This window comes from Coturnix japonica, chromosome 2 (assembly GCF_054131305.1).
Source record: "Coturnix japonica strain WE chromosome 2, WE-NBRP24, whole genome shotgun sequence".
NCBI lineage: Eukaryota > Metazoa > Chordata > Aves > Galliformes > Phasianidae > Coturnix > Coturnix japonica.
In genome coordinates, this window is record NC_140664.1 from 98,928,517 (window position 1) to 99,216,874 (window position 288,358).

Below are 288,358 nucleotides of genomic sequence, written 5' to 3' on the forward strand. Positions count from 1 at the left end.
ATTTGGCAAGTAATCTAAGAAGATGTCAAAACTGTATTTGAACCCCAGTCTAGGTTTAATTTTAAAACATATGCTACTTGTACTAGGCTCAGATAAACTGTTTTTCCAAGGAACAATGCTGTTTCATCCAGAATGATGAATCTGAACCTTCTGTTGTGTTACAAGAGCATGTTTGCTATCTTCCCCTTCCTTATTACCCTTTAGAAAAACAAACATTTATAAGCTGTTATCGTCCCATTGAAAAAGCTGACTCAAGCTTTTGTGGCTTACAGATGTTTGCTGTCTTATTGAACCCTTCATCAAGCAACTGGTAAATGTAGCATTCTTGAAATCCAATATTGGCAAAATGGGTAAATATTCTTCCCTTTTATCTTAAAGTAAAAGCTGATTTGAAACTTAACCCAGGAAAACGTTACTCTGAAACTATCCATTTTCTACTAAAGGCCTTCAGTTATTTTTTTCCAAACCTAGTCTGATATTCAGTTTTGTTAGGCCATCACTTTTCAACCAAGCTGAATAAGCTGCACAACATCCAGATATCATGGGAAATGTTTACTGGAAGAAAGCATTGTGTGGGAAATGCTATGTGTGTGCCTGCCACGGTGGCCTTCAGCAGCTTCAGCTTTGTGTTGGCTGGGGAGATAGACGAGGTGAAAGCCTTTGCCAGGCTACAGCAGCATGAACAGCTTGTGGGATGCTTGGTGACAGCCTGGCCCTGGGAAGATGCCCTGACTGCATACTGTAGCTTGTGGATTTGCTTGAATGGCTTGAATGGCAGCAGGCTGATATTCTGTATTTGGAAGAAGGTTCCCATCAGCTGAGCACTGGGCCAAAAAAGGGACAGATTCATCCACAGGAATGCTTTAAAGAGGAGCTAGGGGGAAGTATGGAAGTCATTCTGTACAGACTGTGAATGGACACCAGCTGACACCCCTGTGTTTTGTACTTGTGTTTATGCAACATATAAATAAAACCCTTACATGACAAACAGATTCCTTCAGGCCAGATCACCTCCTCCTTCTTCGCACAGGAAAGCACAGTCGTGTATTTCGTGTAACAGTATTAATAATGATGAGAAATGATGTTGCTAAGGTAAAAGTTTAAGGCTCTGGCACAGATGTAGGACATTGTGTCCATTCACGTTGCACTAAAAATACAGACTGCCCTGACACAGTGAAGCTTTTAGTTTCCAGGATTTAAAACAGACCTGGGCCCAGTGAGGGTATGTAAGCCATTAATTTTCATAGAAATCATATGTCGAGCTCTTCTTTCTAGTTCCCCTTTAAGTAAGGAAATGAATGGCCTCTCTGAGTGTTGAGCTTCCAGCGTGGAAAGGAGTGTATTAGGTTAGTCTTCTTTTGCAGTATAAGACCTGTAGTGACTGCCTGGCTCCAAGTGCACCAGAGCTGTTAGGCATGGTCTTTTCTTATTAAGAACAAAACAAGCTTTTGCAGTGGAAAGCAAATGAGATCAAGCCTTGAGCCCCAAAAGGCTGTTTCTGACCATGGTCGCCAACACTCTCCTCTAGAAGGAGCAGAGTGGCTGTTTCTGGCAGGCACACAGCAAAGCAATTCTTCTAACATGACTTCAGAGCAGCAGCTCTGGGCATATCGCAGTTGAGAGGAAGCTGGGAATTGTTCTGTCTTCTAAAACTGAAGCTGTGCTTAGAGCTTTAACAGGTTAAGAGTCACTGAAAAATTTAGAGGGCCTTCTGCACCTGTTACACCATTTGAATGTGGAACACTAACCTCATGTTGGAGTGCTTTTATGCTGAATGTTGCTTCCTGCTTCTACAGCTTTGTAGTTCAATTACTTGACTCCGGTTGCTTTGCACACTGGTCACCTTGAAGCAAAGTGGTGGAGGCACTCTCAAGCATGCTGTGATGGAAGACCTATTTCTGTCATCTGATCTAAATCTGAATTCAATCATGAATTAAGTACTTGAATTAGGAGTTTCCACACGACCCAGTACAGGAGTGTCTCACAACCAAATCTGAGTCCCTGTCTGGTTTCCCACGGAGTAAAGCTTGACAGAGGAAGTTTGGCAGAAGAAAAGATAAATCATCTAGTTAACCTCTTAGGGACAGAAAAACTTCAAAGGTTGCTTGGTGTGGAAAAAAGGAGTTGTGTTTAAAGAACCAGACTGACACAAAAGAACAAGAAGTGTTTCCTGAGTGTACTACAGCTGGCTTTCCCTTGCAGCTCCGGCAAGTATTTTGAGATGCTTCATGCATCTGTTTTCCCTATCTATAAAACCAGCCAATAGTTCCCAGTTTGCTGAATCCAGGTTGCAGAATGATTGTCAAAATGATATGTTACACCAGCTTTCTGCTACTCTGAATGCTGTTATGAGCAGTTTTCCACTGTCTGGATATTGGTGTTGACAGTTTCATTCTGGAGATGACATGTACAACAAGTCCTCAGTGTGCCAGATCCTCCATCTAGAGGAGTATGTACTTTATGTTTCTTTCTTCTCACTTTAGTGTGGTTGTTCTGGGCTTGTGTTTTCTGTTTGCTAACAAACTCTCTGCATTTCCCTTTCTTCAGGAGCTCTGCTCTGAAGAAAGACTGCAAATCTGCATCTCAAAATGTGCAAGAGATTTTACAGGTAAGAGCAAACGTTCAGCTTCACCTCTCAGTTTGGACTTTGCTACTATCAAAGGGATGGTGGAGCAGAAGTACCCAGCCCCATGGAGAAGGTAGCTAGGTAGAATGAGCAAACCCTCCCTGGTGTTGCATACAACGTGTCTCTGTTCCACACAGGACAACAAAGATAAATAGCAAAGCACTTTTCATGAGCAATAAACACCCAGGAAAAAGTTTATTGGACTACAGTATATTTCCAACAAAATAATCTGTAATTTTGGGATGAGCAAAGTTAAATTGCCACCAATAACTAGAGTAGAACATTGACCCATCTAGCAGCTGTAGGAGTTTTCCCACTGCCAGTGAAACAGGAAACAGATTTGGGGATCTTATGTGAGCAGGGAGCTCGTTCTGTGCCCTGGCCCTCTGTTTTTATTTATTGCTTTCTGAGGGAAAGAGAAGACACAAAGCAAGAAGCTGAGAAAAGGCTTCCTGATAGCCCAGGTAAAGCACCCTCCTCCATTCTTACCCTGACCTACTAATAACTTAGGACAGCAGCAACCCTGCAGTTTTGAAAGGGGCTGAACATGGGCTTTGAGCTTAGCTTTGGACGGACTGTGTGACTCCTTCTAAGTGAAATGTCTCTGCTAAGACTGAATTGACTGAGCAAACAGCAGAACAGTGTTCCCACAGGAAAAATATGATCTGGGGGGAAGGGAGGGTGGAGGGGTTGGGGGGAGGTTAAGTTTCTCTGAAGGAGAGAAGGAGGAAAGGGGACATTTGTAAAGGTGTGACTTGGAAGAGAAATAAACGACGTGTGTTCCTGCAGCAAAAAATGAACTACATAATAGATTAAATTGGGAATTTATTGTCACAATTTTAGGGAAAGTATGTTCAGTAATATTTGGTTATGAAAATGCCTCTGAATAACAAGAAGTTTATCAAGGAAAAGCACAAAGAGAGAATGAGACGTAGCTAGGAAACAACATGGTATTGAAGGTGTTTCAGCTATGAACTGTTACTAGAAAATGCTGCTATTTCTTCTGGATTATAAATGGCTCTGAGCAAAATTTATGTCTTATATCATCCAGTAAATAGATGATCATAGAATCATGAATGTTTTGGGTTCAGAGGGACCTTAAAGATCACCAGTTTCCAATCCCCATGCCATAGTGGCCCAAAGTTTCATCCAACTTAGCCCATGGGACATCCACACATTGTCTGTTTCAGTGTCTTAGCACCCTCTGAGTAAAGAATTTTTTTGATTCTAATCTAAACCCATGCTTTTTCAGATTACAGCCCTTACCCCTTGTCCTGTTGCTACACTCCCTGATAAAGAGTCCATCTCCAGCTTTCCTGTAGGCCCTTTTGAGTACTGGAAGGCTGCAATGAGGCCACCTGGAAGCCTTCTCTTCTACAAGCGGAACACAGTTCTCTCACCTGTCTCCATAAGAGAGGTTCTCCAGCACTTTGATCATCCTCATGGCCTCCTTCGGACTTGCTACAACAGCTCCATGTCCTTCTTATGCTGGGGACCCTGAGCTGAATGTAGTACTGCAGGTGGGGTCTCACAAGGCAGGGAGAAGGGGAGAGTTTCTATTAGAGTTAATGCAGACACATCTTGAGTGTCTGTGTGTTTCTTGCAAAACTCTACAGAAATAGATCTTTCTATTACTGTTATTCTGAGCACTGATAATAGTAATTGTTAATTTTCTCTTCTAGATGTCATCTTGAGGTTGTTCACTGGCATCCAAGTATGTGGTTCATTTCTAACATGAAGCAGGTGAGGGAACTTGGATCATTTCTTCTGGGATTTTGTTTTTCACAAGTTGAAGACATTCCTCTTACTTAAACCAGTTTAACTTCACTGAAATGCTGGATCAGTCCACAGGTAGGGATCCATAGAACCATGGTTGCAGTTGGACTTGATGATCTTTAAGGTCTTTTCCAACCTGAGCAATTTTATGATTCTAACACACTATCTTATTCTTATTAGATTTCACTAAGGAACCTAGACAGGATCCAGCAAAATATAATTGCTCTTAAAGCAAGAAAATTAACATTTCTTTGAGTGTCCATGTCCATTCTGCTTTTTACTTTCAGAAGGTTTGATTACTTTTGGATACCATATGGCTTGCCACCATTTTTTGGAACAGAATGTGAAATAAGCCTACAATCAATATAACAAACATACTACTTTACATGTATTTAATGTAAATACCTGAGATCCATTAAGGCCAGCCCAGATCCTGGGTCTGGGTGTGGTATGCAGATAGGACAATTTCAATGCTGGATAAATTGCTTTGGGACAACCAAAGTTCTGAGAAGAACATTCCCATTGGCTTCTGCCACTGCTAGTTCTTGATGGGGTTTCTCAGTATGCAAACACTTCCTCTGCAGCCTAAAATTAAGGTGCTGAATTCAGAATACTGTTTACATTATAATGCAGTGGTGACAGCTGAGAATTACTGAATCCAGTGTGCGTTTTTAAAGTAACATCCTAAATTTCCTGAGTATGCTTCTCATTTTTAGCATGCATCAGTTGGTTGGTACCTGGAGCAATTTCAATTCTCTGCTGACATATTTTTACTGCAAAATAACTATCCAAATATAATGCTGTTGAAATCCTACCATAACGGATGTCTCTAAGTTAATGCTTCTAAAAAAATCATTTGGCCTTATACAGCCTTCTACTAACCCGTGACAAAAATCTTATTTAAACAGATTGGATATCGCTTCTATATAATTATGAATGCTTTTTTCCTAGCAAGCACAGCTGAGTATGTAATCTCTTCTCAGCAGCCTTAAAGGTAACAGGGACACCTTAAAATTAATTGCAACTGTTTTAACAAATTTGATCTTTCTAACCAAGCCAAGACTGTGCGAAAGCCAGTACTAAACTGAAGAAAACTATTTCCAAGAAGGTTAGGAAGATGAATCAAGAGGGGAAATGCCCAACCAAACACTGTCATGTCCCCATGGTGTTTCTTAATCTGTCATACACCAAACTGATCTTTGGTAACTGATGCTACGTTAATTTTTCAATTGCAAATATGTCTCGAGGTTGTGTAAGTGATTAAGCAAAACTGTATGGGTTTTTTTTTTGTGCTGTGTTGGAGGAGCGGATTAGATAATGATCCCAAAGCAAGAAATCCTTGCATTTTGACAGCTGCATAGCAGTGTGCCTCACCGTACTCTTTAAATACATACAGCAAGTTGTGCGGTGACACTGCCAGCGTTCAACGTGCCTGCAGAAGTGGCATGTGGGGGAAAGAAATTCAGCTTGTACCTTTCTATACCCTTTGCAGCACATCTATTTTTAACACCTGACAGAGGACTTTGCCCCTGCACTCTTCAGAGCGTGAGCCTGTCAGCGTTGCTCATCACTTCTGTTTTTCCCTGACTGGAATAACTTGTAGAAGGAATTTGAGAAGTAAGCAGACAGCAGACCTGACATGCGCACCTTCAGGGGCTGATAGCAAGCAGCTCTAAGCCATAGTCTGAAGCAGGATTGGTTTTATTTCCTCCTCCCTCTGCTTGCCCTGTTTTTTTAAGACTCTGGGAAAGGAACACATGGATGGGAATAGTGGAAGTGATTTGCTGCTTTCTTATTCCTGCTTGGTGCTCATGCAGAGGTTGTTGAAACCCATGGCTGGGCAGGCACAAAGTCTGAATAAGCTGCGTGGTGTGAGCTTGAAGTATGCAGTGCAAGGAGAAGTTTGTCTGGGCCAAGCTGTCAAATGATGGTCAGTGGTAAGGGTGGTGAGAGGACGTAGGTTCTTCCAGTTGCCAGAAATCAAAGAGAGTGTTAAAATGACTGGATTAAATGTCTCTAATAGGATGAAAAGGAATGAACAAATGGCAGCTAAGCAGGAGTAGTGCATTTTATCATGTTCCAGGTTGTCTGAGCCATGCTCGCAATTACCACTCCTGTGGCTTAGCGGCTTGCTGCTCCTCTTGTTCCCACAGGCCCCTCAGCATGTCCATCTCTGGTCTCAGTGTGCTCCCTGGGCATGCCAGCTCTAATGACATTTCCCTTTTCTGCTCCCAGCTGGCTTCTTATCAGACCTGCTGTGTGCATACACATGCTGGGGTAGCGACAGCAGTGGCAGTGGTACTGCTGCTGCTTTAATATGGCTAATGCCAGTCTAGAATTCAAAGATGTGCCTGATTGTCTGCATGGCTAAAGAAGTACTTGGCAACCAGTGCAGTCTCTCCTATCCTGCTTCACAACAAAGCCACATCCATTGCTAACATACTGAAAAACTGCCCTATTTGGGGAATCAGAGCCTACTGCTCTTGCTTTCTTGCTCACTTATTTCACAGAATCATAGCATGTGAATCATAGAATGGTTTGGGTTGGAAGGAACCTTTTAAGAACATCTAATTCTAACCCCTGCTATAGGCAGGGACACTTCCCTCTAGACCAGGTTGTGCAAAGCCCCATCCAGCCTGGCCTTGAATGCCTCCATGGAGGGGGCATCCACAAACTTTCTGGGCAACCTGTTTCAGTGTTTCACTACCCTCACAGTAAAGAATTTCTTTCTAAAATCTAGTTTAAATCTACCCTCTTACAGTTCTCCTCAAGGGTGCGCTCAATCCCACTGTTCATGTCACCTATAAAGAGGATAAATAGCACTGGTCCCCACACCAATTCCTGAGCAACACCATTAATCATCACCAGTCTCCACTTGGACATACAGCCATTAACTGCAGCTCTCTGAGAGTGACCATCCAGCATTGGCTTATCCAGTGTGTGATCCATCCATCTTAGCATGCAGAAGAGGATGATGTGACATCTAATTGTGTTGAATAGATCAGGAAGCTAAAAGTTTCCCTGCATAGTCTGGGCTCTTTCTGGGAGATGTTACTGCCTTTTTCAAACTAAGTACAATGAGAAAGAATGCAGGGGCTCCCAGTGATTTTCAATGAAACTCATATAGTGATTTTTTATTCAATCTGGACAACCTCACTGTGGGTACATTTTACCATACAGTTGGGAGGTTAGACCAGGAGGGAGTGGTGGCTTCTGGCCAGGCTTAATTAATTCTTTTTAATGCAACAACGGAAATTTAAGAGTTATCAGCATTAAGATCTGCTCTCCTACCTCCTACTTCTAGTAAGTTGCTCCCAGAGCATTTCACTCTTTTCCTTGGACCATGGTTTTGGATTTCTCTCTTTTTTTCCCCCTGCCTCTCAACTCCCAGACACCTTTCCAAATTGTGATTAGCTTTTAAACACTTGCTCAGTCATCCTTGACGCTGAGCTTGGCTTCTTTCTTCTGTCTTAACAGTTTCGCCTCCTTTGACAGCAAGGTTATATACTTTCACACACTGTCAAGTATCTACTCCTGTTCTCTTCCTCTTCTTTGAGCTCCTCAGCAAATATTTCACATTGCCATCAAACCTAATGATGCTTACAGACTGGGATTTTTTACATCTACTTTTGGCAATCTCTTTTTTCCACCCCCCCCCTCCTGCACTCAAAGCATCAGGCTGCCAGCCCGTGGTTAAAAAAAAAAAAAGCCATTAATTTTACAGGCCCTAAAGAACTGGGTTTGCTGAGGTTGCACCAGTAAAAGTAAAGCAATCTGCAGTGCAGAAATGAATCTGAGCTGTCAATACAAGCAAATCCGTGATGTTCCTGGATTTGAGAACCTTCCCCCGTGGCTCTGCTTTCACTGAACTGCTGTTTGTGCAAACTCAGTGGGTTCCTGCTCCAAGAATACAAACCTCAGCAGCCATGTGCTGACTAAATGTATATTGCTGCTGTTAGCCTAGCTGGGGCATAGCAGAGGCCCAATCCAATCCCTAGAGTGCTCAGCTCTGAAGGAAATCATCTGGTTGTATTGCTGTGGACAGAGAAAGGCTGTAATTCAAACCTCCAGCAGCTGCAAACAGTAAAGTGAAAACCTGTCAATGACTTGTGCTAAAAATCAGTACTTCTTCCATAGGTTACAGGCAAAGATCACAGGGAAGGTGAACATCCAGGATGTGTTTATCCAAGCACATTCTATACTGTCCTGCTCCCCAGTGGGAATGCAAGTGTGCCTGACCCAGCAGAACAGTTAGGCATGCAGTGATGTCTGCACGCTGATGTCTGTGTTGGCACTGTTAAAGGGAATCTCATAGGCACAGAGCAAAGATAGCAAACCAATGTCAGAGTGACCACCTCCTTCTGGGACAAGAGCACAGGAAAAGTGTTAAGTCAAATTAAGGCTATATTAAGGAAAAATGGAGAAGTTGAAAATCTTGGAATGTCAGGTGGTGATCCGTTCTAGAAGTAAACTAATTACAAACTCCTTGAGAGGTATTTAAGAAGGCAGTTTTTGGACAGACAAGTTTTCTGGCACAGCTCACTGTGGCTACCCAAGGAGAGGGAAATGTGACCAATGAGGAACACTGTGGCAATATCATTTGAGTGCAGCTTTCACTTAGACTGGTATCTCATGCCACACATACATTATGGCGTGTTCATGACAACTGTCCCCCATTATTTTTTAATTCATAGGTTTCATTTTGCTTAACAGAGAGGAAACTTCAAATAACAGCTGCATTTATCACTTGAATGAGGATTAGGATGAAATATTAATCATGGATTCGTGATTAACTCTTGTACTATCATGTAACTAATCACGCTCAAATCCCCACAGAGGGAAGGAATCTGAAGAAGAAATAGCATAAATATGGCCACAGTGTGGAAGATGTCTATTGTTTTTGTCCTTTGTTCATTAACTAGAGTGGTACATGATTCATTAGTACTGCAAAGAATGAGCTCCAGGGGCATCATGCTTTCTGTGCTGTACTACAAAAACGAAGGTCATATTTTAAAATGAAAGGTCTTGTAATTTCCTTCAGGAAAGATTCTATTTCAGACCAGTAGAGGGAGAGAGCAGGCTAAAGACATAAATTACTGGTTTTCATGAAGATTTATTGCGGAAAAAAAATCAAATTTAACCTCATAGTTAGAATGCAAGAGCAGTTGCTCAAAGTGCTGCTGGATTCTTTGCTGATACCCTTTATTATTTCATTTATTAAAAAGCTAATGAATAGTAGGTATATATTTTCCTATTCTGACAGAGTAAAAAGGATAATTTAATTTGAGGAGCAGAGTTTTAGTAGTCAGTTAACAAAGAATACACCTGAATTTGGGTAAGTAAAAAGAATATATTTGTACGTATGAAATAGCTGCTGTGATTCGACTCCACTAATTCTCTGGATACATGTGTAAGATGTAACGTCGCATGAGACTATTTAAAAATCTTCAAAATAATAAAACAATAATAAGAAGAATATTAAACATAGTTACATAAAGCTTTTAGAATGCATTTGACTTGTATTTCTTCAGGAAATTATCTTTGACTTAAACTTAGCAGTCTTGTTTATAATGCAATCAGTACAGTATAGGCAGAGAGAGGTAGGATCATTTGCACATACTGATTGTGCAAGACACAGAATGGGCAGTTAGGAGGAGAACTAGCAAAGAAATCACACCCAAAGAGTAACAAGTCTCTCTGATTCAGATGTAGTCTCCCTCATGCAGATTCAGATATTGATCTTATTACGTGGTCTCATTTTCTGGTAAAAAATGCTGTGACTGACATTTTCAATATTAAGTTCATTCTCCCCTTCCCTTGGTGCCTGTAGAATGCGCTGCAAACTGTCTGGATGTGATTGCATGCATTTTAAAATTCAAATCACATCAAACATTAAGAAAAAGTTGCAGAAAGAAGCATGCTTTCGCAGCAGCGAGCAGTTTGGTTTTGTCTGTGTGGTTCCTCTAAGAACTGACTCCACACATAACTGATGCCTTCAGAAAGCTCTGTCCTCTGCAACTCTGAACTGTGAGCAGATGAAGAGCCTCAGGAAATGGATCGGCCTAGCCATCAGCCCCAGATGCATGGAGGACCTTTTGAATGTGGTGAGATGGGGTCATTATGAACCTGAAGGAACAGACAGACTGAATTTCCCACCCCATTCTGTACAGCTGGATCATACCAAGGCTATGCCAGGCTGATGAGCTGCACTGCAGTGTTCTGATGCTGTTGGAGTTTCTGTAACAAGACCAGGACACTGAGCACTGCACTGGGAGGGAGTCTCTTAGCCAAAGGCAGATTCCATGGTGTTGGAGTTAAGTAGCAGAGAAGAATCAGAGCTTGCTCCTAAACAACAGTAAGATCTCACCAAAATTGGTGTGTGACTCCTCTGAAATGAGAGTTCACTGTTCACTTGTGCTGACAGCTCTTGCAAATGCCACCAGGGATATTTTTCCCCACTCATTTTCACAGTTTTGTATTTCCTGTGTCCATCTTCTCCTAGATAAGGTCATTTCAACAAATGTCTGAACCATTCCACTGATGCGTTGATCCTGCACTGGTAAAGCCAACCATTCACATAACTTTTACATTATACATTTACATAATAAACTTGAGTAATCCTAAAAGTTAGGAATAGTCCAGTGAAGTATCAAACACAGCCACACGAAGGGAAGTTTGAAAGGTGGGAATTTACCTTCTTTCCTCAGTGTTTTCTCTTCCATCAATTATTTCAAAGTGCCATGTAATAACAGTCTCTTTTGGCCTTTCCTTGCACCAGATTTGTCCTACTTTGAGATATCAGCTTCCATGAGTGTGCACAGCTGGTCTTTTGTATTTTTGTCTATAAGTAGGGAGGATATTCAGGTACAAGAGCTGACCAGAGAAGCTGGTACAAATGTCTTACTCCTGAGTTCGACTTTCACAACGTGGTGAAGAATTTGACTTTTATTATTTATGGAGATGGTAAAATCCTATGTATTTCTATCTTGCTCCTCATAGAGAATTCATCCTTATCATCAATATCCATTCAGAGAACCTCACTTCGCAGATAAACCTGTGTCTTGCATGCCATAGGGATCCCAAATCTTCTCTGCTTATCCTTTTGCATTTCCCTTTCATTTCTCCATTGGCAAAATATTCTCTTCCTGTAAGTGAAGACCCTTGATAATGCCTTCAAAGATAGAACTCTTTCCATTCCTTGGTACTCAATATGGATAACTTTTTTACTGTTTACGGATCCAGTAGAGGTAAGGTTAAGTTGCAAGAAAGGGCTGCATTGCTATAAGTAATATATGAACATCAGACGTAAAAGCTGAAGTCTTACAGCAACGTTGGTCTGACAGTTTATCTGCTGTGCTGTTTATTTCTCTGTTCTTGAAAGAATTATAGCTTGCAGTAAAGCTATTTACATCAAGTACATCAACTGGGGTTAGGTATTAAAACTGCAACTGAATCTATTCCCATTAATATTTTTTAAAATAGACCATCGAGTGGTTTAGAAGTAATGAAGTCATATCATACTTAGGATGTGCACAGGGTCACCACGAATAGTTGCTGTGGAAACCTTACTATCTCTTCTAACTTAGCAATAGAAAACCATAGAAATCATGGTTTTTTTATTATTATTGTTATTTATTTTTTATGTTCTGTTTCACTTTCAAAGAAAAAGAAAATTTAATGATCTTCACCTAAGGCAGCATAATTAAAGGAAAGAAAATTCCTTATTTTTCTGCACCAGAGTTAGGAACAGGAGTGTGGGTTAGGAACAGGAGTGTGGGGCTGCACTTCAGATTGTACACCAGGACCACTCTAGCTTCAATATTCTGACATGAGCACATACATTTATACAGATAGGAACAGCAAAATCCATGGGGCTGAAATTTCCAGTATGAGCTGTGGCCCATTTGCTGCTCCAGAAACGAAGCCGTCAAGCAATTGAGCTGTAACAGCTTGATGGTTCATGCCCATGGAGCCCTATCTGAATGGGTTTGCATTCAGGGAGGATCCAGGCAACCACAGCTTGTCACATGTTGGGTAGTAGTAAATGTGCAGCATGTTGGTACTGACTCAAGGAAAACACACCCGCCCAAGGAAGGCCACTTGCAACAGGCTGCCAGAAGTGGCCGTGCTGTTGCCCACGTATATTTAAAGCACTCGACACCGTTTTAAAAGCTTAAATTTGTTTTACTGTTAGAGTCCTTGCTCCCTCTCGTGGGACAACCAGGCAGTCAGCCCTCCTGTGCCTTACCTCTTCCCAGTCCTGGAGTTGTCTTCTCAGCCAGCAGCCAAAATAGCTGGACAGTTTCTTGTAAGGATGGCCACAAGAAAACAGCTGAGGGCCTACAAAGCAGATGTCTGGAAAGAAAGAATGGTGTTACCAGAAAGCTCATTGAGTTAAGACTTGGCTGCAGAGCACTCTAGTTCTGAGACCACAGACCGAAATTGCAAAGTGAGAAAACATTCTCCGTGCTAGACCCTATTTCAGTACAAATCATCTATAATTGCTTCAGTGACTTTATTAATGATGCAGAGATATCTTATTTGCACTACTTACTCATCTTTTCTCATTACCCCATGGCCTACAGCGGAGATGTCACTGAGGAGAACAATAATAATTGGCACCCATAGGAAATTAAGTCATTTGAGCTGTACAATTAGAGACCAGTCTCTTCCCTTCAATTCCGAGCTAATTAATAGTTGTGGGTATTTTAGATTTTAAAATCAGTGTGACTGTGTTTGTATACATTCACCAGGAACCTGCACAAGGAAGTGAAGCACATTCTATAAATATTTGTCTGTTATGTCACACCCTGTTAGCTTTAGAGCTGAGCAAGAAAGAGGGGCGTTTCAACTATTCCTGGGCATACTGAATTGCTATTCCAGTTTCCAAACTGGAAAGGTGGTTCTCATATGAGTTATAAAAATGAGAAACTCCTGAAATCTGGTTTGCAATAAGACACTTAATTTTGGCAGAGCCAAAGGAGGAACGAACCTTGTAGAGCTGTTTCTGACCTTGACATTTGATGATGCATTTGTGCCATGTCTGCAGCCTTCAATAAGGACACAGCTAGGGTGAAATAACTGTTGTGATCTCATCAGACACAGTACCTGTAAGCATGGAGGGAAAGTGCAGCAGTTAATGTGAGGTTTCAAGGCAGACAAAAACAGAGGAACCTCCTGTGGATCTGGTACAATCCTTGGACCATTTGCATAAAAGAACACAATCACTTTGTCAGCTTGCAACAGATAGAATCCTGCTCCAGTACATCCCATGCTATTTTGGGGTTAAGTTAGGAAAGAATAATTTAATTATGTGTGTGAAAAAACACCAAGGAACAAACTGATTATACCAAATCCAGAGAGGGGTATTAGAGCATTAATGGGGTAAGCTCCTTGGAACAAGCACGATGTATTTTCTATGGGCTTATGCAGAGCAGAGCTCAAAGCATACTGAGCATAATCAAGGCATGTGAGCAGTTGTGCAAGAATATGTCAAACAATAATGGCATTGGATGTGCCAGCATCTGACACATTTACTTTGACTCAGCTCTTTCCAGCAAGGAGGTAAAGGCATGCAACCTTCTTTCAACCACCATTGCTGCTACGTGTTGTTTGCAAAAAGCTTGTCCTGGTGTCAGCAGCTGATCTGACTGTTCACCACACTCATTTATTCCTCAGCCATGTGGTAATAATTATGAACAGACGAATGTTACCAAAGTAGGGACTTGGATATAAAATGATTATGTTCAAGTACACAAATATGGGAGGAGATTTACCTATTTCTTTGCAATGGTCTGATGAGAAAGGAAAATACTGAGAAAGCTCACCTTCACTTTGAGGAGAGGTTAAATTCTGTATTGACCCCCAGGATATTGGAAAACTCTGCTTGGCTGATTTTGCTGACTCTATTCCCACACAGAAATTACTGTGAGGATTTCTGAAACTTGCTTTATCCAGAATGTACCAAAATCTAAGAAGTTAATATAAAGTATTTTAATTTTGACTAATCTTGCTTGAGGGAATTCCCTGTTTTTATACTGCCCGGGATTTTAAGGCTTGTTACATTATTGCTGTGATTTTGCTTGTGAAATACAAGCAGGGGATTAGATAACGTATAAACTTTGCATCTGAGGGTAGTTTGTATAGAGTTATCATGAGGGGGAAAAAAAGTCTCTTAAGAACACCACCTACAGTTGGCAGCTTTAGCCCAAGGCAGCTGAGATGATGACAGATTCTACAAATTAATTTTTAATAACTTCAAGTAATGAAAAAGTTCCATTTCTTTGCATCAAAAGAACATTTAATAGGTCTTTCTATGAAAAAATAACCTACTTGACGGTAGTCTGGCTCTGAGCATCAAAGGTCATAGAAGCTATGTCTAAAAGCAAATTAACCATTTTTGACACTGCTGGAGAACAGAAGCTAGACAGGCAGGGAAAGAGGTTTTAGGCCTTTTTGTGTTGACCCAAAACTTCACAGCCACCTGTTGATTCTGATCCAAAGAAACAAAACAGGCTGAAAGAAAACGCCTCTAAGCACAAGAGGAACAAGTCGAGCCAAACCAATGTTGGCTCCTGTTTAAATAAACAGGATGTTTGAATCTGTGAATTCAAAGCTGACTTAGGATGAACATTCTCCTGGCTAACTGGAGACTTGTGTGCTGCTTCTCATTCCTATCCTTATTATCATACAGATTTTACCTCTCTCTTTCTTTTATTTTTAATCTCTGGACATAGCAGCATTGAACCATACAAGAGATGGTACCATACCCTCAGTGCTGCTTTGCACAGGATGCATATTCAGCTCCAAGGAATTTCAGTACCCCCATCCCTGGTGCTGCTGCTTGTTGTTGCACTGATGAGCAAGGGGGATTCGGTGCCTGAAAGGTGGGGCCAGCTGTAGGTAAGGATGGCTGTAACACACCCCAAGGATGAAGGACACTTGCCTTGTGTGTTTCAGCCACGGGCATGAAGTGTGTTCTTTAGGGCAACTGGAGAACTCGCTATGTCTTACAAATAATTTTCCACTTGCAGAAATATAGGAGCTGAGCCTTGTCTTCATCCATATGTATTTGCTGGCAGGCATAAGGAAGGAGTACTAAAAAAGCCTTAATTTCACTGCATGCATCACTTTCCTTGGACAGCTTCAAGATTTTGTTTATACAGCCTGGATGAATAAGGAAATCTGCAGCAACATAGGTACTATCAGCACCATGCTCTCTCCTGAGACTTTTCTTCCTGTTCTGATTATTTTTCTTAGCACTGATAGGAAGCTCAGAGCACTTACCCACCATTTCTGTTGCTCTGCCAACCCTCACGGTAGCTTCTATCCTTGCTGCTGCGTCCTTTTAACTCTCCCACCACCAGTCTGCCTCGTTACTCCCTGCTGGTCACACGAAATCATTTTCCTGCATTAGTAACAGCATATCTGCTTGTGTTCGCAGTTTTGAGACTGTGGAATGTATCTCTTCAAAATGGTAGCTCAAACTTCTTCAAGCTGTCTTCTTTACTAACTACTGTCCATAATCCTAATTCCATTTTCTCTTTTCATCCCTCCTGTTATGAGGCTCACGGGGCAGGGAGTGAAGCTGTTGGCATTTCTGAAGAAAAGTTGTGGCAAGGTGCCATATCAAAGTGTACGCCGTGCATATTATAGACTATTAAAAATGTGCCCATTATTCTCAGCTCTTTCACTTCTTTCCTATTTGCTTATGGCTATGAGTTCCTTAATTGGCTTAACTGAATGATCATAATACACTCTGTTACATACACACTTTATAAAGTGATTTGTATTTATGAAGTTCCTTGAGACCATAAAGTAATAAATAGGTTACAGTGGCTTCTAGGGAATTACTATCAACTTACTGTTCGCTACGTCTTATGGAAATACTTTGAGGTCTTAAAAGATCTATTGAAAGCAAGAGAGATTTAATTACTCATGACTCTATATTCTGCCTTGAGACAGCAATGGGCTGACATAAATTCATAATTGCTCCCTGTGGCTAACATGCGTCCTTCTAACAGGTACTCACACTTTGCATGCCCCATTTCCTTATTTCAGCCTAAGAAACCTCTACTTTTTTCACTAAGGCTTTTCACTAAGGCTGGGGACACTCAGGAAGCAAACTTAGCAAGCTTAAGACCCTCTTATTTCTTATTAAAGAAAGACGCAGTATCTGGAAGGTCAGAAATCTGGCCCTTGCCTTGCTGAAAGGAATGCAGAGCAGAAAGCTGATTTTGCTTATAAACGTGAAAAGATGATTTTACTCATTCTTGTCTTTTTTATTATTATTCTTTTTAGTCTTTTTATTATTATTATCCATTACATATACAGAAATCAAAACCAATTGGTGAAGACAAACGGGACATCCAACATGTGTGTGAAGCAGGCAAAGCGAGAAGCCCTGAGTACTATCAAGAAGGTCACTCCAGTATTTCTTATGCATGGTTTTTCTCCTCCTCCTCTCTTAGTTGCACTCTTGCAACTAAGTTAATGGCAGGGTTAAGCATACTATAAGTTAGCACTTACCCCATGGAGTAGCGGTGCAAAATGGAAACGTATGAATTGCTATCGTGGTGGGAACAAAAGAGCCTCTAGCCCAACACTTTGTCTTTTGTGCAACAGAAACATTACAGAGAAAGCTGTAAGATCTCTGTGTGTCTAGTTATGTGGGTAAAACACCATTCAACTCAACCTGTAGTGGTTTATTAGCTTGAGTGTGCAGAAGAGTTTCCTCTGTTTGATCTAGCAGTTGTATAATCATAAGCATTATATATAATCGATATTGATGGCTGGTTCTAAGCCATCTTGTTATTTCAGTGATCCAGCTTAGAAATATGAGATTGGAGATGGCTCAGGTACTTTTTCAATTACTCAGAAATGCTCGACGCATGTTATTGATTACTATTCCAAACCAGGCCACGAGTGACCTTTAGATGTAGTCAGTTCCTGATTTGTTGCCATGTCATGTTGTTCATGTAAAACGTTTCTTCTTGTCCCCTTTCTTGCTTTTACTTAAAGAAGTAACAAGTTTTTGTCTGCTTGGGAAATACCCAAATACATACTTACCTGTGTATGTTTTAGAGAAATGCAACATAAAAGCTGATGCAGAAAACATAAGTCTTTCTACAAATGCTTTTGAAATAGGTGTCATTTGCCTTGCAGAGCTGTGTTTGCCTTGAGGAGCGGCACCCATTTCACCAACACAGACATGTGTAGGTTAGCACAGAACTAAATGTTTGATGAACCAGTTTATTTGTAACACCGTGACATTAACGTAAACAAAAATATTCTCCTAGACAATATTTTCCTTGAAAATCTGCCAAGATTTATTGAATACATCTGTCTTGACAGAGCACTTCGACTGAGATCAAATAAAAAGATACCTTGCAGTGAACAGCTGCAGCTATTTTGAAATGAAGTTAAACAAGCATGAAAAACAGGGATGAAAAATAACACCAGGGGAAAAGTAATTAGTCCAATACAGTACAAGCTGCAGTGATACAAGGTGGATAAAAAGCAGTTTCACGTTACAGCAGTGACTCACTGATGGCTGGAATGAATGACCACGCCACACCTCCATTATCACTGCCCAGTGCACTGAATCCATATGGCAATGATTCTGCTCGGCACACACCACCTGGCCTCACTTTCTGCAGGAGACACCTCTGCACGTGGCTGTGTGCAGCACCACAGAGGCATATGGAGCAGTACCGCTAGGCAGCTCCTATCTGCTTCCACTGGCAAAGGAGCATTTTCATTGTGCACAAGCCACCAATATTCGTAGAATCATAGAACCACATAATGGCTTAGTTGGGACTTTAAAGACCATCCATTTCCAACCCCCTGCTGTGGGCAGAGCTGCCATTCACTGGCTCAGAATGCCCAGGGCTCCATCCAACCTGGCCTTGAGCATCTCCAGGGATGGGGCACCACAGCTTCTCTGGGCAGCTGTGCAAGGGCCTCACTGCCCACTGAATAAAGGATTTCCTCCTAACATCTAACCTAAATTTTTCCTCTCAATTTAAAGTCATTCTTGTCCTATCACTATCAGACCACATAAAAAGTCAGTCTCATTATGAGCTCCCTTCAAGTACTGGAAGGCTGCAGTGATGTCTGCCTGGAGCCTTCTCTAAGCTAAACAAGCAGAGTTTCCTCACCCTTTCTTCCTAGGAGAGGTTCTCCAGCCCTCTCATCATCCTCATAGCCCTCCTCTGGTCCCTTTGCAGCATATCTGCATCCTATCTGTGCTGGGGGCTCCAGGCCTGGATGCAGTCTTCCAGGTGGGGCCTCATGAAGACAGAGCAGAAGGGGACAATCTCCTTTGCCCTGCTGGCCACCCCTCTTTGGATGCAGCCTAGCATGCAATCACCTTGAGGGCACATTTGTGACAGGATAAAATGGTTTGAGAGACCATAGCATGGCCAGAATCACTGCTTGCCCATGGGCACGTGGAGTTGGAATCACAGAATCACAGAATGACCCGGGTTGGAAGGGACCTCAAGGATCATGTAGTTCCAACCCCCCTGCCTGGCAGGGCCACCAAACATACACATTTACTAGATCAGGTTGCCCAGGGCCCCGTCCAACCTGGTCTTGAACACCTCCAAGGACGGGGCATCCACAACCTCCCTGGGCAGCCTGTTCCAGGGCCTAACCACTCTCCTAGTGAAGAAAGGAGGGAACCTTTAGTGGGGGACAACCAGAGGTGAACGGGTTGCACACCAAACACATTTTTAGGAAGGAGCACCAAGCATCTAAAGCATTTAGACATATAAAGGCACGGTGTTTCCATGCTGTGATTCTGTTCGGTGTTGACTGGCACAGCCGCCGGCAGTGATGCAGCACATCAACCCTCCCTGGCGCTGCGCGACTTTCCGGGCTCGTCCCAACTCCATTTAATACACGGCACTTGTGGCCTACATCCTGCGGCCGTCACCGACACCAGGACAGACACTCCTCGTCCTCACGCAGCCAAACCAAGGGCCGGCCGCCGACCCCCAGACGGCCGTGAGGCGGGCGGCAGCGCCCCGACCCTCCGGTCCCCCGCCTCCGCCCGGCCCGGTCCGCCCCGCGGCCGGCCCCCGCTCGCCCATTGGCCGCCGGCGCCCGGGCAGGTGCCGGTGAGCGGCGGGAGCTGCCGCCGTGGGCACCGCAGCAGCAGGCGGCGGCGCGGGGAGGCGGTTGCGTGCTTTGCGCCGCTGCGGAGCGGGGCACCTGCGTGAGCGACGGGGCGGGCTCGGCTGCCGCTGTGCCCCGAGCGCGGGGCCGCTGCCGCCCGCCTTCCTTCTATCGGTGCAGCCGAGGTGAGGTGAGTGCCGCGGGCCGGGGGCTCATCGCGGGGCCTGGCCGCGCCGGGTCCGCACCTCCGGGGCTGCGCCGCGCCCAGCGCCGCGCTGCGGCCCTCCCTACCTCCCTCCCTCCCCTGCGGGCGGCGGGGCTCGGCTGTGCCCGGCCGCCGGGTCGGCGCGGGGCTGGGCTCAGCCGGCGGCTTGTTCGCTGCGGCGCTTCCTCGCCGTGGCTTTAATGGGGTGTTTTACTCTTGATTAACTTCTCCTGGAGCGCCGAGGGTTTGGGTACAGCGCGTCTGCCTCCTCTGCCGCCTTTCTGCCAGCGCATCGCGGGGCTCCGCGCGTGTGATTTCTGCCTCAGTCAGGGGAGCGTGCGTTTTCCTAGTATCAAGGTCAGTTTATCGTAAGTGCTGAGGAAAATACCATATGGCTCCGGCTGACTTTTCTTGAGAACGCTAATTAAGCAGGGTTGTGCGGCGTGCTGCGCTTTGTGTTGTGTTCTACAACCACAGTAGATCCCCAAATGCATTAGAGCAGGTGCGCATCCTTGCCGGACCGTGTTATCAAAATCCTGCTTGACCAGCGGTGCCGTTTGCCTTACACTGACTCTCTCGCTGCTCTGTGTGGTTCTGGAGATGTGGGCAGCTGTCGTGCTGTGGCGCCTGGAGTTCTTCACAAGCACAGCCAGGATTTGGCAGGGGAAGCTTTTACTCATTGCTCTGACAGCCCTTTTCTGAAAGGCTGGAGAGAGAAAGGAGGGAAGGGTTGTTCAGTTCGTGCATTACCAGGCACTCTTCTGACTCAGGCTGGGGAGGTTTTCCTTTTGCTTCTTGTTGGTTGTAGCGGTTTGCCACGTACCGCACTGAAACCACTGACTCTGTCCCTGCAGCTGACTGTCAGTGCTGGCCACTTCCAGTCTATTACACAGCCCTGTTACAGCATCTGCTGCTTCAGAAAGTTACCTCCTGCCAGATCCCTCCAGCTGCGGTGTTATCCGTCGCTGCTTGGGTACCCGTTTGAATCAGAGCATGTGTGCCGTCCAAAACGCATGCAGCAAATCTATAGCCCTCCTGTGGGATATGTTAGGTAACTTAGTGCAGCACATAAGGCAGATGCAAACAGGAGGGCATCGCTTCAACATCTGCGATGCACTGATTGCCTGTGGGAGCCCCCAGAAGCTGGTTCCACCCTCATAGCCCCCAAGGCATTGTGAGACTTCCTGAAGAGCGCTGCCTCCTGGGCCAGGTCTTGCACCTGGAAGCCGCTTCTGATGTGTGTGACACAGCGCTGCCCTCCTTGATGGGCTGCTTAACAGGCGGCCCTCATCCTGCCTAGCATGGATCCCTGTCATGCTCCAAAGCAAGACCAGAGCAAAGCTAAAACTTCTGTTTATTTGCTTAAGTTTGTTTCCCGTTTCCACCCCAAGCTGATGAGTGGAGCTGAATGCGCTGACAGCGAATAGCTAAACCAGATTTTGGGATTAGATGGGGTGTACCCAAGTGTATGAACGTGGTAGGGATTCATCTTTTCACTTCGTAATTGCAGGCTGTATGTCCCAAATGTGCTACTGTTCATTAATAGTCCAACTGCATGAAAATGGGACTCCTTTGTGTTGCTGCCAACATCGATATGACCTATTGTTGTCAGACCAGAAGCTGCTATTTGGCAGTGTAAACCACCCTAACTTGCCCTTGGAGAGTTGGGTAAGTTGAAAGGAAGTAGTCAAACAAATCCATGAGAACCATAGGGGACTTATCTTTTTCTTTGGGGAAAACCATTATTTGAGTGGCCTTACTCACCCTTCTGTGGAATGTTTTATTTGCTTTTCAGGTTCAGGTGGGTTAATTACTAGGTGGATATGTAGAGGTAATAAAGACATCTGGCTTATTGTGAGCCACTGACAGACAGAAAAAAAGCAACCCCCAATACCAAGGTTGTTATATGTAGAGATTGGGAGCTGCATGCATTCAGATGAAGCTTCTTGTACTTACAGTAGAAAGAAGATAACTATAATATAGCTATTTCAGTGTGGAGGAAAGCACACTGTATTCATGTGTGATACCCATGCTATTAAGGCCCATCATTTATGTGGTGAATGATTAGTGATAACAACCTATTTGCAATTTAAACTTCAATAGAAATTTGTGCTACCAGCTTTTTTTTTTTTTTCTTTTAAGAATGCTTATTGACAAATACTGCATTTCCAGAAAACAGATGAATAAACATAATAGTGGAAAGCAGCAATGAATCACTGAACAATGCTGGCATGGTGTGAGTAGAATATGAGGGTCACAGAGGTTGGACTGGTCAGAAGCTATTGTCTGTTATTGCAAGCACGGGTTTCTAGATCTTACAGATACTGTTCTAAGAACAGGAACACATTAATGCATATTGGCCCAGAAATTTAAGCTTCAACAGGAAAGCAATTCAAGGTTATTCTTTTCTATTTTTAAAGGATGTTATGCTAAGGAAAGCCTTCATCTTGTTGGATTTTACTGTCTTGCTACTCCTTAAGAAGATTAAAGTAGAAACCTCCTTCTACTTCCCGTTACTTGTGTATTTTCTTTCATGACCATCAGCAGTTAAATGAAAACTAATACTAGTATTTGCTATTCAGATTATTGCAGCTATATCTATCTCCTGGCTTAAGATAAAGCATTACCATAGGAAGTTAGTTTTGGATCGTTCCAGGCCTTCAAATAACCTATAACTTGGTCAAGTGGAAGAACAAAGCACTGTGGAGATTAATCTTTTGGGCGAGATGTTTTTGATGGTATTGTCTCAAGTTGACTCACGGTGATCAATTAAGTGGCCTTCCTGAGTTCTGCTGATGTTGGCTTGCACTACCTGCTGAAATCCCAAGCTCCAGTTCCAGGAATCTTCACTTTCTAGACTCATCCCTGCAATGTGCGTTGCTTATTGATGGAGAAGAATAAACAGACAACCGACTTAATGTAGCCATGATTTTCTGGATCAAGTCTGTCTGAATGGTGCTGAGGTAATTAAATGTAGAAAACTGATTGCAGTGTTTTGTGATCGCAATCGATACAGTCTTGTTCAAAGGCTGTTGAAGTCCATGGCGTTCCTGCTAGTTTGGATGAATCTTGAAGCCACTTCTCATTCCCCCACATTGCTTGGTGTACCTTTCCTGAAGATATCCAACACTCAGGACCAGCTGTCCTAAGTGCTGTGACATTTGTATGACAGACCACAAATTGGCTTTAAGTTAAGCTGTAGGGCATGAACGGGAGCAACACCACATCTTAGAAATGGCTGCAAGAGCTTTGGGGAAGATTTTAAAAGGTAAGGTTGTTGGTGGTGGTTTCTACTATCTATGTTGGATTCAATCTAAAAGGCAGCGTCAGAGTTTGTATGTTGTTCAGTGCAAGCATAGATGTCATTGAGATGTCATTGAGTCCCAAACAATAAGGAACCAATTCAGCGCTAGAGGAAGATCGAGCTGATTATTCTCCCCTTTTTCTTCTAATATTTAATAACGAGGTTTCAGATTCTTGCCCCATGTTAGTAGATTGCAGATTGAAGAGGACAGTAAATGGATGAAGTGCTGTAGACTTGATCATGTGTGGAACCCAAGTGGTCTGCACCTCCTCCATGGAAATGCTTCCGCTATGCAGCTGTGGTAACTGAAAAATACCTCAGATTCTGCTTTCAATTGAAAAGTTGGCCACAGCGTTGTATTGAGGTCCTTTCTTACAGACTTGTCTGTATTTTGCTCTTGTTTCATATCTTTTAGGAAACGTTTATCTAAAAAATTCCAAGACAACCTGCTTCTGAAATGCTTTTTTCCATGCATGATGCATAAGTTATGTGTCAACCAACTGCAGCTCATCGCCAAGTCTCAGTGAGTTGGAACATGTGTCTTTACAGATGTCACTTTTTGTTCTGTTGTATCCCTTATGATTCTTGTTTGCTCTAGCATAAATCAGGGCTAAAAACAGTTCACAGGTGTCAGGTTGAATGCAGTCTTATGACGCATTTGAGCTTTTTTTATGCTTTTTTAATGCTGTTCATTTACTTGTTAATCTGTAAAATGCAATAATTTGCAGTGGGTTTTCCTGTTAGTGATTTGAATTAGCAGTGATTCACTGTATTAAATTTGTTTTCACATCTGGCACTACTACACAAGACAGCCCTACTGTGGCAACTGCTGTAGGAAGCATTTTCTTAACTTTAAAAGTCCAAGTTTTCTGCTCTCCAAGAAAGGTTGTCACAGTCAAAGATAAGTTCTTGGATCAAATGTAGGGTATTCAGATGAGCGATATTTAGTAAGAAGGCTGTAGGGTGTCAGTTAATGCACTGTGTGGTGTGGAGGCAAATCCTTTTTATTGTGTAGAGTGTTTGAAGTGTGCCTGTGGTATGTTTATGTACTGGTTGGTGTAGATTTTTTTGATAGCAGTTAAACAATATGTTTAACTGTTTACTTTTGTGGCTTGCATTGCTTGATCGCAGTATGGCTTTCATGCTACAATGAGGAGCTTCATACATTATCATAATCATTTTGCCTCTTTAGTAAAATGCAAAATCACATTCCTATGTGGTTGTGAAACGTGGTGCTTCCAGATTGATTAAGATCTTACAAAAACTTTACTTTTTTGTGTCCTTGTTTCCTTCTGGAAGTTAAAGATACAAATTACTTGGATGAGAGGTCTTAGCAACTGCTTTATAGAGTAGAGACTGTGTAAAATGCTGGTTGCCTTCCTGCATGTATGCTACTTTCAAGCATTGGAAGTGAGGTCACCCTGTGTCTGTGTAGTGTTTGCCTGCATTTGGGTGGACAGAAGAAGGAAGGGAAACACTGCTGGCAGTTTGCTGCTCTCTGTTCATCACTTGCGTGGCCCAGCTCCATGTTCTGGATTCTCTCTAACCTGTGATGATTCACTTGGGGCTCATTGACAACCCGTCACGGTAATGAGCTGCACTTTGTGCTTTAGATGGAAGGCACGTGGAGGAGAGGCCAATCATCCACGGTACGATCACGTCTCAGCACATCACTGCTCTAGTTTTGTCTTTCTTGCCAAGCTGTGTTATTCACTCTTGGAGAGGTAATCATCAGTCTCTCACAGTCAGAATGCTGTCAGACTGATTGTCTCCTTCATAATGCAGTTGCTGCTGACTAGAGAAAATAGAACATGGTTTGCCTAAATCCAGTGTAAACAGTAGGAGATGAGACTGAAGTAAAATGAGAGTACACAGGAATTAGAATACCAATTAAAACACATACTAAGAGTTTATGTAAGGAGACCAGTGGTCCTTAGTTCACTGGTGGGTCCAAATTGTGGATCAGTCTTTCCTTTAAGAGTTTGCTGTTGACAGTGAGAAGATTGTTCTGGTCAGTGAGTTTGGCTTTTATAGCACAGTCTGAATTCCCACAAGGGCTTATATTTGTGTATCAGCTGTAGGCTTGGTACAGGAGTATAAAATGATCATAATCTCATAGAATCACGGAATGGTTGAAGTTGGAATGGACCTCTGGTGGTCATCTGGTCCAACCCCCTGCTCAAATAGGGATTTATGAAGATTGGTTTCAGGTTTTTGTTTGTTTTAACTGTGGCACTCACTTTTAATTTGTCAAAGATAAGTGACAGAATTGAAGTTTTCTCATGTAATCTTTGGTCTTTGTCCTGTAGAAACTAAACTTGACATGGAGCTCTTAGAGTGAGTCCAGAGGAGGGCCACTAAGATGGTCAGAGGGCTGGAGCACCTATGTTATGAGGAAGAGTTTAGGGAACTGGGCTTGTTTAGCTTGGAGAAGAGAAGGTTTCAGGGAGACTTCATTGTGGTCTTCCAGTATTTGAAGAGAGTATATAAACGGGGGGGGAATGGCTCTTTACAAGGGTGGGCAGTGATAGGACAAGGGGGAATGGTTTTAAACTGAGATAGGGGAGGTTTAGGTGAGATATTAGGAGCAAGTTTTTCACACAGAGGGTGGTGACGCACTGGAACAGGTTGCCCAAGGAGGTTGTGGATGCCCCATCCCTGCAGGCATTCAAGGCCAGGCTGGATGTGGCTCTGGGCAGCCTGGTCTGGTGGTTGGTGACCCTGCACATAGCAGGGGGGTTGAAACCAGATGATCATTGTGGTCCTTTTCAACCCAGGCCATTCTGTGATTTAAATTAGTTTATAGTTTTTAATAGTTTAATATGTTATGTTCTGTCTTTGTTTTGCTTCTTGCTTCTAGGTGAGAGAAGCCATTCTTTTTGTAATTAAAAAGCGATTTTTAGTGGAGCTTCTTTCTCTTAAGAAAGTGCTAAAGCTACTTAAGCAGCTTAAGCTATTGTAAGATAAAGAAGGAAGAATAATATGAAATTAGTATTTATCTAATAAATAGGTTGATGTTCAAAGGCATATAGTACTCACCTCTGACCTTGAAACTGTACAGTTTCCTTCATTAAAGTGTATTCCAGCACTCTCCTCAGCAAAGTACACACAGTTAAAGTGATAAAATAAAGGAAGAATGCATCTTCGAGAAGGGACTGAATAAATTTCGTTTTGAACCTGCAGCTTCACCCCACCTCCAGCTCAACAAACCTAACACTGCTCAGGAACTTGCAAGCTCTTCAGTTTTGTGACCACATCTGACCTAAGATGGCTGTGAGTCTGAGAGGAAGATATTTTTCTGCTTTGGGTATAGACTGGGAAATATGTGCGGTAAATCTCAGTTAAAATTGGCTTGGGTATAGTAAGCAGCAAGCTCCTTCATGAGATTTTGTTCTGATTGAAGATATGGCATAGCAGATGTAAGTCCTCATGTCAGAGGTAGCTGGATTGTGATTAATTTTTCATTGCAAGTGATGGTTTTGTGTTTCCTATGAGTTTATTTTCCCTCTCCTTATTTAGGGAACTCACTTTATTTCCAGTGAAAAGGAAAGAATATCCTCGGTGCTGCTTGTTGCAGCACGTAGACCCTAACATTGAAATTCTTTAAAAATAAATAATTAAATTCTAATCAATGCTAATTATACCTCATATTAGATTTCATGATGCACTAGTTGTACATCATCGCTTTGTACAGCAGTGTTCTTTAAATGATTTCTTTTGGGTAAGATCTCCTTTGGTTAACTGTCTTTAGATGATTCCCTCTACACTTGGGACTTGTTTTTGTCAGCAAGTAAGGTAGCATTTCAAAGCAAAACTAGTACTGTGTCTTGGAACTGTGTGATTCCACAGTAGCAGCTTGTGCCTAAATGAAAAGACAAATAGAACGTTCTTGTCTGCAGTGACAAAGGTGTTGGTGGGATCTCTTCATGATGTGCACTTGGTAGGCCCACAGCACATCTCTCCTTCAGGCTGAACAGACCTAGTGCTCTGGCCTTTCCTTGCTTGAAGGATCCTCCAACTCTTCTTCATCTCTGTAGCCCTGCCTATTAAGCATTTGCCTAATAAGTTTTGGCCTGGCTTCTACTGGGGGACCAGGACTGGGCATAGCACTTTAGGTGCAGCGTTTCGAGTAAGGATTTCTTCGCTGCAGCATCAAACTCTGGTAGATATTTGTTGTACAAAACCATTTGCATAACTTACTTTGTGATTGAGCTCTGTGTCAAGCATAGGATCTGTTTGAAGTGGTACTTAAAGGAAAACGAAAAAAATTTGGGCTTTTCCTCCCATCCTCATGTAATGCTAATCTTCTGCTGAGGCTGCAAGTCCAAGCAGCTTAGGTTTCATGTGAGTGACTGTGAAACGTACTGCTCGTCCTCTTTTCTTGTGTTGATGCTCTTGTCTGCTATATAATGCAGAAATGTTGTTGGCAGTTCTTGAAAAGCATTTCATTTTGTCTATTGTTTTTGGTTTTGTGTGTGTGTGTGTTTTTCAAACTGTTAAATTCAATATATATTTTTTTTTTCAATGTGAAAGTTTTAATTAGATTTAGACCAGGCTTTAAGTAGTATTAAGATTAGCCTATTATTCAAACAATACCCATTTATGTACTAAAAGCCTAAGCTTTTTTGTTACAATGGCTCAATTTGTTGAGAAAAAGTTTTCTGAGGAATTATATTATTCACAAATGTCTCTGGGAGCTTAAATTTCGCATTTAGTTTGGTATTTAGTAAAGAAGTCTTAGGAATGAAGGCAAACACAGAATCACAGAATGACCTGGGTTGGAACAGCCTTGTGTGAATTATTTCAGTTAAGGCTGGAAGTTATTTTAGGCTGATAAACTGTTTTGGTGTCTTTTTTCCCCCCATGTTATTCTTTCTCTAGAGAATTTGCTGTTGTACATTTCCAACGTGCTTAACCTGGATCTACTGAAAAATGACATTTAAGGACTGTTTATAAATATTGATATGTTCCTGTGACACTCCCAGATCAGAGGTGATTTAGCAAAGTGAAGAAAAATGATTTCCTGAGGGAAAACAAAACAAAACTCAAGTTACTTGGAGGTTGGTAGGATGTTGGAATAGAGACAGTGAGTTCCCTATGTTTTTATTTTCATGGATTTTGTTTACATGCAGTGTCTGGAGACTCTAAAAGTAAATAGTCCTGAAATGAATTCTTTGCCAGCCCACAAGAGGTAAAGGGGCTGCCCACGTAGCCAAGGATTTAGGGTATATTTCCCTTCCTAATGTACACTCACAGTCAGTAGCTCAAAGGGGTATGCAGGTAGAGTATCGTTTATGTATATTGCTATACTGTCTGGAACTCTTGATGCCAGGTGGTATTTATATCTTTGATACAGTGTAAGAACTTCTGTTTGTCCTTAATTATTATATACGTTGAGGGGAGCTCATAAGAGACTTGCAAAAATGATGTATTCTTTCTGAAACTGTCACTTAATGTGGAAAGGGGCACCTTTACGATTGCGCAAATAACTCTATAAATCAAATTGTAGAAATTAATACTGGTAGCTGAATTTCCTTACATTTGACACAGTTAATAAGGTCATGAGGAAACAACTCAAACAAAGCGATTATTAATGAAGTAAAGGAACTGTGTTCCTTAAGCTCAGACCTTGTAGTCCCTTCAGTTTCCATGTAAACTTGACTACTTTCTTTGCTCTGTTGCCTTTCACAGGAAGGGGAAGTAATGATGTTGTGGTGGTAGTGACTTCTAAATCTTCCAGTTACTCAGGGAAATGCATTTGAAATGTATATGCTCACTTTTTTTGAGGGCATCTTAAAATAATTCCTGATCCTTAGTTGCTAGTAGAAACCATCTGTGGATATCATTTAAAAGAAAAAAGTTCTTGGTTTATGCACAGTCTCAGAGGTTGCATTTTGCAACCTAAATATATAAATATTATTTTTATATTATATATATAATTTTTTCCACTGTTTCTGATTTCAGGCATTCCTCCGTAGTTGTTTGTATCCAGGAGAGAGTATACAATGGGCAGAAAACTGGATCTTTCTGGCTTGACTGATGAAGAGGCAGAGCATGTGCTTCAGGTGGTTCAGCGAGATTTCAGCCTTCGTAAGAAAGAAGAAGAAAGGCTAAGGTAAGATTAAAAACCACAGTCGAAAACGTTGGTATTTTTGCATCATTACAAGAAGGTTTGGGGGAAGCTGAAGAACAAAGAGGCTTTGGCACGTTGTGCAGGTATAACTTGAATAATTTGGCTTGTTGTGTGGGTATAACTTGAATAAATGGCTGATATCAGAGGTCCGCATTTTGACCTCTAGTTGTTAAAGACGTGACTTTGGGGGGAAGGAAGCTTAGTTGTGCCATTGTGCTTTATCTAACAACTGTCTGACTGCCAGAAATAGCAGAGTTAAGCTACTACAGCAATATTTACCTGGGCAGCTGCTGAACCAGTCAACGAGCAATTGCTTGGAGCAGTCTGTATACTATTAAATGTTAACCAAGTTGGAAGATGCTCACTGCTTCATAAAACTTGTTGCCTTTGTTCTGAGTGGGGATGGCACAGCTTTATCCTCAAGGATGTCTGACCATAGGGGGACCAGTGGCACCCCAGACAAAGCTCACACAGCCCAAATCAACACACTCCACACTTTACTCCACCTGACTACTTGCAACTCCTGTTTGCAAAGAAAGGAAGAGGAGAGATGGCCATGTCTGTGCAACTTTGTGGTGTTCTGTGGGTTAATAATCACTTCTTCACAGGCGCAGTAAACATCCTAGCTCCTCCACATGGGTCCAGCTATTGCATAATAAGTTGTTAGTGTGTTTAATCTGTCCAGGCCTAATTCACAGGACTAGACAAATCTCTCTCTGTATTTCTAAGTAGTGGTTGCCTTGAATGTGACCGTCAGCTTCTGTTCGTGTTAAGAAAATTATTTATTTTCTATAGTTTAGTTCTCTGTCCTTCACTAATATACATTGTCTGTGCGCAGATCTCTGAAGATGAAGAAACTCTACCCATCTCTTTCCCTAGAATGAGCAATGGCATGCTATCCATTGCATTGAGAAGCTTTGTGTTTAGGTTATTGGTACAAAAAAAAGTGATTGCAAGCAGAAACAACCCAGAATAAACCAAATGAGACCAGTTGCAAGGTAGCTTTCTGAGCCCTGGAGCTTCTGTATGTGACAAGGAGGGCTACTGGCAGAGGCATAAATTAATAGATGCAGTACTTGTAGCTTCAGTAATATTTCCTTGAATTCTCTCTTACTTTTTTTAATACTTGACTTCATTTAAACACCTTTTTTTTTCTCCCCCACCCCCCCCCACCCAGGATAGTCTGAAGTCTGAAGAGAGCTTAAGGAGGTTGAATAGAGGGACTTTCTCTGGCTCATTTGTGTGGCTGAATTTATTTTACCAGACAAGTGCATCACAGTCAGCAAGTTCTGGGCATCTTGCCTGTTCTGTAAAGCTAGATCTTATAGCAAGAAAAGGAGGAAGGGGAAGATGATGTAGGGTGCCCACAGAAAACCGATCAGAAAGATTTTACTCTTGTAGCCTGAGATGAAAGCTTCAGTAAAGTGCTACAAGAACTGAAGTTTGTCTTAGCTCATGATGGATGTTCTTAAGGTAGTAAAGTGGCAACTGTTTCAGAGCTAATATACCAACGGCTTTTACAATATAGCAATTGGTTGCATGGTAAATTAGTTTCACATAATTCTCTAAACAAAACGGCATCATGAATGTGTGGAGAAAAGATCTGTGTTTTTTGTGTAGATAGTTCCATAGATCTGTTTCAAATCTACTGTGTGAACTTAAACCATAGATAGCAGTTCAACTGCTGGCAAAATTTTACTTGATATATCTTTTGTGAAGAATTGTAGCATTACCAACCACGAGTTCAAGGTTGCATTTGGGGTGAGTCAAAGGCCCTTACTATTTTCTTACATATTTTAGAGTAAAACTCGTGTGCACACTGTTCTCTTTCCAGTAATATGGTTTTGTCATCCTTTACATGGGTGCTATGTAAATACTAAAGTGAGATGTAACACATCTAAGAAGCCATACTGATCATCTGCATTTTTTTTGCTGCAAAGCTGTGTTGAGTCTCTCTGCAGTGAGGAATTTTAGCAGCAGTTCTTCAATTTGTATCTTTCTTCCCACTTGGTGTTGGTGTTACCAGACAGGCTCTTGCATGTTTTGTGAGAAATTGGTTGGGTAAAAATAGTAAGATAACAATAAGATAACTGCATATAAATAGCTGGCGATTAGTGTGGTTGATTTGTCATGCTTTGCTGCTTCCTATCAGTGCAGTTTCCTTGTGCTTTTTTTTTTTTTTTTTTAGCTATGGCTCTGTCTGATATCAGATTAATAATATTTACTGTTCTTTGTTGCTTGTTCACCCATAATCTTTCTATTTTGATTGTGCTGGTTCTGTTCTTTGGCAGTAGTGTTATATTTTTATTTATTCCAGTGTTGGTATAATTATTCAGAGCCATTTAGGCTAAAATTGCAGCACTGACTTCTAAATAGGCTGTCTTGGTTTTCTGCTGTGAACCATTTGACGCAGGCAAACAAGGAAGGTCTGGCATAAATAGGAAGATGATTAGTTTGAGTTGCTTGGCAAGTACTCTCAGCACTGGGCTGTGATGGTACAGCCTTATGTACTTCACCTCTGTTATACAAGCTATGCAGGCTGTCTGTTGGCTACTGGGATATTAGTTACTGGAGCTTCCTGTTAGAGTAAATGTACTGGACGTACTACTGCTTTGTTTTCTCATGGACAATCTGTTTTTAGGCTTTAATTACAGAATATGTGTTCCTTCAGTGTGTCAGGTCAAGGGGAAGAATGGATTATTTTGAGGTTGGAACTTCTAATGTTTACTTCTTTATAATTTCTGTGTTGTGTCTGCAGTTTGCTTTTTTTAATAGACACAGCAGAGGAGAGCTTACAAGGGTCTGTAAGGCTGAATGTTTATTTGTGAGGTAGGCCTCTCTTTGCACAAATAGATGTGTAAAAGAGGTGCTGGAACCTCTGGGTGCTGGACAGAGACTTTTCTACCAGTAGCTCCTTTGCTTTAGAGGGCTGTGGCCGAAGCCATGAGTTACCTTCCTATAACAACTGGCTGGCAAACATTCCTACCACTGAATGCTGAGTAAGTCATTTGTGTGGTGGTAGTTTTGTGGTAAGCCTTGGAAACTTGCATTGGACCAGTTTGAAAAGTATTTCTGTGGTGGTTGGGGATGTGGTTTTGTCTTATTTAAACCATTGCTGTTAATTAACTGAGAAAATGGATTTACAAGGAAAATTACTGACCTTCTGGTACCATGTGGACATATCATCACAAGGTGTTATTCACTTCATGTACTTGCATGGAATGACTGGAACAGCATTAGGGAGGTGTTGCGAGTGGTCTGTCACCCACAGGCTGAGAACATCTGTATGTTTTGCCTGATACTGTGTACTTTTTTAGCTAGTTGTTAAAGATCAGTTTTGCTGTCTTCATTTATGTAGTTGCGTTTTCAGTGGTGGTAAAGATGAACTTTGCTGATTCACAATCAGATCTCCAGCACTGGTTGGTTTGCTTGCTTTTTTGTAGAAGATATTAATGCACGTGCTCACCAGAGGGCCTCGTACATTCTGATTATTGCTATTTTTTTCCCACCCAGAAGTTTAGTTAGGAATTAAAATAGAGTTTTTTGTAGAACAAGATTAAACATTTTAAATAAATAGTTGTTTGGTGTTGGTTTTTTTTTTCCTCTTCCTTCATCCTTCTGTTCCTTTCATGGCGCAGCTCCTTGGAGCACAATTAGGATTGTGAAGAGGCTTCCTAAGAAATGAATTCTCCAATCTGACCATAAATGAGAAACCAGTTGGGATTCTATTTCTTGTGGGATTACAGTAGGCTTAGGTGTATGCACAGTATGTGTCATGGGTCTTGTATTGGATAAAATATTAAACTCCTTGCAACCTCTGTTAATAGAAGTCTTGTCTGTATGAGTCATATCAAACTGGCAAAATACTGAGCAGACATTTGGGTAGCTATCTGTTGATTCTTCTTATCAGTTCTTCTTCCTTCCTGTGGCAGATGTCTCAAATACCTGAGTGAAGCAAAATAAAGCTATCCTTCTTGCCACTTCTCCTTCAGACCAAACAGAAGCGTTTGAAAGCAATTTTCCTGGTGAGGGAAATTGGTTTCCTCCACAGGCTCCAGACTTCCAGCGGGTGAACTTCTGATCAATACCTTGTTCAAAGCATTTTCCTAAGGTCAGTCTGCCTGCCCTTTCCTCCTGAACAGCCTGGGGAGAGCACAAGGAGGGCTTCTGTCCCTTGCTTTGATATCTTCTAGCAGGTAGGCACAGTTCTGGTTCCTCTGCCTGCTCATTAACCCCTTGAGGGATCTGGGAAGTAAGGCTGTAATATACCTCTTAATGTCTGTTCCTGCTCATTGGCTCTTAGAACAAGGCTGCACACAGCACTAAATAAAAATGGTTAGCACTTATTTATTAGCTGCCCTGACACTTTCTCTTCCCAATGGTTTAAAAAAGAAAAAAGCTTGGAGTGACTTACTCCTCTGAGGGAGGATGTTCTTTGGTATTCCCAACTTAACACAGCTGCATACTTCTCCAACGCAATACTGTGCTGAGATGTCATAAGCTTAGTACTCATCTGTCTGAATTTATTTTTGAGTGCTATGAATGATTCATCAGAATTGTAGCTGCAACTTAATGTTATTTTGCTACTGATTTTGTTTTTAAGATGTTAAATGGGACTGTACTGCTTTAAGGTTTGTTAACAAAGCTGTCTTGCTCTTAATCTTGTTTCTAGATTATCACCAATTTTACTATGTAATGTTTCAAGGTGAAAAGAAACCAATTTCTTAGCTAGCATAGACTGTCAGCATTGGGTTGTCAATAATTTCATTTGTTACTGGTTACTCTCTGCTGTTATTTTGTAGCCCTCTCTAAACCCTGATGCTTCATATTTTAACAGAAATCCTTCAACAGTATTCTTGGTTCAGGTTAAGTTACTTGGGAAAAAATAGCTAAGGACCTGGATGGATTCTGAATAAAAGCCAAGTAGCTAATGCTTACCTTGGCTGCAAAATCAGTAAGGATGCACTTTAAAATGCATTTAGAAACTGTTGCTTGTCATTAATTTCCAAAAACATTGATCTGAGTATGCTGTTTGCTGTCAAATAAGTGCTGTGCTTGAAGTTATGCAAAGAAGTAGGTGTCTCAGCAGTGATGCAACGCAGCTATTTGTGAGTGGTGTTGCGGTGTTTGGTTTGGAGCCTGCATCTGTTCATTCTGAGGTTTGCCTCAAATTCTCTGTTCTAACACTCCATGGTCCTGGTGCAACAGTGGCTTTGAAGTGTGTTTACAATGCAGCCCTAACTGAGAGAGAACGCTGGTGAACCAAGTGTCAATTAATACAAGACATTATGTTTATGAAGAAGTGCAAAAGGGAAGAAATTCCAGCAAGTCTTTAAGAAATCAGTATGGTTTGCGCTGAACTGGAATGGTCTATGTGCATATACATAGTAAAGAAGGCACTGTAAGGTTGCTGAGATGTAAAATTATTGCATGCTTTTTGTGGTAATTTGGCCTTCATCATAGGTTACGACTACTCAAATTAACGGCCATCGTTTCACTAAAAGGAGTGTGCATGTCTAGTGATAATGAATAGCTATAATGTAAAATCAATATTTAATCTCGGATATCTTCTGTATGAGGAGTCTAAGCTATTAAACGTGACTTGTAGGAGTAATATCTCACCTGAGTAGTCCTGCAGTAAAAGGCAGAGACACCCTCTCAAGTATGGATTCCTGTCTGTACAGGAATCAGTGAAAATAGTTGCTGAAAATTAACTTTGGGAAGAAAACAGAGTTAACCAGCGTAAGGGGTGTATTGGAGAGAGCTCAGCATTCTTCTTTCTAAATGAAACTGCTGAATATTTTCAGCTAAATGGAAATGGGATTTACATGTGTGGGAGAACTATGAAGATGTCAAAACACTTTGTTAACGCTTTCAAAATATTATTTCAGAAATGTCTTTGAACATGCTTACTGACTGTAGGTACGCTTGTTGGTTGCCCATATGGAATAAAATGGGTTGACTTTTGTTACCTTCATGAAAGTAATTCTAGAAAGTAATGTAAACTAAGAAGTAGATCTTCTGCATTTGTAGTATTTTAAACAGTTGTTGCCTCAACAGACAATGGTGCGATAATTAATATACCACAAATCACTGTCGTAATGGTCACTACCACAGTATATGTTTCTACCTTACCATGATTATGGGGTAACTGTAATTAAGGGGTAAGGTAAGGAGCTTGATGTTTACTTTAGAGTAGTAGTTTACTCTTGCTTTCTGTCCAAATTCTATGAAGAAAAATATATAAATCTCTATAAAGCTGGTTTATAACAGGATTAGGATCTTCATAAATAATACTAGAATGGAACTATCTTTGGAAGTGGTGTTGCTTCAGCTGATGGAAGGATATTCGTTGAAATGAGATCTCTTGAAAACTTTATTGTAATGGATTATAGACTAATAGGGAAACAGGCAAGTGACCTGTATGATAGATACATAACATCTCCTTTTAGATAGGAGGCTGTAATTTATTTAATACTGTTACTTATAAGGAGATCGATTCCATATCATTTATAAATATTGTCAATTGATTTGACTGCTCTGATATTATAGGTATGAGCAGTTAGTCTAAATGGAACGTAGGTTTGTATTGCAGTTATACTTAATCGTCTAGATGAAGAAAAACTTAATTTCTCATTAATTAAAAGTAGTGTGAACTTGTCATATTTTACTCATTCAGTCTCTTGCGAACCGTTCTGTGATGCTGACATAAATCTAGTTGGTGCACCTCAGAGGCAGCAGTGACTTCTGTTGAGAATGGCAGCTGGAGCTACCAGGGCTCAGCTGTTATGCTGTCTTCCTGGAGACTGTTGGGCAAGGAAGTCTTCAGTGCTGACTTTGAATCAATTGGCAGAAGGGGCAACGTTGCAGCAGGGGAGCGTGACTGATATCATTGCTTTGAGCAGAAATTATGATCTTAAACACCTTGTCTTGGCATTGCAGGGATTGGTGTTGTAGCATCAGTTACTCCTCACACTGCAGTAACTAATGCTTTTCTTGGTAAATCAGCAATACATTGCTGTAGCATGTGTGAACAGTCAGGTGGTTTGGAATCAACTGTGATGCTTCTTTCGATTCAGTGGGATAAGAATCTTGTAATCCCAGTATTTGCTGATTGCTGCAGACGAGTAACTTCAGAGGTTTTATGGATCATGCCAGGTACATCTTTGATGTGTTTGCATTTAACTTGCTCAGTGTAGTTGCCAAACACAGGAGATGCAGAATGTATAGAGTGCCAGACTAAATAGCTTGTCTTAGAGATGCTAATGGAAATGAAGTTTTGTGAAGTGGTCGTTAAGTGGGTGACAGGAATTATAAGCACTACATCATTTTGTATGCTGCCAGTCTTGAGAAAACAGATCCTTCAAAGTTAATCTGTGACTAGAAAATATGTCATGGATTAACAGAAGTTATATTTTAATGTTGACATTTTCTGAGTAAAACATCCAATGCCGTATATTAAACTCAGTTATGATTATGACTTTTTTTTTTTTTTTGAATTTGTGAATGCTGAGGAAGTTTGAAGAGATAATCAGCTTCCCAGGCCTCTCCATTTCAATTTGAGTAATTTACGTAGAGAACAGATTAATTCCAGCCCTCTACTGCTGGTGAAGATTCTGGTCCTCACTGAAAACATGTGAAATTTAATAAGGGATAATTAAATAACACCTTTGATTCCTTTACATCCCTTAATAGTTGCCAATAGTATAGTTCATAAACTGTATTGTAGTTTTGAATGCTGTTTATGAAGGACCCGCATTATTTGCACTGTGCTTCTAATGAGCTATACTGACTTGAGAGGTAGCGATGGAGGACAGCCTTCTTCTGTATTAACAATAAACCCTTTGGCTGCATAATAGACGTTATTGGTTCATTGCCACCATTACTGCCATGTAAGATATTCTCTGTAGGAGAGAGAGTGACCTAAATTAGAAAGCTGTGTTAAAAATAAGCTTGAAACAGAGAATCATACTGGGATGATTTGCCTATCATCTTTCATTGCGTCGGGTCATGTAGGTAGCTTTCAAAATCAAGGTATTGTGGTACATGTTACTAATACCTTGGAAGATTTTGATTTTAGGGATATTATTTCTTTAGAGAAGTTTTTTGAAGAGGCTTCTTCAATTTGATTCAAGTGCTGAATAGATCTACCTTCTGATACATACATGAATATACGTGCTGTAAGGGCCTTTCTTTTTCAGCTCCTTTCATTGTCAAGTATTTCATTGCTTTGCAAAGCTTTGAAGTATGTCAGGTGTTTATTTTCCTACCTGGTGTGTAAGCTGTTATTTATCGATGAGTTTAGGTTTGATCATACTTAATGTGTTTCCTTGAAATCATAGTTAAGGTTTGCTTTAATTCACAACTTCAAAGATTGCACATTGTTTTGCTTCTGGAGTTTGTGACAACAAATAGATTATTTCTATGGCCATAATAAATCACATTGTTGTTCATCACAGAACATTTGGTTATGTCATTATTGTTTCCATTGCTGATCTCAGGAAAAGCAGTATAATTATTATTTTTAAACAAAGCTTGTACTTAGCACTGACGGTAAGTTAATAAAAAGCAGATTAGTTTCATGGCAAGAACAATATAGCATATGGCAATATGGTTACCAATTTACTCACATGTTTTCATGTCATCTAGTGGAATTTCCCCCAGAAACTCTCTGTTAGGGGAGCCTAGCACAGTGATGCTCTGCAAGTGTATTTGTATGGTGAACAGCAATCATGAAAAGCAGAAATGATTGATGTTTCTTGAGAATGAGAACCCAGATGCCACCAGCACACAGAACAGGGTCTGTAGGAATTTACTTCATAGGCTGGGAAGCAATCTCTTGCACGAAGCTTGTGTCACTGTAGCTCTGTTATCATGCCACTTCTTTGGCTCATGGGGTATGTAATGGGAGGAGAAAATGTGCATTTACCTCACTGATGTGTCTTTGTGTCTGCACAGATAATATGAGTTGGAGTCTTGAAGCTCTTACATGGGGGCTCAGGATACAATCCAAAATTCCTGACTGTCCTAGTCTGGGGAAGAGATGGAGATATCTTAGCCTGTGAGTGAGAATTAGCAAGGTGCAATGGGTATGATCGTATTTAGTTAAAGGGGACCCTTTAATGTACTCCTGCCTCAAAATGTGTAAGTATAGAAATGCTTATGTGAAATTACTGTTTCTTGGTGTTCTCTCATCAAATGTGTTTTCTCTTCCCTTAAAGCCAAGTTTACGAACTTGACCAATGCTGCAAAGGTTGTGTGGAGGTCTTCTAATTTCATGCCTTACTGCTCTCTTAAAGACCCCGCAGCACTGGTGAGATGAGAAGTATTACTTGTGTGGCGTTTCATTGCTAGTAGGGTTGCATGATTGTAATTAGATTTTTATTTATTTATTTTTTTTCTTCAAGATATTGCACAAGAAGTAATAAAACCGTCTGTGTTTCAATTTAGCAGTGTTGTGTCTTCGGGGCTTCTGAGGAATAACAAGTTATATACTGATTTTCATCAAGTGTGTGTGACCAGGAGAGAGTCTGCAGCTTAAAATAAATAAAATAGTGGAGACTTGTTTCAGTTCAAGTTAACATCTTTGAAGCCATCATCCCACAAACACATCCCTAATGCCAGAATTTTCACATTTTAGGCATACTGAGCCTTTTATTTGAACTCTTAGTTACAGTTGACTTTGTTTTCATTTTCTCAGAGTTAAATACAAATAAAATACAGTTTTCTGTGTCTGGTAGCTAAAATGAAACCAACCGTGTCAAAGTCTTCAGCTTTAATTAGCGACTTACATCTTTAATAGTTGGATAAATTTGCAATTACACTGGATTATTGCTTGCCGATCTATTTTCAATCGTCAATTGAATGTTAATAATAAAGGACTGAATGCACATGATGGGCAGAACTCAGTTTTTTCCCTATTTTAGTAGCATTGATGCAGAATCTGTTATTAGCTTTTGTTGTGAATTAAGCTTGGAAGGATTTTGCCTGCTGATGTTCATCTTCGTGCCAGTAGCAAACAAATGAACAAAGAAGACAGACCCATCTGATGTTACAGATTGTGCTATAAATTCTTTGGCGTTGTGTTTTTTATTTGTGAGCTCATCCTGAGAGTTTGGTAAGCAAATATGTAAAATGTGGTTTCTGCTTTTTGTGTTTCTGAACACTGATTTTTGACTGTGATTGGTAATATTATGTCCATAATAAAATATCTATACGATTTGCAATCTTCTTTTGTAATGGAAATCACAACTGGTGACATGTTTAAATTTAGAGTGTCTCTGTTAACTGTAGGAATTTCTCATTTCATCTTACAGGTTTATTTTATGATTACATATAGCCTATAAAAATCAACTTTCCTTTATTTGGAAGATGTAGTAAGATAAAGATTCTTGGAGGTTTTATTTTTGTAAACCAAAGAGTGTGCTGCTCTTCCTTCCTTTTGCCTCCCTTCCTTCCTTTTGCTTCCCACTCTCTTCCAGATGTGCAAGGGTGACATTACTTCCTTCTCTGCTGTTTGCAGTTGGAGGCTTCCTATATTCCTATTATGGACAAATGTGGTGTTTAGACACCTGGAGTACACCTGTATTCATTCCAGGAAAAAAAAAAAGTGCTTGTTCTTTACTTATCAAACATAGTAATGTAGTATAATTGTATTGACATCTGATGCTGAGGCAGTGTTTCAACATTCTGTGTAGCTGTTCTCTGCTATAGGTAGATGCAAGGGTTCTTACCTGCCTAGGGGTTAATACTGTAACAGCTCTGTTGCTCACGTGAAAAGAATGTGAAAGAAACTTCAGATGGCTGAAGTCTTTATCGTCACCAAGCAAGTGGACTTTTGAAGTTTATCTGCTTACATAAAGAAATGGTTTACAGCTCAGTACAATGTGGCTAAAATCCTCTTACTGCTCTGGCAGAGCACAGGCATCCACTTGAGTGCTCTTGAAGCGTTGCCATGGTCAATTTTCAATCCTGACAGGAAGAGGAGAGCAACCAATCTCCTAGTCCAAAATGATGTTCCAGAAGGAAATCACAGCTCTATTCAGTCAAACATGTCCTCCTGTAGTTTGTTCCAGCTGGTCTGGCATTGCTTCTTTAACCCTCAACACTAAAGAGAATAAATACTCATAAAGAATTTGAGAAAATAGTTTGTAATAATGAAGAGATAGGAGAACCTGCTTGTCTCTCACCTGCCTCTACCAGCGATGTGATGTTTAGTTCACTTGTGGAAGAGAAGCCTTTCTTCCAAAGCTTTAGGTTTTCTTTGCAGATTAATTTTGCGGTTGCAATGAGTGGAAGATGTAGGTGGTATTCTCGAAATGTAGCAGCACACTTCTGTTTGTAGCTTTTGCTTGGGAGAATGCCTGCTGTAGGCACTGAAGGCAGACGAGCTTGAAGTCACTTAGTAGTGCCAGGCCCTACCAGTCTGACATACGGTCTCAAGGTTGAAAGCAGTGTATCTGTCATTGTGGAGCAGTACAGATGTGACTGTGGTGTTGCTGTAGTCAAGCAGACCTCTTGTGCCTCTCATTGTGCTCCAGTGTAGATACAGTCCTGTCAGAAACATGTACAAGGTAAGAAGAAAAACTGGCCTTGCAACTGAGAGCCAACCACGAGCTTCTGTAATGTTTCCCCATAGATATATTGAAAGAAATTCTATCATGCAGTCTCGTTAGCTCAGGTATTGAAGATGTTGCCTGTTCTCCAGTTTCTCAAAGGCCTCTGGCTAAAATGATAGGTGCAAAATTCCTTTTATTTGTCTTCTGAAGGTCAAGAGTTATTTATTGTCTCCTTAATTCATCAGGTAGCATTCTCTACCGTGTATGTAAAAACTGTATTACTTGCCCCTTGGAGTATTTGGAGGTGTATGTTATAGGTCTATAGGCAAGTAAAACTTTGTGACTTAGGAATATTTCATCTTTCAAGTATACTCAGAAAATATGAAAATTGAGTGCCATTTCCCATTTTGTTATTTGAATTATTTTGTTCCTATGAAAGCTGCAGTGTGTCACAATTTTAAACAACTAAATTCTGATTTAATAAAAGTGAACTTTGTTGTTAAGAATGTAAACATTAAACATGGCTGATGTTTTTAGAAATGTTTATTTTTGCAAGCAGCAAATTTCTGTTAATTGCTTTAGCAGAATTACATCTGACAGCTGTAGATCACTCCTTTAACTAAAGGGTCTGACCTCTACAGCATGTTAGGATCGTCTTTTAGTTTGGTGGGCTTGTCATGAGGTAAATCAAAGTAATGTGATGATAAATTGTGTCCACTACATTAAGCTTGCAAGTATGTTAGAGCAGCCTGGTGCTGAGTCAAATCTATCTGCGTTACTTAAGGCTTGTAAAATCCCCTGTAACAGTCTTAATCTTGAGGGACTGTAGGTGACAGAGTCTTTGATCAGAGGGAATTTTAAAAGGATGCATTGTTTTGGGACAATGAGCTTAATCATAGTTGTGTAACATTTGTTTCCCCCATTCTCTACAACTAATTTTTTTTTTAAAACAGATTTTTTACAACACCTATTCCTGTAAACGACTTTTCTAGGAGAGTTTTGTGGTTACCACAGTGCAGTATTTCACAGGATAAAGGCAATTTGCACACTTCAGAGTTGTCAGCGTAATTCCTTTTATTTCAGTTTCTATCTGCTACTATAGCAGTGCTGCTTTGACCTCGCATCTTCAGATACTCAGAAGTTCTTCAGATAAGTCATGCGTGCTATGTATGTCTCATTCTTCCCTATTTCTGGGTCTGTCTACCACTCCCACTTGCAAGTGGTTTTGCAGCTTTCTTTGTGGTGCTTTTTGACATGACTGAAGGAGCAGAAAGAGGGCTGAGCTTCTCTAAGAGCTAGATGTCCCTTTCTTACTGTAGCCCAAGGTCAGCTCTGTGATACATTATAAAATAAGTGCTCCATTTCAGTATGAAGTTGGCTGTCCTCTTGGCTTTCATGTTTCTTGCACCAATCCAGCATGGCTTTAATTTTGCCCTGCCTGAGGGGCATCTGAGGCAGAGGGACTGGTTTACTTTTGAGCATCTCAAGACAACACTCTGAAACTAACAGAACATTGATTATGCTGTGAAGCCCAACCTGGCTCTTAACTGTACTGCTCCTCGGAAGTCTTCCAGCTAGTTACTGACCATTTACACAGGAATTTGAAACAGGACAAGGTCGTAGTAGATTGAGGAGAAGGTTGCAGAAGACCTTCATGAGTGAGCAAGGAGCTAATGGAGAAACTGAAATGGAAGAAGGAAGTTAATGAAATGTGGACAGAGGATCTGACCACTTGGAAGAAGTACAGGAATGTTGTCAGGGCAAGCAAGGATGCAACGAGGAAGGCCAAGGCCCATTTGAAACTAAATCTGGAAAGGACAACAGTAAGGGCTTCTTTAAGTACATCAACATCAAAAAGAAGAGTAGGGAAAATGTGGACCTACTGCTGAATGAGGTGGATGCACTGGTAGCAGGACTCTGGGAAGGCAAAGTTACTAAATGCCTTCTTTACTTCAGTCTTTACTACTAAGACCAACCTCGGGAATCCCAAACTGTGGAGATAAGAGGGAGAATCTGGAGAAAGGAAGACTTCCCATTGGTCAAAGAAGATCTAGGTAGAGATCATCTAGGCAAACTAAGTACATACAATGAGCCTCGGTGGGGTGAATGTGCAAGTGCTGAGGGAGCTGGCAGAAGTGATTACCAAGATGCTGTCATCTCTGAAAAGTCATAGAGAATGGGAAAGGTGACTTGAGGACTAGAGGAAAGCAAGTGTCATTGCAGCCTTCAGGAAAGGGCCAGAAGGGGGTCCCAGGAAACTACAGGCCCATCAGCCTCACCTCTGACCCTAGGAAGGTGATTGAACAACTTACTCTGGATGTCATCTCCAGACAAGTGGAAGAAAACGTTATCACGTTCTAACATGGATTCAGCATGGAGAAATCATGCTTGAGCAACTTGGTAGCCTTCCAAGATGTCATGACTGGCAGGGCAGATGAAGGGAGAGCAGTGACACTTTTTCTCTCACAGCATCCTCATAGGTAAGCTCAGGAAGCATAGGCTAGATGAGTGAATCTCAGCAGTGCAGTCCAGTTGGAGTCCTGTAGCTAGCAGTGTTCCCCAGGGGTTGGTGCTTGTGCAGTCTGGTTTGACATATTCATCAATGACCTGAATGAGCAATAGAATGAGTAAGTTCGTTGGTGATGCAGATGTAAAAGGAGTGACTGACACAGCAGAAGGCTGTGCTGCCATTCAATGAGACCTGGGCAGGCTGAAGAGTTGAGCAGAGAGGAACCTAATGAGGTTCGACAAGGGCAAGCGTAGGGTCCCGGGGACCCAGACCTGGGGGCAAATGACTGCATGCATCAGTACAGGCTAGGGGCTGACCTGCTGAAAAGGAGCCCTGCAGAGAAAGACCGGTGTTTCCTGATGGGCAACAGGCTGGCCATGAGGCAGCAGTGTGCCCTTGTGGTCCAGAAGGCCAAAGGTATCCCATAGTACATTAAAAAGATGGTGGTCAGCAGATTGAGGGAGGTGATCCTCCCCCCTGCTCTGCCATGGTGAGGCCATATTAGAAGTCTGTCCCCAGTTCTGGACTCCTGGTTCAAAAAGGACAGAGATTTCTTAGGAGGAGTCCAGTGGAGAGCCACATAGGTGATTGAGAGCCTGGAGCATCTCCTGCATGAGGAAAGGCTGAGAGACCTGGCACTGTTCAGCCTGGAGGAGAGAAGGCTGAGAGGGGATCCTATCAATGCTTTTTAAATATTTAATCAGCAGGAGTCAAGTGGATGGGGCCAGGCTCTTTTCAGTGGTGCCTGGCGACAGAAAAGGGGCAATGGGCACAAGCTTTAACATAGGAAATTTCAGATGAAGGTGAGGAGATACTTCTTTATTGTGAGGGTGACAGAACTAGCTGCCCAGAGTGGTTGTGGAGTCATCTTCTTTGGAGACATTCAGAAGCCACCTGGATGCTTTCCTCTATAACCTACTGTAAGGAACCTGCTTGAGCAGGGAGTTGGACTAGATGATTTCCAAAGGTTCCTTCCAACCCCTATGATTCTGTGATTCTGAGAAGAAACTGAGAACCAGTTAAAGCACCCTGAGCAATAGCACTGATCCTTGTCTAATAGACTTGTAAACTTAGCTGAGCGCATGCTTGACCTGATGAAGGCACCACAGTTCTGGGTGTACAAAGACTGTACAAGGCTTAAACAGGGTATGGTGACCTGGACTGAAGCTTCAGCCTTTCTAAGATTGTTTTTTTTAGCTTCATGGATTTGAGTTAGAACACTGGCTTTTTTTGAAATGAGCTCGTGTGTCTGGTTTAACGGAGGTTTGTCCTGCTGTTTGTAGCATTAGTAAAGCCAGGATTTGCAAGTATGAGCTCTCTGGAACTGTGCGCCCGTGGGTGGTTAGTCAGCTTTAATCCTGTGCGGACCCTTCTCAGCAAAGCATGAGATGACTACTGTTCCTGCCTTGGCTAATGCTGTTGTTGCGTTAAAACAGTGGGCACAATACTTTAGAACTTAGGATTATTTTTTATGTATTAAAGAAGTATGTGTCAATAAACTGTCAGCTCTGTTTCTAATTTAATGGAATAATATGAATACGTGTTGATAATATGAATCGTGTGGATTGCCACCCTCCAAACTAGGAATATTCAGCTCGAAAAATATATTCGAATGGAGGTTCCTGGCAGAAAGGGAGAAATTGTCAAGCCAGAACGGTTTCTTTGAGATAATGGGCAAAGGATGACAAGTAAGTTTGGCTGTGTTAAGACTGCAGAAGGGAAAAACAAGGCAAGTGAAGTTGGTGGTGCATACAAATGTATCCCTCTGGAACATCCTGTGCGTCTAAGCTTAATGCAGGTTCTAACAGTTAGAAATTGAGTCAAACAATTGGGATTATAATCATAAGACAATGTGAAGGTTTTTCATTATATTATTTTGTTTTGTTTGTTTAGGTGTTTATTCTGGGTGTTACTTCTGGAGGGTAGACTTCAAACTGTTCAGGACAGTTCAGGGCCACTAAGATGAAGTTTAACAGGACTAAGTGATGAGTCCTTTTCTTTGCTCACAACAACCCCAGGCAGCGCTACAGGCTTGGAGTGACTGGAAAGCTACATGGAGGAAAACAGTCTGTGAGTGCTTGCCAGCAGCTACCTGAACATGAGCCAGCTGTGTGGCCAGTAAAGCCAATGGCATTCTGACTTGTATCAGCAGTATGACCAGTGGGAGTAGGGAGCTTTTTTTTTTAGCTTTTCCTTAAGGAAAGGATAGATGTGGTACTTTGGAACATGGTTTAGTGGGCAGTATTGGTGGTAGGTGGATGTTTGGACTAGATGATCCTAGAGATCTTTTCCGACCTTAATGGTTCTGTGATTCTAAGCTGTCACTGCATTGAACCTTTACCATATACTAATTGTGGTATTCTTTTTGAAATGGATGTGATATGCGTATGCTTATAATGCTTGTAAATGTGTTCTAAGCTTATGTCCTCTGTGCTTCTGTTTGGTATGTTATGTTTTTCATATTGTGTTACTATGGTTTGAAGTTGGTTTCTGGCACAAGTTTACTTCCAATTGGGTTCCAGCATTGTTTGCTGTATAAAATCTGATAAAATCTTTACACTTTCAGGACTGCCTTATCATTGGTGTTTGACAGCCTCCACCCTCAGCTAACAGCTTTCAAATGCAGTGTTCTCTGGGCTTGACATGTAGTGCTTCACTGATGTCTGCGAACCTGAAGCATCCAGATCTTGTTTTCAGACCAGATATATTGTGAGTGACAGGCTGTCCATAAGAATATAGGTTGCTCCTTTAAAAGCTGCTTGGAACAGGTTCAGTGCCCTGGCACAAGTACCTCTGTGAGAAATAATCACAACTCAGAGTTGAATTAGAAGTTGTTGCTGACCAATAGATGGAGGACATGAGTTTTGAATTTGCTTCGTAGCGCTTCCACTAAACTTTGAACCTTTTATTTTAACAGAATGTTTGGGAAATGCATTAAAGGATAGCAAGGACTGTCAAAATAATTTGAAGTTTTTCTAGTAAATTGAAGTGAGTGCTACGGTTACTCACAGCAGGCAGAGGTACAGTAATTTTTTTGATGGGCATTCAACCTTCGAACACATCCAGTAGAACTATTATCTGACACTTCTTTTAAGAACTTCAGCCTCACTGCATAAAGGCCACAAGAGTAACAAGTGTTTTGATGATGTGGGATTCCTTAATCTCCCCAACAACAGCCCAGTTTGTGGTGTTGCTCCCAAGGCGGCTGCTGGAGGAGTAGCTTCTAGCCACCTTTGTGGCTAGAGTGGGTTCCAAGTGTTGAACTTCTTGCCATGGTAGTGGCTAAATGCAGCTTAAATGAAGCCCATCTGTTTGTATGTTTCTTTGATTCTTTCTGTCTTGATTCACAGTGCCCTTGACTGGCTGCTTGTGTGGTGTAGCAATACGCAGCTTGATGCCCGTTTGAGTATGGTTTCCTTCAGAAGCCCTCTTGCTATGTACATGTGGCTCACTGATGTGGTCAGTAGAGCCTGTACCATTCTGAGTCTGTGAAGAGTAGCTTTGGCAGCAAAAGCAGTATGCTGTGCCTTGCGCTATTTCATAGCAGCACAGGCATGACAGGAATAAATTATTTCTTTTTTTTTGTCCATTTTTAAATTTATGAGTGAATGGACATCCTTCAGACTGAAAGTATCAGAAAGCAAATCTCTTGAGTAAGAGTGTGCCTTTATTTCTTCCCCCCACCCCTCCTAGAAGTAATTTTTCAGTGAGTAGCTGTTCTTTTGGTCTGTCTGAAGCTGATGTATTATTCATAAAGGCTAGATTGGTTTTATTAAAGATAACTCTCTTCAGATAACATAGAATAATACTCATTTATGAGGTGCAGGTTCTTCATGTTCCTGGGGCACTGGTCATGAACAATAACTCTGGTATTGCAGGTTTTCTCTTTGTTTTCAGCTATTATTTATTTACTTATTTATTTAAGTAGAGCCCGTCTTTTGTTCTTCTACTTTCCAGATGGTGGAAGGCATCCAGAAAATTAAGTGAAGGCAGTATGAGGCAGTTAGCCAACTTGAGAAGTCCAAGTTTCCTTCTCAGGTCCTTGAAGGAGATCTTTAGTTCAGGCTTAGACAATCTTTTTAAACTAACAAGTATTGGGAACACTCTCATATGAGTAATAATGATAGCCTGGTGCTTATATGTTTCTCTGCCCTATAATTGACTTCTGATTGAATTCAAACTTCTGATAGCAGTAACTCCTGACAACAGTATGGAAAGCAAAGAAGGATGGAAGTATCAGAAGTAAGGTCTCAGGAGCAAGTTGAAGACACAGCATGGGATACTGTAATTAAAAGCTGACTCCTAATGTTGTATTAATTTATGGCACTTGTTTAATTGTGCAAGCATGACATCTTGCAGTGCTACTTTTTTCAGTGAAACTTTCATTTGCACTTAATTGAAAGTAAAAATGAATTTCATTGTTGGGAGCAATTTACTCATCATCATCTTTTCCATGCACTACACTTAGTAAATGAAGCCAGAGATGCTCCCTAGCCTTGCCTCATTAAGAGATTGATTCAGAGAAGTATGAAGTGTCCCTAGCTCTTATTCTCTTCCTGAGAGTTAAAAACACACCGTGCTTGTGGTGTATGACACTGGCTCAATGAAGAGATGTATCTGTAAATGCAAAATTTGAGACTTCAGAAGTGTTTATATATATATATTTTTTTTCCCTAAAAATCTTGGGCATGGGAAATGGGAGATTTGTTGACTTATTAAAACAAATTCCAAACCCTAACTTCATCCTTTTTATAATATTGATCTAATATTGTTAGTTCTTCAGAATTTTCCCAATCTGTTTGTATTGAGCCTGGTTCTAAAGGACATTGCATTGTTAAGAGCTGCAACTCGGCATTTAAGATGACTGAAATGTGAACAGTTTATTCAGTTTAGCCTGCAGTTTATTCTGTAAAGATAAATTGTATTGGCACTTTCTTACTCAATATTCATGGAGTAACAGAATGGTTGAATAGGCCCTCTGGAATGAAATGGTCCAGCACCTGCTCCAGAGGGATGCCCAGGCCCATGTCCATGCAGCTCTTGAAGATTTTTGAGAAGACTCCACTGCCTTCTTGGGCAACCTGTGCCAGTGCACATGAAAGTGACTGAGGAAAAGCTGCTGAACCTCAGTTTGCTCCTTTTTCTTTTTTTGTGACTTCATTTTAAAGAAAAATGTACTAAATAACAGGTGGGGGGGAGGAGAGTGTGGGACAAGGTAGACAGTCCTCAGTGCTTTGCAACATTTATTCAGTTTTCAAAAGTTTCTACATTTAAGTTTCAATGTTATGCGGACTAAAACAATAGTGGTCTGTTTCTGAAGCGACCTCTGGTAATAAATGTGCTTTGAGAAGAAAAGACAAACTCAAGAACTAACTGAATGCTAACCACAAATAGGGTCACTGTTGGCTGTAAATTCATCTGTTCCTGATCTCATCCAGCACGATGACTTAATTCTCTGCATATGACAGACATATACAGTCCTCTTCAGTGCTTCCAGTGCTTTTGCTTGCAGAAAGTCCTTTTGAGATACTAATGCATAATGTCAAAATACACTACCTAAAGAAAATGAAAATAGACTCTTTTGGCTTGGGTAGAGTTGTTTGTTGTTGGTCTTGCTAACATGCTGCACTTGTGTGTCTTTTTCTGTTGGTAGTTTATCTTGTCATGGTCTTGGCTTTTTTGTTGTGTTTTCATTTTCTAGGTTGTACATCTTTCGATGGCAGAAAAGCAGTTCAGTTCCACTGATAACTGTGAAAGAAACTGTTTGCTGGGAGCTTGATCCATTATGATTTAACAGGAGCATTTGTGCTAGACATGTATCAGGATGAAGTTTATATGCCAAGTCTGAACCCTGCAGATCACTAAAGAAGTAGTAGTGAGAAGGGTGAATAAGCTGAGAGTTTTAATAGAAATATGAAACTTCAGTACATACGTAGTGCCAAACTTTTAACACGCAAATGAAAATTTAAGGTGTAGAAAGTAGTCATTAAGCCATTTTACACTACTTCTTTAATATTTGATCAAAGAATTCTCTTAAGAGGGTAGATGCTGGTTACTCAGAGGAACATAGATCATCCTTACTTAGATGTACTCAAGGACAGCTTGAATGGGGCCCTGGACAGTCTGACCTGCTGGGTGGCAACCCTGCCCATGGTAGGGGGTTGGAGCTTGATAGTCTTTAAGGTCCCTTCCAGCCAAAGACATTCTGTGATCCTTTTTTTACCTAATTTAGCAAAACAGTTCCAAGCCTCCATATGTTTAGCTTGCATGCTTGATTGATTTATTTTTTTTCTTCCACAGACTGACTCCCAATTTGCAATAATATAAAAGTGTTCCAGGCTTTCGAGAGGATGACTTACCAGACTAAGCTGTTGAAAAACACAGCATAATATGCTTTTGAAAGGAAAACTGATGCTTGAAATTTCTTCTAATCTTTCTTAATTAAGCAGAGAAACACTTTGCATTGTTAAGTCTGTATGTAATCCTGGGATTGTTGTATAATAAACACAGAATTATGCTTAACTTGCACTCGGCAGTAACACTAAGCAAGTTTTGTAGTGTTAGCTATATCATTGACTTCAGCATGGCTTATTTCTGTTTATTTACTAGCTATCACACTATCATCCCATGCTGGAGAATGAATATTGATAGCTGTTGAATAGAAGGGCCTCTTTTTATCTGTAAAACAATTTCAACAGAAGAGATGATGGTACTGTTGTACCCCTTTGTCTTACGTTTGTCTTGTATATTATTGTTTTGAATGACAAAACATGATCTTCATTTACCAAAGAGAAAGGAGCAACTAAAATGGAAGTGTTTGGATGCAAGATAAAGGCTATTGACTTGAGTAAATGTCCCACCAGCTAAAGGAAGAAGACTGAAAAGATCCCAGCTCACCAACCAAAGCAAAATTGAAGGCATCCATCCAAAATTCCAAAGAAAACAGAAAACTCGAATTCTTTCCATATTCTGATACACAAGAAGAAGAAACGAGTTGCCAGGGAGTTAGCAAAGCTAGTGATACTTAGGATTAAGAAGGGGGCACTACTGAAGAGTCACATAATTGCAGCACAGTTAAGTTGTTTCGCTTTGGAGTTTGCATCAGAAGAAATCAAGAGTGCTTCCCTCATTTAAGAATGAGGTAATTAAAAATGTTAGGGAATTGACAGTACATTAGCAAAGGAAGAGAGAGCAAATCAGTAACCACTTGTGGATGTACCATATCCGCTTTTCACTACTGCACGTGCTTTTCTAATGCTGTATGTTTCTCATCTTTATTGTTGTAGTACAAAACGTATAGGAAAGGTTGTCAGTTTTGATCAAAAGTATGGAATATTTTCTAGTTTGGGAAATAAAACTTCCCAGCTTAGAAGAGAATCTGCTGTAATAAAGATAAATCAAATGCATGCTCTTTTAAATCCTTATTGCCATAAAAAACGTGAGTACAGACTTTTTTGTTCACTGTTTCACATTAATACTGTGAGCTAGGCTACACAATTAGGGAGGAAATTGTTTGTTTATAAGAGCGAATGAAAATGGTATCTTCTGTCACAGTCCTTACTCCAGTTGTGTTGGCAGTGCAGCTAAGACTGTCAGTGGAAAAAAAAGTGAAGTCTATAGGAATAAGGACTGTTAATTAAACCATGAGACACAGTTACAAAAAGCAGAGTATTTTGAAGAAAAATCCAGGTGTTGAAAAGCATGTCTTGCCTTTTCATCTTTACTGCTTCATCAGCTGCTCAAATAGCCAAGTTGGGGAAGCTGCCACTCATCAAATAATCATATAAATTGCATATAGCATTGTACCTCAGACAAAAGAAAAGCATTCATCTGCATGTAGATACTCTTGCTTTTATACCTCATTTTTCTAATGACTTCTCATCCTTCATGGTAGTTCAGGAATTATAGATTAATGTGATTGTGTCAAAGGCCCAACTATTTTCATTGTGGGTTTTTTTTTTTTTTGTTTGCTTGTTTTGTTGCTTTTTAAAAAAATTATTATTATTTTTAATTTGTGTCAGCCACTATGTCAATAATGTATTTTTTTAAGTCTTACATTGAGTTGATCATCTCTTTGAAGGAGGTGGAGCTGTTGGATCTGGTTCAGAGGAGGACCATAAGGATGATGAAGGGCCTGGAGCACCTCTCCTGTGATGAAAGACTGAGGGAGTTGGGATTGTTTAGCTTCGAGAAGGCTCTAGGGTGACCTCAGAGCTGTCTTCCAGTACTAGAAAGGAGCTTAGAGCTTATAAGCAGGAGGGGGACAGACTTTGTACGCAAGTAGATAGTGTTAGGATGATGGGGAGTGGTTTTAAACTGAAAGAAGGGAGCTTTAGGTTAGATCTCAGGAGGAAATTCTTCACTCTGAAGTTGGTGATTCACTGCCACAGACTGCCCAGAGAAGCTGTGAATGGCCCATCACTGGAGGCATTCAAGGCCAGGCTCCATGGGCTCCTGATCTGGTGATTGCCCACAGTAGAGGGGTTAGAACTAGATGATCTTTGAGGTTCCTTCAAACCCAAGCCATCCCATAATTGTCTTCCTCCAGATTTGGCTTAGTTACTGATGAAGTTTGTGTGTTCTGAGTATGCATAATTGTTAAAGTTACAGAGTTTTGTACAGTTTGTACCAGATTCAGATCCTTATTCGTAATAGTGTGGTATGGGAAAAGCTCAGGTGCCTTCTGGTTTGTTTGCATGTCTTCTATGAAAAGTGCTGCAGTCTAGTCTCAATTCTGGACTTCTGATAATAGTTTCATTTTTTTGCGTATTTTGACTATAGCATATTTTCAAGTGGTAATGTTTAGTCTTAAGTATGTTGGATGTTGGTTGATATTTATTGAAACCTTGCTATATGAATTGCTAAACAGGGAAGCTAAATAGGAGAAGGAAGTGGAAAGACAGCCTAGTTGACCTGCTCATTTGAAATTGCCAGGCTGTTTTGGAGGAGACCTAAAGGAGACCAAGTAGTAAGTTGAGTTGTGTGTCTGAGTCATCTAGTCTTTATTCCAGACATAAAAGCTCTCTTGGTATCAAATAGCAGGAGGATCTGCACTTATGGATGTGAACGTCTTGTAGTCAAACCTTTCTTGTAAATAAGGCTGAACGACTTAATATTTATTTTCATTCTCCGGTTCTTGAAGTCTTCAATATCTGCTCTGTAATCCTTCACATAGTCTGGATGTAGTAATGCTTTCCATTGTTACATCTTTTTAATATAGAAGTGACATTTTTAAGAACAATTAAAGTAGTTTTGTTTAGTGAACTTTTAATTTGAGCACATAGCCCACTGGCTTGCCAGCATCCATGCATTAAACATGAATGCCGTTCAAGAAAAGGACAGCAAATTTCTAATGTTTTTCCTGTTTTTGAGTTAAAATCTTACCAACATATAGCTTAAAAAAGAAAACAAGGCTGTTTCAGTACTCATGTCCCTTTATCCTAGTGTTTCAATCCCCTGTCAAATTTCACTAGAGTTCATTTTTCTACTGTTTCTCAGGTTTATTTCTAATTGTTTCTGTGATTTTTGTCAAGGCTGTTAACATTTTCAGTTTTTCCCTTAATCTTTTCAGATTTGGATCTGTAACTGTGTATATTTTTCTTGTTTTGAGTTGTGCTGTTCTTCTGCAGTATGAGAACAGCTTCTGAGTTCAGAATTTCTGTGCCTAAGCATTTCCTTCCTCCAATTGTTGCTGATCTCATTAAGAAGGAAAGAAAATTTCAGCAGGGAAGCTACTTGACCCTTCTACTCAGTCACAGACCATCATATTTACCAGTATTACTGAGGTTGGAGGATGACACTGGAAATAATGTTAAGTTTACAAAATCTTTTAAGATTTATTTGTCCTTATTTAAATATAAGCAGTTGACAACATCGTTGTTCTATTTGGAAAAATGCACCAAGTATTAAATAAGCAGTCTTACAGTTTGAGAGGAGAAATGTGTGAACTGAACCGATTTTTTTTTCCTAGCCCTAATTGTGATCTACCATTTTGGTGATTCAAAACAGTATAGTAATCATGCACTATATCAGGAGGGTAGATGAGAAAGGAGCAGAACAGGAGTGTTTGAAGCACTGTTTTGGTATGCAGACAATGTTGAGAGCTGGTAATCTAGTGACATAGATTCTATCTTTTTAATTGAGTTGGTTGGCCATAACTGCTTAAAGGCAGTTTAGTGTTGCCCATCAGGAAGAAGGGTGAACCCCGTTGTGAGATGGGCACTGTTAAACCAGATGGTCAGTGTTGCCAAGGAGGCATGCACTGTAGCCAGAATCCTCCTTTTCTAGTGCACCACATCCAGCTTCACTGTAGTATTAAGTTAACAAACCTGTTTCAATCTATTGCCAACCTTAGTAAGCTGTTAATGTGATAGGAGACGAGTTATGCTTCAACACACAACATTCAGATGAGCTCCTGCCTCTTGGTCTCAGGGTACAGATGGCTTGTGATGGTCTTTGGAGATAACTGTCTGGGAGTGGAGACACTTTAACTAAAGCCAAAAGGAATTTTTATTGTTGTTAAAATAATTACTAGGTTGGAAAAAGCAAGCTTATTTTAGTGTTTTGTTGTTGTTTTAGTTGAGGTACAGAAAATCTAGTGTTATCATGTCTAGATTTATTTGTCGCTTGCTTTGATTTCACTGTGTCCAGTTCTCACTTGGAAAGCCGGTCTCTCACTGGTTATCATTTCTGTTCCCTGCCCTGTGTGCTCCCTGGGGGCTTCTCTGTGCTGTACAATACCCAGGCACTGCTAAAAAGGTCACAGTGGGCTTGAAATGAGACCAGGCGCCCTAGCAGTCATCATTGCTATGCTCAGTTACAAGGCACTTGGTTTCTGGTTTATAGATTCCATTGATTTATTTCAAAAATAAGCTTTCAGATGTTATTGTATGGTATTCAAAAAAGACAAGAAGCAATCAGTGCACTATATTTAGTTTTAAACATTGGAATTATAAATAGGTACAATGGGTGTCTTTAAATGATTGATTAAATATAAATAATGAAGCAACTTTGTCTGCCTTTTTCTAATGGAGAAGAAACAAAGTGCTCGCTAATGCTTGACGTAAATTTTAATTTGAAAATACACTGTCATTATGAGAACAACCTATTCTGCTCTTTCTCACACTGCAACTTTATTTCAGGATTAGCATAATGAGGCTCATGAATTCTTCTAGTCTTCAGCTGGATGGCCATAATGGTTAAAAATGTTAAGAATTTCAGGGTTCTTTAGGTGGTGGCATGGGTGTGATGTGGGGTAGTGCTCTCCATGTTCCTGCCTCCAGAGATGGAACCTTTCTGGCATATTCTCCTGTCCTGCAATTGAAAGTCTTGGGTTAAAATATTAAAGAAAGTAAAATCAGTCATTAAGGCCTTTTAGATAAGAGCATTTTATTTTAAGTTGGTTTAGTACCTCAGCATGCAAAGTGTTTTTATGAAGAGAAAAATAAGAAAAAAGGTAGCTGATTCCACAGTAATAGTGGGAATTCCTTAGTGTGAGTTTTGAAGAGTGGTTATTAGAATTTGCTTGGCAAATTCTCTACTGGCTTCCATTTGTTTTAGAGTTAGCAGGGAATGCATTTCCCAGGTTTACAGTAGCAAATTCATTAGTATTTTGATATTTAACAAATACAAATTATGTGCTTTCTGCAGTGTCCTGGTATTTTCCATGGTTCTCAGGAAAATCAAAGCTTTTGATTTCCTTTCTTCTTACATCCCTAATTAATCCAGTGTATTTGGACTGCTGTTGACTCAAAATGTTTGGATTTTTTTTTTTTTTTTTTTTTTTTTGCTATGCACTTTCTTTGTGGGGTTTTTTGTTTTGTTTGTTTTTTCTTCAAATTTGGAGTTTTTACTGCACTGAGGATCAAGTGAAGCTACTCAGTGAGGTTCCCACCACAATACATCTGGTGCTGGAGCAGGCGCTTATGTCTTGACCTTGCAATCCACAGTTAGCAAACAGTTGCTAACGCTTATTAATCTTTCACTAGGCCTCTTCTGAGGTTTGCAAACTTGCTTTTTTCTTTAAGATGAAAGCTGCTTTGGGAGAAACAGTGTGGAGTTGAGAACTAGTAAGGAAATGCAGCAAAAAATGAGTTACTTTGGTATGTGAACACATGAGCCCAGGTGAGCTGCTTGGTGCCGGTATGGTTACTCCAGTGTTTAGACCATTGCATGAGGAAAGGAAGCGTGTGCATGTGTGGACAGTGTGACTTATAAAAGAGAGCGTTTTGTACTGCTTGGAGCAGCAATAACCGTTCTTTGCCTTGCAGCTTGGCCTTATGTGAGCTCAGGAGAGCAGAAAAGTATGGCCCACTGCAAATGAATGTGTTTTGAGGCTAACTGCTCTGTTTTTCACTTCCATTTACTCCAGCTCGTTCAATACCGTTTTGGATTTTTGGTTAAAAATAGCATCAAAGCAATTTCCTGTGCAGTCACAGCGGAGTGTACAGGCAGAGTTCTTGAACAGAAGCAGCTTGCTTGAAGGCCTCCATCCTGGTATGTGTAGGACCTGCTGTTCTGCCTGTGGCCTGGGGGCTGTTCTGTGCTTATGTGTGCATCACCAACCACCTGCAGAACAGCCAACCTTTCTCTCTTGGCTGAGTAAAACTAATGCCCTATCAGGGGGAGTCTAACTCTTCTCATTGCTTAACTGCAGGAAAGATTGCAATCATGAGGCTTTACTTCTTCATTATATTACCTTGAAATTTGCCTACTGTCTCAAGCCGCATTAAAAAAATATTTCAAAACTGCCTGGTACTGATCAATAAATGCAGACAGATCCAGGTTGTTTCTCTTAAATATGAGAATTCAGATACTCAACACAGCCTAGGGATTATGCTGCCTATGTTAACTGGTTGGATATTAGGAAAAACTTCTCTGAGAGAGTGGTCAAGCACTGGAACAGGATGCCCAGTGAGGTGGTGGATGGCATTCCTTGAGGTGCTCAAGAAATGTGGAGATGTGGCACTGAGGGACATTGTCAGTGGGCAGTATTGATGGCAGGTGAATGGTTAGACTGGGTGATCTTAGAGGTCTTTTTCAAACTTAGTGGTTCTGTAATACTGTTGTGTGTACTGTGGTAGAATAAATACAGTAATATATGGGGGGACGTATGTAGATACATTTGCTTAGTCAGTTGGAGGGAGCTGTGATTGTTCACCATGACAAAGGAAAGCCTCTGGGGAGACCTGATAGCGCTCTTCCAGTACTTAGAAGGAACTTTTAAGCGGGAAGAAAATCAACTTTTTACATGGGTAGATATGGTAATACAAGGGGGAAGGGTTTTAAAGGAAAAGGGAGAAATTTAGATGAGATTCCATTGAAATTTTTCACTGAGAGGATAATGAAGCACTAACACAGGCTGCCCAGGGAAGCTGTGGATGTCCCATCCATGCTGGTGTTCGAGGTCAGGTTGCATGGGGCCCTGAGCAGCTTGGTCTGGTGCCTTGTATAGTGGCTGGTAACACTGCTGGTGGCAGGGTGGGGTTGGAACTAGGTGATCTTTGAGGTACCTTCCAACTCAAGCCATTCTGTGATTCTGAGAATTTAATTACGTGAAACACTTCATAATTAGGAACACTGCCTCATTAAAATTAATTGCAAAATATACAAGTTAAGAGTAGCATAGATTTGTCACTCTCTAAGAATGAAACTAGTAACAAAGAATTAAATTGCCAGTGCAATACTATACAATGGTTAAAAAAACACACCTCAATTTAATCAGGCATAATTGTACTCCATGACAATTTGTAAAGTGAGGCATATTTGCTCTTTAGTCTTTCAAGCTGAAAAATACAGGTTGCATACATCATCCTTATTACTGTAAGATGAAAGCAGCCAGTATCACAGGAATTAACAGCAGAGGAATAGAACAACTGAAAGGTATTATTGTATCCACTGTGCCAGGAGCGTCATGGCAGTGACTTCACAGGCCCCTTCCTCGCTTTTTTTTTCCCGGTCTGTGTGATTTATATTATTCTCTAAACACAGAAACACTGATTTTCAGTACCTTGACATGACAGGAAGTTTTTCACCTTGAGATCACAAGTTCAAATGCAGATGTAACTGGCAATGACAGAGTAGTTGCCCTTTGCTCATGCAATGACTTGCTGGTCCTAGCCTAGAGCTTTGTAGAAATGTGCCCTTGTAGCAAATGGCATGGGAGTGTTCAAGCTTGCCGGAGGATAAGAACTGAATGGGCATCTGGATGCTTAATTATTCTCCAACTCCTACAGAGCATCTTTATTTTTTTTTATAGATATGTGGTCAGACAGCAGTCAAATCCAAATGGGTTGCCTCTGAGCATTTTCTTTGTCCTAATTTTTTCTGAAGTTCAGATATGCTATGAGCACAAGCTCAGCTATCTGTGTCTGTTAGTTTAATACAACGTGTAAGTGGATGTATTAAACAAGTTATATTTAGGGAGGATTCGTTTTTCAGGTGGATTGCTTGAACAGACCATCTCTAGTAATGTCAGCTGTAGAGTTGTATTGCCTCTTATTATCCATAAATAAAATGTCCTATTCATTGTTATGCATAAACTAAAAAACAAAACAAAACAGAAAGAAACGGTAGTTCTGGTGGGAGGTAAGCTTTTTTGCCTTTGAAAGAATAAATGAAGAGGCTTTTTTACTTTGGTTAACCCTTTCTTATAACTATTTTTTTTGTGACTGAAGGTGGGTTGTTTTAAATACCTCATACTTGCTTGCCCTGCTTCTTATGTGACATTTTTGTTGTTGCAGAGGTTTAACTCTGTCCATCACTTTGATCCTGTAAGCTGAGTGTCACACCTGACTGCTGCTTCTTACGGGGCTTGGTATCTGGGCTGTGTCTTTGACATGTTATTGTCAAATAACATGTCAAAATAAAAAAAAAATAAAAATAAAATAAATAAAAATAAAATACAGATATTGACATGTGATACCAGCTGCTTGAGTTGCCAAACTCAGTCTCTTTTTCTATCTACCTTCAAACTAGTGGACCTTGCCATGGTCATTGTGTACATTTGAACTCCAGTCTGTTCAACTTCAGAACCTGTTGCCTTGCATACTTTAAGCTTTCATCTGCCCTCTTGACTTGCTGCTTCCTTCACCAGCCTGATTTTCTGCACTCACCCAAGTCAGATTCCTTGTCCTTCATTTTCAGTGTCTCCTTTTACTTGTGAATAATGAAGATTGATTCCTGTTCTAACTCTGCCAATTATGCTGGGCTTCATTTTTTAATCTGCTTCTGATCTGTAGGAAATATGCTGTATGTGTCCTCCCAAAGCAGTCTGTCCCTCCGCTCTGAACTGGAGATGCTGGGCGTATTGCTTTTGCTCCTGAAAGGGTTTGAAATTGATGAAATTTATTTGCTGGCTACATTTCATATCTATTGTGTTAATCTCCTTCTGGTCATCTGCAGATCCAGGCTTGTTTGCTGTCTTGTCTTGTTCTGTTTCCCTCCTGAATGTCTGTGGCTGTGGAGTGTGGGAGGCAGCTGGGAGGCTGCATGTCTTCTGAAGGCTCATCTAGCTCAGATCTGTGCTTGGAGGCAGGATTCATGTCAGGAGCAAATGCTTCACTGGACTACAGTGAATTTAGTACTTTGCTCTGCAGACTGGGTATGTGACTGCCCGTATTGGCTGCTCATAATTTGGTGACTCTGGCACATGTGTGCCTTTAAACTACTATTATCAGCACCATATTCTTAGTTCTCTTTCCAAATCTTATCATTAAAACAAAACAAGTTCTAGTGATCAGATAATTCACAAACTTCTCCCATCATGTTTCTTTCATGGCACTTTTGTGGAAATGCTGTTTTTCATGACAAAATGTTTCCTTCCCTTTCTTTTCTTCTTTAAGCAGCAGTTCACAGTATGTTTTTGTATTGCAAACAAGTATGTATAGATCCTGTAGAGAAGTGTTGTTCTAAGCCCTTGAAATCAATATCAGTGTTCTGTTATAAATGCTGATTTTAAAGGCCTTGCTGGATTGTATTCCTCTTTTGCTTTGGGCTTTATCCATGCAGAAATGGACCACACCATTATGGACTATTCCAATACAGAAAAGCAAATAAACCAGTGGGGAAACTTGTGATACATAAGTCTGTAAATGTAGAGGTGGATGCTTTTTTGCTGATTACATTTTTGGCAGTTTTGTTGGAACTGGAGGGAACAGGTGAGGACAGAAAATCAGCATGAATTAAGAGCATGGAAGTTGTTTTTTTCTCATAACACCAGGCTTCTAAAACACTGGCAACAATGGGTAGAAGTTCTGTGTATGTGGAGGGTTAATTTATTGAGGAAACAACATGCTGGAATAAAGAAGTTGAAGTGAAATAGTTTATTCAGCAAATAAACTGCTTATTGTGCACAAGAGCAATAGCTTCTTAATGCATGTGCTTTAGTACCAGTTATTTTCAGGCAAGATTTTCAGCATTGCTCATTAGAGAATAGTAAAAGAGAAAAAGATGAAATAGCAGAGACTTGTTATTATATCATGCTGAATTTTTATTATTTGATTTGTCAGGGCTGAGCTGAGACTGTTCTTAAAACGTGCCTCTTTTCCGAGGTAAGGGCCTCAGTTGAATCCTCTAATTTAGTATGATTATTTCATTACAGTAATGAGGTTGGTTATGATGGTATTTGATCTTTGCAGCCAATGAAGAGAGAATGCACCGAAATTCAGCCTTTCCTAGTCTGACAATTTGAATTCACCTTCTGTTTGGCTTTGCAGCTCATAGTGAAATTGTTTGGTTTTTTCATGCTTGTTACTCATTGTAGGAACAAATTATGCTTCATTTACTGGCTCTGAAGTAGGGATAGCGTTTATTACCACAAAGATAATAGTGACCAAGTTGGAAAATGTCCTTCTAAACAAATCAGATTCTTCATTATCCACAGACATGTGATTATTAAGTCATCTGCAGTAAACATTATTACAGCCACTTACAGACTACTGTGAAAGAATCTCTGGTGATGAGTCCAGTCATCCTAGAAGTCATTTGTATTTTGAAATCTGGAAGGGGTTCAGAATATAATCTTTAAAATAATCTGAATTAGATTGTCTAGGAGCATTACTTGAAGTTAGTAAACTGTATCTTCTGTCAATTTAGCATATTGGCTACAGAGCCTCTGAAATGAAAGCAAAATGCATTGAAGTTACATGGCGTGCTATTTGAAAAGCAGGGAGAGCCTTATGGCCAGCATAAGGAAGACTGTGACCCCATTAGTTTTTAATATCTCGTCACCATTAGTGCCGTGAAACATAATTAACCAGCTTTCTATGTTACCATTTCCAAACAGTGGTTGCTTTTCAGTTGTAAAGACAAATTTCATTGTTTTACTGCATTCAGTTTTTGTGGAGGACACCCAAAGTTTGGCACTGCTGTTCTGAGGCAGCAAATTGGACAAAATTTACCAGTCATGTCTCAGTTAATCTCCATGTGGTGCACTGCCTGTCGTAGCAAGACTGTTTCTTTTATATCTATTCTGTCTTTGTCCCTACTACACATGCTCAGTCCTAATGCTTGGACGCTCAACTGTTAGTTTTTGAATGGGATAGAGGCGTTACTTAGGTGTTCAAGTTGGAATAGGCTCCCCAGGGAGGTGGTTGAATCACCATCCCTGGATGTGTTTAAGAGCCGTTTGGATGTGGTGCTCAGGGATATGATTTAGCAGAGGGTTGTTAGAGTTAGGGTAATATGGCTAGGCTGCGGTTGGACTTGATGATCTTCAAGGTCTTTTCCAACCTGAGTAATTCTATGATTCTATGAAAGATAAGGAGAAACAGCCAAGTGAAGGGGTCACCATTTGGCTGAGGTGCTGGGAGAGGGAGAATCCTTCAGGTACCTTAAATACGTGTGTTGCTCAATTCCTTCCTTGCCTCCTAACAGATAAGAGCAGGAGCAGCAACATTTATTCCACAACTCAATTTCCTTCGCCTTGAAAACTGAAACACTTCAAATGTATCCAGGAAGGAAAAAAAACCCATAGCGATGAGATGTGTTTGGATGTACAATTCTAATTCTGAGGAGTAATGTACTCAAAAGCACAGACCTGTTATCCTGTTAGCAGGGAATAACCATGCTTATTTCACAATATATTTTGTAAGTTCTTTTTATTTATTTATTTTTATTCTTTTTAGCACATATATGTTCATCAGTTGGCCAGGGAATGAATAATAATCAATTTGCCCTTTTGTGGTTTTGTTTTATTTTCTGGGCAGGGTGACTGTACAGTCTTCAAGTTAATAAGCATATAAATTAGTATTAGTGCTTGAACTATAATGAATTTCTGGAATAAAAAATAATAAAAATCTGATCTGACTGTACTTCAAAATGATAGTAGACATGGGTATTCCTTGCAGGGTTAAGCAGATATTTCTCATTCACTTTGTATTTAGTTAAGACAGACATAAATTATAATGACTTAGTCGAGTCAGCTCACCCCAGCTAGCACATAAATTATTATAGCTTGTCCAGTTTTTAAAGCAGCAATTAGTTATGTCATGAAATATGTGGAAGTCTTAGATCTTTACTTGGTGTTTTTGTAATTTTCTTCCATAGGCAGCTGAATTTGCTTTTAGGAGGTTAATGAAATGTGCATGATTTATTTTGATATATGCAGCAGACAGGTTTTCCTTTTTACAATACAAAAGCAGCCTCATATCAGTGCAGCTGTGCACTTAAGCATTCAGGCAAAGCCTGTGACATCTTGGTGCATTTATGGAACTTATCTGGTTAAGTTTATCAGATGCTAAAATTTCTTAATGCTTGTTTCTTTTTTGTACTGTTAATCTTGCTGTAGCTACCCCCAAAACCTGAGTTGTCCAGAGGGACTCCAAAGGTGAAAAGCTGCTTGTTGTCTCTCATATTATGATCAAAACAGGAATCTTTTAGTATTGATTTCTAGCTAAAGAGCTGAGATGCTTTTTGCAATAGGATTAATACTTTTTATTAATTTCTCCTTTCCTAAAAAGAGCAGAATCCTCTGTAACTCACCAGCTTTTCTGCCAAGATTACAGCTATCATCATTGGAGAGTTTCAGGACCTTCTGCATGTTGAACGGTCTTGCCCACTTGGTATCCTCTACTTTCAGAGCAGCTGCAACAGGTGACAACCATGTCCTCCAATCTAGGAGTATCCTCAGGGCTGACTGAGCCATTTCCAGGACTGTATCACTTCTTAGTAGCTCATAGGTTATCTAACACCTTAATCTGACCTTGTGTGATTTACAGAAGCTGGGAGATGCTGTACATGGCACCTGCATCTGCAGGGAGGTGAACAATCCATGTGCTCACCCTTTGCTCTTGCATCCCACACTTACTACAGTTTGGCCAAAATCTTGCTTGAAAAATTATTATTTTTCATAACCCAAAGGGTTAAGAAGCCTTATTCCAGCTGTTTCTTAGAAGGGTTGCTGTGACCTTTGCAATATTTTATTTAAGAAGCCAGTACAGCATTTTTAGACCATGCTGCTGTGTGTTCTGCAGCATTTGCTGCAGCTGTGTTGCAGTCTAATGCTGTGCAAAATACAATCTCTGTCTAGCAAAGCTGGATGCTAAAGCCAAGGCAGATAATATCACAGTTAGCAGTGCCTTGGCTGTTAGCAGTTTCCCAGGTAGAATTAACTCCTGGAGCTAGACTAGCCTTTTTGAGACCAGACAGACGTAATCTATATGTATATGCTGCTGTTACCACAGCTGAAAAGGGAGCTAATATGAAAACATTCCCATTTTAATTAAGGAAAGGTTATTGACAAGTGACAGTCTCTTGAGTTGGGATTCTCCTTAATTTCCCTGATCTGGTTTGCTTGTTTGGTGTTGTGCTGCCCTTTCAGTCCCATCTACTTTGCTGTTTACATCCTCTCCTGCCTATCACTTTCTGTCATTTAAAACCACCCAAATGCACATAGTGAGCCATTAAATAAAGGAAAACTAGCAAGTGAAGACATACAGGACCTTAGGAAGTCACCCTTTATTCTAGGCTTAATAATCTTCATTCTGCAGATTTTCTTTCTTGTTTGCTTTGTTTCTATCTCAGATCATCCTGGTTGCTGCTGCAGACTCTGTTCAGCTCTTCCCTAGCTTACTGAAAAGCAGTCCCTAGCTCTGTCCTACCTCTATGAAGCAGGCTGGAGGGGTGATTTCGCCTGGCTTTTCAGCTTGTTTGCTGTCTGCTTTCTTTACCACCATCTTGGAAACACGGTTGCTTTGTGCTCTGCTTGTGATCCTTCCCTGGCAGAAGACAGCCTTGCTCGGCTGCTGCCCCACTTCTCCTTCATCCGTAGAAGCACAGCCGGTTTCTCTTTGCATACCCATACAACCTTCGTTTGTCCCTTATTGCATTTCAGAGGTTTCTTTTCTGGCAGTTTATCAGTTTTCTAGACTGTTTTGGGTTTCTTTTGGCTGCCTTTGTCATTTGCAAGTAAGTATTCATTCCTTTGTCGGTGTCATTAATTACATGACTAGCTGAGATACCTGACAGTGCCATTAGCAGTCTTTCCATTCTGGGAGTGGTCCATCAGTAGCTCGTTGCCTGTAGTTATCCAATCTGATTTGTATGTATTATCTCAAGACTGTGCAGCACAGATTAATTATTCTTTTTCTCTGTGGCCAGAGTTTTCCAGACTTTACAAGTGAGTTTGGGCAAATCTTTTGGTCCCGTGACTTTGAAAGTATGCAAAACCTTAACTTCTATTAAGTCCCTGACCTTCAATGTTTCCAAGGATAGGACATTCACTGCCCCTCTGGGCAACCTGTTCCAGTACCCCACCACCCTTAAAATTTTTTTCTTTATATCCAGTGTAAATCTCCCCTTTTAAAAACTGTTTCCCTGTCTCCTATCACAACAGACCCTGATAAGGAGTCTGTCCCTTTCTTATAGCCCCACTCTAGTTACTGAAAGACCACTCTGAGGTCTCTCCAGAGCCTTTTCTTTTCTAGGCTGAGCAGCCCCAGCTCTCTCAGCCTGTCCTCACAGGAGGGGTGTCCCATTCCTTGGATCATTTTTGTGGCCTTCCTCTGGATGCACTCCAGCAGGTCCATGTCTCTCCTGTACTGAGGACTCCTCATCTGGATGCAGTACTCCTTCACCAGCGCAGAGCAGAGGGGCAGGATCACTTCCATTGACCTCCTGGCCATGCTTCTTTGGATGCAGCCCAGGATACAGTTGGCCTTCTGGGCTGTGAGGGCACGTTGCTGCCTCATATCCAGCTTCCCACGCACTGGTACCTCCAGGTCCTTTCCATCAGGTCTGTGCTCCATCTTTACATCCCCTAGCTTGTACAGATAGTGGAGTTGCCATGAAGCAGTGCAAGACCTTGCTCTTGGATGTGTTAAACCTTATGAGGTTCTCTTTGGTCCACTGTGTGTTGAATGGATCCAGTGTATTTTCTAACTTCTATCCTGTATGGTATTTAGAAAATGCCTTTGCAATAGGTGAATTATTCATATACCACCATACTTACAATTAGTATGGTGTAATTTTGAATCACACCTTTATGCCAAAGAAAAACAACATCTGTGCTTGATCACTGTTTCTGCAGTGTTACATCACTAACGTTTTAGTTGATTATAATGCAAGGTAGGCTAGCTTGCCTGCAAGCACAATTCTACTCAGCTGTATGATTTAATTAATAGTTAATTATATCAGAATCCCTACATCATAACATTATGCAACTGCATTTGTGTCCAAACGACTCCTTACATCTGACACTTTAACACCTCAGGAGGAAAGAACAGTTTTCTGTTTTCAGCAGCCTTGCCTTTCTGCTGGACTCCAAAACATGTTTCCCTTCTTGCTGAAGATGATGGATTTTTTTCAAGGGAGTGATGGGGATTCAAGGAGAATGATTTGAGTGGATGTATACAGATCAGAAATGCAAACAGTCTGGAAATGCAAGAATGCTTTCTGAACATCGAGAGCTGGCAGTGTGCTGTTTGTGAAGGGACTTCTTTCCAATCTGTTCTAGCACCTGTGCCCCTGACTGTGTTACGTTTTCATAGTTTCTAATAAGATTTAATATTTGTATCAAGCAGCAAAGTTTTCAACATCTCTCTTTCTCTTTAGTTTTTAATTGATCTGTAATTATGGTAGCATCTGGATACTTGAGTCTGTGTAAGCTGTTACGCATCCTTAGGTCTGTACTATATCCAAGTTAAACAGAGCAGATGAGCGATGCCAGAAGCTAAGAAGTAACTTGGCAGACGATGCAGGCACCTTGCCACAGTGCAGGTCACTGCCTCTGCCACCCACCTCTCGGCCCAAGCCCTCAGTTGTCCTTTCTCTGCATAACGTTTATGAACCATCCATTTCCAAAGTGTTGTGATTTCCATGGCATGGAGCGGACTGCAGAAGACACAGCTGAGAGATGCATGACTATAATAGCAGTCCTGTCCTTTGGCCTTCAAAAGTGCTGCCAATAAATTATTTCAGTGACTGATACAGGCCACATCTTAACTGAGCGTCTGTGTGTATGGAGAAATTGCAGCGCAGATCACTTACAAAAGTGACCTGTTTTGTCTGTCTGTGTTTCAGATCTATTTTTATATGCAGTTGTCTCTTCAAGGTCCTAAATAGCGTTACTTGCTCATGGAATCGTGCATATACTGAGTCTCAGATTTGTAGCAAAGTTGTTTATACCCTTCCTAATGGAAGTGTCATAAATAAGCATCCTTTAGAGACCTGACACATTATGAATGTAAAAGCCAAGGAGAGACAAGCTTAGAATATAAGACTTTGTGGTATAATGATTGGTGCTTATATACTGAGAAATAAAAGCTAACTTTTCTTTGTTTTGACTTGTAACTTTTTTCCCCTTCATATTATCACATAAAATATCTTAGTGGGACTCCCCTGACAGTAGAATAATTGTTATACTGAAAATTAATGTTTAATTTTCCAGCTTGTTCTGTTCTGGATTTATTTGGGAGCTACAAAACATAAAAAGGAACATAGAGGCATAAGGATTATTCAAGCTGAAAGAACTGCAAAATTGCTTCTTTTTAGGGCTTGTGGTCGTTTTAGCCTCAGATCTCTGCTTTCTTTTCTCTAAGTTGTTTTTATTTTCAGATTGAGTCTGGGTAGTTCACTATTGTCTGGCCCAAGCAGCAGGGAAATGTGCTGATCCTCAGCTCTTCGCTCTACCCCCAACTGTCTTACTGAAGTTAGAAAAAGCAGGAAACATTTTGACAGCCTTTAAGCAATAATCAAAACGTATTTGATTATTTTTAGAAACCCTTCTGCCCAAATGGGTCCAATCCTGTCCTTTATTGTTTTTGTGCCCTGTAAGATTTTTCTCATTGATTTCTAATATAGAATTCCAATTGGCAAACAGACAAGTTATATTGAGTGTTTACATCAATGGTTTAGAAACCAATATAATTTTAATGTTTTCTAATTCTAGCAGCATAGTTTATTCAAAGTCTTTCCACAGGACTTTTTAATACAGTCATGATGTACTGCAAGTTCTATTGCGAACTGACCAATGCTTAAGTGCATTAGTGTGGATAGAGAGATGAAGGATCTAATTTTGATGTTACTAGGAAGGTATGCACTGCCAGGGATTTAACTTAAGCCTGCAATCATATTGCAGCACTGACAAAAAGGGGGTTTATTACTCTGTATTAAATTATGTCAAAATTACTCCACCACTTTCTGCTCTTAATTCTTGTTTGTTTTAGCCCTGTACATCCGGACATGGTTTCGAGCTGTGAGGGGCATGGGGCAAGCATGGAAGCACCTTTGTGCCAGTTTTGTTGATCCCTCCTCACCTTCCCAAGCTTTTTGAATCACTTCTAAGATGCCTGTTACAGAAAGTAGCTGTTCTTTGTTCCTCACTAGGTAGCGTACTTGGAACCATCTAGCATCAATATACATTATTCAGACTTTATGTAATGGCAGGCAGCCAGCACATACGTAATCCTAAGATCAAAGAGACTTGGAGAAGGAGCTGCTTTCTTATTAAACTTAAGAGATAAGGACTCAGGCAGAAGTTGAAAAAACTTTTTTCATTAGGGGAAAAAAAATATTGGGGCGACAGCATCTCAACTGCTTGCCAAATACTGCCAAGCCTTACAGGGCTTGCGGGCTTGAGTTTGGGGCACCTACTTCATTCATAATGCATGTTCCTGGGGGAAGACAGTCTTTGTGAAAGGGGGACAGTGTGACCCAGAAACATTGTGAGCTCTGCTTCCCTCTAGTGTGAGGCTCAGTAAGTTAATTAATTCTCCTCTGTTCCACAGAGCTTTGCCTAACTAGGCAGAGCAGTCAGGGCCAGTTACTGACACATCTAATGTTTCGTACCGTACATTTGTGTAGTGCCTTGTACAGCATGTCCATAGCCGTAAGAGACTTTGGTGCCAGGACTAATGCGGACTGTAAGCTGTGCAAAACACATGGCAAGGGGTTGGAACTGGATGGTCTTTAAGATCCCTCCCAACCCAAGCCATTCTGTGATTCTACTATATTCTGTAAAACAGTCTGAAATGACTTGGAGCTATGGATTGTTGGGTAGATATTGATTCTGCTTTTCATTGCTGTAGCTCCTGGTTTTGGTTGACCATATACCAAAATTCTATGATAACACAACCCTTGTTATGCCTCTGGGGCAAAGTCTGCTGGCAGACCTTGACAGGGAAGCCAGCACTGTGTGGCTGGTCCAGATCTTAGTGGGATGTTGCTTCCTGAAATACAAAGGGTGCTTAAGCTGTGTTTACAGCCTTAATCCATCACTCAAGCAGACCATGGCTCTGGGACAGTTGCTGGGCAGCAGTTGCTCTGTTAGGAAGCACAGCACCACTGCATGCTGTAAACAGGGGCTGTTGGCTGTCAGTCTCTACATTATTCCCATCTCTTACCTGCCCTACAGTTCCCTCAGCAGTGTCTCAGCCCAGTTGCTCTGGACCTGCATCCTTATTTTCCCTGCCTGAGACCAGCCTGGGGATTTTTCACCCATCTCTATGACAAGTACTCTTCCTTTTCTTCTCTTACTCATTTGTATTCCCTATATATAACTTAGAGAAAGGATAGAGTTCAATTTGGATGTTGACAGCTGGACTAAAGCCTGTGCTTGTATGCCTTGGGTTAAAAAATAAGGCAGAGTTGAGGTGGTATCGCTATCTAGTAATATATATATATATATCGTAGTGTATATATATAATATGAAATTATACATATATATATAAAAGATGGATTAGATGCTACGTATTGTGATGGTTATTCAGTAAGTCACATTCTGTTGGCTTGAGGAAAACAAATATATGATTATTGTGTGTGATAGTAGCTGGATTCAGACTTGGATTAATGAACAGACTGATGTGTGACGATAAATTGGAAAATAAATTGGAAAATCAATAATTAAAGTGGTTGAACAAAAAATACCCCACAGGTTTGGTTTCGAAACTTTGATCTCATCTCATGACCTTTTCTTCATAAATATTATTTTACTGATGCAGAAAGGGGCAATAAGTTAGCTAGACGAATGTTGTAAAGAATGTGCAACATTTTGCATGGTTTTTTTTTTTCCCATGGTTTTCATTTTTTTGATTACCCGAGAGACTGAAATTGTAATTAAACAATATTGAAAAATGCATATTGTGTACCTAATACAGCAGCACTGTTGAATATACATAATGACAGTTCCATAGTTGGGTTTTTTTCTTTTTTCCTGAGTTCAGGATGTTGTTTATTTCTAACTATTTGTGCATTTTGGCTTTCTGTTGTTAAGGAAAGCTCAAGGGGAAGGGAGACATTTTTGAAACATTCAAGAGGAGATCTCACAAGTTGAACAGATGTTACATTAATTCAAGAAAATAACTTGATTAATTACACACAGAATTTTTGACCTAGTTCTTTTCCACATAAGATCACATCTTATGTATCTTCTCTGATGCTTACATCCTCCAAGCCAGCTCTTTCCACATTGAAGAATGGTAATGTACAGCAACATGGAGTTGTTTTAATTGCGGAGTATGTTGTCTGAACAGAACAAAAAAAGCTTGGATCTACTACCAATTTATACTGTATAAGAACATATTCTTGAAGGTAATGAGAACTCCCACTCCTTCTCCCAAAGTAACATGCAACATCCCTGTTTAGAATTACCCAGTTTGTATATTAAGTTAACACTTATGTGAAGATCAACACGCTTCCATTAATACTGAAATGGACTAACAATAAAGGAAAGTGGTATTGCTTCTTAATTTTCTTGGACTACAAAGACAATGAGTATGTGATGTAGTATAGAATCAGAGAATTACCTGACTTGGATGGGATCCACAAGAATAATCAAGTCCAACTCTTGCCTCCACACAGTAATCAATATGCTAACTGTTTTTCTTTACTTTCTTTACACTGGTTAGCAAAGGTAGGCAGGTTAATACCACATGCTAATAAGTCCAATTATTCATTATGCCAGGAATGGAAGACTTTCATGAAAAATGAAAGCTGCTTGTTATGTATGTGGCACTGAATGATATTCCATGCTGAACTGCTCAATATTCCTCCCAGTTTATGTGCACTTGCATAATGTCCTCAAAAGGATGAAATTACTGAAGTCTTGACTGATTAAGCAAAATGCAGCAACAGTGCTTTATTTTGAATGCAGAAAGCTCTAATGTAGAGTAGATTAGTTAGGTTTTCTTTTTCAAGATTGATTTTGTCAGTGTATGAGTTTGCCTTTTAAATAATGTTTGGTTCTCTCTTCTAGTTTTACATGTAGCACTGGAGAGCCTGAGCAAGTTCTAATGTCCATTCTTTGATAGCCAAGGTGAGGCAAATGCTCACCTGTCCTGTCTTGTTGAAGTTATGGCCTTGAGTGCTGCTCTGATGGACCTCTTTGCTAGTTTCTATCCAATGGGGTTCTCAAAACTGGTTTCTGCCTTACTTGATACTGGACAAAAATGTATGTAACTATAGAAAAGAAAGACACAAACTCTTCTACCTGTCTAAACAACATTCAAATATAGGAATTGAAGGTGATCACCTTCTGTTTTGTTATAATTGGGTAAACTTTTACGCTTTGTGTGCCCTTGTGAATGTAGCTGAAGATATTCCTTGAACTCATAGGCTGTTTGAACATGTAAATAGAACTATTTTAATGGTCCTTCAAATAAACAGTGCTAAGAGTTGATTTCTATAAGAGATTCATATCCTTTGCCCAGATGCTGTTGATTCTGTGCTCATTTGCATGGAATGACAAGCTCTGTTTGTCAGCCTCAAACAGCCTGGAACTCCATCACTCCCAGCTACTGCCTGGCCTGGGCAGCTGACCCTGAATGCACCTTTTTGCCATATAACCTGGTACAGATGTTTGAAGAAGCACGGGTGTGAATACAGGCATTCAGACTTCGTAGCTGTTTGTCTGCTCCTGGGATACACAAACGTGTCACATTCAGTGCTGTGAGGTCATTCAGCAAAGGACTGCGAGTTTGAGTTACAAAAGCAAGGTGGTTTAAGAAGTAATGCTGTATATTAGTGATGGGCAGATGGTTGTTCTGGGTGAACTTATAGGTCTTTTTCAGCCTTGGTGATTCTGTGGTTCTGTGATATTGGTATTCCTTGATGTTACGTGCAATATGTGCACCTGTGTGTAATGAATTGATGCAGCTTGTGCTGTGTTTTTAATGCTTGCATGCACGTCAAACAAGGGTGTGCAGTTGTTTCCTGATGCTCACTGTGATACCTAGCACATGCTGTGTTTCCTGTAGTGTTGCGTATCCTTGAGCTGAGATGCTGGGTTCTTCCAAAGAAAAACCAATCAAACAAAAATACCCTGAACTTCCAAACTCTGCTATTACTTAAGCAGCAACCTTTTTTTAACCTGCTTCTAAGGCATGGTATACTAACACATCACAATTCTATTTATGTATTTATTTCTGGTAGGGGAGTAGAAATCCATCCAATAGAAAATATGCACTAACTATAATCACCACATAGTCTGTCTCTTTTGACCGAGCAGTGCCACATCTTAGCATGTATCCTTTACATACAAAGTAAAACTATATAGGTTGTACAGTCCTTATCATTTTTTCACTGTAAAACAGGTGATGGCTGAATAGATCCATTGCTTTTATCTCACTTTATTCACTGGCAGTTGATGTTGAAAAATTCTCTTTGTGTAGCTGGCCTATGACATTGACAATCATCAGCTGTACAGTTCTGTAATCAACTACAACTTGTTAAAAAACAATAGCTCTTTTCTGTATTTATAAATAAAATACTGAGAATTTCCCTTGAATCAGAAATGAAGATAAATGAAGTGGGGAAAATTCTTCGCAATTTTTTAATGCTTTTGGTTAGTAGGTTGACAATGTATGCAAAAAATTCCATCAATTTAGACTAACATGTCTTATTCTCATTCTTAATTAGTCCTTTCAGGTTCTATAATTCCCCAGAGAAGTAGTAGTTTATCCTGCTGAGTATTTGTAAAATTAATTAGGCCTTTGAGTTTGACCTTCTTCATTGAAATTCTCTTAATTGAATCTGTCATGTGTAATTAGAGGTAGCAAAGAAATGACGGATTTCATTTTTGACTGCGTAATCAGGTATTTTATCTCTCTCAAAAGCAAAAGATATTTCTTTTGATTTACTTTGTGTAGTTTCGTTGTATGAGTATGATTTAGGTAACATTAAGACTATTAAAGCAAGTTCTATTCAAGCTGAGAAGATCAGCAGGGAATACAGGAAGCATGAGTTACAAAGAATCAGATCATTTTGTCCATCCAAGTAGTAAGGCCTAATTCCAGGTAATGCTGTCACTTCGTTTACATGTCAGATCTCCGTAGGATGGATACCACATCAGTGTCCTAAACAGAAATGATTGTTTGCATCAGGGTTGGAGCTAGGTGATATTTAAGGTTCCTTCTAAGCTAGGCCATTCAGTGATTTAATTCTGCATCAGACTTCAATATCTTATGGGTGGTCTTGCTTATTTTGTTAGCTCTCAACTGATTTTTACTTAAAGAAAAGTTTTTACATATACTTATTTTATATTTATTTTTTTGAAGTGGAGCCTCCTTCTTTTATACATCTGTGTTAAAATGGTTTAAGGTTGGAGATAACTGCTCCAGGATAATCCAATTTATGTGATCTACTTGGGGCATGTTTTCATGTTCAGAAGCTGATCAAATGAGCCGCGCAGAAGACTTGTTCTTCTCCATTTTAATCACCTGTATCTTTTGTGTTTGAAAGGGAAGGGAAAATGTTTGAGATCCTCTTTGGAAATGACATCAGGTTTTCTTCTCCTTGGGGACTTCTTGCTAGGAATTAGCATTGGTATTTGTTGATGGGTAGCTTTACAAGAACGTCTGTCAGGCTTGTAATCTTGATATGTGTTAAACACATTTATCTGCTGTTGAGGGAAGCAGAAGCTGAACAAAACAAGACATGAGGCCTTTGACAAGCTGTGTTTCATGGGAGAACATTCTTTTCTAATTTCCTCAGCCCCGTTTGCTCCAACTGAACAAGCATTCAGAATCCTGCTGTGCTGGAACCTGACAGCCAGCCCAAAGTAATACAGGGCTAAAGTAATGAAGAAGATGGAAGCAGTTTGACTTTGCCCTTCTCCTCAAGAGTTGTTCATCATGCATTGTCTGTTTAATTTTTGCACTTGGTACAAGTTATTCTCCGTTCGTTTGTTGCAGATTTACTCTGAAGGATGTGTGAGGGCTGAGTCTTTGTAGGCCAAGAAGAGAGCCTGAGGGCCATGGTCCTTAGAAGCTTTCTAGAGATCTGCAAGCATAGTGTGCAAAATATGAGGGCCCCATCTCATTGTAGCTGTGCCAGATGGGGGGAAGGTTCCAGAACATCACTTCTTAGCAGTGGTTCTTATTAATCTAGAGCAAATGCAGGTGTTGGTGGATGTCTTGCTACTAACAGAAACAAAGCTGTGATTTAGTAATGACTGGGCATCCTTCTCTTTGCTCAAACTTTCTTCGCTTATAAATGGGCATTGTGGAAATCTTACTGTACTTAATTTTTCTTTGCAATTGGAGTTTCTCTGAGGATTTGCTTTTATCCAAACTCTTAGCACCATCAGATTATAAATAATATCAAAGTTGTGCAGGGAAAACTAACTTCCTCTGTTTGTTGCATGGAGGAAGAGGCCAAACCCCTCGCCATCACAACCTCCCTTTAGGAATCTGTAGAGTGCAATGAGGTCAATGTGTTCTTTCTCCCACAGTTTTTGCCATTTTTTTTCTTCTGAGAATGTTAGCAGTTTGCTGTTAATCACGTTACAGTGTATGAGAGTAAAAGTGTATTGTTGATACAAATACTAAATCTGTTTCAGACTATGATAGTGTATTCTTTGTGATGGAACTATATGAAAATCTCTCATACTGACTTGAATTCAGTGTGAAGAAACCTTTTCTGAGTTGTTCTGTTGCACAGAGCAAAAGAAAGCACTACAGAAAATAGGGGAATTAATACGATTTTCAATGATATTTTGTGAATCAGACAATTTGTGTTTTCCAGGATTTAATGGTATTTTGTCATTTATCCCTATGAAGAAATACAGGATTCACCTAGTTTATCCATTGGAAAACAATGTATGCACACCAAGAGACATGACTACTAACACTTTTTTTATTGCAGTGAATGCTTTCATTACAGAGATGCTAAAACTTTGCGTAGGATTGCATTTATCATGGGGTTCCAAGGGCTATAAGAGAGCTCAGAGAACTCTCTTGCTTGAAACTGATAGGATGCTCATTGTTCTTCTGTGTTTTCTGTCTGTCTTTTCATTTGCTTGCCCTGCTGTAGTTTATAGATTCACAGCACATATTAAAGGACCTTAATCCCACATGTAAAAGTCTCAGGCCAGATGCAAATGTCCAAATTCTGTTCTGCTTTCCCGAGAGCTGAGTTGTTAACTTGTTTTTCTTGCAACATGCTCAGTGCTTTTTTTTGTCCCAGTGCTATTTGCAGAGGGTACATAATGATGGCTAAAGGACTTGCTGTCATGACAAAGCATCACCTGAGTTGGAGTGGTCCTTGCAATAACTTGAGGCAAAGCCAACCATCATCCACCATGCTTTTCACTGCTGAGGAATGGGAAAAGTTGAATCATCTTTGAAATGGACACATTCCTCGAGGCTACCCTAGTAATTAAGGAGCAAGAGGTTATGATACCAGACACTTAATCTAAATTCCTTCTTATAGAAGTTGTTTTTGTGTTTATTGGACAAGTCTTCATTTATGAAAAGTGAGTCTTAATATTGCAACCTTCTGTTTTTGAAAGCCTATTGGTATGCAGCCTCACCTACCAATCTGTCTGCTTTCTCTTGCAGAAGTGAAGGTGTTGCTGCCTTTCTCTACAAGAGATGGGTCATGTTGTGTTAGTTCACACATCCTCCTGCGTATCTTAGAATATTTACTGAGTGTGTGCTCCATCGCTACTCAGCCAAAGCTTGTAGTGCCACCTGCTTGATACAGTGATAGATCCTCAGTGTAGGAGCTAAAAAACAGTCTAGGCAGAGCGAGACAGGAGTATTGCGAAGGAGCCTTGCAGGTTTGCAGTGTGGGCTGGAAGCTTTGGATTGGACAGCTTTAAATTCAGCAGATGGCGTTTACAGAAGCACTGAAAGTCAGGGTAAAGTAGTGGGAACGATCTAACCTGAGGCTCTGGAGAAGGTGGCAGGGCTGTTTGAAGGAGGAGCCGTGTGCTGCTACAGTGGCTGCTGCTCTGCACACCTCTCCTTTAGCATCATTACTTCAGGGTAGCCCAGTGCAAGCAAAGAAACCTGGGTTTTCAATTCCCAGCACAACTCTTCCTACTAATGTAGGTGTATTGCTATCAGTTCCTGGCAGTTGGCTGTCACATGAGCAGAAGTGACTCTCAGCAATGTTAAATTCAGTGTAATTTATTTGAATCATCCTCACTTTATGCCATTTAGATAGCGGAAGAAAACCAAACTACAAAACTGTCCACATATTTTTATTTTCTGCCTAAAGGGCATTTTTTCCATTTTAAGAGTCACAGTGATCTCAAAGAATTGGTGGTAGTTACAAGTCAAGTGGTGTCATCCTATCCAAAGGTGCTGGTGGTAAATGCTGCCAGGACACTGCAACAGAGGAGTGTCATGATGGTTCCCAAACAATCAGCCAGGCACATTGTGCTCTACTTTCTTTTTATGAGTTTTTTTCAAACCTGCTAAAGTCTCCTGTTAGAATAGGAGTTATGAATAGACTGTAATTGTGGAATTTGTACCATAGAGTACCTGTCTGTCCTACAGAGCATATAAGTAGCATCATGTTTAATTCTGTATATATTAAGCTACTGGTTACTTAAAGTACGAATCTGTTTTAAAAGCACATATAAACAGTTGCTTTTCCATACTCGGAGATATTCAGAGGAATTTTGTGAGATACATACCAGAGTTTGAAGCAGTCTCAGAGATCCTCAGTTGCATCTTTCTGAATGCCACATCACTGTAGTATTTTAAAGCTTCTCAGAAACTTGAAAATAAAGGGTATGGTCTTTTTTTCTGTTGCAAGGAACCTCTGGAGACCATCTGATACAACCTCCCCGTTTTTAAATAATTTAGAGGGAGAGCCTCACTCACAGTTTGGTCTGAGTAAAAGTCGGACTAACACAGCTACCTGTGAGAGTGAGGGAATTGATTGATTTTGCCCTTTGATCCCATGGCATTTGGTGCAGTGTCGCTCCTCACCTCATACAGAAGCTGTGAGCTCAAGCTGCCTGTCTCTTCATCTTTCTAGATGTGCTTGCTATTGCACTCGAGGAGCTTACGTGTTCAGAATTCCCAACAGATTGTGTCAAGCTTTGATTTGGCCTGGGTAGCACTTTAGATTTTTTCAGCTAGGTTTTTTTCTCTCTGGGAGACAGCGAGTGGCAGTGAGACACTGCTGTTCTTGCAAGACATCAAGAAGGCAAGACCTGCTGGGAGCGTCTCTGTTTTCTCTTTTAGGTGTTGTGTCAGGAGTGGGGCGGGAGGGTTCGCTTCTCAGTTGGCTCCTTATGCTCTTTCTGGTTGGGATGGACCTTCAGCTGCCCAGAGGAGATCTGAAGAACTTCAAAGTGAGGGATTACAGGAAGGGTTCTTTTCTCCTTTTTTTTTTGCTTTGGTACTAAAGTTGTGTAGGTGTAGCCATTAATTCCAAGAGATGCAATGAAAAGTGGATTGTGAGAAGACTGGTGTAGTTCTCTCAGAACCTGGAAAGGAAGACTTGGGAAATGTTTTTCTTGTTTCTGGGACAGTAGGTGGAGCTGTTTATTGCACACTCAATAACCTTCTCCTTGAAAAATGACAAACTCAAAAATGTGGTTGAGAAGCAGTTTTCATGTGCAGTGATTGAATGTCATGCCCTAGCATCCCTGAGATGCTAATTCCTTACAATTCAGAAAGGAGGCACAAGTAAACTTCTATAAGCTTCTGCAACCCCTTGCATGCAGCTCTGTCTGCCCAGAACTTATTGTACTTGCACTCATAATTTTCCATGCTTACCAACTGAAGCAGTTCTGTCCTGATTTGACACGTGATTTCTCAGTTTCTCTGCCTTCTAATTACGAGCTTACACAGATCTTTGTAGTTCAGGCTTCTACATTTCTAATTTGATTCGCTTTGTTATCATGAGAATTCCACATCACTTATGTCACAAGGGGATAATCCTGTTATGAAGGATGCCATGGGAGTTTTCATGTAGAACTCTCACTGCTCGCACATACCCCCAGCTCCATCCCTGTTTGGTGAGCTGCTGCCTGTGCTGTGCAGCTCTGCAGGAGCCCTGTAGCTGCTCTGCTTGGTGTTTGGTTCTAACATTGCTTTCCCAGTCCCTTCTGGTGGTGAACTCTTCTACAGAATTATGGTAAACTGTAACTGAATTTACATCAAAAACATTGACAATTACATTAAAGACATTTATGTTGCCAGCTTGCAAGATCAAGAAGAAAAGTAAACTTTATTGAATTAAGTCACAGAATATAAAGCAGTAATGTATATTCTTGCTATTTTCTTTTGCTAATGAGAGCCAGTAAAACAATAATTGCAGTATCTTTTGCCAGTTCGTGCTTAATGATAACCTTTGGTATAAATGAACTTCTTATATAAAACAGCCTTCTTTCCAGTGTTGGCAGGTGAGAAAATTCATGAAGTAAGCATATAATTTAATTTTCTGCAGTGGGTAATGTAGCAGAACATTACAGTACACAAACAAGAGCTCAAAAAGGGGACTGCTTACATCCTCTGCTTTCTTGGTGTTCTGCAGGACCTCAGCAAATGAGGTTTATTGGTGAAATTATCAGGTTTACAGGTGAAATAATAAACAGCAGTGCATCATTTGCAGAACCCCTGGGTTCTTGCCTAGCTAATTGTATACTCAGTAAAACTATTCTTGGAAACCAGAGACATCTGCTTTTGCAGAATTGCGTATCTACAGGCTGAAGTCAGGAATTAGAAGCTTGCAAAACAGCAGCAGCATCTCAGCATCTCATTTTAAACAATCTGAAATTGCCTAATGACTTCTAAAGTGAATTACTCGTTAATGGAAAAATAGCAGTGCATTGTTCATTATCGCTGTTATTCATCGTATCATCAGTTCTGGAAGACTTCAGGATGTTCCACAAATACATGGTGGTATTCTATGCCAGTCATTTGACAGCTCCTGAGTAAATCAGTGATACTACAATGCTTATTTTTGAAATACTTTTGTCATTTTATTAGAAAGTGCTTATTTTCTTAAAAGAATTTCCTGCAGACATGTCACCTTTGATTTTGAAAATCTGAATAAAACATTTGGATGCCGGCTCAGTAGCTCTCACTATGATGAGAAAAACAAATCTTGCTTGCTTAATGGAGGAGACTTTAGAAAACTTGATTAGTGCCTAACCAATTCATTAGTATTTACCTGACTTTGGAAATAAATAAATAATTGAATAAAAGCAGAAATGATACTTTGGAGATTTAGACTATCCCACTCTCTCACCAATTCAGATAACAGTAATGATGCCATTGCTGTTAATGATTTCTTTGGTCATCAAAATGTGCACCTTCCTGCATCCATGTTCCTTTAATGTTCTTCCCAACTAGTAGAAAAGCTAACTTGGGCTTGAGCCATTTTGCTTCCAACGCTATAGTTCTCTTGTCTCCGCTGTAGAAGAAGATTGTCCTCTCTCTTATTAACATTTGAAAAGAGCTTGTTCCACCAAGTATTAAATGCTTTGATTCTATATTCCTAAACATCCTTTATTGTAAAATAAGAAGTCATGTTTGTGTTCTTAATTTTAGGAACAGAAAACACAAAAAAACACACACACCAACCTTAAAACCATTAAAAATGTTGATGAGAACTGCATGTGTTAAGCTGTGTTGCATTTTAGTATAAGCTTTCGTGCCTCAAGCTGAGCCTCTCCTGAAGGTTTTTTTGGATCCATCTGGAGCTTTTCACCGATTTCAGTAAGGCTTTGCAAAGACGTAGAATGCTTCTTGCCCTGCGTGTATCTACTTGAAGAACTGGGGCCCAGCTTATGTGCTTCCTGTCATTGCTCTGCATTTGGAAGGTAATTTCAGCCACTCCTGGAGACAGCTGAAGCTTTCTTTTCCTGCTGTTTTGCCCAAATGTTCGCAGCTGATTTTGCTCAGCAGAGGTTCACAGCCTCCATGACAGGATGACAAATAGGACTTATTTTTTACAAATACAAAACTCTTTATTTTGGGCCATGAAGTGGCACAAAATGAAGCTTCCAAAATTTCAAGTTTTAGAATAGTTTCAATGACATTTTATTCTGTAGGAGGCTTACATGAGCACAGGAAACATTTGTCTTCAGCTTTGAGAGAGATGGGTTTCTTGGACACGTCCAAATAACTCAAACAAAAGTTACTTGGGCATGTGATGAGGACGCTCACAGTTCAGCAGATAATCCTGTACTCATTTTCAGTAAGACATTTTGATGCGCAGTGAAATTTGACTGCAAGTAATGTATGGCATTCGTGTTCTGATGTACTACAAGACGCAGTGTTTCATGTATGTTTTTATTATTTGGGAAGAGTATTTCAATACTGTTGATAATGTATGAAAAAGTTGCTTTTAGCTGTTTGTTATATTAGCCGTTAATTAGTAAAATGAGAAATAATAAGGGTTGGAAACACTTTACATTAAAATTAAAGCATGTTTTCAAATCTGCAATGGCATTATCTCTAGCAACAAATCAAATTAAAAGTCATTTGTTTTGTATGTTTCCTACAGCACTTTTCTCTTCTGGGCATGATGCTATCATCTCCATTTTATGAACAAAGAGCTCTAGGACTCTAAATAGTTGTATTATTAATGAACTTCCGACTTCTGTTTTGATTTTAATAAATCCATTCATGTTTATTAAAATATTAAAAAAACACACACACAATAGGCTTAACATATAAACTCCAGGAACCAGAGAAAGGTTTTTGTCTTGACTCACTTTACTATTTGCTATGCCTAACTCCATAGGATTACTTCAATTTCCAGAAGTGTTAGTAAAAAAAATCCCATAGGATAAGATCAAGAAAAGGTCATGATGCTGTCAGGAGGCTAGAAATGAAAAGTTTCTGTGGATTACAGACGGCAGCTGAAATTATCAAACAGAAACAAATAATGAGTGTTCAGCTTTGGTTAGAGGCATGTGGGGATTCATATTAAAGGATTTCTCTAGCTTATTTATCAGTGATTTAGAAACAGATGGCAAGATCTTTAGAAGAAACAGAAGGATTTAGATTAGGTAAAATCAGAAGTGCCTGCAAGTATGTAGGTAAAACATTTATTTCAAGGTCTGACTGTGGACGGGGGATGGTTTTCTTTTCTCTCCATCTTTGATCTTACATTGGGCAGTGCCGCTTGAGTATGCAGTACTGAGTTTGAAAACTCATGGAGAATAGTTGGGTAGGAAGATGCCTGGGCAAAAACTCAGCTCATGCACAAGTTTTGGAGAAAGGAAGAATTATGGTGAAAGATAACACCAGTGATAATTCCATTGTGCAAATTGAATGTGCCTTCTTGACAAAAACAGCTGTTGCTTCTGATCAGAAAAGCAGTACACAGATAATTGAAAGCTTTTTGTGTAAAAAGAAACATGAAGAGTTTAACTTAGAAAACAGACAAGAGGACACATTGAAAGAACATATGCATAGAGTCAAGTGATCTTGCAGTTATTTTTGATACCAATTAAGACATCATCAAATTTATACTAAATAAACCAATTATTTTTGCTAAGTTAGACTAAGGAATTAAGTTTTCAAATAATATTGAGGTTCACATGTAGCAGAATTTTAAACCAAACAAGCAAGCATTGAATTCCCATATGGAATATGGGATATCTTTATGGAATAACTCCATTATGAATGTTCAGGAGTTCCAATAACAGCATTCTATGTTCCAGTGGTCAGACACCTGTATCAAGTGGTACTTGGACCGTAATTCTTCTTGTCTGCTTTGGAATTTACTTTCTGAAGTCAAAGTCCATTATTTCATGGCTGTCAGAAGAGAAACAGTACGCAGAATAGTGATCAGAGTAAGCAAAATGGATATATGTATAATCTTCAAAGCTGTGTTTCGGCACAGGATGCTGCCATGAGAAACTATTGTAGTGCTGATAGCAGGTTTGGATTATGTGCGTTTCAAAATAGCAGGGTGGGTGAAATTTAATTCTGAGATTGAGTTTTTAAGCAAAGCCTTGGCGGAGAAGCTGTTGAGATGAATTGCTCTCTATTGTTTAAACAGTTCACCAAATATAAGGGAAAATGATTTTTAGTATACTTAAAAGTCTCTGCAGTTCAACAAACGCAAAAAAACCTTCATTCTGAGGGCCATTTAGACACCCCAAAGAATAGAGAAATTGATAGCGTTGCTGAATAACAGCACCAAGAGCACAGTGTACAGTAAGTGGTCTGTATGTCACCCACTTTAGAAGACTGCATTGGGGCTGGCATGGAAAATATATGGTTTAATCACAGAAGTGCAGTGTTTAATTTATTTACTATGGACAATAAATTGCTGCGCTAGGAGATCTGACACCTTTGCAATATGATTGTCTCTTCAGTTAACAATATCAGGTGCTCTACAGTCAGTAAAAAATAAGGCACTGATGCACAGAAGACTGGTAGAAGGCCTTAAGGGAGGCTGATGATGTTTAATTAACTCCGGTTGAGAATTTTGCTGGAAAAAATAATTGGAAATCTGATTAAAAAAAAAAATAAATTAGCTGTCAATTTGGAGAATTCAGAATTGAGTTCTGTTGGGGAAAAAGGAAAACAATCTGTTTTTCCACTGCTTAATGGCTTGAAATTCATCTCTGTGTAAATATAACAGAGGCAGTACATTTTGAGCAATAATTGAGTTAATGTGTGTTTTGCAAAGGTGAAATTTATTTGTAGGGGACAGTGCTGTAATGAGACCTTCATGGTTCCTATTCTATTAGCAACAGCTGAAAATAGGGAGTGAAATGGGATTCATTGCTGCCTAGTTTGTCCTAATGTAAGATGAGGTGGATTGGTGAGCACTGTGAGCACTGAGCAATAAGGATGTTCGTAGAAGCGCATCAGTTGCCATGACGGCCCTTCTGGATGTGTCAGCACAGAGCCCCACTTGAGGACCATTGCGTAGCCATTGCTGTTGAGCAATGTGGTGTGAATTGCTGCATTAGGAAGAAAAACAGGAAGGGGAAATGAAAGGAAAAGGAGCAATAGCAAAGAGTTGGAGTGGCATGGAATAATAGCTAAAGTCTTCATCACACTTGTACGTATGCGAATATTTTATATAGTGTGTATATATATATTTATATTATACATATACATGTACGCATATTCCTAAATGCGTGTGCACACATAGTTAGGTGCTGACCTGCAAACAGTCAGGGCAAGGAGGAAAAGTAACAGAAACTACTAGAAAGTACAATATTTCTACAGTAGAAATATTGAAACTCTGATAAAAATATCCGAGGTAAAATGTGGAATCTTAGATGGTGACTTTTAGTATAAATGCATGTTCAGCCACAGGAAGAGATCCCTCTGTGTCAGATGGTTATTTCTAACCTGACATGAAGGGAACTTAACATAACTTGAGCTTCTGAATTACATAATTTCTCTGAAAGATGGATGTTCAGTGGCTTGACAAAATAGTACATGCGAGGATAACTAGTATTGGGATGCCAGAGGCATCTTAGAAATACCCATCATGCTAATTAATCTCATCTCCTTTCATTTCTTCTAAGTAGCAGATTCTCTTCTGTTTGCCATCTCTGAGTTATCCAGCAGGTGAATCCTGGGCTAACATCACTCACAGTTGGTCACTGGCTTGGCTTTCCCAGTGAAGTTTTGTGGCTTATGCTAAATGACTTGAATTATGTCCTTTATTTACTGAAGGGCAAAGCCTTATCAGTCTTACGTAGAAGAATCATGCCCCTAATTAAATTTAGGCTTCTTTTTTTTTCTTTTTTCTTTTTCTTTTTTTTTTTTTTTTTTTTAATAGGATAAACCAGGAAGTCAAAATCAGTCATTTGTGCTCTACTGAACAGATCATAAGATTTAGATGAAGTACACGCTCTCAGGGGTTCAGTTGGGTTTTTGGATGTTATAATTGGATACACAGAAACATACAGGCATGTAATGCATATTTTAAAGTGTTTATCCAATTTACGTAGCTTACTGCTTTCCTTACTGCATCTGTATTTTTTGATCTTCTACAAAATTCCCTTTATGTTCTTCTGATTAAATAATAAATCTGGGGATTTTTGCCTTGGTATAAATAAATATTTTAGTATCGAGGATTTTGAAGAAGTTGAAGGCATTGAATGCTTTTGAAATGATCTTCAAGAAATGATCTTCCCAGCTGTGCACAATAGAGATTAAAGAAAATGAAGCTTATTTCAGTGCATTGTTTTCTTTTGCCTGGATATTCGTAGTATGTTCTCATTTAAGGTGGAAAATAACGCAGGTATTCTGGATAAAGTATAGTGTGTTGGACATAACTCATTTTAATGGGATTTGGCAACAGCTGAGATTTTAATTGCTTAACAATAGTGGGTAACAAAACTGTGCTTTTGGATCTCTCCAATTTGAGGTATGCAGAGAGAGAAAGAATGAAAAAAGATAAGGGACCTGATTTTCATGAAGAGCTGAGCCATGACTTAAAATTACTTCCTTCAAAGCATCTGTCATTCTGCATCCCATATCTCAGGAGCCAAGAATCTGGTCTTAATCATCCAGCTCAAATTCTATACAGTGGATAAAAGGTAGAGTTTGAAAATGCAAATTGAAAAATTTAGGAAATAGTTTGGAAAAACTCATGCTAAACAACCGCTGTGGATAACCAAACCTTATAATGAGACTGGGTTTTTTGTTGCATTGCTTTGCTTGCTTATGCCCCAGAGTTTAGCTGGGTGCTGCGTAGCCAATAAATCTCTGAAACCGCAGCTTGCTTTTACAGCATTGCTGTCATTATTGAGTGTTATTCGAGCTTAGTCTATTTATTTTCTACCTGATGACAATCTATCCCTGTGAGCCTTCAAAACCATGCAGGAATGATAATGGTCAGATGGATCTTTTGAAGTGTCCCTGCTTAATCTGAGGCAACAGAGTTCGCGTGCCACTTGCTTACAGCAAGCTGCCCTGAGGCACTCAGGTGCCTTGCAATCTGTCTGCATCTGCCTCATCCTCTCTGGAGTTGTATTCAGCTTGCAGGGCATTTAGTGTCATCATGCATACGGGTTTTCTGAGGGTGGGCCCTGCAAGGATCTCCCTTGACAGTAACAGTGGCATGGTGACATGTGATAGAGGCAAAGCCAAAGTGGGTGCAGTGTCCATTCGCATTGCAGGTTTCTCTTTTCTTAGCATTTGTGGCACACACAATAGAGTTCACCAATCTGTTCCTTTAGTTTTCCACCAAGCAGCTCTAGCCGAAGAACTACAGTATATATTTCTGGGTATGAAAGCTTCTGGACACATGAATTTATTGTTGTTAGAGGAAGAAGAACGTAGAATATGGCCAAAGTTAATCCTGTTTTACTCCTTACTTGCTTTTGTTTTCATATCGCCATTACAACAGCACTGGTCTCTTGTTACATCTCCTCAACTATATTATTTTAACTCCAGTCAGCTTAACATCTCTTGGTTTGCCATCCATATGCTACAACAGAACTGGTGATATCAAGATTCACTGATAAAGGTTAGTCATCAAACATACATCCTTTTCCCTTGAGAATTATACAGTTTATTCTGAGTGCCCTGGCACTGCACAGTGTTCTGTTGTTAAGCATGCTAATACATTCACAATCGAGCTTTGTTTCCTTTTCTTATATAACTATACCTACTCCTACACTCATAGGACATACCGTAAAGCTATTTCGTTTCCTTTCTGCATTTAGTGATGCTGAATCATGAGGGCACTCCATTTGAATTCCTAGAAAGCCTTTCCAGCAAGCGTATGGCTTCCTTGATCTTACTCATCAGATAAACAAGACCAAAGTCCTTGAATAGTTTATTATTGAAAGCTTTCTGTGCCCTTTGTGGAGTTCTGAGCTTCTGGAGATGCCTTCTCCAACAGCAATGTAATGGAAGACAGAAAGAAGTTGGGAAGCTCTGAAAACTGCAGAAATGTGGGAGGTGGGATTGCAGAAAGATTGGTGGAGAATTTCCTTTACAGAGGTTTAGGTGCTGGAGTTGATAATACAATAAACACTTCCCGTGCCAAAATACGTACCCTAAAGTCAGAGCTAGTATTCTGGGAAGGCTGGAGGTGGATTCAGCTTTTTGAGTGGGCTGGGAAGCTTAAGTGTGTATTTGAAGCGCTGTAAGTACTTGGCCTCATATTGTTGGAGGCACTGCTCAGAGAATGAGCTGAACTAAAATCATGGGACTCTGTTAAACCTGAGTTATTCAAGAAAGGAGAAAATATATCAGATGTAGCAACCTTCTCCATCACTGCTTGCGTGTTTTACTTTTATAATAAAAAAGAATTGCTAAGTCTTAGTTGTTTGCTGGTTTCAAATAGCACTTTTTATAAATCAACAGCTCTTCTCAGGGCCATTCTGATTTTATAAGTAAAGCCTTGCTTTGATATATAAACTTTCCATCATTCTCTGTGCTTTTGTTTTCTCTGCTTTTGCAATTAGATGGAGGAATTTGGTACACTGGTCACATTGAAAGCTTTTCCTTTTTATCCTCAAGGGGAAAGTTCATGATTTGAAGTTTCTGCACATTCTAGTTATAGTCTCATAGCTCCAAAATATTACATATTGTTAGACTTTGGCTTTATTTGTGCAGTTGCTTTTCTCAGTAAAAATTATTGATTGCTAGTCAAGATTTTTAGGGGACTTTTCCATTTTGCTGCAAGTACTAAAGTACTTTCTTGTGTATTTGATTTATACGTATTGCAGTAGTAGCTGGATTCTGCACCCTTGTCCGACAGTGATGTTTTGATATATGTCTAAGAGTGAAGTACAGAATTGAGTAAAATATTGTATAGCCCCATAGGCAAAGAAAACCATCATCTTGCTGTCTGCTATTTGCCTGTGGTTTTCTTACTCTTGGCAGAACATAAATGGCTGCTGGTTTGCCCACAACTGATACTTGAATGCATCCTTCCTTAGCCCCAGCCAGAGGGATAGCTACTTGACTTTTGGTTCATCTGGCCTCAGTTAGACAGTCTGTCACCTTTTCTGAGTTTACTGGGATGAAAAGGTTTTTTAGCATGATTATGCTACAGCCAGAAAATACATAAACATGCTGTGAAAATACGGCACTGTAAAAGTAAATAGTAAATAGTAGGGAATAGTATTTATTCTGTGCTGAGGCTGTAAAGGACCATTGAGATAGCAGCCATGTATACATACAGCATGAAATAAATGGTAAGTGCTCCCATGTTTTTAGGACAGTTTTGGAGGAGATCTCGACTTCCTTTTGCCTTACCCTGCAAAAATGAAGCTGGTCACTCCTTAGCCTTTTCACATACTTGCATCTAAGTGCATATAACTGAGCTGAATGATCCAATTATTAAACGTAAGTACCTATTTAGTCAGCACTGGAATTCTACCAATTAAATTAATAAGAACAATATTATTATTATGGTACCCATTTGTAGAGCTTCCTGCACTTGGAGTTTAATTCAAATGCACTTCCTTATTTGTTATAAATCAACAGATATTTTGGTTATGGAGACATTCCCCTGTGACCATTTAAGTATGTGCTAAGATGCTCTAAGGAGTTGGGGTTTAGGAGAGGATTGTCCAGTCTAGCAGCTGAGCTTGGAAGGAAAACGTGCTACGTTTGCAAAGGAGCAAAGTGGTTTGGCTTATGACTATCTTCTTGTAGAATTTCAGGCCGCAGATACAAAATGTGGAGGATTGACTCCTTCTTCCACTGCTCCATCCGCTTCACCATACCAAAGGGCTGGTGGAATTCCTGGAGTAATCAGCATCAGCTGGTGCAACCCAATTATGAGCTCCACTCTACTGAGTAGATCCAGCTCCAAACCAATGAATCCCACCCCAACACAGCTTGAACTCTGAGCAAGATGGGAATATTTAACTCAGAGAAGCTGCAAAATAAATATAATTAAATCCTGAATAAATTCGAGGCTATTAGCTTTCCTTATTATTTGTGGTAGCTCACTAATTTTAGTTCATTTCATTACTCAGTAACCCTTTAGATGTTAAAATATTTGTATGCTGTTATGTTTGCGGAGATGTTCCTGTAATAAAGAGCTTCTAGATGAAGTTAGGAGATATTAATTACGAGATTTCTGAAATGTAGTGGGGCTAAATGGAGATTGGGTCCTTGGTAAATACTCCCATTACTATAGCAATAGCATATGCTAATATGTTTTAAAGGACTGCCTTATATATGTGTTTGAATGGGGAGGTGCTGTCAATATTTTCCTGCCACTCTGCCTAGATTTGTCGATTTTGCCATTAGCAACGGGGTCTTGCTTCTAGAAGGTATTAATATTGTTGTAAAACACACTGGGGTAACATAGGTTAAATACAAAATGCATTCTCTGGGAATGGATTCTTTTGTCTGCCAAAGAACTGTCTTGAGTACAATAGAGGTGTGTAGTAAATTTAAGCTTGTATGTCTTTGTCTTCAAAAAAAACCCACCAAAACAAAACAAAAAAACCCCACACTGATGCTGCAACCATTTCTGTACTTAAGAAAATCATTATTTATAGGCTTAAATTTACTAAAGAATAAAACTACTTGAATTGCACAATTAAAGCAGTGTTTACTATGCATAAAGAGCATGGGCAGCATGAACAGAAGCTAGAGTAGGGAAGTGCACTTAGGGAGCTATGTACATACAGCCCTACTGAAAGTACTCAGTTAAGTGATGCAGTCAGCAAGCAATTTGCTGTGAGACCAATTCATGGGCACCTCTTGCTTTGAGGCCTTTCCTTTTCCTTCTGCTTGCTTATTGCCCTTTAGGGCTTTTGTGGCTGTTGCAGGAAATGGAAAAATACCTGTTGGAGTTTAGCGTGGGTTTGTCAGTGTTGCACTGTGTGGTTTCCAGTGCTTCTGACTCACTGGGGCTCTGGCATGGCAGCTGCAGTTGGTACAGGCAGGCGGGACTACCAGACTCAACAGGTAGATAGTGGTCTTTGTGTTGTGTTCTTGTAATACATGCACAGTTCTCTGCTGTTGGGATCTGCCATGCTGTACAGCCTGCTTACATAGCAAGCCCTGCTGCGTGTTCTTAATTCTGCTGTGTGTTCTTTGGGAAAGTTCAAGGAAAATTCTGTTTGGTTTCCCGTGAATAGGGAAGTAAATAATAGTAACTCGCTGACAACACTGATTTAGTGTAAATGTTTGTAGGTCTGTGTTGCCAGAGTCCCACCAGGAAGAGGGAATGATGACTCACAGTGAACACTCAGGGTTTCTCAGAGGCACTGTCTGTGTTGCTTTCCCACTGTACACTAGCTGGGCTGTGAGTTGTGTTTTATAAGGTCAGTCTGGATGGTGCTGTGGAAGGAGCCCAGGAAGAAGAAATGTTGATTGTAGTCTTCCTGTTCTTAAAGGAAATTGTTTAAGTTGATGCAGGCATGAATTTGTATGACTGTCAATGAGAGACTCACGGGTGCCACCGGCCTGCAAAAAACGTGTTACACAAGTATGATGGAAAAAGAGTGTACATTTAAATGGTATTTTCATTTCATTCTTTTTATTCTGTTTACAGTGAACAGTGCTTTGATCTTAAGAATGCTTGTCTATATTTATTGTTCTGGTACAACCAAAAGGGATAAATAAGGTTTTTAGCAATAGTTAAATACTTGGAGGAGAAGGAAGTTGGTCAGTGTGACGAGAAATTCATTTTTTGTCCCTTTAAATTAGATGTACCTTTAACTGTTTTGTTGGTTTTTTTTTTCCTCCTGCTCAATTACAAGGACAAAGAAGTCAGGATTGGATAGGTGACAAAATGCATTACCTTGAGCTGTGAAATGGTAAATAGAGACAGTGACTGATGCAGAAATAACACATTTAGAGGCTTTTAGAACTACACTTTGACTGCTGAATATGTAGGATAACGCTTAATAGATGTCTGGAATATAGGAAATAGATAGCTGTTGGGCTCTGGAGTTTAACAGGACAAATAGCTGCTTATCAAAAGTAGTTTGTGCTGTCACTTTGGTGCAGATCTGTAGACTTGATATCTCTGGAAATTACTTGGGAAGGACATTCAAAAACAAAATTCTGCTATAATTACCTTAGAATATGCAAGAAACACTGATACTAGTATAAGAAGGATACTAGAAAGATGGTAGAAAATGTACTTCAGAGACAGCAAAATGACATTTGTCAAGAGGAAATGAGATAGTAAATGTTTACATAAATATAAATTGCTGTGTAAAATGTGGAAAATAAAATGCAGGGAAGGAATTAGAGAAAGGTAATAAACCTCTAATGAGGTTTAACCGGGTTGTTAGCATGTTTGATGGAGTAAACTTTGATGAGTCGCATTTTTGTGCTCTAAAAGGACGGTGTGTGAAAATACTAAAACAAATATTGAACAAAGCTATAAATTTTGTAGACAAATCTGGGCGATATGGCATATGCACATGAAATTATAAACTACATTAAAAGTGTCAGGATGAGTGATATGGTAGTAGGGCTAATTTGGTTTAATGCCTCCATTCATGTTCTTGGCTGTGAGATGCACCCTCAAACCCATGCAGCAGTTTGGGTTTGAATCTTCCTGTCCAGTTATAAGTTCTGCAGAAGGAGGCCTACCCAAGTAGGTATCTCAGTATATAGCAACTCAGGACACATTTTTCTGCCATTGATTTTTCCAGTTGCTCTCTGGATCTCTGCTAACTTTAACATTCACAGTGCCAGGTGGTAAGCATCAGTACAGATATATTAGTGCCCAGAATTTGACTTGGAGGTCCTGAACCTGTCCCAAATACCAGTGAAGCATCTCACTTCAGAACACCCTTCCTGTCTGCAGAGTAGTCTCTAACTGAGCTAGGAGAGTGGAAGAGAAAGGAAAATAAGGTGTTAGAAGTAAAGTGTTAAAACCCAGATATATTTCCACATGTTCCATGTGGCACTGTTGAAACAGGAGGGCAAAGGGATCCATACAGCATTGATTCTTGGAAAATGTATTCAGCTTTCGTGTAGAAATCTCTGATGTTGCCAGAGCTTCCCAGAATATCTGCTCTGTTGCTTCAGATTTGCTTCTCCCTCCCTGCTCCCCTTGCATCCGGAGGATTTCAAAGCCTATCAGTTAAGTGTTCTACAGAGTCTGTCCTCCTGCGAGAGCCAATTTGGTAGAAGAAAATGGGGTTAAATGCAATCTCATGATAATTTAAAGGTTTATAGAGTGAGAGGAAGGAATTTAAAATAATACCTGTATACTGTTTATTTCATTTAGCTACACTCTGGCATGTCATTCATTTCCATTTGGTGACAGACACTGATTGACAGCACTTGTGTCAGCAACAGAAAGGAAAACCTCACTTCAGCACCCCTAGCACAGTGTCTACAAGGAAGTAGTGCACAATCCATCATTACATCACCAGGGCATAGAATTGTTAACTGGTTAGGAAAGAGCCTGGTACAAGAAGGAGGGTGTTGGTTTAGGGCAAGTGAACCACATCTAATCAGGTGCCAAGGGGCTGCTTTCTGTCCAGCAAATTTGCTGTCTGATATGTGGTTTTTAGACCAGGGTAAGTGTCAACGTGTTGGTATTTTTCTGCTTCTGACAGCAGTGGAACTAGTTCAGCACACAGCTTCTACAGCTTGGTCTTCACATTTATTTTGTAGTACTTAATAAGAGATACGAAGGTGCTAATGCAGCTCTTTTCCCATTGTCAGAAATGTCAACAAATGTAAAACAAAAAAAGAAGAGAGAAAAAAAGTCCCAATATTTTCTCAGTGCTGGATTTCTTCCCTTTTAGAAAGAAATGCTTGATAGTGATAATGTTATTTTTCACAGTTCTATCCCAGGTTGTTGAAGGATAACTTTATTTGTTAGAGGTGAACTGTACATTCTTTCAGTGAGAACTTATTCAGCTGTGTGGAGCATCACTACCATGATGCTGTGGTAGCAATGACACTGGGGTAATATGGAGTCCATTCAGTCCCCATGTGGTTGTTGCAAAGCCTGATGTAAAATCAAAAGCGCTCAAGTAGGTTCTTATTCTTGTCCTATCACTTAACTTTAACTAAACATAAGTTATCCCAAGCTCCTAAATACCTTGTTATCCAGTGAGACCTCTGATGGCATTAAAGTTGCATGCCAATTGGCCCACCTTTCATCAGTCTGCTCCTGTTATGACTCCCTTCATGGTGTTCACGCCACTGGTAGCCACATGGTAAGTGCTCCTCCTTAAAGGTTTTCATAACTAGCCCTCTGTCAGTCATTATTAAGAATTGCTATTGATTTTAGAACATTACTACATCAGTTCTGGGTGCTTTTAAAACTCTTGTCTACTGGGTGCATTCCCTCATGTACTGTGCGTGTGGATGCTGCTTCCACTTTTTCCAATGGGAACATCACTGTATTCATTCTCACTTTACAACCCCTTAATGAGAGAAAAGTCAGCCAGGCTCCTCTGCCCACCAGTATTCAGTCTGAATGTACAGTAGTCACTGAACCTTTACTGCAGTTTATAATGGCAGCAGGCTGTCATAGTAGGTCTTTTGAGATAAGTGGCAAAGGCAAGACTTGGACAACAATTTTAAAGAGTTTAACGGGACATTATCATCAGTTAGTACATAGACAGCACCATCTTGCTCCTACTTCAGAAAAGAGAGAGGACAAGAAAAGTGAAAAGATATGTTTTGATAGGAATACCCAAAATTTAATAGAAATGAGTAGCTGAAAGGGAAAGAAGAATCTGAAGAGATACTAGTGAGATAGCGGGTAAAGTAATGCAGCTCTAGTTGGAATAATTTGACTATGAAATACTCATCATACATCAAGTATGATTGCAAGATAGAGTGAATAGTTATCTGATAACCATCCCTGAGCCTCTTAACGCTTGAATGCTGAGGTGGTGCCCCCCTCACACCCCAAAACCAGGTTTTTCTAGTTTTGAAGGATTTTTAGGATTATTTTTTCCTTTCTTTCTATCCCTGTTTTTTGTGCACTCCTACTACCTAATCCTCCCTGCAGCTCTGTTGCTGCTGCCGGATCAATATCTGTTTGCAGATGAAAGGGCTGTGTTCTTCCATTGGTTCCCCAGCTGCAAGGAGAGCATTTGCACATGTAGTAACATGGTTTCTTGACAGCACCAGCAGCGTGTAGAATACTGATAGGCATATGAAGTGTTAAATACACCATGAGGCACAACTGTGACTTGTGTTGATAGGTGCCTAGAAAAAAAGCCGCTTCTTAGGATAATGAATTAATTTGGCATTTACTTCAAAGGCACAGTGCTCTCACTTACTTGGCATTGCATTCACCTGGATATACACTTCTAGGGAGAAAAAACAAAATCAGGGCTTTTACGTGTAGCAGTGTCTTTTTTAACCTTTATCTCAAGCATATCCTAGATTTCCTTCCAGCTTATTTTAAACCCCGCAGCATTATCTTACAGTGGTGGGTTGGCAAGGTGTGTATTGCTGTTAATACAGAACTTGCAACTCCACCTGCACCAGCCCTTGAGCAGTAAACACAGCAACACCTCAAGGGGAAGCACACAGGGCCTTATAGGATTTCAGATTCCCTTACTGAAATACAGAGTAATTGCAGCTGTGGAGCTGTGTGAATATTGAACTGTGACTCAGAGAAATAGCAAATGTACTTCTATGAATATTAGCTGTGAATCTGTGGCCTGCAAGCATCAAACAGTAGAGAGGACTATATGGTCACTATTGAAAGATGCTGTAAAAGTGTTCTTTCAATATACAGGGAATTTCTTTGGAACAAATGACTTCATTGTTGCCACTGTGTGTTTTATGATAACAGCATTTGTACAGCAGATACCATTCACAAACCAGCAAAGCAGAATATCATTCTCAAAATGCATTCGAAAAATACATGTGGTGGTTGAAGAGGGGAAGAAGACTACTGACCTTCAGCGTATAATAGCAAAATCTAGGTTCAAACCAGGATACTAAGAAGTTTTCATCACTTGACTTTTTGTGAGATGACATGTCAGAACCCAAAACACTGACTGAAATACCCATAAATTCAGTGTTTGTTATGCAGATTAATTTGTACAGGCCTTTGGAAAATCTGAATGCGCATCTGTGTGTTTTGAAACTTATAATTCAAGGCCGTGCTCTTTGACAGAATTAATCTTGGTGACAGATGCTTTGCATATCTTTCTTCAGTTCTTATGTATTTAAAGGCAACGGGTGAAACAAAGCCACTTGAAATAAAAAATGAAATCCAATCTCAGATGCATTCACACAGCAGGAGTTCTCATCTCCACAGATCCTTATTGCCGCACTGCACGTAACTGTAATAGCTGCGTCTTCAGCTGTGACTTGAGTGATGGGGATCAGTTCTGTCATTTGTGGGTCCTACTCTTCCATCTTTTTCTCTGGAGGGTTTTTTTCTTTCCGTTGCCTTATTTGTGTGCACATTTTACACACTCATGAATTGCATTACCTCCTTGAGTACATAGAGGGAAATGGATACGTGGGAGTGCACACGCATTCACCCTCTTTGATCAGTCCCTTCTCTGTGTTTTGTTGAGGAAAATGGTGTTGCTTGGCTTGGAAAGGTGAAAGCCATGTAGATCCTGACCTGCCTCTTAGAAAAATCTGTCTCCCGTATGAGTGACTCCCATCCTCCTGTAAGTAAATGAGAGGATCAGCATTGCTGACTGCAGCCTTTTCACCTCTTTCCTTGGACAATTGTTATGATCCTCTTTCTTGCATCAAGTTGTTTGAATGTCCTGAAGAGAAAGACAGAGGCTTTCAAAAGTGTACCTCAGGTACCTTGAACTTCCCCTTGCACCTCCTGAATTTCAGTACCTACTGTTCCCTTTGACCATATAACTTACATCAAAGCAGGAAGATCCAGTTACCTGCCAGTGTTTATAGAGTCACAGAATTGCTTAGACCTTTAAGATCACCTAGTTCCAACCCCCTGCTATAGGCAGGCACACCTCCCTCTAGACCAGGTTGCTCAAAGCGCCATCCAGCCTGGCCTTTAATGCTTTCAGGGAGGGGGCATCCACAGCCTCCTTGGGCAAAGAGAGGTGTGTGAAGAGTAGTCTCTTGACTTCAATGACAAGCCCTTTTGACTGTCGTTTTAGCTGTTGGACCCCTAATATAAACTAGAATACCCTTTGGGAGAGGTAATATATGAGGGGCTTCATTTGTTAAAGCCGTTACACGGATGAGCATTGCTTTCTTTTCTCTTGGTTTCTTGTGGAACTGAAGCTTTTTCTTTCATGCATTTTCACTGCCTGCCTCCCCAGCCCTATCCTATTGACTTTTTGCATCCGTTGGCCAATTGTATTCCTGTTTAACAGTGAGGCAGATGCCTTAATGATATTAAGGTTCTACCCCTGTAATGAATGTTGGCAGCTGGGTAGAGGAGAAAGATGTAATTAATGCCTGTGCTGATGAAAAGGCTGCAGTGTGTGCTCAGCTTTTTTTAGGTATCGGGCTTTATTAGCTCTGTTGTAAACAAAACTGCCTGGTTTTATACTGTGCAAGCATCGTTGTAGTGTTTCAGTAGGTGCTTTTGCTTATGTGATTTATCCTGCTATATGCATTAGAGCCCTAGGGAGGGTTCAAAACACCATTGAGTGTGCAGGGTCGCACTACCCAGTATCAAAGAGTTGCTTATTCTGGGAGATAAATAAAGCCATGGGAAGACAAAAATCTCTTCTCACTGCTCCTTCCGACTTCAACTTCTCAGGTCTGACTGTCCCATATAACCTTCAGGATAATTCTGTCATTTTACATGAGGAAGCCAGCTTGACCTACATAACTCAGTCTTTTCCACTCATAATCTCTTATATTTTTTACTTTTAATTGTGCTATAAAAACATACAGAAATAAGAAGTTCGCCATCTGAACAAAAGTCATGAAGATTATTTGGTTGAAACTCTGAGGATTATTTATTTGATTTCCAGCAGGTGGTCTAAGATGGCCTGGCCTTTGTGTTAGGAACAAACAACAGAAAAATACATAGGTTTTGAAGCTTTAAACTTATAAAAGGTTTGTCTTTGGAATATAGTTAAATATGATGTATACTAGAGTTAAGAAATTACATGCTTTAGAACGCTACCTTAATTGCCTTTTAGACTTGAAGCCTGGAATAGACCTGTCAGACTTTCATAAAATAAGCTGGTTTTATTTGAGTTATGAACCTAAGGCAGAAATGGCAAATGAGAATATGTATAGCCTAGTCACAGGAGTCTTTTTAGCATTCCGAGCTTGGCTCTTAATGGCACTTACAGATGATCTTGGTTGAGTTTCTGAACAAGCACTCAGTAAGAGTATTCTTTTCTCTTCCATAGCAAGCTATTTAAGTGTTAATTTAAATGCAACTCACCGTGTCATGACTGTGTTCCTGAAACTTAATCTGTCTCTTGTGGTACCTTTAGGTTTGGGGATTTTCCTTTTAGGCTTTCATGTTACTCCAGTCTTATAAGTGTTTCTAGTCAGCATTTGGAAACAGTGAGTTTGCTATCACTAACTCTAAGAAACAGAATGGAGGAATATATGTATACACACACTGTTGTTCTAGGCTTTTTCCACCATGATTTTTATTAACCCTGACTTTTTTTTCCCCCTCTTAATGTAGAGACTAGCTGTGGATGCCAGTAACTGTCTACTTGCACAACTGTTTGTTCTAACTATTATTTATTATTCATACTTTAGAATAGATTGCCTAACTTGCAATAAATAAATAAAAGCACCGTGAAGTGGCAGATAACAAATTAATGAATACCCCACATAATGTCTGTCTTCTCCATAAATGAGTTCTTCTTTTGATATACAGACAACTCAAGGGACAGGCAGATGTTTTCATAAACTTTGCAGTTGGCACAGTATAGGTCTTAACAAAGGAAATATCTCTCTTAAAAGAAGTATGTGATTAACTTCCTTGACTGATCTATTACAAGTAATGAGGTAGATCAAAGCAAACTTAGCACTTTTTGTTGTCAAAACTATCGATCAGTCGTATTTTTTATTGCTGCACATCAAGTCCTTTGACTGCCACAGGCTGATTTGTGACTCGCAAAGTGCTCTGAAAGCAGCCATGTATTTTCAGATGCCTCTAGGCCTTTGTACAGCTGGAGAATGTGGAACAGCAGCCTGGCTTTGCACAGGGGTCTGTTGCTTGGAGCTGAGTGGAGGGAGGTGGTTTGCTCTGAGTCTCAGCTCAAAGTTTGTGTGGGTCAGAGAACAGAGGAGCTTTTGCTTTGCAGTTCTGGATTTAAAATATGCATTCTTGACATTCTTTAATACCTGCAAAAGTTACAACATGAGGACAAGGGAAGAGAAGAAAGGCAAAGACTTATACTTGTGTTCCTTTCTGTTGTTTCAGTGAAATGAAGCAGAAGTTGGATGAAGAGGGTAACAAGTGCAGCATCCTTTCCAAGCAGCAGAAGTTCAACGAGCACTGCTGTATTCGCTGCTGTTCACCTTTCACGTTTCTTATTAACAGCAAGAGACAGTGCCAAGACTGCAAATACAACATCTGCAAGAGCTGCAGCTCTTACCAGAAGAAGGAGAAGGCTTGGATTTGCAGTGTCTGCCAGCAAGCAAGGTAGGGACCTGTTGTTCAACAACCTATTGAAAGCAGCTATGGCCTGAGCCACACGTTTCCCTGTGTCTGTTGTAAGTAGTTAAATCTGGCGGGATGGGACGTGAAGTACCTGCTTATGGAGTGATTAATTTGTCCCTGAGATGTGATGTGCCTGTTTTTCTAAGGGTTAATTTGTTCTGAGAACGTTTGGCTACCTGTTGCATTTCCCAAGCTTGTTTCTCTGAACTGATGAATCAGCACACGCTAATTAGACACAGCCTGCACAGAGCTGTGATCTTAAATGTCTAAGTGACTAATGTAACCTGAGAGCTGTTAATTGTTTTTCAACAAATCCACTGATAGGTTAGGGAGGGAAAGGAAAAGTGTTGGTGACCTGATCATCCAGCTGTGAATGTGTTTTGGAGTGCTTTTCCTAATGCTGGCTTGTTGGCGGAGATGCTTTGTGCTCATTTTGGCAAGTAACAGTACAAAACAGCAGGGCAATGTTATAATGCTTAATGTTTGTTAAGGAAATGCTACCGGGTTTGTTTTTGCAAGTGCCTTTGGTGATTTGCTCTTTTTCACCCTTTTGAGACTAACATAGCCAACACATTTAAAGTCAGTACCACGAAACCAAAGCTAATCCAAGCAAACATGTAACAGCAACAAAGGGACTGCTCCCTGGAGCACGACTGTGATAGTCACAGAATCATAGAATCACAGAATATCCTGATCTGGAGGCAATCCAGAAGGATTGATATTGTTGATATTGCAGTCAGGTACCAAAAAGAGCTTCAGCTGCAGTGAAATAACACTGGCTCCAAAATTCTACTTGGTCAGGGTGGATGAAATAGCTCGATTCCTCATAGTTTAATTTTGTACATTGGTGACTAAAATAACTGAGCAAATGTGACAGAGATGGCTGGGGGTCAGAGGATAAAGGCAAGAGTAGAGTCACTTTCCAGGGCTATACAATATTCCTGTGTTTACCAAGGACTCACACTTGCTTCTCATCAACACCCATGTGAATTTTAAGCTTTCACATCATACTGCTGGAAGAAGAGTGTACCATTTGACACAGGGTGTTAAAATCATGGGGTCCCAAGGTGAGTGATTCTGTGTTTCTAAAGGCCAGCCTGTGAGCCCAAAGGGGGTTTTATTCCCCAGAGTATCTGCTGCTGCTCTGCCTTTTGCCTAAGAAAACCTGCTCCTCCACCCCTGTTGAGGAGACAGAAGAAAGATGGGAGTCTCTTTCCCAGCAGTACAGATTGCTGCAGAGCCAGTGCTCGTTTCTACTTCATTCGTTCTACTGTTTCTTACAACACCCCTTCCCTCTGCTTCTGCTGTGCTTACCGATATATTTTGGTTTGTGAATAATGATGAACTGCATTTAAAATTGTTTTTCATTACCTCAGCAGAAAAAAAAAGTCTGAGAATAATTTTGTTTTGGAAGGAAGATTTTCAACTGTATTAAAATAATGCTATTTTTTGACCTTCAAAGTCTTCTTTGTCTCATATTCACTCACTTGTAAGGCAGTTATAAACATTTTTCTTATTTATGGGACCTGAGCTCAGTTTGAGTTATTTTTAAGTGCAAAAAATTACCATTACTGCTAATCATTTTATGCCCATTACATCGTACAACTTACAAACCATCCCTGCAGAGGAAGCTGGGTCCTGGTTTAGCTTTTGTTGTTTGGTTTTGTTTAAGGGAGGGCATTGTTTTGAACTATTCTTTAGTATTTCTTTCAGGGAAGAACCCCGGGGAATTAGCACAGTCTGCTGTCATTTGCTGTACCCTTTTCAGTGAGTTATCTGCCTGGAGGAGCATGGACGATGCTCTGCTGCTGCTCTTCAGGTTCTCTTTTTACATCTATTATTTTTTCCTCTAATAAGACAGCACAAGTAGTAGAAGTGTTTCATTGCTTAGCTGCTGCTTCTCTGCACATCTGACTACATCACAGAATAGATACTGGGCTAGAAGCATCTCTGGGGTCTGTGTTTTCAGACTGTTCTTTTTTCTCCCTCCCTATTTATTTTTCTTGAATTATCCAGGGTTTAATTTTGTAATGCTCTGCTATGCAGAAAGCAAACTGAAAAGCTATGAATGCTTGCAGCTCTGACTTCATTCAATGATGTACTCATGCTCTTCAGCTCTGCTCTACAGTAGTGCTGGAGCAATACGCATCTAGCATATATTTTGAGTCTGTTGTCCAGTTTTCCGATGTCAGAATCAGTTTTCTTACTGTACAAGAGGCCGTAAGGCATTCTTAGCAGAAATTTTATTCTTTTAAAGCACTTTGCCTCTTACCGTGCATCTTTTAAGTATTACGTGATTCAGCTCAGCTTAGAATCTCAGTACTCAGAAATGTCTTTTAGCAAAGACATTGATGATGTGTTTGGGCAGCCATGTGTATCTCTTTAAGTGTTTCTGACTAGATTCCAGGCGCAGCTACTTTGCTCTTTGAATTAACACCTAGCACCAAATGGGGGGAGGAGGGGAGGAATTTCCTCATTTATTAGCAATAGGGCATGGTTTCTGTTTGTCTAATGTCCTCAGATTGAAGTCTTTCCTTACCTCTCTTTTCCAAATAAAAAAAGTCATATTGTAGAGCACCCCACTAATAGTCTAAGCCCATATTTTTGTCAACTTTTCTAAACCAATCATATTGTACTACTTAGCTGTAGGAGAGAGCGCCTACAGCTCCCTCAGAGTAAAGGTACACAGACATCTAAGGGCTGTTCACCTCAGCTTTTTCACTACTCTCCAGCATTCTAGGTTCCCTTCTTCTGGTCTCACCGTTTATATATTAGAAGATCCCCATCTCTGTAGTCAATGAGAACGTGTACACCTAATACTTTCATACCTATTCATCCATCTGTTGTGTGATTCTCTTGCTTGTTCTCAAAACCCTAACTCAGATGATGAGAGTCCATCACCTGATGGCCTCTTTGAACTAAGCTTTGAGCAGAAAGGCATTCCCTGATTTGCAGAGCATCACTATTCTACTCCATGGAAGCTGCTTTGCTGTTTGTGATCCTTTACTAATGCCAATGAGTAACACACGGAGACCCATATACTCCTTTTGTCTTTAACAGTGCTGCATAAACTCAGACTAAATAATACATTAATAGCAGTAGTCTAAGCAGCTCAAAATGAGTCCCAAAAACTGTCGCTATGGTTGCTTGCAAGACAGATTTATTTTAATGTATAAGAGAACTGGATTTTTTGTTTTTCACATTTCCAACATTGGCTCAACCTGCTGTGCTAATTTGGCTGCTTCTATTATTTATCTTCATAGAGTCTCAATCCAGAGTTATTTTTTGCACGTTCTTTACAGCACTTTCTTTTGAGCTAGCTTGTAACCAGACTCAAGCAATTAGCATCAGTAGCAAATCTAATTGTCTCAGTGGAACTTGAGAATGAAGTAGATTAATTAGATATGTATTAGCTTTTTAAAATATACATTACAGTGAGAATTAAGAACAATTAATGTCAAGTCTACCTGCGGCATCCAATGCATTTGTCTCCGACTATCAGTCAGATAGTGCATTGGAAGCCATACAACGTAATATAAAAACAGAGCAGTGCTTCTGATGACACAAAAATTTGGCAAAGCCTTGGGGTGGTACTTGAAACAACATAGCGGTTCTAGTTAATAATTGAACTTTATATTTGTTGATACATGTAGCTGTAACAAAACAGTTGGTTTCATGGCTTAGTTGTGGAGAGCTAATTAAAGTATAAGGCTGCTTAGCTAAACTTGTTTTGTGCTCAAGCAGGCTGAGCCATCTGCTGAATGGAAGCTGAAGCTCCTTTTAGATACTCTGCTTCAGCTGCGGCTTAGTATGTACCTATGTGTGAGTTGGGCATTAGGGGCCTGCACGAGGTCCCTGTCTGACAATGGAGATACAGAATTTGGATGCAGTCATGTAAATGCCAGGAAACGTGTATCTTTCATTCTGAGATAGAAATGTATCTTTCATTCTAAGATAGAATTGCATTGGGACTGCGGCTTGGTGTGCGGAAAAGCAGGGAAAATGATGTTTTGGTTCTGATTTTGGTGGCTTTTCTTTTGTTGTTGGTTGGTTGTTTTTTGTTGTTTTGTTTGGTTGGTTTTATGTCCTCTAAATGATCCCAATCATATCCCACATAAGGGATTTACTAATTTTAAGTAAGTAGGAGTGAAAGTTGTTTTCCTCAGCTGCATGTATTTGTAGAAATGGATGCGATTCATTCTAAAAATGCCTGCTGCTCTACTGCATTTTTCTTCCTCCTTCTCCCGCCATTATTTCTGGTTTATAACCTATCTCTTTGGCTCCTTCTGCTTACCGTGAGTTGATACTCTCTCTGGAAGCTTGTGGAAGCATCACAGAGGCTCACAGATGCCAACTACTTCTGCTTATGGCATCCCTGAAGAGCAAGGGCAGTAGCTTATGTTTTGCACAAGAGCCAGGAGCAGCCTTTAGTTTATGCAGTTTTTCCATAGCTGGGGAGGAAAAGAGAGGGGGAGGGATGTGCAAACTGGTTGCTTTGCCAGGTTGATCTCTGCTGGAGCTTTTTTGCTTGTTTGTTTGTTTTTTTGTTTCGTTTTGCTTTTTGTTTTAAATCTATTCTGATCTGCCTTATTTGTTTCTAAAGTACACACAAGGAACAGTTTCAGTTCTGCTAGGCAGAGTAAAGCTGTACTTGCATAACACAACCAACCGCAGTGCTGCACTCAGTCTGAGAAGAAAAAAAAGTAAAACCAGAATCGGTCAGGAGAGTAGATGAGAGGTTTATTAAAACAGCTGAATTGAAGCGTTAATTAATGTGGTGATCTTTCCTAGCTTTGAGTAGCCTGGGGAGTGAGCGTGCAGCTGAGTGCCTGGAGGACTGAGCTGTGTTTTAGGAGATCTGTGTTCCTGTTTTAGCTGTTCTCGTGCCTCAAGCTTCCTCATGTGCAGAATGGATTTAATGATGCTGAGTTCTTGGAGGTCAGTGCTTGAAATGTTAAATCCTGTGGCTGTGAAGCGCTGGGTATTAACTCTCATTATCAAAGTTTTCCTACAGTCAGCTAAGGTAAAACCTTGGCTTTGTGCATCCCAGTAGCAGAGAAGAGGAAGAGCGTGGATTTTTGTAGGGGCTGGATCAAGATAGAATATTGCAGCTTTATTTTCAGTGCCAATACGTACAAGTTTGCCTGTGTTGACCACACGTTACTGAAGTTTTTCCATGGCACAAATGAATATTGTATAATTAGTGTGCAGAAATGTCGGTGGTGCTGAACTGGGACATGAGTAAAGAGGGATGGAACTGTTTTCTTTCTCCATAATAAGCAACATGTGAATTGCAGATTGGCCTTATTTAGCTTTACAACAGCCAAGGACTTTCATTGAAGCTGGTCAGTGGAAAGCAAATTAAAAATACCCAGAATTCTTTATTTTAAGTGTGGTTCTTCCTGTGTGTTGTGTTGGACAAACCCTCTGCTACAGCAGACTTATGAGGCAGCAGTTGGGGCTGATAGGTGTAACATACCACAGCCAGGCATTTTGGGAATCTGAGAAACCTCTTTGAATCAGCCGTTCCTTGTCCATTTTGGGACCACAAGACACTTAACTTGCCCAGTAGAGGTGGGTTTCTCATTCATGTGTTTTTTCCCCTCTCGGTTCGGTTTCTGCAATGCCTCTTAGCCTGAGATTGTTTAGGAAATGTTTTTCAAAGCATGTTAATGTGAGAAAGCTTCTAAACTTCCTCTTCTTTTTTAAATACCACTGGGTCAGTTTCAGTGGAAGCTCCCTTGGGAAAAAAGGCAATGAAGCTCAAGCAATGAATTTACCAGTGTTTACTTTGAGTTGAAAGAATAAAAAGAAGCCAAACAAGAAAGAAGGAAACAAAAAATGTCATTTGTTTAAATTGTGTTTTTCCAACTTCTAGATCAGATGTTCCATTTCTGGCTCAAGACAGAGCGTCTTCCTTCTTCATTGAATTAGAGCTTCTTTTTATGGTCTCTGTCAAATGACAACTAAGTTGAATTATTATTTAAGGTGGAATAAAATCTCATTTCAGTTGTTACGTCTTATTATGCCTTATTACCTCTTTCCATCATAAAACACAAGTGATAAAGAAAAATCATGCTATGGCTGGCATTTTAAAGGAACCTTTGAATGGAACAGAATGGACTTTCAAGTAGACATCTTTAAATGATTGATATAAAAGCTTGTTGTCTTATTTGACATATATTCGGTTCCATGAGCATGCAATTGCTGAGTCTTCAGGTCTCCTCCTGCTACATTTGTGCAACTGTAAAGCTTTGGGAAAGCACAAAAGTCAGTGACCTGCTCCGGCTGCCACTGACTTTGCCACTTCAAAGAGTGAAGTCAGGACTGGCGCATGCTCTGCTGGTTCTGTGTGTGGGCATTTTGCTCTTTCTTGGAAAGTCTGACCATGGAGATGCTGGGTTTGTAATGTTTTGTGGGCCTGGTATGAGTTAAAAGTTCAGGGTATCAAGTAGGGAGTTCTCTGCAGTGAAAGAAGAGTCTTCTCCCATCTTAGGAGTGCAGTGTAGCTGTTATTTATACTGGTATCCTAAGCCCCTCTGTTATTATGAGTTATATATGAAGGTTGTTTCTACAGTCCACAAGTAATTCAGATTCTTTTGTGCCCGATTATATTTTCATTCCCCTTTCTGTGGATCCAAGACCCTCTGTAGGTCCTCACTACTTTTTTCTTCCAAAGGATTTATCCCGTTGGCTGTGAACAGCTTCCCAGTTATGTGTGAGTACCCTCAGAAAGCAATGTTAAGTGCTGTGGTTTGCACTGGTTTTCTTTTCTTGGTGATAAAATTGGAAATCCTCCAGACTTACAGCCACTAGCCCTGGATGGCAGTAATAAACGTGTCTTTCCTCTAGCTAATGTGCTAATTCATTCAGTCTTTGAGAGCTAATAGACAACCCTTGTGTTTATCTTATATCCACAAATAAAATTATTTTAATGTAGGGAAAACCATCTGTGACCTGAAGCTGTTCTTGAGGCTGCATCCTCATTCACTTCAAGTTGATGTTCCTTTTATTTTTTGCAAAAACAGCATCAGAGGTGAAGACTGGATTTTGACAGAGTGCCTAAATAAAAACCTTCTCAACTAAAACACTTTGGAATCAGCTGATTGATCATAGCAAAACCAAACCTTTCTGCTCGTTTTCAGATCAGTATTTGATTTCCCATATGTTTAGGAATTTCTTTGATAAAATGGGAAGTATGGAATTTGTGGAGCTGTTTTGTTAGTCCCCTTGCATAGGGGCTGTTCTGTGATCTTGCTTCATTTAAGGGAAGTAATCTTTGGAAGGTACAGGGATGGCCTTTGTTGCTTTAGCTGTGGTACTGATTGCCCTTCTCATTTTGATTTTAGACTTAATAGGCAGTGAAGCTTGTTGCAGTTGGGTGAGTGATGTCACTTGGCAACATGTGCAAGTGGATGCACTCGTGGATGTCCTCAGTGACTCCTTTAGGTCTCACCTCTGCCCACCAATGCGCAAGCTCAGGGGAGCTTCTCCACACTGTAAGGGAGATTTCCTTCTCTTTTCATGAGACTCCTGGGAGATAATTAGTGGTAAATGGAAGAGTGTGTATTTGATTAAGGAATAGTCTGTTCCATCACCTGTCATAGTCTGAGGTTGTGCAGGAGGTTAATAGAATAAAGAAGGCAGTGTGGTTCACACAGTCTTCAACTGGCTGATGACAAATTGATTTTGTGTGTTTTCCAGGCTGGTCAGCATGACAACACACCGGGTAGAGGTTGGAACATAGAAGCTTGAATGAATGCTTGCGTGATAGAAGAGGTCATGGGAAAGCATGCATCACTAGTCACAGTTGTAACTGGCTCACTGATGTGTTTGCAATGCTTCATAACATAGGGGACTTCTTAGGTTCTCTGTAGCTGTAATTGCCAGGAGTGCTTTCAGTCTCTGGCAAGACAAGAAGTGAATTAGCATCAGAGTCAAGGAAGGGATTTATGACTTGTTTCCCCTGTCCTGCACGTTCACAGTTATCCATGTATCTCTCTGCAAAGGCAGTGCTTATATCTGATCAAAAATGTTTTTGGAAATTATCCTGAGAGGAAAAGGAATTGTGTAGAGTGCTGTACCATGGAGTGTCCGCTGTGAATCACATTCTGAGTATCTCTAGTGCCGGTACTTCAGCAATCCTGAGCTATTCAATTTTGTGGAGGGAAGTAGTTCTGTTGCAACAAAAACCCACCAGCATTGCAATCAGTCCTTTCAGTTCTATGATCTGTGCCAAATTCCTGCTGGTGTTTTGCTTCTAGGATCAGAGAGCTATTGGAAGTAAGGAAATTTTAAGTCAGTACTTTAGAATTTGGCCCTCTGAATCAGATTCTTGGAGAACAGAAAGTAGACCATGGAAAAGACACACAGCAGTTGTTTCTGTGAACTCCTAGACATCGTGTGGCAATAGATTTTCTTGTTTCTTGTCAAGGAAATTATGATTAGAGACTGAATATTCTAGTGGAACCCCAATTTTCCAAACAGTCTTATTTTCAGAAGTCAGAATTTGAGTAGCAAGGGTTGGTTTTCAAACCTGTGCAGGTGTTCTTGAATCTATTCCTTGTAGCACATTCAAGTGCCGCATTTTCCACTTTTGGTGTTTTCTACTCGCTAGCAAAGAACGTGGTAAGAACAAGAGAAGTGGAAACAAAATAAAGTGAAAGGAGATTGACAGGATAAGTAGAAGGAGGAGGTTGAGGGGAATAGTGCAATTATAGTTTGAAAAATTAGTCACGTAACGTGTCACTGTAATTCCCAACTTGAAATTAACAGCACGTATCTCCATAAAAGATTAGTAACACTGGAGAGTGATGTTTGGGATCCTGAACAGCTCTTCCAGCGTGTAGTTTGCAAATTGGTTGACAGATACCTGCCCCTCCTGCTCCATACACTACCATATTCCCATGCTTACTGTAATTAGTGCCAGCAAAACTGGTACTGCAGTTAGCAAACTGGCTATGACTTTGCAGTATGCCTGGTTTATGGATAGCTAGGAGCTATCACATCATAATTACCAGTGTCCTCCTGGTGTCCTCTGCCTCTTGTCCATCTCTGGGCATCTAGGAGAACAGGCTGGCCTGCTTTCTCCCTGTGCTCCCCTGTGCTTGTAACATTTGAGCTTGGGGTTCAGCCAGGTTTCCACCCATGTTCCAGTCCACTTGTGCAGTCTGTACCTAACCAGTATGGATACAGGCAGACAGTGAGATGTGACTGGGGCCCTATTCTTGGTCTATCGTGATCTGTCTGTATTAGTCCAAGACACAAAGGTGGCTGTGCATGTTCTGTAGTTTCTAGGTAACTAGATACCTGGAAGATGGATACTTGAAAATTTTTCATGGTTCTTCTTTGCAAATAAGAGTCTGAGATAAAACACAGAGGTAAACCGGGAGCTACAGACTTTGCCAACCTCACTATAGGGGCTTTTCTCACTTTTAGCTGTTGCTCACTCTTGGTAGTAGAATTGATGGGTGCCGAATGTACTCAGGTGCTCAGCCTAAGCTGCAGCAGTAGCTCCTAGAGTAATTTGGCTGTGAAAAAAAGTTAAGGAAAGTATTTCAGGACAGAAGTTCTCTGTGATCTAAGAAAGCCATGACTTCAGCCCTGCAGGCTCTTCAGTGTGCTTTATTCAAACTCTCTGACTTCCAAAGGGATACAAAGCATGATGTTAAATGAGCAAATATGCAGACTTTTCGAGGCTTGGTCCAAGTTTGGCAGTGTTTGACAGCTGCAGTTACCCAGATGCATTTACTGATGTTAAGGAGTCATCTTATGGAGTTATTGCTTTGGAATTCTGCAAGTCCAGACTCAGCTCCCATTCTTCCTTCAGACCATCACTGTCCAGAGGCAGCTATATTAAGCTTTGTGCACTTTAAATCTTTATTGGTGAAATATAATAGAGAATGGCAGCAAATTCATTTGTGTTTCAGTGTAGAGCTTCTCGGTGAATGACTGCCTCCACAGTCTGCTCAAATCTCAGGTGCAGATGATGGCTGTTACCAGAACGCAAGTGCAGATCAGCACCATTTCTGAACTCTCCTTCACATATCTGGGCGCCTTTGTGTGTGTCTTTCAGCCTTTTCATAGCCTTTGTCAGTTCTTGTCACGCAAAGATTCTGCTCAAATACACTGCTCCACACTTAAAGGCACACAGATACACTGCACATTCTTGTACCCTTTCTGTATCACAAAGAAAGCTGCTGTCCCAGCACTACTGAGGCTGGAAAGTGTTAGCTCACAGAATTACATTTTAAAATAGAAAGTGAATTTATGCAATCTGATCGACAAAGCTTCTGAATTGTGCTGAATCTCGTGAGCTGTCTAATATTTGCACACGCTTTTCATTTAGGTTATAAAGGCATCATTCTGGCTTCCAAAATTATTTGGACACTTCCATTTTGCTGGATGATTGCTGACGCTGATTCTGTGCAATTCAAATGTCTTTGGATAGTTTATGAAGGGCAGAAGAGCTTCAAATTCAAAATGCAGCTGTAATGTATATATAAGTGCAGAAAATGAACAGTTTTGCTAAGGAAAAGCGTTTCTTTCATATCTTCCCATGTCTCGTATGTTAGACATATAGAAGAGCTTGTAGGTAGTTATTTTATGGTCTGTGGAAGATTTTTGGTTTTTATTTTATTCCTCTAGAGGTGCCAGAATTCAGACCCGAGTCCTGCTTCCTACTCATACCTTGTTCACTGCTTGGTGTAGAGAAGGCTGACCCTACAATTACTTCTTTGCTCTAATATGAGAGACATGATAATCCCTACCATGATAAAATGTGTTTATATAACCTTTGTATAACTATCGTTTTACTTGAGATCATGGCAACCTGCAGTGTCCAATTAACAACAGGATGTGAGAGACACCATATGGGAAATGAGGGCTGTGATAATTTTATGCTGTGTTAGTAAGGAACCACAGATGTGCCATCCGGCCAACCAGGTGAGACACTGTAAAACTTTTCTTCTCCTGAATCTTCAGTAAGGATCAGCCCAGAATCTCATCCATCAGAAGCAGGCTATCACTGGTCTACTTCTCCCTGCTAACTTCGCTGTGTTTCCACACATGCTCTGCAGCCTGCCTGTTCTTTTCTACTGTATGAGTTTGAAGAAGGTCTTACTGTGGCAGGAGAGTTATTCTTTTGCTAGAGGACTGGATAACTACAGAGGCTTATCTGGAATCAGAAAGGCATTAAGATAGTTCAGAATTTGCTTCTTTTTGTGCTATAACATGGGAAAGCAGGGGAAGCAGATCTGGGGTTTCTGCCATCAAAGCCAATCAAGTCATATTTAACTGTTAATCATTACTATTATTACTGTAATAGTCTGTTTTTGCCTGTGGTCAAGGCAATGCTGTTGAATCTCAGAGGGCTATGCGTGAAAAGCATCCTTTCCTGTCTAAATAGTTGTCAAGTGAAATCTGAGGGGAGCTTACTGGCAAATTCCTTCAGTTGATAATGTAGCAGATGGGAAATGGGATCTTGATCAGAAAATAAAAATAAAAATAAAGCCTTGTGTTTAGTGAAGGGAAACACTTCCTCCATAGTAGCTGTCTGTAGATTCCAGATTTCGTGGTTTAAGTATATATATTTTTAATAGTGAGTCAAAATCTAAACATAGTGCTTCTCCTGGTTACCACACGCGCTGGGATTGTCATGCATCCTAATTAACAGTCTGTTTAAGATTGGCATCTGATGCTCGCTGATTTGGTTGAAATTCAGCGGCTGATATATAATCTGTGTTTCCTTCTAATGTGACTTTCCACAATTAACCTGGTGCGCTGCAGCGGGATCTCTTAAATCTCACTAAGTCTTGTTCATGGAATCAGCTGTGAGCATCTTAATACCAGTAGCACCTCCTGACCCTTCTCTGAGCACTGTCTGGAGAAATTTGCAAAGATGGTGCGTCTGGGGGCAAAAGTAAGGACAGAATAAGTGAGAATTAGGATTCTGGAAATCATTTCCATTTAGCAAGGACTGTAAAAATGCCTTAATGTAACAAATTTCACTGTTTTAACCTATGGAAGATAAAATCTGCATGTAGCACAATGAATAATGTCCTTCATTTGTAAGATCTGGATCATTCCATGATTCTATGACAGTATGATTCTGCAACACTGCTCGAGCAATTGCTAGTTAAGCAATACAGACAGCGCCTTCCAAATTCAGTTACTTTAATTTTTGTCAGGAAAGAACAATATCTGATGGGATAGAATTAGTTTCTTATGAGAATGCTCTTATCTGGGACTTTGTGTCAGTGACAATTTCCTCCATAGTAAGAAGTTTCTGTCATGCCAAGTTGGAAAGCCTGACTTCCCTGCTATGGTTTTGTGCAGGATTCCTTGAGCAAAAATGTCTTTCCCCTGCAGTAGCAAAGACTGCAGCAAAAAAAAAGGAGGGCTAAGAAGGGGATCCAAGTGCTAAATGGCATTGTTGCTTCCCAATGATTTATCCTAATCCCACAAGCAGCATACCAATTGCTTAGATTTTTTTCTCCTATTCAGTATTTATATGACAAGCATAAAATCCTCCCATTTCCTCATTTAAAATGAATACCTTTTGCTAGCTCATCATCTTCCTAGAAGGAGTCGAATGCTGTGTGGTACCAAAGCCCATACAGCAAATCTTCAGAGCCTCAGCATGCAAGGTGCTGGTAAACCAGCCTTTGTGGTGAAGACAGATTTCCCCTCAGACATGAATCTTGCAGCTCTCTTCTGCTTTTAATTCCTGCCAAATAATTGTCTGCAGATGTTTCTACAGATTCATCTCCGTCCTGAATGCTGCCCTCAGAATAAACGTAGCAGTTACTGCCTCTGAGAGCCCCCAGAAAGCAAAATGCTCTTGCCATTATCAAGTAAAATGATTTTGCAGTTATCCCTACAGTTGGTATCTGTTGTGAACACTGCTTTTATGCCTGATAATTTAAAATACCTGCAGTATCATGGGATGCTGCCGTGGATCTAAACTGAATTAATTCAGGCTGACACCAAGGTTTGAATTAGCTTTGTTTTTCCTATGGCCAGGGAGCTGTACCATGCCACCGTTGTGTTTGTTTTAATAAATTGCTACACTGGTTAGTGCAGTTTTGCAAAGGAATCATGTTTTTTTTTTTGTCAAAGTGATAGCTAACTCTTCCCACGAGGGAGTGCTGCCTGGCTTTCTGCTGTGCTGTTACATCTTTGTCACAATTTGCGGTTATTCTTCACCAGTTCTTCCCGTTGTCAAGCTTACACTGAAAGTTGGCTTACAAAATGCTTCCAAACCCTTTAGCTGTTGTAGACAAAGCCTCTGCCACATTCCTTGCACATTGTATGTTTTCTTTGCTACCATTAGTTCTGTTGCATGTAATAGCTCTGTGTCTAAATGGCTTTCCTGTGTATTTACAGCCTGTTTGGCCCTGTTACAGAGGGGCATAAGAGATGCTGATTTGGAATATTTAAAAATCCACAGTGGTGCTGTCAAGTCATAGAAAAACAATGCGAAACCCAGTCTGCCTTTCGGTGTCAGCAGTGCAACATGTAATGGGATCACGTGGTCCTGTTTTAGTTTATGTAAATAAATATTCACTAAGATCATATGCAAAATGTTACTTGATGTTATTATGCCGATTCTGTTTGTGCTCCCATAATTGAAGTTAAAATGAATTTAATATTGGAAGCAGGGCTTCATGAGAGGCATACTTCACAAGAGGGGTAGTTCATATTACCCCTAGGATTAACAAATACGTCTAGGAGGTGGAAGTAAATATTCTGAAAACGTTGTATGTATCTTGATTAATTTGAATTTAATCAAATTTATAAATCCTTTCTGTCTATAATATAAAGTAATGACAGAACGGAGTAAGTTGCTCAGGGTTGCCATTTTGCTAAATCACTGAAACCTTTTGCAGTTGGTATATTTGGAAAATCTACTCTCTGGTCATCATTTTTCCACCATTCTCTATAGCTGAAAACTGCTTTCTCCATGGGGAATTAAAACGTAACCTTTCTCTGTCGCAGATACTTCCAGTCCCATCCCTCTCCCGCGATGACATCCAGTACTCTTCTGTTCAACAGCACAGACAGACATCTTTTAATGTACACTTTACTGATCTCTTGGAGGAGCTAAATCTAAGCCCTGTCTTGAAGAGACCTTGCATTTAAACTATTTCTGATATGGGCAATATAGACACATTCATGTTGCGCTTCCAATTGAATCATGACTTGTGTTGTGTCACAGCGCATTCCGAGTAGAAATGAAAAACGATCTTGAAAAATACTTAAAGTCTAACATGGAAGTTGAAAGGCTTCAATATTCACCATAGGGGTGCACTTACAGCACATCATGGTTATAGCTTTTAGTAGCTCGAGTAATTCTGCTTTGCAGTTTTGTACCTTGATTTTAACTGTATCCATTTGAGATGGAAGTTGACCTTTCAGTTTGTTGGGTTTGGGATCGTTGGCACAAATTCATGATGTTTTAGCAGGAGGTGACTACTATGGACTCTCAACTGCAGTGCTAGGCTAGGATATGATTAAAAAAAATAAAACCAGGTGTTTAGATTATACTGGGGAGGAAAATCTTATATTTTGGGGGAGGTACAGGTAGGATATTAGGAAAAAATTCTGCTCAGAAGGAGTGATGATGCAGTGGCACAGGCTGCCCAGGGAGGTGGTAGAGTCACCATCCCTGGAGGTGTTCAAGAGCCGTGTGGATGTGGCACTGAGGGACATGGTCAGTAGGCATAGAGATGGTAGGTAGGTGATTGGACTATCAACTAATACAAAGGACTTTTTCAATCTTAATGATTCTATGGTTTCTGGAGATTATTTTGTCCTTATTTTGGATACCCGCTATTTAAAACCCGAATGATTTTCCTACAGCCCTTCTATTTGTCTTCACTGTCAAACATTTTCATAGTAACATTCTTTCTTTCCCTTTCTCTAGCTTTACCTTGAAAAAAGAGAAAGATATACAGCTCAGATAGACTGTAGTGGTCTTGGATATTTTTACTGATATTACATCTTATCAGCTAATATGATATTTTTATTCCTTTGCATGGTGATCTGGTTCTTATTTACTCTTCAAATATAGAAATACTTAACACGTTGTGTAGAAGATTGAAGACTACCAAAACAAAATCATTGGGCTTGTTTAAAGAAAATCTGATGGTTTAAGTGGTGCACATGGATATTTCAAGGATGTTTAAGTTGTAGTGGTAAGCTTATAAAAGTTTTGCAGAGCAGCAACTAAAGAGACTGTGCAGTGAAGACTCATGCATGTTCATTGTACATATGTGATTTTGCTAGGTGCATCTTCAGCCAGTCAGCATCTTTCAGCAAATGCTGCCCGCCTTTGGCACTAAAGGAGCAGGAGGCTGTTATCCCTTGGGAGGCAGCATGAGAGGTGAGCGGGATGCTTGTCAGTTTCACAGACATCTGTCACTGGTGGATGACTAAGGGTCTGCTCCTGCCTTTGCTCCTTTGCTTTACTGAGCATTTGATGAGCAGATTTTGTAGTCTAGAATGTGCTTACAGCATATCTGATTTCTCACTTATGTGACATACTTATAGGTGTAGGTGTGGGGGACCTGAGGGACAACTAAGTTGTAGAATCATAAAATCACCAAGGCTGGAAAAGATCTCGAAGATCATCATCTGTCAAGTGCATTATTTTTTAATATAGTAAAGTTCTTGGGGGGGGGGGGAAAGAAAAACCATTCAGGTGTGGGATATGCGTGCTTTACTTCAAGAGTATGTAGTTTTGACCATCTTTGTAATCATATACTGTAATATTGATCAAAAGAGTTCACCTACAGATAGAACAGTGTCTGTGTTCTGGGATGAATCTTGGCGTTTGGCTTCTAGAGGTCAGTCTTAAAGGAATAGTGCCCAAACAAGAGATGATAATTCAGAATTCTCTGGGTTGCCACATTAATAGAAAGTCCCACATCCCAACTCCCCTTTGTCAAAATGCTCTTTTAAAACCACGTTTCAGAAACACAGTAATTTGTTGAGTACTGCTTTTTAGTTAATAGGACTAATTTCTCTTGGGGGACCTTGCCAAGTCCCTTGCATACATTCATGAATGCCTTTAATTTTTAAAGGTAAAGTGTAGTTACGGAGCTTGTATTAAAAAATCAACTATGAAGTGGAGGGCTACGTAGATAGGAAAATTATTTATTCCGCTAAAGCAAGTGTTTAATCCTCTCGCTGATTTAAATGAGAGGAAGTTTCTCATGAAAGAAGTTTCAATCAATGATAGTTATCCTATCATTGTTTTCTAATAGAATGCATAAACTAATTGGTATTACTTAAATATATGGAAAGACATGGTCCTTCTGCAGAATAAAGAACAGCCTATGCACACAATTCTGCAAAGCCTTTATCAGCAGCTTATTTTGTTTAAGAAATTTGTGTAATCATTTCATATGATTGATTCATATGACTTCTGACATTCTTTTGTGTTTCTTTGTATTATTGAATAGGACTTCATTCCCTGAGAGGTTTGGAAATGTGGATATATGGAATTGTGATTTTCTTTTCTCTCATCTGCCTTCAAATATGTTTTATATTTAAGTATACCAGGAGTAGAGAGAATTCCATATTGGAGGCGCCCAGAGCTGCTTGTTTCTAAATTAAGTAAGTCTAGGAATAATGACATTTTTAACACTTCCGAGAAACAGATTTCCTTATCTTTATTTTACCAAGAGGAGAACAAGTGCTAAGGATCTCTATTAAATAACGTGTTGAAAACTGTCCACTTGCTGCTTAAGAAATTTACATTGTTTTCAATGCTAATAAACAAAATACTTGTTATTTTCCTTCTTTTACTTAAATTACTATACTGCTACATTTCAGTTTATAAAACTAAAGGTGTGCCTTACTGCTATCAGCAGTAAATAGCAATTTCTTTAAAGATTAGTTTGTTTCACTCTTTTCCTGCCATGTCCGATTGTTCGTTAAAATAATGTCCTCTGCTCTTTATATATAGTAGTCACAGTTACATACTTGTGCTCCTTGATTGCTAGTGGTCACCCTTGTCTTTAGTGGGTGCAATTGGTAATCGTGACGTGCTTTCTAGACCTTGCACCCATGGACCTTGCTTTCTTCTCTGAGCAAAAGTTCTTGGTGTTTTTGTTATTTAAATGTGCCTACATGGCTTTGATTACTGCAGCTTAGTACAGAGACGTCACCATCATGCTTTATTTTTAAAAATGACAACAGCAAAACAGAAATACCCTTGTAATGTCAAGTCCACCCCAGGAGTTTCAGTCAGTAGAGAGGACAATGGGCTGACAGTCAAGGGTCAGCCTCTATTTTCAGTTCACTGGCTGGCTAGCCTTGGGCTAATCGCTTTCACCACCCCGTACTGCTGCTTTGCCTCCAACTCTCTGACTTTCTCTTTCATTTAGTTGATTAGCTCCTCTAAACAAGGTAAGTGCTTTGAGTTAATGATTTTCCTATTTCTGACTTGTTAGAGGTCTCTGCAGTCAGCCCTGAGGGGATGCTCTTTGTTTTGGAAGTCTTTCAGCAATTGCATTTGCCTTTTTGACACAGTTCTCACCAGAGCAGGCACTGATAGATAGCACTCTGCCATTTGGGCTGACATCCGTGCCTCCCTCTCCCATCAAATAAAACCCCTTCCCCATCCAGAAGCATCCCAGCTGGACTCTGAGTCTAGCATGTGTTTCTGGTCTCTCCTTTCTTGTAAGTTGTCAACACTTTGTGTTTAGTAACAACTTGATGTTGTTAAGGGAATTCTTTGTATGCTACACGAGGTTGCTGGCAGTCAACATTTTATTATTATGTTGTGATTTCTGTTAAAGTTTCAGTTTCCTCAATGGTGGAAATCTGAGGTCTCCCTTTTCTGAAAACGTCTGAATCTTAAAGGCTTGTGTATTGAAACAATAAATAAAAACAGCTCAGTTTGCCCTGTTTCTTAAACTTCTTTGAGTTTTTTGACGGGTGGGGACTGACAGTGCTAATTACATAATGTAGGAAAGAAATGAGAAACTGCTGCCACCCACTGTCCATGCCATTTCAGTGATGGGGAACACCCACCTTCACAGTGGAGGATACTCTCATGTTGGGTCTCTACCTTGTTCCTTGTCTAGCAGCAGTGCATGCTGCTCCCAAACAGGCTGGGACATATTCTTCTTCCAAAGCTTGATAGGAATGTAATGATTTCACCAAATCCCTATTGAGGATGGGCAAGTATTATAATAGAATGTGTCACATGGGGCCAAAGCGAAAATGCAAAAGAGGTAGCCAAAAAAACAGCTCTTGTGAGCAAAGCCTGGGGCTCAGCAAGGTTCTTGTACTCCAGTTATGTGGTGTCTGGAAGAGTTTTTTATGAATCTGGTGTTTTGAGTGGACGTTCTGTGAAGATTTGTTGGCTTGTTTATCCATGCAAAAGTAGTTTTGCATCTGTACGGTCACTTCAGTTAGCATCCAGCTGTAAACAGAGCTGTCCTAAGCACCTATGAGGGTTAACGTCGTGGTTGTTTGTTCAGCATCAGAGGAGAGAAAGTACAGTGGGAAAATGGCACCTGTAAATTCAAACAAGAAAAAAAGTGGCAAGTGAGCCTTAGGGGAGGGGTGGTAGAGCAAGACTGACTTTACAGCTATATTTCAGGCCAAGGCAAAATCTCACAATATTGCTGTTTGTCTCAAAATATGCATCACATTACGAGAGCTACAGCAAAGAGGTGTTGATGTTGCTATTGGAAACTTAATATTTTGCATTTCCTAACCGTGGTTGTTTTAGCTGGCTGTCTGCATTAGCTCTCACACGGCATCTCAGAACCTTGGAATCTTTTGTGTGTCTATCCTCAGAAGACCCCTGTGGAAGAGGGACACACAGCATGCCTGAGTGGTGGAGAGAAGCAGCTTCTCAAGCATTTTCTTTCCTTGCTTTCCCTCACACCCCCTCCTTCGCTCACACCAGCACTTGAGAAATTCTCTTGTTATTCTACTGCAGGCTGTTCCACCGCGAGTGAGCTGCATTTGCTGGAGAGAGGAGCGCTGCTGAGAGGAGCTGCATGCACTGCGCCTTCTCTTCAGCAGAATCCGCCCATCCACCTGCATCAGGAGAGTTTAGTGGCCAGGACTGGTAATGGGGGGATTTTTGTCCCCCTCCCCCTCTGCCTTCCATCTGAAAACCTTGCAGTTCTTCACTTAATTATGAAGAACACGCATGTTGTGAATAATATTAGTGTGAAGCGGGAAATATACTTTAGGGGTGATTATCCTGAAAGGAACATGAAACAGAGCAGGAACAGAACACGCTAACTACTCCAGGTAAATCTGCTTATTGCTTTATTCCTTATCATCTGTTCTAACGATACCCATATCTTTGTCTTGCATGTTGTTAAAATGAGATTACTTGATTCCTTGTGTCATGCATCACTGTCCTTGCAGTGCAGCTCTTTCAGTTCATAGCATTAGTGTATGATTTAATCACAGGACTGGGAGTATCTTTCAGTTTTGGAGGCTGAGATACTGAGGGCATGACAACAATCTTAAGTTTCAGGTTTTTTTGAAGCCGACACATTTATCTCTGCACAGTATTGATGTGGATTAGCTAGGGGGAGCTTTGTTTTCCCTACGCATGTTGTGACTTACCATTACATTCATAATGATTTTAGAAGATATTTCGAGATTGCTTTATCCCAAAATGCAGACTTTAAAAAAAGAAATGAAAATTTGGCAGCAGAGAAGCATACATGAAGAAAATCATTTTACTTTTTAAATTCATGAGCAAACACAAACGTGTACCGACTGTTTACTGGCAGTGCTGAAATCCCAAGCAGTGCACTGTGATGTGGCCACACAGGGGAGTGAACACAACCACAGCAGTAGCTTCCTTGGCCAGATAGATACATCAAGAGTTGCCTAACGCAAAGAGAATTGCTGATGGATGTAACAGTCTGCTTTGATGATCTGTGGTATTCTTTGCAACTGAGATAGGACGCGCTTCCTTCAGCATTACATGTATTTTTTTGTCTTGACAGTGTTTTGACAAAGATTCCGGAGTGTTCCTGGAGATGTTCTCTTGTAATGCCTTTTAAATGTATTCCAGGAAAGCAGCATTAGCGCTAAGCATTGTTTTCTGCTGCTGCAGTCATAACATGGGGTTTATAAGCATCAACATGAACTCTTCCCAGATGCATCACAGCATCTGTGTTGTGACGATGGAGCAGTGATATGTTATCCCACTAGTGTAGAAGGAATCACAACTTCTAAAGTGAGCTAAAGCATCATTATGCTGCATATACTTAGGCATAGGTACTGGGAGGATAATTCTCCCTTCCATGTTTTGCCTTGGCAGCCACAGCAGCTTCAGAATCTTGAGTATTTTTGCTGTGTAATGGATAAAGATAGCCAGGCATGCTCATGTTATCTGCTTCAGGTCACTGAAACATATTCCTGCTTGCCTATAATAAGCAGCTTCATAGTAGTCCCAATTTTGAAGGGTTTAATCTACTTCTTACAAGTATAATCAATTAAAACAAATACAGACTGTACCTTGAGTCTTTTGGTGCTGAGCTGTTTCTGTGTCTGCACTCTCTCCTATGGAAATAATCTGCCCATGCTCACCAGCATTTCTCTGAGCAGCTCATAGAAGACAGGGCTATATGAATAGGTGGTCGTTATTTTCAGTTCTGGAGGCAGCCAACAGCTCCAGATGACAACAGAGGCTGCTAGGCAAGGATGAAGCAGCAGGAGGTGGAAGGCTGCAAGTAGGTAACCTGTTGCTCCCAAAAATTACTCATTCTAATTGGTTTTCCTATGGCAATTTCTGTTCTCCAGAGAATATAATATTATCAAGGGATTAATTAAATTAATTATTTTAAAATGAATAATAATGATGGTTTTGTGGCGTAAGAAAGATGAGCTGTTGGGAGATCTTAAAACTGACACAAAGTTACCCCGTTTTATAATCATATTTAAAAGACATAATCTGAGTACTGGTAAAATAGATAATGATAGAGTTGCTTCTTTTTTAAGATACTGAATTGGAAGTAATGTTTGAAGATATTTCTACTCTCTGGAAAGAAATATCAAAAATATATCATGTTTTCCTCATGCTCTCACATTCAGTAAAGCACTGAACAACCGAAAATCTCCTGAGGTAAAATAATAGAAAACCATGTTGTCGTGTTTGCCTTTGTAAAGTGGTGGATTATTGTCAAGGACAGACTTTACTGATGCATTTTGATGCATTTTCTATCCTAGTCTGGGGAAGTTCTAGCGTGTTTCTTTCTAACTGATAGAATAGTCTTTTCATTATAGGAGGTTGAACTCCATGATCTCTAGAAGTCCCTTCCAACCCCTGCAATTCTGTGATTCTGTGGTACACATACCAGCTTAAAAATACAAGGAAGGATGTTTTAATACATTAGATGATTCCCATTGGACCATCATTACAACCATCAGGGTGTTTTGTCTGTGTTCATACATGCCTACTTGTACCTCTATGTATATGAAAGGAAGACGTAGAAAACCAGCCATTCTGATGATGTGAAGTGTAGGATAGGTCATCCAGCTGGCTAGATACAAAGTTTTATTTCATGCATTATAGCCATTTCCCAGTAGCTGATTAGATGAAAACTTGATAATTAATTTCATTTGTAAGAGCTGGATAATAAATTTGAAGAAATGGAGAACAAGCACTTTCCCAGCAATCACTGAGGAATGATGCCAGGAATACAATTACCTTTGATGCATTGCTCCAGTTAAGTTCATAAATGGTACAGAACACGAAGGTCTCTTCTACATGGAGATGAGGTGAGATATAACTCACCGACTAGTCACAAACCTATGTTGATAGTGCCTTGATGTAATGCAATAGACAGTTTCACAAAGCAGAATGAGCAGTCAGAAGCTTTTGTGTCGTTTTAGGAGTTACTGTTAGAATGAGGTTAATGACAGCCTGAAATGTGCCGCTACAGGTGATGTTCCCACTTATAGTACTGTGCTTACAACGTTACTTCATGGCAAAGCCAATTGCACCATAAAGTTCTTGTTGAAGGCTGTATTCCAGCTACAACAGGTGGCTAGGTAGATGAAAAGGTTAAAATACATACAGGAATGACATGAAAATAGATTCTCATTCGGCAGTCTCAGTGTCCTTGGTGGCATTTCCTTCATTTTAGCAAAATAAGTAGGCTGAATATTTTTAGGCACTGTTTCTAGTCACTGCAGGCCCTCTCAAAGGCTTTTCTTTAGTGAGTAGGGGGATTTTGATTTTGTTTTTGTTTGGATTTTTCAAGACAGTCGAAGGATGAGCAGAAAATAGCAGTGAGCTGCTTTCCTTTCAGCAATGAAAATGTGAGTTCTGTAAGAATTAATAATTTCTCTCACAAGCGTAGCTCAGAAGTATTTGCTGCTGTACAAGGCAACAAGTACCATGTAATTGCATGGCCTCAGTGTCCAATATGCTAAGAAAAGTAATGATCAATTAAAGCAAAAATGTGAAACCTATTCAATTTCCAAGACAGAGCAAAAAACATCTGGTCAAAATATCATAGTAATTGTCAGCAGTCCTGATTTTTTCAATATTCTGTGACCATTAATTGTATGTAAAATTCAGCAGTTTGAAAACTAAATCTCTGTCTATCTAATTACAACAATTTGATGACTCTTGAGTTGAGATTCTGAATCAAAGAACTCAGCTAGATGGAAATCGCACTTAAAGTAAAACATGGAAAGTATTAGGAAGCAACCTGATAGAGCTCATATCAGGCTCTTAAATGGGATATGTAATTTTGTGACTTTAAACCTCTTCTGGATCCACATCACTCCCTGAGCCCTAGTGTAAAAGCAGGTCATAGTACTTCCCTACTGCTGCATTGCAGGCTGTGCTTCCTTGTTCAGAGATAATACTCCCTTTTTGTGTCCAATGCTACCTACAAGTAATTTAGGTTATACTGCTGACACTGGTTTCATTAAACCCAATTAACTGACCTTAACTTGTACCCTCAGAAGTTGTGATTGGTAATATCAAGAGTGGCAAATATTACTGCTTCATCCTACTTTAAATGCAACCTATGATGTTCAGTTCCTTTCCAGCACCTCTGGCTTGTCAACACAGCAAATTAAATTTTTATGAATTGTTTTTAACAAGAACAAAATGTTAACTGTTTGTTGTTTTTTTTTTAGATTTATTCATTTAATTATAAGAGCTATGTAAATCTAATTATAATTATCGAATACTCCAACTGCTTCTTTGCCCTGTAAAATATTCATCACTCTAATTATTAAATTGTTACTTTTTCAGAGAAGAAAAAAATAACTGAATTTTGTCTTAACAAAAAAATTGTGTAGAACTCATCTAAATGAAAAATTTTCCTTTGAGACAAATGCAGCTGAAATTATGGCAATGCTCAGATTTGGTCAATGTTACAACTCTGCTGGAAGGGAAGGGGTAAGAAAAAAAAAGCCCTACTAAAACTTTGGGCTTTTATTTGTGTGTGTGTGTGTGTGTGTTTTTTCTTTGCATTTTTCCTTGTGTTTTCCTAAAGCCAATTAAATTCTGCAGTTGCCCCGAGCAACCCAGCTCTCAAAAGTTTGGTGGATCTTCTTGCATGTGAGGCTCTTTTTCTGAGTTTGTAACTGTGTGTATGGAGTCTGTGACTGTATGTAGCATTATGTCAGAGGGCAGATAGCTTAAGAGAGAGAAATCTGGGGATTGGATTTGGGGCTTTTTGGTATTGCTTTGCTAGAGGAAGTTATTTCAAAAGTTGTTTTTCCATCCAGCTTCCATTTTTGCTAGATGCTTACAGAGGCCAGTGAATTCAGGTAACTCAGGGAGGGATGAGTTTATAACCTTCCAAAGTGACTTCTGTTCTGCAGAACAATTGATGAGGACGTTGTCTTTCTGGTGAACGTAAGTGAACTCCCTTTAAAAGTGCCACCAAATAAATCTTTCTGAAGAAATACAGAAGTAAATAAAAATGAGGAATGAAAGAAACTGAGTGAAGCAAGTAGGGCTTAAAGCTGGTCCTGTGCTTTTGTATCAGGAGAATTGCTTCAAAAGCACTCGAGTTGTTTTGAGTGCCTCTTGAACAGATCCATGTGGTGATTTGCTGTCTTGATAAGAGTTGTCTGGGCTGTTCAGAAGAAGTCTTGACTACTTGTATAGCACTTGTTCTGTTGGTGAATTAAGATACCTGCCAGTAACTGCACAACAGATCCAGTGCAGGAAACTTGTAACAAGTTGATCAAATTTAAAATGTGTGTGGGATCTGGCAAGGTATTTCCATCTACTTTCCTGCCCATCCTGCAGGAGTTGGCAATCTCCAAATCTGCCGTGTTACAATTGCTCAGTAACTTGAGTAGGCTGTAAGCATTACAGAAGCATCAGCTTCAAAACTGCATCACAAAAAGCAGATTTAAACAGAAGTGGGAATGAGCACTGATTGTGTTGCAGATATTAAGTATCTTAATGTTTTCTAACTCTGATGTAATTAATGTAATCAATGCCCCACCAGAAGGCCAACCACCTCATGCGTGTGTCTAGTTCTGGGGAATCTTCTTAGATCCCGCTAGGGAAACTTGCATCCTCTGTTTCCATTTTCTCTCTGAAGTACCTGTACACCAGTGCATGCAGCATGGGGAATAAACAGGAAGGTCAGAGCACTGAAAGCTTGAGGGGCCCAAGAGGGTTGGTTGACTTTCAAGCAGTGCTTCTTTCAAGCTCAAGATCAGTGTATCTCTAAGAGTAAGAAATCAGGCAAAGGTGGCAGGAGACTCACATGGATGAGCAAGGAGCTCATTAAAAAACTCAGATCGGAGAATAGAGCCTGTAGAGTATGGGAAAAGGATCTGGCCAGTTGGGAGAAACATAGAAACACAGTCAGGGCATGCAGGGGTGCAACACAGAAATCTGTGACCCACTTGGAACTTGATCTGGCAAGGGAGGTCAAGAATAACTAGACCTCTTTAAGTATGTCAGTAGTAAAAGGAAGACTAGGGAAAATGTGGACTGGTGGCTAAATGAGGTGGGTGCCTTGGTGATGGAGGGCACTGAAGAAGCAGAGCTACTGAACATCTTGTTTCCGTCCTTACTGCTAAGACTGCTGCTTGGGAATCCCAGACCATAGAGACAGGAGGGAGAGGCTGAGGAAGGGAAGAGGGAAGATTTATCTCTGGTCAAGGAGGATCTGGTGAACTAGATGCATATGAATCCACAAGCCCTGATGGGATGTACCTATGAGTGCTAAGGAAACAGGCAGAAGTGATTGTTAAGCTGCTCTCTATCATCTTTGAGGGTCATGGAGAATAGAAGAGTTGCCTGAGGACTGAAGGAAAGCCAGTGTCACTCCCGTCTTCAAAAAGGGCAAGAAAGAGGAGCTGGGAAATTACAGTTCATGTGTAAGATTAGAAAGTATGGGATAGATGAGTGGACAGTGTAGTGGATTGAGGGGGAAAAAAGTGTAAAACAGAGAGGAGTAGCTGACACACCAAAAGTCTGTGCTGGTATTTGGAGAGACTGGGATATGCTGGAGAGCTGGTCAGGAGGGACCTATTGAGGTCCAGCATGGGCAAATGTACGTTCCTGCACCTGGGGAAAAATAGCTGCATTCATTGGTACAGGTTAGGGAGAAACCTGCTGGAAAGGAGCTATTTGTCATGACCTGAGTGTCCTGGTAGAAAATGGGTAGGCATGACACCCTTGCAGACATTAAGGGCAGTGGTGTCCTGGGGTGTTTTAAAAGGAGTGTGGACAGCAGGTCAAGGGAGGTTCACTTCTACCTTGATTCTGTGTTGGTGAGGCCACATCTGGAGTACTGTGTTCAGTTCTGGGCTCCTCAGTTCAAGAAAGATAGGGAACTTCTAGAGAGAGTGCAGCGGAGAACCACAAAATGACGAGGCGCCTGGAGATTCTCCCTTGTAAGGAAAGGCTGGGAGACCTGGGGTTGTTAAGCGTGAAAAAGGCTGAGGGGGGATCTTATCAATGCTTATGTGTATCTGATGGCCTAGAGCTAGTGGATGGGACCAGGCTTTTTTCAGTGGTGACACCAACTTTGAGTGCTATTCTGTATCAGCATTCTGCATGCTTCTTTGCTAATTATTCTTGTTGGAAGGTTCACTGTCATTGGCTTAAAACTGTGAGATGACACTAGGAAAGTGTCTTGGGATGAATGGATTGTGTGTGTTGAATAACATTGTGCAACCCAGTGCACAGCCCAAATGTAGCCATTGTGATGGCACTGGCCACTGTCATTATATTTGGAAGGGAATCTAAAATGCATGTCTTCTCCTTATTTTTGTAGAGGAGAGTGTTGATCATTAAGATACTCAGCAGCTCTCCTGAGAACAAACAGATTATTTACCTGGTCTGTGATCCATATGAAGAAAACGGAATAAGTTCACAGAATCACAGAATTGTAGGGGTTGGAAGGGACCTCTAGAGATCATTGAGTCCAACCCCCCTGCCAAAGCAGGCTCCCTACACCATGTCACACAGGTAGGCATCCAGGCGGGTCTTAAATATCTCCAGAGAAGGAGACTCCACCACCTCCCTGGGCAGCCTGTTCCAGTGCTCCGTCACCCTGACTGTAAAGAAGTTCTTCCGCACATTCGTGCGGAACTTCCTATGCTGTACTTTCATCCCATTACCCCTAGTCCTATCCCCACGCACTACTGAAAACAGACCAGCCTCACCACTATGGCTCCCACACCTCAGGCATTTATAAATCTGGATCAAGTCCCCTCTCAGCCTTCTTTTTTCAAGGCTAAACAGACCCAGTTCCCTAAGTCTCTCCTCATAGGGGAGATGCTCCAGGCCCTTCACCATCTTAGTGGCCCTCCGCTGGACTCTTTCCTAGAGATCCCTGTCTTTTTTGTACTGGGGAGCCCAGAACTGGACACAATCTTCCAGATGAGGCCTCACCAGGGCAGAGTAGAGGGGGAGGATCACCTCCTTCGACCTGCTGGACACGCTCTTTTTAATACACCCCAGTATGCCATTGGCTTTTTTGGCTACAAGGGCACACTGCTGGCTCATGGTCAGTCTGTCGTCCACCAGGACGCCCAGGTCCCTCTTTGCAGAGCTCCTCTCCAGCAGCTCTTCCCCCAGCCTGTACTGGTGCATGCAATTATTTCTACCCAGGTGCAAGACTTTACACTTGCTTTTGTTAAACCTCATCCGGTTTCTTACTGCCCAGCTCTCCAGCCTGTCCAAGTCTCGCTGAATGGCAGCACAGCCTTCAGGCGTGTCAGCCAATCCTCCCAACTTCGTGTCATCAGCAGACTTGCTGAGGGTGGTCACTGCCTCCTCATCAAGGTCATTGATGAAGATGTTGATCAAGACCGGACCCAGTACAGACCCCCGGGGGATGCCGCTAGTTACAGGCCTCCAGCCAGACACCGCACCGCCAACGACAACCCTCTGCACTCTGCCAGTCAGCCAATTCTCGACCCACTTCACCGTCCACTCATCTATCCCATACTTCCTCAGCTTTGTTATAAGGATGTCATGGGGGACAGTATCAAAAGCCTTACTGAAATCAAGATAGACTACATCTATCGCCCTCCCCCTGTCCACCCAGCTAGTGACATCTTCATAAAAGGCCACCAGGTTGGTCGAGCACGACCTCCCCTTGGTGAACCCATGCTGGGTACTCCTGATAACCTCCTTATCACCCAGTTGTCTGGAGATGGCATCCAGCACAAGCTGTTCCATCACCTTCCCTGGGACAGAGGTGAGGCTGACTGGCCTATAGTTACCCAGGTCTTCCTTCTTACCCTTTTTGAAGACTGGAGTGACATTGGCCATCCTCCAGTCTTCAGGCACCTCCCCAGTTCTCCAAGACCTCTGAAAGATTACAGAGAGTGGCTCAGCAACAACCTCCGCCAGCTCTCTCAGCACCCGCGGATGCACCCCATCAGGTCCCATGGATTTATGGACCTTAATGTTTCCTAGACACTCACAGACCACCTCTTCCCTGACTAAAGGGAAATCTCCCATTCCCCGGACTGTCTCATCAACCTCCAAGGTCCGGGATTCCTGAGGAGAGCCCTTTCACTAAAGACAGAAGGGAAGAAGGCGTTCAGTATTTCCGCCTTCTCAGCAACCCCTGTTACCAGAGCGCCCCCCATGTTATATGAACATGATGGTCTGGTGGTGCTGGTGGGCTGAGGGGGAGGAAGCAGCACTGTGAGCATGGATCGCCAGCTAAGGAGTAAAACTGAGACTTTGTGGAATAATCTTTTCTATTTTTATTTGCAATTCAAGAGGCTTCTGGTGTCACTGATGGCGCAGCCTCTTGCAGGGCTGGTTTGGGTCATGGTCACTGTCAGCCCTTCTCTTAGGGGGCCGCTGGGCTCCACCAGGGGAGCGGCCAGGAGCGGAGGAGCTGCTGCTTTGAGCAGAGGGCCCTGCTGCTGCGCCCTGCTCCATGTCCTCACAGGGCTCCTCTGGATCCCATGGGATGTGCCCAGCAGGGCAGCCATGAAGGACAGCCTCTGATGTACTGGGCAGGTCCTGTGTGTTGGGACTTGCAGGCCGTGAGCTGAGGGTCAGTGGTGGGGAGGCTACAGGGCTAGGAATGGCCACAGGGCTGTCCTGCTGCTCCATGAACACGGCGGCATCTTGGAGGCCCAGCAGCCTATGGGCCTCCTCAGCGCACTGGCTCACAGCGGTGTGGATGAGGCCCTGGATGAGTGTCTCTGCTCTGTCCTCCAGGACAGGCCACACGTCCCCAAGCAGGACCTCGCTGTCCAGCCCGAAATCGCACAGGTCATTCAGGATGATGGTCTCAGTTGACAGTGCCGGCCGCCACTGTCCCCCAAAGATGACTCTGAGCTCTTGCCGCAGCCAGAGCAGCACAGGGTCCAGGATCTGCTGGTGCTGCCTGAACACAGCTGCCCAGAGCTCAGGCAGGAGACCTCCCACTGCAGGCACATCCTCAGCCTCCCGTTGGTATGGCTCATCAGGTTGCAGCAGCTCTGCCTCCTCATCCTGCTGCTCCTCTGCCTCCTGTCCCCACTGCTCCTCTCCCCACTGCTCCTCGCCATCCTCAGCCTCCTCTTCATCCGCCTCCTGAGCATCCTGCTCTTCTACCTCTTCCCCCTCCTGCTCCTCTGGCGGCCACAGGAAGGGCTCAGGAGATGGTAAAGGGGATGGTGAAGGAGATGGCAAGGAGCTGTAGAGGCTGTAGGCAGGAGCAGCGGCTGCCTGGAAGCAGGCGGGTACAGGCTGTGCTGGGGGCCAGACGATGAAGTCCAGGTCATCATCGTTGTCCCACTCTTCAACCTTGATGACAGCCATGACTGTCCTGCAGAGCGGGCAGCTGTTGTTCTGCTTGGCCCAGCGCAGGATGCAGCCCAGACAGAACTTGTGGCAGCAAGGGACCGCATAGGCCACGTCCTTTCGGCCATCACGGCAGATAGGACATATCCATGCCTGCTCTGCTGCCATCATATTCACTCTGTGGCCTGCTGGGGACTGAAGGTGAGGATCCACACCCCCTCACCAGCACCACAGGGATGAAAGTTGCGCACTGCAAGAAGGGAGAGAGGCCACGGTCAGTCGCTGTCCCAGGATGAGACAGAAGAAATATCCCAGTTCCTCAGTAGGAACCCTTCCTGGCCCCACGCCTTGGCTGCTCTAAAGCCCCACAGGGTCAGGCTGCAGCCCTGGCAGCTCCCCACATCCCAGCGCTCACCCCATTGCCACCATGGGGGACATGTCAGCACCCGGCTCACCTCTGCTGCTACACGTGCGCCTCGTAGGACCCGGCTGCCCGATTCAGGCAGGCCAGGGAAATGCAGGTGATGGCTGTAGGGATGGGCACTGAGAGCCGCTGCCCACAGTCCCCAAAGCACAACCCAACACCCAAGCAAAACGCTCGTTACACCTCCAAGCCTCGCACACACGCTCGCCAGGAGTCCAGGCACGAACAAACTGGACCAGGCTCTGCCCACGCCCAAAGGTGCTCAGCGAAGGTGGAGTGGTCACAGTCCTTGGCTTGGTGATGTCACCACCTGTTACTCTGTGATGTTTTCACTGTCCCCGTGGCCACAGAGCACTGTGTGTCTGGGACACTGTAAACTCCTTTTCATTGGGGAATTTTTGTGTAGCCACTGCTGTGGCCATAGTTCTGTCACAGTCATGGTTCTGAAGGCTTCCAGCTGCACTTTGCTGCAGAAGGTTGCACCAAAGAAGTATGGCACAACTGCAGCAGCAATTAATAAATTAATGAATGAATAAAGGTAGCATTTGAAATAGGTATAAGACCCGTGTGGGAGCCAGATACGTGTCATTGGTTTGAGTTATATTTGAGATTATTTGTAATTTTTGGAAAGCCCAGGCTGGAGTTAATCTCAGTCATTTATATCTACTAGAAATCAGTGTTCAGAGATTCTCTTGGGAACGATACTCCTGCCATTCCATCACTAATGTATAACCTGGCAACTGTTATGCAGGAAAAGATGAATATCTTTTCTAATTTTCTTGATCATTATGCCTATGGGCCTCCTGAGCACACTGGCACACAGCTCTTGCCGCAGCCAGAGCAGCACAGGGTCCAGGATCTGCTGGTGCCGCCTGAACGCAGCTGCCCAGTCCTCAGGCAGGAGACCTCCCACTGCAGGCACATCCTCAGCCTCCTCTGCCCACTGATCCTTTTTCTCTTCAGCACACTCCTCATCTTCCTTCTCAGCATCCTGCTCTTCTACCTCTTCACCCTTCTCTTCTGACAGTGACTGAAAGGCACAGGAGATGGTAAAGGGGATGGTGAGGGAGATGTCAAAGAGCTGTACAGGCTGTAGCTAGAAACAGCAGCTTCCAGGAAGCCGTGCCACTTCCAGGCACTTCCACTCTCTGCCCTGGCCTTTTTGTCCCTGTGGTTGTATTTGGGTTCACTTCTGAAGTCTGTGTCTTTTCCTTGTGCTTCTAGAGGAGTGTGTAGATCATTAATGCATTCAGCCTCTCTCTTCAGGAAAAACCAAACTACTCAGGGGTTCTGTGATCTGTAAGGACAAAATAAAATAATTTGTCTAAACATGAATGTCTGGTGGTGCTGGTTGGCTGAGGGGCAGAAAGCAGCACTGTGCATCTGGCAGCCACTTACACTCCCTTCCCATCTCTTTTTGTCTTCTCCTGGGTAAAGCCACTTCATGACAGGGTGCCCTTGTTGCCAAGAAGGCCATTGGTATTGGGGGGTGTGTTAACAATTGCATGGCTGGCAGGTCAAGGGAGGTCATCATTCCCCTCTACATGGGGCCACAACTGGAGCAGTATGTCCAGTTCTTGGCTCCTCAGTTTAGGAAAGACAGGGAACTTGAAGAGAGAGTCCAGTGGAGAGCCTCAAAGATGGTGAGGGGCCTGTAACATCTCTCTTGTAAGGAAAAGCTGGGAGACTCAGGGCTGTTCAGCCTGAATTCAAGCTGCTGCTGTAGATTTTGTTTGACTATAGTTTTTTAATGAAAAGAGAAACACTTCTTCTGGGGAGAAGTGGCTTAAAATTAATATATATTTTCTTTCTTTTCACAAATTAATTACACATGTCTTATGAAAAGTATGTCTATCAAGATCTATGAAGTCAAATGAGGATGTTTCGATAACTAGTCAGTTGCATGTTAGGTTTCATTTCTCTATTCTTGGTTACACAAAGGAGATACCAGGTCTTCTCATACTTCTCCATAGTCTGTGTTGCCTATATTAGAGGAGTTGTTCAGGTAGATAAAATGGTGTTAAGAAAATTTTCAGCAGTGACACGAGGTATAATGCTTTTGTGAAGTGCCAAGAGATCCATAAGAGCTAGGAGTAGTGATGAACTTTATCCAGAAAATTGTCTTTTAGGGGAAAAGGTTAAGGTGTTCATTTAGCATTGTTTCATACTAGGAAGTACTAAATCTACTGTTACTTTACCAGTGTAACATACGGTTCAGTAGAAATCTGGCATTGAAAGCATAATTCTTCCTGCAGTTGTCAACTGAACTGAACTCCTCAAGGAGTTCACACATACTAAGCCAGGACAACAGGACACCAAAAACATTCTCTTTCTTCCCAACTTCTTGAAAACCAGACAAGATAAGTGGAAGTAGTACCAGCCATCTCTGACAAGGTTTCCATCCAGTGACATAGTAGACGCCATGAGTTTTGTGTATGTCAGGGAAGGAGCAGCTGCTGCATCATGGGCCTGGTTCCATTCCATGTTGGAAGGTGGTGAGATTGCCTGTTTGATCAAACAGTAGTCTTTTAATCTGAATTATTTTCCATTTGTTCCCTATCTCTTGTGTTTATTACTTGATTCTAAATGCTTTTGAAGGGAACCTGTTTTTTCAGATGTGAGAAATGCAAGGGATGTGGATGAACCCCTGACAAGTTTGTGGTAACTTTACTCGGTCAGTGAGTAAAGGTTTCATGCATTACACAAGCCGAAGAGATTTTAACTACTTTTGAAGAGCTCCTTTCTGTGCTTACCAGTCTTTTGCCCCATCTGTAAAACACAGATAAGATTTTGGGTACTTATGTAACATGCTTCCAGGTCTGCAAGTCACACAGTGCCATAAAATTCTTGGGCGTTCTCGCTGTTACTGTATCCTGGTATAGAGACCAGGTGAGGGACATCAGACTGCCCCTTCATTCTTGTGTTCTATGAAGTTACCTTGGGATCTGAGGAAGGTACCAGCCTCACTTTCAGTTGCAACTCATGCCAGAGCACATCTGGTGGAAAGAGATGGTCTGTGGTGGCATGTGATGCTTTGAGGCCTTCCAGATGGCCTTCCAGCCATGCAGAAAACTTCTTTGATTCTCTGGAGGAATAAGCAGGACAACAGAAGAATGAACCCCGTTTGATAAGCATATAGCAATCAGTTTTGTTTCTGTGCGCCTGGGGAGAAAAGTGCGAAATAACCTCAACTTAGTCTGTTTCTCTCTCTTTCCCAGCTGTCTTCTGTCACTTTTTTATCTCTGGCTCAGCCTGTCTGTGGAAGTATCCTCCAAATTATATTGCAGGCAGTGAGATAGGAATCGTACATTGTCAGTAGTCCTCAGTTCATTTGCTTCTTGCGTCACTGGGGAACACGAGTCATATGAATGGCCTCACACAACGGAGTCTGTACTTTCATAATCCTTGTTATTCACTTGTTACTCTGAGTCATTTGACAGAGACTCGGGCTGACTCATTTTTAGTGGATTTGCTTGCCTGCCCCCTCCTTCCCCTGTTACGCCAGCAATGTTACAGAGCTGCTGCATGACTTGGCCAGACTCCCGCAGAGGCAATGCTGTGTCTACAACCAGAGGGTCATGCACAGGCACCGGCCTGTCTGCTTCTTCCTATTTTGGTAAATGCCAGACGTCCAGGTAACGGATGGAAGAAGAGGTCAAAGGAACGTGGGTTTCTATTTTCTGAGTGACCTGCTGCTAGAAACATATTGTCCTATTTGGCTAAGATGTGTGGATGTGTGTGACAAATGACTGCATGTCCCTTTCAGTTCATGACCGCATGCTTACAAACCTATTACATTAGCAGTGTTAGAGCAAATGTGCTTGTGCAGGCCAATACAAGAAACTGAAGTGAGATTAGCTTTTCCAGTGTGAATTTCCCACCTGTGTCGATGTTGCTGATTTCATAGGAAACAATGGTCTGCTCTGAGTGTGTAAGAAGTACAGCAACAGGCTTGCTGGACAATCTGATCATCTGCTTTTATATCTGCAGTAACACACTCAGATTTACACTCTGTCTGTGGCAAAGGGCCTGTGCACGAGTTGATTCCTAACGCAGCCAGTGAGGTCCTCAGGGAGCTCTGATCTCGTCGCTGTAAGAAAGAAGAGGAATAAAAGAGAGGAACAGGCTAGTCTGAGGCTGAAAGGGAGGAGAAGTAGGGCACCTGAGACAGCCATGTACTTCCTGTCTGAGATGTCTGAGCACCTTTTTGAGTAGAGGTTAAACTTAGTTGTGAGTAACTTAATTTACTGCAGCGTTTCTTCATTTGGACGTTCTGTTCAACTCTGTAACAAAGTACCTGCTTATTTGGAGCATACAACCTCAGGACTTTAGGAGACAGATGTACCCAAAATAAAACTTAACCTTCTACTTCAGTTATCATTGTTTGTGAGCAGCAAAGCATAAACAAATTGACAGTGTGATAAGCGATTTGACAGTAATGATATATTTTAATCAGAATACTGTAAGGACATGATTTTTTTACGGTTTCCTTGTATCTGGCAAGACATTTACACCTGTTGCAAGAAGCATCTTCAGGCCAGATGCTTCAGAATTCTTTCAAAATGTTTTTGGTAGTGCAGTCACCCAGTTCAGTATTTCATTTTTGCATATACATTATTAATTCTGTAAACTGGCAAACTCTTACATTCTGACGGCACTGAAAATCTTGTAAGTGGTGTATGGAGAGATTAGGTAACATTACATTCTTTCTTGTGCTCCTCATCCCATTTTGCTTGATTCTTTATTTTTTCCCTGTGTTTGATACTAATTCTAAGGCTGATTCCAATATGCAGTATGTAGGTGGGTGCAATCTTGTGATCACACATCGGAATTCTAAAGTACATGTTTAGCATAAACCCCTTTAATACTATCTGTTACATGCGCTTGTGGTCTTGGTGTCTGAGTCAGAGGTCTGTCTGTAGCACAGAACATCTTTAGTCTTACGCTGTGTGTATTTATGACTCATTAACCTTCCTTAGACCTGCATAGGAGCAGAAATCCCAGTTTACATGTTAAAGCCCAGCTTCTCTGCCTTGAGTTTATCTATTAATGACTAGTGAAACCACAGGTGCCTGACAAATTATGCAAATGAGTCAGCTAAGAATTCAGGAATTCATTTCAGAAGCTGCTGCTACAAACCGCTTCTCGTCAAATATCATGAAATAATAATGGTCCTAATGCTGTGCAGAACTGTCAGGCTGAACTTTGTCATAAAGCATGGAAATGACATTTAACAAATTGGGGCAGTCATTAACCTATGCCTCTGTGATTTGTCTCTGACCTATCATTGAACCGAGCTGAAATGCAGTTTCCCACAGTAGTTCTCTTCCTCAAGTATTCATAGGTATGCCTACATAAAGCACTCTGCAATGATGCTCATCCTACATAATTTGTCTCAAACCTTTTGAAATACCTTAATCCACTTAAATCTGCAGGTTGTATGACATTTTGAACACTTTGTAGTTGACAGAATCAGTAGTTCTGCAAGTACAGTCAATCCACACATCTGAAAAGAATGAGAAAGTGGTTTTTGCTTTTACTCTCCCAGCTTTCCTGACCATTTTAACTCCAAGCACTATTGGGCTGCATTTACATAAGGTCTATTTTGTTCTTTGCTGCTTGCATTAGGTGAGGGTGGTTGTGGCTGTATTTCCGAAAATCACTACCACCGTACTGACACTGGAGGGCAATCTGGTCCAGCCAGCACATGAGTAGGTCTTGCAGGGACAGTGAGCAGCTGGTTTCCTTGGTCACCCTCACCTAATTCTCACACCAGCACACTGAGTGTGAATAAGAAGCTGCTGTTCAAGACCTCAACTGGAAAAGCTTAAGCAGGCCCTTAAGTAAGTGGAGAAAACATTTTAATTTTGCTTTGAAATTTAATATCTAGGGGTTAGTAAATGTAAAGCTAGAGCCAGGAAGACGCAGAGGATTCAGTTGCTGAAGCCAAGTTGAGAGGCGGCATTTAATTATACTAGGGTTTGCTAGGCTTAAGGTGCTGGTGGGATAAAGTGTTGATGTGAAATTGGCAGAGTAGGAGTGAAGCAAAGAAATAAGACATCAAATAGGGATTTTGTTTTGAGGAAGGATTTGGGATTTTTGCATGCTCCTCTCTGAGTTGGAATCCAAAAGGACTGGAGCAATGATAGTGAGGGAACTGGGGAAGACGTCAAGAACAGGTAACATGGACCACTCTCCCCACCCCCTCTTGACACCTTCTCTTGGGACAAAGCATTGCACTTTTACAACAATACCTTGCCATCAGTGAGGCCATGTGAGATGTCAGGGCTAGAAATAGGTAGTGTGAAAACATTTTGATTTGCCCTAAATATTTCAGAGCAGAGTTGTGCAACAAGTGAAAACAAGCCAGTTTGGGTTGTATTCTGTACTTCTACCTCCAGCACTTGCCTTGTTTCCCCTGTCCCATCCCACAGGATCAAGCGCTTGCAAGTTAATGATCTCCAGCTGGCAGGTTCACCAAGAGCAGTCCCGCACTCTGGCCAACCTAAATTTGAGGGCCAAAGCTAGCTGAGGAGACAGATCACCCATGATGGTTGAAGTACTAACCTGGGCCACTCCTGCCCTAACAGGATCATTGGGAAAGGATGGAGAGAAGAGAGAAACTGTACGTGGTGATTGTAGTCTCTTTAATTGCTCCAAATCTGTGAGTGTTCTGTATCTAATCTTAGTGTGATCATATACATTTGGATGTTATGATATAAATACCATGCCCCTTGGGGAAGCTTTCTTCCTGAAAGGGATACTAATTGCTCAGCAGCCAGATATTCATGCCTAACCATCCTGAGCTAGCGTTTCCAAATCAAATGACATCTCTCACTAGGAATGTACATCTTCAAAGTACAAACTTGAACAGTTACTGTAAAGAATATAATTAAACTTCCTGTTACTTGTGTGTTCTTTATGGTTTTTAACGTGTTCGTTAGTATTGTCTGTGAATGCTCATGGCTGAGAGTAACATTTTAATAGCAGTTCTCATCAAAGCCATTGCAATTTTCAGCTTATTATTCCTCCCTTTTTCTTTGGGAGGGAGTTGTTAAAGATACACTTGTTTTTGTTGAGAAAGAAATGGCAAAAACTTGCTGCAGTGGGTAGGTAGGTGTCTCATTAGCCACCTGTGCCACTGAAATGCTCTGTACTTAAGCCAGCAACCAAAGCTGTGGCAACAGCTGCCTTTACCAAAAACAAAAAACATGAGTTTATGGGAAAAGAGGGAAGGCAATGGTGAAAGCAGGGAGAGATGTTCTGTTTTTACTTGTGGAAGAGTAGGCGTTGCATTAGACCAGGAAAACAGCAGGAGGAAGGCTTTAGAGACATTGTCAAAGGTGGAGATGTTGGTGCTGACCATGGGAAAGATGATCTGAGACTGTTTCAATATTGATATTCAGACTGAAGTGCTTCACCCATCTCTCTTATGTGCATTGATTCATACTTCTGTTGCCACCCCACAGCTCCATCATCTGTAAAGGGAATGAAGTTACAAAATGCCCTTCAAAAAGTATCTGAGAGAGTTCAGAGGTTGTGAACTATCCACGTTGTGACTGTTGGAAAAATTAATCTCCAAATAGGAGCAATTGGGCACAAGAGACTTCAGAAAAGGTTACATCAACTACTGGGACGTTTAGTCTAGGAATCTCTGAAAGAGGCCCAAGTGTGCAGGAAAGAAATAAATATGGGTACTTTTTGTTCTCTCAGTGCTTTTGGGATCAACATGTTTGGAGACATCCAGGTTTCCAGGTTGCTGCCGTTAGATTGGAACACAGAACATAAGAGAGACAAAGAAAATTTAATTAAGACAAAAGTGTTAGTTGACACCGACTTTTATCTGCTAGGCTGCATGTTGCAGTTCCCTTAGAGCCCTTACATGGAAAGGAAAGCAAACATTTGTTCGCCTACAATCAGGTGCAATATGGAGCTACTCACACTCATGGCTATTTCTCAAGAAAGAACTGGATGCAGTCACCATTCAGCTACATTTAGAAAAATAGTAATGAAAGAGTGTGCGTCCTGTTACAGATACTGGCACTGTGCTCTTAATTTTTTATTCCTCTTGTTCTTCCTCTATTCCCAAATTGCTAATTAGAGTCAACAAATTGGCTGTAGAATACAAGACATCATGCATTCTGCCAAAAGGAGTGGCTGGCGCCTGTACAAATTGGACTGTGATGTTTTTGAAGACATAATGTTGAAAAAAGCTTTTGGTATTCTCCTCATTCACCATTTCCTCCTCCTGAAGTGTCTCAGTCCCAGAGGCAGCAACATATTGCTCCCTTAGTATCAGAAGTTTGGCTAGCAGCAGTGAGCTTCCCCATGAAGAAACGTGTTCCTCTCCCAAATAAGTTTCATCACTGTGCTAAGTAAGCAGTAAGTGCAACCCTTGAGTGGTGAATAATTTTGCAATAACTCAGCTGAACTGTTGTGATAATGGCTGCAGTATTTTGTTCGGCTTTGCAAATGTGAGTGTCTTGAACGCAAGACTTCTGTAGCTCTGAAAGCAACCTACATAGACCCGTTACAATCCTAAAGTTCAGTGTGTGCTGTGTGTCTGCAGTGTCCTTCTGTATTCCTTGTAGCATGGAAATAAGTGACTGGAAAAGCTCGATACTACAATGGAGATTGATCTTCCATTAACACTCTGTAATATATGGCCTGATGCAACATTATCTGAGCCACCCTTTTTGCTGGTGGCCTTGTTGTTCTCATATCCTCATTTATGTGTCAGTGACTTGCATTAACTGATATGCATTGAATCTGCATGTATGAAGGTGAAATCAGAGCCCTGATGTTAATTTTCCAGGTATGCTTTAACTGATTTAAGGGAGGATGCATTTGGCTTTCAAGACTATGCAGAAATTTGTGCATTTATTTTCTGCTAGCAACAAAGTAAAACTGCTCTTACCCTAAACAGCATGCTACGGGTGGATTCAAAGGAGATATTGGATCACAGAATGATGTCAGGTGAGGAAGCAATTCCCTTTTCCCCATGCAGTCTTCTACTTTGTGGAGCTTTCAGTAAGCCTAAACTTACTGGTGGTGATTTTGTTTATAAAGAGAATCAAATTAAAAGCATTCAGCGAAGCAGACCCTTGCTGCTGTGATGTCTCTGTGAATGCAGGACATTTTTTATGACCTCTGCCAGAAATATTTCTAAAAAGCTTTGCTCCATTAATAATTGGGCTTTTGAGCAGTTATGGTCTTTTCTTAATGAGGAGGCATGAGAAACTCTGAAGAAGCCCATTGGTGTGAGTGTGTAGGTTCCTGTGCTATTCAAAACCTTCTGAGAATAGAACCAGTCGGTGTTTAGTCTGCAGGGAGTGCAGATTTGCACAAAGAGATTCATACAGCAGGAACTGGCTGAGGTACATGGTATGTATTTGTGGATCTTTGGCTGTGAAATGGCAATGTCTTATTTCTTTGATAAGTTTCTGAGCAAAGCAGTGTAGCTGATGTAATAGAAATAGTGCTAAACGAATTTAATGCAGCTGAACACTCTTCAAGTTTGTATCTGTTGTTACATATTCAGCCATTTATAATTCTTGCCATATATCTTCACTAAATAATCAGCAAAATCCTTGGCTACAGGCTGTTTCCAAGTTCAGATGTGCTGCTTGTCTACTGGATTTGGAAGAAGATTGCATGCGTTGTCATGCTGGCTTACTCGACCCTTTGATCTCGCTCAACGTTCTTCAGGCTTAGAGATTTAGAGAGTGTTGGTTTCCTTTTCTCTTCAGCACAAGTGTTTCGTATAACATATTTAACCTGAACAAATTGCAGATAAGAAAACAGAGCTTTTACAAAAATGTTTATGCCTCAAACAGAAGAGGGGTCAGCTTGAGTCAAAAACACCAGCTTTAGAGTCGGGCTATCTGAATTCCTTTCTCAACATGCTATGTTTCCTAAGTAACTGGAAGCAAGTCTTTCAGTTCCTCAGTTTTTCACTTGTAAGATGGATTTAAAGGATGTTTAGCCATTTATTTTATTTACTTACTGAGACTTCAGTTAGCTTTCTTTCAATGATCATAAATGCTTTCAGATAATTGCGTTATTGCCAATGAGTTAATAAGTTTTAAATAACCCTGATACATACTCTGTACTTACTGATTGTGAAGAGGAATAAAATTCTGAAGAAAAATGAAGCATGAAGTAGAATATATGTAAAAAATGTAATTAGCTTCTTTGCCAGCTGTAGAATTGTGGCATTTGATCCCCGAGGAAATTAATTTGTTGAAAGATTAGGATATGGATCATGGATTGTATCACAGAATCTGGTAGTTGGCTCTGGTCTGAAAAATTCTTCTGTGACTACAAAAGAAGTTCTTGGTTTTAACTTTGTTCCTATACCTTTCTTTCTGAAAAATCTTTTCACAGCAGGTGGTTTTATTGTAGCTATACTCAGTAAATAATCCTACAGCAGCTTGTGAAGCTTATTTTACTGATACAGTAGGTGGGTTAGACATACCAAATCCAAATATTTTAAAACAGCAGTACTAACCTGTCGTTACTCAGGGTATGATTCATTCTAGGAGTCAAATGTCCTTGAATGTAGATCCTTTCATCGTTTTTCTTTATATGCTGAAAGTAAATAGATATTCCTAATGCTTTATATTAGTACAGCATCTTTTGAGAGCAGGGAGGGAAGAATAATTCATTTTTCTCATCTTGCAATTGAAGTCAGGGTTGTTTTTCTTCAGGGTTTTGCTTGCTTTTCCTGCTTCCCTGGTATTTCTACCCCTGGGGTACTCTTTCAGAAATGAACTTCTGAAGAAAATAAGAATGTATTTTTCTATGAAAGTTCATCGTAACAAAAAGAAAACACAGTGAGGGTAAACACTCAAGTAGTCAACATACGTCTTTCTTTTAATAGCCAGAAGATATATTTTTTGTCATTCCACTTTTCATTACATGGACTGCTCTGCATTGAATGCTGAACTATTCCGTGTTCCAGGTATAATGTTTTTTCTAGGTCCAGAAATATCATTTTTTACTTATTCTGCAGCATAGAATTTGTGTTAGTTAAAATGTTTGTACTGTTTTTAAAACAAGCCTATGAAGTGATGGATGGAATTTTCTGGCCTTGGGTAGCAGTTCTGTATATCCTTGAGTCTTCTGATTTCCACTCTCCTTTTGTCATGTCCTAAGCAACAACTCATTTGTTTGTTTGGCATCATTTTAAAGGCAGGCTGTCTTTTGCCTTGGGTGAAAACAAAGTGCAGTAGTCTGTCTTTGTCAGCCGTAATGTTTAATGTCCAATAATTTGGTCTCTTGTAAGACACTGGTATCCTCCAGCTTTTTCAGACCTATGCTATCTAGTGTGTTGGAAGCTCCCATCTCAATGCAGTCCCACCCCATGTTCTTTCCAGTTGCAGAGTTCTCATCCTCTTGCAGCACAATATTTGGCCAGGACGCAAATCCATAATCTGCCAGGGTTGCCCCATAAAGCAACACTTTATCCAGGAAAGCACTGCCCATGTCCCTCTACAATGTGTGTCTGTCCCAGGATCCTGTGTGCATATGTTTACCTCACGTCTTGTCCTTGTTGCGTGACCTGTGTGGAGCTCTCCTGTGCAGTGATACAGGAGTAAGTTGAGAGATGGCTGTGTAATAATGTTTTTGCATTTAATGTATTTGGCTTTTTCCTATATTTCCAGGGTTTGCTGGACAAGGGCTGGTGATTTCTCTTATTTTCATCTCCTAAAAGAAAGTCAGTACATTAATGAAGCAGCACATACACTGAAATCATCCTTAATGTACCACCTCCTACTGACCGCCTGCTCCAATACTCTCCAAATTTATCTCAGTAGTGCAAGCAAAACATTTATCCCACCTTCATGTTTTCCCTTTGATGAGAATTGTGAGTAGTTGGTGTCTTGGGAATGACAAGTAGCTCCTGTTGGCCCTGACTCTCCCCATAGCCATCACACACGGGAGAGAAGCCTGCATAGGGATGTCGTCTGTTCCTTCTGTGGGGCCTTCTCTACCATTATCAGGTGAGGCTACAGCAGTGTTTTATATGAGCATGTCCACTCTGTACAGCTTAGTATGTACATTGAGACCCTTTGGTTAGGACCTAAGCAGCACATTTGGAAACACCTGCGCATGCGAATAGCTGGCCTTGTAAAGGATGGGAAGATTAATTGGCCTCGAAGCTTTCTGATGCTTAAAGAAGTGAGTTCTGCTCTGAGCAGTAGATCAGTTTTGCCCAAGAGCTATGAGCTGGGCCGCTTTTCAGAAACAGCTGTATTTCTGTGACAGTCTCGCTAATCTGTGCTTATAGGACTGTTTGGTTTTTATTACTGCAATACAAGTATTTACACACACACAAGCACAAAAGAGAGGGTTTCCTCTTTTCCATCTTTCATTATTCAAATAGCTGAAAATCCACACGGAAAGTACATTTGTGTGTGTGTGTGCCCAGATGTAGAGCCCCCATTAGTGAGGCCAGCTGGGATTAAAGTCTCATTTGTATAATTTGTAAAGGCTTTGGAATTTTTCTACGGTTTTCAGCTGTAAGCTGGAATTTAGCTTTTGTCAGACTGCTGGGACAGCTTGCACAATAAAGCTTACAACTAAAAATATTCCCCATGTGTTGGAGTAAACTATACCACGCACAAACATGCATTTCAAATGTGGTGACTTCTGAGTTTGTTTGAAAAGAAATATATATATGCTGTGTCACTTTGCCACAGCCACTTTGTGAGGCTGGCCAGCACTTCACATTCTAACCCATTTTCCTCTGCAATTCAAGGAAATCTTGTTGCTTGCTCTGTGCTGGGTATTTACCTGCACCGTGCCAAGGGAGCACAGCATGGCTCCATCTCATTCATTCTCATTGCCATGGCCAAGTGGGTGGCAGGGAAACGCTTCCCTCACATCTTTCATCTCAGGATGTAGAGAGATCAGGGTCTGGAGATGTTACGCTCCTGTTGAGTACATAATAAGTTACACGTACTGCTGTATCTGTAATGAAGCAGTGCATTCAGCTAAACAGCATGTTTCTTAAGCCGTGCTGTGGCTTGTGGAGTTGAAAAGCTACAAATACATGTAATCTCAGGAAGGGGGTGGTAGAGTCGCTGCACTTAATTCCCAGAAGATGACGGTACAGCCCAGCTTAGCACAACTTGGGCTTGTGGGTGAGATAAGCACTGCAAAAGATGGGACCTGAAATCGCACCTCTTTGCTCCCCACTAAACTTTCACCTATTTTGAGCTTGTTTTAATTCTTGTTGTGTTTTTTTTTTCTGTTATTTTTAATTTCTTTTTTTAAAATAATCTTGAAATGAGTCCACCTTCCTCTTTGATTTTACCTGGCAATGATTCTTCTCATCTCTGGCGGCGTTTCACAGCAGCTTCTTCACAGCTTTCTCCTGACACGAGAACAGAAACAAACCTTAACGCAGAGGATTGTTGTCTTTTTGGCGATCTTGAGCTCTATATTAAAAGCCCTGCGTATTTTTCTAATCAGGATTACAGAATTAATTTGCATGGTTTATCCTCTGGTATTTTTTTCTGATGGAGTGGAATTTGTATCTCTTTTGTGAAAATATTTACGCTGCATCGACCTCGCTTTGTTTGTCGTTGTTGTTGTTCCGCTGCTTTTTAAGAACCTGTGGACTAAAGATGAAGTTTGCAGAAAGACAATCCTTCACTTAGGTAATTTGAATAACTAACTAAACTTGCTTTATGTTCTGTTGTTTCCTTTGGTATCTGCTGTGGCAATGGAAAACATTTCTCATGTCAGTGAATGCTGCGTTTGTTCATAGCCATTAGCGTTCAGTTATGTTTTGACTGAAAGTGCTTTCATTTCATTAACATAAATGCACAGTTCAATGACCAGATTTTTTTTTTTCTGAGAGCGTTTTGATGCATCTCTGCATTCTGAAATATATGTATATGAGTTTTTTGTTTGAATTTTCCTTCACTTCAGTGGATAAGTACAAAGGATAAATTCATAATGTTTACAGTAGCAGCAGAGTAGGAAAAGGGTGCTTGTCCAATTGAGAATTTATGAACATCTGTAGCTCTTGTTGTTTCTTAAGAACAGCGGGGTGTATTATTTCGAGGCACTGTCAGTGTGTATTTTTGTTCTTTTTGCCTCTCTTATCTTAGAAATTCAAAGTAAAAATTACATTGATGTATTGTAGCAAGAAGAAGCAAGTGTGATGGGAAAAGACAGCAAATGAGTGTTCAGTGCAGCAGTAACAACTTGCTTTGTTTCAAGTTTGCTTGAATTTTGGTTTACCATGTTGTGTGCCTGTAAGTGCCATGGATTTGCTAATGCTGCGGTATTGATTAATACCTATCATTTACTTTAAAAAATATCCAATACAAGATGATCAGGATATGAAATTTCTTCCCTTTGGAATGTATTGAGATACTGAAGTGTATTTTGCTGCAAATTAAGATAGGAGAAAACATACAGTATTTCACACAAAATGAAATCGCTAAGAGGAAAATGGATTCAGATGAAGAGACATCTTTTCTTTTGCTTAAGAGGGAAAGTTTTGTCTTATGATGTTTTTATTTGTACTTTTATTATTATATATGAAAATAAATCCTTTAGATTATAGATAAATATAAAAGCATAAACTCATTTTGAAACCAAAATATCAGAGCTTTCCAGCTTCACACAAGCATTTGGATTTGGATTTGTTTCAATTTATTTTCAGATATCCAGTGGCCACTTATTTGATTTTCATTATTTCTCTGTGTAAAGATAAACCTTCTAATGAAAAGCTTAAAAGGAAATCATTTGGCAGTGTGGTAGGTGGGATGGTTTTCAGACATTGAAGGAAACACCTGGAAGGATCTTGGTTTCTGAAAAGATAGCTGTTTCAAACTTGAAAGTCTTGGCGAGACTTCGATAGATGAATAGTTCACAGCGTCACACTGCCCAGATTCAGTATCACCAAGGCGTATCTGTTGGTTGCCATTTCATCTCATCTGTAGGGTCTGCACTGTGGCAAGTTGTATTCCGACGCTTAGATGGGGCTTTCTTAAAAGAGGAAGTACAGCTAAGGCCTCAAATGACCAGTTCCTTGATTTGTGTTTAAACATAAATAAAAGCCACTTGGAGCTGGAGGATCTCTGGAAAACTAAAAACCAACAAAAAAGGAGCAATCAGATGTCTATAGAACAGGACCTATGGGGAAACAGGATTCTTTAGCCTTAATAAATGAGAAGAACAAGCATCATAGGCTATCTTGGTTAAATAGAAACAGGGAGGATGTGGCTTAAATGTTTGGAAAATCTTTCAACATTAGGGTAGAAGAACACCAGTATAGGGATGGGGAGTCATTAAGAACAGTTCAGCTGTGTATCTTCTGGTAAACATCATCATTTCAGGGGGGTAAGAGAAAGAGCTATGTTATCCCATTTATTTCATGGCTTAAAACAACCGTAGCTGGTACTACAAACAGTGTGCAGTCTCCTGCAATGCAGCCTTCTGAACTTGTTGGTGCAGAGGTCAGCTCTGAATAAGTAAGTGTCAGTCACCAATGCTCCCTTTACAAAGCAAAAGTGGGCAAAGAATATTCGCTAATGGCTGTTAGACATGGCAAACATCCTCATAGACACGCTGCTATGGCAAAGGCTTATTAGCTTGTGTTGAGATGCTTTCAGGAGCTATATTGGACTTGGCCTCTTATATCTTTCACTGCTGGCAGATGCCTGAAGAGAGGTCCTGACCCTATATAGGTCAGTGTTTTAACTGCCATTGACTCTCCACAGTCATGATATCAACTCCATGTTCACAGCCAGCAGAATCACAGTGGAGCACTGGGTTTGAGAATTCTCTTCTTAAAATTAGATGTTTGTAACAGCTGTAGATTTTTTACTTCTGTTACCCTAAAACAATGATGTGCTGCATCAGGGCAGCAGGTTGTGCTAATATACCAAACATGTTCATTTGTGAATCAGGTGTTCCTGACATACAGCCTTTCAGGGCAACATATATCCCAGTTCAAGGCTAGCATGTTCTAATCTCTTAGGTGTGTTTTCCTACTGGAGGATGGAACCCTAACTCCGGTTATATCCAGCATTGCCTCACCTGCTTCAAAAGACTGCCTGTGGAGAATAGACCTGAAAATGGTCTTCAAAGTATGCAATTGGCTGCCAAAAAGAGAAGAGGATGTGGTGATGGAGGAATATGTATTTAGTCTTGGGTGAGGTTAGATCTTGGGAGATAGCAGCATGGGAGGTGTAAATGGTGAAAGGGTATCAATCTGAAGCAAAGGTAGTGTGTCAGGTCCGGCATTTCTCAGGAAAATGTAGAAATATAAGTGTTCTGACTAGGTCACAGGAACCACCAGAGGTGCACAGCCAAGGTCACAGGTGTGCTCTGCTTACATCCAGCCTCCTTAGTTCCCGAGGACTTGGCTTCAGCTGAACTCAGGAGCTCTGGGAGGTCAAAGTATGCCACTGAGCAAACTCTTCCATACTAACAAAGTTATTGCCACTGCATGTGGCTGATGTTTAAACCAATCCAGGTAATGAATGTTAACAGATGCATCCAGATATCTATCTGGAGTCTAGATGTCATCTCTGAGAAATGTTACTTTATGGCAGCATCCTATGCCAGTACATATAGGGGGCATCCAGTGAAACTGAATTGAAGGAAGGCATGTAGCTGTGGACTCAGTCATCACAAAACACATACAGATATGAGCAGGTCTTAGTGTTTCCCCCTGACAAGTCACCTGAGCTATTAACAATCGGGGTTAGTTGAACTTGTTACAAGATTTGGTTCTTATTCTTTTCAGAAAGTATATCTTGGTTTTCTGTATAAAACCTACTCTGTCTTCATCCTACTTATAACTCCTTGAATGCTGATTTCAAAGGTAAAGGAGACACTGAACAAATTTGAGGGATGTACGTGCAGCTATATCTTGGAATAATAAAAAGTCCTTTATTTCCTCTGTACATAAACTATTATTGCTTACGTGTTGCACCAATACCAAGTGGGAATTTAAAAGCCAAAGTTGAGGCAGTGAACTTTTCAATGAGTAGAGAGGAAGAACACATGCTTTTAGGAAATGCTTCACATGGGACAATAGTGTAGGCTGAGCTCGCTGAATTAATGTTCTGTGGACTGCAATAAGATCACATTCAGTGTCCTGAATTCAGTGCTGTTGGCCCAGAACAGAGACGATTGCGCTATTCTCCCTGTGTTGAGCAGTTTTCATTCTTGGACAGGTGCTTTGATTTCAGATCGTCTCTCCTCTGCTGTTGTTTGAATGAAGTAAAGGCCATTTTCCATATGAGATTTCAACTTAAAGCTTGGCAAAGAAGTGACTTAAGAGCAGGATTTGTGGCCTAGTGTTTAGTAGGTGTTGTTCTTGAGGTGTGAACAAGCTGCCTTTCACATCCAGTGAATGTGCACAAATATAAATCCCATATTTGGAGTCATATGAGCTTGGCCAAAGTTTGATGTTTAGAAGTTAATGTTTGGAGATTTAGGAGGCTGAGCATTTTCAATTTCTTATTTTAAGCCAGGGAACTGAGCATTGGAAGGATATTCACTGTACAGTGTTTGTGTTACAATAATGGTCTATCCAAAAGGGAAAGAACATGGAGTTGTATTCTTTAACCTAGAAGTGCATTTGATTTTTTTTCTTCTAAAAGTGAAGGAGTAAATCCGTTACCAAACAACCTCCTCTGTGTTGAGCAGTGAATACATGCATCATGAGTGCAGTCTTTCACATAATTTTCCTGTGATCATCACTAATAGTGAGAGAGATGGTTCATGTCCCCACCCCCCAGCACAGCTGGTGTTCCACTTTTCCTCACGAGAAGCCTAAATTTGAGTGGTTGGATGATGGAAGTGAGAAGCAGCATGGAATATTCCCGCTTGTAAAGATTTTGCATGAGTTCCACTAAAAAGAAAAGGTCTGGGGATTATAATACTCGGGTTTTTCTGTTATTAAAGCACATGTGTCTTCTTAGCTTCACGCTTTCTAGTAAGGCAGAATTTTAATATTACAGTATTTCCCTGTGTCAAAAGCATGTCAAAATATAACTCAGTATCATGGCAGTATTATATAATATAAATGATTTCCTTAATGTTTAGGGCTGGCTACTTAGAAATAGACGTAGCAGTCAGACAGAAAAGTCTTTATGGCACAGAAATAAAGATAAATAAAATATCGTAAGGTAAATAAGGTAAATAGGATACAACCAGCATCCTATGAGTGTGAACTGTCATTTTATGGAGAGAACTTGTGCACATTTTATTAGAGATAATAAGAGAAGCATTTTCAGTTTTACAATATAATGCTAGCAGTTGCATAGTCTTTCATTATTCTGGCTTCATGGAACTGCCAGATTTAAAATATAGGTCAGCGTTAAAGAATTTTGCAGTAAGGAGAAAATGCTGTTTATCCTTTGAATGGGCCCTTTATTTTAGTATCTATAAGGAGAATTGCTCTCTCCTCCAAATCCTTTCTCCCCAGGACGAATCAGCAGGCACATTGGGACTTATTTGAAAGTTAGGAGGCTGAAAAGCTTTACAAGTCTCATTGTAATCCCCTATAAAATATATGCAGGATTGAAGCATAGATTTGGAGTTGTTGGTAGCTTTTCAGCACATCTGAGAGAAGGATGAGATTATTAGATTACTCACGAAGTGTTAATCCTGCAGAAATGGAAAGCGTAAACAAAAAAATCCCAACCCTTGTGTTTCCTGCAGATTAGATGGTGTAAAGAGAGCAGCACCTCTTCTTTCATTGTTTGAGGTCAATCACTGATTCCTTGGTGGCACTGTTGCAGGAGTTCAGAAATCCTCTGTGTCACAGGCAAACCCACTTCTCCTGCTCAGCCAACAGCCATTCATGCTTCATCAGATCTTTAGGTTGACATTGCTCAGTTTGTAAGGATGTCTTTCAGAATCAAGATTGAGTTTACTCCTTGTCAAACACAAGTGGTATTAGTAGAACTGTGTCTGGTAGAGCTAATTTATCCCCTTGGGATATTACTGTGCTAATAGATAGTAAAGGTCTGCTGTTTTTATGTTATCTGTAAACGTCTTTCCTACACCTAATTGCATACAGAAGAAACATGCTTCTGTTCCATTTGTGCATTTTCTCAGTTGTTACCATCATTTGAACAAGTAATGCAACTTTGAGACTTCACAGCTTGAATGCAGCATAGTTTCATAGTTTCATAGTTTCGTGCGGGTTGGAAGGGACCTTAGAGATCATCGAGTCCAGCCCCCGGGATTCGAGCCTCTGTGTAGCAGAGCGGCACTTCTACCACTTGCGCCACAGGGGGGATTCGAACTCCGGGCCCCAGTGTTGCAAGGCGGTGTCTTTAACCACTGCGCCACCAGGGCACACATGCTTCATCATTTTTAATTTCCCCCTGATGGCATTGGCTATTAGACACTTTCCAGTGGCAAGAGAGGAGTAGACTACATCATTATGAATTGGGTATTCCTTTTTAAGTGTACTGACACTCAAAAAATCAGAGGCTGACTGGAAGCACTTAGCTGAAGCCCCTTGGGTCACTACTGAGTATCTGTCACGGGTCAGTTAGTGTGGCTAAGGGTGAGAGTGTATTTCCTTGTGAAATGGCACTTGTTGGATTCCCATGTGGTTCTCACTTTATAAACAAAAGTCCAGAGTCTCTGAAGGGAAAGGTTAATCGTTATAGTGAGGTTGTGTTTTGGTTTGGTTTTCACCTAGTGCCCCAGATTAAATAACTGAAATTAAACCATATGAATTTCTTCAAGTCTGGAAGTAGTGAGAGTTCAGCACTGCTGGTAGCATCATTTGGGGATGGGTTCACATAGGTGCTCAGGGACATGATTTAGCAGAGCGTTGTTAAGAGTCCGGTTACTAAAAATGAACTGCTGTGGCAAGATGCAAAGGAACAAATGGACTCAAACATGGAAGAGAACATGCAGTGTAAGTTCATGTTCACTGGCTCAAACTTATTTCTCCTTCCTGCATGCCTTTACATAAGTCAGCTTTATTTTATAGGGGGACCTTAGGATGCATCCCTCCTCCTATAGGAAATGTATGGGTCTGCTGTAGTTTTGCCATAGAAATCTGTGGTAGTGTTGCATGGGAATGCGGCATGGGTGCTCCATCACCAACAAGTGAAGGAATGGAGGTGAACTGAGAACCCTCTGCCCAGTAGAAAAAGATACAGACCCTTTCTTGTAGCTTTCTAAAAGTTTGTGAGTTTTGGGGACAAATCCAGTGGGATGGATTATTGATGTTGGTGATGGTTATTGTTGGAAGTAACACTGAAGTGCACTTGTAAGTACATAGCCAAGAAAGGTTGCCTGCATAATGCTCATTATTAGTTCTGCTTTGAGGTTCTCTAAGTGGAGTACATTTTGCCAGCTCCAAATAGGAGCAGTGATTCAGTTTTTGGAAAAAATTTGTGGTGTGCAACTGGACTAATCTTCTTGTATTATCTGTAACTCTTGGGAAATAAAGGCTGTTTTTAAAACCTTCCTGTACTGTTCCAAGGCTTGTTTATAACTTGCAGAAGACTGTAGTGTTGGAATTATAATGTAATGGGGAAGAACAACTGTTATAAACAGCAGCAAAACCAAAACCAAAACTTGAGTAAACGATGAGCAGGTATTTGCTCAGTAGTTGCCATTCACTTTTTGCCTTGGTATAATAGATAAATGCAGGGTACAAGCTGTGAAGTAGTATTAAGAAATTAGTATCTTTACTCTCTGACATCGAAAAGATCCCTTTTTATGTAAGGAAATAGTAAACTGTCTGGTTTTGTTTGTTATAGAACGATTCCAAATATGTTGTTTACTTTTTGTTTTAGGCTCTTAAGGACCCAGTCTCTGGATTGGTACTACAATAATGTGAAGAGCCGCTTCAAGTGTTTTGGAAGTGCCAAAGTCCTGAAGAATTTGTACAAGAAGCATAGACTGGAGAGTGGAGTTTGTCCCGATGTAATAGGTAAGAGCAGCTTTCCTTTGTTATTACCTTTCCTGCTTCAACACAAGAACTGAAAGAATGAAAATTCTGAGAATCTTTTTCCTAAAAGATTTTGTAATGTTGTATCTTTTCAGAAATACCATATTAGAGAGAACAAAGAGGCAAAGTGCATGGAGAGCCATCCTAATCATTTAAAGAATGATTAATCATAGTTATGCCACTACTTGTCTTAATTATGATACTTCTGCTTCAAACAGGATTGTGATCTTCAGTCTGTGAAGTAAATTGCAGTTTGCATTCGAGTTTATATCCCAACTTTTATCGCAGTTCTGAGTAACCAATGAGTGAGAGGAAAAATCTGCATTCAGCATTTGGCCTGAGAACATTTCTATGGCATTTGAAGCAACATTTGGTTAGCATGGGGTACATTCTGTATGTCTAAGTTGACCAAAGCTTAATTTGTACACAAGGTCTTCAACTTTTTCTGATATTATATGGGATGGCAAATGACCTCTCCAGTCCCAAGTGAAAATTCCAGTTGTTTCTTGTGAATGTTGCTGTAAAATATTTAGGAAGCAGTGACCGATGCATTAATTTCTGATTTATTGGCCTTTTGTGCTGTACCAGCATCAATTTATCTTTGTAGAGAAGATCCTGTAACAGCTGAGAGCAAATACCTGTAAAGGCAAGAATACATCAGTCAGGATGGAAGTGGGGCTTAAAACTGAGGGGAGGGATCCTTTCCTGTGATATACTCTCTTTTCTTAGGCCACATTGAATTTGTCCCTGAGTGGTACAGTGAAAAGTTCAGTGACAAGATGGAGTGCCATGTGCTCTACCTATGAGTCTTTCCTGAGGAAGGTCTTTGAGTCTAAATGTCATGGCTAACTTTCCTCCATGTGATTGTTAGATAAACCTTTTGTTCCACTCGAAGATAAATACTAGCACAGATATCAAGGTTTTGTCTTATTTATACAGCATTGTCCTTTAAAGTAGAATCTATTTCAATCCCATGTCATATTAAAAGCAAATTCCGAGTGCTTAACTTTCGCCATGTAAGTTTTATATTCTAGTAGCTTCTTCCTCTCTCTCTTTTGCTGTACAAATAATTTTTGAGGATTTTCATTTCAAAAAAAGGAGTCATATTTTGTGCAAAAAATGCTGCAATCATATTTTATATAAAAAGGTAAGAGGAATTTTCCAGTTATCCCTCTTTATGTGGTGCCACTGTACCTCAAGGGAATATCCTACTCGAACACTGCCTCTGCTGTGGATGGGTATTTCTTATACTAACGTGTGGTGCTGTCTTTTCTGAGCAGAAGGAGGTTGTTTTGAAGGAAGCTTTGAAAATGATGGAAGCATTTGTGGCAGTGATTCTACATTCTACAGGCAGACAGAAGGTACACTGCTAAAGACTCGTTTGATTAAAACACAGTCCTTACACTTTGAATTACTGGACAAACTGCAGAGAGGGCTGAGAAGACCTGTTCACAGATCCAGCCATCTTTGAGCTAGACCATTTAGAAATACACTAAAAATCCTTTGTGTTCATATGTGCCATGCTGAGATTTCATGCTTCAGTATTCAAGATATTACATACTTATTCTGGCATGATTTTCTTAATGCTCAGTATTTGCTGCTTCTCTCCTACTTCTTTTCCTATGTTCATGTTTTTTTTCATTTTTTTTTCTTATATCCTCTTAGTGCTTATAGGAAGCTTACGGATTTTCCCCCTATGATTTCATCCTTAGTTACTGGGTTCTAAGATAAGCAGCATAGAAACACCATGTTTTATGGTATTTAATATTTGAATTTAAGAAGTTACGTTGAAGTTGATATAAAAAAAAAAAATTGCCCTCTCTCTCTCTTAAGGTGTTTATTTTGCTATGCACAGTTTATGAGTTGAGGAAATAAATTTAGTCATGAACAAAATAGGACTTGAAGATATGTCTGGAACATGGGTCTAAATTTTGCATTCTGTCATGCAAAACATAAATAACAAACATGAAGATTTTGATTTATTCTTCACCTAGGACACAGCATGATGGATACCCTTGCTGTGGCCTTACGTGTTGCTGAGGAAGCAGTGGAAGAAGCTATTTCTAAAGCAGAGACCTACAGTGACAGCCTGGTAACATCTTCTAATACAGCTTGTTAATTTGAACAGAACAATTATATTCTTTTAATTTGGATAGTGCTACTAAAAGAAGTAGATATAAAAGAAACCATGAAAAAAGAGCAGTGACTCATGTATAACAGCATTGAGTTTTATGAACTTGTATTCAAGATGTATGTTGCGTTTCAGAAGGTGACGTGTGATATAAGTACCTGCAGTCTCTTCCCACAGTGCTAAAAGGACATACTGCCCATTTTCTTATTTGTAAAATTTATGTGGGAAGTCTACAGGTATTTACTGGCAACTACAGATATCTGTTTTCATGCAGGACAAGCAGAACGAGGCTTGTTACTTGCAAGAACACAAGGACGATCTCATAGAAGAGCTGGCCACAACCATTGTGCAGAAGGTATGGCAAGCATTTTTTACCCTTGCTTATTTAATAGCCAAAACGTGATACTTTAATCTTGTGAGCTTGGGCTCTAGCAGAAAAGAGGCTGACATCAATGTAGGAAGTACACAATAAATGACACGTTGCAACCTCAACTATCACAGTGAAGGCTTAACCAACTATATCTGACAAAGACATTAATGTACAAATAAGATGTATTTAGTGCCTACACTGATGGCCTACACACTCAGAGCTGAGAGGCAGAATCCCTTTGGTCTGTGAGGTAATAACAGGGAAGAGGAGAACCCTATTTGCTCAAACTTAAAATCTGTATTTTCCAAAAGGCACAAAATTTTCCCCTTTAAAGGAACGGGCACTTGACTATTTCAACTGTACTGAACTCTGCATCTATGAAACAGAATCGTTACAAGACGAATATTAATATTAACAGTTATATCAGAGAGACACAAAAAATCACAGAACTTGTTGTCTGATTTGTTTGGCTTTTTTTCTGGGAAGTTTTGTCTTTTACCTGCAAAGCAGCAGGTGACACTAATGCAGCACCAAGATGAGGGCTAGTTTGGAACAAATACCCCTTGAGATTGCCTGGACAGTCTGGAGCAAGGCAAGACAAACATGAACAAACTGATTGTGAGCTTTAGCGATTAAAGAATTAGCCACAATGGAGGGTCAGTCTACCTCCATGAGTGCTAACCTCATTACCACATATGTATGTGGGATGCAGCAGTATATGAATGACTAGAACAGGTACACATGTTTACAGGGCTGTCAAGAAAAGCTAGAAGAGCAGCAGCTCAAAGGAAAATAGTCTTCCTTATTTTTTAATAGGGATCTTAGAAGATCAAGTCTCCTTTGATAGTCCATATTAGTTAAACTTGAATTGCTACCACTTTTGTCAAAAGCTGCCTAGCAAGATCTTTGGTAGGATAATATTCTGTAGATATTTTAAACTGGAGTTGGGAAATGCATGGAAATGAAGCACAGCAGGAAATAATCTGTCAGTGTAGAGGAAAGGTAGTTTATCTGATCTTCTCTCTCAAGACAGTCAAGATTTGCAAGAACAAAATAGTGTCTAGACACCTAAAACTTCTTTAAGTAGAAATGTTCCTAGATGTCAGAGGAGCCTTTGAAATTCCCCTCATGTCTACTACTTTATTTGTCTTTGCATATGTTCCTATTTGAGAAAATACCTGACATTAGATGCTACTGATGCTTAAAGTGTTCGGGTAGGAACAGATTTCCACATTTATTTAATTCACTTCTGATGATACTCTAGGCATTGATTATGATTTGTTGTACCAAAGCTTGTGTGCTTGCATGCAGTGTGACTTTGGATGAGAAGTGTGTGTGCAGCTTGTCACAATCATCCTTGCATGAGCTGGGAAAATAAAGCAAAGAGAAACTATTCTTTCTAGACAGTTAATCTGTCTTTTTTTGCCCCCTCCTTCCATATCCTGCCCTCCCACCCCACTCCCCCAACCTTACAGATTATAAAGAAGCAGAAAGGCAAAACTGAGCAGGCTGAGGCTGACTTTGAATGGCCGCCATCCAGGAGCAGTGGTCTGGCATCCGTTGCTGTTTCGGATCAGAGCATGCTGACCTTTCCTGGGAGTCGCAGGGGGTCATACACGTTATGGGTGAGTGACTAAGAGAAAATATTGATGTTTTCTACTGCACGAAGCTGCAGTATTGAAATCCTGGATGAGTGTGCTTCCTGCCTGGAATGATGCACATAGACTTACAAAGAACAAGCATTAAATCTGTGTGTTGACAGGCACATCACTCAGTTTATACTTTTCATAGGACGTCATGGGTTAGGGAAGTACATCACAGACATTGTACTGCATTGGTGAGTGCATTAGGGAAAGCCAAGTTCATCCCAAAAGCGGTCTTGCTGCTTGATTTGAATGCTAACAAGATACCATGCCTCAGTGTTTATTTCTTAAACATTTTTATGTTCACTTAGGTTTTATTTGCAGAATGTTATGCCTTCTACCATGCTACATTTCTACAAATCTTATTTTGTTCCTTAGCCACCTTAAGGAAAACAGTCACTATCAGCAAAAAGATAAAAAATGATAAAATAAAATAAAAATACCTTTACAGTGCCATTTATGCCTTATACTAAAGAGTATTTCCTCTTCCTCTCTCTTATTTCTCACTACAATGCTTTTAGTTCCTGCTTATAAAGCTGGAGAAAATCTGACAAGCTGCATTAGTAACATTTTAAGAAGAGCAGCTAGGGAAAAGAAGTGAAAATAAGTCATAGGCTTGAATAGGTTGTTTCACTACTGGAGAGTGAAGACAGTGACAGATGAGTTCCAGTGAATTTTGATAGAGTGATTTAAGCTGCTGCTTCTGAATATCCTGCTGCTGTGCTCATGCATGCTGCTCCCCCACAGCAGAGCCTTATCTCCAGCTTAGTTTGCCAGCTTATGCTGCCAGTGGAAATAGCTTTACTCCCAAATATAAGACTGTGGGCCAGAATTGCTGAGATATGAACGAGAGTATCCCCCATCTACTTCCAAATTGGAGGAGCAGTGCCTTTAAGCTGCTGCTGTTTACCGAGCTATCACAAATTAGAGTGGGCATGTTTAAGCACTTTGCTCTGCAGCTCCTAGGCAACTTGCTTGTAGTACATAGGAGCCAGGAGAGGGAGAGTTGATTTTGTCTTTGACACAACCCAGTTTTCTTTCTGGAGTTGAAGGTCAAGGCCCAGGGGCCCACGCTTGCCAAATCCCCAGTAATTACATCAGAAGCCTGTTGCTTTTTTGAATTTGGAGAGTTAAGCTTGAACCCAGTACATCTTGAAATTATTTTCTGAAATAACAAGCTTGAATCTCAGATTCTCACCAGGCAGAGGTTCTCATTTAGTTTGAAAAATAGGAGATTTTCTGGATGTAGTCTTCCACAAGTAGACTGGTGTAAATACATCATGCTAAGGTGAAAACAGCTGCAGTTAACACCTTCAAAAGGTCTGCAGCCATCAGGCAATACTGGAGTTCCAGGCATGGTCAGCGGTTTATAAGAACTTTCTGTCTCTTAACAGGTTCTTTCTCCATTTTCGTCATGTTTTGGTTTGTCTTCCTATAGTGCATTAAATAGTGCCTTTTCCCCTTCCAGTGCCCCTTCCATGAATTCAGTTTCTGCTTTTTGCTTTGCTGGGATCACAGAATCTAAAATCCCAGGAGGATTTTAGAACTCTTGCCCAAATCTGTGACAGCAAATCTTTATGAGCTCCATTGCAGTAAGTGAAGCTTTCCTAACTGATGGCACTGGTGTTCACCAAAATAAAGCAAACCCTCAATTTTCCTGTACACATCTTGTCATTGAGCTGTATGTGATTGTTGTCATAGTTTGAGCAGAGATTAGTCACAACAAGGCTAAGGGAAGGAAAAAGAAAGTATTTTAAGTTTGCTGTTACAGAAGCTGAAGTTGTGTATGTAGTCCTGTTTCCCTATAGGGATTGCTGAAGTAGAGCTTGGTCTGCTTAAGACTTAGTTACAAAACAAAGAAACAACCTAGTCCTCGAAGGAAGCGGAAGCAAGATAGATTAAATGTAAGGGGAGAAGAAATTATTAACAGAAATATAAATATGCAGATGGAAGGGAAGTAACAATCTCAAACATTAAGGCAATTAGAATTTCATACATTTCAACTGGAGATTTATCTTAAACAGATATTTGTATTTATCTTCTATGTCGAACGTAACGCACACGGCTTAGCTAGCATAATAAAGCTAACAACATTGTTAGTTAAGGCAATTGCATGCCATAACACTGGCCATTAGAAACCTGTATTTGTTACTGCATTGCTCTCTATTACCAGAAGCTTGCTAACAGCTTGGAGGAAGCTGCAGTGATCCCAAATATAATAGTGTGGCTACACTCGCCAAGCATTTTTTTTCTAATCACACCTACATACATGGAGCTCATACACATCAGCCAGAAAATTCCAGTGGGCATCCAAAATCACTAGCTTTGAAATGACCATTGCATGTGTTCGGTTATCTCTTTGTAGACTTGCACTGTGGAAGCCAATGGATAGGCTGCATGAGACCTGCTTGATTAGAGGGAAATCCACTGATCTCCTTCATAATGAGCCCATCCCACCTAGTATCTCCCTGAGATATATTATTGATAGTTTAACTGCAGTATTGTGGTACGGCAGTAGCTAAAAATACTGTCTTTTCCTTTTTTACCTCTTTGATTTCTTCAAGATCCCTTATCTGTCCTACAAATATATATATATTTTAACACAGCTGACTATTTTATTTCTCCATCTCATAGAAAGAGATAGATGGCACCATCTGTTTCTCATTATCAAGCTGAGGCTGTACAGTGCTGGGATAGGAGGAGCGTAATGTGATGGATGGGTGATTCCATGCTCCTGCAGTCCCTTACTGCCCCATACGTCGCTGCCAGTGAGAGCAAACGACCAGTTGGCATATTGCATCCCATTTAAACACTGATGGAGTGCAGGCATCCTGGTGCGCTTTAAATGCTGTATTAGCGGTCTTCACTTTACAGCTAAAAGATTGCATATATAAACAGAAGCTCATCCATAATTTATAGTATTTAAAACAGCTAGGGATACAGGGAAAGGGTGGATTTCATTAAATATACATTATGATGCCCCTCAGGGGAAGTGGAAATTTACTGGTTAAGCTAATTGTAAGGTCTGCAGTATACAATGAGTTGTGTTTTTTTCTTTTCTGTTCTTTGTGTGCTTTAAAGCCTGAGGTTCAACATTGCTTTGGAAATCCCTGCAGGTTTTGCAGGTGTTCTGTCCCTTTGTAGGTTTGTCCCAGGCAAATATTTGAAGAACACCTTTTCAAGGGGGAGCTGTTTAACAGTCACGTGGTGCAGCAGGAGAGCCACTGCAGATGAGGGAGGTGTAATGTTATAGGAGTATGCCAATACCAATTCTTACCTCTGTCAGGTTCTTACCTTCGTGTCAGAAAAGAATGTATTTGTGTCTCATTAGTATAATGTGTCATAGATGGAGCTGTCAGCTTTTATGCATCAGCTGGGATCAGAAAGTTGCACGGAGTATGTGTCCTGGACCTACTTCAATAAGGCATGCATGCTTTTATGCTGGATCCTGGTGGGTTATTTACTATCCTGCTTCCTTGCAAGAGAAGCCAGCTTCTCTACACAACCTATCACAGAATGGGAAAGAGCAATGAACTCTGAAGTGGAAAAGCCCTTAGTACGCTAGAAATAATTGGTCTTTTTAAATTCGCTTCCATTTTTATCAGATCCAAGTTTCTCAAAGTATTTCATAGGTTACAAATCCTGCCACCATCTACTGGCTTTTCAAGTGTAACATTGAAGTCTTGTTGGAAAACTGATCAGGGGCTAGCTGACCATTTGACACTTCATGCATTTCATGCATAGTAATCTGGTTGATTTCCTCCCTTCCACAGCAGTAGAGGGTTAGGCTACAGCTGCTTTGCAATACTGTTTCAGCAGTCATTATCACCTTTTAAGGCTGCAGGTAACTGAATAATCACTGCAAAGCTCAACACGGCAGCACTGTCCTTTTGAAGTTGTATAGTTTGAATTTGTTGGAGATGCAGCTCTAGCAGAAGATTACTCATTCTTGGCTGTGTAGTACTTCTTGTGCACTTGACAAACATCCAAAAAGACAGCTTTGGATGCTAGATATATGATCAAGCCCATGCAGGCCTAAATTCAGCTGAATTGCTTTTACTGCCAGCAAGCCAGGATAGGCTTTAAGGCATGAAAGGAAATAGGAGAGGGGATAGAGAAAGATGGTTGTTCTGCAGTGTTATTTTCTGAAGGACGTTGATCATATGCGGTTCTTTCAGTTTTGTTTTGTTTTAAAGATGTTCTCCTAACACACTGGTATCACAAAGCCTTAACATATGATTTAAAATCTGTGGTGCTCAGAGAGAGGCTGCTTGACACTTTATTTTTGTTTGAAAGCGGTGTGTATTATCACAGAGAGAAGCAAACAAACATGGAATGCTAAAGATTTCTCTGCTGAGGGGCTGCTTGAGTCAGACATGCAGTCATCTTCTGTGATGGGTGAGTGCTCTTCTGAGCACAACTTCACAGACAAGGGTCAGAATGGTACATGAAAGGTTGAGTGGGTGTAAATCTGTAACAGTTGATGTACTGGAAACCTCTATAGACTTGCTCAAATACATCCATGCTATTGATTGAACTAGCTCTTCTATGCTATGTGGAATGTTTATACTCATCTGCTGAAACCAATATTTAAATATTCCTTACTACTAGCTTAAAATCCTTGACATTAAAAGCAATAGCATTTTCAATTTTAGGGCTTTGTTATTGTTTGGAGAAAAAGAAGAGTCTGTTAAACACTGTGGGTTATACTTCTGTGTGGTGCAGTGTAGAGCTTTTTGCCTGCTCAGCTTCAGTGGGCTTGTTGGGAAATAAACTCCTGTTGCTCTCCATTGCAATCTCCAGATCCTCAGGGTCAGATAATCCAAGCTGAACCAAAACAAATGTGCACCCAGACATGGCTCTGTGTGTTCTTTCGCAGCTGCGCAGTTCATGCTGCTGATGGACTGAGCACTCCTTTGAACTACCTTTAAAGGACCAGAGATGTTGAGGGGAATGGCTGTCTGAGCAGCCAGTGGCAGGATGGCAAACCCACCTGAAGAGCAGCCAGACTGCATCTGTGGCACTAGCAAGGAAGTTGTCTTGGACAGCCCTGCAGGAATGGATGCCCTGAGGCTTTGGCAGGAGAGGGAGCAGTTCTCTATGCTTTTTTCCAGTCTGTTGTTCGAGAATTTGCCCCAGTAGCTGGGCCACATGCTGCTACTCAAGGTGGGTGTTTCAGGATGGGTTGATACCCTAATCAGGATTTGGAGCAAGATATGTAGGATGGAATTTTCCTTCAGTTGAGTGAGAAAATCTCCCTTTCATCTGCCTGTTCTTGCCCCTTTTCAGAAGCCCTAGGGTTGCTAACGGATCCTTTGCCACATACAAGATTAACTAAGGAACAGATGCTTGAAACCCTTGGTATTTCACACCCTCTGCTAAATGTCTGGACTGCATACATTTGAGTAGAGGGAAAAATCACTTCCAGGGATAAATATGCTGTGGTAGAGTGGCACCGTTCTCAGGCTCATCTTGTCTCCTTCCTGGGGTGTGGGAGTTTTCATACCAAAGGATGCATTATCTGTTGATGTTTAGGGACTGCTACAGTGCTTGGCTCAGGTGGGTGGGACCTGCTGGTTCTGTCTGTGCACTGATTGTATTTATAGAGCGCAGATGAAAAGCGAGTGAGGATTTTTTTTGTTGCTAACAGGCGTAGCTGTAAAATTTGCAGGCACAGAGAGAGGTAACTAAGTCATCTGTGTTTGTGCTGGCAATTTGAGGCTCCATCACTGAATAAACAAGGTGGTCTTCAAAGCTCAACCCAGCAGCTGCACCCAGGTCCAAGCCCAGAGGTGAGGTTCCAGTACCTGCAGGGGTTCCTGCCACGGAGGCTCTGTAGCTGCCTGACCCTTGTGGCACCACAGGTTTAAGAGAGTCATTTATCCATTCCAAATAAGTGCAGATAAATTAGAGTTTTGCTACTTAAAATAGACCAAAGAAATAGGGGAAAATGGAAGAGAACTGAGGGGAAAAACATGCATGATCCAGAATATCCTCTGTAGGCTTCAATTAGTTGCTTTTGGGTCCTATTTTGTAATACTATACTCTGGCTTCTGTTTAGAAGCAAGATGAATTACCCATTAATTACACCATTTCATCTTTTGAGAAAAAATGTAGAGCAAAATTTGCATATTCTCCCTCTAAATAGTATGTGTACATACGTGACAGCTATTCCAGGTAAACAATCCATAGTTTATCAACTTTAGATAAAATATTTGCAAGTGTGTTTTTGTAAAAAATTGTTCTTCCTTAAGGTTACTTATTCTGGTTTTAGTTATTTGGTGTTCCAAAGCACAATCTGTAAATTCTTATAGATGTTCAGGTGATGGAATGTTTATGTAATAATAGACTTTGCATGTGATTAGTTTTTATCCTACCCTTCTTTAATCTTCAGAAATCATATTGCCTATACAATACTATACATAGAAAGCAGATTGATTTTAGTGATACCCCAGAACAAGATGAAGGATAAGTTTTCTTCATTAAGTCTTCAGAACTATGCAGAAGAAAGTGCCTGAATAGGTGGGGGAAAGAAAATAATGCAGTGTTTGGGATTTCTTTTTGAAACAAACATCTCACAGCAGATGCCAATAGGTAGGATTTGGTTGGCACTCATCTAAATGAAGCGTTGGGAATGCTGTAACTGTATTTTGCGTGCTGTGATGTACTGCACAGCAATTCAGTATGCAGCACAGACCTCAGAGGGAGCAGCATGTACAGAGAACACAGCAAGTGACCTGTATGGCTGCAATGCCATCTGCTGATGTATAAGTTTATTGCAGAAACTAACAGTTGCAGCACTTCAATGTCTGACTGCAAACTTCAAGTGTAATTCGCACTTGACTGACAGGTTATCACTCTCTGACAAAACAGAACCTCTGGTTAGAAAAGGTGCCAGTAGCCTTAGCTGGTCAAGGAGAGTCCTCTTGACCTCTTCTGTCTTTATAAATGAAAGCTCCTACACTTCTCTCCCCTTTTGAAAGTCTTTAGATTGTTGTATTATTTGGATTCTTGTGGCAAATGCACTGGGTTGGTTTGTCAGTCATGAGATCTAATTGCTGTTCAGGTTTGTAGGCAGTAGGTAAAGATGCAGGGCCATGACTCCTTCATTCAGTCAACACATGCCCCTTCTTCCAATGCCAACTGACCCAAGGGACTGTCAGTGGCAATGCTTGCTTTTGTGCTTTGAAAAAAAGGGGCATATCTATACCACGGTAGACTCATGTGTTCTCATGCCAGGATGTACTTCTTTGTATTCCTGCAACAGGCCTGGGTATTGGCACTCCCTTTTTTGTAGTGATCAGGGCTACCTGTGGTTGTACCAGTCGTGCTCCTAGGGGAGAATATTTACACTTGTACTCCACCCATACGTATCTGAATAAAACAATTCCACTACGTGTTCTTCCAGCCTTAACTGGAAGAAACTGGTTTTCAGAGCAAGAAATGGCCCAACCCCTTTATTTATTTTGGAGCTTATTAGAGCACTGCCATTTCTTGGTCTGTCCTGATAAAACAACCAAACAGCTGTAAAAGTAGTAATGAAGCGTGATATAGTTCAACAGCCCCTACAGAAGCATCATTTCACCCTTTTACAGTGTGAACGCAGAGATGCAGTCAAGCCATCCTAGCCTGACATTACTCTTCTCTCCTTAAGCCCCCTGTGACATTGAATCATCTTTAGCGAGAAGAAATAGCAGAGCGATCTAAGACAGATTTCATGAAAAAATTCAAATAAGGAGTAGAAAATAAAGGACAAGGCCTCAAGCCAAGCTTTGGAGGCTTCTTGGTTGTTTTTTTCTTTCCTGTATTCAGAAGAACTTCCCTGAGAATCAGCAGTAGATTCAGCATGTTACTAGTTTTGTGCTGTCCACAGAAAGTTGACAGAGGCTGCAGACAGTTTCCCTCTGGCCTGACCCAAGGGCTTCAGTACACAACTTAAAATAATCAATTTGTCTTCAGTAAAACATTTCCAGTGTGTTTGTTGTCCTGGGCTGCTACAACGCATTGAACAGCATGCTTCCCTGTCTTTCAGTGCCGTTTGTCAATCAAGCTCTGAAGCTAGCCCTCTCCTCTTTAAAATCATTCATGGTATTGCATATCTTCCAGTCTGTGTGAAGGATGTATCTACCTCACAGTGTATATGCACTTGAGTTGGCTTTAGGTTGCACAGGGGGATCTGCTTGCAGCAGTGCTGCAGAGGACGAGGTCTTCGAGCAGGATTTGCTGAGCTCCTTCCCTGAGGTTTGCAACCCATGCCAGGTTTTGTGTCATCGCAGTGAAGCTGTTAGCAGATCTCAAGTTAGCTGAGAGCTAAGTGCAAACACTGCCATTGCCATGATGCAACCTTACTGGGATGTTTATGAAACGGTGAGTGGGCAGGTGAGAAGCTGCCATTTAAACAAAACACTAGTTGAAGCTGTCAAACCCACAGATTATACATAAATAAGGAAAAGCATGTTGCTTTCATTATCTAAGCCCAGGTTATCATTAAACAAACTGCTTAAGTTTTCCTGATTATTTTTTTTCTCTTCCTTATGATTCAGTTCTTTTAGTAATAAGGGAAAATAGAGACTGTAGTATAGTACTTCTGGGTTCCTCAGCATCTCTTGTCCCTTTGCCGCGTTCTCCTTAAGGGAATATTCTTAGTACTAGGCAAATGGAGACAGCCACAACCACATGCTGTTCTCAAGATGTGGCAGCTTTAACACAAAAAATATCAGAGTATGTGGCAGACATGAACTGGTCCTAAATAACTGCAAAAATGTGAAGTTTTGCAGTTAATGGGAAGATTTACAGTTAATTAAATCTTATGGCATGGTCCCACAGAGCACACACAGGAGCGTTTCAGACAGGAGGAAGCACAGCCACAACAGCCATGCAAACATTGCTCCCACAGCAGTGAGGACTCCCAGCAGTGTTTATGCTTACTTGGGAATTGAAGGGACTTGGAAGTATCTCCAAGACAAGTTATCCTTTTCCTCATCTACAGCAAGTGCAAAGCAGAGCTCTGATGAGGCTTCCTTCCCTTTCCCCTCAGTCACAGTCAGGGCTCATTAGCCAATCACAGCCATATGTAACCACATTTGGGCTTGAAATGTGACTGTACTGCAAAAAGATAGGTGTGCAATTGTTGGTTTTGTTGATTGCACAAAACTGTCCAGCGTATTGTGTGATATGTATGTCCTAGCAAACAAAAGAATTTGGCATTCAAATCAGTTGAGTTGCAGATTTATTTCTGGGGAACAGGCTGTTTGTTTGCATTTTCTTTTTAATTTTTAACTTCTGAATGTTGTTACAGCAGATGGCCTGTTGAGCCAACAATAGATCATCATGTCTCACCACAATAGGATCTCTTTCTGGCTAACTTGAATTAGAACTGGTAGATATCAGTGCTCACCAAGCACATTCAGAACAGCTACACCTTAATTGCTTCTTTCCATCTGGCTCCTGGTAGTACAAACAACTCCCTGCCTCCTTGCATAACATCAGAAAGACACATGGGTAAACAACCTAGCACTAAAACAATTCTTTTTAATGCATTAAATTCCTTTTCTGGATGCTCACAGGCCTCACACTTCCACGGGCAACAGAATGTTCATGCTAATTACAGAAGAGTCTGATAACTAAATATTTCTGTTATTAAATTATGCTTTTTGGTTTTTATTCTCACAGAGGTCTCAATCAGCATTCTCCCTGGCTAGTGAAGATGCACCCAGCAAAGGACTCGACCCTGCATCATCTGTGACTGAGGCTCTTTGGAGGCAGCAGAAAGGACAGTTCAAGAAACAGAAGGAACGCAAGCTCTCTGCATTACCCAGCTGGAAGAGTGTGGACAGACTAAATGAAACAAGTAAATATTTCTAGTACGAATATGATTCTTTATTTTGGTTTTCAGTCTTGCTGTTATCTGTAATAGGGATTAGGTTCACAGGCAGTGCACGTTGCCAGTAAGCACACAGAGTCAGGATCCACACCAAGGTCTCTGTTTTGATTCTGCACAGAATCAGGCGCTATGTGGTCCTTTGCAAAGCAAGTACATCCCTGACTAGAAGGATGGTCACTAACATTTCCCTTGACAGTTTCTAATTGGTTGTTCTGTTTCATCTATACTAGAGAAGCATATTATGGAGCTAGAAGGTTTCCCTTGTCTAGGGATGGGTAGCTGCTGTCTCACGTCCATCTTTTTCTGCTGTTGGTGGATATGGTTTTTAACGTGTTAATAACCCTTGATGATCCTAAAGGTCACTTACAGGGCACTTTCTCTTCCCCTTTTGTTGATACTAGCACATTAGCACATGCTTGACATACTTGTGGTCAAAAACACCTTGTCACTTGTTTTTCACTTTTGTCATGTATGTAGAATTGCAGAGGTTGAAAGGGACCTCTAGAGTTCACAGAGTCCAACCCCCCTGCTAAAGCAGGTTCCTTACAGTAGGCTGCACAGGTAGGCATCCACTGTGTGGAATAAAAAGACATAAAACAAGGGCCTCATCTAGGAAATTTCTGCTGGCATCTGTGCTTGCAGAGGTGTCTATGTCTGTATGTCTGTTGGGTAATGCTGAATGTGTCATGATTGCATTGGACTGTATTGTTGCTTATCCTTCCATTGTTTTTTTCCAATAACAGATTCAAAATCTGGGCCTTTGGGCAGTTGATTTTGGAGTATTACAAAGCATTAGACATCTAGCTTGGATGTGTTTCAGAGCTTTTAAGATACAGGAGCCTAAGGGCTCTGTTGTTTTTTTGCCTATTTATTTGTGCTCCAGTGAAAGGAGTTTGCAGATGTCTGTAGCCTCCCTTCTGCTGCACAAGTTAACGTTTGTGAGGCAACATAGTGAACCAAACAGTGAAATGATGCATGTTTGAGTTTCCTTCCATCACATTTATTTTCTACCCTGATGAATTCACCTGTGCAGCCCTGCGAGTTTGATGAAGCTGTATGGGTGAGAACTTCACAGACAAGCAGTTCCCCTAGATTGAGTGCTCTCTCTCTGCGTGTGCATCAGATATGAATGTAAATGTGAAAAAAAAAAAAGCAGAGCAGTGTTGTAAGTTAGCCCCATTACTAAGCCAGCACCATGGGTGAAAGTGCAGTTTCCTGTTTGCTTCAAGGTGACATAAGTACAGTCTGTCACTAAAACGTCTGCTGTTGGGGCACCAGTTCCCTCTGCCTCTCTTGTTCTGGCCTTACTTTTTGTGAGGCCATGTCAGGTAACTGCTGCACAAAAGAGCAGGTTAGTTTTCATCCTCACAGTCACGCTAATGATCATGTTGGGACAGTGGGAGATACTGAACTGCTCATTTCAGCAGCAGCCCTGGCTCCAAGGGACACAGCAGCAGAGCTGACCTACCTCTTGCTGTTATTCCTCCAAGGAATAACACAGGAGCTGCTCATTCCTAAGCCTTCTCTTGAGGCAGCTGTAGAGCTGCTGCGTCTGTCTGATCCCCACAGCAATCCCTGATGGGACTTCCCATCGATTCCATTTGTGTTTCTGTAATGCCAATTGAGTGGTATTAGAGAACATGGGAGGCTGGAAATCAGATAGCGTGAATAGTGTCCTCTACCTGAAAACTGAGTGGTAATAAAGTAATATTAAAATATGACTTAACTAAGTACCCTTTTGACTTTGCTCACTCTTCAATTTATTTGTGAACTGTTCCTTCAGTACCCTGTCAGAAATGTTGTTTTCCTGGGCATTTTAGTTGGAAGCCTATTTTCAGTAAAGCAGTTGATTATGTACTTAAATTTAAGAACCCACTTCGATCCCATTGAATTCAACTGTTCAGCAATTTAGTACTTAACAGTTGCTTAACCAGAGCAGAATGGCAAATTGACCTGATTTCTTTTCAGGTGTTCTATTTAGAAGATTTGCTCTGTTTCTTTCATCTAAGAGCCATATCTGTGATGAAATTGAGCTGCCTGTAGAGCTTATATTAAACAGCTGAATGTGCTAATATGTGTAAATAAGATCTTACACATGAGTAGTAAATAGGTTGTATTAGGCTGCAGAAAGAGCAGGAAATCTTAGCCAAGAGTTTGAAGTGGCAACATTAGTGGGCTTTTGTAGTCATGTAGCCAAAAAGCAGTTCACAATTCATTTTGATTACACTGGTTTAAATGATGACTCAAGAGACGAATACTGACTTTGCATTTTTTTCCCCCTTTTTGCAATGGTTTCCTAATGAGACTTCTTAAAATCTATTCTGATTTTCTCTTGGATAAATTATAATGTACACCCTAAGAACTGAGCGCAAAATCCATTCTTTCAAATAAGTGACTTTGGTTTGAAAAATTGGAAGGACCCATTTCATATGATTTGATGGTTTTTGAATGTGAATTTCTCAGTAGGTTGCCTCTCCATCCTGCATACCCTCTAAGATGTAATCACTTATTATCCTCACCTTTCTTCAGATAACTGAGGATGATTCTTATGTGTAGTTGCTCTTCTCCATTTTTTCTTTTTGAGGTGGGGTGCCAAAGCTGCTCACAGAATCAAAGACATAAGCAAAATACGGGGTTCGCAGATGTCTGTATACTGGAGTTCCTTCATCCTTTCCTAATATTTATTTCAGGAAAAAAAAAAACCAAAACCAAACAAACAAAAGCCTTGGTTTAAGCATTCTCATATTTCATGTTGTCATCACCATGACGTTAAGTGATGACTTCTGGTCAGAAGAACAGCATGAGAGAATCCATGGTAGCAGCAACACGTGAGTTTGTCCATTGGTTTTGTTGAAAGCTGCAGTCTGTGGGCAGTTAATTGCAAGCTGGCATCAAGAGCTCTTCACACTGTGATAACATATGATATCTGAAAAGTTTGTTCTTTCACTTTCATAGATCCGCCTCCTGTTTTACAAAGCACTGATGGAAACTGGGTAGCTTTGCAGAATGTCTCTTTGCCTCGCCCTCGAATGCTCGCCAAACCAAAGAGTCAAGTATTTGAAGCTTTGGAGAATGAATCCAGCGTTGTGTCTGCTTATGACGAGATGGGCTCAGACAGCGAGGACGATTACGATTGGAATGTGGCCTTGAACAAGCTGCGGCGGAGACCTCGGCAATTACCAGATGATTTCTATTGTACCAATTCCCGGTATGATTCTGAATGGGTTTATGGCAATGATCAGTACCAGGCAGTCACCTCACCTTCCTCTGGGTTATACACCAATACTGAGACACTGTTCTCTGATTCTGAAACGTCGTCAGTAAACTCTTCCCAGGAAGCTAAAGGACCTAGCAAACTTCTCTGGTTACAAAGCAGAACTCAGAGTGATGTGCCCAGAATGGAAAAAAAGCACTTTCATGGAGAACTGGATGTAAATTTCAACCCACAGGCAACCAGCTTGGAGTATTCAGATAGCAGTGAGACTGAAGAAGTTCAGTATGATCAAGAAAAGAGATCAAGAAGGTGGAGAAAGAACAAAACTATCTCTGAAGAATTATGCGAAGGAAAAAATCACACAAGAGCCAACGTGAAGAATTTAAGTCAGGTAATTGTGATCTTACTGAATGCAATCTAAAAACAAATATCTAGGCAAAACTAATTAAACTGTGCTGGCATTAACATGTGAATTGTGAGTGGGAGCTGGAATGTTCTTGCAAGCCTTATCTTTGTCATGCCTCATAACCGAGAAGAAATAAAAGGTAAGGTGTTAAATATACCATGAACAGGCTTTGCTTCTTTCTCAGATATGCCACTTCCATCTGATCAGTCTCATCAGTAATGCTGAAAAATACAGTGCTCTTTAAGAAAAAGTCAAGATTTGCCAACAACCAACAAATGTTGAGTAATCACCTGTAGGTTTTGTTCATTTTACTCCTTTGTTCTTGGAATAAGAATTAACTCATATGCCTGGGAGTCCTCACCGTGCTGCTTGCAATTGTCCTGGTACAGGATAAAGCTAGTGAGCAGCAGAAATGCAGGAAGGAGTGATTTTGAAATATGGTCCAAATACTGTCTGCTTTTAATTAATCACTTGATTGTTTCAGTTCTGGTGTGTTATGGTAAGTATTCACAAACTGCTTCCATTTAAGTGATTTGTCATTTGATTAAGAAGCAAACAGAATGTTAGTGCTCTGACTTGAAAAAAAAACACACTGATCATAGAACTTAAAGTCAGCAAAGCACTCCCAAACATTTATCTTAAACATGTAGGAGATAACATGAAAGCAAAGAAGTCTTCTCTGTTTAGGATTTGTTCAAGCCAGAGGCTGGTGTTATGTAAGGAATCCAGTTGTCTCCCGATGCTGCAGATGCAGTTGTCCCTGCGATGCTGCAGTAGTCAGTCTGAAGCAAGGAGCTAAACGCCGTCTTCTCCCTATACTTCTGATCACAGTCTGATCTTTAAAGCTGTCTGAGCAATGTTAAGATGTCTGGAATTGTTTGCTTATGCTACTTGCCCGTATCTCTCCTGGAAACAACTGATGCATATCTCTTCTGGTACAACTGATCATAGGTCAAGATCGGGGTTCTAGTTTTTAAGCAGGCTTTTAATGTAGGATAAACTGTAGTTAATTCTGCATCTATCCATCTGCTTCTAGGAGGCAGGTGTGGGTGTTCTGCACTGACTCATTTATAGTCATGTCCTCATATGTTGATATGAGCTACGGATTTTGAAGGGGACTTCGATATGTGATATGCTCCAGCAGCATTTCAGTGGCCATTAAAGGCCTCTTAGAGAATCAGATGGGATGTTCTAAGGACTTTTCCAGGGACTCCACAAGGACTACATTTTGTACACAGACATCTGTCTTTCCATTTCTGGCTTCACCTATTTGTGCATGTTCTGTGTGTGTCTGTTTTGTATTGTGGCTTCCTACTTCTACTGCTCTGTTGTAGATAAGTCCCTCAGATGTTCCTCCAATGGAGAGCAGAAGAGCTGGGTGCCTCCAGATGCACGTGACTGCATCCTTCAGCAGACCAGTTTGTGTCTCAAGAGTGCAACCTGATGCAGAAAACGATTGCTCTTTTCAGCTCTCTTGAGTTGCCTTGCATCTTCAGTGCTGACTGTACCTCTCTGTTATGCTCAAAATGCCAAGTTTGGGACTCTGAGCCCCTTTCATTTTATCTCATGGGCAAAAAGAAACTGTTTCACCTCTCTTCTCCTTCAGCCATAATGGGGCAGGCAGCAAAGGTGTCTCCAGATCACATGCTGAGATCAAAGAGAATTTGCTGAAAACACACCAAATTGCATCACGACGTCAGACAGCAGACAGCTGATCACATGTAAATTGCAGTGAAGAAACATACTCTTTCCATATTTAATTGCATCCTAGTAATAGCATGATAACTTGTTAACAGTTACGTTTACATCCATGTCTTAGAAGATTTAGCAGTCTAAGCATTGGGTTTTCTTTTTAATTGTTTCTTTACTATACTCTCTGTTTTCATCGTCATTATTGTTGGTGCTTTATTGGCTTTCATTATCATTTTGAGAGGAGACATTGCTTAGTGTAGCTGTAATTCTTAGATTCCTGATGGAAAGTAGAGTCACTTAATTGCTTCCAGTGATGAGGGTACCCTCATAACAAGTTTGATTCTTTTATCAGAAGTCCTTCCCCATACACTGCAGCTTTCCTGGCCTGCAGCCAGGTAAGGAGTAGCGCTATGGAACTGCTGGTGCCCATGGGATGTGTTTCCTATTTAAATAAATCTTTTTTGTCCAGGGTTTATAATATAGCAGGGACTTCAGGATCCTCAGAGGCAGTATTTGTCTTGCTTACTTTATTTTGAGACTTTTGCCTTCACTGAGATTACTCTGAGTTATCAGCCATTTGCTTGCAAGGATTTGTCCAGCGTGTATTAGGAAAAGTGCATTTCCTATTTCATTGTCTGCCGAAGGATTTACACTTGCGTTAAACCTACTTGATTTACTTCTAGTGTGGCGGTGTCAGAGCCTCAGGCTCTGCTTTCAGATAAACCAGCAGCCCTTTCATTCTTGTTTGCAGATGTTAGTGTTATTTACTGCTGATACATGCTAATAGGAACTTGCATAACGATTTATATGAACAGAAGGATGTCACTAAACTTAGCAGATAGATCAAAAGTGTGACCAGTAAAGAATAATTAAGTTTAAGAGAGCTTCTATTAAATAAATAATACCTTCCAATGTCTTTATTATTTTTATTCATTGTCACAGCTTCTAATGCATTTTTAATCAGTTAATCCACAAAGGAGGTAACATTTCATCACAAATAGTCAAGCACAAGTCAAGCAGCCCAGCAATAACAGAAGCAGCAAAATGGAGCGTTCAAGGATATCATTATCTCTGCATGTAAGCAGGAGCTGACAATTCCTACAAATGTAAATATTCCAGCTGCTAAATGTGAGGAGGCTGGGAAGCAGAAAGATGGGTAATAAGAATCCAGCTGTAAGAAAATAAACACCCACAAAGTGTGTCCTCCCACACGACTCTATGCTGACGTTCTATGTCTGCATAGAATGGTGGGTTTTTTTGGTGTACTGATGGACAGTTGGCTGAATATGAGCCAGCAGTGTGCCCATGTGGCCAAGAAGGCCAATGGCATCCTGGCTTGTATCAGGAATGATGTGGTGAGCAGGACTGGGGAAGTCATCCAGCCCCTGTACTCGGCATTGGTGAGGCCTCATCTTGAGTACTGTGTTCAGTTTTGGGCACCTCAGTACAGAAAGGATGTGTAGGTACTGGAGCAGGTCCAGAGAAGGGCAGTGAGGCTCATGAAGGGCTTGGAAAATCAACCCGATGAGGAGAGGTTGAGGGAGCTGGGACTGTTTAGTATGGGGAAAAGGAGGCTGAGGGGAGACCTTATTGCTCTCTTCCAGTATCTGAAGGGTGCTTACAGTGAGAGCGGGGCAGGTCTCTTCTCACTAGTGATAGGTAACAGAATGAGGGGAAATGGCCTCAAATACCTCAAGCCAAGGTAAGTTTAGTCTGGACGTTAGGAAACACTTCTTTACAGAAAGGGTAGTTTAACACTGGAATAGGTGTTGAGTCACCATCCCTGGATGTGTTTAAGAGCCGTTTGGATGTGATGCTCAGGGATATGATTTAACAGAGGGTTGTTAGAGTTAGGGTACTTTGGTTAGGCTGTGGTTGGACTTGATGATCTTTAAGGTCTTTTCTAGCCTGAGTAATTCTATGATTCTATGATTGCCTTGCAGTCTCAACTCCAGGCTAAACCGTACTTTTCCTGCCCTTGCTTGAGGAAGCCTACACTCGTGGTATAAAGCTGTCAGAACTCACTAGCAAGTCTTGTAATCCTAAACCACATCATCTGGAAGCAGGAGAGTAGGTCTTTGGAGGCACCTATTAAATAAATGCCCAAATGCCCAAATTAAATTAAGAGGGATTCTAGTAATTATCTGAGACTAGGTAACTAAAAATGAATATCTCAAGTTAATGAATTGCATCTCCTAAAATACAGACGTGCTGTAAATTATCTAAATGGTGACAGTTTTTCTCCGAATTACTGGATAGATGGATTCAGCAGCAAATTTCAGATCTCATAGTAGTTTAGTGGTATGCATTTTTCATTACCAAATTGTAACACTAAGCTGTGAAAGTGCCAGAGAATACAGTACAGTTTACTGTATGAGAGATGGAGGCTGACACTGCGAACATAATGTGTCAGTCCATGAAGAGCAGTTGAGTGAGGAGGATTTGAGGGAATCGTCAGAGTTTAACATTTTCCGTGAGAACTGGAGGCAATTAATCCATCCATAAACACTGCTGCCGAGGCTGCAGAGAGAGAGTAACTGTGCAAAGCAAATCTGCTTATGTATTTCCAAATAAATGACAGAGAAAATGCAGCTTTTAGTCTCTCCAGCCGTGTCTGGTCCTGTCACACTAAGAGAGTGCAAGGCAAATTTCCTGCCAAATAGGAATAATTTCCTGTCTGAAGATTGCTCCAAACCATTATCTTAGATCTGCTGCAATGTGCCTGATGCTTCCAGGACCCAGGCTGTGTTCTTTATAGCCTCCTCCTGGAAGGCAGAAAGAAATAAAGCCTTCTCTGCACACAATTAAATGTTGAGCGGGCACCATTCCAGGCAGGCATGTAAAAGGATTTTGCTTTCTTTCTGTTCAGCCTGCAAAGTGAGAAACATGTGGTCAGGTCTGTTTTTAACCTAGTATATTTAACCAAACATCTGAGTGCTTTCACCTTTAAGGATTCAGAGGTAAGAAAAGAAGATGCCCTTGAAGGCTGACATTGTTCTAAGGAGGCTAGTGTTTGGAAAATAGTTATATCTTTAGTGGGTCCACTGATGTAACGATCACTGGGAAAGCTGAAAACCTTGCTTTCAGCAACCCCTTAGGAGAGTAAAGAGTAATGTTCAAGGCCAGCAGACAAGGAATCTCAGCATGGATTTCAGCTGGAAGGTAGACACGACTGCCAGGTTGACACAATAAGCTACTTCTCACACTTGGGTTTCCTTATATGCACCGTAACTGAGAGTGATGACAGTGCAGTACTGGGAATGAGAAATGCCATTTATGCTTTCATTTCATTAGCTGTACTGAGATGTGTAGTGATTGTGGTAGCTCCTTTCAATGTGATATAAAAGCCAGGAATGACAAACATTATCCAATAGGTTTAGGTTTGCTGGTCTTCCTCTCTAAAGATGTGGTAATTATTTTTCAGCCCACATTGTTTGCTTTCTTTCTAGCCTGTCTGCACACTGATCATGTCTATACCCTTTTCTGTGAAACTGCTTCCCTTTTGTACCTGTACCATAATTACACCGTTCTTCTAATTTCTTTGTAGGATTTGGATGATTTATCAGAAACAGATAGAAGCAGCGAGGATCAACATCATAATATCAAGCCTGAACTTATGGAAGAGGAGCTTAAATCCAGGTTATTTCAGCTCGCTGCTAAAATGAGTGACAAAGAAACATCTTCTGGTGAAGAACAAGAGTCTGAACCTAGAACAGACCCTGAAAACCAGAAGGAAAGTTTGTCCTCGGAAGAAAATGGCAGAAGTATTCAGGAGGAGCTAAAGAAGGTAAGCACTTATTACAAGGAAGTGGGTCCAGTGCTGTAGAAGCTATAATACAGAAAGAGGAACTCGTGTCTAGAAAATCAATCGTGGTTGATTAAAAAACTTCAGCCTCTGAAGTGCTTCTGAGCTTGTAGCTCTTGTGCAGGTAAAGCTTCGACTGTTCCTTCCTGTGAGCCTACAGCATTAACTCAAAAGGAGTGAACTTTGTGTACTGTTAAGTGACCAATCCACTAATGGAATTAAGTCTGTTTATACTGACGGAGAATCTTCTCATATGTTTTTATTTAAAATTACATCAATATTTCCTTTTTTTTTTTTCTTCAGTTTGTTTAAGTTTTTTCAATCCTGTTGTTTGTTCTCCTTAATATGGTTTAGCTCATTCTGATGTTATGGGTTCTTCTTTTGCCTCTATTTGTAGGAATATTCTGTGCTTCCTTAGAACTTTACAGCCCTTTTATGCTGTCAAATAATAAGCTCCTGTCAGTAGTGACATATTCAAGCAAATTGGCAATCTAGTGCCAGATAATGGATAATCCAATTCATAATGTAGGAGATCTTCCACTTATTTCATTTCACCCTTACAATAAGAAGTCTGACTTCAGCATCATCCCACAGGACTTAACATACAGTCTCTTCCTGTTTCTGAACTTCTTTTCATGTGATAAGGTGCACTTGGTGCCGTGTTCAACCATTTTTGTTCTCAGTTCAGCACAAAAACCAAAGATGAGCTAAATTTAACATGTAGTGTGGGGGGGTAATCTCTTTCCTTTGTCTGTTAGATGCTGGTGGCCTTCTTTTCTGCAAGGGCACATATCTGGCTTATGTGCAACTTGATGTCTTCCAGGATTGTATTTCCTTTTCCATCAGGCTACTTCCCAGCCAGATAGTCTCCAGCCTATGCTGATACAAGGGAAAATTCCTCCCCATGTGCAGGATTTGGATTTCCTTGTGTTGAACTTCAGGAAATTCCCATCAGCCTATTTCTCCAGCTCGTCAAGGTCCCTATGAATGGCAAGAAGGCCATCTCAGGTCTCAACCACTGCTCCTAATTTAGGGTACACTCTGACACAGTGTTTCTGATAATGATGAGAATAAACAGTACTGGTCCCAGTACTGGCCATAGGGGTATACATCTAATGACTGCCTTTCGGTTGGACTTAAAACCTCTCAATACAATCATTTCAGATCAGCAGTTTTCTAACCCAGCTCACTGTCTTCCTGGCTACACATTCGTACTTGTTCAGTTCACATATGAGGATATTATGAGAGACAGTACTGAAAGCTTCATTAAAGCCAAAATATCATTTAATGCTCTCTTTGAGTCCAGTGAAGTAGTCATTTACTTCACTGTATAAAGCAGTCAGGTTGACCAGGCATGGTTTTCCTTTCATAAATCCATGCTGACTACTCCCAGTCACCTTCTTGTCTTTCGTATGTTTGAAAGTGGCTTCCAGGAGGATTTGCTTCTGGATCAGTGCTCAACAACATCCCCCAGATTATCGTCATCTTTGAGAGATGAAGAAGAGTGATCTCACAATGCCAAGGGCCAGCTCCCTCAGCTGTGGTGAGCGTGCCCCATCAGGTCTCATGAACATGCATATGTCCCATTTGTTGAGATGTTTGCTCATCTACCAAGAGCTTTTCCTCATTGTTCCAGCCTTCTCCATTGGACTCAGGGGCCTGAGAGCAAATACTGCATGTAAGTTTAGCTGAAGACAGTATTGTTTAGTCATAGCATTTTTTTTGTTTCATGTCACCATGTCACTTCAGTAATGAGCCCCATTTCCCTTCATCTCCCTTTTGTTACTGTCTTACCTGCAGAAGCCTTGTTGCCATTCGTGTTCTTCACCAAATTCAACTCTAGGTGGATATTATCTTTCCTGACACCATAACTATATATTTGGACACTGTCTCTGTAATCCACCCGGAGTTCTTGATCCAGCTTCCACATCTTGGTTTACTAGTTCTTTTTATCATGTGAGTAAAATACATTTCAAGTTATGAATAATAAAGAAGTGGCCAAGTCTTGTTCAGGGCCGAGCTTCTATGCAGTCAAGACTCTGAGAGGTGCGAACCTACACAACAAACAGTAACAAGCCTGAGTGGATCTGGGAGATAAGAACGTTTGGCAGCACTGGACTTCTTATGTGGACATGCTGACCACTGCTGATTAAACTAAAAAGCCCTTCTGGGAACGAGGACCAGAACAGAAATGAATTATCTGTCTAAGGTGAATGTCCCATTTCCATCAAGAAGGATGGAGAGTGCCTTCACCTAGGATAATCTATGGATGTATCTCTAAACCCTTTACTCCTAGGATCTGCCTCAAGCCTGTGCTTGTGTATATTCTTACCTCCAGATTCTTACCTGCCATACACTGGAAGTAGCTGCTTTTCTATCTTCATTGTTTGGCTTGATGTCTCCAGCTGTGTTTCCCATTCTCTGAATGGAAGCTGTAGATTTTTGGCTTAAAACAACTGGATGAAGTTCCCCAGTAATCACTGGGGGAAAAAAATGAAATGCTTAAATTGAGTAAATTGCTGCTCTCTCTACAAGTGTTTGGAAACTCCTGCCTCTAGTGACAGCTTTAGGGCAGAGCAGTTATATTAGATGGAATTTTCACATCCTGTATGTGGTGTACTTAGTGCACCTACAGAGTACTACTTGTTTTATATACATATATCTTATTTTAACATGTATATGTCAATTATTTTTAAAAATGTACTTCTTAATTCATTTGTCACAGTAAAATTTTCTTAAGTTTAAAAGAGAAGAGATGTACCGTATTCAGGAAAACATTAATGCTCACAGTTCCTCATTTTTTATTGATGCTTGCTGAAGAAAACTCTTAGTCATTCATCATCACAGTATGTGTTCTTTCTGCTTATAATGAAGAAACCAAAATATCCCAGTACTGTATACAGTCATGGCTTCATAGGAGTTGAGAATCATAGAATCATAGAATTACCCAGGTTGGAAAAGACCTTGAAGATCATCAAGTCCAACCGCAGCCCAACCAGTACCCTAACTCTAAAAACCCTCCGCTAAATCATATCCCTGAGCACCACATCCAAATGGCTCTTAAACACATCCGGGGTGGCAGAACTTGCTTCAGCTTGATGGAAATAAACAGATGGCTTTTGTTCTTACTCCTGAGAGTCATCAATATAGGTAATTTAAATCCTCTGACACATACCTTGTCTTTGGAAAGGTGACGGATCAACATCCTTCAGTGAGATACTGAAGTTGATAGTGTATAATACTAGTTATGGCTGTGGTAATCTGAAATACAAAGACATATCAAACTTGGAATAGAACAGAATAGAATAGAATAGTTCCATCAGAAGGGACCTTCAGTGATCATCCAGTCCAACTGCCTGACCGCTTCAAGGCCATCCAGAAGCATATATACACATGCGTTAACTTGCAAATGAGTAGATGATGTCTCTCGATGGAGACATGCATAGAGAACATATTTTCAGGGAACCAGTAGTTGCAGATGTCTCAAAAGTCAGAGACCCTTGTAAACTGTCATCTTTAAAAGCCTGATTTTTGAAGATACATGTATATGGAATTACAGGTCTTGTAGGCTGATGTTTGATATTCTCAGCTGGAGACCCAATCTTCTGATATGGGTGTGAAGTTTCAAAGTAAATCTACAGTTGCTCTAACTGAGCAAAGCTTTGTTGCCTACAGCCCACTGGAAGCTTCTGAGCACACACTAAACACTATATTTTAGTATATTTTAGTGCTGTATTAAGTATATTTTTTAGTATATTCCAACTGTGTTGCCTTTGTTAGCTATTAGTTTTCTATTCTTAAGCTCTATTCTGGCACACATTAGCAACCTTAAATCACAGGGAATTACTAATTACAGTACACCTGACCAACAGAATAAGATTTCAAACAACATGTACCTTCTGTTGAATTACGGGCAGTTGAGTACTTTGTGCTCATGAAAATCTGTTTTCTACATGCCTATACCTTTAAGAGTCTAGAGCTGTGTTTTTTAATGGAAGCCGGGAATCTCATGTAATCACAATGATTATACGATGCTTTAAAAGTACTTACTACATTAACACTTCGGTCAATGAGAAGAGTTGGCAGATCTTATGTCTTCAGTGGGGAGTTAGCTGAAGTTGGACATTCATGGATTTTCAGTTCTTCCCTCCAACTGAGCTTCTGCGTTGTACGTCTGCCTGTAAGACAGAAGGTGGAAAATGCTGACCTGTGAGATGCTTGTTTAGATCATGTGTGATACTTGAGGGTTTAAACAATTATTAATTAATACTGGCTAATTTTACGACTTAAACTTTTGTAGAACCTCAGCACAACCACCTTCAACATTTCTAAGTCTGTGATTGCCTAAAATGGACATATGGAAGTTTGCAGTTCTCTAAAGCTGGACACAAATGCTGTTCATGAGATTTCTCCCAGATATTAATTATTGATTTTTACTGTGCAAAATTAAGTTGATCCTGAGCGTGTTTTGCCAAATCCGAGTCTGATTTCAAGCAAAATAGTTGCTTCAAAAAGCATAATTGTAATTTATGTATTTATTTATTTATTCAAGTTTTAAATAATGGGCAGTGATGTTTGTGATCCCCCAATTCTGACACCTTCAGGGCTCGATGCAGTTGCCTATGTCTGGGTTTCTTGTCCATCTGAGATGTGTTGGGGTATCCCACAGGATCGCTAGCTGCTAGTCTGGGGAAGGCATGTCTCTCGTGTCTGTCTGACAGCTGCGTTTGAAAGTCTTCAGATGCTTTTGTTTTTTTGTATTTTCTGAGTAGTCCAGAAATGTGGCAGTGATATTCAAGAAAGTGCTGCCCTTCAGATCAGTGATGCTTCTGTCCCAGCACAGCCAACAGCACAACTGTGGTTCTGTCACTGATCCAGTGCAAAACCAGTCAGTAGAGTTTGAACAGACTTAAGTAAGTTAGGGTGTTAAGTAAGGTAAACCTCCTGACTTGACTCTGGAGAGTGGTAGTATGAAGGGTTTTATGCGTTTGTTTTGGGACAGTGAACTCCAGGAGAGGGAATGCAGTAAGAAGTGAGTTGGCACAAGGCATCTCAATTAAGCACAAGTGTTTCAGGCATGAGTAACTGGCATAAGCAGAGTGCATTCCCTTTTGTAATGTGAAACACACAGGGCATCCAGGAATTGAAGAGATGGCTGACTTGACTTAGCACTGCGCCAAAAGTCTCCTCTTGCTAGTGGGGGGGAAGGGGGAAGTCTCCTGTTTCTGGGGGGGAAGGAGGTAGAAATCAGTATTTGCATTCTGCTTTATTCTGTGAAAAACTGTTATTTGCAAAATCTGTCTTAATGAGATTGGTTATTTTGAATATAAAATAAATTAGACATTGCTTTGTTTTAGATATTTTAGTAATGAGGGTAGTACTTCCTAGTATTTTCTGTATTCCTGTGTTTGTTTCTTTGTCCTTGCGCTCATCCTGAAGTTCTAAGTCTAAAGCTTTATAAATATTAACCGCTACAGATATTGACATAACTTTTCTGCCTTCTTATTTAACTGCTTTCCCACTATCTAGGAAAAACAAAAGGCTTTTGATCTTCACTTAAAGCTGCAGTTTTTATCCACTGTATTGCAGCAGGTGAGAGTACTTTGTTTTGTCTGTGTCTTTTGACATCTCTTACACAGTACGTAAGAGATGCTACAAAGTGATATTGAGGGTTTCATCATTTCCCAAGCAAAATTCTCAAAATCACAATGTTTTCCTAGAAATGTCAGGCCTGAAATAGCAAACCTCTTGACTAGATTCAATGATCATTGCAGAAAATGGTCTTCTAATCAGAAGTATACCTATGTTATGATGGGAGTGATGAGCGTGAAATAGATATTTGAAGCAGACCGGCTCTTATTTGGTTTCATTATGAGAAAATTTGATTTTATCAGCAAAGAGCAGAGGTCAGACATAAGGTGTATTATCTTCATATTCCCACATCTTCATATTCACATCGATTACAAAATTCAAAAGGAAAACTTTAGTTGATTTCAGCGATACATTTTGGCAGTTCCTGATCACAGTAGTCTCCAAAACTCTTTCTAAACTCCCAGTTTAAAAGTGAACTAAACCCTTAATTCATTGTAGCGCACAGACACTCTCTTTTTGTTGCTAGTGTCTATTGCTTATCATTCTTTTAGGTGGGAACAGATCTAATATTCTGTGTTATTTGAGTCTCGGTTTGTAAGAACCAAGTGTTAGAGCATATTTTCATTTTGTTCACTAAATAAATGTATACTTACCATGTATTTTAAAATGCATGCTAGGACAGCAGATTGAATTCATTAGCTACAATGTAGTATCAATAATTACCTTGCAGAACCAAAAAGAGAAAAATAGGCAATTCTGTACAATGATTCGGCTTTCCTTTTCTAAATGAGTGCTCGTAAATGAGGATATTGATACTAAAGTCAAGGTAAGAAGTCTCAAATAGAAGAGTTATTTCTTAATAGCATAGTTTATTATTGTGCACTTGTCTTCCTTTCATTATCAAGGGGAATTTTAGCTTCCTTTCCCAGTCTTTGTGGTGTTGATTGGTTGCAACACACTTTTAGTTCAAAAGACCTCTTGAATGTCAGGGTTGCTGACTGCCATTGATGGCTAGGCCTTGGTAGCTCTGTTCTTCCCACAGCATGATGTGGCCAGTATCCGCAGTATTTGGGCTTTTCAGGGCCTTCTCAAAGCTTTACAGTGAACTCCCACAGGCATCAGAGAAGGGAAAAGGCAGATTTGGGTTCTGGTGTTGCTTTTTTAAGTCTGTATTCAGTCTGGTTACCCTGAAATGATGAATGAACTAGAAGCAAAACCCAAGTTCTCCACAGCCCCACAAGCTCCTCACATGAAGAAGGTGAGGCCTATTGACTGAGAAACAGACCTGAGGCTGGAGCTGAATATAGCTGCAGTGCAGCTGACACGATCAAAACTGGCAATAAAGAAAGTTCCCCTTGCTCTATTTCTTGATCTGTTGATGTCAATTGTGCTTTAAGGAATATCTAGTTGCTGCCTTCCACAGCAGTTTAATAGAGCTTAACAATGATATAATGTTATAGAACAGTGTGAAGAGAAACATAAGGCAATTAAAGGAGAACTTTACTACTTTTAAGAGCTCAAACAATAAAATATATAATTTTCATGGAAAAGAATTGATGTGGAGATGTCATAGGCATCTGAATTGCCTAGAAGTACTTAATCCTCTTCCATGAAGAACTGAAGAGCCTGAACTTCTCCTTTTGATGGTGTCTACATTTGTAAGCCTGAGCATTAATTATCATACAAAGAGACAAATGGATGTTTTCTTCTTTCCACTAAGCTCTTAATCTCAAATTCAGTAGAAAATGAGATTCTCATAAGTGGTGCATAGACTCAAATTTGAATAATCTTTATCAATTTAATTTGAGAAGAGCGGTGCTAACTGGCTATCACAGATGAAAACAGAATGCACTGCAGTGTTCCAGGAAGAATGGTTGTGCTTAATTTTTCCCTGCTAGCTGTTTGTAAATAGAGATTGCTGTCTGTGTATATCACATCTGCATTCTTTGCTCAACAAGACAGATGGGAGAGACTTTGTCATGGCGTGTTAGCTGTCTTTTTGAATGCCCTGTGGGTGTTAACAATGACCTTTATTGCATGGGCAAGATAAATTAGACAGCCAAAGGTCTTTATAGCAATTTGAAATGTCCACCTATCAGGATGATCTTGGTACGCGTGTCTGTGAATTTTAAGTTATTTTTATAGAATCTCAGAACTCTCAAGTTTGATGTGATGGATGGAGAGAGGGGGTGTGAAACACCAAAATTCCTGATTTTTTCCTTTTTCCCTACATGCATTCAGTATTTTTCCCTAGAGTAGCTCAGTGTGTTTGCAAGCTGGCTGTTACGGAACATGAGTGATTCAAACCGCTTTTGACAGCTGCTGAAGAAGAAATAGACACATTAGTGAAAACATGAACTGAGTATATACAGTTTTTCCAGTTCGAGAACTCCTGAACGCTCGACATTTTTATTTCATGTCTTCCTCAAGCATGACATTGATCTTTTCTTACGTCTCTCAGCATGCAGCCCAAGGCAAAGCTGACTTCTGAGTAGCCCTTAGCAGAGAACTTCCACAAAGTTTAAATGTAAATACTTCAAAATATTGCTCGTGCTCTTCAGTTTTGTGAGATCTGCTTGTCAGATGTACTATAAGGAAGGTCGCTTTTAGTATCCCTGTTATTTCTCTGTGATATTTAGTGCTGTATCCTTGTCACACTGTGTAAGTAGAAGTTTCCCAAGCTTAAATAAAAGCCTTAACTGTGACTCCTGTGCCTAGATACCTGCAAGCCAGGATCAAAATACATTTACTGAGACATGCACTTTATAAACATACATCTAGCTGCCTTGTGTAACATATAATGTGATGCAAATGTTTGGTTTTAAAAGCCAAGCAGCATTTGACACTAACAGCTACCCCAGCATTCTATGAAAGCTAAAATTCGTATTTGTTTCTTGCTGAACTTTTCTTCTCCTGATCATACATATTGAGAATGTAGGGTATTTTATTCAAAGTTTGATTTCATAAAGATTCCTATCATAGAAGATTTACCAGGAAAATAATAACCATAATAACCCTGTTATGCAGTACTTTGTAATAAGTGCCACTATGTACTCTCTGATACAGGTGTATGGAACCTTTTTCTAATGAGATTTAATCCATTTTGGAAATCCATCATTAGCTGCAAAGGGTAATTTAAAGAAGAAAGGAAAAAAGAACACTAAAGTGAGGTTACAGTTCTTGAAATGGAGAACACACATCAGTAAAGATGATGAAGAAAATGTAGATGATGATGAAAATGCAGGGTCTGGCCTTTCTCCTGTCTTGTTCTCTACGGATAAAATAGAATAAGAATTAGGTACTTGTAAAAGCAAGTAATAAGGTAACATTGATTTCCTCCTCTATGCTATAAAATTATTGATCTGTTTTTAACCTAATTGGCACTTGTGAACATGAATGGAAAAAAACAGTCAGCTATTTATGGGATTCAAGTATTTGTTCTCCATAAGAGAGTCCTAGGCTTCCTCGTTCACAGCTGTCCTAACAAGCAAAAGATCTGTGTGCAGTAGCATACAGTATTTGCTTTGTTCTCTTTCTTTTTTAATCTCATGTGTCCAGTCAATTATTTCTTGTAACTCAGAGAAAGAACAGTGCTAAGGATGCCTTAACTTACTGGTATACAACAATTGAGCACACGCTGCTGAAGAAGCGGTAGTTCAGTGAAAGTCTTATCTAACACAGAAATGAAAAGCAAACTGGAGGAAAGAGAATATGAGGCTTTCCAGTTCGATCCCCCAGCGTTTGTGTGAATGAAAGAAATGCTATTTTTCCCATATTCTGCTAAGAGGACGATCTGAAATATTGATTATTATAACATTTACATTACAAGGCGTACAGGTGGATGGGTCTCGCATTCACATGCATAAGCGTATGTGTGTTTGAGACAGACTCTGTCTCAGTCGCCAAGCTGTATGGTTTAGATGTTGAGTTTGATGCTTGAGGGTACATCAGGTGAAATTTTGTTGCCATTGGAAGTTTTGTGCTGGAGGCTGAAGCTCTGTAAGAACCATCTGAATTGGGATGGGTAGTAAGCAATTGCAAATCAGGAACACCGGTGAAGAAAAAAGGCTTACAGTTGGTTATTATGTTTTTGGAACATGGATTAAACTGCATGCTTTTCCTTGGTATTTGATATAGTTTATTTAACAAATGTTTATGTGCTCATAGCTCAATCTTTCTTTTTTGGGGCCATCATACAGTTCCTCACAATCATCCGTATAAACTGTTGTCCTCACAGGGCTGCTGCAGATTGCACTCCCCTGTTTGTGGTTGCAATAGGACAGCTCCTGTAGATAAGGAGACATGCTTCCACATCTGTGTGCCTGCACCCAAAAAAGAAGACTGTGGTTTAAAATCTGTTTTAAAAGCTATTGCAAAAATAGCTGTATCTAGCTGACTTGGAATTTAAAGCTAGATACAGGTATGTTCCTTTCACATAAGGTTTGGAATAGCCCTCCAGTAGAAATTGTTGTGGAATAGTTGTGTATGTGTGTTATTTTGCCCGCTGTATCCGTGTGCATGTGCTGGAAAGGGAGAAATAGGTGCCTCAGCGACTAGCCAGGTGTATTATTTTGGCATTTTTAAACCTACAGGTTTAAGCAAAACCATGTTATATAATACTCCTCTGTGCTAACATAGTTTTCTCTCTTTACTCTTATATCAAAACAGAAGTATTCTGCTGTCTCTCTCTGCAACATATCTACAGAGGTCCTGAAAGTCATCAACGCCACTGAAGAGCTGATAGCGGAATCCACCAGTCCCTGTGATTTCCCAGATGATGTTCAGGACAAGGGAAGAGGGACATTTCCACTGGGGACCGACCCCATCCGACTCGACGAGCAGCTCACCACACTGGAAGAAAATGTAAGAACACAAATCAGTGTGTGAGCGGGTGTAGTTGTGTGTGTGTGAAGCAGCTGGAAAGAGAGAGTGCTTAGGCAGCATCAGCCTGTGGTATGAATTAGTCTTGTGTTGCTAAACAAATACACCAGCAGAACAAAGATCTTATTTCGAAGGGCTGCTCAGCTGTGTTACGTGTTCCTTTTTTTCATTGTGTATTTATTTGAGAGAGGGGATGTGCTATGTAACTCATTATATTTCAGTGGGTTTTCCCTTCCATCGGGGCTAATAAAGATCTCACAGGAATCCGCTCCTATTATAGCATCCTGATCAATTAAAGAAAGCACATCCTGTAGGTCTGTAGCCCCCAGGAGATTTTCAAAGACAGAATCTCTTCTTAGGAGAAACTGCTTTGAAAACTTTTCTGAAGAGACTTCTGATTATACTGTTCCTTTTTCTTCTTTCTCTGAGCTTTTAGGTATTATAGATAAATCCAAACAAGAACCTATTCATCTGAAGTGGCTGTTGTATGTTGCACCAGCAAAGACACATCACTAAATTAAATGGAAAGAATAATTAAATCCCACAAAAGCAGGCATGTTTATATTTGAATCATAATGTTAACTTCACAGTCCATGTCTGTCTCTTAAGTACTTGAGCAAAGGTGTTAAGTCAGATCACTTATTTGTTCTGAGTACATTTTACTTCAGGGAATGTAGGGAAGTTATCTACTCAAGGATCTGCTCCTGATCCCATTTGTTTGCCCCTTGAGCCATGAAGTCTGCCGCAGAGTACGTTTAATTCACGGTCTTCTTGTAGCACTGCAGCTTTTACTGGTATTGGAGTGTGTGAAACTGCCAGTGGGAAAAATGAGAAAATATATTTCATTTCCACTGTCCTGTTACCAGCCCCATGGAAACAGTCTCTTGGCTATCCAGTAAATAGGCAGAAAATGTAGTATTTTGACATAGGTCAGCACAGTTTTAAGCACAGTTGTCAACGATGGTGTTTGAAAATTACCTTTTTCTATAAACCAAGGACCTCCATTCAGCTGTATCTTAGATTTCTTTATGAAGGGGAGCTCAGAAGTGTCATGGAGAACCTCTGCTCACAGAACAGGAATCATTGCCCCTGTCCCTCTTGCCCCCACAGGTGTACCTGACGGCAGGCACAGTGTATGGTCTGGAGGGGCAGCTGACCAGCCTGGAGGATGCAGCAAGGCAAATCAGCAGCGTGACGGCAGAATCTGAGCTGGCTGAGCTGGAGGACCAAGTGGCCACTGCAGCTGCCCAGGTGCATCATGCAGAGCTGCAGGTGAGGATGGCGGCTCCTCACCACTTGCTGCTTCATGCCACCTTCCCTAACGTTTCCCTTCCATCTGCACACACTTCTTTGTGATATTCTCTTGTACCGCGGTAAACTCTCAGCTCAAGGATACATGATGCGTCACAGGAGCTGAGCAAAGCACAGCTGATGCGTGTCACTCAGCACAGCCGTATTTGCTGTATTTGTTTCTTCCCTCAGCTTGTTTTCAGACAGGAGCGCAGCAGCATGTTACTGTAGTTCTGTCCCTGCTCCTCACTCCCATAGAGCTCATGTGGTGTGCTGTCATGCATGTGGCTGTTGTCTGACTGCAAATGCAGCCTTGGGTAGTTCTTCTAATCAGCAGATTGTAGAGCACTTTACAAAGAAGCCAGGGTTGGTCTACCTGAAAAGGCCAAGGGCAGAGCTCAGCACTTGCAAGTCTGCCATGGGATTTGGCTGCTGAGACATGCACAGCCCAGCAAAAGGCAGAGGCTCCTGTGCTGTGTGGCCTCGTGTCTCTCAAGTGAGTTCCAGAAAGTCTGGGACTGCAAGGAGAACTTCAAGACCTGGTGCAGAAAGCTGAACAAGAGAAGGCTGCCAGGCCGCATGGGGTCAGTGCACATGTGGGTAACAGTGTGCTGCAGTGCTTCCTGCCACAGGAGGCCCACCAGCAGGCCCCTCACAGCCTCAGCAGGAGGGTGCCTGTTTGTTTTGCTCAGTGTAAGTGTGCCCAAAGCCCTCAGTTTGTCACCTTCCTGGTGTCAGAAGTGCAGTGCTGAAATAAATAGATGGCACACCAGCAGGGGCCTCATTGGCCTTGGTCAATAATTTCTGCTACTTACATTAATGGAGGTGAGAAGAGCGGAGGGGAGAGGCCTGAGTGATGAGAGCAGGATGACAGAAAGATAACATGCAATTGGACTGAAGGCCTTCTGCAGGATAAATGCCTCAGGTGTGAATCCAACAACTCTTGAGTCTTTCTGACACTCATCAGCCTACTCTCCCCCTACATTTGTTTCCCTGGCCTGTTATTACTCCTAACAATTTGTCTTCCATTGAATGTGTTTACATAGCGGTACTTGCATTTATGCATGTTTGTGTTTAGCATGCATATCACTTACAGCAAATATTCAAGATGAAACGTTTGCATGTTGTGACAGAGGATGTACTTTGTGTGTTCTTGAAATTACTTTTGAATTACGAAATGTGTCCCAGACAGTAGTTATTTGAATGTAACCTTTGAAAAACACAGCTTGAATGAATGTGGAAGAATAGCCAGCAGTAACCAGGAGATGGCAGGCAGGGGATTCTCTCTTCTTTTCCTCAAAAGGAGCAAAATGCTTTTTCCTTGGAGTCGCACGGTAGGTTGGATTGCTCTTTCCCTTCATCTTAATTAACCCCCTTTTAACATCAGGCCTAAAGTATACAGGAAAGGAAAGTGTCAGAGTTGCTGAAGAGCTCAGCCATCTGTTTGTATTCTTTGATTAAAGAAGATGTGACTGGGGGGAGGGGTGTATTTTAGTGGTGGCATCCATAGTAATTTTCAAACTTCTTTTTCCCCCTCCCCATCTGTCTGTCTCTCTCTCTCTTATTTTCTTTGAAGATTTCAGATATTGAGAGCAGAATATCAGCTCTCACTGTTGCAGGCTTGAACGTGGCTCCATGTGTTCGCCTGACAAGGAAACGGGATCAAAAGCAAACAAACCAGGTGCCGGAACATTATGTAGTATTCAAAAATACATTGGGGAAGTCTTGCCTCGTTTTCCATAATGGAGTTGAGTAATGCGTTTGTGTTGTTTTCAGATGCATACTATTGACACCTCAAGACAGCAAAGGAGGAAACTTCCAGCTCCACCAATAAAAGGTGCACTTAAGTTGTTACCTATGCTATGTTTGTAGTCCCTCCTTAGAAGTTTCAGCGTAACTCAACAAAATAGGGCCAAGATAAAGATACAAAATGAACAGAGAAAGCCTAGATGTGTCTGCCCTCTTCACCTACCATTGCACTTGTAAAAATAGAATACATATTGGGTACATAAAACGCCACCACTCCCTCTTTCAGCAGATGGTATGACAGTAGCAAATTATCAGGAGCAGAAGCAAAAGGCTGGGAAAACCAAATGAGGCAATGCTCAATTCTTGTCCTGCAGAAGTTAGGCTGCTGCTGCTGAGCACACAAGGTTAGGCTGTGAGAGGCAGGCATTCATAGGGCTGACTGCTACTAGCAACTTTCCACCCTACACAGCCTACAGCTGCTTCCTTAATGACTGTGCCTACCGAATTCGGTCCATGTTACCAGACTCAGAGATGCTGGTATGTTGGTGTAAGGCTGTGAATTAGTTTTGTAAAATACAGCGCTCTTTTCTTCCATGTTTCCTTTATCTCTGACAATTTTATGTCCTGCTTCACCTTGTTTTACTCTTGTGTCATTCCAGTATTTAACATGGCCTCAGACTTTACTAAACTTCCAGTGTCGCAGCAAGCTGCTTCCCATTGAAATTAAATCCATGTTTTCCTATTTGTCTTAGGGAAGGTTTTCTCTCTCTATAAGCTGTGACTCTTCAGGTCTATTGCTACCTTGGCTGCAGTCTGTTCAGTAAAAAAATCTCCCTCTTTGTATTTTTCCCAGGTGAGAAAATAGATGGGTCTCCAATTACCACTGTCAGAACATTTAACAGAAACTTCATGCTTCAAGGATCTCTAACACAAAGAACTAAGGAGAGGAAAAGCACTGCCAAGGACTTAATGGTAAAATCAAAACAAATGCTTATAAAGCTGCTAATAAAAAGAGTTAGAGATATGCCAGTGTGGGCAGATGTACTTCAACACCTTCACAAAACTTCTCTTAATAGTGTGAAGAAAAATAACACAGTGCTGAGATTTCTCTAAACGAATGTGTCCAGTGTGCTGGAAGCTGAGTACCTCCAGCTCATAGCAGCTGTGTGCTCCTGAATGTTAGGCTGTAGGGGAATGTATGCCAACTGTCAGGTAATTAATTAGGTGCTATCATCATAGTATCATAGTCTCGTGCGGGTTGGAAGGGACCTTAGAGATCATCGAGTCCAACCCCCGGGATTCGAGCCTCTGTGTAGCAGAGCGGCACTTCTACCACTTGTGCCACAGGGGGATTCGAACTCTGGGCCCCAGTGTTGCAACGCGGCATTCCTACCACTGCGCCACCGGGGCACACAATCCTTATTTAAAGTAAGGACTATCCTTATTTAAAGTAAAGAAATGAAGTTCTGGTTGTGCCTGCAGATTGCCATTAGATATCTGGAAGAGAAATGGGGAAGTGAGAAGGACCGGGCTCCCTTCAGCAGGCTTGTTTTGTGTCTCGCTGATGTTTCTCTCGTCCTTGTCCCTCTTTGTTCCAGGAACCTGCTATAGGATCTGCTGTGATGTACTAAACTTTGACTTCTCTACTGCCAATAACACACTGCCTAAGGCTGTACACTAGAGTGCCTTTAATCAACAGCCATTGTGTATGTCCAGCTGGAAATGGACCCTCAAGAACCCACAATGCCTCAGTAATAGGGCTTCGTTTGGATACCTCACTGAGAAAGCTGTCCAAGTCTTCAGCATTGTGGTCTGCTAAAGGAAACTCTGCCTTAAAGTTCTCACAAGACTCTAGAAGGGACGCTGAGTTTCAAAAGCAAGGCTCCACATTTTAAGATGCACTTTTTCTCCCCATTGATTGTACTAAAGTATGTCGTCTTTAAACTGCAGTATGTTTTTGTACACTCAGTCAATCACAATTATAGGCCAATATTTCATACCGAAAGAGTGAACAAAGCAGACCTGTGATCCACATTTGCTGACCTCTCATTCATGTAGGCATCTGTCTTGTCGAGCAATAAGAACAACTCTGTGCAGTGTACGCTGCTTTTAGCTGCTTGGTGAGAGTGGAGGATCCATGTACCTAACTGCTCCCCAGGAGCCAGTGGAAGTTTTGACAAGGCAGGTGGGAGGAGATGCGGTGTGCAAAGACTTCTCTGTTCACTCAGAGTAGCTGTGACAGAGTTTATGTTCCAGCTCCAGAGCTGTGTGTTCTGCTGTTGGAGATGGGGGGGAGGGAGTGGAGCATGGATGTCATGGTGTGCCATGAATCAGTGGTACGCAGCGCATGTGGACCAGGTGTCTGTTGGGTTACAGTCCCAGCATCTGGACACATCTGGGTACTGTTGTGAAACCACCACCTTTGTCTGTCTCGTTCTTCTTGGTATCGTTGTCCGTTTGGTGGTATCCAACCACTCCATAGTTCAGAATCAATTCTGACCAAGTCTTTAAGATTGGAGAAGGAAAGTAAAAGCGCTGTGGATGAGATATCTGCTGACTGGTTGGTGGCTGTGAGGTGGCTGCAACCTGTAAGAGATTCCCTTCTGCCACTTCCTGTCTTTTCTGAGGAGGGGACAAATGTATCCCAGATGTGTTTTCCTTTACCCATCCATAGCCAATGTGGCATAGTACCTAGAGCCTGTCACTGGTGCCCACTGTGACTGGACCACTATGAATTGGATTGTGAGTCCCGAGACCCTAGAAATGTGCTCCAAAAGGCCTTTGAACAGATGCCCAGGAGGGAAGATGCTGCTTGCAAGGTGTCCCTCTTATCCATTCTGGGTAGGGCCATGCCAATTTGCAGTGCTGGTAAGGAAGGGCTGGATGGGATGGCTGGGAAAACAGCTCCAGTCACACATCCACCACCAGTATTTGAAGCTGAGCCTGTCAGTGTGCTGCTGTCCAGCCTTAGGTAGGGACACATCAGGATATCTACAGCCATCTTTCCCACCTAGGAGGCGTAAGTGTTGCTCCATGGCTCCAGTGAATTCCCACCTGCCGAAATTTGGCTCAATACATTTAGGTGAAATTACGATAGGTGAAATTACGCCTTCTCTTACTCCCACACAATACTGGTTCTCTGGAACTGGTTTGCACAGACGTGAGGGCAAAGTTTGGCCCGCTCTGTTTAATATATAAGTATATATATAAAAATAGATTTTATTTATATATGCAATCCAGTAAAGGAAATTAAACAGAGTAGGATGCCTAGGAATTTTCTGTTACGCAGCCTCCTCCTCCCTCGACTGTTCTCGTGTACGTATACGATACATTCCCAGGTTCTGGTTAACGCAGGTGTGTGTGTTATGAAACGTCATTACTGGTGGTTGGTCTACATATTCGTCTAATAATAATAACTAATATTGTGTATGATGCAGAAATGACTAATTTTAATAGAATAACTCTTTGGCTTTTTGTTCTGTTAGTGTGATTTAAACAAGCCAACAAAGTTTGGGATAGGTCGTTTTCCTTAAGAGGCATGAAAAGCAACTATTATCGTGTTACAATGTTCAAATATTCAGTCTTCTTTGACAGAAAAAAAATGTGTACTGTGTAGGCATTGCAAAAAAAAAAAAAAGAAAAAAGAAAAAAAAAAAGAAAAAAATCCCACCTGCTATATGGCATTTGAATTTTTACAGACGTTTATTGTGCCAAATACGTGTGAAGATATAATTTACTGTTTGAAACAAATCATACAAGCATCCGTTCTAGCACACAAAGGGTCATTTTGCCATTGAGTGATTTCAATCTCTAGTGTCGATATTTCTATTTAGATTAATTTTTATAAATGAAAATATTTTAACGGGTAAAATGAAGGCGATATGATCAATTTGATTAAGTTTGAGTGGATATTAAGCTTGCCTTGTTGTTGTTATATGCATACTCACCGGGAATTTGTTGTCAAGAGAAATTATAAAAGAGTAAAAGCAATTTATGAAAAGAAAAAGAAACAAAAAACAATGCCTTTCCAAGGACTTGATTCATAAAGAAAACCCAAAAGCTCTCCTCTGTGGTGTGGATTTATGTGCCCTTCGGTCAGGAAACACTGTGCCCACACTGCTGCACCACAAACAGCCCCTTCCCAGTTAAATGCAGATGGGCAACTCAAAGTCCTGTTGCTTAACTGAAGGGAGAAATACCCCCAGATGCCTCCAGATCAGGGCATCTTCCAATGAGCTGGAGCATCCATGCCTTGGTAACAGACCACTCAAAGACAGAAACAAGAACTGACTTATCTGCTGTAATTAGTTCAGCCTTCATTAATTTTAGTAGTGATTCTAACAAACATAACTAGTAACACGAGTTCACTCTAGTTTGTCATCTGCAATATGACTCATTAACCATCATTCATTAGCTGCATTGTAAACTATCTTTTCTGGATGCATGCTGTGGATTAAACTGCATATGAATAGTCTTGCTGCGAGTAGTTATCCAGATTAAACGGACTGCAAATCACACTTCTTCTAAAATGAGTATAATGTGTACATATCTGGGATTACCCTGACCCAAGTGCTAAACCTTGCACTTTTTTTTAATAGTAATTATTTCTTAATTTTCTGCCCTTCCTCAGGGAGAAGATGATTATCTTTGACAGAAGCTCCTTTTTGTTCATTAATGTATTTTCAGCAGCACAGCAAGACTGATAATAGGCCAGAGTGTAGCTCAGGACTGCATTCCCACAAGCAAATGTTAACAATCTGCATAAAAGCTACAGATTTCATGTTGTTAATGCAGGTACATTAAAAAGTAATGAGAGCCTTTTTTCTTTCATCCAATCATTGCTTTTTATTTTCACATACCAGCAGCCATTGACTTTAAAACGTGACAGGAACACTTCATGGTACACTAACATTGCTGAGTTTAAATCCTAGCACAGGAGCTCTTTGGATTTTTGGGTAAATGTAACGTTACAGTGTGCAGCATCATCACAGCTCAGTGAAGGGAATGGTGGTGATGAAAGAGAGAATACACACTTTTTAAAGCTACAGTTACACTTAGTGCTGGTGTCAACGCGTTGCCTTTTACCTGCACCCTGAATGTGTTTCTTCTTGAAGGAATTTGCAGGAGTAGCATAGAGAGGAGCAGCATGGGATTGTCAGGCAAAAGCAGAGCCCTGCGATGCAGGGTAGGGGCAATTCAATGAGCAGAGGTTAGGTCACCACCTGAGGACACAGCCATCACCAGTCACTGTCCTCTGCGTCCAACACTTCCTGCTCCCACAAGGTGTTCAGGATGAAATCCAGGCGCCTGCTCACAGGCCTTATGCTTCCATGGCCGCCTCTCAGCTGCCTCTTCCCAAACCGACCAATGGGTCGAACGCCGCGTCCCACGTACCAAAAGGGGTCGATCTCAGGGCCTGGAATTCAAAGCACTGGGTTGATTTTATTTTTCCTTTGGAATGCACTCATAGTTGGCTTATTTTTATAGCCTAGTTTAGTCCTACAGCAGGTGTGGGGAAGGTATGATACTAAGGTACAGTGAAGGTACATTGGAGGTGATGCCACCCCAAGGAAATGCCAAATCATTCCAAAGAGAAGGAAGGGTGTCAAGAACAGGACTTGAAATGTGAATGTAAAGCACATTTAAGCCACTGATGCTTGCTTTATTACTTCTTAAAAGTAAATGTTAACTGGCACGGATCTAGGCAACATAGCTGAAAATGAGCTGTTTGAATAGTCATTATAAACTGTCTTGCACTTTGTCAGTCTTTTGTACATTGGTGCATTCTCTGATATTTATCAAAAATTGCAGTGTTCCCCTTGACAAAATCAGGGCTATGAGGCAGCGGTTAAGATCTGTATATGCTCTTAGAAGTGTAAATTGAAGAGCAGGAACTCCCTCCACTGTTTTACCGTAGAAACACCCACAGGGATTTGCAGTTGAACTCTGCCTGGCAGCCTGACCCTGATCCCTTGTTGTATCAGCAGCCACAGGATCACCATCACATTGCATCAGGTGGGAGTCATACTTACTTCTGTTGTCTATTTGATGTTTAGAAGGTCTGCTCTGTCTCGAAGCAAAGCTGAGCGATACCAAGAGCACCAGCACATAGATGATGACCAGCTTTAAGTGCTTTGGTGACCATTGGGGGTGCAGTGTCCACAGGATCAGATGCCACATGGTGCAGCGGTGGTAGGAAGGCTGTGAGGAGAAAAGTGGGCATAGGGACATCAAAGCTCTCAAGGTGAAGGAAGATGGCAATTGTGACTGCATGTTCCTATCACAGCCATTTCACGACTCAGTTCTGTGAGGCGCTGACACTGGGAATGTCCTGAGTATTTCTGTTTAAAGGAGAAGACTGCCATGGACCATCTACTGAGTTAAGATGTGCAGCTTGAGCTTTTCCTCATCATCCATGAAAGCTCATGGCACAGCATCTCAGGACATAGAATTCTGGCCCTGAGGTTGCCGCTGACCATCCTTGTGGCCTTACATATGACCGTGGGCACTGGTCATCGCTGTGTTCTGGCCATTATCTCCATCACCCTTTCCCCACCTGTGAAATACCTTTCACATTTATATTTGAAACAATCATCTCTTTACATCTACATGCATTAGAAAATCTTGAAAGGGAATTATCTTCCTATGTCAGCTTTCACAGCAGGCAAAAGTGTGATTTCCAGTTTTGTTTCCACTGTAAATGCATCCAGATGTAACTGCCAGAACTTGCTGGGTCAGGAAAACAGCATCCAGAAGGTGGTTGATGCTGAGCTCCAGTTACCACTGCACCCAGTCTATGCCACATTCTGGTTGAGCTTCATCACATCATTTCTCCCAGTTATAATGCTAGAATCCTACCCGGTGCAAAATCTAACTGCATTTGGCAGTCTGGAGCTCTGCCGATGGAAGTGGAGAAAGAGCCTTTACACTTCGGCTGAGCAACATTTATGAGAGCAGTCTGGCAATTTCAAGCAACATCAGAGGAGAAAGTTACAGCACATTCAAGTCACTGTTAAAATTACAGGGAAGCACTCATTTCTATTTCCAGCTAAGCTCACTAGGAAGTCACTTCACCTAGGTCCCATTTCTCAGCTCTGGCCATGAGTCCCAGCCCCATGTGGGGACAGCCTGGCCCTCTCAGCCCTTCTCTCAGCTCACAGCACGCTGGGCTCTGCTACAGATCCATCAGACCTAAATGACTGTGGATGTCTTCAGAAGACAAAGTGCTATAAATCCCTTAAATCCTATAGCAGCATTTTACTCGAGACCAGCAACTGCAAATCTTCCTCCAGTGCAAGCCAACTGTCTTTCATGTTTGGAAGCAGTGGTGGAAACCTCTGCCAGAGCTCAAACGTGGGGTGACTGTAGGCCTGGGAGCAGGGCTCCCATCACCACCATGCCCCAGGCTCCAGCAGGTACCATCCCTGCAGAGACACGTTTCCTCAGCACTGCCTGCTTTGCTGCCAACACCGGACAAAGTGCTGAGGACTGAGCACAGCTATGTACATTAGCGGAGAAAAGAAAAAGCTGAAACAAAAAGGAAATCCACAGGAGAGAGGTGCCGAAGCAGGTAGCAGGAGTCACTCACCTGTGCGCAGCAGGGCTGCTCCTCGGGATGCGCTGCTCCCAGCTGAAGCAGGGCAGCTGCTTGGGGCTTGTGGCTTTTATAGTGCAGGGAAATGGCGGGGGGAGCCAAGAGGTGGGTCAGGAGGACGTCAGCAGTGCTGGAGAGCAGAATTTAAATTCACAAAGGGAGGGGAAGAAAAGTGAGGCTCTGTTAAGAGAGCCATTGATCAGGGCAGGAAGCAGGAGCCAAAGGTAGTGCCAAGGGGCTGCAGCCACAGGCAAACTGGAGCAGCGCAGCTTTCATGTTCAGCGCAGGGCAGAGCCCACCTCCCCATGGCCTGTAGCAGCCATGCTCCTCTTCTTGCTGTCCCCATCCGAGGCCATATGTGGAGGAACTCTCATCAGACCCATGGCTAGGACCAACTTGGCCTGAGTACGTGTGAGGCCCTGCGAGTGACTGAACCCAGCCAGGTTCAGCAGCATGCCTATGTGTGGATAAGTGTTGTGGCAGGGGAAAGTTTCATCTGCACGAGGCAGAGGTCTCAGTCATTTCTGCATTTCTGCAGCATCCGTCTCTTTGGCACGGCTGTTTTTACCTCTCTCTCGTGACTAATGTGTCAGCACAGTTCTTGCTGATAAGAATCCACTGTTTAACAGCTGTATTCACCACCAAGTTTCGCAGCAGTCATGTTGGCAGCTGTTCCCCTCCTCCATCTCAGTCCCAAGGAGAGGCTGAAATGTGAAGGGACCAGGGACTGAGCCGCAGGTGTCTGTGCAAGCAGAGGATCCTGCTCTGTGCCTGGTGAGGCTGAGCATCTGCAGTGAGCACCTCCATAAATCTCTGCTCAGAGCAGCCGGCCCTGAGATGTGACTCAGTCCATAAGCTGAGAACGAACAGGAAATACTGCAACTAAACCTGTTGCTTTTTCCTATAAAGATGCACCCGTGCCTCACGCTGACTTACTCAGTACCCAGGCATTAAGTGGATAACACCACCACCACCACTACTTCTGCCTGGGGAGGAGTTGATCACTAATTTGGGTGGTTAAAATAAGTCTACCCTTAATATGCAGCAGTTTTCTCTATGCGCGTGTGTATGAACACACAGAGTAAAGCCTAAGAAATGCTCTTCTTTTCCCCAGCTTCCACTTGCTAACAGCTAAAAGAAGTGTCTTCCTTGTCGAAGTTTTCAAGAGTTTACTCAGCCTACTTAGGATCATGTACAATAACAGCATGTGAAGAGCACTTCAGGTCTGAGATAGCACAAAAGGTCTCCCTGCACCTCACACAATCAATATACACGCTTTCTTCGGCAACCTCCTATTAGCATGTTTGCTTTGAACCTTGCAGATACCCCCTACTTAAAAATCAATCAGCTCCCAAGAGCCAGTCGGTGGCCGTGCTTCCGTTGTGCTAATTCTGTGTGCACTCCTGGAGAGGGTATCTTCTCAGTAAGCAAAGCCCTTCAATGCTTCGCATCACAGATCTTTCCCCTACATGTTTATTTTGACCAGAAAATGTAAGTATCGTTTCTTGATCTCTAGTGAGCAATTGCTGGAGTGAGAGCTTTTTCTCTCCTGGATGTGTAGCACCTATTCTTGTTTTGCTAAGTGATCCTATCATCTTAAAGCAGAAATAAAAGCCGATTTACTCTTTCTAGTCTGGCTGCCACTGCAACTGCAATGGGAGCCCTTTGAGAGCAGAGATAATTTTCACTGGTTTACACCTACCCACAAGTGACCATGTAAAACAAAACTGTGCAATACCTTCATGTTAACATGGTTTTCTGCTCGTAGATAAATACTGCCTGAAAAATAGCAAACCACACATAGAAAAAAACATTACTAGGGGTTTATTAGGAGCTTTTTATTAGGAGCATTTTAAATGCTCTAGAATGCCCAGCTGCCTTCACTCAGGTCCATCTTCTGCAGCATCCTGTGGTTGGCAGCAGCCAGCAGGGAACATCTAGGAAAGACTGTACGAAGGGAATATATTTTGATGTATATGAATACTCTCCCAGGACTCTGAGACGTGTGGCTCAGAGATTTCCCAAGCCGAATGTGTCTTTGTAGCTGGGCGCCTTTCATGGATTACTTTTTCCTAGGGTTCTGAGAGAGATGGCTGATGTGGTTGCTGAGCTACTCTACAACATATCTAAAAAATCATGTATGACTGGTGAAGTCCCTGGACTGGAAAAAGGGAAATTATCTCATTTTTAAGAAAGGGAAAAAGGAAGAACCAGGGAAACGCAGGCTGGTGAGCCTCACCTCTGTGTCTGGAAAGGTCATGGAGCAGATCCTCCTAAGAGTTTTGTTAAGGCACATACAAGATAAAGAGGTGATTTGAGACAGCCAGCATGGCTTCACCAAGGGCAGATCTTGCCTGACCAATCTGGTGGCATTCTATAATGGAGTGGTAGCATCGGTGGACGGGGGAAGTCATCTACCAGCACTTCTACAAGGCCTTTGGCATGATCCCTCACCACATCCTGGAAGTTTTTCACACAGAGGGTGGTGATGCACTGGAACAGATTGCCCAAGGAGGTTGTGGATGGACCATCGCTGGAGGCACTCAAGGCCAGGCTGGATGTGGCTCTGAGCAGCCTGCTCTGGTGGTTGGTGGCACTGCACATAGCAAGGGGGTTGAAACCAGAAGATCGTTGTGGTCCTTTTCAACCTAGACCATTCTATGATTCTGTGACTATACGAAATATTACAGAAGCCACAAAATCATGTGTCAGGAACTTCACAACTGTCCCCCACTTAAACAGCTAAAAGCAGGGGCCATGATCAAGATAATTAGAAAAGATATTCATCTTCTCCTGCACAACTGTTGCCAGGTTATACATTAGTCATGGAATGGCAGGAGTATTGTTCCCAAGAGATTCTCTGAGCACTGATACCTAGTAGTGATCTCAGTAACTGAAATTAACTCCAGCCTGGGTTTTCCAAAAATTGCAAATAATCTCAAATATAACACAGAGCAATAACACATCTGGCTTCCACACTGGTTTTATACCTATTTCAAATGCTACCTTTATTTATTTACTTATTACTGCGGCTGCAGCTCTGCCACGTTTCATTAGTGCACCCTTCTGCAGCAAAGTGCAGCTGGAAGCCTTCAGAACCATGACTGTGACAGAACTATGGCCACAGCAGTGGCTACACAAACATTCCCCAATGAAAAGGAGTTTACAGTGTCCCAGACACACAGTGCTCTGTGGCCACGGGGACAGTGAAAACATCACAGAGCAACAGGTGGTGACATCACCAAGCCACGGACTGTGACCACTCCACCTTCGCTGAGCACCTTTGGGCGTGGGCAGAGCCTGGTCCAGTTTGTTCGTGCCTGGACTCCTGGCGAGCGTGTGTGCGAGGCTTGGAGGTGGAACGAGCGTTTTGCTTGGGTGTTGGGTTGTGCTTTGGGGACTGTGGGCAGCGGCTCTCAGTGCCCATCCCTACAGCCATCACCTGCATTTCCCTGGCCTGCCTGGATCGGGCAGCCGGGTCCTACGAGGCGCACGTGTAGCAGCAGAGGTGAGCCGGGTGCTGACATGTCCCCCAGGGTGGCAATGGGGTGAGCGCTGGGATGTGGGGAGCTGCCAGGGCTGCATCCTTTCCCTGTGGGGCTTTAGAGCAGCCAAGGCGTGGGGTCAGGAAGGGTTCCTGCTGAGGGACTGGGATATTTCTTCTGTCTCGTCCTGGGACAGCCACTGACCGTGGCCTCTCTCCCTTCTTGCAGTGCGCAACTTTCATCCCTGTGGTGCTGGTGAGGGGGTGCGGATCCTGACCTTCAGTCCCCAGCAGGCCACAGTGTGATCATGATGGCAGCAGAGCAGGCATGGATATGTCCTATCTGCCGTGATGGCCGAAAGGACGTGGCCTATGCGGTCCCTTGCTGCCACAAGTTCTGTCTGGGCTGCATCCTGCGCTGGGCCAAGCAGAACAACAGCTGCCCGCTCTGCAGGATGGTCATGTCTGTCATCAAGGTTGAAGAATGGGACAACGATGATGACCTGGACTTCATCGTCTGGCCCCCAGCACAGCCTGTACCCGCCTGCTTCCAGGCAGCCGCTGCTCCTGCCTACAGCCTCTACAGCTCCTTGCCATCTCCTTCACCATCCCCTTTACCATCTCCTGTGCCCTTCCTGTGGCTGCCAGAGGAGCAGGAGGGGGAAGAGGCAGAAGAGCAGGATGCTCAGGAGGGCGTTGTTGAGGAGGCTGAGGATGGCGAGGAGCAGTGGGGAGAGGAGCAGTGGGGACAGGAGGCAGAGGAGCAGCAGGATGAGGAGGCAGAGCTGCTGCAACCTGATGAGCCATACCAACGGGAGGCTGAGGATGTGCCTGCAGTGGGAGGTCTCCTGCCTGAGCTCTGGGCAGCTGTGTTCAGGCGGCACCAGCAGATCCTGGACCCTGTGCTGCTCTGGCTGCGGCAGGAGCTCAGAGTCATCTTTGGGGGACAGTGGTGGCCGGCACTGTCAACAGAGACCATCATCCTCAATGATCTCTGCGATTTCGGGCTGGACAGCGAGGTCCTGCTCGGGGATGTGTGGCCTGTCCTGGAGGACAGAGCAGAGACACTCGTCCAGGGCCTCATCCACACCGCTGTGAGCCAGTGCGCTGAGGAGGCCCATAGGCTGCTGGGCCTCCAAGATGCCGCTGTGCTCAGGGAGCATCAGGACAGCCCTGTGGCCGCTTCTAGCCCCGTAGCCTCCCCACCACTGACCCTCAACTCACGGCCTGCAAGTCCCAGCACACGGGACCTGCCCAGCACACCACAGGCTGTCCTTCGTGGCTCCCCCAGTCACTGCATTACTGGACACATCCCGAGGGAACCGGAGGAGCCCCATGAGGACATGGAGCAGGGCGCAGCAGCAGGGCCCTCTGCTCAGAGCAGCAGCTCCTCCACTCCTGGCCGTTCCCCTCGTGATGCTCAGCGGCCCCCTAAGAGAAGGGCTGACAGTGACCGTGACCCAGACCAGCCCTGCAAGAGGCTGCGCCATCGGTGACACCAGAAGCCTCTTGAATTGTAAATAAAAATAGAAAAGATTATTCCACAAAGTCTCAGTTTTACTCCTTAGCTGGTGATCCATGCTCACAGTGCGTATTGAGAAAAAATGGTGGACAAATGTACATAACAACAAATTAAACAGAAAATACTTGATTTTTGTTCAGATTCTGATATGCTTACTCTGACTTTCTCAGACTCCTCTTTGCATTCAATGTCTGATTCAATAGCAGTATTTACATAATAAGATGTTTTTCAACATAAAAGCATTGAAAACAGTTCTCAAAAACAAAACTGTGTGAAAGATATTCAAAAAGCTACAGATTGTTACTATTTCCTCTTTCTAGTCAGAAATAGAAAAAAAGAAAAATCACTGCTAGAAAAAATGGGTAGAAGAAAAAAGCAAGGAGACAGAGAGTAAAAAGAAAGTATTAATGTGGGATATCCCTCATTTATCTAATTCTACAATCACAGAATCATAGAATCACTGAATGACCCGGGTTGGAAGGGTCCTCAAGGATCATGTAGTTGTAACCCCCCTGCCTGGCAGGGCCGCCAAACATACACCTTTACTAGATCAGGTTGCCCAGGGCCCCGTCCAACCTGGTCTTGAACACCTCCAAGGACGGGGCATCCACAACCTCCCTGGGCAGCCTGTTCCAGGACCTAACCACTCTCCTAGTGAAGAACTTCCCCCTTACATCCAACCTAAATCTTCCCTCTTTTAACTTAAAACCATTTCCCCTTGTCCTGCTATTGTCAGCCCTTTCGAAGAGTTTACTCCCCTCCTGGGAGTAAGTTCCCTTCAGGTATTGAAAGGCTGCAATGAGGTCACCCCGCAACCTTCTCTTCTCTATGTTGAACAAACCCAACTCCCTCAGCCTGTCCTCATAGGGGAGGTGCTCCAGCCCCCTGATCATCTTTGTGGCCCTATTAATGGTAATACTTGTAGGGCAGTGCAGAATCGAAAGAGTGTGGCTGAACTTAATACAAAGGCAGCATTTACCCTGAAATCTGGAGATGATATATTGACACCAAGCTGAGCAGTGCAGTTGATATATTGTAGGGAAGGGAAGCCATCCAGATGGTCCTGGACAGGCTAGAGAAGTGGGCACATGAGATCTTAATGAAGTTCAATAAGGCCAAGTGCAGGGTGCTGCACCTGGGCTGGGGCAATCCCAGGTTTTTATACAAAAAGAACCACTTTCAAGCCTCTGTCCCAGGCACACCACCTGCCAGATCCAAGTATATTGATGGTGGTTATTCCTTTCAAGAAATGTTATTATAAAATATTCTAAGTGATAAAGATTATGAGACGAAGCTATGAGATGGTCTTTTTTAAATGAGTCTCCTTAGGCATTTCGTTTACCACTGTACTATTTTACTCCATCCTCACTGACTGTAAGGTGTCATTTTTTTTTCCAGCAGACCACAACCAAACTATCTCAGTGCTATAGATAATGCTCAGAAGCTTCACATCAATCATTCTGTTTTCTCAGTGTCTTTTCAGACAATTGTGATCTTCATTTCTTTTATTACGCTGTTCATAGCAAGGCTTATAGTTTGGCTGTGGAAAGCAAGGCTGCAGAGAAATGCAAAAGTCATTCCTGTCTGGGAGTATCTGGGAAAGAGCGATCAAAAGAAGGAGTGAAGGGGCAGAAGTTTTAACGATAAAACCTCCATCCTTCTGTGTTTAAGGAGAAGCTGGGTATGGGCTGACAAACAGAAGGTGAAAACCACCAAAGCACGTTGAGTGGAAGTGGATAGAGCAATAAGGTGTTGTTTTTCCCAGCCCAACACTGTTTCGCATACCCAAATGCCATGAAAATGCCATGGTGCTGAATGTCTGCATGAGACTCGAACCTGCCCTGCTTTCCATACTGCAGTAGAGCATTACTTCTCTATGTACAAAGTAGTAGTAAAATGTCTCCGTTCTGATTTGGCTTCTCTTTGAATGAGAAGGAGGGATTTGTTCTGTTTGGAAATTCTGAATTGACATCAACTAGGAAATATTTTATCAGCGATTCATGTGACGTCCAACTGCACTAACTGAGCTTCAGAAAGCCATGTCAAGCAATTAGATGTGGCTGTTAATTACATGTGGAATCACACAGCCATTCTCTACTAATATTTATGTCCAAGAAAAAACAGGACTGGTTGTATTCTGGAGTAATTTTCTTCTTTGAGAAACAGGACCATCTAGTGGTTAAGACAGAAATTATCGTCTTGCTTATCATGGAGCAACAAGTGAACGTCCATAGCTTACAAATGAAAGAGTGTATCAAACTCTAAATGTATACCTACAGCTAAAGCAAATGGTGTATGACCCAGATCTCTAGGAACTTGGACTGGATATACATGTGGGGGTAGATTAGCATGGCATTTTGAACAGAAGTGTACTTTTTGCCTGCATTATATTATATTTTACATCTGCATGTCAATGAAACCCTGGATTTCATCCTTGGAGCTGATCCAGTCATAAATAACCTTCAATGATTCACATACTGCTTGACAGATGAACTGGAAAAAAAAAGTGCTAATCGCTACTCACAACCAGGCCTTGCAACACTTACACTTAAATAGCTTGAAGCCATGATCAAGGTAATCAGAAATTATATTCATCTTTTCCTGCACAACAGCTGCCAGGTTATACATTAGTCATGGAATGGCAGGAGTATCATTCCCAAGAGATTCTCTGAGCACTGATATCTAGTAGATAACAGTGACTGAAATTAACTCCAGCCTGGGCTTTCCAAAAATTACAAATACTTTCAAATATAACCCAAAGCAATGACACATCTGGCTTCGACACGGCTTTTATACCTATTTCAAATGCTACTTTCATTTATTTACTTATTACTGCGGCTGCAGCTCTGCCACATTTCTTTAGTGCAACCTTCTGCAGCAAAGTGCAGCTGGAAGCCTTCAGAACCATGACTGTGACAGAGCTATGGCCACAACAGTGGCTGCACAGAAATTCCAACTGAAAAGGAGTTTACAGTGTCCCAGACACACAGTGCTCTGTGGCCACGGGGACAGTGAAAACATCACAGAGCAACAGGTGGTGACATCACCAAGCCAAGGACTGTGACCACTCCACCTTCGCTGAGCACCTTTGGGCGTGGGCAGAGCCTGGTCCAGTTTGTTCGTGCCTGGACTCCTGGCGAGCGTGTGTGCGAGGCTTGGAGGTGGAACGAGCGTTTTGCTTGGGTGTTGGGTTGTGCTTTGGGGACTGTGGGCAGCGGCTCTCAGTGCCCATCCCTACAGCCATCACCTGCATTTCCCTGGCCTGCCTGGATCGGGCAGCCGGGTCCTACGAGGCGCACGTGTAGCAGCAGAGGTGAGCCGGGTGCTGACATGTCCCCCAGGGTGGCAATGGGGTGAGCGCTGGGATGTGGGGAGCTGCCAGGGCTGCAGCCTGACCCTGTGGGGCTTTAGAGCAGCCAAGGCGTGGGGCCAGGAAGGGTTCCTGCTGAGGGACTGGGATATTTCTTCTGTCTCGTCCTGGGACAGCCACTGACCGTGGCCTCTCTCCCTTCTTGCAGTGCGCAACTTTCATCCCTGTGGTGCTGGTGAGGGGGAGCGGATCCTCACCTTCAGTTCCCAGCAGGCCACAGTGTGATCATGATGGCAGCAGAGCAGGCATGGATATGTCCTATCTGCCGTGATGGCCGAAAGGACGTGGCCTATGCGGTCCCTTGCTGCCACAAGTTCTGTCTGGGCTGCATCCTGCGCTGGGCCAAGCAGAACAACAGCTGCCCGCTCTGCAGGACGGTCATGTCTGTCATCAAGGTTGAAGAGTGGGACAACGATGATGACCTGGACTTCATCGTCTGGCCCCCAGCACAGCCTGTACCCGCCTGCTTCCAGGCAGCCGCTGCTCCTGCCTACAGCCTCTACAGCTCCTTGCCATCTCCTTCACCATCCCCTTTACCATCTCCTGTGCCCTTCCTGTGGCCACCAGAGGAGCAGGAGGGGGAAGAGGCAGAAGAGCAGGATGCTCAGGAGGGGGATGAAGAGGAGGCTGAGGATGGCGAGGAGCAGTGGGGAGAGGAGCAGTGGGCAGAGGAGGCAGAGGAGCAGCAGGATGAGGAGGCAGAGCTGCTGCAACCTGATGAGCCATACCAACGGGAGGCTGAGGATGTGCCTGCAGTGGGAGGTCTCCTGCCTGAGCTCTGGGCAGCTGTGTTCAGGCGGCACCAGCAGATCCTGGACCCTGTGCTGCTCTGGCTGCGGCAGGAGCTGAGGGTCATCTTTGGGGGACAGTGGTGGCCGGCACTGTCAACAGAGACCATCATCCTCAATGACCTGTGCGATTTCGGGCTGGACAGCGAGGTCCTGCTTGGGGACGTGTGGCCTGTCCTGGAGGACAGAGCAGAGACACTCATCCAGGGCCTCATCCACACCGCTGTGAGCCAGTGCGCTGAGGAGGCCCATAGGCTGCTGGGCCTCCAAGATGCCGCCGTGTTCATGGAGCAGCAGGACAGCCCTGTGGCCGCTCCTAGCCCTGTAGCCTCCCCACCACTGACCCTCAGCTCACGGCCTGCAAGTCCCAACACACAGGACCTGCCCAGTACATCAGAGGCTGTCCTTCGTGGCTCCCCCAGTCACTGCCCCACTGGACACATCCCGAGGGAACCGGAGGAGCCCCATGAGGACATGGAGCAGGGCGCAGCAGCAGGGCCCTCTGCTCAGAGCAGCAGCTCCTCCACTCCTGGCCGTTCCCCTCGTGATGCTCAGCGGCCCCCTAAGAGAAGGGCTGACAGTGACCGTGACCCAGACCAGCCCTGCAAGAGGCTGCGCCATCAGTGACACCAGAAGCCTCTTGAATTGTAAATAAAACTAAAAAAGATTATTCCACAAAGTCTCAGTTTTACTCCTTAGCTGGCGATCTATGCTCACAGTGCATATTGAGAAAAAATGGTGGACAAATGTACATAACAACAAATTAAACAGAAAATACTTGATTTTTGTTCAGATTCTGATATGCTTACTCTGACTTTCTCAGACCCTCCTCTGCATGCAAAGTCTGATTCAATAGCAGTATTTTCATAATAAGATGTTTTTCAACATAAAAGCTTTGTAAACGGTTCTGAAAAACTAAACTGTGTGAAAGATATTCAAAAAGCTACAGATAGTTACTATTTCCTCTTTGTAGTCAGAAATTGATAAGAAAAAAAATCACTGCTAGAAAAATGGGTAGAAGAAAAAAGCAAGGAGACAGAGAGTAAAAAGAAAGTATTGATGTGGGATACCCCTCATTTAACTAATTCTACAAAGTTAACACTTGTAGGACAGTGCAGACTGGAAAGAGTGAGGCTGAACTTAATACAAAGGCAGCATTTCCCCTGAAAGCTGGAGATGATATTTTGACACCAAGCTGAGCAATGCAGTTGATATATTGTAGGGAAGGGAAGCCATCCAGATGGTCCTGGACAGGCTGGAGCAGTGGGCACGTGAGAACCTAATGAAGTCCAATAAGACTACGTGCAGGGTGCTGCACCTGGGCTGGGGCCATCCCAGATATTTACACAAACTGAGAGAAGAACCCCTTGAGAGCAGCCCTGTGGAGAAGGACTTGGTGGTCTTGGTAGTCAGGAAGCTGAACATGAGCCAGCAGTGTAAGCTTGCAGCCCTGAAGGCCAACTGTGTTCTGGGCTGCATTTAAAAGGGGTGGCCAGCAGGGAGAGGGAGGTGATTGTCACCCTCTACTCAGCTCTTGTGAGGCCCGACCTGCAGTACTGTATCCAGGCCTGGGGCCTCCAGCACAGGAAGGACGTGGAGCTCTTGGGGCAGGTCAAGAGGAGGACCACTATGATGATCAACAGGCTGGAGCACATCTCCTGTGAGGAAAGGTTGGGGGAACTGGGCTGTTTAGCTTGGAGAAGAGAAGCCTACAGCGAGACCTCATTGTGGCCTACCTTTACTTGAAGGGAACGTATAAACAGGAAGGGGAATGGCTGTTTACAAGGAGGAAGAGTGGTAGGACAAGGGGGAATGGTTTAGAAACTGAGACATGGGAGGTTTAGATATGATATTAGGACGAATTTTTTCACTCAGAGGATGGTGGCATACAGGAACAGGTTGCCCAAGGAGACTGCGGATGCCCCATCCCTGGAGGCATTCAAGGCCAGGCTGGATGTGGCTCTGGGCAGCCTTGTCTGGTGGTTGGTGGCCCTGCACATAGCAGGGGGGTTGAAACCAGATCATCATTATCATCCTTTTCAACCCAGGCCATTCTATGATTCTGTGATTGTATGAAATATTTCAGCAGCCACAAAATCATGTGTCAGGGACTTCACAGCTGTCCCCCACTTAAACAGCTAAAAGCAGGTGCCATGTTCAAGATAATTAGAAAAGATATTCATCTTTTCCTGCATAACAGTTGCCAGGTTATACATTAGTCATGGAATGGCAGGAGTATCGTTCCCAAGAGATTCTCTGAGCACTGATTTGTAGTAGATAACAGTGACTGAGATTAACTCCAGCCTGGGCTTTCCAGAAAGTGCAAATAATCTCAAATATAACCCAAAGCAACGACATGTCTGGCTCTGACACGGGTTTTATACCTATTTCAAATGCAACCTTTATACATTTATTTATTTATTACTGCTGCAGCTGTGCCATACTTCTTTGGTGCAACCTTCTGCAGCAAAGTGCAGCGGGAAGCCTTCAGAACCATGACTGTGACAGAACTATGGCCACAACAGTGACTGCACAGAAATTCCAACTGAAAAGGAGTTTACAGTGTCCCAGACACACAGTGCGCTGTGGCCATGGGGATAGTGAAAACATCACAGAGCAACAGGTGGTGACATCACCAAGCCAAGGACTGTGACCACTCCACCTTCGCTGAGCACCTTTGGGCGTGGGCAGAGCCTGGTCCAGTTTGTTCGTGCCTGGACTCCTGGCGAGCGTGTGTGCGAGGCTTGGAGGTGGAACGAGCGTTTTGCTTGGGTGTTGGGTTGTGCTTTGGGGACTGTGGGCAGCGGCTCTCAGTGCCCATCCCTACAGCCATCACCTGCATTTCCCTGGCCTGCCTGGATCGGGCAGCCGGGTCCTACGAGGCGCACGTGTAGCAGCAGAGGTGAGCCGGGTGCTGACATGTCCCCCAGGGTGGCAATGGGGTGAGCGCTGGGATGTGGGGAGCTGCCAGGGCTGCAGCCTGACCCTGTGGGGCTTTAGAGCAGCCAAGGCGTGGGGCCAGGAAGGGTTCCTGCTGAGGGACTGGGATATTTCTTCTGTCTGATCCTGGGACAGCCACTGACCGTGGCCTCTCTCCCTTCTTGCAGTGCGCAACTTTCATCCCTGTGGTGCTGGTGAGGGGGAGCGGATCCTCACCTTCAGTCCCCAGCAGGCCACAGTGTGATCATGATGGCAGCAGAGCAGGCATGGATATGTCCTATCTGCCGTGATGGCCGAAAGGACGTGGCCTATGCGGTCCCTTGCTGCCACAAGTTCTGTCTGGGCTGCATCCTGCGCTGGGCCAAGCAGAACAACAGCTGCCCGCTCTGCAGGACGGTCATGTCTGTCATCAAGGCTGAAGAGTGGGACAATGATGACGACCTGGACTTCATCGTCTGCCCCCCAGCACAGCCTGTACCTGCCTGCTTCCAGGCAGCCGCTGCTCCTGCCTACAGCCTCTACAGCTCCTTGCCATCTCCTTCACCATCCCCTTTACCATCTCCTGTGCCCTTCCTGTGGCCGTCAGATGAGCAGGAGGAGGAAGAGGTAGAAGAGCAGGATGCTCAGGAGGGGGATGCTATGGAGGCTGAGGATGGTGAGGAGCAGTGGGGAGAGGAGCAGTGGGGAGAGGAGGCAGAGGAGCAGCAGGATGAGGAGGCAGAGCTGCTGCAACCTGATGAGCCATACCAACGGGAGGCTGAGGATGTGCCTGCAGTGGGAGGTCTCCTGCCTGAGCTCTGGGCAGCTGTGTTCAGGCGGCACCAGCAGATCCTGGACCCTGTGCTGCTCTGGCTGCGGCAGGAGCTCAGAGTCATCTTTGGGGGACAGTGGTGGCCGGCACTGTCAACAGAGACCATCATCCTCAATGATCTCTGCGATTTCGGGCTGGACAGCGAGGTCCTGCTTGGGGACGTGTGGCCTGTCCTGGAGGACAGAGCAGAGACACTCATCCAGGGCCTCATCCACACCGCTGTGAGCCAGTGCGCTGAGGAGGCCCATAGGCTGCTGGGCCTCCAAGATGCCGCTGTGCTCAGGGAGCAGCAGGACAGCCCTGTGGCCGCTCCTAGCCCCGTAGCCTCCCCACCACTGACCCTCAGCTCACGGCCTGCAAGTCCCAACACACAGGACCTGCCCAGTACATCAGAGACTGTCCTTTGTGGCTGCTCCGCTGTGCACAACCTACGGGATCCAGAGGAGCCCCACGAGGACATGGAGCAGGGCGCAGCAGCAGGGCCCTCTGCTCAGAGCAGCAGCTCCTCCGCTCCTGGCCGCTCCCCTGGTGGGGCCCAGCGGCCCCCTAAGAGAAGGGCTGACAGTGACCGTGACCCAGACCAGCCCTGCAAGAGGCTGCGCCATCAGTGACACCAGAAGCCTCTTGAATTGCAAATAAAAGTAGAAATTATTATTCCAGAAAGTCTCAGTTGTAAAGAAAATATTAATGTGGGATGCCCCTCATTTAACTCATTCTACAAAGGTAACTCTTGTAGAACAGTACTAACTGGAAAGAGTGAGGCTGAACTTAATACAAAGACAGCATTTCCCCTGAAAGCTATAGATGATATAGAAATTCAGTCTTTTTTGAAGCTAACTTAGCCTGGGAGCGTCATGTAGGAACATATACCTTTTATTTACTTTTATAGACAAGTGCACTTTCTGGTATAAAATACAGAGATAAAATCAGATGGGATTAGATGGCAAGACATGCAACGGATTTTCCTTAAAAGCTATGCCCCAAAAGTATGTATAGGAATCATAATTTCTCATTACTGTAACTATAACTACTGTCTTTTTAATCGCTTTTTATTCCTGTTAGTTTTAAGCAGCCATGGGAGAGAGGGAAGTACATGAGTTGTTTATGTCTTGCACATTATCGTTTCTGCTTCTTATTAGGGATTTTGATTACCTCCCATTTTGATTTTTCTGGGCAATGGATCAGAGATTAGCTGAGGTCTGTTACGCTTTCTTCCTAGTACCAGAATCGGATAAAATCAAGATTGCCAATAATTTAAATCACTCTCCATGTGCTGGAGACCGTATGATGCTTTCCTGAAAAGATGTTTCTATTTCCTATGTGCTGAAGCACTGAAAGAAGGTGTAGATGTGTAGCACTGCAGCCCCAGCAGGCAGGGAGGCAGGGGCGGGTTGTGTGGTGTGAACTGTCTCCCTCAGCACAGCCTTAGGTGCTGAGATGTAAGGTGAGGCCTAAGAGAGTCTGTACTCCCAAACCACCTGAAGAAGAATAGGCCTCGGTAACCTGGCGCTTCTCTGGGGAAGCAGAGAACTGTGAACACCAACGTACATACGCCACTAGGCTCCATAGTTGAGGCTACGGGCCCAGCAGCCATCTGCTTCCCCAGCGGCGGCGCGGTGCACGCTGGGTACTGTAGTCCTTCTGCGCTGAGCGGCGCCGCGCTCCCCATAGCGGCGGGGCGGGGAGAACTCGAATTCCCATGAGGCAGCGCGTGGCTGGCGGGGGGGCTCAGGTGCGCGGCGCGGGAGATCCGCCATTTTGTGAGGAGAAGCGGCGGCCGCTGCTCGTTAGCGGTACTACGGGGCGTTGTGCCGCGGGGGGCTCTGAGCGCTGTTTGCCGCCGGTGTTCGCTCCTCCTCTCATTCCTTTCTCTTTCTGCTCCCCTCGCAGGTTCGTCCGCCTCCTTGTGCTCTTGTTATCCCACCCCTCGCTCTTTCCCCACCCTCCCCGCTCCCTCCCCTCCCCGTTCCCCGCCCCCGCCGGCATTGCGGAGCCGCAGACGTGACCCGAGCGGAGCCAGCCGCGGCCTTTCCCCGCTGCGTCAGCCTCTCGCCGCAAAATCGCATGTCATCTATCCAGAACCTCCAATCCTTCGGTAAGAGGCCGCCGGCTGACGTTCCCTGTCCCGGGGAGCCGTGGAGCCGGCCCCAAACGAGCCCCGGTCGGTGTCAGGGCCGCTGGAGCCTCTTGTGCAGCGCCATTTCCCAGCGCTGCGGTCCGTGGCCGCTTTGGGTAGTCAGACCTTGTGCCCCAGAAGCAAGGACGTCGAACTGCTTGTTGGCTTGTATCAGAAATAGGTAGCGAGCCGGAGCAGGGAGGGTATTGCCCCCGTACACTTGGCCGCACCTCCAATACTGCGTTCTGTTTTGGGCCCTTCGCTAAAGGAGGCTGAGGCCCTGGAATATGTCCTAAGAAGAGCAACAAAGCTGTGAGGGCGCTGTAGCAGTTGAGGGAATTGGGATTTGTTTAGTCTGGAGGAGCTAAGGGGAGACCTGGTTTCTCTCTGCAGTCACCTGAAAGGAGGCTGTGGTTGACCTCTTTTCCCACTTTACAAGTAATAGGATGAGAGGGAACAGCCTCAAATTGCACCAGGGGATGCTCAGAATATTAGGAAAAAATTCTATCAGAAAGAGCAGTGATGCAGTGGCACAGGCTGCCCAAGGGGGTGGCGGAGGTCACTGTCCTTGGAGGTATTCAAGAAACATGGTGCTGAGGGACATGGTCAGTGGGGGTGGTGGGTCAGTGGTTGGACTAGTTGATCTTAGATGTCTTTCCTAACTGTAAAGATTGTATGATTTTATTACCTGGAAAGAGATCTTTTGAAATGGCGTGCTGTTTCACCCATGTTAGGTACATTTAAGCTTGGAGGAACTTCAGAGCTGGCATTTCTGCATTTAAAGCTTAAATAATCTTGTTAAAATTCTTGCCTAAAGTTACTTGCAAGAAGAGGTTGGTTCAGAGACTGCATCTTGTGTCTCATAGTGTCTGTTGCTATGTTTGACATTTCAGAGCTAGGAATTACATCTGTGACTGAAAATGCTGCTAGTGAGTGATCATGGCATACAGTTTATGTTCTGAACTTGTAAAGGAGTGTCCATGCAGGAGTTTTTCTATTTTTCTGTACTTAACAGTTAATCTGATTTAAAAAAAAATGACCACCTTACAGACTTCTTCCCTTAAAATACTTAATGACTGTCTGAAACATTATGTGCTTTTAAAAGCACACACTCTATAGGAACCTTCATTTCAGGTACAGAGCTTTACAGTTTACAAGGCATAAATAGCGTGGTAAAATGGTATTGTGGCTGAAAAGTGGGTATCCAAGTAGGTATCAAAAGGCGCTGTTGTGTTGGTAGGTTAGGTAAGGCTTAATACAGCTTTAAAGAAGTAGTTTGGTTTTAAGAGATTTTGAAACAGGAGAGAAAAAGGGTGAAGTTATTCCTTAAAAAAAGACGTTTTGAGGTGAGAAACTGTGTTTTGAGCTTGTTCTTTTTTCCTTCTGTGGGATTTAGAAGGATGTTTTTCTTCTTGTAGACCCCTTTGCTGATGCTACAAAGGGCGACGACTTACTCCCGGCAGGGACTGAGGATTACATTCATATAAGGATCCAACAGCGAAACGGAAGAAAGACTCTAACCACTGTCCAGGGAATTGCAGATGATTATGACAAGAAGAAACTTGTGAAAGCCTTCAAAAAGGTGAAACTGTTGATTTAAGAATAAAGGTGAAAGGGTTATGATAGCTACTGTAGCTTTCTCAAAAGTTCCATTGGTGATGCTTGCTTTTTGTTAAAAGTTTCTGTCCTGTTAATAAAACTCAGCATATTCTGAATTTTTCCTTTAAATTTCACAAATGTTTGACGTTGTTGATGTAAGGAATAAGGTCAGTTGGAGATTAATTATTTCTGCATTCCTGCTTCTGTCAGAGCTGGGTTACCGTTGAAGTAGAGACTTGAGTTTTTCTAGGGTAAGAATACTTTAATAGTGCAGAGCTGAAAGACTACTTTAGGCTTTTGGTTTTTTGTTCTTGCAGTTAGTATTGGCCGGTTCCTTTTGCATGGTAGCTAATCCTCTCTTTACTGGAATTTGCTATCAGCAGCTTGCTTTTTCTCTCTGTATATATCAGACACATTCAGTTTGCTCTTGGAATGAGGTTAGAGTACATCTAGCCCTTGCTGCACTTGGCATTGGAACTTAGTGAGCAGCTTTTGTGACAAAATTCTCTTGAAAAAGCTTACCTAGCAAAATCATAGTGCGCACTGGATGTCTTACAATATAAATCTCTCTCTGTAGAAATTTGCTTGTAATGGTACTGTGATTGAGCATCCTGAATACGGCGAAGTTATCCAGCTTCAAGGTGACCAGAGGAAGAACATTTGCCAATTCCTGTTGGAGGTGAGGAACTAAAGATAAATACCATGTAGTATTCTAAACCTGCCTGGAAAAAATAGTGCAGTGGATGATGGTGATGTTAATTAAGCAGTTAAAGACATCTATTATAGTTCCTTTATACTTGCAGCCAAAAAGCAGAATGACATTTGTAGGATGAGTAGACCTTGAGCAAAACTGTTGCTTTAGAGTGCATTTACCCTGCTACAACAGACCTTTTGTTTTCTGGCAGCACAACTCGAGTTCTTCATTTGTAAATCAAGTGCTTGATGCAAAGCATAGTTTTAAAACTGACACTTCTGTAGAGGAAGAAGCTGTCGCCACCATCTTACTGATGTAAATCATGATGCAGGGATTCTAAACCATTGAGGACTGAGTGGTAGGACTACAAAACAGATCCAGCATCTGATGGGGTTTTATTTTTTGTGCAGTAAATTCTTCTCTGTGGCCCAAAAACAGTCCAGAAAACAGAATACTACTTTCTTGAATATATACTGTATTTCAGTTTCTTTAATCAAGGTAGCAGATTGCAGTGACTTAATACCACAATATCTGCAGCATGGAAGCTGTACTGAAGTTTGTTGCTTTTCTCCTGTAGATTGGCATTGTCAAGGAAGAACAACTGAAGGTTCATGGTTTCTAACCCACTCCTACTCCCATGAAGAATCCTGCAGTGTTTGGTCCTACCCGGCCTGGCTCTTCTGTGAAAAATGTATCTTTGCAATGAATGGACTTCCCTATTACCTCACCATTTTGCATTGGTTTCAGATTTGCATGACTGTGTGAAACATGTGGTGTGTAGGTTAGAAACACATAAGAAAACTTCAGTAAGGTGGTAATGAAGACACTTGTGAACTTCAGCACATTTCCAATGGAAATGTTTTAGTGATGGTTGTTCAGTTGTCTGTTCTTCACCTGACTTAAATGTGTGGGTTGTATTAAAATAGTGTGTGTTGTTGCTTGAAACAATAAAAGTTGATTCATGTATTTTCTGGGATATCTGAAATGCTTTAGCTTAAGGTTTAAACTAGTGCAGCAGCCTTACTACAGAGTGGCTGAAGTGTTTTGTGGCAAGTATAGCTCGCTGCTTACTGAAAAACAAGTGGCAAATCTACACAAAGTATTAGGTGGTGAATCAGTAGATTAGCTTGATGCGATCTTATGCTGTAGCTGTAAGACTAGAGCTTTGAGTCTTTTATGTAGGTGTATCTTAATAGCAGCATGATAAGATGTTCTTTGTTGAGTAACTGAATCTTCTCTCCAGAATTTACTGCAGTATGTAGTAATGGTGTTAAGCGTAGTAGGACTAACATAAATTGATCTACTTAAAGCTGCTATTACCGAGAGTATATTAAACATTTAGGTCTTGAATGTTTCTCCCCAGTCAGTTGATTTTCATCTCTTCTGTCAGAGTGAAGGGGAACAATACTGAGTTGGATTCTGCAGTGACTGAGCATTTAACGTTGGCAGGCAGAGTACTTCTATTAGCTGGTAGCATTAGCTGCAGAAGCGAGGAAAGAAACAGGCTCTTCACTAAGGTTTTTTTTTCCTGGTATGAAAGTTTTAATAGGGAGGATTTTGTTGTGGCATTAGGGTGTTACTAGAGGAAGCTGATTTAGGCTTTATTCAGTGTTATAATGGAGGTTTTGGAGTTTTTTTCTACCAAGTTCCTCATTTAGTTTTAGTTAACTGTAGGTATTCAGTATTTTGCGTGCAAGACACGTCTTAACAGAATGAAATGACTTCAACTGGTGAACATGGGGGGAAAAAAATTGATTACCAAACTTGACAGCAAGAATGTGAGAAATTTTCCTGTTTATTACCACCTGTGTCTGCATTCATGTTCAGAGGCTTGTCCTTTCTAGACATGCTCAGTTGTAACCCATTAGAACATCTGATGAGTTCAGGTAAGAACCTTTATGCCACTAACAACAATTAGGGGAGCACTGCAGAGCAATCATATAATGTTTTTGTACTCTGTGGTGTAGATAATTGTAAGAATCCACTGTTCAGCCTCTTCGAATTTCCATGCATTCTTCGTGGTGTTACAGGCCTTTCTGTTCCAGAAGGCTGTCCCAGAAGAGAGAATTAAGGCGTAATGTACTTAGGATGAGGAGGAAAAGCCTCCTGTAAACATAGAATATCAACACATGGAACTAAAATCCAAAGAATGAGGAGTATTATGCTAGTCTTGCACATTAGTGAGATAAAGTCATTGTTCCACAAGTTACCAAGTCCTGATTCACAGGTGATTAATCCTTTGGTGTGCATAGCACTTAAAAATCTACATTTTATCAAATACTGGAGAAAGACGTTCTATTTCAAAGCTTGTTCTGTTGACAATAGGGGAGAAACAAACGAACAACCAAAAAAACCGGTAGAGTCTTCTGTTTCACTGATACTACATGGGTACTTGTAGTGGGTTTTTGAATTGGAGATTAACAAATGATTAGCAAGTCTCATGTGTTACTGAGTCAGTCTTCATTGCAGATGATGTTCCATTAACTTTCATTACCTAAGCTGAGTCATTTCTCTGTAGTCATTCTACTCAAAATAAATGAGAAGCTTTATTTTGTTCACTTCATTTAAGAGTGCTTTCTGAAAGGAGGAGCCTTGAGTTGATAGGTGGCTTGATTTTTATGCTGCACTGGTGGAGCTGCCTGTGCTTTGACCTTTGAAGAAAAAAAAAACGAGAGGGATTAAGTAATACATTTTAGGTTCAAATTGATGGGATTTGTTGTTGCAGCAAGATAAAATTCATCTTGCTAAAAAGAATGCAGGAATTTGTCCTTGAACTGTTTAAAGCTAATGTCACGATGAGATTGTAGCTAACCCTGTTACAAGCATAAGCCTCTGCTTCTTCCAGAGAAAAAGCTTCCACAATTTCATATTCTATTGTCTTGCGCTGAGATGTCTGTCAAAACTCAGCCTACTTGAAATGCAGCCCCATGTTTCAAGAAAGCTGAAGAACATGAGACTAGAAAACATGAGACATAAGTTCACAGTGAAGCCAGTTTTCAAACTCTGTCTGTCCCAAAATAAATTAGAAATTAGGATGTTGCCTGTAATTATTGAAGCAGGAAAAGGGAGCTAGTCTCTATCTTAGCAAAAGCAAAAACCTTAGAAAAGGAGTGCACAAACTGAACCAATGAATAGTACGTGCACAATGGCATATGAGTACAACATATCTAAAAACAAAGCAGAGTTCTGCATTTATCCCCTTCTGCCAGCCTGACTGTAATCACTGTACTTGTGCCTTATAGATGCTTGGTGTATTCACAAACCACCAGTAAGCCAGGATGAGGCAGTGCCCCCTGCTGTAATACGATGCCCTGGTTAAAGTTTGTGTAAGATCTCATCTCACACGCTGCCCTGTTACACACTGTACTGCTCTAATCTTACAGAGCAGGACAGGTACTTTGAGTTCCAGTCAGCAGTTCTTAATCCTCCTGGAAGGTTCCAGGGTACGGAGTTTTCATGTGATACCCTTGTTTAATTTGGCTGAGCCTTATCTCTTATTATGCCAGTGTATGTATGAGACTAGTATTTATAAAGTGAAAGAATGTGACAGGCCATTTGATCATTATTTGGACAAGTCGTAACCTATATTAAAGTATTGCTAGAGAGCTGAGACAACAATCTTTTGAAATAAAATGTACCGATGCTGTTTTACGTATGGTTTATTATTTTATTCCCTAAAGCAAATGGAATTTTAATGCTAGGAAGAGAGGGATGATTTTTCTTTCTTTGGTGAAAGGTAGAAGTACCACTTAATGGTGATGTATGTGATCCTCTTGTAACAGAGCTGTTGGTTTCTACAAGGAATGTTACGTTTCCACTTCCACATTCCTGCTGTAAGCCATGTTAACTGACTTAAAAGTATTGAGACTTGTTCTGGGATGATCATAGCTCTGAAACAAGGCAGTGATTATTGGCTTGAGATCAGAAATTTTAGGTAGAAGACAATCCAATTTCTTGAGTAAGCAGTGTTTTAACATGAAGCCACTGATGTGTGCACGAGTTTGGTCTTAGCTGTTTTAGAATGTGACATCTGCAAAATGCAACATCACATTTTGGGAGTGAATTTTGCGTCAGACAGACAGTAGTACTTGTATATAAAATACTATTTTTCTCCACGTTTTAAGCCATTTTTGCTATGATTATGCAGGTGTTATATTGACAGAGTAGCTGAATTCTGTGGATGTGGTTGCAGGTAGAATGGCTGTCCTCCTTGAAGATGGGAGTCATCTGTAGCTGTGGTCCCTCTCAAATTAGGTATGGAAACAACACTGTTCCTACAGTACAAACAACTCTTGGGTGTTGTGATGGAGCTCCTGACTCCATGAGAAGTGGCACTGCTTGTTGTTTTGGTAGCTGTCCATGGTGTGAATTTGGAGGGTGCTCATTTAGGTGGACTGAGCAAATGTCAAATACAACAATGTATAACCAGAGAGTAGTTCTGCAGAGAGGAAGGTTTAAATGGTCTGTACCAAAGAGTCCTGCTGGAAAAATCAACTAAGAGCATTCCCTGTTGTAGAGGAAGCAGCCTTAGCTGCTTACACACATACAGTGATGGGATTATCTCATGGTGACTGATGGGCTTTATCACTGTGCATCAGTAGTATCAACACATCCGTACTTGTTATTGCTGGTAGATAACAAAGATAGCTTTACAAACACACTTGTCAGTCCTACAGCACCTGTAGCTCAAAGCAGAGATTTCAAGATGCAGAACAAAACCAGTGTCTGGGTTCCTTTGTCCAATAATAACTTGTAAAATAAGCCATGAGTTACTCAAGAGAATGACTGAGATTTCGGTATGAAAAACAGCCCTAGGGAATACTGAATACTGAAAAGAGTATTTTCCTTCCTTACCCACCTTTCCCTTAGGTACAATTTTGCAGTGGCATGAGAGGAGTCTGTAACTTGTATCATTCTTAAAGTCACAGTGAAAACAAATGATTGTTCAGTAGCACTGGAAGGTAAGTGTATAATACAACAGCATGTGTATCTGTGGGGAGTGAGGAGGAAGGAGGTGTCTGTCCCACTGTGCAGAGCAGAGCCCTTTGAGTCACCCCACCTGAAGCCAATACATTGCTGGCTCCTGCCTTGCACTGTGCAGAAGCAGCTGTGCAGTTTCCAGGCCTTGGCTGGGTTTTGATAGCAGTCAGTGTGGTACACAGCTGTGTCTCCAGCAATAAATCTAAACTATCAGAACATGCCGGTTGGTGTATCTGATCTGGTGGAGCTGGATGCTTGCTGTTGGTGTGTTACAATCCTTCAGTTATTGTCTGCCTGATACGACATCCTGACAACTTCAGGGCAGTCCCCTCTGAACAAGTGGAAATTTGCAGTGGGGGAAAATAGCCCTGCAAAACTGGAAATTGGCAAGGCTGGCAAACAAGTGAGCATCCAAGGGCATTATTTTATACACAAAATGAAAGCACTCTGTTGCTAGCAGTTGCCTGCGGTTGGATGAGGCTGCAGTCAGTGGAAATGCAAAGGAAAGTTGCTCAGTTGGTTGCTAAAAATGGCAATACCACTTTTACGTGGCTGTCTCAAAGCTCTACAGGGTAATAAGCAACAAAAAGGTGACTTGATATTTGGAATTGTCTAGATGTACCCTTCACTCCATTTAATCTGTGGACTCCCAGCTCACCTCACGAGAGATGATGTCTAATCTCTGATTAGATTCTGGTATCTTAGCAGCTGTCTAATTTGAGTTTGGACTGCCAATACTCATATTTTTTCAGGACAAAGGTGTTAAGCATGTTTTAAAAGGGAAGCTTGTTGGAAAGCATTGCGTGCAAAAAGGTAACATGATAATCTTCAAGTACCTGACTTGTGGGGCTATGGTTCAATAAACCAACTATTAATATAGAAGCCTCTCTTACATTATGTAACAGGCATTTCTTGCCCAGAAGAGTTCTTGTGTTTATATCAGTGCTCTAAATTATCCCCTAAGCAGTGCTTTCCTGTAGATCCCTTTGCAGTAAGACACAGCATGGATTGTGTGAGCTCTTGGCAAGCCTGATGCTGCCCAAGTTGAGCTGCCCAGCACTTCTTAACCAGCAGCACAGTTATGTGATGGGAACAGCACAGCTGCTGAAAGCTGCACCAATTGCAGTTTGTGTCTGTGGATTAGTTTAGTGATCTAGGCAGTAAAGGAGTTGACTTTTTTTCTAGTCCCTGTGCAAGTATGGATCAAGAGAAACTGTCCTAAAATAGCTGAAATTGGATGGACAATATTGTCCAGATTGCATCTTATAGTGCTGGTTCTGGCAAAGCATCCACTGGGGTTTTATTTTCAAAAGTGGGCCATTGATGGTAGGTTATACAAATAGTTCCAAAACTGGGCTTTTAACAGCCAGAACCTGTGTGCATCCAGAATGCTTTTGTTTAAGAAAATGTGTATGGTGTTGATTGAAAAGTCCAAAAGGAACTACATTAAATAATCAGCCTCTATCAGACTAACCCATTTTATCAGCTTGAATTATGTTTTAATAAAGCTTACGTAAATGCCTGTTTGCTGTTTCCAGTCTGTATCCCTAGATGGCACCAGAAGACAGTACATGCTGAGCATGGTAGCAAACTGAGGAATGCAGAGAGGGAAACTGTGGTAAAATTCTCAGGTGATTGTGCACTCACAACCTGTGTGAAGTTGTAGCCTAAAAGAAATTTCTTCTACCTATCAGGAAAAGGATCAGAGATCTGTCCTTAGTTGTACCCCTTCCCTATGCCATCACAGCGTAGCTCGGTGCATGCTCACCTCAGCCTCTTGCACACCTTGTACAGGGTGGTCCTGGTACTCCACCTCAGAGAGGAGGAAAGTTCACTAGTAGAGACCACAACGATGGTGACCACACCTTCTTTATAACCAGTTAAAGTCAACTGGCAAGGAGCCATGAAAAGAGACAGACATTGTCCATCTCCAGTTTCCACCACCTCTGATGGCAAGACAGTTCTGGGAGGGAAATTGACAGGAAGTGGTTTGCTTCTGGGGGAGAAGGAGTTGGTTCTTGTCCACTCATTTTTCTTGTGTTTGCAGGTTCAGAGCAGCACTGGTGTTGGGAATGGTGCTGTTGGACTGAGAGAGAGGAGAGAGGCGTGTGTATGTAAGGGGAAAATGGGAGTGACTGCATGCCAAACCCTGATGTCTGCAGGAAAATGCTGTAAGGAAGCAGTGCTGCAGAAGAAGTCAAAACAATGAGAGATGCCAGCAGTGGCCTTGCTAGGGGTCAGAAGTTCATATGGCTGAAAGTCCTCTCCTGTGCCATCCCAGGCTGCCCGGGCCCTTACAGGTTCCTAAGTGGACTTGGACACAGATAGTATTTGGGGGCTCGTTCCTCTCCCATGGATGTATGAGTTGGAAGCAGCCCATCAGATGTTGGAATCCTTGACCCGTCAAAACGCTTTGGATTTCTGTGGGTACAAATTAAAAAATAGTTTGAAAAACCCTTGAAAAAAAACACCTGTAACATCAAAATTGTAACTAGCTCTTATTAAAGCTGTCATAGAGGAGAAAAATGCTCTGAGTTGGTGAGTTAAGTGTTGGATAGTACTCCTATGGCTTTGGCTATGAAAGGATAAAACTTTATCACTGTGTGATCTTCTAGGAAGCTTGTACTTTTTCCTAAGCAGAAATTGTACAGAGTGATTTCTAACTCAACACTTGATTCAGAAGCTTCTATGAGTCGGTAGCAGCCTTTCCTTTGCCTTTAGGATGATTCAGGTGGATAAGTGGAACTCTGTGCAACTGAAACTTCCCTTTAGTATATTAAGGTGTTTTTTTTTGTTTTGTTTCTTTGTTTGGTTTTTTTTTTTTTTTTTTTTTTTTTTTTTTTGAGTGAATTATGTGATTAAAAAGATTCCAAAGCACATCGTGTCCATGAAATCTGACTTTCTGAAACTCCAGAGCCAGCTCTATCAAATGGGTAGATGATTTGCACCAGGTGAGCCTGGTCCCAGTCACTGGGCATGCAATTGCAATACATGCCGTGCCAGAGTATAGCACAGACACATGCAAAGTTATGTCTCCAGATAAATCTGTCAGTGATTTAAAAGCTATTTTCTTTAAATTATGCTTGTATGTTTCTATGGTTTCTGTGTATTATGCTGGAATGCTGACCCTAAGCACTGGTCCCAGTATGAACGCCTGGGGTACACCACTCATCACTGATCTCCATCCTGGCACTGAGCCATAGACCACCAATTTCTGGATATAGAAGTGTAGCTGAGGTTCAGTGATAGAAGGTAAGGTGTCAGTCCTTCTCCAATACTGGCTAGATAAATTTGGTTGGTTCAGCCACTGGGGACCAGAAGTGATATACTCCCCTCCAGTTGTCTTACCTGCTGAAGGACCTGACTGATGTAATCACTGTTAAGATCTCAAACAACAGCTAGCAGACATGGAGTAGGTTCCCCCTGGTGCTGCCTTTCTGCTGCCATCCCATGGAGTCACACTGCAGAACAAGCTGTAATCCAAAATGTAGCTTAACATCTTCAGTTCACATGTGGAAGTCTTCCTGGTCCCCTGTGGGGCAAAGTAGGTATATAAATATCATTCCAAATATATAAATCAATAGCATTTCCTGAAATGTAGAAGGTTCTGAAAGATGCATTTTTTCCCCTTCTATTGTGAGCATTTTAGTTCCATTAAGATCAACTATGTGGAAAGTTTCAGATTCTGTTGAAATGTTAGCCTTGAGGAAAGGTGACCTACTCTACTGGTTGAGATGTCTCTTCCTTTTGGGGCTGCTGAGCTCTTATAGTGGCTCAGGTCATTCTGGTTAACGTCATTCTCAAGTATGGCAATTGTAGCTTGCTGCGTGCTCAAGGACACTTAGTTCTGCAAGGGTACAGCTGCCTCAGCATGGCCCCATGGGAAGCAACTAATTATTCCTGGGGCAGAAACACTGTGCGCCTCTGGGACAAAATGCCAAAAATGGTAACTGAAAATGGGAAATAGGAAAAGGAAGGAAAGCAACCAACTTCAGGATAATGGCACTGAACTTGCATTGATACTAAGACACTGACCCTGGCTGCATTCAGAGCAGCTGTAAGTGAATTGACTGTTATACTTGAGAGAGAAAAAGGGTGACCTATTGATAAAGCCAGGAAACTGAAGCTGTGATTTTATGACAGAGTAAGATCAGATATGGTGCTGCTAAAATGTAAAATTCTTTTACTTAGAATGAACGTGCTCATTACGATACTAGGAGCCCATGGCACTAGGCATCATTCAACATCACAGGATAGTGCCTGTCCCTCTCCAAATATCATGAAAATAGGCACTGGATGGTGACTTTAAGGGCCGAGTTTCAGAACTGCAGTGTTTGATGGCACTGGTGTTAGTTGGTCTGCCTGCCTCCCGGTGAGATGTAAGAGATGGGAAGGTGAGCAAAGGCAAAGTCCTGATTTAGGACATAGTCCCCTTCCATTGGCATTACTGTTGGATGTGAACTTAGAAATGCACGCAGCCTGTAAGGCCAGCTAACAGCTGCTTAGACCCCCTTTGGAAACTGCCAGTAGTGTTTAAGGGCAGGCTCCAGCAAGTCTCTCAGGTGCCTGAGTGCCTATTGATTGCTGTGGGACTGCAGATGCCTAATTCTATTTCACTCTTTGCCCAAAGGTCTCCTAATCTTCTCCTTGAGTTCCATGTCAGGAAACCAAATAACTGTATTTTGTGTTTGGAAAGCGCACAGGTTCCCTCGGAAGCAAGGACTTGCAGGCATGTCACTTAATTCTGGAATGTATTGACTACTAGATACAGGATCCCAAGCCAAACAATTTATTGGACAGATCAGTGTAATCGTTACCGTTTTCATTCCTGGCCTAGATTAAAGCTGTAAGTGTGACTCAGACATTGCGCACTTCTGTACGTAAGGACTTGTCATAAAACTCATGGACTGAGATCATCAGTCTAGGTATCAGTGAGGAAGCCATTTGGAACTACATAGGCCAGCCTAAGCCAGTCTAGTGGAAGTGCTGCCATTTCATACATTGGGTGGGCTCAATTTCAATTAGTAACCTACTTATAACATGGGTTTCGTTTCTAGCTTGCAACCTAAGCATTTTGTGTGAACTCCCTCTCTCACTGCTGAAGTTGTTCTTTTCTTGTTCTTTTCTTACCAGAAAGAATGTCTTTCCCCCCCCCCTTTTGTTCCTCAAAGGCAGGTTGGGAAGAGATCCACCAAAATATACTATTCTTCTGGTTGCCTTCTTCCTTCACCGCATCCTTCAAACCACAATTCTCCACATGCCAGCTAGCAGCACAAGCAGGGGGCAGAGAAGATCTCCCGCACGTGGGGCTGAAATTCAGGCTTCAGGCAAAGGGGTGGTTCCAAGTGCCTGCAGAAGCCTCTCCTAAAGATCCACTGAGTAAAGTGGAGGGGCACAGGGTTGAGTTTTTATATTGCTGGAAGGTAAGAGTCAAGGAAGGTGATGGAAGAGAGGAGAGGGGAAGAGGTCAGTCAGCTCTGCTGTTTGTATAAGTTCTGGAAGTGTAAAATAAATATTTCCTGAACTGAATAAATACACCTCTTTGATGAAATACCTCAGTGTAAACAAACCAAGTTTCACTGTCCATCGCCATCAAAGAAACAACAAGAATCCTGCACGCTGTAAGATTTCATCGGATGAAACAGCTTAATATCTATTTCTGCTCCTGTATAGTTGTGAGCTGCTCTTCTCAGGGGTGAGTAATGGCGGAAGAGTTGCTGGTAGTTTAACAGTAATGTTTAATGAACTGAAAAATGATCTGTTTGTAGGAGGATTAATAAATCTCTGCACATTAATCTTATGTGGGTTTGTGAGTTAAAAGAACAAATGTCTTATAGTGGACTTCTGCAGCTTTCAGCCCACAGCTCTATCCAAATCACCCTCCTGTAGCCCAGCTTTCAGGGCAGTGGTGCCAGCTGTGATCTTGGAAAGTCTGCAGGCTAATTTCCAAACCACACTAATTTTCAGTTGTGAGTAATAAAGCCTCACTAGGTTTTAGCTCTCCTGAGAAGTCTAGCCACATAATTCATTGCATATTTGCAACTCTAGCGCTGCTGTTGGAAGTGGTGTGTTTTACCAATGGGAAGATGAATGCTTTGTGAGCTGCCCTTCCCCTAAAATCCTGGAAGAAACCAAAGGCGTACATCTTACCACAGGGTAAATCAGCAATGGCCAATGCAGAGGAAGCTGTTCCTCCAGGATTATTTTCAAGTAAAAGCTGTAGGTACCAGGTCACCAATGCAATGCCACAAAGGGAATGGTGTCAGGAATTGGAATGTGTTAAAGCTTGCAGCCCCATGTAGGCTTGGATTTAGTCACTAGTGGTTGAGATAGTAGAAAGAAAAGACCTAAAGGGAATATTTATGATGCTAGCACTCCTGTTGCAGTCTGTCCTCTCTGTTTTGTATGAAGAATGGTTTAAGCAATTTTCAGCTCCCCCCATGGAGCAGCTTTCAGAAAGGTATAATTGTAAATTAAATTCTAAAGTAAAGCATGAGCTCTGTCACAAGCACAGCATGGCAGCTCGTACCTCCAGGAATGGTCTCTCCGGCATTAAACAAAACTTTATCTCATGATTTTGCATAGACTGAAGCAACGAAGGCTTTCATTTAAATGTCCAAGGAATGTAACAAGCCACCTTTCCTGCAGAGTTCACTAATAAAAGAGATGGATGATTAAATCTGGTGGGGAACTGAATGACCTAGTTCTAGGCCTTGCACAGTGAACACCTTTGATCACTGATCTGCACAATGAGCTGACTTTTCTACAACACACTGAATGAAAAGCTGGTTTGGCAAGAGGGAAGCAATGTGACAGTCAAAAAATGGCCATTAGAAGCACGGGCTTCTGCTCCCTGTCTAAGCCCACAAATCTGTGAGCATGTCTCAAAAAAACTGAGCCCACAGAGACTGTCACCCAGCAGTCACAGCTTTTGTCCATTTGATTGAAGTCCAGAGCAACAGGTGTAGCATCAGGGAAAGGAAAAAAGAAAAAAGAAAGAAAACCCACCATGGCAGTTTTAGATCCCCTAATATTCATTTCCACAGTTGCTGCTGAATATGATATTGGTCTACTGCAACATTCCTTTAACCAGCCTAGTTCTGGCCTTATATTTCTACTAGAATTAAGTGCAGTCTCCATTCTACATGTCTTAATTTCTGTTGTTTTTGTTCTATCTGCTGTCACCAAGTAAAATCAGATGGCAATTTAATTATAACACGATCAGCATTTCTAGTCAATTAGAATAAGTGTCACCAAATACTGCTGGTAATTTGCTGTACATGCAAGGAGTAGCTCATAAATATCCTCAGGCTCACGGGGCAGGGTTATTGGCCCTCAAGTTGAATCTTTACCAAGACTTTGAAAAACTAATGTACTCAAAAATGAGGATGGAAAACATGTCTTGTGGTCTGCCTTGTACGTGGAGAAGGGCTTCTGAGCAGATTAAAAATCTTTCAGTATCATTTGTACTCTTAGCCACAGCAGAGCAAGCAAAACCAAATGTCCTTCGCTCTCAGTTTAATTGCAGTGCTGGTAAGCGTTGTGGTGCCTCCTGGGGTTTTTGTTTGTTTGCTTGTTATTCAAGATGGCTTGTGAAGGCAGATATACTTAGAAGCTTTTGATTCTTTTGTTTACCCATTTTTAGTTCCTCTCCTTGAATGAATGAATTCTTGAATGAATTTTATTACGTTGGGTCTTCAGTATAGCATTGAGTTTCACGAGGTATTGCATGTAGATCAAGCCATGATTCTCTTCCCTGTGATTATAGTGCTCAGTGACTACACCTTTTAGATTATGCCATGCATGTGTCCTGCAGCTCAGCTTAAATGTGGCACCTTCTCAAGCTGTGTTCCTATGACCATGCATCTGAGTCTCCAAAGAAGAGGCAAATGTCAGATACTAAATCCCACTCAGATCATTCCTCTGAGGGATGGATGGCTGGGTGATTAGAAAGAGAGAGGACCAGAAGAGCATCTTCTGTATTCAGTTCAAGTAATTGTGAGCCTCATATTCCTTCAAATACCCAGGAGGCTCAGCAGCACCTGTCTGAGTGGTTCAACCAGACAGGGGCTTCCAGTAGCTGGTTGCTGTATGCAGGGAGGTTTTCCTCAACTCAGGCAATGTGAGTCTCCCAAGTGCCTGATCAAGATCTCAAACCAAGCTAATTTAAGGTTTGTTTTAGGGGTTGAGAGGTTTGGAGGCACATCAGATAACTGAATCCTCTTCACTGCTGAACACGTCACTTAGCAGACGTGTTGCAAAGCTCTCTTTTATCCAGAGAGTTACCACACAAGTTTTGTGTGTTCACTCAGCTCTGGCAGTTCCTTTTTCATATATGTCAGAATGAATTCTAACCCACCTGTCCATGCTTGGGACAGCATTCACAGATTAAGAACAAAAGCAGAAAGGAACATTTGAGGTGATGCTGCAGTTTTCTAGCAAAAGTAAGCCATGCAAGTTTGCTGCCACTGAATTCATGATTTGTTCAAGGCAGTGGAAGGACCTCAGTTGTCTGTCCCTTAGTGAATTAGGTGGGAATAAGCAAACACTCAACCTCTACTAGTCATGCCTTGAAATTTTTCCAAACACTCTGAACCTGGTGTTTCCCAATGAAGGCTGCGCAGCCAATGCAGCTGCAGAAGTGCCCGTCTGATCTGAGCTATGGGGCTATGGGGGTCTTTGTGCCAAGTCTCTGCCTGAACAACGTTTCAGAATGGAACAGAGTGAGATTCATGTGAGCCTACAAATAGTGAAGTTCACACCCATTACTAGTAACAACTACTCTACATTATATGTGGATTTTAAACATTCATTGTTAGCTCTTACCCTGGAGAGCTCCAAAATGAGCATCTATACATCTGTTATTCAGCCAAGTAGATTTTAACTCATGTGACATCTACTAGGAGAAGTCCCCATATTTAACGTATTGTTTTCCGTCACCAAGGTGCTGATTAATTTATGTTTGTTCTGTTATGTTTTCCTCAAGTACCCACTTAAAACCTCTTCAAGTGGGAATTATCTTCCTGTGTTATTATTCTGGTTTCAAGCACATGATCACGAGCCTTCCTTTCCCAGCTAGACCCAACTCTGTACTGCAGAAAACTGTTTCAGTATCCCTAATGTACTCCAGCAAGCCAACTGTAATAAATAGAAGTGCATAGAGCTAGATATAAAATATCAGTGTTACCCAACTATGTTAGAGCAGCATGAAGCAAAAATAATGAGTATTTGTATTTTAGATGTCCTGGCACTGTTTTGCACAGCTACTACTTCTGTACCTATATTCAGGCACCCCTTCTGTGCTAATGAAACTGTTAAGAACTAAACACTATGGGCAATGCAAGCAGGTAATAAGAAAGGCTGTCCTGAAAGGCTTTCAGTCTTGCTGGATGGAAGAAAAAAGAGGGGCTGTGAGAAAAGCATGCATCTTACAGGCAGAAGATTAGGAAATGAGTTGCTAAAAATGGAACTATTTGAGATACAAAACTCACACAGAGATCTCTTTAGTTTGCTCCAGTGTTTTTCTCTTAAGTCCGTATTATGGCAGTCATTTAAAACACATGTGCTCAATAAAATGATGGTACAGTTCTCAAACCCAAGAGTCAGAGATGAGGCAAAGACATTTTCCCTTATTTAAATGTGTCCGATAGCCACCAACAGCTCTATGCGACTCTTCCAAAGGATTATAATAGGACATATACTTAAGAGGCCACATTGATTTATTACCAGCTTCCGGTGAGATGATGTATGAAGGGAACATAAAGATCAATAAGGCAAGCAAAATGAAAGAGCTTGAGATAAGCAGCAGGAGATGGAAAAAAATCAATGCCATCCAGTTACTAGAATGGTAAAGCAGAGTCCAGAAGAGATAATATTAAATTCGTAAGTCACATATTTTAAATACCTGACAACATCACCTTTGACAACACACCTACAGCAGGGAGTGGTTATCAGTGTATTCATATAATTAATTGCAGTGAAATTCTTCAGATTCCTAGTCAATTTCTAATGTAAACTATCACAGTAAGTTCATGGCCATCACAAGACATTTTCCAGAATAATCTTTATATGGAATATGTATTGATATAAGATCAAATATTAACCTGCTTCTCGTAACCTGGAAGAAATAATCCACATCAGGAATAACGACATTGACTATCAGCCTATTATCAGCTGTTGGTGTGTCGATAATATTTACCTGAATATTTTTTCTCCACTTCTTTCGCCTTTAGTCCTCACTTTGATTCTATGAAAATGTGCAGCTTGGTGCTGTGAGAGAATGAAGGCTCTTCTTTTCCTATTCACTCATGATTGTATCCTATGGTACATTCTCTTATGTGACATTAAATGCATAATGTGGATTGCATTTTTTTTTCCAGAATGTCCTCAGTGTCCGTGGGATCTCCTTACCTGTTCAGCCTCTTCTAGGTCCACTGAAATGCCTTTCAAGGGCATCCTTTCACTGCTGTGATATTAGAATTTGTTAGATTTCATTGGCGTTTTGAAAAGTCTCCTTAAATACTCTTCGGACAAATCAAACGAAAAGGCAAATGTGCTCTTTTATCCTTTCAGGAGGCAACAAAGGACTGCTCCACAGCCCAGTGAAACAGCTTCATTAAGCCTAAAGCCAAAGGAACTCTTACACCAGGTGCTCAGTTGGCTTGCTGTAAGGAAGACCTTTGCTTACTTGGAGAGGTCTGCTAGTAAAGAGGAAATTCTGAAGACATCATTTTTAGCGCAGATCTACCACTTATTTTTGTAGGCTTTTTTTTTTTTTCTTTTCAAGTTTTTTGTTACCTTTTTACAGTTCACCAAATAAGAGTTCAGCCCTAACTACTTCTGTCTGAATTTCCCTTACCCTGTAACACCATCAGCCCTTTGTAACCTTTTTGCAGCCATTCCAAGCTAGGACTTACCGGCTGAAACTAGTGAAATGTCCTGAAAATCAAGGGCTTGTCTTCCTAGAGCCTTGCAATGGAGGAACAATGGAATTTCTCCCGTGCATTATTTTCTTCACCTAAAGTTCATAACTGCACACTTTCCCTCCTATTGGAATCTAGCTTCCAGAAATATATTAGCTTGTACTTTTCTACTCTGAATGATATTTGGTGCCTGAAAATATCATTTATGTAACAAGTCCCTCTTTGTTGCCTTTGTTCCAGACATCAGAGGAGAAAACACTTTTCTGTGTCAAGGTTCTCTGGAGATGCACTCCGATGTTCTTTGCAGCTTGCCCTTTGAAATTTAGCAGAAATCTAGATGTAGTAGGGTAGCAATTCTACAACAGTGGTTGAGGTGCCCTTTCGTTGAGTTTATAATGTGAAGTAATGGAAGATACACTTGTCTTTTGCATATCACGTATTGCTTATTCTCCATTTACTGTTTATGTGCTTACAAGTCATTAACTTCCAAAGGAAAAGAGAGACAAGGTGGCAACATTATTTTAGAATACTTGGTTTCCCAGGGGATGGATTTGTGAAGCTTCCCTGCATTCTCAACTTATCTCTTAGAGCAGACAATAGTTAAGTCTTAGTTTGGTGATGTAACTGATTCACTCCACAAAAAGATATTTGACATTAAATGCACAGATACCGGGAATCATATTTCCAAACAGAAAACATAAGAAGTTTCTTATAGCTTCTTTATATACATCTAGACACTTTTCTGCCTTGTTTTGAAAAATTAAAAAGTTTCTTAGTTTTAAAATAAATACCAAAAAGTTCCTGCTGGGTTTTTGAGTGAGTATATGTTATGAAAATTTTACACTGCAAAATAACCCCTGCGAATAAACAATGTGTACTTTAAGCCTATCTTTTTGCATGGAAAACAAAAAAATCAAAGAGATGCAGTTTTCCATTGCAAGGCATCACTAAGGGTATTTTTGAGGAATTCATCACCATTACAGGTTTGATCCCTTTTCCATTTCTGGTTCGAATGCTTTTTCTGTTCCCAGTATTATTAAGTGTATTTCTAACTATCACCTGAAAAAAAAAAAAAAAATGTATTCCTGCAGTCACAGACAGATTAAAATTGGTTTCCTGGTACATAGATGTAAAAATAATAATTTATCTGAGCAAGATAAAAGCATCAGCCATTCCAAATAGCTCTTTAAAATTGCTTTTCCTTCCTCAGCTGCCTGAATAATGCAGTTTCTCACATTTGCCTTGCTGTAAACACTGCTGCCTCCCAAAGTCACTGCATTCATCTCAGCTGAGTTACTTCTGAAGTGGTGCAGCGTAGCAATGGGACAGCGCCATAGCAATGGGGCAGCAAGATGAGAGCAAAAAATTTGGAGCATTTCCACCAGCAAATGCACAGCATTTAGCAGCAGAGCTGAGATGTAACATTTACAGGAAAATGGAAATGAGAAAAGAAGCTCTTCTTTGCAGGTGTAGCTTTGTATAAGTGTCTGAACTCATCTCTTTTCATGGTGACATTTGTAAATCGAACTATGCAAGGCTTAGTACAAGAAGACCGTGACAGCCGGTCTTATCTTTCTGTTCCTTGAGGACTGAATGGTCTCTGTGTTTTTTATGCAATTGTCTGTAAGAAAGGGAAGTAAAATTTTGCCTTTCTGTTTTATGCACCAGCAGCCGGTTATTTGCAATCCTCTAGCTGCAGTCTCTCATCTCATGATGGAAATGTACAGGAAAGAAGCCAAACCACAAACCAACCCTGACTTTTATCACAGCAAAAGTAAGACATCACTGCCTTCTTTCTACCTCACCTCTGCATCACATACCAGACACTGAGAGAAGTGAGTGAGGTGGCAATGAGTCAATGTTCCCAGCTCTGCAAAAATCATGTCTTCAAGAATAAATTTTGAGTGTGAATCTCCTCTCAGGAGCTGTCAGAAAATAATTCACTGGCCCTAAAATAAGACATTGCGCAACACCAATCCTCATGTACACATGGGCTTTGCAGTCTCCTACATCTTGCTGGGTTTTATGATACTGCAAGAAGAGCTGAGGCATGGCAGACCATGATCCCAAAGATTTTAGGCCAACCAGCAGATTAAACTGATGTAGAAAGGAAAGTGCCATCATCCAAAGTTTCCTACAAGTTCAGAAATGCCTTTGTCATTGGCTTTGCTGGTTACCAGGAATGTCCTTGTAAAAATCTGACCCCAGTGGGAATTTCTCATGTATTTTGACATAAGAGTTTTTTCCCATCTGGATTAAGGAGTAGCCTGAATCCTGCAGCGTCCCTCAGAGGCCACATAACTGAAAAGCCATTTCCTATCATTCCCTTTCCAGAGATGGAGTGCTTTCGCTTATCAGAAACATGTACATTTGTTTGTGAATTTAATTTCCAGTGGTACAGAGAAGAGCTTTCTCTGAGGCTTGTTCTCAACAGAGCAGAAGAGGCTCCACTATTCAAGATTAGAACTGTGAATGATGGTATTTTTTCCTCCTGACTCAGGTGCAACATATTTTATGCCTTCAGATCCTGGGGCTTTCTGCACAGGCTGGCAGCAGTTGTTCGTACTCCTTGTGCTTGAGGTATGCAGTGCTTCACAGATGATCCAGCTGCTGGAGAAGTAGACAAGTGTCACCTGGCAAAAAATACTAGTTTCAGAAGGAAAGGTTTGCCCTCTGTGGGAGCACTGTTTTGTTAGTTATGATAGGGTTGTGTTGTTCGAGCCCAGAAAAGAAGGGGGGAACCAAGTTGGGAACTTCAGTACAGGAGAGATGTGGACCTGTTACAGAGCATCCAGGGGAGGGCCACAAAAAGGTCCCAAGGGATGGAACATGTCCTCCCCCATGAGGACAGGCTGAGAGAGCTGGGGCTGTTCAGCCTGGAGAAGGCTCTAAGGTGGTCTTTCAGTATCTAAAGGGAGACTATAAGAAAGAAGGAGACATCATATATACATTGTACTCAGGTGCTCTGATGGAGGTGGAAGAGAGTAAAACCACCTTCACTTGACTGAAGCATAGTAGTACCCTTTGAGAGTCAGGTCCACTTAACAAGTTTGAGCAGTGCTGTCGTGCTTCTTCTGGCCTTTTGTACTGCCTGGTGGGAGTCTGAGAACTGTATTCTGCAAATCTCCTGTAAAGCCATTAACCCCTTCTAAGAAGCCCTAGGAAATAAATGCTGTTCACAGTATGTTATTTCAAAGATGCCATTGATTTTTTCTTTTTGAAATAATCTCTTATTTTCCAAAGAGGAAATATAGTCCTGAAATTAGATCTCACAGGGATGCTGTCTCCAGAAGTGTGAAAATGAATACACAAGTCATTGAATTTGAAAACTAAAATAAATTAAAAACAAAACCCCACAGCAACGGAGCAGGAAAGAGGTCACTGACATTTAAACCAGAAGTATGCAAATTAGTTCATAAACTCTCAGCCAAATCTGGGAAATTTTCTGATCTTTAATTCTCTTCCCTCTGTCGTCAGAATCCTTCTCATCTTTTTTTTGCCCCAGGATGAAAATCCACCATTAAATAATGGAGGCACAAACTCCTCTATCTATCTCTTCCTCTAAATAAAACTCTCTATTGCAAGTAACGAAGAGGAGCAAGAATTGAAGATGAAAAGAGACTACAGTGATGTCAAATGACCAAAAAACCAACAAAACCCCACACAGGGCTTGGCAGATTAATTTAATTCTCTAAATTACCCTGATCTTATTTGTAGGGTCATACTATGCATCTTTGTTTTAGACTGCAGTGTCCTATACTTAGAGAAAGGGGAAAATGAATTTTCCACTTGATGTAGAGTACACAGGAATTTGTTTTACTGTTTTCTTTATGAGCAGCTGGCCTCTTGCAGTGCCAGCTTGTAGAACCAGTAAAGCTACTGCTGTGCTCTTGACATCGAAGCACTCTAATGCCACAGTATCAATAGAGAAATAGGGCCACCAAGGAGCAACAAGACAAAGGGGCCTTTAGGGAACACAGAAAATTATGTTTTGTGAAATCAAGGGAGAATTTCTGCTTTTCAGGGTAGCAAGTGAGCTATGACAGTTTGACTTCTGGAGTATTAATGCTGTTTACCTTTATTTATCTACCCCACATAGTGTCAGTGGTGAACACTGTGACCTGGACCGTGCTGCTGAGGGAGGTAAAGCTCAGTGCCCTGCCCTTAGTAGACCTTTGTGGCTCCTGGATGAGGTGTTCCCTTTTCCCTGCAGCAAATCCTCTTAGTCATTGACATGAAAAAATTCTCTTGTCTATATAGATGTTCACATTCATGTAGACAAAAGCTAGCTATTTCTGTCTATATATATTTACAGCTGTAAATATAGCCAGCTAGCTACAAATGCTAATAGGCGAAGTTAAGTGGTTATAAATTGGAAAATACCACAATTAAAACTTTTCCCATCATCTTCATTCAGGTTTTCATGCATAAGTGTGATGACAGGGCCAGATATTTAGCATTACGTGTTGGGAGCTCAGCATCTTTTCACAGCCATGTCAGTATAGGAGCAGTGGTGGAGGCAGGGAATCGCTGTCTCTCTGGCAGAGCACTATTCAGAGCAGTGCTATAACCATTCATTTCATCACAAAAAGATCTCTATACATCTCAGCAGCTCAGCTGTAATTAAAAGTTGTAATTGATAGATGATTAAAGGCTGTATAATAGAAAATGACTTGACCCTACTAGTGCAGATTATTAGATTACTGAGGATAAGTAGGCACTTTCCAATAAGATTCTTGTCCTCTTCCAGATTAATCCTGACAGCTTCCTTAATGAAAATGTCAAAATGTCTCTGTCAGATGTCTTTGAATTAAGAAGACACGTTATCATGTTGTGCAAACTGTTACCAAATTATACTCATGAAAGGGTTGTTTTCCTTCAGTGATTGTTTCCTTCATGCCAGTGCATAACAAAAAAGCTTACAGATGGATGTACTTGTGCAGCAGCTTTTTTGTCACGTTGTCAAATTCCATTAATCTTCCTGTGGCTCATCTGTGCTTCTAAAATACCTGCCTTATTACTTATGTGTCTGTGCTATTATATATTACACTTCTCTAATACCTATTAACGATGCAAGCTGTAGACCTTGAAAATGGCATTAGAATTATAGGCACTTCATAGAGGGCTGAAGACTCTATTGCAATACAAAGGGCTTAATTAAAGAACTATTTGAAAATGACTGAATATAAGGAGTACTTCCTTAGCAGGCTGATTCTTCTAGACCAGAACAATATCTATTTTTTGTCATTTCCAGGAGAAGCATGAATTTCAAGCACTGCCAATTGGTAACATTTTCACAGCCTGTCTTAATATAGATAAATATGTATATCTCTATATTGTCTAAGTTAGATATGTAGATGATATATAAATCTCAAAATACGTGTAGCTGTAGGTATAGATTATTAATCGGGGCCCTGCTTTGGTTTCTTAGAATTGCAGGAATATTTCAGTTTCCATATTAAGAAGATTCCTGACCCTAAGGTTGCATAAGATTCCAAGTAGTCTTTCTCTATCCATAAGGAATAATAAAGAAGATATGATAGAATACAAGTAAATTAATACATTTTCCTTCTTTTCCTTTTTACATCTCAGAAGTTGTAGATCAATTTTGTTTTTTAAAACCCTCACATATACAACAGTCAGTATGCAGAACTGGCTCTCATCAGGAGACTTTGTTGTTTGCAGTCTGTAGCATCTTCAGCTTTTGGTAAGAAACTCAAGAAAAATGAACTGAATTATTGCACTGAAAAAGGTAAGGGGAACAGTAAGGAAGAGGCACAACTTCTTTTTTTAATCTATAGCAAAGTGGACATTTAAGCTGGGGCTCCCAGACACAGACTGGGAAACTTCATTTAGGAAACTTTGCAGTTGATCTGACCTTCAGAAGGAATGTAATAATAGCTCACTGCAGACATGAAGTTGACATCAATAGGAGACTGGAGGGTTGAGCTCCATTCTTTTATCTTTCTTTCCTGTATGCAAGGTAGCTTTAGTGACTTGGCTTAAGGAATTCAGGTTTTAAGTTGCCTTCTTTTGTCAAATTTTGAATACAACAAAGCAGATACATCACTTGACACGTATAACTTTTCTTATTACTGCTTCTCAAAGTAGCAAGCTAGGAAATGGCTAGAGTTAGGGATGTGATCAAGGCCCTAGAGCAGCCTGGGTGCTCATTTTAGTTAATTAGCTATGTAATGATGAGGCTTCTCCTCTCAGGATATCTGTGCCGTTTCTTCTTACTCTCCAGTTTGACCAGTAGGTCCTGGTTCAGTCATGCCAGTTTCTTTCCTTCCTTTCCTGACTTCCAACCTCTGCAGATAGAGAGCGCATGTGCCTTTCCTTAAAGATCTGCCATCTCTGCTCCCCTCCCTTGTCCCCGAGGACAGTTTCTGAGGGGGATTTGTTGACTGACTCCATGAAGAGATGGGATTCTGCTTTTTTTAAGATTTAGTTTCTTTATTTTATTTGTTGTCTGTGCCATATCCCATAGAGTGTGAATTCCACCACTGCATGATCACTATAGCCTAGGCAGTCTCCAAACCTGACGTCACCGATCAGCTCACTTGTGTTAGTGAGCAACAGGTCCCTGGTACAGCTATCTATTATTTGGCTCAATCCTCCTGGATTGCCTACAGGTCATCAAGCTACTTTTCTAGCAGAAAAGGGTGGCTGGAGTCCATTAGCAGGATGAGACCTGCAATCGTGATGCTTCTTGTAACTGGGGGAAGAAGGCTTCATTAACAGGCTGCACTCAATCAGGCAGCCTGTAGTAGACACCAGCCACAAGGCTCCCTCTGTTTCCTCGGTATCTAACTCTCATCCATAGGTTTTTTACTTGCCCATGGCCATTCTTCAGGGATAGTCTTCACACACTACTCCTTTCTTGATTTAGACGACAACACTTCCTCCTCGCCTTCCTCATCTGCCCATTCTGAACAGCTTGCAGACACTGGTAACCACACTCCAGTCATGGGAATCATCCCACCAGATTTCAGTGATGGCAACTAGATCATGGTTTTGCAGTGGCTTCCAGTTCTTGTTTGTTTCCCAGACTGTGGCGTAGAAGCACTTCAGCTGCACAGCTTACCCTGTCACCATGTTGTAGTATAACTCCTTAATTCCTTTGAAGAATTTCCCTTGAGATTCCCTGTTCCCTTCTCCCATCACCTCGGTGGTCCATGGCTCATTGTCATAAAGTTTCAAGTGTGCTGTGGCGTTGCCAGAATTTGTTTCTGCAGCTCGAGTTTTTACACAAGACTTGGTTTGTAGGGAACTCACAATCAGTTCTCCCCATAGTGCTTACCTTGCCCCAACACATTCAGGTGCCTTCTTTTGCCCTAGGATGGCTATCTGACATTTGTTGGCACAGAGAAAAATGAGGTTCAAGTGCTATTCTATGTTGACAGTGCCAAAAACGTTTGCCTGTTTGTTTTTTAAAAAATATTATATCATTGCTAATGACTGCAGAATTTGAAATAAATAGGAGTACAAAAATCACCATCTCAATGTGATCAGTAATGCCTCAGATAATAAGTTGTTTGTGAAGCCCTGGCATTCATTCCCAGAATTAATGCTATTTTACTGCATTTTCAATAGCCAAGTTTTATAAGCCATTTCTCATTATGCTCCCCTTCATTTTTTCCTGTCTTTCAAAACATTGAGGAAATCCACTTTTTCTGTAGTACCTGCAGCCATTCTGCCAGCGTCCCAGCAGCACATAGCATGCATATGTATATAAACTGTGTGGAAAATTCCACTAAATGAGAGATCTCACAGTACTCTCCCAGGCTTATATCAGCTTATACAAGACATAAGAGTGAAGACATTCACTTTTAAGACAGCTAGTTTGTTGCTGTAGAGTTCGTCTGTCAGTCATTGATTCCTGCCCTCTCCATATTCTGTGGGACAGCTGTGTGTGAAGGTGGCAGGACTCCTAATTGATGTATATCTGTGCTTATGAATTAAGAGCCCTAGCTTATTTCTTGATACCTACTGATAGAGGATTGATCTATCTCCCTGTTTTGGCTACAGCTGTACTCAGAGATTAGCCCCTGCCCTCCTTCGTTTGCTTATCCCACACTCCTTGCCAGCATCAATTCATATGCTCACTCCTGACACGAGGGTCACTATAAGCCACCAATCAATGACAGAGAAAAACGAGCTGTTTGGATAGGAAAGCTCAGCACATCCCCAGCGAGGAGATGCACTGTGGTAGAGCAAGTGATGCAGTGCAACCAATGGCCAGGATGGGTAGTAGCACATCCAGCTGGTCCAGCTGCAGGCAGGCAGAGCACTTTGGAGCACTTGTGGATGAAGGCATGTGCTTGTTGTCCCCATGTAACTGGTACTGCTTTGTTTCTCCTGTTTTGTTCTAGAAATTCCACAGCTGAGAAGGAAAATGAATCCTGTGCTAGAGGAGCTTTAAGGTCACTGAGATGTGCATTCAGACTACTAGAAATAGCAACATTATATTAGTCTGCAGAAGTGTGATACTCTTTCTGTGCACTTGAACAGCAATGTGAGTTTAAATTTTCTGATTAACAGCAGACACTCTGCAAGGATCCCTGTCCTACGTAAACTGCTGCCTTAAATACTGAATATGGGCTACCGACCCCCACCACACTACAGCCTCCTTTCAGGCAGTTGTAGAGATTGATGAGGTCTCTGCTGAGCCTCCTCATCTTCAGACTGAGTAATTCCAGTTCCCTCAGCTGCTCCCCATAAGACTTGTGCTACAGACCCTTCACAGCTTTCTTGCCCTTCTCTGGACATGTTCCAAGGCCTCAATGAAAGTCAGTGCAGAAGGCAGCATAGTAATGAATGGGCACGAGGGGAATCTGCTATTGGAAGCAGGACAGTTTATAGGAGCAAATTAGTAGTGTGTAATACCTTTGCCAAGCATGCTGCCAAGAAACCCAGGCCAACCCAGAGAAAACATCCCTGCAAAACAGCTTCTTCCACTCCCCACACAGCTGCGATGAAGCCTGAAGCTGCCCAGCATTCCCAAGCCTCTTTGTGTTTATTGGCACAATTTACTTGCTTACTTGCTACGTGTTTATTGCAAGGAAAATGCCACAGGAGGAATCCCAGTGCTGACCATGTGGGCTAAAACCGCACCAAGTCTGCCAGACACAGCGTGCCTTCAGGTCCATTCCTATAGGGCTTAAAACTATAAGGTCAGCCCCATCCCATCCCAATGAAAGGCGGCCTGCTTCAGATTGCCATGAATAGCCCTTCAAAGGCAGCATTCCCCTCACACTGTAACTGTCTGCAAGACTCTGCTTGACAAAAATCAAACCCAGAGGACTCAGCCTTGGCAACTGATGTTACACCAACCTGGCTTGTGCTTGACTTCAGCACGACTTCATGCTTTGGAACTGCTTTGCAAGAAGAATTACATTCTAGTCTGAGAGAATTGCCCTGAAGATGGTAGTCAGGAAAGGTTTTATAAAAGAGGCCGTTTTGAAACCATTTCAAGGTTCCATCATTCAGAAAATTCAAGGCTGATGTTTCAGGTCCCAAATACACAGATGTTTCCACAGTGAATCTGTAAGTTTCAAGTCTGAAGCAATTTGATAACAGGATGTCAGTCCCATCAATTTCCTGACAGAAAAGTGCAGAAATGAGCGTTGTCACTTGGAGCTTATTTCTGCCATTTTCTTCCTACCCATGGAAATTAGCAAATTTGTGGAATCTATAGATCACAAAAATGTTTTCCCTCTATTTCCCAGGCATATTGAAGAATATTTTGCTCCCTCTTGAAATAAAGCCCACTCTCCTCACAGCCACCTGTGAAATGGCACTAACAAAACCATGCTTTTATTGAGAAGGTACAATACCAGTGACAGAGATGGATCTAGAAGAATAGGAAATCCAGGGTTAAACTGCTGTAGCAGAGAGATGCAAACTAAAGCCCCAACCCTAGTGAATCTGTACCAGGTTGAAATAAGGAAAAGGATGATACTGCCGTTGTTATTTCTGAAGGTCATAGTTATGTCTGGGTAGTATTTTCACTTCAAGGCTGTAATTCATGGCCAGCAGGTGAGTGTTTTTCTGCTTGTATGAAGACTACACGATCTTCTGATACAGAGCTGTGCACCAAATTCGTGTCAGTTCTATGCATTACGAGCCTGTAGTCCAGCATAGTTTTGATGAAAATCAGATTTTTAATACAACAGAGGACAAAAAGCCACTTGTCTTGCAGTTTAGCCTTCTCACTGAGCTCTTATATAAGCATGAGTTAAAGCAATGCACTCTGACAAATCTCTGGTATGGTCTCACTTTATATTCCTGGCTCAAAATAATTACTGCATGACCCATATCATCATCCCCATGGCTGCAATATTTCTAACTATGTTTGACACTCAGCTGCGGAGCATTCCTCTTGTCCCATCTTTTTTCAATAATGTGAAATTGGAATTTGGATTAATCAAACCCTGCTGCTCACCACCTGCAGCACTTGCAATTTCCAGCTTTCCTGGCTACAATGGCAACAGGAAAGGCTCATCAGGGCATGGTAACAAGGCAATTGCTTCAAACCAAGGGTACGAATGCTGGCCCACGGAAATATGGAAACATCGTCAAAGGAACAGGGAGGCTGGTCCGTCAGAAATGAACTCAAGGCTAAGTACCATCTCCTTGCAATTACTTCCTTATTCAATTATATAACCAGGAATGGGACAGGTCAAGGCTAAGTGCTCAGAAATGTAGCTATCACTCTGCTGGTTCAGCTTAGAAGAGAACATATGGAGAGCATATTTCCCAGTGCTACCTGCTACACAGAGGACCTGCTATTTGATCTGAGGGAGAAGCTAGCAGTGAAAACAGCCCAGTGCCTCTAAACTTTATTGCTTTTGTTTAATGCCTTGGAGACAGTTTGCTTGCATGTATAATGGAGCCTTCTACCTTTTCTCTAATCCAATGAAAAAGAAGGCAAATGCATGAGAACTACAAGGAGAACTGTGCCATATCATAAACTCTTGATTGATGGGGCAAGCCCTGCATTTCAGTTAACAGATGAGCTAATCATTACAGCAATAGAGGAAGAAGTAATCCCATTCTACACAAGCTTCTACATGAATAAAAATGCTCCTGACACAAATCAGGTGATTCCATAAGCTCAGGAAAGGTTTTAATCAACAGGTGACTCAAACAAAATGATAGCACCAGACAACCTAAAAAAAACCAAGAATCATTTGGTGAGTTCCAGGCTCTACCCACCTCTTGAAATACCCAGTTTGTCAAGATGGAAGCTGTTTTGATTTGGAAAATCAGTAATTTTTACATTTCAGCAATGATTAAATGAAAAATTCAAGGGTTTTGAAACTCATACGTTTTCGTGATATTAATGGATAGGTTCATTTGATGCATCTTTACAGAAGGCTCTGGTTACTACAGGTTGGCCATTTCAAACAAAATATCATAGAACTTTTCTCGGCTCTGCTTTCAAAACAGAATTCATCACAAGTGCCTATTTTACAGAGGAAACAACATTAGACTCTTTCAGTATTTCATAACTCTTCTAAGACTCATTTGTTTAGATTCACCTTACAATTGAATTTCAGGCAAGCCAGAGGAATTCTGAGCTTCGGTGAATCAGATTCACTGAAGGCGGTACCTACCTCTGAGCCTTGTAGCAAAACCCAACTTCCTCTGATTTCTGCATGACAGGTTTTTCATGTTTGTCACTACCCTAACAAGCTTCACAGCTGATGGTGCAGGTGGAGGTTGAGCTATGTTTGCATTCTGGCTAATATGATGGAAAACTTCCCAGTATGGCCCTCCTGATTATATCAGAACCAGATATGCTTATTCTCTGCTCTTCTCAGCCAGTTACTGAACAAGGATGGGCTCCCCCAGCTTCCTTTTTTGTTTTCTTTGGATCAGCTAGTCAGTATTATTCAAATATTCCTTCATCCTTCAAAATGATCAACATTTTTTTTTCTCCTCTCTTCCCCCCTACTCTTTTTCTTCCTTTTTCTTGCTATTACTCTTTTTCTAGCATGTAATGTAAGTTTTCCATCATTATATGTACACGGAGAGCTGTGGATCTGTTGCTCTGCAACTCCACAGATCTCAGAAGCTCTAATTTTATTTATACTAGCTAAAATTCTAGCTCTGGTGGATGATAAAACTCGCCCTTAAATTTAACAACAAACACATCCTTAAGGACATAAAAATGAAATTATATTTGGCATTGAATAAATATCTTTCCTCTGACAGCCTACTAACAGGAAACAGCAGGAGATCATAAGAGTTTATCTCAGCCATACCAAAACTAAGGAAAAGTCAGAACTGACATTTCCCTCCAGCATATGCATGCACGCACACACACACTTATGCTTACGCACAGCCACGGGTACCCACTTTTCACGACAGAAGGACTTGACATAAGATGTGCGTATGAAAGCTCTACAGACTTGCAGTTTCAAGGCAAATGCATCGCTACAGGAATATGTCTCACAGCATTTTCAAAGGCTTCATTAGATTCAGTCAAGTACAAAAAGAATATTGTGCATTTGATATTTGTGATACATGGTGTCACCTGCTACACTGAATGCATTTCAAGCTGTGATTGCAAACACAGAGATCTCCTGCAGGCTTTAATGTTCTTGCTTATACGGCACTAAAAAATTAATCAAAGTCATAGGCGTGTAGTATTTTCTAAGTAATTCTTGCCCAGCAGAATTGCTCTCTGCAATTAGTGGTCAAAGGAGATAAAGTAGGAAGTGATCTGTTAAAGAGCAGCATTTGAAGTACATATGCTCTGGAGTAATCGATGCCCATAATTCTTTTGATTTAGTATCCATTATATTTCATGTAAACCAAACTGACTGACAAAAGAGAACCTCTGATACAACGCCATGTACATCTGATGATGAACGAACACAAGGACAACGATAATGTGATGTACTTTTCCATGTATGAGTGTTGCTCCACACGAACCAACTGAACTAAAGCATTTTACAGCAAATAAAATTTTGTTGCATATTTAGGAGATTATGGCAACAATAATGCTAAGGTCAGGTTTTAAAATTTAATAAGTAAACAATTCTCATTGCAACTGCATGACTAACTTTCACTTGCAACTGTTGCCATGATGGGTTTCCATACCTAATTGCCATTTCCTTCACAGTATGCTTTGTCTCTGCAGGAAGCATCTCGTTTGGGTATAAGAGAACAATTCCATCCTGGATGCCAGGATATGAGCAAGGCATCATCAATTAAGGCTTAGAAGGGTTCCTTTATGAAGGTTTATGAATGCTCCAAAGCCAACAGAATAGTTTTGCTGAGATTTGTGGAGGGAGGTCCCGTGTTCTCTTGAGACTTCACGTGTTGGATTTCATTTCTTTTTATGATCTTATTTCAGAGACTGTTTTGTTTTGATTTGTTTTCAGGAATTGTTTAAAGCACATTTTCAAGCAAAACCTGAAATGGTTTGGACAGTTTTATTTGACAAATTTAATTAGTGGGAGCTATTTTAGTAGTGCCCCATCTCTCCTTTAAATTAGTGATTGGGAAGTCTTTCTTTGACAGATGGTTTGTGGTCTGCTTAGTAAGAGGAAACTTAGTAAGAAGGGAATGGTTATCCCATGCCTTAACTTAGTAGACTTAGTAATTATTACCTCACATTAATAGCTTATGCCTAGCAACTTACCCAGTGAATACCAGAAAAGTTTAAAAGGCTACACATACTTTGACAGACCCGAGCAGTTGCCCCATTTCTAATGTCTTCAGAGCAGAAATTATAGCTCCTATAGATCACATGGTTTTAAGGAGGCCTCTGGAAACTAATGCTTACATCTGCAATCATAACAATTGCATGGATTCTCCAAAGCAACTCTACAGAAGACCAAGATGTAGGAGAGCAGGGAAGCCCTTTTCTAACAGGCTTGTCTCACATATGAGAATGATCTGCTGCCACATTTGCACTGGGAATTGGCCAGAGACACTATGTGCAAGCAAATGGTATCACCACTGCTGCCAGCACAAACATGGGTCTGGCCATGCTGCCAACAGCCTCCGCTCCCTGGGCCCCTCCAAAAGGGCATTAGCTACCACCTGCCTCCAAACAGGGCCCAGATGTTGCCACAAGCTTTGCCGTGCCTGGAAGGAAGCTCTCCAGAAAAGTGTCCTCCCCAGGAGCACGACTTTGGATGGCTCTGCACTTCCTTTTGATAGACAAGGGGTTGCACGATCCCCAAAGCATGCTTTCTGCTTTGTCTCTAGCATTCATGGTTGCAGGGAATGCATATCTCTTTCTGGTACTCCCCTTTGGTTATTTCTTGGCTGATATTAGAGACTGTATTCAGACCTGGTTTTTTACCTTGCTTTTCATGACATGCAGTCACATCTGTCTCATGAACTTTCAGGTTGATAAAGGTTCCAGAATGTGCCAACGGGAATGGAGCTGCCAAGAGTGTAGGGAGCAAGAAATACAATGGAAGGAAGGGCGAGATAGAGGGGAAAAGAAGTAACATGAAAGAAATGTAAGGAGAATGATATCTTGCAAAAAGGAGTTCAAAGAGATTGCATGCCTTTAGTGATGTAACAGGGGAAATGAGACAAGCCCCTTTGGGACGAAAAGTGGGGGCAATGACAGGGATTCATTTTGGTGGATATAAAGTACTTTTAAATCAACACAGTGCATCAATGTAAGAAGCAGGGGAGGAATGAAGCTGAAGAAAAGAAAAATAAAGAAATAGAGAGAAAGTGTGAAGAAAATTAAACAGTCCTTTTGTTACTGCTGTGGTTTTTCTTTCTGTAAGTGATGCTTCGCCACAGTGCATGGACGAGCAATGGCAAAGCCTCGCTTTGCTGGCATAAAAGCATGCATACAATTTTAAAGTATTTGTAGCAGACATTCCTGAAGAAGGTTGTGAAGAGATGAAATGCGTGAGCAAAAATAATTGATGATTGATTCAGTCATCGTTTCCTGAAGATAATGTTAGTTAAACTAAACCTGCTTCTCCTTGTGATTGAGTCACTAGCCAGTTGTCTATTCTGCCGTGACTCTAGATAAAAGAAAACTCAACACAGAGTGAAAGAGGCACAAGCTTTTAATAGTACCCTGTCTCTTGTTGTAACATGTACTGAACTTTTTTAATCTCTTTTTCTAAGCCTGTGATAATGTCTCTTATTGATAAGGATGGGCATTCACTATTGTTTGGAAGGCTATGTATGTATGGTAATCAAAAATGAGCCTCTATTCCCTCTGGGGAATTAAACATTATTTCTGAGTGGCGAACACTCAGAACTTGCTTATCCCACTTAAACCCTCAGACTGGTTATTTATGGAAAAGACCACTGTAGTTTGTGAAATATTGCCATGATTGGAACAGCCCTTTTGGGATTTATCAGGAGAGTATAAGCCAGTGCTGAGCAGTTTGGGGAAGGGGATTGTTTGGTTTTCTTGTTGGCTTGTTCTTACTCATATAAATGAATCCTTTCCCCACACCTCAGAGATACAACAGAGCCTGGTTGTAATATAGCTCTGCAAACCACACATGGTTTCATTGAGTGGTGAGACTGCTGCTTCCTGAGCAGTGAAAGATCATTAAAATGTGCAGTTTTCCAACACCAGCAGCGTGTTTTTCTACAGGAGGTGTTATTTTGCCATATGCTGGACAGCAGAAAAAGGAACAGTAGATATCGAAGCAACAGCACTTTCCCTTTGCTAATTTATGCTTGATGTTAAAGAGCTTGCAGCATTTGTGGACAGGGAGGAACATCAGAAAGACAGGATGCATGGAGTCAGGAAAATGTTCAGTCACAATAAGTTGTCAGTCATGTCAAGATGATGAAGCTCAGTGAAAGGAAGTCAGTGCACAGAGGGCAGTAAGTAGGTATTTTCATGGGCGGCTGGTTGGTAGATAGGTTAGTTGGTAGGTGTTGTTGTTGGTGCTGTTGTTGTTGGCGGTGGTTTGGTTTGGTTTGGTCTGCTACCGCACAAAGGCAACAAAGAAAAGACATCATTGCAGCTAAGCAGCAGAGATCCAAGGAGGAGATGTGATAACAGAGAGCATGCAGAAGATGTGAGAGGTCACTCACCCCAAAGCAGCTGCTGCAATTAGTGTGATAGGGCAAAGAGAGAGCAGATGAGGAAGGCTAAGCAACACCAAGAATAAGCAAAAGTAGGAATAACACAGAAATGACTGTGACAGATAATCCCTCATCTGAGGGCAGGAAGATGCTGTACTGGAACAATAAACAAAATGATGAAAGGCTCAGAGAAGTGTAGCACTGTCTGAGGACAAGCAGGAAACTGGTTTTTGGTGCTTTTTTGGTGTTTGTTGTTTCTTTCAAAAGGAAGACAAAAACTTCAGGAGACCAGGAATGTGCAGGTTCCTTTCAGACTGGGGAAATGCAGATGTTAGGGGGTTAATTACAGCTGCACTTCCTACAAGAGAAAATACAATCTCAAAAGGAGGCTGGCTCACTTGAAAGCAAAACAAATTGGAGATAAGGCTGAGAAACGACTCCATGCCAGAGTCTCATACAATAGAGTGGAGTGTATTAGAGTGGTATACCTGGCTGGAGCAATGAAATATCGACTAGCAGGAAGATGTTCTGAGGTTTGTTCCAGTTTCCTCGCCTGTTTCTGCATCAGACATCCAGAAATAATGCAAGCCACCACCCCTAGTTCTCTTCCTATCTATCTGAGGGACACTGCTATGATGCTGCTACTCCTTCTCCCTTGGCTGCATCGGCCCAGTATTGGTGATATTAATCTACATGTTTCAACATCTCTAAAATTGGCAGTATCATTTTTTATTTTTTTTTCTGGCTGATTTTTTTTTTTTTTCCTGCTTGGGATAGTTATCATGCTATATTATAATTATCCAGTAAATATGACTGCCATGACAAGTAATACATATTATAAATTGCTTTTCTGGATTTAATATATAGACTCTATACTGTTAATGCTCCTGAGAAAACAAATTCAGTGAGCACTAGGGATACTTACTGAAAAAATTACCCCACTGGGGCTATCGTATAATCCAATATGAATTACATTTGTTAAATACATACTCTTTACCACCACTTTGACCTTTATGTCATTAAGCAATAATCCAGACACTACTCAGTTATCAGCACAATATATCGCTTCAAATATTTTGATAAACTTATTTAAACAACTTCTGATGCAATCTGAACTGAGACCTGATCTGAGCTGATACGTCCACACAGGCCTCTGAGAACATCCTTCTTCCCCTTGTGAGATGTAAGTGAACCCAAATGCAATGCAAGATGATGCAGCCTATTGTCTAACACAGCAGCCCACTAACCTCATTGCACTAATGATGCTGGTCATCAAATTGCTAATTCTAAAGAGAATAGAGGATCATTATTTAATTCCCTGGTGTATCTTGCTCACAGCCCAATAGAAGAATATACTTCAAAATGCTTTAACAAATGTATCTCATACTTCTTGAAAACGCTGCTGAAGAATGATGCATCATTCTTTCCTTTGGGAGAAAATTCAGGCTCTGTTTTTAGGGTACTGAGCTTTCCTCTGGTTCGTTCTGGCATGAAGATGAAGATGGCACAGAGGATGGCATAGAGATGAGGAAAGGGATCACACTGGGACTACAGGATAATGTGTTTGCAAGCATTATTCTAGGAAACCAGAGGACACTTTCTACACAAATGTATGAACTGTGAAGGAAAATGAAGAAATTTCAAGTATAGCCTAAGTTGTATACAGTGTATACAAGTTTATTTTATAGGCAATGCCATGGTGTGAACTCAAGTCAAGCTAGGACTTATGATAAACATTACCAAAGAGGAGATACACTCTGCACAGACTGAACAGAGTAGAAGGATTGTCTCAAGTTTGAACAAGTCTATTTCCAGTGTAACCCCACTAGATATGAAATTCAGCATTTCACTTCAAAACAGCGGTTGACTTTATAAAGCTGTGAAGAGTTACCATCATCAGTGTAAAATGATCTGTACTGCAACACAGTGTGCATTGTCGCCATTAAGAAAGGCTTTGAGCAGGAAATAGAGCATTCACAGAGACACTGAAAATCAAATGCAAATTTCAGTCTAAAGGTCAAGACCAGATAGCATTAAATATAACCTTTCATACGCCATAAATGCATTGAATATATTTCCATCTATTTTCATATAGATAAAGGGACTTGCATTCACTCACATTTTTTAAATTAGATTTTAAGCAGCAAATCTGTATGAAATGCAGTGGCTCTCTTTTCCATAGTTCTGTATAACAGTCCTGACTTGTCAAAGAAATGGAATATTTTATCACTTCATATTATCTTCAGGAACATCGGAAAATTTATCTTTGGAGTTCTCTGACATCTTTTTACAATAAAGCCTTGTTCTTCACTTCGTAGTACTATAGTAATTTTTATTCCCTTTATTAGGAACACAAACACTGCAAAGCTGTTTCTCAGCAGTCTCCGTTTCTGAGACATTTCTCACTGAACTTTCACTGACACAACAAGTTTCATAATCAGGATATCTGAGGCTGGGAACACAGGGGTAGGCATATTTGCAAGTGACATAAAAACGATCCCTAAGCCCAGTGACACAGTGAGAAATATATCATTGGTTTGGATGATTTCTTTCTAGAAGCTTCGCTTACCTCATTACCTGATATACATATTTCTTAAAAGTAAGGGAAGATTTCAAAGATGCTGCTTTGTGATCAGTCAGATTTCAAATACCGCACATTGATTAATTAGAACCAAACAGGAATGAGGAGGCACAGAAAGCAAAAGAGCTGATTTACAAGGAAAAGTTGAAGATGAAAACTTTTTTTTTTTTTTTTTTTGTTTCAAAACCTGTTTAAAAAGTAGATGAAAAAGAAAAAGAAATCTACAAGTGTTATTCCTATTAGAACTCAGAATTAACTGTCTCTTTGCACTGGGGAGTTACTGTACGTAGCTCAGCCACTCAAGCAGAAATTGAAATCATGACTATCGACTGATCCTGCAGCAGAAAGGGAAAGATTCTTTCTTTCATGGTACAGTTGGTCTCAGTTTTCATATATTCTGAAATTGTATTGAACTACGTTTGCATTTTCAGAGTATGTGCAACCTAAATAATAAGTGAATGTAATGAAATTTGCCCCAGAGACAAGTAAGAGCTGAAGGCTTTTCCCCACCTTTCTCAAGATGACGTTTAACACCGTAATGTAACAAAGAACGTATACTTTTGATGTAAGATTATTTTCCTCAAGAATATGGGGAAAAAAGTCAACATCAGAGTTCCATTAACCAAAAAAGCTCCAGGAGCAAAGTGGAGGAGCAAGACTCAGTGTTGTGGGGGAGTTTCCAAGTTCTCACTTCACTGGTGCTGTAAAAAGAAGCTCTGGAGAGTTTATTTCTTTATATCTTGGACAGAAGAGCTAAAGCTGGGACAGCTCACACAAGCACCAGGACAGGTAGAAGAACTACAGTAACCACTTTAACTTGCTGAATCCATGTGAACAAAATAAAACATTTAGCAGGAAAGTATAAAACAGAATCGCCTCACCTGATAAGATACCTGATAAAATATTTAGTACACTTTCACTGGGACTTTTAAAACATTAATTGGAGAGGTCTTACCAGGTGAGAAAGAATGATTGTCTGGCACTGTCTCCCAGGAAATATGCTGCTGCTTTTTTTGCCTTCAGGCCTTCAGCAACTTTTGGACTTGTCTGCCCATACCATCTCTGCTGGTTTTCTTGATTCCACTAAAGATTAAATGAACTATTCCAGCTCAGAAAAGACCCCTGCCTTCAGCTATGCTAATCCCGTGATAAATCAGTGTATCTGGCTCATAGTGTAACTGTTTCCTTTAGGTTACTTGATTGAATTAGATCATGCATACCTAGAGGTTTTTCTATAGGTGTTCTGTTATGAAGGGAGCTTGTTTAATGCTTTTTATGGTTGACTCCATTCTCATTTGTATAGGGCACAGACATATCAGTGCATGCTATACCTAGCCTTGAGAAAGAGAAGAGATACAGTCTTGTTTTGTTAACCTTGAATATTTGTCCCAGCTCTCCTACACCATCCTTATTACTTATGTAGGTAAGACAAGTACTGCTTACACCATCCGCATAGGAGACAGCATCAGCTGTTCTCCCTGGAGAACAGAGGATAATCAATAACCCCCAACAAATCAGAAACTCTGTTCTTTCTGCTCCATATATTTGTTAGGTATGGGACAATGTGTTCCAACTTTATACATAACATTTCAGACAGTAGACAGCCTGCTTTTTTTTCATCATCACTCATAATGTCATTAGCCATTTTTCCTTTAGTACTGTGCTGTTTATTAGAGCCCTTATTTTTCCAGAGATACAAGTGTAAGCATCTCTGTATATTTCTCATCACTAGAGCAGAGATATCCTTGAACTGAATCACCACAACTAAAAGGGAACAGAAAAGAGATGGAGTAACAAAGAGCAATGTACACAACCAAAACTGAAGATGGCATTAGTCTGGGCAAACAACACGTGAACAAAGCAAGCTGGGTTTTAGCAAGAGCACTGAATATAACAGACCTCTTAAATACACATCCAACATGACTGTTGGATGATCAGTAGTCACCCAGCTCTTGCCTTCACGTATAGTTCCTTTTTCAGTGTTCAGAGAACAAGCAATATCTTATGATGATCCTGAACTGCGAATCCCAAATAAAATTTCCAGCCAGCTCACCATTGCCTTGTGTCATTTGTAGCTGCTATTAACAGTGCTGAATAATAGCTTTGTATGGTTCTGTTGCTTTCTGTATTTTTGAAGTAAGGCTTGACATCCCGATGAATCAGATTTACTCTGATACACTAAAAATAAGCAAAGAACAGCAAGAAGGACTTAGCAACATGGGGCTGCATCGGTGGTAACATATTTCAAATAAGACTACTCTTTCCAAAAAATGATGTTGAAAATATTCTTCCTATGAGACATCTTGCTCTTTGAAATGTATCCAGCCTTTAATCAATGAGAAGTGATGAACGATACCTCCACTCTAGCAGAAGAAAGAGCAGGGCTTGCTAAGCTTCATGGCGTGCTACCTGTCAGAGACCTGCGCTGCAAAGGAAATAGCTCTGAATTCTCCTCAATTTCAGTGATAAAACACACTGGTTACGCATGCCGTCAGGGCTCTACAAAGTAAAGTACTGGACCCAAAATTCAAGAGTTCGGGTACAAAAATAGTACAGAAAAAGAATAACGAACAGCTTTCTGATGAGCACCATTTCTTTTAAATCCAGAATTTTCAGTGAAAAAAGGTAACTGAGGTGAATATGGGAACAGCTGTGAGAAATATTCAGACCACACTGAAAAACTCATAATCGGTGGTGTTGGTAGCAGGGCTGTGGGGTTGGCTTTGGGATAAAGGAGCTTCTGGAAGAAGAAATGAGTGAACATGGCAGAAATCAAAAGACTGGCCACTACAGAGGAAGTTTACTCCACTCAGAAATGGTTCTAGGAAATATGAAGCAAAATAACCAACTTGTATTGATTGAAACAATACATCTGTCAAGTAATTATTCAATGAAGTATCCCTAGGTGGATGTTCAATAAATCATTGCAGATGCAGGCAATTACCCAAATAGCATTACAAAGTGTGGACAGTTACTCAATACATAAAAGGGCAACTGATAGCTCAGTGCTGTGCAGCAAGATACTGTACAGGTGTTGTGCTAAGCCACACACAGCCACTCCTTGCACAAGAAGGGAGAGAATCAGAAAGGCAGAGGTGTGAGAACTCGTGGGTTAAGATAACAACAGTTTAGAAAGTAAAGCAAAAGCTGTGCTAGCAAGCAAAACAAAATGAGGAATTCACTCTCTGTGTACCACCAGAAGGCAAACATTCAGCCATTCTGTGAAAGCAGGGCTCATCACGCATAACAGTTTAGTGGAAAACAAGTGCCATTACTCTAAACATCCTCCCAGTCCCATCCTTCTTTCACTTCATCTTTCACTGTTCAACAAAATGCCACATAGTATAGGACATACCTTTGGCCAATTTGGGTAGCTGTCCTGGTTCCATCCCCTCCCAGCACCCTCAGCCCCTCACTGTCAGGGCAGTGTGAAGAGCTAAATAGCCCTTGGCTCTGTGCAGCACTGCTTAGCAACAATTAATTCATATGCGTATTATCCACACTGTTTTAATCCTGAATCCATAGCATAGCACTGCAGCAACTACTACGAAGGAATAATGCTATCCCAGTCAAAACCAGGACAACAGGGCATATAATAGCTATAAATGATCAAAGGGTGCAGTTAGGACAGTTTGATTTGTTCTCCTCTCTTTGTTCTGTCTCACACTATTCTCACTAGCAGTTTATTTGTGTGGATGCACTGCTTTCAGCCCAGTGCAATTGCAGCCGTATGGCTCTCTGCATGCTGTGACTGACAGCAGTCAGGGACTGAAAATGAGTCATCCTGGTGGCTCATTTATCCTTTCCCATTTGGTCATGTAGGCCCACTGTCTGCTGCCTCACTTACCTTTAAATAGGATTGGCAAGGTGAGCAATCTCACAGATGCTCGTGAAATAAATGGAAGAACTGGTGTATCACAGACACAATAAAGGCAATAGATTCTGGCTTAGCAAAGAATTATATTTAAACTGTAAGCTACCACATTTCTAGGACAGATTTGGAATTATTTTAAGGATGGTAGCATAAGCTGCACACAAACAGGGCCAGATCATACACAAGATCAGTTTCTAATCCTAATTTCTCATCTTTTCATCAAACAGAATCCCTTGCTACTGTTACCAAACAGAAGTTTGCAGTTAATGTGCCATTTACAGATTCTTGTCCATCTTGGTGCAGAACTGTTAATGTACCATGACTCATTTGCTTTGTTTACACTGTGACTCCAGCAGCATCCTAGTAAAATTAGATCCTTCACAAGGTGAAAATAATTAAATACCAGGTGAAAATAATTAAATTCACATGCGCCACACAGCATTCATCTGAATGGCTATGGATAGCTCATTTATTATAAAATACTTATATTTGTCAAGCCTGTCATGAGAGCAGGCACCCTTGAGGAAAAATGGCTTTTTCCTTCACTCCACCATCTCAGACAGAATTTGTCATTTGATGGGCAGTTATTATTAGCTTGGCCTTTTACACTGGCTAGGGACCTGCCTATCTTGAGAAACCAATCAGTCCAGTGACACTCTGATTTCCTTCCAAAAGGAAAGGAGATTCGCATTATACATAAGAAAAACCTTTTCTACTGTAAGAGTCATCAAAACTTGGCACATGTTGCTCATAGAAGTTGTAAAGTGCCCATCCTTGGAGATATGGCTATGGCACTGAGAAACCTACTCCAGTTGACCCTGTTTGGAGCAGGCATGTTAGACCAGATGATTTCCAGTGGCCTCTGCCAACCTCAGCCATTCTGTGAGTCTGTGACCAGGCTCCAGTCCATGTCTGGCATGATTTAAAGAGGACCCTCCCCTCTCATCCCATCACATGCACTCAACACAGTGCACATAGAATGTGATAGGAAGATTCAGCAGTACAGATGCTGAAAAAATTGGAGTCCCCAGCAATTCTGTAGTACCTCCACTGGACAGTGTAGCAGGCCAACTGTGATTATATGGTGAACAATCCCTCACACCTCTTCTGTGTGGTATAACTTAGAGATTACAGGTTCTATTTTGAGACTGTCATTAATCTAAAAATTGGAAGATTTTAGCCCTCTTTTCTCCAGCAAACGAGCATACAAACAAAAAACACAGGGGAATTGATAGCAATTTCTGCTTTGAAATCCAGCTTTGGGATCTCACATGAACCAGCTGATCCTTATTGCCTCTGCAGTTTCTCTGAGGTGCTTTCCAATATATGTTCTCTTTCTCACCATGTTTCTCCTTCCATAGCTTGTCTTATTCTACATCTCTGATGGTCTCTGTCATCCGAGAGCAAAGTTCCAGTCCTCCCCAGGTCTACTGCCTGGACTAAACTGTCTCACTGGAACAATACTTGTTCTGCAGATTTCAGCTTGGGAAGGTTAGAACGTATGCATACATACCAGTATGTGAAAGTATGTCCTGTCATAATGGAGATCTCCTCTAGAGTAATAGTGTCATCTTACCGAAATAAGCTTTGCAGAAAAGACAGCATCAAATTGCTAAATTGATCATTTTTATTCTCTGAGGTTAGGTCAAGTCAAGCTTTTCGAGAGCACTAGCACTCTGCTCTCTTTGAAGACAGTAGACATTTATCAATTGATCACTTTGGCAATGCTGACTTTAACAGAGATTAATAACAGCAGTCAACTAATGATGAAATCATCTTGCTGAGGGATTGCCCAAACCTTTGTCAGACATTGTCAGAAAAAACAAAAAGTCCCTCTGAACCCTGTCTTGTGTTTTTTGAATGTCACAAGAAACGGTTTGTGTGTTTGCTTTTCTGCCAAACAAACTTCATAAGGAACACAAAGTTGGTAAGGGATTCAGTCTATAACCTCAATAACTCTATAAATTTAATTGCTGGCCTGTCATCTCGAAGCACAGGCACTAACATTCTTGCTTAAATCTGAATTTTTCAGGACAGAACTCTTCCTTCCTGGTCTGCATCCAAGTCTGAGACCCACATTACAAGAGAGATGTGGGGCTGTTGGACTGGGACAAGTGGAGGGCCACAAAGAAAATCAGCGCTGGAGCACCTCTCCAATAAAGAAAGGTTGAGGGAACTGGACTTGTTTAGCTTAGAGAAGAAAAGGCTCCGGGGAGACTTTATTGTGGCCTTCCAGTTCTTGAAGGGAGCTTACATAAGGAGGGAGATTGGCTTTTTACATGGTCTCATAGTGACAGAACAAGGGGAATGACTTTAAATTAAAAGAGGGGAGATTCGGGCTAGATATTCTTTACACAGAGGGTGGTGAGGCCCTGGCACAGCTGCCCAGAGAAGCTGTGGTGCCCCATCCCAGGAGGTGTTTGTGGCCAGGCTGGATAGAGCCCTTGGCACCCTGATGGGTGGCAGCCTTGCCCATGGCAAGGGCTGGAGTGGAACTGGATGACCTTTAACATCCCTTCCAACCTAAGCCATTTTGTGATTCTGTGATAGCAGGTTCTTGACAAGAAACATACAGAAACAACTACCAAAAACAATAGCTTCACACACACACAAAAAAAAAAAAGGTTTCCAGCAGTAGATCACATGCTGATGCTGCAAACAGAACAAAGAACTCCTTCCTTTTTTATTGATACTCATTCATCTGGCAAGCAATGCTAGTGCCCAAGTCCAAATCCTTCTGAATGTGAAGACACTCCAGAGAGTCTTCTCTCAGTACATGTGTATGTGCTCCAGGTACAGATTCAGTTCAGTTTCATTTCTTTGGAAGAAGTCTTCTTAAATAACAACAACAACAACAACAACAAAAAAAAAAAAAAAAAAAAAAAAAAAAAAAGCAACATCAAATATTTAGCAGAGGTATCACTCTCCTGAGCTGCTGATAATGTCACTGTCAAACAGAGATTGCTTTGGCTCTGGGAAAAACTGCAAACATGATCCTTATTAGACCTATCCAGCAGAAATATCCATTGTGTTGCTATCATTATTTCTTCCTGCTTCTTTTAAATATTATTTTAAACTGAACAAACCAAGCAGATGGGAATATACAATAAAAAATGAATGGGTTGAGAATATGCTTTGACATAGAAGTGATTTCCAGGCTGATAAGAGGTTTCCGCAGGGCCTATGTACATTTAATACAATCTCTTTATTTTGCTACTGATTTTAATTGTTTATTCTGATCAGGAAGCATGGTGAAAACATAGTTGTTTATAACTAGATTCAACTCATTTACTGAAAAGACTGAGGTACCTGAGATAGTAAAAGTGTATTCAGTACGTGTTCCATGGAGAGTGAGTGAGATACTCACCCCAGCAAGGGACCAAGTCTGACAAAACCTGAGTTGCTATGTGTAGGTATTGGCATTTTGAGCTCTTCTGTGCATCAACTCATGCTGCTGGCCAAACAAACACAACATGGTGCATAGAACCACAGAGATGAACCAACCTGTGCCACTTGCTGTTCCTGTGCTGTTCGCCCACTAGCATCCTCTTGTCATTCCTTGCTCCAGGCTGCAGGGATGTTTTGTCAGCTGGAGGATGCCTTAGCACCATCCAGTACCCTGTGTATGTTTGGTAGCTTAGGGCTCAATTCAGTTCTCATTGCCTCAGGTGAGTCTTGGCCCGAGAAGGATCTTTTTGGAAGTTACAGTTCAAAAATAAGAGCAGTGAAATGCCTGTAGAGACGCAGTAAGAACTGTCAGAACTATATTTCTTCTTTTCTCCACTATCTCTACTACCTGTCCACGCTAAATTAGATAATACCACAGATAGGCAGTGATGGCTGCAAATATCTCCTACTGTTGATTTCACAAACCTCTTCTAATTTTGATTTGACCTGGAGATTTCACAGATGTCTTTCTCCCGAAGTAGAATGAAATGGAAAATGCTTATCAGCATTTACACTTTATTCTTCTACATCACCTTACCTCTTGCAACTCGCATGCCAATACAAAGGTAACTCCTAATACCAGAAAATCTGAATGGAAGAAATAGAAGGGATCTTACTCAGCAGGACATAAGAATTCATAGGGTGAGATTATTTCCCTTGGGGGAATAATTCTTGGCACTCCTTTCTTTTTTCATGAAAATAATTGTTTATCAAGATATTTTTTTTCCTTTTGCACTTTTAAAATAGCAAGCCAACCAGAGAGATAAATGATATCCTAGCTTAAACTTTGAACAAAGAAGTACTTTGTCCTCAGCTAACCTTGTCTCTTCTTCAGGGCATTTTACCCCACAGCTGTCATATCTCCATATGAATTCCCACTGCTATATCTAACACGAGAGGTTTGGTGAGTATACAGGTGGTGGTGCCAGCTGAAAAAATGTGTCGTATTTACTCTGTCCTCCATTAACTTCAGTACAGTGTGGACAACACTATCAATAATTCAGTCAGGACAACAGCTTCTGTCCCTCCCCATGGAATAAAAGTTCACAGTACCAGAGCTTTCTCCCTTGGGGACACCCTGTAGCATTGACCTGTACATAAATGCAGATCCCATTCTTTAATTCTTGTAACCTGTACCTAAATCACCGGAGAAGATTTAGTTCTTGACTCTTAATTACCTGAGTACACTTTAATATGTTCCTAGTCCATCCATATAGTTTAGCACACCTCTAGAAGTTTCAGGCAATGTTGCCCCAATTGAAGAGATGAGTATCATAACTGGTAGCATCTGTTTAAGAAATAGTACAAGTCTTTCACCTGCGATGCCCTCCTAGTATCTAGTGGTAGGTAGTACACAAACTTTCTGAGATATTTGAATCCTATATTTTGCAATAATCACCAGTTTTGTTCTCTGCGAAAATCTCTTTGTAAGTACAGTTTCCATGACATCTTGGAACACTGAGTTACACAGTGTAACTTCTTGACACTCACTGTAAAACTACTTCTTCTGACTTGTTTTAAATTTGCTACTTTTATAATGCCACTGGATAAACTCCAGCTCTTCTGGAGATATTGGGAAAAATGCTAGTCCTGTTAAAGCTCACTTTGCTGTTCAAATAGCAAATGCAATTTTATGAGTTATAGGACCAAGGTACCAAGAAGAAAACAGAAAACATAATTATATATAGCAGCACAAACCTGTGTTGTGACCATATTTTAATAACATATTGTGAAGAGCTCTTCTTTGCGGTACAGGTGACAGTGCTCTGGAACAGGCTGCCCAGAGAGGTTGTGGAGTCCTTTTCTCTATCTGTGTGACCTACTGTAGGGAACCTGCTTTAACAGCGGGGTTGGACTCAATGGTCCCCTGAGGTGCCTCCAAACCCCTGCCATTCTGTGATTCTGTGATAACAAGAGCCATGATGCTTTGTATGTCTGTTCTGGTGTTCTTTGAAATTGTAGGGGTCTACTGGCTTTTGGAAAGATGTCATGATGTTTGTAAACACTAAGCAATTCATATCCTTCCCATAATCTTCATTGATATTTGACTGTTTGCTCTGTTTTCTTGCACAGATGCATGCTGACATTAGGATGCCATAAACAGGTGATGATAGTCAGTGAAATTAATGGGCCAGGAACACACAGCCACGTAGTACATTTCTTCCTCATTCTGGATTACAGGTTGATCAATTGTGCTGCACTGTAGCTGTCCCTATTGATATGGGAAGTTCAGTATTCAATGAAATACTTTTTTACAATATTGTTACAGGTATGTTTGTTTTAAAAGAGGCTGGCACGGCTTTGTTTTCTCTACGCTTTCTGATTGATTGCATTCACTGCAGGATTAAGATGTGGCATTTGAAGCAATTTAGTGATTGAATTGAAAGGTTTCTATAAAAAAAAAAGCTTTTTTTTTTTTTTTTTTTTTTTTTTAAGAGGGGAATGGAGAGCCATATTACCTTACAACATTATTACATTACTATTACATGCAGTTATATGTAATAATATCTCACAATCTTCCAGTAGCCTTTTATAATAGTTAACAGAACAAAGGGCTTTTATTGATCCATCTAGCTTTTTGCTGCTAACAGTATTCAGAATATTTGAGTCAAGTGGTGATGGTGTCTGTTACTGAACTTGAAAGAGTCTCTCTTGGCTGCTACAGAGTAAGACCTCATTCTCTGTGAGACAGAAGGTACAGATGTGATGCAGCTGCCCATACTGAATTAAATTTCAGTCTCTTAGACAATGGGCAATAATATCTGGACTACACCTATCAGGAATTGTATTAAATACTTTCACTTTCCTTGAAGACACTGCTGAAAGTCTGTGCTCCTAATGCCTCCTCCCCTCAGTGTACCTGTAGTTGTTTCCCCATAAGGTAAAAGTCAGGAAAGAGATTTTCAGCTGTGTGGGGATGTACTAGTAGGAGTGCAGGCACAACTTACGGAAAGCTCACTGGAGCACACTAGGCAGAAGGATCACTTTTAAAGGTCCAAGAGCATGTAGGCACTTCCAAAAGAAGGCTGCCCGGTGTCATGTATGCATTACTTAATCTTTAAATAGTCTTTCTGAGAAACTGCAGGTGCTTCTGGTTTTCTTTTTTCCAAAGTTTAAAAACAAGCCATGCATTTTCAAAGTGACATGTGATTTTCAGATGTGCTGGCCCATTTTAAATAGCTTACCAGGTCTCACCTTCCAGATGCAAGACGTTACAGCAGTCCTCCACCACTGTAGTGGCAAAAGCCCAAAGTGGTTCAATCCACAATGTATTTTCACTTCAAGATGATTATCATTCATTGCAGCCCAGAAGAAAGAGTTCTGTTGTTCACAAAGTTTTATTTCCTCTTGAGGAAGGATTCTCTGGTGTTTTATGATCTGCTTCTCCGCTGCCATTTGTGGGAGGAATGATTTAGCAGTACTGACTTGCAAGTATTGATTGCATCCCATGGAAAAGTAATTAGTACTGATTGCATCGCATAAAGAGGAGAGTTTATTGCATAAAATAGATGAACTGCTGTCATGAAAGCTGCATACATTAAATAGCACTAATGCATGGGAAAAGATGTTTTTCTACACCTGTGCATTCTGTATTTAAGCAAGCTAAAAAATGTATACCCTACCAACACACCTATTATTCCAATTGCTTTATCTGCTGAATGAGGTTGCTAATGCTTTTAGCCATAGGCCCGTATGTAGTGTACTGAAACAAACAGCAATGACCATGTCTGCTTTGCACTGACCAGTTAGTGCACTGAATCAGAGAGAGGTGAATCTTTCTCACTCACAGGCAGTTAAATTGTTGTAAGCATGATATGAGAAGAAAAACCCAACAAAATTTCCACATATATAAGTCAATCTGAGAAGATAACAGTGAAAGTGATTGAGGTGCAGGACATTTGGAAGAACACAGTAACACACTGTATCTTCCCTTGAACATCCATTTAAAAATCCTCAGTGGTTAAGTTAACCCTTAACTTTCTTCTTCTTGTGATAGGATTATGTTGCTGCTGCATTTGGGCCCAATGACAAATCCACTTGGAAGTTCTAGTCTGATTTCTCACTTTAGCTTAATTTTAGTAGTTAGGATCAAGACTCAGACTGGTAATAACTCTCAAATACACTCATTTTCAAGTTGTTCCATGGTCTAAACAACTAAGAGCAGAGGGCAAAGGAGATACATATGTTCTTGGGCATCACTTGAGTTTTTCCATCTCTGGGAATACAGCCACAATGAACACGATCCATTGGAACAGTGCAAGAGCTAGGGGATCAGTAAGGAGGTAGATTAAAAGAAAAATGCACCAGAGACTTGTTAGGGTTTGCATGAAAGATTCCTAAGTAGACAGCTGAAAACAGTGCATTATCTCTGCCAAAATAATGAAGAACAGATTGCAAATCAAATTAATAACAAAGGGCAGCATCTGGGCAAAAGTGGCTATATACACTTCTGATTAATTCCAAGGGGGAAATATGACAAGACTACAGAACTGAACCAGAATACATTATAATACTAAGTTCCTTCTTATGTACTAATAAGCCTACAAAGCTCTTGTTTCTCAGGACATTGCTCAATAGTAGACAAAATAAAATATCATGTGGATAAGATAAACCACATTTGTTAACTATGAGCCAGTTCATTTAAGGGGAAGTACCATTCACAGGTAGACACTCATCTTGAAAAAGCTTGATGTGAGATCTGGGAAACAGTCCACCCGGGAGATCTGAATTCCATAGAAGGTAAGCTGATAGAAATGATAATAAAGGATCAGTTCAGTAGGCACAAGGCTGATTCACTGAGGAAAAGCAAAATCCTTCATGGGATGTAGGTTTACATAAGAAATAATGCATTCTGTGAGGGAATCAGCATGCATTTAAATAAGAATGGCTTGGTTGTTATGGTTTGCAAGCACTTCTATTAGGCTTTGGGAAGGTGTCTTACTGAGTGCTTTTAAACATGTTCAGTTATCAAGGGATATGTAAGATAGCCCTCCCAAGATTATACTCATATAAGATATTTTTTATCATAATCTTTGAGAAAGGATAGGCGTACATGATCAGCTTTCAAAATGGAGGAGATCATCCATGGCATCCATGCTTTGATCTCTGTGGTTCAACGTATTAATGAACAGGCCCAGAGTAAGCAGTGAAATGGGGTAATTTAGTACTGAGACAAAGTTATCCAGTAGAGTAAAACTGACTACAAAAAAAAATATCTCATTCAACTGAGTAGCTGGCGACTCCTCAGCAAATTAATAATAGCAAACTTAGCAATAACTAAACCTCAGCAACAAAAGCACCAACTCCAAAATTCTTTATTTCTGTTCACCATGCAGAGGGCTGAGCACCTCCATTCCTTCATAAGGAAAATTCCCTAGAAAGCCAGTTTTTCAAACAGCACAAGATCAAATATGACAGGACAGCTTCATCTTAGAATTCTGATAGAGATTAAGATTATATGAGATTACACGGATTAGCGAAGAGAATAGTACTGGAATTTGGATGCAGAGCCTTAGCAAGAAAAAAGTCACACTGAACTCAGAGCAGCTGTACTGACTTAGAGCAACAAGTGATTTAATCCACTCATGGTCACCAGAGCAAACACTAATGCATATGTCAGAATTTGGAAATGAAATAATATAAACAGGCATATGCTACACAGCTATTCCAACACTTATTCCCAAGAAGTGCTGCCATGGATTAACTACACACAAAAATAAATAAACAGAAGAGAGCTAAAGATATTAGAGTTACATTAAACTGTCATCAGTGCTTTCTCCTTCTCTTATAATTTAAAAATGACTTCCAAGTGAGTTAAGCACTTGCAGAAAATAGCAGACAATAGTTATAACCAAAAACAACCTCTATTCTCAAACATGCAAATTGGTGAGTTGGGATGTGAACATTATCTATGTATTACTCTCCTGCTTTGCTTCAGCCCTACAGCCTTGAAGCATGGCAGAGAACGAGCCTCGCTGAAGTAGTCTGCAGATGAATGTGATGTTTTTCTCTCAAAGACGTCTCTAGGTTGACTTCTGTGGAAGGGTCTGGGCTGTGGTTTCCTTAAAACAATATGATGACAGTCCTCATGCATTAAAGATTGTTTTTCTAGGCTATTCTATAAAATAGCTTTCTACCAATACAATCACATTTAACTCAGTTGCTAAACCTACCTTTGTATTAAAATAACATGATGACACACACTGCATTCACAACTCCTTTCAGCTGGAACACTAACCTGTTATGAATACTGAGCTGTGGCATGCTCCACAATGCCCTGGAGTAATAAGAAGCAGAAGTATCTCTTTATCCTGCTGTCTTCTCAATAACGCCGGTCCTGAGTGTCAAACTTCTGCAAAAGTCTTCCACTCAATTCCTCACACAAAGAGAGACATACCTTGACATCATAAACATGACCCATGCTTCCCACTGGGCTCCTAGACACCCTTTTTGAGTTGATTTACAGAGGTTCTCTGCAGAGCTCCTTTCCAGCAGGTCAGCTCCTAACCTGTACTGATGCGTGTGCTCATTCCTCCCCACGTGCAGGACCAGCTCTTATTGAACCTCACTAGGGTCACCTCTCCAGTCTATGCAGGTCTCGCTGAATGGTGTTTCAGCTACTCCTCCCAGCTTTCTATCATCAGCAAACTCACTGAGGGTGGACTCTATCTCTTCTTCCAGGTCACAGTTAAAGATGTTGAACAAGACTGGACCCAGTACCAATCCCTGGGGAGACTATTTTTTCCATGTTTACCTATTGAAATTGGAACAAAGCATGCAAAGTTGTCTGCTTTCAGAATTGTTTCTCCATGATCAATCCCAAATATTTCTGTCTAAGAACAACAGCCTGTTGTTCTTTATATTGACATTTAAATCCCTCAAGGACAACTGAAGAAACAAGAGCTTCTTCCATCTGGATTTTCCCACTCTGTAAAGAACACAAGAAAAATAATTCACTGTTACTAGTAAATAGGAAAGGAGTATGCATTACACATAAAATCAATTTAAAAGTGCACTAGAAGTAAATCCATGAAGTAGCCAAGAATACTGATTAAAGTCATAGAATTGTTTTTTGCTTCTTCTTCAAATAGACATGACAGTTACACAGGGCTTCACGTCACAGCATGCATCCCAACTTTCTGCCAAGTTCTCCTAAACATTAGAAAATCACTTACCCTTTTGTCAGGTAAGCTGTGTAATCTGAACACAAAACTAGCATGCTTTGTCTCATTTGCCTTGTTTGGAAACACCAGAAGTTTTCCACTTCAGTTTGAGCTGACTGAATAATTTTCTTCTTGACCTTTTTCTTAATCTCTGCTTTTCACAACCCACCTCTCTTGAGCATACCAAGAAAAAACTTTAGGTACACAGAAAAGGCTTTTCAATAAACAGTCTTCTACACCAGTAACTTCTAAAGATCAAGAGATGCCTTCAGAAAGTTGCCAAGCAGAAATCAACACTCAGGTTACAAATCTGGTCTCTATAATGAGCTTAAAAAGGGAGAAGAGGCAGTAACAGGATCAGGGCTGGGATCAGGAATCAATAACCAGCTCTCAGACAGTATCCCTGTCAGCTGTGTTCAAACAGGTCCAGATGCAACAAACTATTTGCTCCTCTCCATTTTTATTTATTTCTTATTATTTTGTTTTATTATTTTTTTTTGAGCTTGAAAATTACAAGGTACTGAAGAGTGAAACAATCTCAATGTCAGCAGTTCATAAGTCACCTGGTTTTCTGTACAGGAGCAACATGATGAGCACACAGATAACCCTATTCGCGAGGCTTAGTGAGGAGGTTATGCTTGTCCTCACCCCTAGAGATACACGGCAATCATAATCAAGTCAGTCCCATACAGATGTAATATCAAATATTTCTGTTCTCGTGGCATGAACCATTAAAATCTTTTCAGCAAAGCAGCCCGGCAGGAAGGTATGGATCCCACAGGCTTGAAAGTGGCTAAATCTATTATTCCGATTTACCTCAAAATACTTCAAAGTGCCAAGGTCTTAAATGTATAAGGCTGCCTGTGAAAAACAGGGAAAATGGGACCTCATAGCTTCTCTGACAAATATCTTAAGAAGGGGCTTGCAAAGCAGACTTCTTAGAAATTGCTCTTTCACAGCGCATATTTAGAAGCATTGGGAGCAAAGCCTGCACACTCACTTTTGAAGCTCTTGAGATCGGTCAGCCTTACCTTAGCTCTCAGCTGCTGATTTACAATAACCTGTAACGCTATGTAGTAAAGGGATTGTTAGCTACCATAAGCACACTGATTCTGGAAAACAAGGCTCTTCTGTCCCTCTTTCCTACAAGGATAACAACCACCCGCCTACAGACAGATTGGCTTGAGAAAGAAAGAACAGTTTTAAACAGATTTCTGCTGCCCTGCATTACTCTCTGCAACAGATGGATGCAAAATCATTTTACTGAGCATAATTTATTCCACATACATAACCAATCCTTTTGATCATCTTCAGCTGTAAGGCTAAGCTATCCCTGGATAATGATGTATACAGACATATTATGTTTGTAGGAGGGAGCCTTGATAAGACATTATAAAACACATTTTTCAGATACAGGATTTGGGAATCTGGTCCTTAAGGAGAAGGACTACAACCCAAACTATGACTTTTAAGGACTAGCATTGTTGATGCATATAGCACAGAATATTGGTCATGTTTTGATTTAACAAGTGTGAGAAGATAGAGAAAAAGTGACAGAGGCAGTTCCCATTTTGCTGATCATTTGTTCAGGCATTTGAGGAAGAAAACATTTCTGTTGTGAGGCAGGAGGAAACAGTTCCAGAATGTCCCACTTACTGTTATTTCTGGTGTAAACTGAATCCAAAACAGACAGACTTTAATCTGTAAGTATTCTGGTACATATTTATTTAGAAAAAGAAGCAAACAAACAACAACAACAACAACCACCTTTCCATACTTTCAGTGTTAATATTGTGATCTTTAAGATGACTACTTAGCTAGCAGGATACTCCTGAAAGATGAAATGGATCAGAATCACCTTATCTACTAATTCTTTCATGTTCATAGGGATGAAAGCCCCTTGCCAGCAGGTCTTGGCAAGAGGAAATTTCTGCAGTAAACTAAGATATGTTGTAATTGCATAGAAAGTTCCTCCTTGAACAAAGGACATCCTTGGACCTGTGGGAATTGGTCCTGCCATACAGAGGGAGAAAACTAGTAAAACTATTTTGTCTCATTTCAGATGGAAGAATTCACAACAAAAAGGAAGTACAAAATGGCTTTCCCTTCATATAAAAGAGATGTTCAGACAAAAAGACTCTTAACTAAGTCCACTCTTCTACTGAGGAAAAATTATCTGATGAATGGAGTAACTAATGTGTTTAATACTGTTCTGGATGTAAGATACTCAAGCTAGCTCAACATGAACCCAGGTGGGGTAAAAATAAATGTTTTCTGACTTATGTGCCTTGCAGATATGTAAGCCTTGCTGCCTTTCACATTTCTAGCAGTCCTAACAAGTTTGGATTACTGCCCCAGTCTGGATTACTCCTCAGAGAAAGCTGAAGTAATTTATACATTGTAGAATCATAGAACAGTTTAGGCTCAAAAGGATCTTTAAAGATCAGCTAGTTACAACCCCCATGCTGCTGGCAGGGAAATTTCCACTATGTCAAGTTGCTCAAAACCCCATCAAAAGCAATTTCGTCATGTGGCCTTGCAAGCAGTGTCTCTCTGCTCCATTTTTCCAAATCCAGCACAGGAATGCCAGTATTGAGTTAACTCTCAGAAGTATAGGAGAAAAAAACATATTCATGACTGAGGTGTCAGATCCTGTTCTGTGGAGCATCCAATCAGTCTGGATTTTAATCAATTAAAGGGTACATTTCATCATGGAAGTAATAGATTCGTAAGAGAGACTCGGAAGTGAAATCACCATTTGCTTCTCCCTGGCTCTTTTAACCAGATTCTTTTTCTTTTCTGCCCTAGGCAGTGTCAGTGGTGACTACTCATTTCTGTGACTTCACCTAACGTGTTAGCTAACTTCTGCTTGGAGAACTGTTAGCAGTGTAATAGCAGCAGCACAGAGCTCACACAGAAGTCATTGGAGATGATGAGTAAATACTTGTATGGTTGGTCTATACAGAACTTTGTGCTGTCACAATTTCACAGCTATCCATACTGAGCCAGGTACAACTAAGCCATGCTAGGTTTAGTTTGTACAGCTCCGATGAAAGAAGCTGAAGATTAATACAAGCCAAAATCCATATTGATTTACATGATATGAAGTGTCACTAACAAAAAGAAATTGCCTTGTATTGTTTAATTTAAGTCCTTGGAATCTAAGTGGAATGGACATGTTTGAGAATGAAAGGAAGCATGTTTTGTTCCCCCGCCACTCTTTTAATTGGCAATTGTGATATAAGTCACAAGAATAATGACAGATATGATTCTTTCCCCACATTCAATTTTCTTAGCCAATAACTAGGGAAATAATAAAACAAATTCTATTTCAAGTCATATTCGGTGCAATCTCATTACACTGAATTATACTGAAGAACAAGTTCCTATAAAGCAGCCACACTGCAAGCTAACAATTAAAAGCCAGGATTCTAAGGTTCTGTGGTTTAAATTATATATTTTTTTCCTTCAAGTGCTGTAGTTTGTGAAAGCAATTGCTGTAGCTCAGAAGTTTCTAGAAGAAATAAACTATTCGATTCTGTCCTTGGAATATTTTTCTTTTTCATATTTTCCTAAATAAAGCATGGAATCATCCTTTGGTTTTTGTTTGCTTTCTTTCTCCTGGTGTTCTCACTTTGTCTTTTCATTTCTTTTCCCCATTCTGCCTCTCCTTTATCATTCTTGCCTTCACTGCTTTTCCCTTCATATTCTGCTACAAACCTGCTGTGCAGCTGTTGCTTGTGCCCTTTTGGATTCATCTTCTCAAAGATGAGAAGAGAGAAATTCCCAAGTAAAGGATTAACTACTCAACTTCGGCTGATGATACTTTCACAAATCTATTTGGAAAAGAAATGAGCACCTCTAATGAATGATTTCTTCCTTCACCAAAAAGGGATGTACTGTATTGCCTTATGCATAATGCTGCTACTACCAGATCCTTAATGGACTTAACTATGGGGGTAAATAAAGCTGAGATGCATTCTCAGGCTGCCTACATGTGCCATGGAAAAGTGCCTGTTGTTATGCATGGCTCTAAGAAAAAAAGAGAAACAGAAGCAGATCCCTTCCCACCAGCTAACTGATTGCTGAGCACAGTACAATAATAGCACTAAAATGGAAATAGACAGATGGATCATTTTTAAGGTTCCCATGCTAAAAACAACTGCAGAAGGTGTAAACCCAATTTTGCTTCTATCTGCAGTCAAGGGGAAACTACCTGAGATAAATAAATTACTGCTTCGTTACTCTGTTGATACAATATTGTGCATTCCAGTGTCATATTTCTATACAGTAGCTTGAGATTTATTAACTTATATTGTCTATGTTATGTATTCCTATGACAAAATCGTCTTCAAAATGTTTTAAAAGTTTTTTAATTTACTTTTCTTTTGGGGGTAAAGTTTGCTCTACCAAATTGTGATTGTAACAAACTGATCTGTTATGTATGTTGCTATAGTGACATGGAATTATATATGATTTTGATTTTAAAAATGAAAAAAAAAAAAACCAAAAACAGAAGGAAACAGCAGCATTAGCTTAACCATAATGTTTGGTGTTCATCATGGTGAAACGGAGACCATCTGGAGTGGTGTGTCCAGGAGGAGGGCCGCTAAGATGATCAGAGGGTTGGAACACCTCTCCTATGAGGAAAGGTTCAGGGACTGGGATTGTTTAGCTTGGAGAAGAGAAAGTTCCAGGGAGGCCTCATTGTGGCCTTCCAATACTTGAAAGGAGAGTATAAACAGAAGGAAGGATAACTGTTTACAAGGTTGAACAGCGATAGGACAAGGGGGAATGGTTTTAAACTGAGACAGGGGAGGTTTAGGTGAGATATTAAGAGGAAGTTTTTCACACAGAGGGTGGTGATGCACTGCAACAGGTTGCCCAAGGAGGTTGTGGATGCCTCATCACCTTGCCAGGCTGGATGTGGCTCTGGGAAGCCCTGGTCTGGTGGTTGGTGACCCTGTACATAGCAGGGGAGTTGAAACCAAATGATCATTATGGTCATTTTTCAACCCAGGCCATTCTATGATTCTATGAAATGTTTCTAGCAACAGTTGGATATAAGAATATTCAGTTCACTCACGCAGAGAAGAAATAACTACAGAAGATAATATTTTAACTTTCTGTACACAAATGAAATTGGAGAGTATTCTGAAGAAAGTAGACTCAACGTTCAAAGACACAGAATCCCTTGGAAAATACCAAACAATTAGTAACTGATGCAGTGTGTTCCCTTACACACAAATGACCCCAAAAAAAGACCAGAAGTAAACTTGTGACAAAGTAGTTCAAATTGTGAAACAAAGGCATAAACCCACTTCCAAAATGACAGATAAGGGGGGCATATTTAGTAAGCCTAATTGAGCATCCAAATAGCTACATAAGCTGAGAGGTCAGAAAGTGCTGACAATCTCTTATGTACCCTCGATACTACTGGGTAGCTGTTATCAATCAAACATTTAATAGATGTCTAAGTGAAGACTGTTTGAAGAGTACTTGAAAATATTTGCAAAGGCTAAATCTTCAGGAAGTTATTTTTCTCTGCCTTCCTTCCCAAACTGAACAGATGGTGAATGCTTCTTAGCTAAATATGCTGCCAAACATTCTGGCAAAGTAGTCCAATGCTTCATAACTGATCTTTCCCTTCTCCCCATGCACCAGACCCTGAAGAGTGAAAGGAGAAAGGCAGCCACAGTAGCTAATAGCCAACTTGATGGTGGAGCTTCCTGCACTACATGTAGCTGGACATACATTTTATGTATCACTAATAAATTATGTCTTGGGGAAGTTGAACAGATGAACACTAAAAGGTTATGTTGTTAACAGAGAACATAAAATGATTTTTAACAGTATGCTGTGCATCTAATTTTTTTTTGGTTTAGCATCCTGACATCTTGGCTAAGAGGACCCATGAATCAGAATAACCCACAGGCCAAAGCTACAAACAGATCTGCATGTTGTTTACTACTGTGAGAACTTCAACAGATGTCAAGATGACTTTTGCAACCCTTGTCACAATAAAGACTGATAAGTATCTGTTCAAACACTGGACCTAAAGGCCATACTGATGTCTTTCCTTTTTACATTTGTATTAGATATAAGTAGTCAGATGTAGGAAACAACATGGCACCGGGGATGCCTTTTGTGAGAAGAGGCCCAAGGCTGCTCCATGCTAGATATAACAATTTCTAGCTGGCTCCAGTGGCCACACCACAGGACACAGCACATCAGCAAAGCTGGTGGCACCTCTGTGAAAATGTATTTAAGAAAAGAGTGAGAAACAGTAGAGGGAATACCAAGGCCTGAGGAGGAAGAAGTGCTCTCTGGTGTAGCAGATCGTGCTGAGCAACCTATGGGGGATCCTTCAGGAGCATGTCTCATGGGAGAGCCAAGGTAGGAGCAGAGAAAAAGTGTAACGAAGATACAGCAGATGGGAACTGTTCTGTACTGAGCATAATAAATAACACTCTCCATGGTTTGTGGTTTGGCTGAAATGCCATGAACAGGGTGAGTGTGCCTGCAGCTGTAATAACGCAGGAGGAAAGGAGGCTGAAGTGGAGCTAAGCCCAGGAGAATGGGAGAGGAAAGGTGCTTCTGTTGCATGTTTTAATGTTCATCTGTTTCCAGTTGTTACACATTAAATACCTATTTTAATCATCAACAAATTAAATTCTGCAAGTTGAGTCCATTTTGCCCACATCAGTAATTGTTAAATGACCTGTCTTCATCAAAACCAACAAGCTTATTTTTCCTTTTTTCTCCCCTTGTCCCACTGAGAGAGGCAGGGAGTGAGTGAGAGGAGGGGTAGGATTTTAGCTGCTAGCCAGGGGCAACCTAGCACCACCTTCAAAAAACTTGGTGGGTATTTTTTATTGTTTCTTTTATCATTGTGTTGTGTCCTATCCCATCCTCTCCCTGCCCTCCCTCTCCACCCTAGTTGTCCTTATTTACTTTTTCATCCATAATGTCTTAGAATCTCTCAGTTCAGCTATACCAGTAGATGCTCTCATCAGAACAAAGAAAGACAACTAGTTGTACCTTGAGGGCTGACTGTCCTTTTCTTTTGAAAATGCTATACGAAGGATCTTCTGAAAGATCTTACCATCAGAAACATCACAGAAATCCTCATCAGATCTGAGTTAATGGCCAAAATGCTGGTACAACATGCTGTTTCTCACCTCCAGGAAAGTACTGTCAGAAGGAATGTGCTTAGAGAACTTTTCTCTGGCAGACCTGAAGGCAGATTAAAAGCATATCTTATATTACCTTTCTACCCTGAAACTAAGTATTGTGTGCCTACTCACGCACTCAAAATCACCCGGGATTTATTTATTTTTAATGTGAAATCACATAAGCAGCAGAAGATGTTCAAATTCAAGACCCCTGTAGTCAAGTGGGCTTCAGCTGACAGTGCAGAAAGACAGCCAGAGGAAAGAAACCATGAGTTCTCTACCCAGGGCAAAAATTAATAAAGAATTCCCTGTTTTTCTTTTAGTGAGTTCACTAGATAATGCAATTTTGCCATTGCTACTTGCATTCATTCTAACAGATTATGCAAAAGCTCAAATAAGAGCAACTTTTTCATAAAGCAGTTGAGCAAATGCATAACTGTTCTGGGCCATGGCCCATCTGCTCTGTATTCTTTACATGATTGCGTTGCTGCATATAAATCAGCAATGCTTAAAAGTGAATTAAAATCTGCTTGCATTCCCACTACATCTCTGGGACAGCATTACTACTAAAGGAAATTACTATGGTAGTCATAGCTATATTTTTTTCTGTGCATCATACGTTATATTACCAAATTCCCACCAATTAGATTTGGAAGTTATTGAGACAGACATGAGTTTATTCTTCCCCACAGCCATCATAACACTTTCCAGCTTTGTGAATAAATGGTCAGACTTCTATTTCTTCTGAGCTACTGCAGTACTAAAAAAGGGATGAACATATTCCTTCCTCAAACCCTGATTTGGTGTCATGTCCAACCTGACTGTTGCCTTCGCTAGGTCACTGATAAAGACATTAAGGAGGATATGCATAGACACCTGAGGCACTTGTTACCAGACACCAAGCAGAGTGTGACCCAATAACTATCCTCTGAGCTCAATTAACCAATCTTTTTTTAAAATATATGTATATTTCAGTTTGTCTGATTGTTGAATAGGACCTAAAAGTTTCTGTAGGTGAGGTGAAGTGAGAAGAGGCAGAGAGCTCCAAGGACTGATTTCAAGTGTTTCAGCTATGGGCATGGAAAAAATATAGTAAATGTACTATAGAGATCTGTGGCCAGAAAGGACTGTAGGAACCTCTTAAACATGGTCCATAAGACAACACTTACATTTTTAACACCATCTTCCAGCAACAACATCAGCTGCAGGACAAGAAAACTGCACACAATATGGGTACAAAAGCCATATATTAATCAGTTTCATCCTTCCCTTAATGTTGATCTCTGGAGAAAGCATGTCTTTGTTGAACAAGACTACAATGACTTATCCAGAAAGTCATGTCTGACACACTGCTATAGCCAGGGGCCTCCTGATAAACTAGAATAAAAAGAGCACTGTCCAGAAACTTTGTCTTAAGCATATTGTAAAAGATTCACATCCAGTGTAACATCACCTGTTCATCTTCATGGCTATAGGGAAGACTCAGTCTCATGTGTATTCTACATCACCTCCTCAGAATTATTTGTTATATGCCTTTACTGATTTCATTTCAGTTATTGTTCCTCTTGATTTCTAAGATCAGTGGATTGTCATTTCTGTATAGCTCTGGTCAGGAGAAGTATCTCATTTCAGTATGAGCAGATGGCTTCAAAAATATTTTTTAGCGCATTTATTTTCTATAGATCTTGCACAGTCAGGCAAAGAGGAAAGCAAGCTGCAAGCAGCAGAAGTAAAAGCAGACACCACAGCATGAAGGATATATTGTATAATTTGCTGTAAAGAGCCTATCTGGCAATCTTAATCATAGTTGAAAAAATTTGGGAACAAAACATGCAGTAGATATTTTTCTCTCTCAGTCTTTTCGGAAGTTGTAGGCTTAGAAACAGTTGAAGAGCAGTTGGATAGCTAAAGCATAGTCTAAGTGATTTTTTTATGCACTTGACTTTTTCAATTTAGAAGTGTGAAATATCATTAGAGTGTTAATGTTTCCAAAGATTCAATGGCAGCTGCACAGGTGGTGGTAAATTGACTGGCAAATAAGAAGTCCTGAAAGCTAGAGAAATTTAGAATCTCTATTGGAAGATAACAAGATGACTTGAATGTGGTGTAAGCTATCTACTTATAGAAGGGATTTTTGAATGTATGAGTAGATTAGTCTCAAGGAAAAAAAAAAAAAAAAAGGCCATGACAAGCTCCAGTCCAGTGGTTGCAAAGTTATGCCATGTTGGAGATTAAGTAAATTGGCAGCTAGCGTCAATAATGTTAATTATCCATTGGATTCATTCATGTGTGGATCTGAGGGGTTTCTTAAGCTGTGTGCAACTGCCTTTCTAACAGAAATACTACAGACTGAACAGGAGCTAGTGGCTGAATTCAGAATGCATTGCTGACATTCTACATACTGCACATGTTTCAGCCTTGGAGGTTGTTAATCCTAACTTCTCACACTGCCCATGAATCACTCTCGCCCTAAAGGAGTGCCCTCCATGTTCAGATGTTGATGAGATGTTCAGATTTCCCACCCTAAGCAGCAGGTCTTCTCTGCTCACTTCCCAAATCTGCACTGTTTGGCCTCTTTAGGATTATGTACAGCTTTAATTGCTCAGAAAATGTTTGTCACTACAGATTAAAGAAAACAGACAATACATCAGTTTTCTTCACTATTGGCCCTCACAATATCCAAATTCACTCCCACTACATCCCCATTTCCACTTTCACAAACTTTGGGGAGAGTTACAGGACAAGACAAAACTGAGCAGAGATCAGGAGAAAAACATGGATTTGAAACCTGACAGCTGAAAGTAGACTGATGGTTAGTAACAGATTTGGTACTTGCTAGCAACCAATTTCTAGCTGGCAGATGACAGCACAGTTTCTAAGGTTTATCGCGTTAAATCTCCATTTTCACAGACACATCTAAATGCAGATATTAGATGAGCTAAAAATACTACAGAAAGCAAGGGTTATGAATGAAAGCAAAAGTGCTGGCAGCAATTTAGCTAGCTTCAGTCATAAGACGTAAGACTGCCCTGGGTAACCAGCCTGTCTCACTCTCCAAGGTACCAGCCCACAGAGCAGAGAAATTCCCTTTCCATATATAAATGCTGAAGCTGACACTGAAGCATATTAAAAGCATTTCCTACACCTAGGCAGACCAGTCTAACATTACAAAAACAGAACAAAGATGTTACACTGCAGATGGGTACGGTTTCACATCAATGAACAGGTCAAACCAGCACAACTAGCAGAAAACCACTGGACAGATGCATCAGCACTGTCAATAGAATAAGCCCCTATATCAGACAGTTTGGATTAGATAAATACTATTTACACGCATGTGTTTATATACTTTAATTATTCAGAATTTAATGGTAAATCAAGAAACTTTGTGTGCTTTTTAGTTTAGCTTTTTAATATTATGTGGTTTCTAAATTACATGACAGAACTGCTTGCAAAATGCTATGGTCACAGAGTTCTTCTTATTATTCATTATGTTCTTCATTCACTGTGGAGGGCAAATTAAGGTAGGTTTAACAAGAATACATAAAGAACATAAAGCACAACATGGCCATAGTGTGCCTTGAAAAGAACTGGTCTGTATAGCTGGGTATTGGCCTTATATGCAAAAGGAGAAACAGTTTACATAATCATTTTACTCCATATCCATTAGAAGGAACATGGCACCTACTATAGGGTAAGAAATTCTTCTAAGTTCTAAATAAAAACTGCAGGTCTATTAGCAACTTATCCAGTCTCTGGTATGATAATTGCTTACTTACTATGGTGTTTTCAGTTGCTGCAGAAAGGCAAAGGAAAGGTAAAGATAATAAAACCCCATAATTCATACTGCAGTCAGTTAATGCTGCTTCATATCCATAAGGCACTAGGCTGTAAAATGACAGAACTCAGGGTAGGCCAGCAACCTCAAAATTAGGTGCTGTGGCATCTTTCCTAAGACCTGCCACTGACTGACTCCATGTGTCTAGACATGCCAACCCTTAGCAGTCCTGAAGGTTATTATAGAGTGAAACTAGCATCACTTTATTTTTAGCTGTACAGAGGAGCAACAGATCAGAAAGATGCTGCAAGATTCATTTTTCTACTTCAGCAGTTGAGACTCAGAAATGAATAAGCATGAAACATGAAACGGAGAACAGGAGTAGGGATTGAGGTGCTATAATATCACCTCTGCAAAAAGGAAATTCTCTCTCTCCCTTTCTTTCTTTTAGGTCTGCTACACAGGAAAATCCTGGAATTGGAACTGTGCATGAGGAAATACAGAAAGAGCAGTCCCTGGACTACCCCTTGCTACCTCTGTATTACTACCCAAGAAAAACTTGAGAAGGCTTCAATGCAAAGTCATTTGTGAACTGTAAAGCATTTATTTACTATTAAATGTACATTTCTTGGCTAGTATGCCAGGAATAGGAAATATGCCAGATGTCTGCAAAACAAAATTCATAAATAAATAAGCACTTACTTGGTGGCATTTGCATTTAAAATTGAGAAGTATTTGTGCCAAGGAAACTTAGTTTTTATATGTAATAATTAATAATAATGCAATTTTATCAAGGAAAATGGCTTGGCAGTTTTACAAAAGGGATCCCTAAGGACACAACAGGAAGAGCACAGTTGCACCATCTCTCCTCTCCCATAGGGGAACCTACAGCCCAGTTATGGCATACAGTATAACACTTAGGGACAGAATCAGAGCTATAGAAAATTACAATATTTCTACTGATTTAGTGATGCTATCGTAATTAGGCAGGCTATTTTTTTTTTACTCTAGGGTGCTTTTATTTGCTTTCAGAACAAGAAAAGGTTTGGTTTGCACATTAAATATGAAACTTTCCTCTAAGCAACCAGCCAAAAGTAGAAAGCTGAGGTTGATCTTTATGTTCCATATAGTTCTCACATTTTCTATAGCAAAGATTAGATTTCCTCTTAGCATGTATTTCCCAAAACAAAGTGCTTTTGTGTATCACAGAAGTTTCAACAAAGCAGTTGGGAACAATTTACAGCCTTTCTCTCATGTTTGTCCATGCAAGAATCAACAAGAAATGTACTAGCAGTGATACAAAACCTTACTTCAAATTTACAGTACATATGTATTTCCTTGGTAGTTACAGAAGGATGCTAACATTATCTGAAGAAACCATTCATGTAGGCTCAACTTTCAATTATTTGTCAAATTATTGACAGAAAAATGCTGTTGTTTTTTAATTAAAATTTTAGGCTAGTTCCATATATGTGATTACTAGCATTGCTTACAGGCACTTTCAGTAATCTTCCTGCAAATATATATGGAAGATAGCCATCTGGAGCAGAAGCATGATTGGCAACCACATGAACAATTAGATGGATTTAGAATAATCAGCTATAAAACCACCTCTGAAATTCTTCAGAACAAAATAAAAGAAACTAGAATTACAGTCTTAATGAAAATCATTGGATTACATGGTTGAACAGTCAAATGTACAGTTGAGTAATGAAAGAATAGTTATGTATGGTTAGAATAACGCAAGAATAGTTGTAAATCCATAGCCAAAGGGTATCTATGGGAAAACCTCACAAACTCTGAGGCCTTCAGTCAAGATGGAAAACGTTGAGTCTTACCACCAGAACCCCACAAAGGAGTGATCTCCAGAAAGAGATGCTGCCTTAGCGGTGGTCAGCCCTTAAATGAAATCTAGGAGAGGTGGAGTCACAAGCTCCACCCCTTCTAGGAGCAGAGCTGAATTACCTTCACCTGTGCTCCTGCGGCTGACCCGACACTTGCCTCAGATGGTTTTAATCAGAGGTTCAGGCTGTGATTAACAGTTTCCCATAAAATGGTCATCTGTAAAAGAAATTTAAGCAGAGATAGCTGGCCAAGTTTACCCTATAGACATTACTGTTAGGACAGCTCTTATAAACATTTCTACTGTGTAGCTAAAGAATTGCTCCAAAACCAGCAGCTCTGGCTGAAGTCTCAGAAGTGTTAAAGCAAAATGAGCCTTCGGAGGCTACAGACTAAGACTCTGAACTACTCAAGAACAAAAGGGAGCAACACATACCTTGATAAGGGGAGCCAGTACCACCAGCCATCGTTTGAGCACACCTCAGGTCTGACACAAATCAGACATGGCTGCAGAACTGCACCTATTTCTTCCTACCAGCAAAAGGAAAAGACAGATTCCTCAGGCAGAAACATAACAGAAGAGTTCAGAAGCAGGAGGAACTGCAGCATTCACTACAATGATGACAGGCTTGCCACTCACACTGTCACCTAACAGTAAGCAGCAGTTAGAAGAGCCATGGGGTAGCTGGCCAAATAGCTGGATCAAAAAGATGTTGTGACATTATTCCAATTTAGAGAAAAGTAACTCTGTACTTTGGGCAGAGTTCTGCAATCCTGCTTCCACAAATCTTCAGTCACACATTTTCATGTGTTTTCCTGAGAGGTGTTTTTTATTTAGTTGTGTTGAGCAGAGGGATATATATAAAATATACATGTGTTCACATGGATGGATGTTCATCCATCTGAACAAGGTAACTCCTGGTTTGTTGTCCTAGAACTGAACAGTGCAGGGAGAGTCAGCCTTGCACTCCTCATTCACCTGATACACACACAGCTATGTGTCTCAGAACTGAGCCTAGAATATTTATTAACTGTCAGAAGAGAAGTGAGTCCATGGAACAACATATTCTGTAGTGTGGACAGCTGAGCAGTTCATCTCTCCTCCCTCATCATGGAAAATAAAGGAATCTTTTCTTCTTCAGACATCAATTAATATGTAAAATCTCAGAATAATAGGAATGCATCTGATTTTGTTACTCCAAATAAGTGCCTCCTACATGTCTTCACCCATGGGTTCCAGCCCACGGATGTACAATTCCCACTGCAGTTAATTAAAAATGAACTTTGATAATGTACAGTGATTGCATAAATAGATTGAGCAGAACATTCTCACTTTCAGAGAGTGAGGCATAATTTTGCTGTTCTTTTCTGAACTACTCACTTCAGGACTCAGTGATGTATAAACTTTTGTACATATGAAAACTACAAAGCACTATCTTACCTTTGAAATATTTGGTCCAAATTTGGCTGCTATCAGGGATGCTATACATTGTCTTTCAACTGCTGACAGAAGCCAAGGTTGTTGGTTTCTAAACAATTTAGCGGAAATCTCAATGTCCACCTTGCCATTTATTATGTATAGAAATACATCTGATCTCTCTGCTAGCAAACATTTGTCATAGCAGTTAGATAGACAATGAAGAGTCCAAAATACTTGCAACTTATTTCATTTGAGAAGGCAAGGCCTGATTTCAGTTTGGCAGCTGGCTTCTTGAAAAAGCACTGCTGGGAAGACAGAGATGTTCAGATAGTGGAAAATCTGTAAGACACAACTGCAACACTATCAGCTCATGACCCTCCCTCTTTAGAGGGCCATGCAGAGCAGACTGCTCTGCAGGAAGATACCTTGGGATATAGTTATTTTTCATGTACCTACTTTATTCTAGGCTCCTTACAAGGGTGATTTGGCATATTTAAAGAACGGCAGAAGCATAACTGAGGCCCAGGCCTTACGCACCTTCACTATGTGCTCTCTTACTTGCTGCTCTCAGCAGTTCTCAACCACCTTCCCAAACCAGACGCAGAATTTCTGTGAGAATGCAGCATAAAAATAGCCCAGGTTTCCCTCAGTGTGAGAGGGGACTTCCTTGTTTTTCTCAGTAAATGAATAAAACCAAAGAATGGACAGAGGCAGCTGCTCCTGGGGAAAACCACACTTTGGTTTGGACATTTAGAAGTGCTGAACTGCAGCAAGAAGATCCAGTCCGGATGCTTTGCTTGGATTTCTCTTTCAAGGTACATCAATCAACAAGTGAAAACATCGATACAAAATAATAAAAGAGTCAAAACCACAAAGCAAAATAAACACATTTTCATTTTTAAGAAAGCAAAGCAGTGATTGTCTCTCTGCTTTAGGAACCTCAGAGTTTGCACATTAGGTTCCAATGTCCCCTCCTTGCCTACCACACACAGAACATACCCCACAGCAGGACACTTTGCCCTCATTGCCAGCCTGAGGAACAACCACCGCACTGCACACACCACAGAGGCTGTCCCCTTGCCCTGCCTCAGCACCCTATGGTACGGGGTGGGGTTATTTCACACACACATCATCAAGAACATATATGACAGAACTCCTTTTTACTCTTGAACTTCAGAATCAGAAAACTCACAGTATTTCATGTCCTCTCAACAATTTACCGGTTAATGAGCAGGTATCTACCTGAACTGAAAACAAGCACTGGCATTTTTCAGAACAAACACATAAGTAAATCAAAACATTTTGGTTTAAATTACTGACATCCCCTCCCTTGGAGGCAGTCAGAAGTGGTTACAGCTGACACGTCCCACCCACAGCCCACCCCAGCTTGCCCTTTGGCTGCCCCCTGCCCCATGCCATCATGGCGGCATCTCTCCTCCATCGAGCAGCCTGGCCCAGCCTGGCCCCACAACATCCACACAGCAGTGTGAGATCTGCCCTGCCCAGGCTGGCACCAGGGCATGGAGAGAGCTCAGGGCAGTGCTAACTGAAGTGATAGCAAATAATTGTGCTGCAGCTTGATACATTGGCTAAACACACTCCTGAGAACAGTGAAAAATATGAAGCCTTCTTCCTCTTCACTCAATGAGGCCCTGAGAAGACAAGAAGCTGGACACCCACAATATAACCTGCTGTTTACTTAACTTATTGAATATATCTCTGCAGGCAAATTCAGATATTTCTAAAGGAGGGAGAAAAAATATATATATATATTTTTATCCATTGATCATGAAGACACTCTAAATATATTCACTTGATGTTGTCAGCAGTTCAGCCTCCAACCCAAGGCAAACACTGAACAGTGTCACACTGAACAGTGTGAACATTAATAAATCAGAAGGTCATCTGCGTGTTTGGCCTTGAAAAAGGCACACATCTGTGTCTTCCTTTCTGTTCTCTTGCTTACTGTGCCTAGTTCATATGCTCATGTTGCTACTGTCCGATGATGCAGAGGGAAGTCGGCATTAATGTGTAGTAAAAAGCGAATGTGAAGATTCTATGGCTGACCAAAGTTCCGCTGCTGCAGAAGGGGAAAAAAGAGGTCATCCTTCATTCACCAGCAGTCCCATCAAGAAGTAAGCTGCATGGAGCACATATTCCAGAAGAAGAAAGTGAAACAGTTGCAGAAGTCCCATTGCTTTTCATCACACTTTACATCCAGAAAAGTTCTATAATTTGGTGACCTGGGAAGTTGAAAATTTTCTGTTTGGGTCATGTTGTATTTAGCACAACTGCAATTAGCATCATCAGCAAATTGGCAGGCCATTTTGCCCCAAATTAGCATCCTTGACGATGGTAACTGAAATATACTGGCTGGATTCCTATCTGAAATAGTTTTCCCTTTTTTTATTTTTTTTTCCCCCTCATCTATACTTTATTGAAAATTGAATAACAGCCTAATGGTTTGTCAGGTCGCACTGTCCTGCCACAAGAGACATTGAATTTTGATTTGCATTCCACATTGACAGCAGCATGACAGAGAGCTTGCCATCTTGTCTTTCTAAAAATGTCTGCAAAATTCATGACTCACTTTGTTTCTGTTTTTCACGTGATTTCATCTAATTACTCTGAGCTTTTCTTCCTCTTCAAGAAAAGACTACATTTTGATAATGGCTCCTTGTTCTTGGGTTTTGTTGAGTTCAGCATCTTTGTACAAGGCCCGGTTTAGTTCTTTGGAAAAATGATGGACACGCTCCCATTTCTATTGATTGTTATAGAGGATGGGCTAGCCTGTCAGCCTTAATGGATCAGGCTGTTAAGAGAACAGCTCCACTTTGTCACCCCAGAATCCCAGAAATGGCAATGGTAACATGAACTGTTCATTTAACAGTTGTGAATATATGTTCTTCTACCCCCTCCTCATCACAAAAAACTAGCTTAGGACTATCATGCTTATTTGAACCATGCTACCAACATGCATTTAACTTAGCTGTTATCAGAGTTACTAACTCAAACTTCACTAAAAAGCCACTGTGCTACTATACTTTTCACTCTCCAGACATGATGCATGGATTAGGATTTCACAGTCCCATACACTAGCTGAAGGCAGGTGTTAGGTTCACATTTCCAAAACCTTTCCTAATGATCCCAGTATCTTGTTGTAATGGATATAGGTGTGAAAAGTGTAGTGGAGAAATACAGAAATAAATAGGATAAATAGAAATACAGAAATAAATAAATAAACCACAAGTAGTTGTTCCTATAAAATCTATTCAACATTGTTAAAGCTTTGAAAGTACAATATTTTATTTATCTTATCACTTCCCTGTAATTTACTATAAACTCTTTCTTCTGATTTGTTAACTTTGAGTCTACTTGCGCTCAAAACAACCAAAGCTTGCAATCCTTCAAAATAATATAATTTTATAATTCTTTCTCACTGACCAAGCTGTAAAACATCTATGGATACTAGATACTACAAAACAAGTAGAACAAGGTATTATCTGTGGTAGGTTCTCATTTTACAAGCTGAAGAGCTGCTTTAAAGAAAAAGGAAAAAATAACAGGTCATTTTCACTCCTTCTGTATTACATTTTCATGCTGGGATTTTTTATTTTTATTTTTTTAACTTGCTACAAGTGATATCTCATGACATTTCACTTAGGAAAGTTTTTCAGCTCTAACTTATAGTTCCAAACCGAATGTAGTTTCTTTGTTTTGTAGCAGTTCTGTATCAGCAGCAGGAAAACACTACTGTATTTTTTCCTTCTCTCTTCCTGTTACAGTCCAAGTAGCCTACAGTTGAATTACCATGCTTTAATGAACATCAGGGCAAGAAATGAGTCACTGATCTTAATTGTCTCTTGTTACTGAAAAAAAGAAATCTTATTCAGAAGTAAATTTAACTCAGGAAGGATAATCCCATCTGAACGTTGTAGTTTTTGAGTTTTCTTGTCACTTCCTTCTACTGCTTTGCCCCTTGTTAACCCTCTTAGAGGAATGGTAATCCCTGTGGTTTTGGAACATAATCTTGTGCTGCTAATGAAGCTAAATATTCACTTGCAATATTATAAGGGCCAGTTGGGTCATTAGTTACCAAGAGCGTAGCTGTTTAGTTTACTGGGTCATAAACTCATTGGGTCTTAAGACTAAACAAATTATTCATGTTAACAAAACCAGAGGCAACTATGTAGGGAAGCAAATGATTTTCCTCAGTGATTGAGCCTAACATCACAAAAGCCAAACTGTTTCATTCCCATTCAAAGACTACTTGACTCTAACACAAATAACAACAATCAGAGCCACACTAAAAAGAAGCAGATAAATAAACAAGCAAGTGACTTTTAGCAGAAAAGAACTCAAGCCATTATTATTCTCAAGGACAGTGCCATGATCTCACAGGAAAGCTGAAATCCTGATCAGTGAAAAAGCAGCAAGGGAGGCCATGAAGGAAATTCATCACATGGTTGTGATACCATCTGCTAAATGGCTCCTCTAAATCAAAGTGTAATGGAGTATTACACACTTAAGGCATTCTCCCAGCCTCAGATGTCTTAATGTTTCAGCCTGCCATCCTTAATACCAAACTAGCCCTTAAAAAACAATAATAATAACAGTTACACATCTATTTGAAAGCATGTGTGTTCACTGATGCCATTATAGGATTTGTCTCCATCCAGATCAAACAAAAGACCGTATTTAACAAATTGGCACAGTGGTTATATCAATAAGGAAAAAAACTGGAAGACTGAAAAAGAAAATGTATGGCCCTACCACACTGCAGGTGATTTCCAAACTGTCAGACACAGGGATGGGGAAATAAAGTGCAACAAGGAGATAGCCTGAAACTCAGGATTGCAGTAAATGTATGAGATGCCTTCATGCTGCCATTAATAATACCACTTTAGAGGCTGATTCACAGAACAAGCACAAAGTTTCACATTGCTCTGATGGATGATAGAGGAAGGATGGGAGCTTGAACTTTTCTGCTGGTTTGATGGGGTAGAATGAAGCCTGTAAATTGCAAGACATTAACGTCTGAGATAGGAGGTTTCAATTAATCACCGTCTTCTTTATCTTTGAGTTCTGTGCCTGATTTCAGTCGTTAATATCTTCCCAACCATAAAGGTAACTTTACCATTGTACAACCTCTTGGATCATTTTTATTTTGTTCTTTAAAACTCTCCTACATAAGTTTCTCTGCAGTCTCAGAACACTGCCCATTTTACACTTTAAAAGAAACATCTTTTTGGCTTCCTCAGACAGAAAAAGCTGAGGTACTCAGTGAATGCTTTGCCTCAGTCTTCATGGGTGGTCAGGCTTCCCATGACTGTCAGGACCCTGAGCCTATAGGCGAAGGTGTGGGGAATGGATTATGTCCCACTGTAATGGTGTAAGACTTCCTCAAGCAATTGTATGTAAGTCCATGGGGCCAGGTGATATCCATCCTAGGGTTCTGACAGAAATAGCTGATGTGGTTGCTGAGCTGCTCTCCATCATATCTGAAAAATCATGGCTGTCTGGTGAAGTCCCTGATGACTGGAAAAAGGGAAATAATATCCAATTTTTTAAGAAAGGGAGAAAGGAAGACCCAGGGAAATACAGGCTGGTGAGCCTCACTTCTGTGTCTGGGAAGATCATGGAGCAGATCCTCCTAGAAGCTTTGTTAAGGCACATACAAAATAAAGAGGTGATTTGAGACAGCCAGCATGGCTCTACCAAGGGCAAATCTTGCCTGAGCAATTTGGTGGCCTTCTATGATGGAGTGGTGGCATCGGTGGGCAGGAGAAGGGTGATGGATGTCATCTATCCAGACTTCTGCAAATCCTTTGGCATGATCCCGTACCACATCCTTCTCTCTAAATTGGAGAGGTGTGGATTTGAAGGATGCACTGTTCAGTGGATTAGGAATTGGCTGGCTGGACACTGCCAAAGAATTGTGATCAATGGTTCTGTGTCAGGGTGGAGGACGGGCACAAGTGGTGTCCCTCAAGGGTCCTTCTTGGGAGCGGTGTTCTTCAGCATCTTCATCAACAACACAGATGATGGCATTGAGTGCACCCACAGCAAGTTTGCAGATGACACCAACCTGAGAAGTGCAGTCAATACATCGGGGGGAGGGAAAGCCATCCAGATGGTCCTGGTCAGGCTGGAGAAGTGGGCCCATGAAAACCTAATGAGGTTCAACAAGGCCAAGTGCAGGGAGCCGCACTTAGGCTGGGGCAATCCCAGGAATTTATACAAACTGGGAGAACCCCTTGAGAGAGCCCTGTGGAGAAGGACTTGTGGGTCCTGTTGGACAAGAAGCTGAGCAGGTAGCCAACTGTGTTCTGGGCTGCATTAGAAAGGGGTGGCCAGTAGGGAGAGGAAGGTGATTGTCCCCCTCTACTCAGGTCTTGTAAGGCCCCATCTGCAGTACTGCATCCAGGCATGGGCTCCCTCATACAGGAAGGACATGGAGATCTCGGAGTAGGTCCAGAGGAGGGTCACTAAGATGATCAGAGGGATGGAGCACCTCTCCTATGAGGAGACGTTCAGGGATTGGGATTGTTCAGCTTGGAGAAGAGAAAGTTCTGGGGAGGCCTCATTGTGGCCTTCCAGTACTTGAAAGGAGCGTATAAACAGGAAGGATGACTGTTAACCAGGTCGAACAGTGATAGGACAAGGGGGAATGGTTTTAAACTGAGACAGGGGAGGTTTAGGTGAGATATTAACTTAAATTCAAAAAGCAAATTAAATAAATAAGGAAATGCTTTTCTTGAACTTGAAGCAGTTGGTATAAAAGATCTTTCATACACATGCCAAGAGAATGATAAGCAGAGATTAATACCAGTGTCAGAATTTAACCACTAGTTGTTAATACGTTAATGTAGTTGGGGCATTGATATAATACAGAAAATACTACCCTTGCATAAAACTCATTTTGATTCAGCTTTCAAGGCTATCAATCCTCATCTAAATTGAAATGCATAATCTGGTTACCATCAAAGGACTTACTTTTCACACAGATGGCAGTTTTGCAAAGATCTTGTATTATTGTACTGTCAATTAGACATGGAGGTAACCAGATAAGGAATGCAAAGGTCTGCGCTCCCATAGATATCAGATTAACTTGATATACTATTTTTGTGAAGAGGAACTCTTCAAGTTGCTGAGTTGATCACTCATCTATTTCATAGTGGAGACTATTAAAGAGGAGTAAAACCCTGAATCTTTCTGTCCTGTATAGTAAAGAATAAGACTCTTTATGTTGCTTTCTAACATTTGGCAACATATCAAACAAATATACCCAAGAAAATTTTTGTTAAGAAACCAGGATTGCAGTCAAGCACCTGTTTTGTAACTGAAAGAAGATACATGCGTTATAAAGAGAGCTGATTGGAGAAGGGAAAATGTTAGTGAAAGTGGAAAGGGGGTGGAGAGAAAATGGGAGGAACTGTATCTCCCTTTGGTCATTTTTTACATAAGTAAAAGTTTCTATGTAGGGAAATAAAAACTAAAACTCAATTCCACACATGGCAACATTCAGCACTACTTAGGTCTTTTAAGCTTTTTTTTTTTTTTCAAGAGGCAATTATCAGGTGCCCCAGTTCCTTTTGTCCAAACCAGGTTTGTGAACAAAATGGCTACTTCAATGATTAGAGTACTTGCCAAAGAATTACCTCCTTTGCTTGATGCAAGTCAAAACTTACTTTCAACACTGAAGAAAGCATATAAAACTGTACAAATGAACCTCTTATATCTCCTTGAAAATCAAGTAACACTGTGCTGTTCTCACTTATGACTTATCCTGCCAGTGATGGGGTGCTACTCACTGTAGCATTTTCTCTACCCTGATTTCTTTCTAGTGCTCTGATCTATCCAGACACATTCATGGGATGTTATTTTCTCTGTTTTACGGGCAAATAGCTCCATGACCTCAGAGATCCTACTCTTAATAAAGTTTCCCTTATTTGTTTGAGCTTGAATTTCTTCCCAAACCATTTGAAACTCCCATGGATTGCAAGGACAAGTGGCTGGAGAAAGTTACAACTGCAGGAAACAGAGTAAATGGTACAGGATCTGCTGTCCCAAGTGGAGAGAAAATCAGTTGCCATCAGACTTAAGTATTCTAGAAAGATGAAGGTGTTAGAAATGATTACCCTGTGGCCTTCTGACTGAGGCTGAGTTTGCACTGTGAAAACCCAAAAGAAGGGTAAATTTCCAGGCTTTTGTCTATTTCTCCCTGAAAATCTGTTTCAACCTGCATGTACTGCCGGTATTCTCCAAGCAGCTGTGGACATCTCTGTCCCCTTTTTCATCACTATGCCCTATCTATTCAGCTCTCCATCTTTCAACCATTATGGTATCAACTTACCATTCCCATAAGAAAACACAGAACCTACAGTATGGATTTAAATGCAAAGAATGTCTATTGGAAGAGCCACAGTGGTCACCTCTCTTTCACCTCACAGTACTCAAAAAAAAGGAACCTCCCACCTACGCCAATTTAAAAATGCCATAATCTCTGCATCAGGCTTCAAAGGAAGGGAGACAGAAAACGGATGAGGAACCAGTTAGAGAGAACAGCTCTGAGAGTCCTTGCAAGAAATAAGATCAAGGAAAGTAAAAAAAGATGTAATGAGGAATATTACCAAGAAAAATCATCTATTCTTTCAATATTCAAAGATTCTGAAGTGCACAAGTGTCATCTAACACTAAAAGGCACATGAAAGTAATTACTTAGACGTGGATTACGTAGCGCTTAAATTTGACCTGCTATATAATACTTTTGCCTTTAACTCATTACTAGCTCTCTAATCAATAATTTAAATACTGTTCCCTGGAAAAGAAACATATTATGATTATATTTGCTTGTGCTGTTTATTGGCAAACACATTGTGCAAATCCCTACAAAGTCAGCATGAGGGCTTTATGTAAAATACTTAATGGAAAATGTCTGCAATTGTAGTTTTCCATTAAGGAGAATAGGCACAGCAAACAGACTTCATGGTGTGCAAACAGCAAGGATCTATTTGTTTTCTGTATATTTGATATGAACATTTATACAATCCACGTATAGGTGATCTCCATTTGTAGTAAGATGATGTATTCACCCTAAATCCAAGAATTGATTTACACACAGCAGGTTCCTAGTAACCTGGTTTGGATGCATTCTGCATCTAAAGAGTATTCTATAGGAGCTGTCTTCTGTTTTTTTCAGCACATAAAGGGAGCTTGCAAACAGGAAAGAGATTGACTTTTCACACAATCTGACAAAGATAGGACAGAGGGGAATGATTTAAAACTTAGGGGAGATTTAGGTTAAATATCAGGAGGACATTTTTTAATCAGAGGTTGGTGAAGCCCTGGTACAGCTGCCCAGAGAAGCTGTGGTGCTCCATCCCTGGAGGTGCTTAAGGCCAGTTTGGATGGGGCCCTGGGCATCCTGAGCTGGTGGGCGGCAGCCCTGCCCCTGGCAGGCAGTTTACTAGATGGTATGTAAGGTAATTCCCAAACCAAACCATTCTACAACCATCAACAGACAATTTAGGTCAAAACAGGCGGGTGGGTCAAATGTACTCTCACAACTTAAAACCAAGGGCACCTGGAGTTAGTCTCAATTTTTAAATTGCAAAGGCAAATTTGTATATGATTATGTGGTGAGAATCCATGATGTGCCTTCTCCATGCAGCTTACTTAGCACCTTCCTGTCAGTACTACTGATCAGCTGCCAAAAGTGTTGATGATATTTTTTTCTGAAGCTCATCACTACCACATTACCAAACAGCCTTTAATCCTCCCCTGTGAGACAGAGCCCACTAGTACTGTGCCAGAATCTGATAGAAGGATAGAAAGCAGTTGAATTTCTTCACAATTTATTTTCCCTTTCACAGCTCACTTTTACCAGAAGAAGTGAGACAGACCTTTACCGCTACGAATTTGCCTCTGTTTTAATCTTCAGACTGGTTAAGACAAGGATGACATGGGATGACAAACAATTGCATATGTGTGTGTATGAAAGGCAGAGAGCAAGAATAGCGTATGTTTCAAAGATATATTCCAAGCAAATAAAAAACAATCTGCAAACAAGCAAATAAAAAAAAACTGCAAACTTAAAACAAGCTAGCCAATTATAGTTTCTACTGTACTCAATAAATCCATGTTACAGTCATAGAGGACTCAGATTAATGAATCACAGTATACCTACCTCACATAGGTTTAAGAAACTCCTGATGTTTCCTTATTATATGTGAGAGGCTGTTACTAGAAAAGTGTCATTGTAGGCCAAGGAAAGCCCTGCAGGCTGGGGCCTTCCAGAGACAAATAGGCTGCCTAGAGGATGAATTATTTTCTTGCTCAGTTGATATCCACACCAAGAGTGGTATCATAGCAGATTTAGATTTTATATCAAGAGAAATGAAAGCAGATGAAATACAACAGAACATACTGGATCATTTCTTGATCAAAGATGAGTTTGAAACTCAGGCAAAATCAGAACCAAAAAGATTCAGTGTGCTGCCTGTCCTCTGACTCTGCCAAGTTTTCATTTTATTTCAGTCTTAAAGTACAAGAAAATACACTGAATGCAGCAAACAAAGAATAGTTTAACTCTTCAGGATACAAGCTCTGCTAAATAGAGGACACTGTATGAAGCCTAATACTGACCAGAAGATGTTGCCTAACAAAGAGATTACATTGGTCTTGCTTCTTATTCCCAGTCTTCAATAATTATTTATGATGAGTGGAAATTTCCCCCAGCTGATGCATTGATCTGTTTCTCCTCTAGGTCACAAAAATTTATTTCTAAAATTTTAATTGTTGCAACATTACTACTGAGAAATGCGGGTCTTCAGCAATAGTAAAATCCTCATTTACAGTGTGCATCATTTCAATGAACGGGGGTGCTACAACTTTGAAATCACTTGGGCTTTCAAGAAAACAGTTAGCACAAAGATAAAACAGGAAGGCTGCACAACTCTCATGGCCCAGAACGACATGAGCATGTAGGTCAGTTAACAGAGGGCTACTGATGATTTTGAGAAACTTTTCCAACATTTCATAATCAGCCTAGTGAATCTACTTTGCCTATTTCTCTACTAGCAATCCAGAAAATAGATTGCACACTTAGAAGCTTATCTGATGCTTTTCACTCTTGCAAAGGATAGGTAAGTGCAAGTGTTTAGTTTGAACTATATTTTATCATACACCGAAAATCCGCATAATTCTGAGAAGGAAAAAAAAAAAATAGGAGAGGGATTCTGTATGCACGCTCACATTAGGATAATTTTGCATTTGCTCTGATATAATTTCAGAGTAAACAGAATAATTGTAACCACCATTTATTTACAGTTTTCACACCACGGATGACTATATTTTAACATTTTCAGTACCTCGTGTTGGACAATTGCCTTGTTTGCTCTTTCTTCTTTTTATTGCTACTTCTGAAAATTTTATAAAAGGACATTCTGTAGAAGGGTGTGACACAGTCTTTTTATTCTTCATTCTATTCACTCCTTCAGGAACGGTAAGTTTTCAAAGAATCTTTAAATATCATCCAGGATAAGCACCTGCACTGAGGAAGACTTGTAGGAAATATGATGGCTGATGCTAATAAATAAAGACCCAGACTTTAGAACAGCAAACTGCAAACTGTCTTGATCTTAATAGATTATCAATCCTTGATTCATACATCTTGCTTAGCATTAAAACATAGTCCAAGCAGCTGTTTCTACAAATACTTCACTGGCTTAAATAAAGCAATTATTTTTGATACAAACAACCTCAGTAAACTCGACTAAAATATACTATTTCATATTCAAAACCACATAGGACTACAGCATTAGTACCATTCCCTTCATTCACTTTCACTCGGGATTAAGCATTTTCTCTCTGTGTAGTTGATCTTTCAACCCCCTACTGATATGACAGAACTCTAATCCATTGATGTGATATCATCTTTTTGTGTCAAGCTCTTCTGAACTCCTGTGCATTTTGTAGCTGAATGTGCACAGAAGTCCCCTTAGCCTCAAATTAGTGACTCATCTGCCACATTAAGTTCAGCTGTTTTTCCATTTTCTTTGCACTCTGCCTCTCTGAAATCCATGCTATAAACCATTTCCCTGTCACCCGCTTATCAGCTGTCCATGATAACCACTTTATTTGGTTGTTCAACAACAACAAGAAAAAGATTCTATCAATTTCCTTATTTCTATCTTCCTGCTGTGTAGTCCTTTTACCCTCACGCTAAAAATAAAACAACTTCAGAGGTTTTCTCAGTGCTCCATAAGAACTACTTACAGCTTTTTGTTCCAGGACTGGAAGATGGAAATTATTCATTTCCCTCACCTTAATTCTTTCTTAATTCTGAAATTGAACTCCGTCTTTTAATTGTGGTCATCCCTTGAGTTTTGTGCTTTAATTCCCTGAGCCTCTGGATTAACTGGAGACGGGGACAACAACTTTTTCTTCAGTAGTCAGAACATTACTAACAGAAATCAGGTCAGGTCTGATGATATCAAGCTGTATGGCTCAACATTTTGCCATCATTCTTCTTAAAGGCTTCCTGGGGCTAGCAGATGATATAAGTCATTCACATAGTGTTCCTGCCCTTGGTGGGAACTTGTCCTCTTATAGCACTTAGAAATACAAAACAGGTACTGTAAGGAAAGGAATTTTCACTTAGTTACACTTTTTGTTTTACAGTGTTTCCATCATCCTGTTTAACAGGCTTTTATCATCCTGACTCAAAAGAAAATATTATTTAATTAATATGGTTATGGTTATTAATTAACCACAAATACTGATGCAGATCATCTGAAATATTCAGTGCTCTTTTTGAGCCCTATTTTTTTTAAATTTTGGCCATATTATGTTTTATACTTACAAGAAAACTTGAAGCATTTCTGAAATCAATTATGATATAGATTTTTTGAAAATTTCAACATCTTTTGTATCTTACCATGACATACACTTCCATTAACTTTCTGACATGCAAATTACTAAAGAAAAAAACATTTGCTCCTGTAAGACTACAGTTATATATAGACTAATGGCTACAAAGAGGCCTTTTTCACCTTTAAGGTCATTGTTGAATTGCCTTTTCCAGCTATCCTTATTTTCTAAAAAATGCAAGCCACATAGCATTAAATTCTACTCTTGGAACTGACATAACAACTCAAACTGGGTCTGGTAAGGCCAGTATTTAGCCAACATGGATTAATGTTTTTTAATTTCCTTAAAACACAGAGACTCTTTGCCTTCACTTGCCCAGTCAACACATAATTTTGGGTAAAAATGTCTACAATTAAAGCTTCATCATTTCCTTGCTTATCCTTCCATACTGTCAGTATGGGTGAGGATGATTCCTTCTTCTCTTGAAATGTCACTGCATTGTATACTGGCAAAGGATCTTTGTACATTTTAATTTACTAGGAATTTCTATGCCTCCTTGCATGTCATTAGCTTGTTCTGACGATGACAAATGACTCCTCTATAGACCCTTTTGAATTGCTTGCTTACTTATCCACAGTTTGGCTGGACTGATAGTGACATAGCACGATAAGGAAGCTCGTCTCAGTAAATCGTTGTGTGGGAAGAGTGTTAGAATCAACATCCAGCAATCAGTTACTATGTAGTTTCACTCTGGCACGTACACTCACAGTTTGAACACAGACAGGTTTTAAGCTTCATTTGGACTTCGTGCACACATCTACAGGTTACTGTCGACTATGTAAAATAAATACAGACTGTGGTTTGCTGGGAAAAGCTAGATGCAGCTTGTGGAGATATCCATGTAAGAGAAACATCTACTTATGAGCAGGAACAGGACTTCAGCAGTTTGTTCAAGAATTTTAAAAGCTACACACTCCATTTTTGACAGTTCTTGGTTTAACTACTGTAAAACAAATTCAGCTGGGATAAACACTTTTCTATCCCAATAATAATGTAGAGAAATCTATTCAAAGGTAGGAAAACAATAATGTTTTCAATCTTATATAATTTTTAGCTTTCTCTATTTACAGTGCTTGAAGCACCAAATATCTCTAAACTTGCTGAAGCAGACTCTTAAAATCCTTTTTGTTTAAACACGTGGAATACAAAGATTCCCATTTTTCTCTCAGCCTATATCCTATGTGACATCTTGTTCTTATCTGGTCTACATCTAAGAAAGTAATTTTTCAACATTCTGGAAGATAATGTTATATTTAGGATGAATAGATCAACAGAAAGAGTCCTAACTGAAGTTTCTTGCAGGATTTATACATTTTCAGGATGGCTATACATTTTCAGGACTAAGTTAGTTAGATTTAAACCCAGAGCCCCTTTAGAAGAGGTTCTGATTGGCACAATTCATCTTCTTAATCATCACCCAGTTCAGAAGTAGGAAGACATTTGATCAGCAAATGGTTGCAAGCGTCACAGCTTAAACCATCTCTCTGAGCAGCTTAAATTAATTTGGTGAAATTTACACAGAATGAGTGAGGAAGACTTGCAAATTCCCTTCTTCCAGTAAGCCAGAAGAGGTGATAAATTCCAGCAAAAGTACAACTGCAAACAAGTTTTGGTGAGGATAAATGACTGTTAAATCTTTAGCCATCAGAAGCATCTGTCGAGTAAATGTAAATCTATGCCTTGGTTAACTCTTTCACTGCTTGGAATAGGGCATAATAATACTGCAATCGTACTTTCAGTGGGTGATTTTCCATTGCTTCTGGCACAGGCTTTAACATTAAAGGTGTTTAGAGACGAGAGGAATGGAAGAATCTGATCAGAAGATGGTGCAAATGGGAGCCTCTGTGGAAGCAAGTGGGAATAACAATGATGAATCTAAAGGAAAAATTGGCCCTTGGCATTTTGAGTGAGAAACTGGCCTTGATTCATGATCAATAAAATAGCAAATTCAATTGCAACTCATGGCATCGTAGTGAGACAGTCTGTCAGACACCCAAACTGTGCTTTATTCAAACACCTACACATAGTTACAGATCAGTTCAGCTCTCCAGTACTCAAAGCAAAGAAACTCTTTTAGACCAAAATTCTATCCGGATGAACTTTTCCTATATTGATCCTCACAGCCACAAGTAGAAAAGCTTTGCCTGCTATCTCAATGTAGTCAGATAATGAGGTTGTGCAGTTCTACCCTTTCCTGGAACAAATACTTCTACAACAAGCAATGTGTTTAAAAGGCTAGGAGAAGAATTAATCATACTTGAAAGATGGACTGGTAGACTACACAGTCTTTCAAGGAGAAACCATTTCTTAACTCCGTTCATCATCTGTCCTGTATCAAAACTTCGCCTCTGAAGCTAATAGATGCAGATATGAAATTCCAGTTCTTTGATGCATTTGAAATGAAATAGGCAGAAAGGCAACGAGTATGTTCTTACTTTTAGAATACTTCTTCCGAATGTTAGAAAAATTTATTTCAGTGTCCTTTTTAATTGCCGAACTCTCCAAAAGAACTTGCTAATAGGATACTTTAGTTAAACTGGGACAAGAACAGGCCCTTGCTGGGCAGGCTACCCTTATGCTCAAGCTTTAATTAAAGGAAAAAGACAAGTCTCTTGCATTTTGTAGTTTAAATTGTTGAAGCTAGTTACAGTGCTAGTGATGGGACAGGTCTCTTGAGAGAACCAACAATGTTGTCCACATATTAAAGAACTTCATGTTGCTGCCTAATAAGAATAAATCACAGTTCATCCTGAATACTCTATCATACATTCATATGTAGGGTACTTTGCCTTTTATTCTGACAAGATACCAAGTAAAATTCAAGCCCATTTAATTTCATTAAAACTATTGCATTTTTGTTGTTATTGTTGTTCTTTGAACACCACTGCAGCATCTGAGAAAATTAGAGAACTGACTGTCAGGTTTCTTCTCTGTAGCCCCATCTTTCAGGTAATGCGCTAATTACTGCCAATCTGACTGTATTTAAAAAGTACTAAATCATTAAATATGTTGCTTAAGTAGGTATTCTGATTCATAATGCGTGTGGTATGGAAATACTGATGAATAGAATACACTGATTACTCTGTTTGCTACTTTAACTTTTAAGACACTTCGGACAACTCACTTGAGCATCATGGGGTTCTCATCAGTTAGGACTGTTGTATGTCTGGTAGAAAAATACAAGTGAGAAGAAGGAGGGTGGGGTTAGGGATAGTGTTTAGAGCAGAGATGAGGGGAATGAGAAGCAGACCTTCAGAAGTATGCCACTAGCAGTCTGATGTCACCTCCCCCCAAAAAGGGGGAATTTCACCTCTTTGCCTTTTGTAGCAATGTTGTTATTCAGTCTTCCTGGATGAAATGAAAGAGGCAGTCTGGAACAAGCTGGAAGAAAAACATTGCCTTGTCAGGAAAGCAGCCAATATTGCCTTACCTCAGGGGCTTGGTGAATACAGACACACAGAATAGCTGAGGTAGGAATGATTTCTAGATATCATGTAGTCCAGATATCATTGCACAGTCCAGTCCTGTGCAATGATTGATCACCAAGAGCAGGTTGCCTAGGACTGTGTCAAGGTAGATTTTCAGCATCTCAAAATATTGAGAATATGGGGG

The 288,358-nt window shown here is 41.2% G+C and overlaps 7 protein-coding genes and 1 long non-coding RNA gene across 22 annotated transcripts; 6 read left to right on the forward strand and 2 right to left on the reverse strand.

The window, feature by feature from the left end:
- Nucleotides 1-2,552: 2,552 nt before the first annotated feature.
- MYRIP (myosin VIIA and Rab interacting protein) lies at nucleotides 2,553-187,734 on the forward strand. Of its 13 annotated transcripts, XM_032442401.2 has the most exons (19): nucleotides 2,553-2,608; nucleotides 4,309-4,369; nucleotides 28,996-29,146; nucleotides 96,152-96,373; nucleotides 146,862-146,998; nucleotides 148,297-148,377; nucleotides 149,011-149,108; nucleotides 149,422-149,502; nucleotides 150,993-151,142; nucleotides 160,833-161,010; nucleotides 163,999-164,648; nucleotides 169,903-170,142; nucleotides 175,690-175,752; nucleotides 180,421-180,615; nucleotides 181,744-181,905; nucleotides 183,500-183,604; nucleotides 183,700-183,760; nucleotides 184,526-184,644; nucleotides 185,271-187,734. In XM_032442401.2, the coding sequence occupies exons 3-19, from the start codon at nucleotides 29,037-29,039 to the stop codon at nucleotides 185,301-185,303; spliced, it is 2,685 nt and encodes an 894-aa protein (XP_032298292.2). In that variant the 5' UTR covers nucleotides 2,553-2,608; nucleotides 4,309-4,369; nucleotides 28,996-29,036; the 3' UTR covers nucleotides 185,304-187,734. The 13 variants fall into 13 exon arrangements, with proteins under 13 accessions (XP_032298292.2, XP_085396619.1, XP_085396615.1 ...); XM_085540489.1 differs by lacking the exons at nucleotides 2,553-2,608; nucleotides 4,309-4,369 and adding an exon at nucleotides 19,347-19,707; XM_015854183.3 differs by lacking the exons at nucleotides 2,553-2,608; nucleotides 4,309-4,369 and adding an exon at nucleotides 19,535-19,712.
- LOC146762078 (E3 ubiquitin-protein ligase Topors-like) lies at nucleotides 124,629-129,268 on the reverse strand. Its single transcript, XM_085540897.1, has one exon. It carries the CDS (start codon nucleotides 125,802-125,804, stop codon nucleotides 124,629-124,631), a length of 1,176 nt encoding a protein of 391 aa, XP_085397023.1. The 5' UTR covers nucleotides 125,805-129,268.
- A 756-nt stretch (nucleotides 187,735-188,490) lies between the features above and the next one.
- On the reverse strand, nucleotides 188,491-191,368 carry LOC107309402 (prolactin-releasing peptide). 2 transcript variants are annotated; one of them, XM_085540500.1, is made up of 3 exons: nucleotides 191,261-191,368; nucleotides 189,705-189,873; nucleotides 188,491-189,088 (listed from the first exon to the last, which is right to left on the reverse strand). In XM_085540500.1, exons 2-3 carry the CDS (start codon nucleotides 189,850-189,852, stop codon nucleotides 188,910-188,912), a joined length of 327 nt encoding a protein of 108 aa, XP_085396626.1. In that variant the 5' UTR covers nucleotides 189,853-189,873; nucleotides 191,261-191,368; the 3' UTR covers nucleotides 188,491-188,909. The 2 variants fall into 2 exon arrangements, with proteins under 2 accessions (XP_085396626.1, XP_015709675.1); XM_015854189.3 differs by lacking the exon at nucleotides 191,261-191,368 and having other exon boundaries at nucleotides 189,705-189,960.
- Nucleotides 191,369-194,971: 3,603 nt separating this feature from the next.
- Nucleotides 194,972-196,292, forward strand: LOC146762079 (E3 ubiquitin-protein ligase Topors-like). The gene has a single exon (XM_085540499.1). The coding sequence runs from the start codon at nucleotides 195,059-195,061 to the stop codon at nucleotides 196,244-196,246; it is 1,188 nt and encodes a 395-aa protein (XP_085396625.1). The 5' UTR covers nucleotides 194,972-195,058; the 3' UTR covers nucleotides 196,247-196,292.
- Nucleotides 196,293-199,722: 3,430 nt separating this feature from the next.
- On the forward strand, nucleotides 199,723-201,057 carry LOC146762080 (E3 ubiquitin-protein ligase Topors-like). Its single transcript, XM_085539258.1, has one exon. It carries the CDS (start codon nucleotides 199,870-199,872, stop codon nucleotides 201,055-201,057), a length of 1,188 nt encoding a protein of 395 aa, XP_085395384.1. The 5' UTR covers nucleotides 199,723-199,869.
- A 655-nt stretch (nucleotides 201,058-201,712) lies between these two features.
- On the forward strand, nucleotides 201,713-204,796 carry LOC146762081 (E3 ubiquitin-protein ligase Topors-like). Its single transcript, XM_085538196.1, has one exon. It carries the CDS (start codon nucleotides 203,617-203,619, stop codon nucleotides 204,790-204,792), a length of 1,176 nt encoding a protein of 391 aa, XP_085394322.1. The 5' UTR covers nucleotides 201,713-203,616; the 3' UTR covers nucleotides 204,793-204,796.
- Nucleotides 204,797-205,917: 1,121 nt separating this feature from the next.
- On the forward strand, nucleotides 205,918-211,153 carry EIF1B (eukaryotic translation initiation factor 1B). Its single transcript, XM_015854180.3, has 5 exons — nucleotides 205,918-205,974; nucleotides 206,072-206,276; nucleotides 207,716-207,879; nucleotides 208,474-208,575; nucleotides 209,168-211,153. Exons 2-5 carry the CDS (start codon nucleotides 206,246-206,248, stop codon nucleotides 209,210-209,212), a joined length of 342 nt encoding a protein of 113 aa, XP_015709666.1. The 5' UTR covers nucleotides 205,918-205,974; nucleotides 206,072-206,245; the 3' UTR covers nucleotides 209,213-211,153.
- Nucleotides 211,154-212,706: 1,553 nt separating this feature from the next.
- Nucleotides 212,707-216,096, forward strand: LOC146762082 (uncharacterized). 2 transcript variants are annotated; one of them, XR_014942921.1, is made up of 4 exons: nucleotides 212,707-212,844; nucleotides 213,460-213,551; nucleotides 215,109-215,201; nucleotides 215,618-216,096. It is a non-coding gene; the product is annotated as an uncharacterized LOC146762082 (long non-coding RNA). The 2 variants fall into 2 exon arrangements; XR_014942920.1 differs by lacking the exon at nucleotides 215,109-215,201 and having other exon boundaries at nucleotides 215,618-215,750.
- The last annotated feature ends 72,262 nt before the right edge of the window (nucleotides 216,097-288,358 follow it).

Excerpts from the sequence above, each read along its gene's own strand:
- MYRIP (XM_032442401.2), top strand. The coding sequence starts at position 29,037 with ATGGGCAGAAAACTGGATCTTTCTGGCTTGACTGATGAAGAGGCAGAG. Across the intron at positions 146,999-148,296 it reads AGTTTGTCCCGATGTAATAG|AAGGAGGTTGTTTTGAAGGA; the intron begins GTAAGAGCAGCT and ends TTTTCTGAGCAG. Across the intron at positions 180,616-181,743 it reads TCACCACACTGGAAGAAAAT|GTGTACCTGACGGCAGGCAC; the intron begins GTAAGAACACAA and ends TTGCCCCCACAG.
- LOC146762078 (XM_085540897.1), bottom strand. The coding sequence starts at position 125,804 with ATGATGGCAGCAGAGCAGGCATGGATATGTCCTATCTGCCGTGATGGC.
- LOC107309402 (XM_015854189.3), bottom strand. The coding sequence starts at position 189,945 with ATGCAGTCACAATTGCCATCTTCCTTCACCTTGAGAGCTTTGATGTCC. Across the intron at positions 189,089-189,704 it reads ACATCAAATAGACAACAGAA|GCCCTGAGATCGACCCCTTT; the intron begins GTAAGTATGACT and ends TTTGAATTCCAG.
- LOC146762079 (XM_085540499.1), top strand. The coding sequence starts at position 195,059 with ATGATGGCAGCAGAGCAGGCATGGATATGTCCTATCTGCCGTGATGGC.
- LOC146762080 (XM_085539258.1), top strand. The coding sequence starts at position 199,870 with ATGATGGCAGCAGAGCAGGCATGGATATGTCCTATCTGCCGTGATGGC.
- LOC146762081 (XM_085538196.1), top strand. The coding sequence starts at position 203,617 with ATGATGGCAGCAGAGCAGGCATGGATATGTCCTATCTGCCGTGATGGC.
- EIF1B (XM_015854180.3), top strand. The coding sequence starts at position 206,246 with ATGTCATCTATCCAGAACCTCCAATCCTTCG. Across the intron at positions 207,880-208,473 it reads TTGTGAAAGCCTTCAAAAAG|AAATTTGCTTGTAATGGTAC; the intron begins GTGAAACTGTTG and ends CTCTCTCTGTAG. Across the intron at positions 208,576-209,167 it reads TTTGCCAATTCCTGTTGGAG|ATTGGCATTGTCAAGGAAGA; the intron begins GTGAGGAACTAA and ends TTTCTCCTGTAG.